The sequence below is a fragment of the Rhipicephalus microplus genome, unplaced genomic scaffold, assembly GCF_043290135.1.
Source record: "Rhipicephalus microplus isolate Deutch F79 unplaced genomic scaffold, USDA_Rmic scaffold_27, whole genome shotgun sequence".
Lineage (NCBI taxonomy): Eukaryota > Metazoa > Arthropoda > Arachnida > Ixodida > Ixodidae > Rhipicephalus > Rhipicephalus microplus.
Genome location: NW_027464600.1, coordinates 6,952,888 through 7,241,245, shown reverse-complemented (window position 1 = coordinate 7,241,245; position 288,358 = coordinate 6,952,888). Strand labels below are relative to the sequence as shown.

Below are 288,358 nucleotides of genomic sequence, written 5' to 3'. Positions count from 1 at the left end.
GAGTTTGAGGATTTGTACTTTGCAGTGAAGAATTTAATTTTCACTCGTGCCTTGACTTTAGCCACCAATCAGATAACCTCCTTCTAGTTAAGTCTACCCGCTTAAAGTCTATTTTGCCCTCCCGGTCCCAAAACCCCAGTGCTTTGAAAAACTATGCGTCATCATCCGGAACTATACGGTGAAGCCCTTTACAGAACATTATGAAGTGTTCGGCAGTTTCTTCTTCCCCTCCACATGCACTGAATACTGTGTCTACCCCTTCGTATTTGGCCCGATATGTCTTGGTTCGCAGTACTCTCATCCTGGCCTCAAACAGTAGAGAACTACCCCGAGTATTATCATAGATCCTTTCCTTGGCAATTTCCTGCTTAAAAGTTCGATAGATCTCTAGTGCGGACTTTTTAATCATGCCCATTCTCCACATGTCAGTCTCCGTTTCCTTCACTTTCTCCTAAAAAGATAGCTCTTTTTCGTTTGGCCACCTGCTGTTTTCCAAGTATTTACCAGCTAATTTCCTGGTTCGCTTCCTCCATTTTGTATCGACATTCTTCATTTACACGTAGCTGAAAACCTTCCTAGCCCAACGCTCCTCCCCCATTTCTCTCAATCGCTTTTCAAATTTTATCTTGCTGCTAGCTTCCCTGCCCTCAAATGATGTCCATCCCATATCACCTTGTACTCCCTAATTTAGTGTATTCCCGTGAGCTCCTAAAGCAAGCCTACCTATTCCACGTTGCTTAATTTCTAATATTGCTTGAACATCCGATCTCATGCATAACACCGCATTGCCGAACGTCAGCCCAGGAACCATGACCCCTTTCCATAGTCCTATCACAACATCATACCTATTCTAATTCCACAGTGCCCTAATTTTCATCACTGCTGCATTCCTGTTACCTGTAGTCGTCACGTAAATTTCGTGTTCCGTCAGGTACTCGGTCAAATTGCTTATCCATATGCCCAGATGTTTGTATTTATCTGTTATCTCTAGCGTGACCTCCTTTATTCTAAGCTCACTCCTTTTATTGTCATCAAAAATCATGACTGTGCGATTTTTCCTTACTGAATCTGAAATCTAACCTATCTCCCTTAATACCGCAGATGTCCACCAATCTCTGCAAATCTTCCTGGTGGTCGGCCATTAGCACTATATCATCTGCGTACATCAATGCTGATAGTGTATGTTCAATGAGTTTTCCTTGTTTGACGAAAGAGAGGTTGAAGCCGAGTCCACTTCCCCCTAATTTGGCCTCTAATCCTTGTAGGTACATCATGAATAACAAGGGTGACAGAGGACACCCCTGCCTAAGCCCCCGTTTCACCTCTGTGGGCTTAGATACCTGTTTTTTGCACTTTATAACTACCTTATTACCTTTATAGATATCCTTTAAAAAATTAGTGACTTCATGTTCCACGCCTAGTGTGTCCAGTATTCCCCCCAATTCCTCTTGAACCACGCTATCGTATGCTCCCTATATATCCAAAAATGCTAGCCACAGGGTCCTGTGTTGCTTTTCTGCTATTTCGATGCACTCTGTCAGTGAGAACAGATTGTCTTCCAACCTCCTGTGTTTTCGAAACCCATTTTGCAGTTCCCCCAGCACCCCCTCATCCTCTATCCACGCCTGCAGTCTTTCCTTTATAATTTGCATCGCCAGCTCTTAGACCACTGACGTCACTGTTATAGGATGGTAGTTGTTTATGTCAGGTTTTCCCCCTTTCCTTTATAGATCATGCTCATCCTGCTAAGTTTCCATCCATCGGGAACTTCACCATCGATAATTAATTTGCTCACTGCCTCTCTCAAAGTCTGTTAAGACTTCTGACCTAATGCCTTTATCAGCTTAATTGGAATGCCATCTGGGCCTGTTGATATACTACTATGAACCCATTTCTCAGCCCTTTCCCACTCTCGTTGTGAAAATGGAGCCATTGCACCACTTGATTTGTCCTTGTCTATTGTGGTGCTTAAAGTACTTCTTTGTTGAAATTTTTCTGTCACCCTTGTTCTTATATATTCAATAGCTTTGTCCCCTTCTAGCCTAGCACCTTCGGCTGTAGTTATAAAACTCTGCTCTAGGCTCGTCTCATTTCTTAGGGAGTTTAGATGGTTCCCAAATTTCGCAGCTGCCTTTCTATCTTTTTTATGTACTTCTGCCAGCCACTACGCTCCCTTTCTTCTAATATTTTCATTCATCAGAAGGGATGCATTCCTTCTACAGCTTAGGAAGGTTTTCCATTTTCTTTCAACATCATCTGTCGGTTCACCCCGCTGCTTAGCATGTCTGTGTTCCCTAGAGGCTTCCTGACGTTTTGCTATGGCTCTCTTACCTTCCTCACCCCACCAACATTTGGGTTTGTGTCTTCTTTTCCAAGGTGACTTGTCACGCGTCTTAGTAAGCTCTAGCTCAAAGAGTCTAATTAGATTCGTGTATGTCCACACTGGCTTATTATCCTCCGTGATTACTTTCACACTAACGCCACCTACTGTTTCATTCATGAACTAGGTGGTCACAACTGGTAACAATAGAAAGACAACCCACAGCTTTAGGAACTTCGCCCCTAAATTTACGCTCTGAAATCTTCAAAGCGAGGAGTATAAAGGTATGTTTAGAAAAAGCTTATTTAGAATATGTACAGAACGCAAAAACTTCATATTCCAGTAATAGGACACACACACTTCGGCCAATCTATGTGTCACAACCAACCTGTTGGTTTATATAAAGTGGTTAACAATTTGGAGCACTTGGTACTCTACTATGGGAGAGCATGAAGCCATTCCGGGGCGGAAATTGCCTGAAACCTACAGAGGTGCGTGTGTTTCGAAAAAAATTCACAGATCGCACGTACAGTTGGAATCGATAATATGCGAAGGACGAAGAAGAAAGGTTGATAAGTCACTTTAAAATCAGGACAATTTTACGAGGTAGAGGTATGTCATACCGTACATGACTTCCGTGTCATGATTATCATGTTTGGATGTGTTGTTTACCTTTGTCATCTATTTACTTCACGTAATATCAAACTTAGCGTATGTGGAGCTAGCGAAACATTCGCGAGCACGCTAAGCGTAGTAGGTTGTAATGTTATTCCATGACATGGGTGTCAGGGTTATCATGTTTGCAGCAGTCATATATTTCATCATTCATTGACGTCACGTAACACCAAATTTGGGATATGTGGAGCTAGCAAAACGGCCGCGAGCGCATCATGAAGTATACTCTAATGTAGCGTTGACGTGCGCGCACGCTGGGCCCAGCGGCGCTACGTTAGCAAAACGTGACAACTCTGTAGTCTGACGCCAGGTGCGACCGGCGCGGCCCGACGGCAACCGGCGCTAAATTCGTTCCGATGCTCTCCCTCTTTTTCGTGACGGAGGGAGGCCGGACGCGCTGAAACATGCATGCGTGAAAGCAACGCAGCGCGACACACGCCTGCGAGTATATGGCAAAACCGTTGCGTGACGTCGCACTGCCGGTGAGCGCGCGCGCCGCCTCACGTCGAAATGTATTGGTGCCTTGACTGTGGCATGTAGTCATGTTCTCACATGACACGCAGCTCATCATTATCATGTTTGCACCAGTCACATACCTTCGTCATCCATTGACGTCACGTAATACGTAATTTGGCATATGTGAAACTAGCGAAACGGCCACGAGCGCATCATGGGTGTGGCATGTAGTCATGTTGTTACATGACATGCATGTTGGGATTATCATGTTTGGATGTGTCATTTACCTATGACGTCCATTCGGGTCGCGTAATACCGACTTTGTACATGTGAAGCTAGCGAAATGACCACGAGCGCATCGTGAGCATAGCATGTAGTCAATTGTTACGTGACACGCATCTCAAGTATATTATGTTTGCACCAGTCACATACCTTCTTCATGCATTCATGTGCCGTAATACCAAATTTGATATATGTGACGCTAGCGAAACGGCTGTGAGAGCTTCATGAGCGTGGCATGTAGTCATGTTGTTACATGACACGTATGTCATAATTTTCATGTTGAGGTCTATCGCTTGTGTTCACCATGCAATTATTTCATACCATACCAGTTTCGCGACATGCCACGTGTACGAAACCGCCGCAACAGCTGCAGGACCATGGTAAATCATGACATTCATGACACACAATTGATGATTTTCATGTCATGACTAGTCAAATATGTTTTTCGTACAGTCATTTTATGCCATACCAAGTTTGGTAGCGATACCATTATCGGAAAGCCAGGAGAGCTAAACGTCGTAGGTGGCTAGATATATAGGTAGATACGCTCAAAGTCGCTGAAGTTCGCTAAGAAATGCTTCTCATTTAAAATTTATTTAAAGTATGTACAGAACACAAAGGCTTTATAACATTTCAGTAATAGAGCACATTGTGTTTAGAAAAAATGTTTAACGATTTTGAGCACTTCATACTCAACTATGGGAGAGCCGTCCTGCTAGCATGCTAGGAGATGTCATTGCTCAATGGACAGGTTGAAGCGTCTTTAAATGGTGCGAAATCATTTGAGTAAAGGCCGTTGTTGAATCCCAAGTTTCAAAAAGTGGTCTTGTCATCTTCATATTGCTGCATTGAAGACGAGTAGACCCTTTTTTGTGTAGTTTAGTCTCGTTCAAAAATATTTCATATCTTTATAATGACGTGGCCCTAAAGTAAGAATGTTCAGGCGACTACGCCTCAATTTTTGTAGAAATCGAAAAAAAAATCTGGAATGAAAGCTTCCGCAACGCATGACCAGCGAAAGCGAAGCCAGCCTTTGCTCTCCGAAGGTTTCAAAAATTGCCCGCAGCTTCCCTCGGGGGAACACTGAGGAGGATGCGGAGCATATAATTGGTTAAAGGGGTATTAAAGTGCGACTTACTTGGGTCGATGGCTAAATTGGTTAACGTGGTTGTGAAATGGGGTGTTAAATTGCGACTTACTTGGGTCGCTGGCTAAATTGGTTAACGTGGTTGTAAGAGGGGTGTTAAATGAGTGAACACGTACGACACGTATGCGAAAGGGCGGTGTTTATTTATTGCGACGAACTTTGAGCGGTTCCGCCAACACTTTGGCCGGCGCTGGTCGAAGGGACGTCGATCATTGCGACCTCGGACGTCGACGTGCCGTACAAACCAACCGACGAGCGGCAACTGAGCGAGCGAGCACCGACCTTGAGTATATATACAGCGCGACGGCGCATGCACTGTCAGCTGTCGAATGTTCGAGAAGGGGGAAAAGCGCAACGGCGCATGCGCGCGCGTCAGCTGCCGATGTTCTCGAAGCGCGACGGCGCATGCGCGCGCGTCAGCTGCCGATGTTCTCGAAGCGTGACGGCGCATGCGCGCTACATTATACAGCTAGCGAATGTTCGTGAAGAGGAGAAGCGCACGCGGTGTGTAGAGGAGGAAGGGTGCACAGATGGTGGAGGAGTGAAGCGCGCGCGGTGTGTAGAGGAGGAAGGAATGCACAGATGGTGGAAGAAGGAGGAGGAAGCTTGCGGACGGCGCCGCACTACAAGCCTCGAGTATTAGATGCTCCGCATCTAAAACATGTTTTTTTCTTGCGGTGCTCACCTAAAGATCACGCGGCTTCGCTCTGTACATGTTACGTTACGTAAATAAAACATTGGTGTTTTCGATGATAATAACTTATATGGGTGAGTATTCAGGACTTGCTATTCAAAAAATGTTTTCTAAGGCTTAGAACTTATGCTTGGCAAAAGTAGTAGCACAAAGGCACACTTGAAGCGGTATCTAACTGAAAATAAAGAACATGCCACGTTTATTTTGTTAAATCTGTCTTGTCTGAAACATCGTTCGATTTGCTAAGTAATGATGCTTTAGCCTGTTGTAAACAGTACGGGACGGCTTTATGCTCTCTCATAGGGGAGTGCCAAGCGCTCTAAATCAATAACCACTTTTTCTACACACACACTGTCGGTTACATTAGAGCTGACCTAAATCAATTCAGTAGAGTGCGCTGAGAGGGCGACGAGCTAAGCAGGCCCCGCCACGGTGGTCTAGTGGCTAAGGTACTCGGCTGCTGACCCGCAGGTCGCGGGATCAAATCCCGGCTGTGGCGGCTGTATTTCCGATGGAGGCGGAAATGTTGTAGGCCCGTGTACTCAGATTTGGGTGCACGTTAAAGAACCCCAGGTGGTCGAAATTTCCAAAGCCCTCCACTACGGCATCTCTCATAATCAAATTGTGGTTTTGGGACCTTAAACCCCACAAATCAATCAATCAACGAGCTAAGCAGCACAATTCAGGACGTCCTTAGGCTGGTGGGCGCAGATCATGGCAATCGAGCGACCAAAGAAGGCATTAGCCTTCGATGTCGTCGTCCCTGAGGGGGCAGGCAAGTCTTGTAAGACGTCGTTGACGTTGCGTCTTCAATAGCAGGAATTGAAGAAGATTGCTGTGTCCAGCATTTCGGAGGCCGGAATGATCAAGTCACCGTGAACAGTGAAGCCGCCCTGGCTCAAATCGTGGACACGTCACACCTCACTACCTGAGGACAGCACGTCGCCTTCGTACCCCAAGGACCACAAGTCATCCAGGTAACTGTACTGTTCCTGCCGTACCGCGTCCCCAGCGAAGTCCTCGCACAAGCACTGTCCCCCTACGACAAGGTGTTGCATATCACCAGAGGACTCATAGGATCGCGCCCAACCGTGACCACTGCGACGCAATACGTCCTCATGGAAACGAAGGCATCGTCACCGGTGCCCAACTACCTCAACAATGCAGGCCATCGAGTGACCTGTGACAATAAAGGGATCCAGTGAGTGTGCTGTCGATGTGGAGGCAGTGGGCACTTCCGCATGAACTGCACAGCTCCGTTTTGTGGAAGGTGTGGCATTTCTCGTCACGATGGGAAAGGCTGCTCGCTGCCGTGTTGCCGTTGTGGAGATATGCATGACACCGTCGCCTCCACCATCAGGTCATCGTATTCTGAGGCGGCGTCTAAGGATTTCCGTACCCTTCAGCCAGGAAAGCGATCGATGTTCAGATGTGTCAGAGACACAGTAAACGCTGTATAATAACAGGTGCGACGGTTCGTCAACGCGAGCCGCGGTCACCGACCACGACCAAGGTGCGCCCATCGCGACGCTGCACCAGACGCCCACTGCGTCCCACGCGATTTCAGACCTGGTGATTCCTCCAGGTTCCTAAAACTCAAGTTCCCTGCGTCCGGTGGACATTTCCAAGGAACCACAGGCTGAGCCTTCGTCAGACAACGGAGCTCGTGAGAAAGGAGTCTCAGACGGAAACATTGCATCTGACGCTCATCGCATGGCTGCTCAGTCGATCAGAAGTTCAGGTGTCATCGAGGAGTCTACAACCCAAAAGAATGAGACCTGCATCTACGACGACTCGAACAGCACCACGAAAAGGCGCCCCTACAAATTGCCGAAGACGCCAGCCCTAGTGACATAAGCCAGAACAGTGTAGACGCCTTTGTACCATCCTCATTCAAGAGCCCGGACACCAAACGCCACCGGACATCTACAAGTGACTCAGAAGCCCCCACCAGAGACAGATGTCCCCAGCGGACTTTTACGCGGTCCCAGAAGCCCCGAGCCTCCGGCGGATCACGTGGTTGTAAAAAATGACTCAGCCGCTCGCGGAGCACCGGCTCATGCGCATGCTAAAGGTACCCCTGCCTTTGTGTGATCCAATATCACGTTTCAATTTTCCCCATGGTTCTTACTCTAAAAGTTATTACATTTAACTTTCAAGGTTTCCGCAATCCACAAAAAAATTGCAGCATATCCACGGAGTGAATGATGGAGAGTGGGGCGAAGCATCTGTCCGTCCATTCTTTCTTGCTTCCGTTCATCCATGCGTCCGTCTGTGTGACCGTCCGTGCGTCCCTTCGCCCGTTCATGCGTGTGTCTGTTCGTGCGTCCGCACGTCTACCTGTGTGTCCGTCTCTGCGTTCGTCCATGCATCTGCACCTGCGTCCGTCCATGCGTTCATCCGTCGGTGCAGCCATCCCTGAGTCCGTCCATGAATCTGCCTGTGTGTCCGTTCGTCCATCTATTGAACACTCCAAGTACCACCCTCTCGCATTTCAATATATATTCCCCATAAAGAAGCACCGCCATCCAGCAGACATTCCAACGACTAAACGAGAGGTGGCACACACACAGTTTCTTACGGCTTGCGCTTCGGGTCTACTTCCCACATTTAACCACCGCAAGTTCATTATATATACTAGTTCACTGTATTCATGGCACTGCGGCCCAACGCTCGCTAAACCTTTCTAAAACAAAGGGGGTTATGCCCAGCGAGTATAACGTAGCAACCCTTTATTGTGAGATAGTGCTCAATGTACATGCCAACGGCTGCTAAGGGCGAATGAGAGACAGGAGAATTCGGCTTTTAGTTAACGTGCACGCTGCGAATTTTTTATTGTTCAACAACGCACAGAAGAAATCTCTCACCGGCACCACACTGGAGGTCAAAATGTAACACTGGTTACACACTACGACTACTACTACGACTACTAGGGACAAAAGGCTGCCGCTATAAGGAGCTTCGACCCTAAAACAGGCTGAGGTATCGTCTCTCGCGCGTTCAGTGCACTATGATTTGCTATTCGTGCAAAAAAACAATTTTTTGAAAACTTTCTCATGCACTCCCTTTTAAGCACGCATTCAATATGGATTGTTTCTTTTCGTACGCCAGCACGCGTTCGACTGGCGTCGGAGTCATTATTTTTAACAAAGGTGTTTTCCGTGACCATCATGTTTTCTTCGATGCCTTCGGACGCGTGCTGGCGATTGACTGCACCGTTTAAATGCGAAGCATTTTTTTAGCGAACTTTGGCGACTTCAAGCGTATCTATCTATCTATCTATCTATCTATCTATCTATCTATCTATCTATCTATCTATCTATCTATCTATCTATCTATCTATCTATCTATCTATCTTTCTATCTATCTATCTATCTATCTATCTATCTATCTATCTATCTATCTATCTATCTATCTATCTATCTATCTATCTATCTATCTAGCCGCCTATGACTTTTAGCTCTCGTGGCCGTTTCGATAATGGTATCGATACCAAACTTGGTATATCATAGCGTGACTGTGAGAAGAACATATCTCACAAGTCATAACATGAAAATCACGGTATGTATGTCATGAATGTCATGATTTACATTTTATGGTCTTGCAGCTCTTACGGTGGTTTTGTTCCCATGGCATATTGCAAAACTCGTATGGTATGGCATGATTGCATGGCGAACACAAGCGACAGACCCTAACATGAAAATCAAGACATGCGTGTCATGTAACAACATGATTACATGCAACGGTCATGATGCACTCACGGCCGTTTCGCTAGCGTCACAGATACCAAATTTGGTATTACAGCACGAGAATATATGATGAAGGTATGTGACTGATGTAAACATGATAATCATCAGGTGCGTGTCACGTAACAACATGACTAAATGCCTAGCTCATGATGTGCTCACGGCCAGTTCGCTAGCTTCACATATACCAAGTTTCGTATCACGGGACATGAATGGATGACGAAGGTATGATACTGGTGCAAACACGATAAACATGAGATGCGTGTCATGTAATAACATGACTACATGCTGCGCTCATGATGCGCTCGTGGCCGTTTCGCTAGCTTCACATGTACCAAACTTAGGATTACGGGACGCGAACGGACGACATAGGTAAATGACACATCCAAACATAATAATCACAACATGCGTGTCATGTAACAACATGACTACATGCCACTTTGATGCGTTCGCGGTGATTTTGCTAGGTTCACATATGCGAAATTTCGTATTACGTGACACCAATGAATGGCGAAGGTGTGTGACTGGTGCCAACATGATAATCATGATATGCATGTCATGTGACAACATGACTACATGCCACAGTCAAGACGCCAATACATTTAGACGTGACGTGGTGCACGTGCTCTCCGGCGTTCATTTCGTCTCGTCACGCCGGCGTTTCAATGCCAGGTTCCGGTCCTGCCATACACTCGCAAGCATGCGCCGCGCTGCGCTGCATTGGCGCATGCGCGTTTAGGTGCGTCCGGCGTACCATTGTCACGAAAAAAAAAGAGACGCAGCGTTCTCTGGGTAACGCTTCGGCGCGAAACGCAGCATGTCTCATTTCGGGCTGGTTGCCAGCAGGCCACGCCGATGGACGCTGGTCGAGCCTGGCGTCAGATAATAGAGTGCTCTTGTTTTGCTAACGTAGCGTCTGTGTGCCCGGCGTGCGCATGCGTCAACGCTACTTTGAAATATATTGGGCCCTTCATGATGCGCTCGTGGCCGTTTTGCTAGCTTCACATTTACCAAATTTGGTGTTACGTGACGTCAATGGATGACAAAATTCATGACTTGTGCAAACATGATAATCCTGACACACGTGTCAAGTAAGAACATCACAACATAGCACGCTCATAGCGTGCTCGCGGTCGTTTCGCTAGCTACACGTACAATAAATTTGGTATCATGTCAAGTGAATAGATGACGAAGGTAAACGACGCATCTAAACATGATAATCATGACAAGAAAGTCATGTACGGCATCATGTAGCTCCACCTAATAACGTTGTGCTGATTTTGAAGTGACATATCAACACATCTCATTCGTGCTTTGCATATCATCGATTCCCTCTGTACGTGGGATCTGCCAATTTTTTTCGTTACGAATACGATTTGTTGGCATGTATGCCCCAGCAGCACCCATGAACTCTAATGCGTTCTTACAATCTCTTGCTGTGTTCCTTTTTAATTCACCACATGTGATACTCTTAGGGCACTTTAATTGTTTCTGATACTTACACGCTGACGTTCGAGGTCCGGGTCGCAGTTCGAGGTCCGGGTTGTATTCCTCGCTTAAAGGTAGGATAAAACAGGTCTAGCGCAGAGTAACCGTCCGGCCTGCTCTCTCGCTAACCGTACTGCCATCTCCCGTTGTATTTCTCGTTTAAAGTAGGCTAAAGCAGGTCCAGCGCAGGGTAACCAAACGGCCTGCTGTCTGCCTAACTGTACTACTATCACTTTTGTAACTGTACTACTATCACTTTTGAATCATTTGTACTTAAAGTACAAATGATTCAAAATATTCTATTTGAATTGATTTTGAATTGCTTTATTCCGCGCTCATAGGAGATTTAAGTAACAGAGCAATACCCATCTGGGGATGACAAACGTTTAAAGGAAGAATGAATGGCATGCCATTACCCTAGGCAGCTGAAGACCGTTTCACGACAAAGTACAGTTCTGCCTACCATGTCAGATCTTCTTTCGCTGTACAGTAATCTACTCCAAGACTCTTGATTAGCCAAGAATTTTCCGTTGCACGCGACGTGTCTTGTACTGACAGCGGGAGTACAAGTTAGGTGGAACTGTGTTGAAATTTTAACGAGGCGCCACTTCTCTTTTAATCTTTCGTCAATATAAAGCTCTATTCATGACCAGCCGGCTATATCCAGGAAGTCTTTTTTTTAAAGGTCAACAACCAATTCGAGTATATTCACATTCAGTTCTGAATAAGGAGGCCAATCTTGGTATTCAGTTCTTCTATGGATTTGAAAGCAGTGCGTTTGCGACGAGCATTCAATAAATTATCCCAGGAATCGATTTTCAAGTATGGGTCTGGCGAGGAGACACGATCTGTCCGAGGCGACTTAGGGCGTGATTAGAAGAATTTCAACTGCTAAATAATAAAGAAAAAAGACAATACGTGAGTGGATAACATGCAATCAACTTACTCTTTGCAGCTCTCATTGTGCTCTTCAACGATGGAGACCTTACAAATCTGCAGCTGCTACCTACATAAGTGAACTAAAAGTAGCTACATTTACCTTTTTTACCAGAACCTTACCATCAGTGCTGCAAAAAAATCCCAAACAATTTTGGAACATTGTACGAGGTAACAAGCATAACAACCTGTATTTAATATCCCAAAGTAATGTAATTGCGGATCATCAGTGTGCATGTTTACTTAACCGTACATTTGCTGAAACTTTCTCTGAACCATCCAGTAGTAATGACATACATCCTGCAAAGCCGTTTAACTTTCCCTCAATGGACATCATTGTCATTAGCTCGGAAGGAATATGGTCAATCATCAATAAACTAAAGATTTCATCTTCATGCGGCTGCGATGGTATCACCACAAAACTCTTGAAAAACACGGCAGAGTATTCTTCTCTAATCCTTGAACGAATATTCACACAGTCTCTTCTTACGGCAGTGCTTCCTAACGACTGGTTAATTAATAGGGTGGTACCTTTACATAAGTCCAGAACAACCCACGATCCAGGTAACTTTCGACGCATCTCTCTCACATCCGTACCATGTAAAATTTTAGAACATGTCATTTACTCTGACCTTATCAAGTTTCTTCAAGACAATGATTTCTTTACACCTGCTCAGCATGGCTTCCGAAAACAGTATTCGTGTGATTGATTTATATGTGGGGTTTAACCTCCCAAAACCACCATATGATTATGAGAGACGCCGTAGTGGAGGGCTCCGGAAATTTCGACCACCTGGGGTTCTTTAACGTGCACCCAAATCTGAGCACACGGGCCTACAACATTTCCGCCTCCATAGGAAATGCAGCCGCCGCAGCCGGGAATCGAACCCGCGACCGGCGGGTCAGCAGCCGAGAGTATTGGTGTGAAACACAGCTTTTACTTTTTACTAATGACTTACACATATCCCTTGACTCTGGAACAATAACTGACTGCATCTTTCTAGATTTCAGCAAAGTCTTTGATAATGTAACACACTCCCTACTACTACATAAACTAAGCCTATTAAACATTGACTCATATGGGCTTGCTTGGATCCGTAGCTTTCTTACTAACCGCTCCCAATACATATCGGCTAATAATTTCGACTCGTCTACTACACCAGTACGCTCCGGAGTGCCACCGGGGTCTGTCCTTGGGCCATTGCTGTTCCTAATTTACATTAACGACTTGCCTAACAATATTTCTTCAACAATGCGCCTATTCGCGGATGATTGTGTAATTTATCGCCAAATATCTAATAATAATCACATCACTACCCTCCAAACAGATTAGACTAACGTGCCTAACTGGTGTAAATTATGGCAAATGGAATTAAATGTTTCGAAGTGCAAGTCTATGCGCATATCACTTAATACTACCGCATGCCCAAATTATTTCCTTAACAGCGCCGTTTTCGATCCCGTCCCCTTTTATAAATACCTTGGTGTCCATATTACTACCAACCTATCTTGGAAACATCATATCAACTCTGTCACGTGTAAGGCAAACCGGGTTCTAAGATTCATGCAAAGAAACTTTTACATGGCCCCTGTTGATTTAAAAAAAGCTTCTTTACATTTCGTACGTTCGTCCGTATTTGGAATACGCGTCTTCGATATGCGACCCTGGTAATATCACTTTAGTTAACGAACTTGAGAGCATTCAGAATCGCACTGTTAGATTTATATTAACAGATTATCGCCGTACCGCTAGCGTAACAAACATGAAATCAATTATTAACATTCCTTTACTCGCTACACGCCGCAAGATATCCCGTCTCGTACTCTTCCACAAAATTTAAAACAACTCCCTTCTGCGTTCACTTTTAATAACCCCACCGTCATACATTTCAACTCGTACTGACCATGCGCAGAAAGATGCTGTTCCTCGCTTCAAGACATCAACATATTCCCACTCATTCCTGCCTAAAACTTGCAAGGATTGGAACCACCTCCCACAATCAGTTGCATCCATCACCTCGCCTTGCAGTTTTAAAACATCGCTCGATAACATACTTGGTTTTGGAAATGTAAACGTTTGATTTTGTTGTTAGTTTTCTTGTATAATCTACTGGCTGTATAACATAGTTGCAGTTGATAATAGTTGCTTAGCAGTGTTTAATAATGTTCTAGTGTCTTGTCTATGTATTCTTTTCTTTAACATTGTTCGTCAGTGCCCGCTCCCCTCTGCAATGCTGTAAAGCCCTGAGGGTACAATAAATGAATGAATGAATGAATGACTGAATATTGCAAAAAGTGAGTGAAAAGTTCTAGGGATGAGAAAGTAATAAAGTAGGGTTGACAATAAATCTTGAAAAGGCAAAGGTAATGCTGAATAGCCTGGTATAAAAACAAAAATTAAATGTAGCCAACCAGCGCCTACAGTATGTGCAATAATATTTGTATACTAAGGCCACCAACTATCAAAAGAGCCTATCCACCTAAAAAATCATCAATAAAACGGTTGAGCGGGAGTGCGCACTGCAAGCACTAGCAGAGGTAATAACGTGTGAAATGGGACACATCGGTTCACTCAGAAATAGATTTGAGTGAAAAAGGACGACACTTGACAAGTCGTTGTGTGTTCGTTTGTTGTGACTTCGCAATTTTTTTCATCATGGCCTGACAGCCTACCGCTGTCCTTGTACAAAAAGTGGAGAATCATTGAAAGTTTCTAGAGCTAGCGTACCGGGTTAGCTTGGAAAGCGCACTGACATTGGACAGAACATGGGCGTCTTGCATTTCGCGTACATCTAAATTTGTAGCCTTGAGGTCAACGTGTAGTGCAAACCATTTTTTTTTGTTAAGTGCGCTGTATAGCATGCACTTGCGCAGTGCAAGGTAGGTGACTTTAGAAACAAAAGACAAGGAGTGAGTTTTGATTGTCGTGAAACAAAAACATTACAAGTAGTTTCTAACGGTTGGATACAGTAAATTTTTTATACAGGGAAAAGTTACAAGAGAACTTTGTGAAAGGTTAATTAAGCCAAGTGATAAAAAGCGAACGCCAACGCATAGCCAAGAGCACGAATCAATGCAGAAGCTCTTTCATTTCCTTATTGTTCAGCATAAGATGGTGACAGGAATATGCGCGTACCACCTACAAAACAAGATCTTATTTTTCTAGGTTGTGTTAGACATGCTGAGCCTTGCTACACTGATGTTTCATAAGGATAACGATAAATAACAAAGGAAACCTCGTCTTGTTTTTTCCACTCTTCGATGACTAATTATGCATTATTTTTTACGGCTTCCAAAGCCTTTTGAACCCTGTCATCTCTCCCAAAAAGCTCAAAATGCAGACAAAGGATGGCTATGGTCTCTATAGGTTAGCTCGTTAAAAAATATAAACGGACACGCTGCACATTTCTAAATGACGCCAATCTGTCAGTCCTTTCTATAAAAGCTTGGAAGCTCCGGGGCCACTGTCACTCCCCGCAATATTTCCTCCAGCTGCCAATTTCAGAATTCTCCAAAATATTAGGGAACAAATAAAGTGGTACACGTAGATTCCACGTGAACTGACTGAACTTATAAGATGTGTCCAGTGAATGAATGAACATAATTATTTCTTTGAAAAACAAATTATAAAAAAATAGACAGACCTCACCACCAAGGGGTATAACTATTCAGCTTCAAAGTCAGCGATGAAAAAAAGTTGAAGTTCACAAGAGAAAAAAAAAAAACCTTAAGCGAAATTATATAAAACAATTATTCCACTTATATTTTTGCTAATGTTAGCCTCACAAAGGCAGCAACAGCAACCTTCAGTTATATCAGCGCAGACATCGAAACCGAAACACGCGGGGCTGGCCCAACGATGGGTGCAACGCACCCGTCCTGAAAGCAGGATGTTCCAATTTTGAAACAAGTACAAAGTTCCACCGAGCGAATATAAATTAACCAAGTGCACCACGAACGAAGGGCGGATTTCGAAGAAAACGCGCGCGAAATAACGCATACTTTGGCAGGCACCAGCGATTTGCCGCTGCAGACGAACGAGCCAGCAGCGATTATACCCTCGGGGCCACAGCAGACGTCCATCTATTGAAAGCCTATGTGCAGGCGCGCGCACGTACAGAGGCGTCGATTCCATTGCTGCTCTTGGGGAACCCAGAGTTACCCGGGGGAACGCACACCAGGAGAGACACAGAGGCAGGCACGCTCAAATGAAGGCTCCGATGAACACGAGGGTGACAGTGTCTCCTTAAAGTACAAATGATGGCAAAATGAGTGCAAGATAATCGAGTATATATATATATATATATATATATATATATATATATATATATATATATATATATATATATATATATATATATATATATATATATATATATATATATATATATATATATATATATATATATATATTTATATATATATATATATTTATATATATATATATATATATATATATATATATATATATATAAATTTAAGACATAAAGCAGCCTAAGCCATTGCATTGCGAATTGTTTTTATATAAATATCTTATAAACGTAAGATTATGCTGTGATGACGCGATGTCAAAATCGTTCAAATTACTTTCCATTTTTGTCCTTTTTTTGCTTTCTAATGATAAAATGTGAAGAAGAGGGACAACAGCGTTATGCCAGAGACAGGGTACTTGGATATTTCCGCTGGGATATATTTTGTTTTCTATAACTTTTAAGAGCGAAAAGAACAATTCTTCTCAGCTAACATGTGTACTAGAGTGGCTAGTTGGGCTGTTGCTAATGCCTTTTTGAAAGAAATATACTTTATTAATGCGCAGGGAACGTTTCACAAAGGCGACGAGACAGAACACTGCGCTCTGTGCTATCTGTCTTCATCTGAAACATTTCCTGCGTAGTAAGAAAGTATGTTTCTTTCAAAAATAACGTGTGTATGCGACAGCCCGCACTATGCTCTCATTTTGTGAATTTTTCGTGCACTGCTGAATGGCACGCACTGAATTTCATATTCTCATCAAGAGCCACCCACGAAATGGCGCTGACGCAGGTGTCATGTGAGCGGACTTGTTCACAGCCAAACGGGCAGGTCATTTTTCACTTTGTCAGCAAGAGCGCGCTGTTCATTTCGCGTTGTGAATAATGACGTTCGACGGAGTGATGACAGGAATGAAAAAAAACGCATTCTTATTGGCAGCATGAAGAGTGGAGCGCAAAGAAAGCTAAGAAATTATGTTGGTAAATGGAGTTTTGTGACGTAGAAAAAATTGCCTCTCATCGATGCAATACAGTAGTCACTGTTGACCCGGATTACAAAAAGAAACGCTCTAAGCTCTAACCATTAGAAGGAATACAGGCGCTTATATTAAGACTTAGGTACTAGTGTTAAGCACAAGAAAAGGCATCACAAATGTGCTAGCACAAACCGATGATGTGGATTCTGAAGAAACAAGACAACATTATGCATTCCAGATACCTGGAATAGTTACATCTGGGGTTTTCTTACCCAAAACTACTGCACCATTATGAGGTCTGCTTTATATTGAAGTGCTACGGAAATTTCATCTGTGTGGTGTTTTTTAATGTGCGCTCACGTAGCACAGGACATGGGCCTCCACCATTTTACCTCTTCCGAAATGCGACAGCCACTTGCAGTGGTTGATCCCAACCTGAAGCTTGAAGTAATATTCGTCATTTCTATGACTTTCTAACGAAACATATATGGTCACCTTTGAGTTTCCGTTTCGCATACTTGTTGGAACTTGATTATAGGCATCAACGTTTGTATCAGACGATGTCAGTGTTTTTTGATAGTTTCTTTGTTTCTTTTTGTAAACGCAAAGCACTTTGGAGACCCGGTCTGTCGCAGGTTTTCATCGTCTCAGGTAGCTTGGCGCAACGCTGCGCGAACAGCATAGCCATCTATAGCATATTCAGCACGTGCTCGGGCCAAGGTAATCCTCTTTTTGTTATTCAAGCACTATGATGCTGATGTTGAGTGAGGAACACTTTGGGGGCACGGACTGTCTTACGCTCCAGCCGCTTGGCAAAACGCAGGCAAAAACACGTGTAAAACAATTAAAAACAGAAAGCAAGCAAGAAATGAAAACAGCTTGAAAACAATAGAAATGATGGGAACAAATACTGAGATAAATTGAAATAGAGAAGGGGAACAGACAGAAAAACTGAAAGAAAAAAACAGAAAAAAAGAAAAGCGAAAAGAAACGAAGGGGGCTGCCAGCTTTTCACATCGTGCAGGCTTGGCACCACTATTGCCATTGCCACGTTAATTTTTGTTTTATTCCCATATTTTCTTTTCTTTGTTGGCACTAAAAAGGCGTTTGAATGAACGCAGATTTTCGAGATCGGTGGAAGAGATGTGTCGCCTTAAAATAGATGCCGGATTTGCATCGATAAATAGCTTCGTAATCTTTAGGCGAGCATGTAGAGAAAGAATGTGAAGTCAGTTCAGTTTGATTTGGTTCAGAGCAGAGCATGTTAATTGCGGCTGCTAGCAGAAAATCACCCATTTTCTGCGTGAGGACCCTCGCTTCAATGCACCGAGAAGTTTCAGAAGTGTTCGACAGACATTGCATTCAAGTATTGTCGGAGAAGAAGGTCTTCGGACACTGGCTCTCGGTTGCGGCCGGAAAGCTTCAGCAAGCTTTGAAAGCGCTGTTGCGTTCCTTACAAACAAGTAGTCTCACAGACAGACTCTAAGCAGGTAAGAGTATTCTTGCTCTGTTTTTTTTTGTTACCTCTTCATTTGTTTTAGTAAGTTTTTTCTTCTATCTTATTTTACTCTCCTTACTCATTTCCCCAACAGGGGGTAGCCAGCTGATCTGCAAACTGGCTAACCTCCCTGCCCATTTGTTTTTCTTTTCCTCCTTCAATGTAGTGCGTACAGCGGAGTGGCGTGAGTCTTGCAATGAGCAACTATTTGTCGTAGAATCAGAGGTGATCACCACAAATACGGGAGGTTCATGACAATTCACGTCACAAACCTCGCGACATGGAATTCTGCGCAATGTAACAAATGTATCCGCGCGTACTCTTAGAGGGAACTTGGCGGCTGAAACTTTACATACTGTAATGCAAGTACTTGAAGAAAATATCTGGAGTCTTACGTCTCAAAACCACGACACGATTAGTTGAGGGCTTTGAAAGTTTCAAACATGTACTGTTCATGTTAACACTACTTGCGTGGAAGTGATCGAGATCGAACTGGCCACCTACGCGCCAACAGTCAAGTTCTGCAACCACTTTACCACTGACGTGGACGCAATGCTGCGCAAACTTCGACAACTTCTATGCAAATTTAAGCGTCTAAATATAAGCTCAAGGATCTCCGGCACTTTGCCTTCATCTAAATGTGATTGCTACGACCATAAATTCAATCCTTCAACGTTCAGTATCAGAAGACTAGTATCATGAGCACGACGCCCCCGTGGTGTGAGGTTTTGATTATCTAGTCTGCTGACAAATTCTTCATCAGCATCTTAGAATTCATAGCTTGCAGGTCGTGAGATAAAAATCCGAGCTTCGGCGGCTGTATTTTCTATGCAAGCGAAAATGCTGTAGGCCTGTGTGCTGAGATTTGGGTGCACGTTAAAGAACCCCAGATGTGCCAAATTTCTGAAGGCCTCCACTGCGGCGTCTCCCACATTTTTATGGTTGTTTTGGGACTTCATATCCTACATGTCAATTATCATAGAATTCATAGCCAAATCTTCCTTTCTTGGATGCTCTTGTAATGTCGTTTAGATTCACAACAGTCCATTCGTTAATAACGGATGAAGCTTCGCTGCATGTTCATTATCATTTTTTGCTTATACCTCGGTGGGAACATAACCCAACTTCTTGCACCGAGTGCTGCCGCCATCAATCAACATTGATTTCTGTCTACATTGGTTATATTTATGCATCAAGTACCCCAACTTTCTAAATTCAAGTATTTATTTTCATTAGCTGCCACATCGAGGCCCGAGCCGTTTTAAGAGCCAAAAAACCCCTTTACCCAAATGTGCCGTGGAAGTTGAAGGATATCTGTCGTCACAAAAGTACATTTCAATTTCGTAAGCCCGGTGAAAACAAGGTAATAATGAATACCTCATTTTTTAAATTCTCTACTCTCTGCTTGCGGTAAGTGAAGCAAAGAAAAACACTGCAGGACATAACTATGAATGGCAGGCATATATCGAAGTTATCTGCCGAACAAACGAGAGTATCCTGGATCATCACACACAATGTTTCTTCATCGCAGATTCCTACCACGCCACCATGCCGCGCCAGTATTCCTTTTAGCTGCAAAGCACCTTAGGGGCGGAGCTCGACGGCGTCTCCTGTCGTGTCATGTAGTTCCGTAATAAAAATGCTTACACACCACAATGTGTTAATTTCACTACTCACCACCAGTGAACTAAAAATAAAGAACACCATAGTTGGCATTGGCCCAACGAATAGCTGATGATAGCAGAGCCGAAATACCATTCTCTACATGCCGTAAGTAGCTGAAACCATGTATGTACGCAGAGAAGAAAAAAATTCGAAAATTCGGCAGATCCTACGTACACTGGGAATCGACATTATGAGAAGCATGGCGATAGAAGGTGACCATGTTGCAAATTTTTTATTTAGTGACACGTCATGAAATGATGCTAAATATATTATAAAGTCTTAGTAGTCTTGGCTGCGTCAGCGTTTATTTGAGGAAAGACCGCGCAAAACGAACGGGCAGAGCCAGTACACAGACGATGACGATGAAGATGATTCAGAGTGGCAATGAGGACAAAGAAACAAGCAGATGATGGTGATTGTGATCATGCGGGGATGAGGACGATGTAAGTAACAAATGCCCACACTAATTCTCCCCACTTGGAAGCGGACACCCTGGCTGCCGTAAGTCAAAGTGACGGGGAACGTCGCGTGAAAGGTTTCATGCGGCAAACGTGGACAATCTCTGCTGCAGTGGCGGCGGTCTGTTGGGGCGACGAATGGTGACACACAACAATTACCGGCGAAGTCTGTTCTAAAACAATGTATGGCCCGATGAAGCGTGGTTGGAATTTGTCACAGAGACCAGGAGTGTGAATAGGTGTCAAAAGCAGCACCTCGTCACCAGGTTGGAAAGACACAACGAGGTGGGATTAGTCATAGATGATCTTCCGCTCGTGCTGTCTCGCTTCAGCATTGATGCGAGCCTGATGGCGAGACTGGGCCAGGCGGGAATTGTATTCTTCCCTAGAAGACTGACATGAATTCCCATGGCTGTTAAAGAAGGAGACGTTGAGAAAGATAGTCGGGGTGCGTCCGTACACGAGGTAAAACGGTGAGTAGCAAGTTGTTCGCTGAATGGTGGTGTTGTAAGTGAATGTCAGGAATGGTAAAAGAGTATCCCAGTTTTCGTGGTCGGGTTGGATGTAAACGGCTATCATGTCAGCAAGGGTTCGGTGAAATCTTTCTGCGAGACCGTTTGTCTGAGGGTGGTAGCTTGAAGCTGTCTTGTGAGCAGTTCCAGAAGCGCGCAGTACTTCATTTACCATTTGTGACAGGAACACTTTGCCGCGGTCACTAAGCAGTACAAGAGGAGCCTCATGACGCAGGATTATGGCGTGAAGAATAAAGTCTGCAACTTCGACAGCTGAGCCTGTAATAACAGAGGAAGTCTCAGCGTAGCGTGTCAGGTGGTCCACGGCGATCACTATCCATCATCTGCCAACAGAGGTGACGGGGAGAGGCCCGTAAAGGTCAACACCTACAACCTCGAACGGCATTGAAGGGCACGGAAGTGGCTGTAGAAGTCCAGCAGGTGCAGACGTGGGGAGTTTACGACGCTAGCATAGGTAGCAGGAACCGACGCACCGCGCTACACTAGAAGAAAAGCCAGGCCAGTAATGACGACATCGAATACGGTCAAGTTTTTTTTAAGCCAAGATGACCAGCAGTCAAGTCGTCGTGGAAGGCTTCGAGCACCTGAAGTCGAAAAAAGCGTGGCAGTACAGGAACCCAACGCTGACCATCAGGGTGATAGACGTGGCGGTACAGAAACCCATTGTCCAGCTTAAAGTGCAGGAGTTGACGATGGAGTGGCGCGTTTGGTGGATGAGAAACTCCCGAAAGGTGGTCCATCATGCGTCTGCAGTATGAATCGGACCGCTGGCGGGAGATAATTGTTGGCTCGTCGTCCGAAAAGGGTTGCCTTATTGATGCGAGCGTATGAACTTTGGTAGATGTGGCAGTTGAGTTCTCACCAACGCTGATATGGGTAGTTGGAAGCGGGCAACGAGATAAAGCGTCGGCGTCTTGATGTTTTCTGCCTGACTTGTAAGTTATGTCAAAGTCGTCCTCCTGCAAGCGTATTATCCACCGACCCAAGCGTCCAGACAAGTTCTTCAGTGTAGAAAGCCAGCAGAAGGCATGGTGGTCTGTAACGATTGTGAAGTGACGGCCGTGAAGATAGGGACGAAACTTCTGGACTGACCAAACCACAGCCAAACACTTTTGCTCAGTTATCGTGTAGTTATTTTCGGCAGGGGTGAGTACGCGACTGGCATATGAAGCAAATTTCTCTAGGGAAGACTTGTCGCGTTGTAAAAGAACGGCTCCTATACCAACGCCGCTAGCGTCGGTATGGAGGATAGTCGGTGTGGCTTCGTCATAGTGGAAGAGCAGAGGTCCAGACATCAGTGCCCGCTTCAATAGGTCGAATGCCGTTTGACATTCTTGAGACCACAGAAAGGGGACGTTGGAAGCAAGTAGTTGGTGTAATGGAGCAGCAATAGAAGCGAAGTTCTGGATAAACCGGCGAAAATAGGAGGCGAGGCCAAGGAAACTGTGAAGCTCCTTTGGTTTTCCGGGACGCGGAAAGTGAAGGACTGCAGAAATCTTGTCAGGGTCGGGCCGGATGCCATCTTTGCTAACAACGTGTCCTAAGACCTTGATAGATTTGATAGCGAAAGAGCATTTCTTATTGTTTATTTGAAGCCCAGCGCCGGCAAGGCACGTCAGAACTTGATCCAATCGTTCTAGGTGCTCAGGAAACGTTGACGAAAAGATAATAATGTCGTCCAGGTAACAAAGGCAAGTTTTCCATTTCAAGCCGCGCAGCACGGTATCTATCAAGCGCTCAAAAGTCGCGGGTGTGTTCCAGAGCCCGAAAGGCATCACGTTGAATTGATATAGCCCGTCGGGGGTTACGAACACCGTTTTCTTCTTATCGTCTTTATGCATGGGGATCTGCCAATACCCAGAATGCAAGTCGATGCTTAAAAAGAATTCCGCGCCTTGTAGGGAATCAAGGGCGCCGCCAATGCGTGGCATAGGGTACACGTCCTTGCGTGTGATCATATTGAGCGCCCGTTAAGCCACGCAAAAACGCACAGAGCCATCCTTTTTATGGACCAAAACAATAGGAGACGACCGAGGGCTAGATGAGGGACGGATGACCTCCCGTTTAAGCATGTCCGCAACGTTTTCTTCTATAATTTTTCTTTCAGCTAGAGACACGCGGTAGGCTTGGCGGCGTACGATAGCTGTCCCAACAGTTTGAATTCGATTTGCTGTAGTGCGGCCCAGCTTAGACGAGAAAATATTGAAAGAATTTGTATGTTTCTGTAACAATGCGAGCAGCTGCTGCCGGAAGGTAGCCCAGTCGGGTGAGTCAACGACGTGGTTAAAATACTATGTCTTCGCGACTCCGGTCAGATAAAAAGGCACGTAACGCAGTTTGGCGGCCTCATCCCACTTATTAGTGGCACTTACGCGGTCGTAGTCATCGAGTCAGTCTTCTACGTCATCTCCCCGAAGACCAGTGAAGAGCGGGGGTTCCCACTGATATTCGTGTACGTAAGTAGGAGGGGAAGCTTGCGGCGGTGCGTGGTTGATGACATCAGCGCCGGCAGGCTTGGTCTCGGACATGCTGCCTGATTGCGGGCGCAAGCGTCGGCCTGAATGAAGCTCCAGGGGGTATAGCGGGCTGCGGGAGGTCAGAGGACCGAAAATCCACCTCCACCACGTATGAAGTCTTGGTAGCCCTGGCTGCGTCAGCGTTTATTTGAGGAAAGACCTCACAAAACGAACGGGCAGAGCCAGTACACAGAGGATGACGATGATGATGACCCAGAGTGGCGATGAGGACAAAGAGACAAGCGGATGATGGTGATTGTGATCATGCAGGGATGAGGACGATGTAAGTAACAAATGCCCACGATATGCACAAATGTTGTATGCACAGACCTATGTCGAAGAGTTGCAAATATTTATATAACCAGTTGTTTGCACTTGCGCAATGATACCAACTGGAACATGCCTATTAGCAACAGCAGAAGCTGATATGAAGCGCTGATGCTCGCGAAGATGCTGAACCTAGACACTGCTACATAAATCAACTTCAGCACAAGGCAACTAATCACAATTCACGTTAACCCGACGTGACGGCTCTATTAAAGAAGTACATATGTAGTATTCATAAAATTAGGTAGGCAGCACTGCAACCACCATTGACTTTCACGAAGATTAGCGTCTATTTGAAAAGTAGTTCCGAGACCTGGCGTAGCTCTGCGGTAGAATGCTTCATTGCCACACAGAATGCTCGAGTTCAATTCCAACTGGGACCCGGACATTTAGTATTTGTATTCGTCGGGCCGACACTACCGATGGCGGGAATTTCTTAACGCTCACGCGTTAAAATTGCCCATGTGTGTTCTTGTCGTTCCGGGGTAGACAATAAGTGTTAATCACCTGTGGCACATACCCACATACTAGTGGCACATACCCGCCCTTGGGTTTGTGCCACTTTTTAGCGAGAAGTTTTTAACGACGTACGCGACGAGACATTATTTATGTCTTCACCCAGCGCGTCGTATACGTCAAACCATCTTACCCTGCCATGCATGCTAATTTTGGTTCATGCCAAATTAAGGGGGTGACCACGGGACCACCCAAACGTAAGCGGCTGTAGAGATAGACAGATAGATAGATAGATAGATAGATAGATAGATAGATAGATAGATAGATAGATAGATAGATAGATAGATAGATAGATAGATAGATAGGTACGCTCAAGGTCACCGAAGTTCGCCAATAAATGCTTCGCATTTAAAATCATGGGGGAAGCTGCACTTCGAACCAGGCTCTCTACGACGTTACTGAAGCTGGAACCCCCTTTCCCAGATGCTTTGTTTGAGACTCGGTACCACTGTTGCCTCATCAAAGAAATCTCTCTAGAAATACTGCATACTTCGTTTTACCACAGGCTTTCCGTTAGTATAACTGAAATCCCCTTTCCTACAAACTTCGTTCCTTCTCAATCTCTTGTACGTCAGTGTTCTTCAAGACGACGTGGTCAATGGATAATCACAGTGTAAGATTCTAAACTGTTGTGCTCTTAAATGAGCCTATTCAATTTTGAATGTTTTAAGATAGTGTAAAATCAGTGAAGTGCTGTGTAGAACAAGTTTTAGCACATGCAACCACGCCTTCATTATTTCATCAAGTGAGCCACCTGAGCCTAGAATGACTTTACAAAAGTGTTGCGAAGCAGAATGGGGTGCATCAAATGTTTTCTAATTTCCTTTATTGATTCATTCTCCTCTTAACAGTCAGATAAGAAGTCTTAAAGGTTCCCCGTTATATAGCCTTCACTTTATATGTAAATGAGATTACCGGGTTTCTTTGTAACTAATATAGGTAAATTCACGTGAGAATTCAGTCACAATTATTTTTGTTTACCATCAAACAGCGAAAAAAAATAGGCGGCTCCAAAGCTTCGCCTTTAGGAGTTGAATAATTTAGCGACATTCTGTTCCTAGTGCGTACTTCAAACATTAGCGCTTCAAACTTTTCCTAATTCGCTATGCACCCACTATGTGGCTTTAAGGGAATAGTTGCAGTAGCGTGTGTGCCTCTTGTAGTGGGGTACCGGCTTTCAACCATGGAGCCATTATCACAATTGCATATTCTCACGCCCGTTGGCAATGAACGCTTGTACAGGGCATTATTACTGCAATATTTCATGTTGCATTTTGAAGCATATATATGGAGCGCGTGTGTTTGTGAAGCATGAAAGCTACTTTCACTACATTTCCAAGCAGAGGAAGTTATTTTCAGTATTCTCGCAAGAAGAGGCATGACCCTGTGGTAGAACATCCGCTTTCCACGCAAACGACTTGAGTTCAATCCCCACTTGGGCCTAAACAACCCTGGTTTGGTCGCTAACTGCTATAGGATTTTCTTTCCATCGTTCTCAACTTTTGGGTCACGCATAACATAACAATCTTGTGCTCACAACGACCGATACCGATGCTAACGCCGATGCCGTTGCCGACGCTGGCATTTCTGCAAAATAAGCTCTCTAACGCTATTGTGTTAGCATGCAGATGTTGAGGGTCGTGAAAGTAGAGCCACTAAAGCTTTTTGAGAGAGCCCATGGTTCCTCGAACTTGTCATCACCAGAAGACAACACGAACACGGAGTGCCAAGAATACACTATTGTCTTTCACTCCCCAAAGATCTTTACAAGAAGTGGGTAACAAATTAGAGTACGTGGTTCTCGACTATGGGAGAGCATAGAGCCCTCCCGTGGGCCTCACACTCTATGAGGCCCTGTCGATGTCAATAAAAATTACGCTGTGAATGAGTTCACGAAATGAAACTACAGCTCTCAGAAATGATCCTATGAAGCGCGTACGAAGTGTGTAGAAAAAAAATGGTAGCTGTTTAGAGTACGAGGTATTCTACTATGGAAGAGCTGAAATTCGTCCTGTGGGCCTCACATTTGTTGAGGCTATATCGCCAAAATTTAAGGCTGCGAAGGACCCCCAAGAACAACCTAGGGGAATCAGACAAGTACAAGTTGAACCCGTGCAATGGTCTAACTGCAAAGTTACGAACGCGCCATTGCTGCCTGAAGAAAAAAATGCCATGGTCCATAAAGTGCTCGCGTGTTCTGAGATAACGTAATGCAAATTTACGTCAGAAACACATGCTAACGTACATCGTAACACTCGTTTTTGGTACGATGCAGAGCGTACATTGTAATCTTTCTGTAAGTATTAAGACGTATATTGCAGTCATGACGGGCCCAAAAGTAGAACCTAATAACTAGTAAAAAGATTATGATATGTTATAACGAGAAAATATATATATATACTCAGAATATGAAGCCCCATACCTCCTGATTAAGAGCGCAAAACGTGGCGAGGCAAATCAGCACGACAGGTCACAGCAGAAAAGAAAATGCTTTGCTCATCGTATATAAGGCTCTGAGAAGGGTCATAAAGACTGCCGAATGAAGCATAGGGAAACATAGGAGTAAACGAAGAGAAAGGCTGCGGCCCGTCACGGACACCGGGAAACCGGAAGGCCTCTCTTGAATCCCCGAGGGAGCAGGGCAACGTATCCGCGATTCAACACGGCGATCGACTGCCACTGCCTTTGTCCTGGATTCTGTCTCTCCTGTCATGTCTACTGGCACTGGTTACGTATTTACTGTTATTTGCCCTAATCTTGTCGTTCTGTCTCGACTGCTCCGACATGGTCGACGAAGCGCGTAAACACGTCGCCGCGACCGTAACAGACGCCACGGCAAAGAGAAGAACTATAAAGACAACACCGACATTTCGTCGGAAAGGAATAAAAAGAACAAAAACAGAGCTGACACCAACGAAATATACATTGGTCCGTTTCGTTAAGACTGCCGGATTTTACCTCAGTTTTATGGCCATAATATTAGCTCTCCAAAAGTTACCCAGTCTAAATACAGTAGTAGCAATCATCACTTACTCATTATCTGAGTGTTCTTCTCTCTTTTCATCGGGTGAAACGCCTCTTCTGAAGCTTTTCAGAGTACTAGTTTCCGCGTACCTACTTTCTTCACTTAATTTTGATACCAGGACACAAGCGTTTGTTTTTAAACGAAAGCGCTGATTTTTTAGCAAAGGCGGCGCTTTTTATGCTAATCATTCCGGTTTTCCCACAGACTACATTACAATTGCACGATTCCGCACCTTCACTTTCAAAAAAATGCTTATCAGACCCCGTCTGGACAGCTTCTCCAGAATATAAGCACCTATTATTTCTCTAGAAAAGTGAGTTATCGCGGTCGATAATAATTGGAAGTGGCCATAAACAAACTTCGCTGCCGGGTTACCTCCCTCAACTTTTACCTGCATAGAGCATGTCAAGCGTTGTAACTTCTGTGTATCTTCTGTAAGGAGGAGGAAACAATAAGTCATTACTTTCTATCCTGTCGCCACTATACATACTTAAGAAGAAAATTCATAGCCCCCCCCCTCTTCGAAACTTAGTTCTGGGATCATCCGAATCAGTTGTTCTATCATTCGGCGCCTCTACTCTGGACTACAGGCACAGGGATGTTTAGTAGGCAATAGAGGAACTTGTCTGTCAGACTAAAAGAATGAAGAGTTAAATTCTTCCTTCTTTTAAACGTTAAAAATATTATTCGGTAATTACTTGTTTTGAAACATATCCCTAGCATATACGAGTAGTAGTGGGAAGAAACAAAAAAAAACAAATTTACCTAACACTCGGCCCCCTGCATTGGGTAAGAAGAAGAAAAAGAAAAAGAAGAAGAAAAAGAAAAAGAAGAAAAAGAAAAAGAAGAAGAAAAAAAGAAGAAGAAGAAGAAGAAGAAGAAGAAGAAGAAGAAGAAGAAGAAGAAGAAGAAGAAGAAGAAGAAGAAGAAGAAGAAGAAGAAGAAGAAGAAGAAGAAGAAGAAGAAGAAGAAGAAGAAGAAGAAGAAGATCGGCGTCGTATTGCCCGAAGCCTCTCATACTCAGCGTCAACACCCGAATACCCACCAGGAATGGGTACTGCACGAGTTGTTTTTGTTAGAAATTTTTTTATCTTCGATGCATTTGTTTCTGCGTCAGAACAAGGTTCAAGATTTTGTCTCTGTAGTTCTCGAAAGATTGCCCAATTTGTAATTCTTGTTGTGCGGTTATTTCTCGTTTTCTTTAATTTTGGGTGATATATGAATACTGGCAAGTGGTCACTTCCTCTTGTATCAGCGTCTGCAGTCCAGTCTGCTCCAGCCGCTAATTCAGAGGAGCACACAGCGATGTCTAGTACGCTGCAGTAGTTATGTCTCCGTAGAAACGTCGGAGAACCATCATTTAGTATAGTGTAACCGCGGTCTTCACATATTCCTACTATAGCAGACCCCCTTACACTGCAACGCTCACTACCCCACAATTCATGGTGCGCGTTAAAATCACCACATATAATTATGGGATCATGATCAGATCTACACAATGCAGCCAACTCTGCGTATGAAACACTTGCTTGAGGGTGCACGTAAACACTAACTACAGTTACAGTAACATTACCAAACTTCACCTTGCATCTAACAAATTCCGGTGCATCTGTTTTTGAAGTAGCCACAAGTGTCGACGGAGTATCGCGTCTTACACACAACATCACTCTGCTTTTTGCAGCAGGACGTTCTGCTTGGTACGCCACATAATTGGACAAGCGAAAGTTAGTGGATACTCTTGTTTCGGAAACACACAAAATCAAAAACCCGTGCTGAGCGACGAATTTCCGAAAATCTCCACTCTTATTCTGCAAACCGTTGCAGTTCCACCGGAATATTGCACTTCTTTTGTACCAGTTAGATAGTCCAGTAGCCATGATTACGACAAAAGAAGATACTCAACATCTAGCAGCAATTTCACTTCTGGTAAAGAACCTGCTTGTGGCAGGGATCGTGGAATTGCTTTAAGAGCCGCAAAGATTATTGACAAAATGACTTGCTCGTTTCCGGCTGTCTCCGTCGAGATCGAATTTTTTTGAAAAAATTTTCCTCAGCAAGCTCTTTTTTCTTGATGTTGCCAATTTTGAACTTCGCATTCAGAAATTCCTGCAAAATAGTACGCGTTTTAACTGGAGGCCAACATTAGAAAACTCATCCCTATTCACCCTCGCTTTCTTCTTACCCCCATCTGAACGCTACCACTTTCCCTAAAAAAAGTTTGGCTATTGGAGAATGCGAATTTAATTATGAGATTGATATGTGGGGTTTAACGTCCCAAAACCACCATTTGATTATGAGAGACGCCGTAGTTGAGGGCTCCGGAAATTTCGACCACCTGGGGTTCTTTAACGTGCACCCAAATCTGAGTACATGGGCCTACAACATTTCCGCCTCCATCGGAAATGCAGCTGCCGCAGCCGAGATTCGAACCCGCGACCTGCCGGTCAGCAGCCGAGTACCTTAGCCACTAGACCACCGCGGCGGGGCGAACTTGATTATGAGACATGCCACTTTGAAACGCATAGAATCAATGTTGACCACCGGAGTTTCTTCAGCGTAGAGACATATCTGCAGGTGGTCACATGAACCTTCATTTCAGCTTCATCGAATAATCAAACTTTGCGCACTCGAGCTAAGCAGTGCAACAATGTAGCCAATGTAGCCACAAGTAAGCGAGCTGGCTACCCCAGTGACACTGAAGACACTGATTTGTATTCTATGTCAGAAGACGGCACATCCTATGACAGCTTTAGAGCAAATCCACCATGACAGGCACCACTACCTTCGAACCTTTTGTAGCGTGTTCGCATATGAGTACCATTCCTATCCACGGCAACCCAGAACGGATAACTAAAATGAAAATGGCTTTAAATGACAGTCCCAGTGCACATGAGTAAACTCGGCTGAGTTTCTGCATTTGCCAAGATATTCAAGATTGACCAAGTGTAGCTGCAGTAAACAATATTGGAAGTCTAGCTCTCCAAATGTAGACCAACGATAACCAACCAGCACCAATCCCAATTTTTCGCGGAAATAATAAAAAAAGTATTATCCTTTGAGATAGGGAGAAAAGATGTGCACTTTTCTGCAGCGCCTGATACCTAAGAAGAATGATGATGATCTTTTATTTCTGACAGCGCTCTGTCTGCTAACGCCTTATTAGTAACGTAACCTTATACTAACAGCTGTGCAGATCACCAGTGTCGTTCAAATACAACCACGCCCAGACACACTGCTTTCGTACACTGCACTATCTGGCCGAGGGGGGGGGGGCGGATCAATTGGTGCTAATGATGCCGTTCCCGTATTCCCTGGGAGAGTTCGAAACAGAAACCGCGACCCTGCTCGAATGCGTTTCCATAGAATGCAACACGTGCAGAGGAAGCTGACATTCATTTCGGTTAGGCTATTAATGCGCGCTCTTATTCTTCTTCCTTTTCTTATTCTTTTTTTCTTTCTCTTATTTCGCAGCAACGACACTATATACCCTAATCGCGGAGCACAGATCGGTCAACGATGTGCGAGAGCAGAAGTAATAATGGCAACAGCTGCTGAAGTGTTTGAAAGTCGTCCAGCCGGCTGCTGTATATCACCATTTGCGCCCCACACATTATGAAATTTCGTTCAAATAAAGAGCCGGCATAATTTTGACAACTGTCAATTCAGGTCAATAAGCTTTCTTGACTTATAAGCAAGCAATTATACTGATATAAACGCGGCAGCCCCACAGGCACAGCTTACATTAAACGTCATGTTGATTGGTTTTTGGTTGGTTCCTCAACAGATGGCACCTCGAACCTCAACGAGGCAACTCGAAAAACCATCGTTTTTTCTAGGTGCCTCGCCTCCCTGTCTTGCGGTGATGGCCACGAAGCATGCCAGACGCACGCCTGGTCAGAGGTCGTCACACCCATCAACCACAAGGAAGCGAGCTGGCTACCCCAGTGACACTGAAGACACTGATTTGTATTCTATGTCAGAAGACGACACATCCTATGACAGCTTTATAGCTGTTCGGGGTAAGAGGGCGAAGAGGATGACTGCGAATACATCAGCCTCAGCTCCTGCAAGTACATTGACTGTACAGTCAAGGCCTGCCCGCTGGCCGCACGTCATCATCTCTATGCCGGAAGGTCCTTCAAGCAACCTATGACTTCTGAACAGGCAAGCCATTTCCGTTGCTCTCGAATGTGTGGTGCCAAATAAAACGTAAGTGTGAATCGAAGGAAGAATATTCTCGCCATAGATGCGCACGATGTGAGTGCGCTAGGACAGCTGCAGCAAGTGACTGAGCTAGGCGGCATTAAAATGAGCCCCTTTATCCCTATAGATGATAAATCAATTGCTGGTGTAATTTATGACATCGACACTGCCATTCCTAATGTTGTCTTGCCTACCCTCATAAAACCTGCAAACGAGGGAACTGTCCTTACGCAAGTGTGGTGCCTTGGAAATACGCGCTGCGTAAAAGCGTTTTTTCAAGGGAGATCGCATACCATCCCACGTTAAAGTTGGACATTTCTGACATCTGGTTTGGCCATTCATCCAAAAGCGACTTCGACGTCACCAGTGCTTCAAGGCTAAGACACGTCAGAGCGTATGACCCAACTCACGACTGTGTTAACGTTGCGCTGAACCTGATGCCGAAAACGCCTGTCGGGCGACTACTCAGAAGTGCACCAACTGTAGCGGTCCTCACGCTACCTCGTCGAAAGACTGTCCTCGAATCCAAAAGGAGCGCGTGGTTTTCAAACAAATGGCCCGAGACAACTCGACACACAGGCAAGCAGTCGAAGTAGTCTGGCGTCGGCATCGACGTTGGCATCATCGAAAGTCTCCAAAGAAGGCACATTCCCGAAATGCTAGTTCCCACTCTTTAGTGGTTCCACTCAGTAGCGCCGCGAAAGGACCCACCACTTTTGCGAAAAAAGCGGTGAAGCCTCTTTCTCTGGAGGAATGGCCCACGCTCCCGACCCGCTCTTCTGCCAATAAATCTCAGCAGGTTGTGGCCATACCAGAGCCACCTCCAGCCATAGAATATTTGCCTAAAACAGATCGTCAAGTGATCTTGGTGCTGCGTTCCCTCACAGAAGCCATTCGAGCGATATTAGTCGACATGAAGACAGCATCTGCTCGAAGCGCACTTGGAGTATTGGACGCCCTAAGCCCAGTGCTTGAATCTCTTAACTAGGAAGATGGCCACTCACACCTCATAAATTTGTAAAGAAGTCAAGGCTGCATTCGTCATCCAATGGAACGCCAGAGGACTAAAATCACGCCTTTCAGATTTTCATCAGTTTGTGTACACCAAAGTGTTTCCACTCATCGTTATTTGTGAACCCAATTCGTCGAAACCAATAAGACTTTCGGGGTACGAAGCTGTCATGTATTCAACAAACGGTGCGTGTAGCAAAATCATCGTCTTCGTTCGTCGTGAACTGACGTATGTTGTGCAACCAATTACTCCTCACGAAGACAATCAGTATGTCTGCATCACTGTGAATAAGAACAAACTCATGTTTACTCTCATAGGTGTTTATATATCGCTGTCGAATAATCTCGATTCCAGGAGATTAGCGGATATTTTGAGGGTGTGTCCTGCACCATGGATCATCATAAGTGATTTCAATGCGCACCATCACGCATGGGGAAGTACGCGGACAAATGCAAGAGGCCGCAGGTTAGTGAACATCGCCTACAACTATGTACCTACTCTCCTGAACGACGGTAGCCCCACTTTTCTTCGAGGGGTGACATACGGCAGCTGTCTCGACCTTGCTTTCGTCTCCAACTCGCTAGCGACATACGTCAAGCGGTTTCCAGATGTAGAGACACGAGGAAGGGATCACATTTCAATCTACCTTAACATCAAAGGCTTATATAGTTGTGGTCCACGGACGACTATTCAAGCAGTCCAATGGACCAACTTCAAATCTGACAAGAAAGATGCTTGCAGCGACGGCCTACGATCTGGGTTAGAGCAAACAATTAAGAACACAATGCAAAACGCCACTCGCACGATGACAATATCTTCCACACGAAACGACTTTGAGATAGAGTTGGAGCGGCTCCGAGCACTTTGACGCCGGGCGGAGCGTCGGTATCGGCGTACAAAATCAATTCGCGATCTTAGGGCAGCCAGGAAAATGCAAAAGAAGATTTGGCGTCACATGGATAGATTAGCGTTGGAACAATGGACAACGTTTTGCCAGTAACTAGACCCCCGCAAGTCACTCTCACACATTTGGAAATTGGTGCAAGGTCTGCGTCACCCAACGGAACACCGTTTTCCATTCAAAGCGCTCGCGCTATTTCAATGGAGGCAAGACATCGATGTCGCAAAAGATTTCTGTGCGCAGATCACCAACCAATCCACTTTCCAGATTATCCAGTGAGAGGTGACGTCCCCCGTTCCCGTGACTACCACATAGACCTCCCTTTCACAATGTAGGAGCTCGAGGCGGCACTAGCTCTCTGCAGGCGTACAACTTCTCCGAGCCCAGATGGTATTCCGTACCGAGCCTTGTGCAACCTTGGGGAAAGGTGCAAGGAAAGAACAGTTCAGCCTTTACAACATCTCGTGGCAGGACGGCAATGTTCCTGACGACTGGAAAGTAAGCCGCTTGTTACCGATCTTGAAGCAGGGCAAATCCACACTCAAACTCGCCGAATACCGCCCAATAGCACTGGCCAGCTGCGTAAGGAAGATAATGGAACGGCTGATACTAGGCCGCCTGGAGTGGTATCTTGAATACTACAAGATGTATCTGAATTCCATGGCTGGTTTCTGACGCAACCGCTCTTCTACTGACAATGTCGTTGATCTAGTTTCGTACGTTCAGCACGAAAGATCCCGTAAACGACTATCTACATCTTTGTTTCTAGATGTGAAAGGCGCGTATGATAACTTACTACATGAAGCCACTTTGGGTGCTTTTGCGGTGGTTGGCCTTGGTGGTCAAGTCTTTCGGTGGATTTCGAGTTACCTGGCTGCAAGATCATTCTTTGTGTTAACAGAAGATGGCCCAACTACGTGACGCTATACTTGCAGAGGTGTTCCAGAAGGCGGAGTTCTTAGCCCGACGCTATTAAATCTTGCACTCATTGGCCTTGCTGAATACATGCCAAGTACCATTAAAATCTCAATATACGTAGACGACATCTGTGTCTGGACTTCGGCAGTCACACGTCCTCAGATACGTTCTCGGCTTCAAAAAGCAGCAACTATGATTGCCAACTACTTGTTAAAACAGGGTCTCAGCATATCACCAGAATTATGCGCGCTGGTGCCTTCACTCGCAAAGCAATGATCCCTTATGTAATCTCAATCTGCGGGCGACCAATTTTTTACCCCAGAACCCACCGGTTTCGGGGAATCATTATTGATAGGGACTCTGTTGGAGTCCGCATGAGGCCTATATGAAGAAGCGCCTGACCACTATTTCTCAATTGTTCAAGTTCCTGGCAGGAAAGACGTGGGGGATGTAAGTAGACGTAACAATGGAACTCTACAGAGCCCTGTTTCTCGGTTTCCTAAGATATAGCTTGCCCCTGCTTAGCTATACCTTCAAGACCAATGTTCGTGTTCTACAGGCAGTACAAGCCCAAACACTGAGAGTGTGCCTCGGTCTGCCCAGATGTACGTCAACAGAGGCAACAATTGCAATTGCTGGTGACTATGCGATACACACTCACATTGTTGTAGAAGTCCTAAGAACGCACATCAGACACCTCGCACGTACTACTTGTCATCACCTTGCACTGTTGCCTTCAGAGAGGCGCCAAGCATCGTTCGCTAAAATGATTGTGAAATACAACTAGAAACTTCCCTCGGGCTTTGCTCCTTCATCTAAACCATCGATACCCCCTTGTTGTCTTATTCGAACCACAGTGCACCTTAGTGTACCAGGGATCCGGAGGAAATCTGAGCTTTCCTCGCCCGCGCTGAAATAACTGTCTCTTTTTCTTTTGCATGAGAAATATTCAGGCAGTGTATATATATATATATATATATATATATACCGATGGCTCCACGAACCGCCAGTGTTCGTCAGGTGCATCAGTTGTCCCGGCAAGAGGTGTTACCATCAGCTTTAAGACTGACCACTCCATGGCATCTACAGCAGCGGAACTAGCTGCTTTGCGCGCTGCACTTTTTGTGGTCAATCGGGAACCACCACAACAATGGTTAATTTTCAGCGACTCAAGAGCTTCCCTACAATCTATGCTCTCAGCGCTGCGTCGCGGGCCGTACGAACAGCTTGTTTTCGAAATTCGATGCCTTCTCCACACTTCACACGAGAAAGGGCATCTTGTGACGTTTCAGTGGCTGCCAAGTCAGTGCGGCGTCATGGGGAACGAATAAGCCGACACTGCCGCACGGGAAGCTCTTGAAGGAACACGAGAAGAAGCCATGCCACATTCGCGGACCGATGCAGCCAGTAATCTTCGACGACTTGCGCGTGAAATCACGTTTTTACTATGGTGCCCACCAAGCAACGAGACGAATCGTCAACACCACCTGTCCTCTTTCATGGCTCTCCGCGTGCCCACTGGGCTGGACCGAAGAGAAGCCACCCTTCTTCAGTGCTTCTGGCTAGGTGTGGCATCTACAAAATCATTTCCATTTGTCATAGGAATGGCCGACAACGCTCTCTGCGATGCCTGTCATTGCGAAGAGACGCTACACCAAATTCTGTGCGACTGTCCATTGTATGACATTCAGAGACAGTCACTGGCGTCCGTTCATGCGCGCATCAACAACGGCCAAATGTCTGTGGACACTATTCTGTCAAGTGCCCGAGAAAAGACATTGCAACAGAAGGCGACAAAAGTTCTGTTGTAATTCCTACGTGACACGTACTTGAACAAGCGGCTGTAACAGCAGTGTCACACACCGCGAAAGACAAGACTGGACAATGACTGAGTGTGCATGCGTGTGCTGCCGAAGGTGCTGTGTTTATCTCTCTTTCCTCTCTGCTCTCTATCTTTCATCTCTCCCATCCCCCTCCCACGCGCAGGGTAGCCAACCGGCTGCCTATAGGCTGGTTAACCTCCCTGCCGTTCTTTTCCTCCTATTTTCCTTCTGTCCTCAACAGACTGGCGCAACCCCCCCCCCCCAGGGGGATAGGCCATGAATCGGACGGTGCCCTGCTTTTCGAACAAATTCATTCTTTAAAGAAAGGATTGAGCTCATTCGGTATAACAGGTAATAGTTTAAAGTTGTAGGATCTCAAAAAAGAAAAGAAAGCTTTGAAAAGATTGACATAGTGAACGCAAACGCACGCAAAAAAGAATGCCATGTATCTTCACGGTGTTGTTGTCGAATGGTCGGCATCATCGTTGTTCTTCTTGTTCTTCTTCTTGCCGTTATTCGTTTTGTTTAGATAAAAAGTGCCCTTAATTTTACACCTATTTCCTCCTTTGTTTGAGCTGTGACTTATGACGATGATCAATTACGGCGGAACATTTGTAGTAGGTTTGAAGCAATCAATGACGCAGTCACTCGTTGCACAATCCGTATTGTTGAACCTTGTTGTTACTTTAGTCTTCTACGATACTATATTACAATGATAGCATCGTATACATAGGGTGGTATTGCTTGACCAACACGGAGCTTGTATAGGGCATAATTGTGAAGGAGCCTTAAGCACCATCACGGTTCTTTTGTAGGATACTCGACTGCTGTTCAGCGGGCCCAGTTCAAAGCCCATCCACTCCTAGAATATTACTTTCCTATTTCGCACAACGGTGGTTACGAATACTGTGTCAGCAGTGGTGGATAACTACGGCACCAAAATTTGCTCTTGTTGTAATGCCAAAGAAGTTCTCGCTATAACATATATCAGAGTCTTGTGATGCAGGTTTAGTGTAGCTGCTGTTCAGGCTGAGGCTGTGTCTCGCACGAGGAAAGGAAAGTGATTTTCACACTCGCTCATCACAGGCCAAAAACACTGCACAACTCTCACCAGAGACAAGGCCGAGAAAACAGAGTGACTGCTTGCCATTGACTCGGTAGGTGATGAATGGAAGCAAAGAATAACAGCAGTATCTGTCGCACAGGTTGAATACCATCGCTTGATCTTCAAAAGCGTGGTTATGGGCGTGGAACCTTACCCGCTCTTAGAGGTGCTCATAATAGGATGATGCTGCGCCACGGTCGTCTAGTGGCTAAAGTACGCAGATACTGACCCGCAGGTCTACGGGATCGAATCGTGGCTGCGGCGGCTGCATTTTCGATAGAGGCGAAAATGCAGCCCGTGTGCTTAGATTTAGATGCACGTTAAAGACCCTCAGGTGGTCAAATGTCCCGGAGCCCTCCACTTCAGCCACTCTCATATTCATATGGGGGTTTTGGACGTTAAACACCACGTATCAGTCAGTATGACTGCATGGTGATCACAGTGAGTGATAATAGCCTACGTTCCTGTAAATCACTTGATAGATATGTGGGGTATAACGTACCAAAACCACCATATGATTATGAGAGACGCCGCAGTGGAGGGCTCCGGAAATTTCGACCACCTAGGGTTCTTTAACGTGCACCCAAATCTGAACACACGGGCCTACAACATTTCCGCCTCCATCGGAAATGCAGCCGCCGCAGCTGGGATTCGAACCCGCGACCTGCGGGTCAGCAGCCGAGTACCTTAGCCACTAGACCACCACGGCGAGACTCCTGTAAATCACTGCTCCTTTCATTCTTATTCTTTCATTCTTATTTCGCGTGACAGCGGTTACAAACAATGGCGGTGGTAGATAACTATACCTCACTGCCGTTGTGATCTGATAAAAGCTTTCGTTGTAAAACCCTGCGCAATCTCTACGTCTTGCACAATAAGCTGGAGGGCTCACAGCGGCGTTCAGATGCAGACACAACCCGTGCCAGCGCATTGGGTCACACAAAGATCAATAGATTGAAGTGGTCACCTTGACTACAAAACACACCTGAACGCCAAGTAAACCATTACACGTAACGAAAGAAAAGATACTACCTAAAATATTGGAATTGCACGTGAAGCGTCTCGATGACGACACTGATAATTCATAAGATAAACTAATGTTTGATTACACGTTGGCTAGCACGCCCAAATTTTGTTTATCTGACTACCGTTTCAAATTGGGATATAAGCTTTGTCTGAAGCCATGCGTAGCGTGGCAACAGGTGGTTTTCAAGACATCCCATTTCGGCACAAACAACTGCGTCGTGATGAAATGTATTACGTGCGCCACACGTCACAGCTGCGCACTGAACCAAAGGCCCGCACCCTGCTCATATTAAGCAGATGGGCTGGTTGTAGGGTGAACTCTCTTGCGCACGCAGGTGTGGCCTTTATAAAATGCCACTCTATTTTCTAGCACGCCCACTGGATCTAATACTTTTTTCTTCTCAGTTTATGTTATAAAATCACGATAATATTATGAGGCGAGCCATATTGGCGAGCTCCGGAAATCTAGGCCACCTGGCATTCTTTATTGTGGACTGGCATCACATAGTACCCGGGCCGCTACTGTTTCGCCTCCATTAAAATGTGACCGCCGATGCCGGGATCGATCTGGCGACCTTCAGGCCACCGGCCGAGCACTGTAACCACTGCAACACCGAGGCAGACACTTACTTAATTGGCAAAGTCCTATGCTCCAATATCGCGTCAGCATTATCTGTGGCAAGGTACTACGGAACGATTTCTGACACTTGCAATTTTCTAACGCTTTGGGAGGGGAGCAAGAATATAAGGTAGAGAAAGGGGGAGCCCCCTTTATTGGCCAAACACTGGGCCACAACTGTCTCATGTTCTTCGTAGCCTTCTTTCTTGCAACCCAGCACCCCCCCCCCCCAAATTGCACTTGAAGCACCATTCCCACCCCCCTTAAAAATCTGGCTACCGTATTCGGCAAGAAGCCCGCACCCTCAAATTTGCAAGGCAAGGCCATCGCTTCAAGTTCTCCACTCAAATTAAAAGACTATATTATAGTGGTACCTTTACTCCTGTATTATCAATGATTTATAACCTACAGTGATGAAAGCAAAGGTCGATACACAGAGGAACACTGACCTTTTTTTTTCGTTGTTCAGTGCGTAAAGAAAGCAAGACCGACGCCGAGAGACCCGACTTTTGGTGGCGAACAGGAAAGGGGAGGTCGAACGTGGGAGGTGCATCAATTTGCATTGCATGTAATCTCTAGAGACAAGCACCGCACGACTCAGCGTGGGAGTGCTAGCACGAGGTCCATTAAAATTCATTACTGTCTGGCTCGGTGTTCTAAGCGGTGGCTGGCGTTAATGGACGGTGTGCGCCAAATTACCTTGAGAAGGTGTATAATTCATACGCTTCTGATGCGGCCCGCCAAGCATAATGCCCCCCCCCCCCAAAAAAAAAAAACTTTCGTGATGGTGTCTTGTGCCCTTTTTGTTTCTTTGTTAACTCTAACACTGGTTGCTCGTCCGCTGAAACGGCATCCGTGTTTATCCGTGGCTTGAAAATACACTCTGTTTAACACGGATCGGACACGTTCATACATCAACCAGCGTGGCTTAGAAATAATCGTGGTTGGTTAGGGGCATGGCTTTTGCAAGGCCTAGTAAAGAATAAATAGCGTCTGAGAGTCCACGTAGCTCGATCGACAGCTTCGAACTTCGAACTTAAGGACGAAGTCGTAAGCGCTGGCACGTGTGCTATCCGACAGACATCACTAGACTTCCCACATACATTGTGGTTATAAGAGGGAAAAGAAAAGAAAGGGGAGCCCTTAGCTGTCTGCATCAGCGTGCGACACCTTAACAGTAGTTCACAAGGGATGGGGGTGAGGAAGGATTAAAAGGATAGGATTAAAGGTATAAAGAGAGAAAGAGAGAGATGCGCGAGGACAGTGAGCGACGACATAAGAGAGATAGTAGAGATAGGAAAGATGGAAACACGGTCACAGGAGTCCGAGGACGGGGCACCACTTGTGATAGCTCTTGTCGGCGGCAGGAGATGGCGTAGGTCTAATCCAGACAGCCAGAGCCGCGCTGTCGTCGTCGTAGGGGACCGGCGGCAGGAGGTGGCGTAGGACCAACCCAGTCGGCCAGAGCTGCGCTATCGTCGGAGATCGCGAGGGCACTACCGGTCGGCACGAAATCCAGCGAGTGAGTCCTGCTAGGCAGCTCGTTCAAGAGTTGTGCTCTCTTAGCGCTTAATATATACAGGAAGCTCGAAAATCCACTTTGCTCTCTAGAGTGACGGCTATCAGACACTCCAATCAGAGTCCCGTAGATTGGCAGGAGATCGCATTCAAGAGCTGGCTACTGTACCCTTAATTTGTATAACACTCCAGCTGGTTGCTATTGAATTCATCGCTTTGGTATTGCGGTGAAACTGATTTTCATTTGCAAGCCTTTTTCGCTAAATATTTGAAAAAAAAAACACAAGTGTTAAAAAAAATACAGCAGTCACTCTTTGCTCATTCCACAAAAACGTGCGTCCATGCATCCGTATGTGCTTCTTTCGCACGTCTTCCCGAGGGTAATTTGTATAAGGCTGTTTCATTCTTATCGTAACCGTGCAGATGTATTGGCAGAATATCCGAATAAGCTTAATATGAAGAAACACTTCACAAAAGCGCTGAATAAGTAAGTCAGTACGAGGCTGTAAAACGCAAATTTGTTCTATTAAGCGACCAAGCGCACTTCATATTGCAACAGCCGTGCGAATATTCTTTTTATTTGCAGTTTAACTTCCCACAAAGAGCCATATGATTATGGAAGATCCTGTAATGGAGGGCTCCAGAAAGTTCGACCACCTGGGGTTTTTTACGTGCTCCCGAATCTGAGCACACAAGTCTACCGCATTTTCGACTCTATCGAAAATGCAGCCTCCACTGCTTGGATTTTATCCTGCGACTTGCGGGTCAACAGCCCAGTGCCTTAACCAGGGCGGGGCTAGCCATACAAATAGGCAGCCGGCAAATGGCAAAAAACATTCACATTAGCAGCGTGCGCCGGGCGAGTTCCCTAAGTGATTTAGTACCACCGAACTCGCCACAAAAATAGATGAGGTTGCCCCGGTGCCTTTACTTCGAGGTAGGCTCCCAGCAGCGAGAAGAAACTTGGGTGAAGTCTACGCAGCACTCATGACGAAAGCAACCAGTGAGCAGTGAAAGAAAGAAAGAAAGAAAGAAAGAAAGAAAGAAAGAAAGAAACTATCACGATTGAATAGGCGGGGAGTAAGTAACAGCATTATTCAGCAGAATTTCCATGTAAATGACTATCTGGCCAGTCCTGTAAACAATGCAATCAAGGCGATGATATCGTGAGCAAACCTAAGTGCGAAAGTGCTTTTGCTACTGCTTTGTATGCAAGCTGTTTGTGCAGCTTGCATGAAGGGGCACAACATCAACTCCAATGGACCATCCTCGACCTTTAAGAACTGTGCCCATAAAAACGAAAAACTAAACGTGGCTTATTCTTTTGTCATAGCAATAGGTAAAACACGAAGGTCAGACGAGTCTTCACCGAGGTAGTTGATCGTTTATTATGCATTGTTCCGCCGCAAAGGCGAACGAATGAATGCTATAGCAAAGAATCGTAATGTCCCTCAAAGAATGGCAAGCAGCTCTAAACTTGCAGCTCACTGCTCAGGTAGAAAGGACGCATGCAAAGAACATACACATGACGAGCGTGTACTACACTACTATCAAGCCTCCATGCATCGAGCGCTCTGCTCAAATACAGTTAACTCCCTAAACGGGTGCACAAGTAAACACACAAGGCGCGCACGCACTAACAACTCCCACATACTTCAATTCTTTGTGCGTGGCCAGCGCGCTCCTTTCGCAAACGCAGCCGCGGCAGCGAGCGAAGTGAAATTCTTGAGCAGTCCCTTCAACGAAAGCTTCAAGTAAAAGAACAAGCCGTACAAACCCCACCTATCAATAGAACAGCACAGGCGCGTCGCAAAGTGTGGGGCGACGACCTTTAATGAGTGCCCACCACGCTCTTCGCGCCGTCTCACCAGTGAAAGCTAGAACGCCTTCACGCAACCAAGTTGTGAGTACCATCAAAGTTAAATCGTGTATAATAAATAGCTGGCTGTTAGTAAGCTGAGAACGCACACATTGGGGCCGACTCGATTTGTGCCACGCGCTGAAGAGCAAGAAGCAGTAGGTTCGAGTCCCGGATACGAAACTTTTTCTTGCAATTTTTTTCGTTGCCATCTTTCAGTGTATATTTTACAACGTCATATCCTTCACGGAAATACTTCAGTAGAGCCCTGGTAGATCTAGACATAAAAAATTGGCAGATCCCATGCACAGTGGAAATCGATGATATGCGAAGCAATAATGAGGAAGGTTGATTTTGTCATAATAAAATCAGCGAAACGTTACGAGGTGGACGCAAATTATGTCATACGTGACTTCCATGTCATGATTATCATGTTTTCACTTAGCATTTGTGATCGCCATTGATTCACGTCATGTGATACCAACTTTGGTATATGTGAAGCTAGGAAAGCGGCCGTGAGCACGCTATGAGCGTGGCATGTCGCCATGTTTTACATGACACACATTTATATATTTATTTATTTATTTATTTATTTGCAGTACCTTACAGAGCCCTCGAGGGGAATTGTGTAAGGGGGGCGGTACACAATAATATGTTAGAAAAATATATATACATAATATCCATACATACATAGGCAAATAATGAATATAATAGAAAATGCAGTTCAACTTATGAACATGTACGCAAAATACATACCAGAAAAGCGAGTTACAGTATGTGAAGGTGAAATACAAAAAAAAACTATTATGACAGTAACTACAACCTAGCAATAGTGCGAAAACATCGGCAACAGTCCTATACACACTGATGATTACGAAGATGCGATAGAGCAGTTTTTGGTGCATAAGTATTTTTTAAGAGTATGATAGAACTTTGTGTGGTCTTCTTCTGACACAAGATGATCTGGCAAATCATTCCACAAACGAATAGCTCGTGAAAGAGCCGACTGGTTGAAAGCGTTAGTATTGCCGTACATGCGTGTTGCCATGATTGTCATGTTCGGGCGTGTACCTTCATCGTCCATTCACGCCGTTTTATACGAAATTTTGTATGTGTGAAGCTACCGAAACAGCTGCGAGTGCACTATGAGCATACAGCTAGCGAAACAGCCACGGGCACGCCATGAGCGTAGGATTAAGTCATGTTTTACATGACACGCACGTCATTATTACCATTTTTGGACGTGTCATATACCTTCGTCATTCATTCACATCCCGTACTACCAAACTTCGTACATGTGAACCTAGCGAAATAACCGTGAGTGCACCATGAACATGGCGTGTAGTCATGACTTTCATCACATCCATGTCATGAGTTCCACGTTACGGTCGGTCACTTATGTTCACCATGAAGTTATGTCATACCATACCAGTTTTACAATGTCATGTGAACGAAACCACTGCATAGATAGATAGATAGATAGACAGATAGATAGATAGATAGATAGATAGATAGATAGATAGATAGATAGATAGATAGATAGATAGATAGATAGATAGATAGATAGATAGATAGATAGATAGATAGATAGATAGATAGATAGATAGATAGATAGATAGATAGATAGATAGATATGCTCAAAGTCGCTGAAGTGTGCCATACTCTACTAAAGTCGCTGAAGTGTGTCATACTCTCCATTTTCAAATGCTTCGCATTTGAAAGTGGAGAATATGACAGCAATTTTTATGTACGACCTGTGAAGTGCTGAAGGGTGTTTTTTTTTTTTTTTTACGGCGGAGTATCCTTACGGCTCACGTCGGTGTCAAGCAGATCCCACGTTTGGTAAACACAAGCTGGGAAGGCTGCACGTCTGGAACGCCAGCGAGCACTTGACCGTGAACGCCAGAATCGCCGAACGACTAAAGGCCTGACCACACATACCAGCTGCAGCGCGTCAACGCGGGGCTACAGAACACCTATGTGCTACCATTTCGCGGGGCTTTCCGACGCGGCGCCGTGGTTAAGAGAAGCTGCCTGCCCACTCTCTTCATACAAAGAGGGCGCGGCGCCACGTCAAAATTCCATGTGCTCACATGCTGCAACAGTGTGGGTGTGGTCAGGCCTTAATGCGTCAGTCCGAGCGAGCGAAGCGACTGCAAAACTTCACCATCGGGAGTTACAGGCATAGAGTTTCACACAATATTACCTAGAGAGGAATCTGGCGCTGCGATCGTGTACCTCCGAGGGAATTATGGGAAGTACAGGCTTCGGATTGGAAATGGTTAGCTAGCGGCTCACTTTTCTCTTCCTGTCTCTTTTAGAACCACTTGCTAGCGAACTGTCCATGGACTTGTTTCTATAGTTTCAGTTTCGTTTTTCACGCAGCGCGGTTTGTGGGGTGCGGTAAAAAGCACTGAAGCAGCGCATTTGTCGTTCAAAGAGGCTGAAGACCACTAGGTCTGAAGTTTGCTGCGACGATAGAGCTTTACGAGTCGTATTTGACACTTTAAACGAAGCGTCGTCCACTCACCGCTGTGCATAGCTGTAGCGTCTCATGCCAGTGCAAGATTTTGCATCGAGTTCATGTTTTTTCACAAACGCGTCTAGTCTCAACTTGTTTTAAATCGACTGTAAAACTACGAAGAAGCTAAGACACACCGACACGCTCCGCTGACTCAACTTCACAACAGAACCAGAGGTGCGCTGGGGGCAGACCACTTGGACAGACGCCCGTAGCTTCGTAGCAGACGAAACGTTGACTGTTTTTTAGTTAATATTGTGCTGTTATTTCTATAAATAGATCATTCGTGATTTCGAAAGAAAAACAAACACGTTTGCTTTCAAGCATTGTAAAAAATAATTCATTAAATCTTGATGCCAAATCTTGAACGGAACGGCAGAGCAATGCATACTCTGATGGTTAAATTTGCTCAGGTTTCACTTTTCCCACCTTGTCACAAAAGCTTTTTCCAATAAAGTTTGCATAGAAGTAAAGCAAGTTTCAATAAAATGCAATTTCATGTCACTTTATTTTACAATAGGAAAAAGAGCGTTGCGAATCTCAAAAACGAAATCCATTCGAAGCGGATCCGAAGCCTGTACTTCCCATAATTCCCACGGGGGTACAAGCGCCGTTGAAGGAGCCCGTATAAATTCCCTAGAAGAAACAACTTGTTTTATCTAGGGACCTTTAGCCCGCATTTACACTAGCACCAGATTCCCCTCTAGGTATTATTGTATGAAACTATATGCGTACAGGCAACGTGCTGGGACCAGCAAACAGTATAAAAACATTAGAAAGAATATAACGAAATATAAAACGGATAATTGCATAACAATCCAGATTTCCTCAAAAAAAACAGAAATGAATATAAGTATTCAGTGTTCCAACAAAACAAAGCTCAGAAAAGCGAACATGCACCGCAAAACAACACAAATGAAGAAAAAACAGCAGATAATCCCAAGGTATATATGAGGGAAACACAGGCGGATTGATACTCTACAATTCGTGCAGCTGTCACTTTTTGGTGGAACATGTTCGAAACATTTGTTGTCTGCGGTTAATGTACGGGACGGCCCACAGTGAAGTACCTCGTACTCTAAATTGTCAGCATTTCTTGGCGAACTTCGACGACTTTGAGCGTATCTATCTATCTATCTATCTATCTATCTATCTATCTATCTATCTATCTATCTATCTATCTATATATCTGCCTACGACTTTTAGCTCTCCTGGCCGTTTCGATAATGGCATCGATACCAAGCTTGATATGTCATAATATGACCATATGAAAAACATGTTTGGCTAGTCATAAAATGAAAATCATGACCTTTGTGTCATGAATGTCATGATCTAAATTTCATGGTCCGGCAGCTCTTGCGGTGGTTTCGTTCAGATGGTATGTTGAAAAACTGGTATGGTATGGCATGATTGCATGGCGAACACAAGCGACAGACCCTAACATGAAAATGATGATATGCGCGTCATGTAAAACATGATTACATGCTACGCTCATAGCGTGCTCGTGGGCATTTCGCACCTCCACATATACCAAATTTGGTATCAAGTGACATAAAAAGATGACGAAAATAAATGACATGTCCAAACATTGTAATCATGATATTCATGCCAAGTACAGCATGGCTACGTACTGAACTGATAGCGTGCTCACGGCCGTTTCGCTACTTCCACATATACGAAAATTGACATTACGCGACGTGAACAGACGACGAAGGTAAATGACTCTTCCAAACAATATAATCACGGCATGGAAATCATGTATTGCATAATTTACGTTCACTTCGTAACGTTATGCTCATTTGAAAGTAATATATCAATCTTCCTCAGTCGTGATTCGCATATCATCGATTCCCACAGTACGTGGGATCTGCCCTTTTTTTATTTTACCAGTTTTTCATTCAATATCCAGAAGGCTGGCTTCAAAAGCTGTACTAAAACAAATTTTGAGGCGTTTGTGGGCGCACAACTGCTCTTTAATTGCTCTACGGTTAATACATTCTCTCGCGCTTCAGCGGCAAGACAAAATTTATCTGAGAACAACTACAATGTAGTTGCTTGTCGTGTTTTTTTCTTTATTTCAAGAAAAAATGATGACAGCTGCACCGACAGATGACTAGAAAAAGGCAATAAATGGTTAAGTGAAGACAATTAGCACAACTAGATTACACTACCCTCTCCTGATGCTCAACATGGTTTCTCAAGTACGCCAGTAATTCTAAAAGGGGAAGGGTGAGACCATAAAGTGTGCAAAGAATTCAAGGAAATAAATATATATGTTGGTCCTTTGGCAAGTTGCCCCGCCGCGGTGGTCTGTAGTGGCTAAACGTACCCGGCTGCTGACGCGCAGATAGTGGGATCGATTCCCGACTGCGGCAGCTGGGTGTTAGATGGAGGCGAAAATGCTGTGGGCCCGTGTGCTCAGATTTGAGTGCAGGAACCTCTGGTAGTCGAAATATCCGGTGATCACCAATTCGGCGTCTCTCATAATCATATGGTGGCTTTGGGACGTTACACCTCCGTATCATTATCATTTGGCAAGTTCTCACATGTCACACATACATCTCCCTTTAAATGTGCTTGTTAATCTTGTTTTAGAAATTAGCAACTTTCGAAACTCTTCTGAGAAAGTGCAATGATATCCAAGAGAAAGATATAGTATATTTTAGGGGCGAAGCTCTTTAACGCGTGGGTCTGTACATCCTCCGATGTATGTAGTAGTAGGTAGCCAACGGTGGCACATACGTGCACTGGAGCTGGCATGTGCCACAGGGGATGCGAGATAAGAGATTGCCGTACTTGGAGTGTTCACTAGATGAAGGCACGGACGGATGCATGGACGGACAGACAGACAGACAGACAAGCAGACGGATGGACGGACGCACGAACGGATGGACAGACAGATGGACAGATTTATGGACGAACGCATGGACAGATGGATGGACAGAAGGATAGAGGATAGACGCAATGATGGTCACGGGGACGGATGGAAGCAAGAACGAACGGACGCACGGAAGCACGGATGGGCTGATGAACGCTTCGCCCCACACATCATCATTCACTCCGTGGATATGCTGTGATTTTTTTGTGCAGAGTCATATATATTGAAAGTCAGGGACCACAATGATAACGTTACAGACAATCATATTTCTTTATAGTGTGCCCTCTGTTTCTGCTCTTATCGCTTTTTCATAATTACACATGTATTATTTCTCCACGAGACTTCACTGCTCCACGTCACAAAATATTCGGCTGATCCCACGTACCTGGAAATGACGTTATGCAAAGCATGCGGAGCGAAGGTGACCGTGTTGATATCTTTTATTGAGTGACAGGTCGTGAAATGACGCTAAATATATGTACAAATGTTGCACGCACAGACATACGTTGAATAGTAGCAGATGTTTATATAACCAGTAGTTTGCACTTGAGCAACGATGTCAACTGGAACAAGCGTATTAACAACACCAGAAGCTGATATGAAGCGCTGAGGCTCGCGGGGATGCTGGCCCTGGACACTGCGACATAAATTAACTTCAGCGCATGTCACCTAACCGCAATTGACGGTAAACCGATGTGACGGCTATGAATAATCAAAAGAGTGTGTGTGATCAAAAGAGCGCATATGTAATGTTTACAAAATTTAGTAGGCAGCACTGCAACCACTATTGACGTTTCACGAAGGTTAGCGTCTATTTGAAAAGTCTTTCCGAGCCCTGGCATATCTCTGTGGTAAAACAATTTACTGCCACGCAGAATGCTTGGGTTCTATTCCAGCTGGGACCCTGACATTTATTTTTGCTTTCGTCGGGTGGACTCTAACGATGCCGGCTATTTCTCAACGCTCGCACGTCAAAATTGCCTATGTGTGTTCTCGTCGTTCCTGGGTAAATATTAAGTGTCAATCTACCGGGGCACGTATATAGCAGCGGCACTTACCCCCCCCCCCCCCCCCCCCGGTGGGTAAGTGCCACGGTCTGGTGGGAAGTGTTTGACGACGTACGTGACGATATTGTCAAATAATTTATGTCTTGACCAGCTAGTCATATTTGTCAAACCATCTTACCCTCCCACACGAATTTTGGGTCACGCCAAGTTATGGGGGTGATTACAAGAGCACCCAAACGTAAGCGGCTAGAAAGATAGATACGCTGAAAGTCGCCGAAGATCGTTAGGAAATGCTTCGCATTTAATAAAGCAAACCTATTGAGATCTTCGCATCAACGTTGTTGAAAGCGCGAACCTTCCAACATTATTTAGAATTGTGAGATTCCAGGCGCACGCAAGGTCTGCGCAGTGCACAGGAAGAGATCAATATCGCTCGGCGTATTGAATAAAGCGAGACAACGAATCCGAAAAAAAAATAATGTTTGAAACAGATGAGGCATCGCAAACGCACTGCGAAATTGCGGTGAAATTCGCGTCAATTCCACTGGCCACGCCGGATTGCATCGTTATCAATTTCGGTAATGATGGTTTCGGGCGGAAGCGAAGATTCGCCGCCAAGGGGCGCTGACGGGAATCCGGTGCGACGGTGATCTCTTTTCAAATCTGTTCCCGCCTCCTCAATTCCTCTACCCCGTCTCGGTGTGATATCTCTAATTGTTTTTTTCGCTGTGACCAGGAAACACGCCTAGCTGACAGAGCACCCGAAAATCACATCCTTACAATGCATCGCGGAGTTTGTTTCGAAAGTCAGCACATGCAGAAATCGTTTCCATAGGCTTGTTCAGGATTACCCCTCAGTGTGAGGTGGTGGGGAATTTGTTTTGGCGATCTGCTCCTTATTATGTCGATGTATATTGTATACTTTGTGGCCACTTTCTACAAGACATGTGGGAAAGGGGGCTAACCTTCTCTGCCTCTTTCTCGTTCGGACGCTTATGATCGTTTTGACTGGTGTGGTCGATAACAAGCAAGATGAGACATGGCGCAGAAGCCGCGGGGCCCGAAAATCTGAGTTGCAGGGGGATAGTGTCGCCATGAAAAGAACTGTTTCGGCACACGCGTACATCGACTCCAGCAATTTCTGGTACTGATTGCGCCATCGGCGACCCGACACCATGTACCGCAAATATAAAGCTTATAGGCGCCACGCAGCAAGCACGAATGATCTGCTGACTCCGAAGTTCCAATACGAAAACATGAACGTCCAATTGGGCAGTTACTTTTGCTTTTCTTTTTTTTGTTATTCGTCCATACTTAGTCATCGAATGATGTCGTTGTTCTTAAATGCAGTTCCCGGAGTTAAGTGATGTTGCCTCACAATGAATCTTCCTCGCCCTAACTAATAAGGCAGCATGAGCTAGAGTTGCTTATTAGAGTAAACAATCTTTTAAAACTTTGTTGTGTCCAATAAAACAGTGTTAAAAAGACTTATATAGCAGCAAACAATCTCCTCCGTTTTTTCGAGGTGACTAAACTGACGCATCTAAACCACTGTTCTGCTCGTGCTGGTACGTTAAGAGAAAAGTTGAGCTTGGCATCTCCCGTGTCTAAATGCGCAGAAAAACTGAGACGAATGTTCTTTGAAAATATTGAATGGACCAGATGTAGTGTGCTGCGCCTAAAGGGAGCGTTTAAAAGCAGAATAGTCGCCATATTAGGTGAGTTGTTTGCTTCTTGCAGCTATCCTAGAATCAAAGCAAAGAAATGTCGACCTTAACAAATTTAGAAGACTCAGTATGACGTTTAAAGCATATTTACAGTAACAATATATGTGTTACAATTTATTTGGCTACATGTTATAACACATTAAAAGCCGTAATTTGTAATAATTTGGCACATTTAATATCCCTCAAGGTATTATACATTTCACTGTGTTCATGTGAACAAGCAGACAAAAAAAAAAAACGACCCATGCATTGCCCCTAAGTGAATCATAACGAGTGGGCAAAGCACTGAGCTTTGCTCTTACCGCAAGTCATCGGTGACATTGCCCACTCGCACATGTAAATTGGGGAAATCGTGTGTGTACGTTTATACAATCTATTTTTGCCTTGTCACGTAAGAAGTGGAGGCGCAAAGTCTGCTTCATACATTGACTTAAGGAGGGGGGAAGCGCTGCAATGCCCTCCCCCCTCATGAAGGAGAAACCTGCGTACGCCTGGGCATAATTCTACCCCATCCCTTTAAATATACCGAAGACCACGTAGCGGCTGTAGTGTACTCAATACCACTTTGTCCTCTTAAAATTCAATGCAAGAAGCGTGACAGCATCTCGATTAATGTCACTCACAGCCGTTAAAAGGTCGAATGGGCATCTGATGTTAAAAAAAGGGGGATCATGGAAGAGTAAGCAATTTTAAAGTGGCAAGGCCTGTCACACCAAAATATTTTTACGGAGTGAAACTAAAAAGGAATGAACCTTAGCATATTTTTTTCACATCGCGGTAACAAGCATCCGTAGGTAAGAAAATCACAGCATATCCACGGAGTGAATGATGATGAGTGGGGCGAAGCTTCGGAGGTTTTCATCGGTAAATAATTCGCGTTTCTAGTGAACGGAAGAGTATTAAAAAAATGAAAGGCTGATGCGACTCACATTTCATTGAATGAGAGATGCGTGCATGAAACATGAACACTTATTCAAAATTAAAGGGCCCGCGTTTCGAGAACTATCACAATCTCATGCGCTCGGCAGTTTTTGCACACACTGTGATCACAGTGTGACACTTCTGTACAGTGTTTTTTTTCTGTACGCTCTACACATCTGTACACTCTACACTGTGATAATGGACCCTCACCCTCCATAATGGCTACCCATTAGTGTGACACATCATCATTTTTATGTCGGGTTTAACGTCTCAAAACCACCATAATATTAAAGAGGCCGTAATGTAGGGCTCTGGAATCTCCGACCACCTGGCGTTCATTAACGTGCGCCCAAATTTCAGCACACGGGCCCACAGCATTTTATTTATTTATTTATTCATTTGATTTGATTTGCATACACAGGTACACAAGGACACAAAGAAGGAGAGAGCATGCTGACAACTGCCACCTGGAGGGGCACAATGCCTGCTCACGCTTTCGGGGGAGGGAAGAAACAGAGGAAACAAAGATTAGATGGGAGAAAAGAAAAAGAAGATGAGGAAGAGAGAAAAAAAATTACGCAGACTTCATCAAGATGAGTAAAAAATAAATAAAATAAAAAAGAAGAAAAACAATAAAAAAGGAAAAAAAAGACCATCTATAAACGGGTGGCCAGGTCCGTTTGGTTCATAAATGTAAGGAGAGCTCGGTGGGCCTGGTCGCGTCGGGAAGCACTACCACTCGGAAAGAGGTAGTCGTCTAGAGTCGCGCACTTGAGTCCTAGAAATTTATATTGCTTAATCAGTTAAGACCACTGCGTAGCAAATGTGGGATAGTGCACTACGAGATGCTCAAATGTTCCGCAGGAGCCACAAGCTGCGCACAACGGGCTGTCCACACGCCTTAGACGGTGTAATCGTTCACGCACCAGCACAGAGCCCACTCTTAGTATGTACAACAGCGCTCGGGAACTATGGGGCAAGCCACGGCCACGAACACGGGGAGGGAACAATTCATTCGTCCCACGCTGGTCTGGGTGCTGCTTTAGAAGGTGTCGGCGTATAAGCAGATGAGCGTTGTCCATCGTACATGGAATTCCTGGACAGTCAAAGTCATCATGGTTGCATGACGAAGCAAGGCGATCGGCTTCTTCATTGCCCGCGATACCTACGTGTGAAGGTACCCACTGTGCAGCTAGGCATACCCCCGTGACAGAATGTTGTTAATGAATTCCATGATGCTGCTCAGAATAGAGCTGTTGGTCTCCTTGCTGGTGAGTCTGCTAAGGGCACTACAAGAATCGGTGAGGATGACAACCTTCGATGCGGTAACCCTTCTTGTATGCACTTAAGGGCGACATCAATTGCTCCTAGCTCGGCTGTCATTGACAATGAGGGGTGCGGTATTTTAAACAACCACCTGATATCGGTTGAAGGGCAGAAGAAAGCTGCAGATGCACTCAGGCCATCGCTTGCGTACAGAAGCGTCCGTAAATATTTTTACATAGTCTTCAAAGTTGTCAAATAAGTGTGAATGGGCTAATTGATATAGTTCCGAAACAGGTTGGTTACACTTTTTGCGTATTCCTGGTATTGACAGATGGGTAGGGAAGGTACATGGCCTGTGCTCTGTCGATGTTGGCAACTGAATCGTTTCGCCGGAATCGCCAGTAATGTCATTGAAAAAAGCCGCCATTTTACCCATTCGAGAAATTGGGCGCTGTAATAGCCTGTTAAGGAGTGTCTTGCCATGTGGGGCTCGGTTCAGACGCCTAATATGATGTAGCGTTCTCTGGTCAGCTTGCAGCTTTAGCGGCAACTGGTGTTCTTCAATCAGTAGTGGGATAGATTGTGCTTCTCGAGGTTAGCCAAACAGCACTCGGAGGGCAACACAATGATCCCGTTCCAGCTGGGACATTAAAGCAGGCGGCACATTCAAGACTGGCAAAGCATAGACCACGCAAGAGAGTACAGTTGATTGGTAAACCTGTAGTGCCGTCTTCTAATCAATGCCCTCACCCCTAGCAGTCAAGGCGGCTACATACTTGAACAGGGCCAGCGCTTTTCGTCTCACAGTTTTAACAGCAGGGCGCCAAGAAAGGCGATCATCGATGATGACATCCAGGTAGCGATGTTGGTGTACCCACTATATCGGTGTGTCTCCGAGGTGAAGTCTGCTAAGGCTTCGACGAGTGCGTTGCCTTGGATGATGCGCGATGGCAGCTGACTTCGCAGGTGAAACCTGCAGGCCAACTTCCACCAAGTATTCTCAAGTTGCATTCATAGCTCGCTGCAATATACCACGAAGACGTGGACCATGGTGTGACGGACCACTGACACAGAGTGCGATGTCATCAGCATAAATCGCTATGCCTATAGGAAAGTCACATTCTTGCGGTAATCGGCCTGGAAGTCCAGCAAGTACGCTGTTAAAGAGAAGTGGTGACAAGACGCTGTCTTGCGGGACGCCACATTTAACAGCGCGAGGTTGACTATGTACTTCTACAATGCGCACTTTCATTCTGCGCTCAGATAGAAAATCACGGAGAAAGTGTAACAGACGGCCTGATATTCCTCCATTCATCAGTGCACAAATAAACGCCTTATGTGGCACCGAGTCAAACGCTTGCTGTACTAGCTTCACCACAGACGATTTCCATTCAGAAGGAATCAGACTCGTTTGCCACACTTTTTTTGTATTCTTCCAGGATACTTTGACGAAAGACCTCATCAATGTTTCGCAAGACTTGGTACGTAACACCATCTTTGCCTGGGGTGGAGCGACGGTAACAGAAGCTTAGTGCATGACGTAGCTCTGCCAGGGTAGCCTCATCCATCTCACATGGAGGTCCATATAAAATTGGTAGGGAACGATGACTGGCGTTGTCTTTTGACGTAGGACAGGTGAAAATATTGGCAAAATCTTCCGCAAAAATTTTCGGAGGCCGTCCAGTCATGATGCACAATGCTGTAGTTGGGTTCTTGCAGACTTCAGGTGTTCGGAGAGCCTTCAATATGCGCCATACACTCCCAAAACCACTCGCCATATGCAACGAGCTACACAATGCGGCCCAGCTTCTTCGACGAAGTTGTTTTGTGTGCCGCCTAATGGCTGCATATAAGCGGTTATAAAGTGTCCAATCAGAGCTTCTTATGGAACGCTGTGCCCTCCTGTAAGCACGTCGTCGACAAGCACGTAGTCTCAAGAGCTTTAGGTCAGGGTATGGCTTGTCTATGCTTCGCAGCCGTCGTACTGTAGTTTGCTGCAGACATTCACCCACTAGATTGAACAGGTTATCGTGTGATGGTGCCCCCGCAATCAGCTGATGGAACTTGTCCCAATTTGTAACTGTGTAGGCAGCACTCTTGCTGGTATGAGAATTCTCTGGAACCAGCCAAATGGGCAGATGATTTGAACCCCATGGGTCAGCCTCGCTTGGCCAAGCAAGCCGCACATCTCTCGTTGATATGGCAATATCAATGGTGGATCGTTCCTTTCCTCTGCCGACAAATGTGGATGAGCCATCATTAAGGGTCTGCAGATCATGTTTAACAATAAGCTCATTGATTTCCCCTCCACGTTTGTCTTGTGGGCGACAACACCAACGAGGTTGATGGGCCTTGAAATCTCCACACAGCAGAAATGACAACTCACACCGAAATAGCAGGCGCTCCAGCAATGTGATATCCGAAGATCGCGTTGGCCGAAAATATATGCTTGCCACAGTCGTAGTTGTGTTCTATAGATCAATAGCAACTGCTACACATTCAAAGTCGGCGTCACAGAGGTCACTTGCGTCAATCATTGTGAAAGGAACATCAGATCTTATGTACAATGACGCTTTCAAAGCATGTCGTGGATGCGTGGTGTCTGTACACTGGAAAGATGCACACACCATTACCGTGCATCGGGTATTGCTGTGAACGCCCACGTAATCTGGAAGTCTGAGCTAGTCATTTCTCACATTGGTTTCTGAGAGCTATAACATCCGGCTGATTCTTCATTTCAAGGAGCCTAAGAACGAGATCAGAATGGCACGGTCGCAGAGACCTGACGTTCTATTGCAGCGCATAGGGACGGGGCTTGCGACAGGTATTCATGTTGTTTTTAGTGAAGACTGTCGAGATCTGGAACGAGAGCCTCCAAGAGCTGTTGTGCAGCTAATGCTGCTGGCGTTTGACGACCCGCTATGAGAGATCTGATGACGTTAACAAGCATCTCAAGCATGGTTAGAAGTTGAGCATCATCGTTGGCTGGAGCGTTTTCTGGTTCCCTGTTTAGAGTATTTTCTACTTCAGACATGACCTTGGCGGAAGCTGGTTCCCAAACTTTATGAGGCGTGACCTTTGAGGAAGTTGAGTCGGACGGCTTTGATGGTAGCGCCGGTCACGATGTTGCCGAAATGCTGAAATTGCGCCTCCCTTTGTCGCTTCGATTCTTTCTGACTGTACTATACTTCAGACGTAGAGGTGCATCTTTAGTTGTGCCGTTGCCAGCTACTTGACGGGTGCTATGGCTAGGCGTCTTTTTTCGTGATGCTACCTTTTTAGCTTTCTCTTTCGGGACCATCAATTTTTTTCTTTATTTAGCTTGGGACATTCTTTGTCCGTTGCCAAGTGTTCGCCATTACAGTTAGGGCAGCGAGATGTCGCACTGCTGCAAAGTTTTACGTTGTTCGTTGCACCACATTTAGCACAGACCACAACACTTGTGCAGAAACTCTATACATGTCTAAGCTTGAGGCATTTGCGACATTGTAGAGGCTTTGGTATGAAAGGTCGGACCGGGTACCGCACTAGTCCGGTCATTATGTGACTAGGTAGCTTTTCGCACACGAAAAGAATCTTCACACCCTTCGAAGAGCTAAGCCCTGGAGCGCTGATGACTCTGCATGGTGGCGTGCAAAATTATCATACTTTTCAAAACGTCGTCTGAAAGTTCTAGGTGTACATGCGATATAACCCCAGCTGTCACATTAGCGCCCTGTGGAACAAAAGCCCGCACGTTGACGTTGCATAGCTGAGATAGACCTAGCAGGGTTTGCACCATCTTCTCATCTGTTGTATCTACGGCAATAATATTTTTCCTGGGATTCGCTCGAATTTCTTGAATCAGACCAGGGTCAAGTTTGAAGAAAAAGTCATGAAGCTTCCGTCTGGAGATAGCGTTCAGGCTTACCGTGACATCGATGGGCACATAAGCAACTGTCGTAGTCACGATGCTTATGTATATAATGGTCTCTTCACTTGAGGACGATGCCGTGAACTTCCGTCTTGGCCGTCAATGCTTAGCTGGTAGAAATGCATCCGAGTAATCCAACGTAGCATCAGACTTGAAATCGGCAGCTTCTGATGTCGCTGAAGAGCTGAGCCGCTTCCTTGCAGTGGCAGGTCTACTCATGCCACTAGGCAGGTCCACCACCATCTCCTTCATAGCGAAACTTGCAGAAAGGATCCCCCCCCCCCCCCCGCAGATCAGAGGTCTTGAGGACCAGTACAGGGCGTGTTGGGTGCGAAAGACGCACAACGACACAAAATAAATAGAAAAAATTTGACCAGCCAAGAAAACTGACAACCGAACGATAAAACTTCGTCGTCGTTCTTTCGCCTCTATCATATTTTCGCCTCGACCGAAAATGCTGCCGCGGCAGCTGAGATTCAATCCCGTGACCTGCGGGCCAGCAGCCGAGTACCTTAGCCACAAGACCACCGTGGCCGGGCAGCGTGACATGTCAAGGAAAGAAAATGTACATATACAGTTTTATATTTGTGTGATCCTCACTTCCCGTTATGTTCCCCGACGCTGCATGAATTATGAATCTCACAATAAGCATGGTGTAACGTGCCATAGTAATCTCTCCAGCTTTTGCATGAGACCACATTCCCCAGTATAGAAGAAAAAAATAGCTCGCTATGCTCAGTATAACGTAGCATAACGTTTGCTCCCTTCTAGTCAACTTACCGGCAATTCCCTTTCCTCTGTTCTGTGCTTTTCGTACACATAACCTTTGTGAGCATCTAACTGGCCAGTAAGCTATATTAAAGTGACGTGTGATTCATATTTGCAACTGGTGTTCGTTTATTTTCTTCAATCATGAATGAAAGGCTCTCTCTTAAACAGGTTTTTGTAGTACGTGATTCAATTTTACTACTGTCAAGGAGTTCAAACACGGTGCTTAGCATGAGCCTACCTAATTAAAGTCCAGCGCATTCCGAAAATCGTGAACTTGCGTTTATGAAAAAAAAATGGGAGCGTTGATGGACCGATCAATGGATGAAAAACTTCATTGATGTCCTAAAGGATTCCACCCCCATTATACGGAGGGGGGGGGGGGGGGCGATTGCGGGCTGTTCTCACGTAGGGACGCCGACATCTAGCCTCACCGCCGCGTCGTGGGCCTTCTGGACAGCCTTGAGTTGTTATAGGAAGACCGGGCTCTTTAGCTTGAAATGAAGGTCATTTTCAGAAAAGTTTTGAACTTTTCCGTTGTGGCTATTGAAAGAGCAATTTAATGGACTCATAGAAAGAAAGTGTCAAACCACAGTCTCCTGGCTGACAACAAAATCTTCATCTATGTCATAATTATTAGTCAATCTTTTCAACGAAGAATACCTGCCAACAACGAATACTACTTCTTCACAATGTAAAGCACTGTGAAAATGATTCATCCATTTCGAAACTACGTTGTGTTCCTGCTCTTGTGTATCGTTTGTTTTAGAAAGGCGTGGTGGCATGAATATGCGTCGCGCCGCGTGGCGGCAATTCTTCCCCATCGGGTTTCTTTTCTATATACAAAAGCAAAAGAAAGGCTACACATGGCAGCCAAACGCCTACACGTGACTCGGTTATCAGAAGCACGAAGATCAATGAATGAAAAGGGGGAAAGAGAAACGCCCACAAGAAACAAAAAAAACGCGGTATTCGAAAAAAAGATCAATAGTTATAGCACTGATTCATTTTTCATGAGCGAATGCATAGTTGGTAGAAGAGTCAAGAGGAAGATTGGGTGGCCATAACATTGCCGCTGAGGCACCGCAAACTCTTCACCCTCATCATCAGACACCGGATCGGCATCACAGACAGCCGCCAGAGGTCGAAAGTTCTTTCGGGGTGTTGTGGCAGATGGCGATGTTATCGAACATACCATGCCACCCAGCCCCCATTTCCCATTCCCAACGTCCGTCGTAGAATGCGCCCCATGCTTTTCTTGGTGTACTAAGCTTAGGCTGTCTCGCCGCTGTGGCCGGATGGCGGAGAAACGCTAAATAAAGCACCGACTTTTGCCCATATCCTAACGAAAGGAGGCTAAGGAGGACCATGAGTACGCAGTCATATAAAGGCAAAGTAATCTGAACCAAGTGGCCTGGTGCAAAAACATAGGCATGAACGATGATGATGAGCCAGCAATCGGGCAACCCTGCCCACTTCTATCTATCTATCTATCTATCTATCTATCTATCTATCTATCTATCTATCTATCTATCTATCTATCTATCTATCTATCTATCTATCTATCTATCTATCTATCTATCTATCTATCAACGCAGATGTGAAAATTAAGTTAGGCACATGTGAAATTAAATAACGAATTAGTGCTTGAGAACTGCTACATTAAATAATTTGTCCAGTATCCCTCACCCACATTCTTCCTTACTGTCATTGATGTCTAGGTGTTCAAAATGCGCAAATCATTGACTATACTCTACTGTAGTGTCTATACAGTTCAACGCTCAAGCATATTGCCGAACGCCTCTAAGGTTACTCTCATTACGCGAACCCTTTTGATGTCCCATACGTACCAGTCTTCGCCAAGAATGAAGGCATACGCGGGACCATTGAAAACTGTTCGGCATAAAAGAGAAGGAGACAACTACAAAACGCGAGAACCCTGTTGCGACCCCTTCGATAACGCACGACCTTTAAGGCTGCACCACTATCATAGCCTCTTCGTGACATTGTTAGTCAAGCCTCCCCGTTTCGTATCAACGCCCTTGTAGGCACTCGCTGTCCCCATCCATGTATATAAGCATGTTCGCCGCCGACGTTTTGAGCGCACGTCACTGCGTAGACACCAAACCAGCGCCGCCCGTCTATACAGGCACCCTCTCGCACCTTCTCTATATGCCTCTAAGAGATGCTTTGGCGAGGTGACATTGCTTGCGTTGACAACTTGGTACAGCGGGTGTTCAAGCCCGACCTGCTCTAATTAATAAACTACGCGATGCTGCGACAACGTGGTTCGCCTTGCCAGGCAGTTTACTATGCTATGACTTACGCAAGGGTGGAATTATGGTTGACGTCATTAATTAGAGAGTTTAGGAGAACGCTATTGTTTATTCATCGATTTTTCTCGTAGCCATAACTTACTAGTGACCAATTAAAGAAGGCGGCTTCGTGAGCGTGCCTGTTGCCATCGATGCGTGGAATGCATGGACTGCCTGTTCCATAACGAAGTTCCGTGCTCTTGGTCAGTTGCCCAGAAGTGTTTTGTTGGGCCAGTTGGTCACACATGGTAAAAGGTGAAATCGGCACGAACTAGAAGAGACGAAGTACGTCAGTCATTTCTTCGTACTTCATCTCTTCTAGTTTGCGCTGTTTTTACATTTTACTTTGTCGCTTCCTCTATTGATCCTTTCATAGCGTAAGCAAGGAAGCGCTCACCGCATTCTCTTTTAAACGAGCATTTGGCTTTAATAAATGTACCCGAACGAAATAACGCGGTCTAATTTTCTCATTCAAAGGTGAAATAGAACTGTCCAATAAAAATTTGCTTCATTCTTTTGTGAGTAAAGTTTATTGTAAAAAGCTTGGCTGAACGTAAGATTGAAGTGAAGCATGAACAAATCAAACCACCCGGGTGTGCATATAATTTTTATTGTAATTAACAATTGATATTTCAAAGCAGCAAGAACTTATTTTCTCTTTCGAATGGTCCTAAATATGCCTGATTTTTCCTTGAAAGTAAATAGCATTGATCAAAAAGTGTTGTGATTCTGATAGACACACAAAATGTATCGTCTGGTGCAACTGCTGGGTGCGTCTGCCCGCGCGCACAACGACAGCAGCGGTGACGCATCTGTCACTCCACTGAGAAAATCCGAGCGACGGGAGTGTGATGGCACGTAACGATGACGTCATAGGCGTGCCCAGTGTTTCCCGTCGGGGGGAAGAGGGAAGGTGTTCAAGGTTAGCCGCAGCGCTCCCCTCCTATTATGTCAATGTATCTGGCTAACTTCGCGCCCAGCCCTCTTATATGACAAGGGGGTGGAGGAGGGGAAGCTCGTGTCCACCCCGTTGCCTACGCCTACGGATGACGTCGCTTAGCATGCAGCCAAGTCAATCGCGTGTTGGCAAGACGTGCTTATCAAAAACATCGTTTACACAGTTTCCCATATCGGATCACGGCGTTACGTTGTTTTTTTTTTCAGAGTGAATCGTGAATCACATTTTCCTGAAATGCTCATATGCAACTTTCAAAGCCACCATGGTCCCGCGTATGGGTTAGGCCTAGCGCGCTTGGGCCACTTTTGAACAAGAACACCACTTGAATACTTTTCGACGCACCATGAAAGCTGTGCCAAAGAACACCATGTGCATTGCTGCGGGATGTGGCATGCAGAGGCCACTAGCAGAATGAAACAAAACTTGAAGAAATAATACTTGTAAACAGTTGACTAGAAATCACTATCCGATCAGAAGCATGTATTTCCTATAGTACGTGATTAGTACGTGATTATAGTACGTGATTATAGTACGTGTATAGTTGTCTGCCTGTATAGACGGTTTTCCGCAGTGGTGAACGGGCGCTGCCATGTTTGAAAACGTGATCTAAGCGCCTTCTCCTTTCCACTTCTTCACCGTTATACTGTTATATAAGAGGAGAAGGAGGAAAGAAGTAAGCGGAAGGACAGGTAGGTTAGCCAGTTTTCAAAGCGACCGGCTACCCTGTGCTGGAGAAGAGGGCACAGAAAATAAAAGATGATAAAAAACAGATGTTACAAAGAGAGAGAAAGAAGAAAAAGATAGCGATAGAGGAAAAGCGAAATTAAAGAGAATACGACGCTAAAGTCTGCCTCTGAGGCCATTTGTCCGCAAAAAACCTACTAAAGCTTTCAAAGCCTTCTGGACCGAAAATGGACTCGGCCAATGACGCAGAGTTCTTTGTTCCGACAAAGGTCGACCATCTAGTCTTATATAGCTTCGATAAGTTCTTGTCTTGGCGCGTTGAAATGGGTACAATCGCACAGAATATAGACAATTATTTCTTCGCAGCTTCAGTTATTGCCTGTAGAAGTGCTGGTCAATCCATTAAAAAAGGAATATGCGTCCGTGAATACAACTCCAAGCCACAGACGGCACTGAAGTGTCTCCGCAGCTCGAGGTATTCCTGTGGGAAAGGCTTGAGATCAGGATCGAAGTTATGTAGGCGAGCGTTTACGAATTCCATCGAGTTCCACTGTGCCAGTGTGAGGTCACGTGCGAGCGAACGAAGCCTTGTAGCTGCGTCGGTTCTTGAAAACGGAGTGGCTGTGTATTGCGTACCGTCATGTGCAGATCTAGTGGCCTCCTCTGTGCAGTCGTTGCCATATGTACCACAATGACCTGGTAACCACTCATACGCTATGATGTGCTATTTCTCGATTGCTTGGTAGTAAAAAAGCCTTATATCGGCTACTAAGTGCTCTTTAGGTCCATGACAAATGGGTAACATGAGACATTGAAAAGCTGCTTTTGAGTCGGAGAAGATGGACCAAGCTTGCGAAGGTTCTCCAACAAAAAACGCCAGTGCTGCAGGTATCAACGTTACTAGAACCAGTTCAAGTAACGTTGGCACACATGGCAGTGAGTTCTGCAGCCTTGGATGACGTCAAAGGCGATGTCTTGAATTCAATTGTAACGAATTTCATGGAAATAACCACCACTCTGCTGAGCCCTGCTGAGCTTACTGAAGAAACAGAACCATCCGTGTAAATGTGAATGTGTCCATTGTGCTGCTCGTGCAAGAACAATAGCGTGGCCGGTTTCAGGGCCAGATGTGACGACCGTTTAAGAATCATCGACTCAGTGCACCTAGACGAGCGGTATAAGATAGTGTTGATAGAAGATCGTTATCGAAGCAAACCGTTCTTGGAACTCTCACTGACAAGTCAGCGCGTCAGTGGGGGACGTGACACTGCCATGGTGGTTTCCATCGTGTTTCTTAAGCGCAAAAAAATGCAATGCAACTAGCTTCAATATTAAAATGAGCAACAGTCACAATATAAATGATCAGTGTATGGACCAGTTCACGTTGTTCTCTTGTTGTCTTTTTGCTACTTATTCGTGCTGGAAAAACTCCGGTATTTAGTTCTCAAGTGTAACAAAAAGAAGATAATTGCTAAGCCACGTTAACATTGTCACCAAGATTAAGCGGCCAGTTCAAACCGCTGATTTGCCTATGAGTGGTTGTTCAGCCTTATATGAGCGCATTTGTCCTAAAGGTCCACTAAACACGCCTTTACCAGACGCAGTTTAAAGAGAAATTTTTATCGAAAACAAGGAACAAAAAACGCGAGATCGTTGGCAGCTTGAACATATAGCAAGGCCTTAACGACTATCACGTCCAGTTCATATAGATAGCGACACTGTTCCAAACAAGCCATCAAAAGCTCTACTTTTATGCGGAAAGCAAATGAACAACAATAAAAAAGAACATGAGGAGACTTACCTTTTTTCCCCTTCTCGTGTTCCAGACAAGTGGTGAATGGAAGGGTTCGACCTCTGCGCTTGACACCTCGGCGAAGCGATAGCCCGCAGGTGGTAGGCATTTTCCAGCTTGATATATCGTGCACTGACGGGCATTGGACATCACAGGCCTTTTTTTCTTAAACGTATGGCACCATCCCTTCACATGAGGCAGCGGTTGAAGAAAACTATAATAGCACACTTGCAGCGTACACCCGTACTCCGGTCCTATATCGGTATGGTTGGCTTACATTTCACCCGACACAGCGCACGTCGCAGAACCCTGCCATTCTCGCGGGAGTACGAAATGGTTAAGTAAAGGGCTTACGTTTCATAATGAGATCACGAAGAACATGAAAGAAAAAAGGAGGCTACCCTCACCAGGAGGCACCGGAAAAATAGACGCTCATCTTCCGGTTTCCGCGACGCCTGCTGCGAAGCATAATTTAGGCAGACGATTGGTAGAACTGTCAGAAGCAGGAAACACGAAGCGCTGCGGGGATAATAAGAAACAACAATAAATAATGAAAAACAGAGAAAGTAAGTCAAATGAAATCTGTCGTAGCTGGGCTGTTCAACGAGTGACAGACGCTCGCGCAAAGCACGACATCTGCTTCCAGACGTTCCTCGTAGTGCTTATCAGTTTCCCTGTCTCAACATTGGCTTGACGGATTTCGTCTTAAATTTCAATATATCTTTTTTAAAGATGATAGTCTTTCTTGGGGACCTTCGACGCAGAAGTTTTGGTCTGTCTGCCTGTATATCTGTCTGTCTGTACATTTCTCTGTTTGTCTGCCTTTAACGCTACCCTAAACGGCACCAAAGTGGCCAAACGATACTCCAAACGGCCGACCCATCCGCAGCACCCACTAATATTGCTCAAGATTCAGCGTTTATACTTGTGCGATTGTCAATTTTTCTATACGATTGCTTCCCATTGCAAAAACTGGTGCTTTTGGATGTCTGTAATTTAGAATAGGTTTTTTTTTTCGACCTTTGCCTCGTAAGAACTCGGGGTATAGTTGTTGCCTCCACTCCCAAGCAGATGGTTCCACTCCCAAGCGGCGCTCCAGCTCCAGAGGGCGTTCCCGTTCCAGAGGACGCTCCCGTTCCAGAGGACGCTCCCGTTCCAGACGGCGCACCCGTTCCAGACGGCGCTCCCGTTCCACAGCGCACTCTCAATCCAGCGGGCGCTCTTGCTCCAGGGGCCGATCCTGGTCGAGATGTCCTGGCAAGAAAATGACCTGGGCCGACATGGTTCGCGACAGCGGCTCTGCACCGACAACACCGACAACTTCAAAGCAAGGTAAGGTACAGCCAGAGCATGTGGCAGATCCACGAATACACACATTAGAACGGGAAAACAAAGCACTCAAACAGGAACTAGCTGAACTGAAGGCAACTCTCGCCAGGCTAGAAGGACGTATCCTAAAAGACACACCGCCACCCATCCCTCAATCATCAGGATCTGTGGTCGCATCATGTAGCCCAAATAAACGCAGAGCCGTAAACACCGAGACAGATGACGACACATCAGACGTAGACGACTTTATGTCCGACGTCAGCGAAGCTCCTTCTAACGCCTTAGCTAGTGACAACAAAGCCAAAAAGCACCGCAAGACGAAGAGTAAGTTCAGTAAATTCCAATCAGCAATTGCCGACATTAAAGAGGCACTCATACAAATTTGCGGTAGACTCGATCGTCTGGAAAGACCAATTGCTCAACCCAGAGCCACGAGAAGAATTCCCACGCCGGACCCGGGGTCCATGTCTTCCCAGGGACCCCAACCTGCGCTGCCGACATCCCCTCAGCCACCAGGTCCAATAGGTGAAGCGAACACACAGGGGGTCATGCCAAGTCAGCACCATGGATAGCACACCACAATTTTTCAAGATCTGGCAATGGAACTGTAATTCATTCAACAAAAAGAAAGCTAACCTAACGCAATTAGTACGATCATGTAAAGAAAAACCACATGTCATCATTTTACAGGAGTGCGGGGCGGAAAAGTACATTCAAAACATGTCCTTTTCGGGGTACAGGGTTTCCAGGCCAACCCTGGACCCCGACTTCAAACAAGCCAGGGGCATTGCCACCCTCATCCGTAAGGACATCAGCTTTATGGAAAGGGACACCCCGACATACAAGAAAGGCCTGGAATCCATGATAACAGAAATCATTCCGAGTCGAACTCTTAAAGCTCACCTTTACATACTGAACGTATACAGTTCTCCGACCGACCGACTCAGGAACTTTACCAAACTCCTGTCATCGGCGGTGTCGCAAGCCAAGGACCGGCCGTTGATCGTTGCCGGCGACTTCAATGCGCACAACAACGTTTGGGGCTACAGTACCAATGACAGGAAAGGTCTTAACCTTGCGGAGTGTGCAAACAACCTCAACTTGAAGTTAATCACGGACTCAAGGTTTCCGACACGCAGAGGCAATTCTGTTCAGCGAGACACCACCCCCGACCTGACGTTCCTCGGAAACGCGGAAGGGTCATGGGACAATCTGCAAGAGGACCTTGGCAGCGACCATTTCATCTTAGAAATCAACGTCCGTATCACACCCGCTCCACCTAAGACGTACAGATACGTCGACTGGGACCTTTTCCGAAGAATAAGGGGTAGCGAGGACAGCCAAGGGGAAACCTTTGAAGAGCTTCTGGAAAATCTGAAAAGTACGGTGGCAAAAGCCACTAAAGAAATAACCTTGGACCTGGAGGTTCCAGTCATGGACTCCAGACTCGCACACCTCCTGGAGGCGAAGAATGCGCTAAGACGACGATGGGAAAAGCAGAAGCTAAACAGGAGGCTGCGATCTAAACTAAGGGAAATAAACAAAAAAATCGAAGAACATTCCAGAGAGCTGAGTGCGCAACAATGGGATGAGGTTTGTAATGAGGCGGATGGTAAAATGAGACGGGGAAGCAAGTGGAGCCTCCTCAAAAACCTATTCGCCGACAGCAACAAACCGACCAAGAGCAATGCTCGAATAATGCTCGACAGACTCGTCCACCTGCACACGATTGAAGGCACTAGTCCTCAGGACTTTGCTAACACCCTGGCAGACATATACCTGCCGACAGAAAGCAAATCAGTCCCCTGGGACGACCCGGCATGCGAGTACAAGGGGACACCTCAACGCTCACTGGATCGTCCATTCGAGGTCTCAGAGATTGTGCACGCCCTTCATGGCCTTAACGGCCGCTCGGCCCCTGGTCCAGACGGATTAACTAACAAACTTCTCAGAAACTTAGATAACCAAGCCATACAAATCATTACAAAGAAAATAAACGAGGTATGGACGGCGGGCCGCGTACCGGATGAATGGCGAACTGCCAATATAATTCTCATCCCCAAACCCGGAAAACCGCTCCATGCCGAGAACTTGAGACCAATATCCCTTACTTCGTGCCTCGGAAAGGTCGCCGAACATGTCATTCACAATAGAATTGCAGAGCACATCGAAGCAAACAGCCTTTTTCGCCACAATCTCATAGGATTCCGAAAATCACTATCAACACAAGATGCCATGCTCCTTATCAGGAGTGCTGTGATAGACAATAAATCACGGGACGTAAAGGGCATCCTGGCGCTCGACATAACGAAGGCCTTCGATACGGTCAGGCACGAACATATCCTCAACGAAATCTCCAGTTTACATCTCGGAGAAAAATTTCACAACTATGTCAGATCGTTTTTGGCGGACCGTACGGCTACCATAAACATCGGACAAATCAGAAGCCGTAAGCACAAGCTGGGAAACGTCGGCACCCCCCAAGGGTCAGTGCTTTCGCCACTTCTTTTCAACATCGCAATGCACGATCTGGCGAACCGACTCTCGAAAGTTCATGGGGTAGGACACGTGATTTACGCAGATGACATTACCATCTGGTCCACAAGTGGCCCACTAGGCTCCCTGGAGCAGAACCTACAACATGCCCTAGACACCACACAAGCTTTCCTACAAAATACGGGGCTGAAGCTATCTACGAGCAAATCAGAGCTCCTTCTGTGCAAACACGGCCCCAGAAAGGGACAGCTCCTTAGCTCCCTCCCCGTTCACCTACACACCAAGGACGGAGGTAGTATCCCAATATGTAACACAATCAAGGTCCTGGGCATGGTAGTTGGTGCTTACAGCGGTGACAACGCGGAGGCCCTCAAACGTATAGAGAAAAGTGTCTTCAACTTCACCAGGGTATTATCAAGGGTCAACAGTAGAAGGGCTGGTCTGAAAGAGGACAACCTCATGAAAGCATTTCACGCCTTTCTCATCAGCCACGTGACTTACGCCGCCCCCTTCCTCAACTGGAAGAAGACAGAGCTCAACAAAATTGATACATTAATTCGAACAGGATTGAAAAGGGTCCTGAGCCTCCCTCGCAACACTAGTACGGAACGACTCTTACAATTGGGCCTGCATAATACAGCTACCGAACTCTTTGAGGCACAGCGGCATGCACAGATTAGTCGGCTCTCACTCTCAAAGGCGGGCAACGAGATATTGTTTGAAGCCGGTCTTCAGCCTTTCTTCATGCCGCCAGAAAAGTCCCAACTTTGCACACAAGCCATGAAAGCGATAACAGTTGACCCGATTCCCAGAAACATACACCCAACCCACAATGAAGGACGAAGAAAAGCGAGAGCCAAGGCAATACTCGCCAAGATCATGTGCAACGATACGCAGGTCCTCTTCGTTGATGCCGCAAAATATTGGAATCGAGGTGCCTATGCAGTCTCTGTGGTGGACGCCCACGGCTCGCTCGTCAACGCAGCCACGGTAGTTACCAACTTCACCCACGAAGCAGAGGAAATGGCCATTGCGCTAGCCCTTCGAAGCTGCACTGAAGCCTCTGTCATTTACTCGGACTCTAGAACAGCTATAAGAACTTTTTCGGCGGCCCTAGTCTCTTCGAAGGCAGCTGCGGTCGTTAACAGGCTTTTCAACCACGAGACGAAGGAGGAAAACTTTCGGTCTACACACATCGCATGGTTCCCAGCCCACATGGGAAACATTTCCGGCTTTGCTGGCAACCCAAACGAGCGGGCACACACACTGGCGCGAGAGCTCACTTTCCGCGTCAGTGGTTCGCCCCCTCGCTTAAATGCAGCCTGCAGGAACCTCGATTACAAAGACCCACTTGTATCATATCACGAACTCACCTCACATCATAGATTAGAACGTCGAACTTTTCCTCCTCCTCACAGAGATCTGAACAGAGCACAAGCAATCACTTACAGACAATTGCAGACACGTACATACATCACACCAACGACACTAAGCAGGATTAATCCGGACTTTTCCACTGCATGTCCACACTGTGGAAACGAGTATAACAATTTCGACCACATGCTCTGGTTGTGCCCTGCCAACGTGGGTACAGAATTTTCTGACCAGTCCTCCTGGGACTCCGCCCTTCGAAGCACAGAGCTCATCGCCCAGCTCAAGGCTGTCCAGAGGGCCCGGGCCGTCGCCGAGAGACTCTGTCTACCGGTCCCGACCTGGGTGGAGCCGCCGGATTGATGGCGGGGCTTTCGGCACCGCTTTCTTTCCTCTCAGGACCTTAATAAAGTTCATACTCACACTCACTGTTGCCTCCGTATCGGCTGCTGTCGTTTCTCATAGTTATTCTGTCACCGCCAGCGGGAAATTTAGAAAAGGACACGTTGTTCGAGATGTTGCGAGAAGCATGCGACAAACTACGACTGCCTGATTTTCTCGACGGCCAGAGGAGAATTGCTTAATGTTACACTACCACCACCACCACCACCGCCACCACCACTACTACTACAACTACTACTACTACTACTACTACTAATAATAATTATTATTATTATAGTTGTAAGTAAAATAATAATAATAATAATAATAATAATAAAGTTTTTATTGTGTCACGTCTCATAAGCGCCTTATGAATATGAGGAACACCATTGTGAAGGGCTCCGGAAGTTCCAAATATCTGGTGTTCATAACATGCACTGACATGACGCAGTACATGTGCCTCTATCGTTTCTCATCTATCGAAATTCAATCGCCGTGACCGGAATCAAATCCGCGACTTTAGTGACAACAGCTGTGCACCCTAGCCTTTCTGCCTTTTTATTTTACTGCCTAGGCGGATCATTGGTCATTACTGCCTAGGCGGATCAATCTTAGGCATTGCTGTATAACGTGTCGTGGAGATTTTTTAATGTGCTCGCTTGTGAAAACCTTGCTGTGCTATTTCTTGCTTATCTTGGTTAACGGACTGTGTAGCCTGCGCACGTTTTCTAGTTTTTAGTCTTCTTTTCTTGTTAAAAAATTGCTGTTGTCCCTGATTACTGTACGAAACCCCCCTTATGTAATGGCCTAGAGGCCCTTAAGGTATATAAATAAATAAATAAAAATAAATAATTGGTACCCTTTGAAATAGTGGGCAATGTGCAAAAGGCAGTGTAGATTGTTTTAATTTAAGCCACTAGGTATGGGTGGGGGGGTGAGTATTTTAAAGTTATTCTACAAATACGCCCCGCCAATGCTATCGCGCTCCAACTCGGGTAAACTAACGCATTTTCACACGTAAAAACGAACCCAAAGACTCAGAATAAGCTTTCTCCGGTAACCGAACGCACAGATACGCACGCTTGAAAAAATCAAATGTGAGATCGGTGCTGCAGTACTAACAAAAGAAAAACCTGGCCTCCACGAAACATCACAGGACGCCTCATCTCATTTCCATGCAAATGGACTCGATCCACCACGAGACTGATTCATTCGCCCTTGCACAGTTTCAGCATCACTATTCGTTTGAAGCCCGCCTCGACACACGCAGAGAACGTAAGGAAGTTAAACTGAACAAAACGCGAAATCCTGCGTTTAATGAGCGTCTTATACAAATCGGGTTACTTCTTGCTGCCTGAAACACTAGCTCAGTATTAAGGAAAAGTGGTTTCCAGATTTGTATGCATACTAAATTAGGTGCGGCTTGCACCGCGTTGTGGTTCTAAGCTGCCATTCACTATCGTTTTATCTCAACTTTCAACTGCTCCAGGTTGACAGTTACAATGACTCCTTATCATTTTTTTGTCCCTCAAGTAACACTACTACTTTTGTTATCTCGGCTGCTGACCCGCAGCTCGCGGGTTCAAATCCCGGCTGTGGCGGCTGCATTTCTGATCAGGGCGGAAATGTTGTAAGGCCCGTGTGCTCAGATTTGGGTGCACGTTAAAGAACCTCAGTTGTTCGAAATTTCTGGAGCCTTCCACCACGGCGTCTCTCATAATCATATGATGGTTTTGGCACGTCAAACCCCACATAGCAATCAATCATCAAGCGACTGCGATCCCGGCCACTGCGGTCACCTTTCGATGCAGGCGAAATGGCAGAAGCCCGTGTTCTGTGCGATGCCAGTACAGGTTGAAGAACTCCAGGTGGTTCGAATTTCCGGAGGCCTCTACTACGGCGTCTCTCATGACATCGTTGTTATTGGACGTAAAACCGTTCATATCATTGTTACTACTTTCCTTATAAACATCGATCAATGAGCACACAGACTAGTTTGGAAAGTTCATATTGGAATTTGGTGCGTGCGTATTATGAGCGTAAGCTTTTAACCGGTTTTTCATACGCAAAAACGCGATACACCATTATGCTGTTTGTCGTTTTCATTTTACTCGATAGTTTCCCAACTTCGCAGTGCCACATAAGCCCGCTTTTTATTTTCTTATTACGAAAATTGAGAAAAAGTCAGGGCAGTGTATAGGCGACACATTACGCAGTTCCTCCTGTCATAATGGCATACTACCTTTACTACTGGTGAATTAGGCGGAAAAAATGCAGTATCTATTGTAAGAGAAGTCGTGTCATATTTGCTTTGTAACACCGATGTCAAACTCACATAAAATGATTGTCGAAGTATAGAGTAAGAGATAGCACCTGTTGGAAGAATGGTAAACTCAACACAGAAATCACTCTTCACCTCTGAACTCGGAGGCCTTCAAGGGCCTGTTCATTTATTAGGTAAGTACTTCTTCCGTACGTACGCATTTAGAGCATGTCTTTGTTGTCTACTGAGATAATAAATGCGACGCATTTCTTTGAGTACAAAAAGGAACAAGCAGGATTTCAAACAGGCTACTCAACAATCGACCACATTCATACTATCAATCAAGTATTAGAGAAATGCTCAGAATATAACCAAACACTATACAAAGCCTTCATAAATTAAGAAAAGGCGTTTGATTCAGTAGAAATATCAGCCGTCATGCAGACACTGCGGAATCAGGGCGTCGACGAAGTATATATCAACATCCTGGAAGAAATCTACAGGGGATCAAATGCTACCATAGTGCTTCATAAAGAAAGCAACAAAATACCAATCAAGAAGGGTGTAAGGAAGGGGGACACTATCTCCCCAATGCTATTTACCGCGTGCTTACAGGAGGTTTTCAGAAGCCTAGAATGGGAACAGTTAGGGATAAGAGTTAATGGAGAGTACCTTAGTAACCTGCGCTTCGCCGATGACATTGCATTGCTGAGTAACTCGGGGGACGAATTGCAACTCATGATTACGGAGTTAGACTAGGAGAGCAAAAAGGTGTGTCTTAAAATGAATCTGCAGGAAACGAAAGCAATGTACAAAAAACCTTCAAATAGAGCAGCGCTTCGAGATAGGTAATAGTGCACTTCAAGTTGTAAAAAACTATGTCTACTTAGGACAGGTAACAACCGCGGAGCCGAACCGCGAGATTGAAGTAACTAGAAGAATAAGAATGAGGTGGAGCACATTTGGCAAGCACTCTCAAATTATGAGGGAAGACGAAGAAGTGTGTTTTGAATAGGAGCTGCTTCTGCTAACTCCGGCGTATTTCAGTTGTAATTTAAGTCTGTTGATCAGTTTCCGCTGCTCCCTTGGAGGGGATGGAAGTAGACCACCCCGGGCGCCTGCCGGCACCAGCGGCGTCAGCGGCGACCGCCTCCAGGAAGCGGATGGGACAAGCGAGCGACAGCGACAGTGAAGATACTCATGCCTACTATCTCAGCAGTGAGGACTTCTCAGATGACGGTTTCCAACCTGTGCTGAGCCGCAAGGCGAAGAGAAGGAACATGAGGACATCCTCATCCTCAACTATTCAAACTGTAAGTGAAGCACCAAAATCGAACGCTTATACCATCCTGTTTCTGCCTGCACTTCCTACCGTCAGCATGAAACGCCTTAACAGACAGTCTGTGTCGAGGTCTCTGGAAACGCTCGTGCCAAATGAGATCACGGACATAAGAGTGAACGCCAGAAAGAATATACTGGCTGTGGACGTTTTGCACGCAAGTGCGTTGGGCGTTCTGCGCAGTGTAACTGACTTGGACGGCAACCAGGTGCGCTCTCATGTTCCCTTGGGATGTGATGTAGTAACCGGCGTGATCTACGACATTGATGTCGCTATTTCCAATAAGGACTTACAACTTCTTGTCAAGTCAACAACTGATACTCCAATTGTTGATGTCACCCGGCTAGGCAAGTCTCGCTGTGTGAAGGTTGCGTTTAGGAGCACATCACTCCCCTCTCATGTGAAGGTGGGGTACTTCAGACATGCTGTGCGGCCTTTCATTCCAAAGCCTCTCCAGTGCCGTAAATGCATGAAACTTGGACATGTGAGCAGCGTCTGCGAGAATTCGGTGGTATGCCACCGCTGCGCCGAGCACATATGAAGCGGATAAGTGCGTCGCAACTGTCAGGAAATGCTCTAATTGCAATGGATCCCATGAAGCCACATCGAAGGACTGCCCGCGGATTCAGAAGGAAATTGCCATCTTGAAGGAGATGGTGCGCGATCACTCATCTCATCGAGAAGCCGCAGCTAAAGTCAGAAGGCGTCGTTCACGTCGACATCGGTCTTCGAGGACGCCCGCTACCTCCTCGACACGATTGCGTGATCCCTCATCAGATCCACCTCCTTTGCCTCCCAGACCACATGCCGCGGGAAAGGCTGTAAAGGACAAAGCCAGTGAGCATACCCTGACTGCGACAGAGTGGCCTGCACTTCAAAGGGAAGCAGCATCAAGCGAACCGAAGGAGCTTCATGACGGCCAGTCCGCGCTCCCGGTTCGAGATCTTTCCAACCAAGACAGGCAAGTGACTGCTATCGTCCCGGTTCGAGATCTTTCCAACCAAGACAGGCAAGTGGCTGCAATCGTGAAATCATTAATTGCCACGATTCGCACGCTACTGAGCAGCATACAATCTCCGTCTGCTAAGAGTGCACTGCAAATACTGGATGCACTGAATCCAGTTCTTGCTAACTTCGTATAAGCACAATGGCTCAACAAAATCTCCACTTCCGCACTGAAGTTAAAAGTGCGTCGATTTTTCAGTGGAATGCCAGAGGCATGAAGTCCCGTATCTCGGACTTGCGCCAATTTGTTCGGGCCAATCAATTCCCTATACTTGTCATATGTGAACCAAACGTGCCAACGCCTTATAGATTGTCCGGTTATGAAGCTTTTTGTTCAGCCGCTTGCGAAGAACGAAGCAAAGTAATTGTGTACATTCGCACAGACTTGACTTATCTTTCGCACCCAATAAGTTCAAATGACGACAATCAGTACGTGTGTCTTCGTGTGAAGAAGAATGCAGTTTCGTTCACGCTTATTGGTGGATATATATCTCCGTCATCGCGATTTGACTGCGACAGATTAAAAGACATCCTAATGAGAACCGATGGGCCTTGGATCATAACCGGTGACTTCAACGCCCATCACATGCTTTGGGGGAGCACTAGGATGAATGCCAGGGGCCGGAACATTGTTACACTCGCTTCCGATTACGACCTTTCCATCATGAACGATGGTACCCCCACATATCTGCGGGGTCTCACGTATGGCAGTTGCCTTGACCTGACATTGGTGTCACGGTGCTTCTCTCACAAAGTTAAGTGGTTTTGCGATATTGAGACTCATGGGAGTGATCACATACCCACATACGTGACGATCGATGGTATCATAAAAAATTTCTCTTCCGGTGTTGCAATTGGCACTGACTGGTCGATGTTTGCATCGCGTGTTGAGAACGCTTGCCAAGAAGGCCTCGCCTGCAGCCTGGAAAATACCATAGTGGAAGCTATGCAAGCGTCCAAATGTAAATTATCATTTTCGTCTAAAGTTACACAGTTTGACATTGAACTTGAAAAATTACGAGCTATACGAAGGCGTGCAGAACGACGATACAGACGCACAAGATCAATTTACGATCTGAGGGAAGCAAGGCGGCTCCAGAAAAAGATTCAACGACGCATTTACAAACTGGAAAGCGAACGCTGGAAAGCATTCTGCGAATCTTTAGACCCTCATAAACCGCTGTCATATATCTGGAGAACAGTTCGTGGTCTTCGCTCCTCTCCACAACAACGGCACCCTTTTAAAGCTTTGGCACTCCATCAGGGAAAAACAGAACTCGAGGTGGCTGAAGAATTTTGCACGAGAGTTGCCGGGAATATTGTGAACGAGAGCATCGACGCCGTGATCGTTCCTGAGACGCGATTACCAGAAATGGACATTCCGTTCACCATGGAAGAACTGGAAGGTGCGTTAGTCGCTTCTAAGCGCATGTCATCGCCAGGTCCTGATGGTATTACTTATAGTGCGTTGGGACACCTTGGACAAACAGCTAGAAAAGAACTTTTAACATGCTTCAACAACTCCTGGCTCAGCGGCAGTGTTCCCCGAGAATGAAAAATTAGTCGATTAATACCACTTTTGAAATCGGGAAAATCACCATTGGACTTGACAGCGTATCGCCCTATTGCCCTCGCAAGCTGCCTCGGAAAAGTGATGGAAAGGATGGTTCTATTTCGTCTCGAGTGGTACTTGGAACGATACACCAAATACCCTTCTTGCATGGCAGGCTTTCGTCGGGGCCGCTCCTCCATTGACTGTGTCCTTGATTTGTCGACATTTGTTCAACAAGAAAAAAGTCGCAAGCGCATATCAGTGGCACTCTTTCTTGACGTGAAGGGTGCATATGATAATGTAGCTCACGATGCCATCCTCACTTCTCTCGCAGCAATGGGCATTGGTGGACGAATGTTTCAATGGATAAAAGATTATATAACTGGCAGATGTTTCTTTGTACAAACATATGAGGGTACAACTGCCCGACATTACACCTACTGCGGAGTACCTCAGGGAGGTGTTTTAAGCCCCACATTGTTCAATGTGGCCCTCATTGGTCTGGTGAAGGTTCTGCCAAAGTCGGTGTGCCTATCCATATACGCCGATGATATTTGCCTCTGGAGTGCTGCAGTTACTCGCCCTCAGGTGCGTGCACGAATACAGCGGGCAGCAACCCTCACAACAGCCTACCTCCAGAAACAAGGCCTAAATATATCAACTGAGAAGTGCGCGTTGATGGCGTTTACGCGCAAACCAATGACGCCATACCCTGTTTACATCAATGGGCAGAGTGTCAAATATGCACGGACGCATCGTTTCCTGGGCATAATAATCGACAGAAGTCTTTCGTGGAGCCCACATTGTGCGTACTTGAAGAAGAGACTGCTATCTATTGTGCATATCATGAAATTCTTGTGCGGTAAAGCATGGGGAACTTCTGTGGCCTCCATGCTACAGCTGTACAGGGCCCTATTTCTGGGTCTATTGCGCTACAGCTTGCCGGTACTGACTAACACTTGCAAATCGAATACTCATTCATTGGAGAGTTTGCAGGGTCAGGCACTGCGTATCTGCCTAGGACTGCCCCGATGCGCTTCTACTTATGCCACAATCATGCTTGCCAAAGACCATCCGGTCAGGACACATATAGCTGTGGATTGCCTCAGAGCGCACATTCGACATGCTAGCCGTGTCCCCGACCACCACTTGGCCCTTCTACCTTCCGGAAGACCACGTGCTACGTTTTCAGACGTCATAGCCAAGCACCTAAACAGCATTCCATCAGGATATACGCCAGCTGCGAGAACGGCGTGCCCTTTGTGGTGCCTCGACCAGCCGCAAGTACGTCTAGAAATTCCGGGAATCAAAAAGAAAAGCAGTCACTCCAGAGTAGCATTGAAGCAAGCAACACTGCTATTATTACATGAGTTGTACTTAGACCGAACGCAGATATACACTGATGGGTCCGTCTCATCCAGCAGCTCATCAAGTGCCGCTGTAATTCCGGTTGCAGAAATGACAATCAAGTTTAAGTTGTCGCATATGACAACATCTACGGCATCAGAGCTTGCTGCTATAAGGGCTGCTTTACAATATCTCGTTCAAGAACGTCCAGGAAAATGGGTCATATTCTGTGATTCGAAGGCAGCGCTTCAGAGTTTGCAGTCTGCCATGCGTAGAAGGAGCCATGACCAACTGGTACAAGAAATAAGACATTGCCATCATGAAGCTCTAGCACGAGGGCATGATATTATATATCAATGGCTGCCTGGACATATCGGTATTACCGGAAATGAACTAGCCGATGATGCAGCCCGCTCAGCCCATGAAGAAACCCGTGTAGTCCCGATTCCTCTATCAAGGAATGATGCAGCAAGACAACTTTACCTGCTGGCTCGAGATCTCACACACACGTTCTGGTCGTCTACCAGCTTCCAAAGGTGTCAATTTTATGAACTGGATCCTTCGCTAAAGCTAAAGCTACCATCACAACTTTCCCGCGCCGATGCGACACCGTTATGCCGCCTTTGGTTGGGTGTTGCATTCACAAAGGTGTACTCCTATCGCATTGGTATGGCAGACACTCCTACATGCGACTACTGCGGAGATGAAGAAACCATCGAACACGTCCTCTGCAGCTGCGCTTGCTACGACACACAGCAATGCCAGCTACGGATGGTTTTGAATCGACTTGACCCCGGACCATTTTGTGTGCAGAAGATACTAGGACCTTGGGCATCTGCCTCAGTTGCACAGAAAGCAACTAAAGCACTGCTTCTTTACCTTAAGTCAACAAACCTGAGCGACCGTCTGTGAACTGTGTGTGCTCGTGATTGTGTGGACCTTCTCATCTTTGTGCAACCTCTTTTCTCCCCTTTATCCCTTCCCCAGTGCAGGGTAGCAAACCGGATGTGCGTCTGGTTAACCTCCCTGCCTTTCCTTGTATCTTTATCTCTCTATCTCTCAAATTATGACAGGTAGATTGCCACTATCCCTCAAGAGGAAGGTATATAACAGCTGTATCTTGCCGGTACTTAGCTACGGAGCAGAAACCTGGAAACTTACAAAGAGGGTTCAGCTTAAATTTAGGACGACGCAGCGAGAAATGAAAAAAAAAACGGTAGGTGTAACCTTGAGTGACAAGAAGAGAGCAAAGTGGATTAGGGAACAAACGGGGGTTAAGGATATCATAGCTGAAATCAAAAAGAGGAAATGGACATGGGCCGGGCATGTAGCGCGTAGACAGGATAACCGCTGGTCATTAAGGGTAACTAACTGGACTCCCAGAGAAGGTAAGCGGGCTAGGGGGAGACAGAAGGTTAGGTGGGCAGACGAGATTAAGAAGTTTGCGGGTATAAATTGGCAGTAGCAAGCACAGGACCGGGTTGACTGGCGGAACATGGGAGAGGTCTTTGTCCTGCAGTGGACGTAGTCAGGCTACAGAGGAAAGGCAACATCAAAAAGTATAAGACACTAAAGTCTGTCTCTGAGGCTAGTTGTCCGCAAAAAGCGCAGCAAAGCTTTCAAAGCCTTCTGGGCGGAGGATGGGCTCGGCAAATACCCAGAATCCTTTGTTCCGACAAAGGCCGATCGTCTAGTTTATCCAGAGCTGCAGTGAGTTCTTGTCTTTGCACATTGAATTTTTTTTGTAATTTTCCCTCTCTTCGCAACACTTCTTTTTAACATCTTTCATTCCCCTCACCCCTTTCCCCAGCACAGGGTAGCCAGCCGGTCTAAGAACTGGCTAACCTCCCTGTCTTTCCGCTTAAACTTTCTTCCTCCTTTCTCCTCCCGTAGTCAGGCTGATGATGATGATTTTTTGAGTACTGCAGGTTCTTTTTGCGAATATCTATCTATCTATCTATCTATCTATCTATCTATCTATCTATCTATCTATCCGCCTACGTCTGAGTTCCCAAGTGATCACCGCGTTAATTTGAAGTAACCAAAAATTATTATAGGAAGGGAAGATGGTTTGACAATATTACCCGCTGGTCATGACATGAATAATGTCGAAATTTCATCACGGACTTCGTCGAACACTTTCCTTCTGATAGTGCACATACACACCGGCGGGTATGTGCCACTAGTATACGGGTGTGTGCCACAGGTGATTCGCACTTTATAACTAACCAGGAACAGCGACAACACGCATGGGCGTTAAGAAAAAAGCTCACATTGACAGCATTGACCCGATAAATGCAAAGAATAATCGTAAGGGTTACAGCAGGAATCGAAACCCAGCATTCTGCGTGTCAATCAAGTATTCTACGACAGAACCGAACCAGGTCTCAGAATGACTTTTAAAATATACCAGAATTCTTATGAAACGTCAATTCTGGTTGAGGTGCTGACTATCCAATTTTATCAACATCACATATGTATCTGCATGATACAGCCGTTACGGCCGCCAAACGTCAGTTGTAGTTAGTTGCGATCCACTGAATTGGATTTATGTAGCAGTGTCTAGGGCAACCTCGCGAGCACCAGCGCTTCGTATCAGCTAACCGCTTCTCGTGTTGCTAATATTCATCTTGGTGTTGGCATGGTAACACAACTATAAACTGGTAATATGAAACATATGTGGCTGTTTAACGTATGTCTTGCGTGCACTTGTAAATATATTTACACCGCTTCGCGACATCTCGCTCAATACGAAAATTGCAACACAGTCACCTCGCATGTACATGCTTCGCATAACATGAATTCCTGAGGTACGAGGGATCTGCCGAGTTTTTTTTTTCTTTCTTTTTACAAGTCACTCAAAATGTTTCCGGTATTTTGTTTAATATTGCGTAATGCGTTCCTTTACGTTAGCTCTTTCGTGAACTTTCGAAGCAATGCATTCAGCCCCCCCTCCCCCCCCTCACTCATTCACTCTTCAATCCATCCACCAATCCATCCATCCGCCAATTTTTCTACATATACTCACGCTTTACATGCTCGTCTGTCTTTGGACTTTTCGTATATCTATCTCTCAATCATTCTGCTTGTCAGGCCTTCTATTTGTCAGCCTTGCCACCCATCAGTCATATCCCATCAGCTCTAACATGATATCAATACAAGAAACGTTGACGGCGCTGAATACGGCATCTATTACTCTTATATGTTTTTTTTTTAGTATAAACAAAGTGGAATAAAACATGCTGAATCGGGAGGGAAGCACAGAGAGAGAGAGAGAGAAAGAAGACAAGGAGGTTAACCACAGGGACTTCCGGTTGACTACCCAACTCTGAAATATAAGGAAAGGGGAATCGAAAAATGAAAAAGAGAGAGAAGGTAGTGAATGAAGATGCGTAGAAGAAATAAGATAGAATCAGTGAATTAGAATCAGCACGCAGACCTCCACTGGAAAAGGACACACAAAATTACAGCACAGTTCGTCACGCTGATGCTTGCTAAAGCTGAGCCTGCAGCAGCTCCACTTGACATTTTTGATCACCAAGCTATTTTTCCTTGCTATTGTAGAGCCAACATTTTTAATTCAGCTATTTTATGTTCGTCTTCATTCAACCAAAGCTGTTAAAAGGACGTGCTAAGTTACCAAGCGTGACATTTCAACAGCGAACAGAAGAAAAAGGCTGCACCACAGGGGAAGTGATTTCATAGCCACAGTACTCAGCCGTGCAGTGCGATGCACCCACTGTGTGTAAATGCGTGAGGGTTACACTTATGAAGCATGCCATCATTGCCAGTTCCGCTTCCACGCACGAACTGTGCGACTCCCGCAATACTTCAGAAACAAGCATAGAAGCCCTTGCGACCGTGCTACGACGTACTTTGCGGCGTATTTTTTTCTTTCCTTCTTCATTTTACTTCTCTCTTTCTCTCCCAATTTTCTTCTACAAACAAAGTTTGTGTTCTCTCACTACTTGACTGGCAAAAAAAAAAAAAAAAAACTCTTGGTGCCCTCGAGGACAAACAAACGGGACCATCGAAGGTTCCTCGGTCACAGGTGTAATTTGAGTACGCCGTTTTTCTCTCTATCCTTGGCTAATAGGTGATCAGCCATTTCTCATATGACAACTTAATCTTTTATCGGGTCGGGGTTATCACAACGACTTATCATTTCACAATTCCTCGTTGCTTGTATATGTGCGCACAACTTTCGTTGTTGCCTGCACCCACTGAAGTGTTGCGCAGCAAAAAAGGCGGGTAATGATCAGCTTGAGGAAGCAAACAGTAAGGAAGGAGTGAGAAAGTGCTCCAAACCTTGATGATGCTTCGCTTCACAGACAGCTTTTTTTTTTTTTTTTGAAGATTGCGCACAGTAACATTTGCAATACATTGGACACGTTCACGTCGGAATATTGCTCCCAGGGAAAGGAAAAAAAATAGAGAAGTAAAGGGGCAGATTGCACCGTGCTATAAAGTTGAAATGTCAGTGCCATCTGCTCACTTATTCCTTTTCAACGTACCTGCGGGGAGCAGCATGCAACGCAGATAAGCACGGACAATGTGAAATGAAAGCGAAATAAATAAACGCAGTGTTGCACCATCGCGCACCTGACTCCCAGATTTGTTGTGCTTGTTTTCAGTTATGTGTTTGTATTTATAGCTTTGGTTCCCTTTAGTGACAACTCAGATACCGAGATTTTTGGCTTATCCGGCAGCTAAATTGTTTCTGGAAAATGTTTCGCAATGCCGTATAGTGGCTTGAGCTGAGCCGCTGAAGTATCAATTTCTAGGCTGGCCTGCCTGTTTACTGGCGTTGTGTTGGAGATATCTTACTTTTTTGCTCTTCTGAATCCTTGCGCTGTATAACTGCTTAGCCGTTTCACAACGTAAGACGTTGCAGGCTTGGAAAGCCTAGATAAGGAAATAAAATTGAGAAGTTATAAAGTTGCTACGTTTAAACCATTGCCACCTACAACAAAATTTTCAGGCATGCTCACTGCTGCCGTGACGTAACTTGTTTTGCCACAGCCAGGGCGCATACGGAAGGCTGTGAGTCCATCGCCAATATCATATCCCGTTAAAAAATCAATTGTTCGCGGTGAGTTTTACATGCTTAACTTCTTTATTCTGCCTTTTGCGTAAAAAACGGCACTGGTTTGATTTGACTGTCTGAAATGGGGGGTTTAACGTGCCAAAACTATCATATGATTTTTATAGACGCTGTAGTGGAGGGCTCCGGAAATTTCGGCGACCTGGGTTTTTTTAGTGTGTGCCCAAATTTGAGCACACAGGACTACAGCATTTTCCCTTTGAACAAAATTGCAGCCGCCCCCGCCGGAGTTCGATCCGGTGGCCTGCGGTTCATCCGGCGAGTACTTTGGACACTAAACCACGGCGGCGATGAAAGGCACTGATTTATGTAATTTATTACGCTTGAAAGTGTTTCGAGATTTACATCTGAGCCATTTCTTTCACGAGAAAGTAAAATAATAGATTGATACGTGGGGTTTAACGTCCCAAAACCACTATACGATTATGAGAGACGCCGTAGTGGAGGGCTCCGGAAATTTACACCACCTGGGGTTCTTTAACGTGCACCCAAATCTGAGCACACGGGCCTACAACATTTCCGCCTTTATCGAAAATGTTGCCGCCGCAGCCGGGATTCGAACCCGCGCCCTGCGGGTCAGCAGCCGAGTACCTTAGCCACTAGACCACCGCGGTGGGGCGAGAAAGCAAAGTAAAATAAAATGTGTGCTATCGAAAAAGAGATAAAGATGCAAGGAAAGGCAGAGAGGTTAACCAGACGCACATCTGGTTTGCTACCCTGCACTGGGAAGGGATAAAGGGGAGAAAAGAGGTTGCAGAAAGATGAGAAGGTACACACAATCACGAGCACAATCGGGGAGCATGTGTGCTATCGAACGTGTGGTAAATCTATAGGAGCAAAATGGATGGACCAACAAAGTGACGAAATGAATTGGGTAAATTTTATTCGTTTGTTTTACATACACACACATCCACACACGTACGTACACACACGAACACACACACACACACACACACGCACACACACACACACACACACACACACTATCTAAAACATGCAGAGAAACTGTTTATATTCATTTGAGCAATTTTCGCAGTTTGATTTGTACTCTTTGAACATTTGCCTTACAAACACATAGTTACTGAGAAGAGTGTGCGCTGCTGCCACGAGTATGTTACTCAGCACAATATCAGAGTGAGGATCATTGCAAGAGAAAAAAAAAAACCTTTCGTTACATAAAAATGTCCTGTGACCAACCCAAAGAGCGGCGTTTCCTCTTTTCCTCTGGCCCCTCTCGCTGTGGTGCGTACCCAGCTTTCTCCTTCAGAAGCAAGTGAGAAGGACAGGCCAAGATATGAGGAACATGAAGCGTCGAGTACAAAGCGCAAGCAAAAGTGTTTGGGAAAATAAATGACTCGCATTTGCAGCATGAAAAGATTTGTTTCACAAAGTCTATTCTCCTCACAGCGTGACGCCAACCAGCAAAAGCACGCATTTCCCACGAGTAAAAAAGACAAAAAAAAAATGTGCACTACACCGAAAACCACTCAGGGATGTTCATCTCTCTCTCTCTCTCTCTCTCTCACTCTCGTATAACTCGCTTCGTTAACTCCTAGCGCAGCTTCCTTCAGGCAAACTGTGCACAACATCAGCAAAAAACAAAACAAAAGAAAAGTAACAAGTAACGAACACGTCCACCTTCTTCGAATCGGTAGCCACCGCCAGTCGAGCACTCCCTGGCAAATACGAAGGCCTACAATTAATGTAAAAGCACGAAACCAAACGAATGATGAAAATAGACGCTACGCTGATATAAAATTGCGTGCAGCTGCATGTTCACCGGCGATGGAAAAATCTGAAGGCAAGGAACTACTTGTGAGGCATACAGACATGAAGGTGGCTCTTGTACATTCGAAGGGAAGGCGAGTCTTGGCAGAACCGAAGTCACGGGCCCAGGCGACTCATACGGATAAACAGCTGTTCTCTATCTCTCTCTTTTTTATCTTTGTTTCCCTCCAGGGGCTGTAGAGCAACAAGTATTTTTCCGTGTCTTCGTAGCTGACGCATGGAGATGTGGAAAGTCTGTCCGAGCACTCGGGACCTTCTCCTGCGCATCACTACATTGTAAAAGAAAGAGGCGAAAAGAAGATGAAAACACTTGTTTATAATTACCTGCTCACTTCGACAAATACATTATTGGCGTATTAATGGGTACTGGAAAACAGCAAATAAAGAAAATAAGGTTAGAGGACGATCAACAGAAGGTAAGTGAACGAAAATGAAACTTGCCATGAAACACTTGAAGTAGTGGAAAACGGTGCTTACTAAGCCGAAAAGAATAAAATTATGGACCTTCTCCTTGAAGGGAACCGTGATGGGAAACAAAGCAGCAGCGGTTCACCCGCCGTTGACCCAGCTCCTCTTTCTTTTTTTTTTATTTGTATGGTGGTAGCTTTGAAGCGTCAAGCATAGTTCAACTCTCTTCACTGAACATCAAATGTTTTTGTCTGTTTCTAGTTCCCAATTTCTTTTATGTGCCGTTGTCGCTAAAAACACGAATTATGATTTAGAACAAATCGACACATCAAGTTTATTTTTTTACCTCTGTACGTACGTGAAGGAGGTGTTAAAGAAGGTTGTTATAGGGATTACTAATGTTGATAAATGTAATAAAAGCTGCTTCAGCTTCAAAATTTTGCACTGCATGACAATAACAAAATACTATCGTTCTACATGCCCGTTTCCTATGCTAATCATTCCCAAGACTTCGAATGGAAAACTGTTTTATATATCTGCGCAAACAGCAATAACGCAAAGCAAGGCGAATGAAAGACGTGCAAGAGCTTCGCCTTGCGCTGGGTTATTACCTTTAGCACAGTACGAACCTAATACCCACATAACATACATATCTTAGTTATGATACACGCTTTACCTCCGTCAATTCCAAAGCGAACCGAGCGCAGCAGCAGAACACTGCGAGCGGTTTGACCACCACATCGATCCCGACAACGGGGTGATTCTGGAAAAAGAAAGAAACCCTCACCGGCAACTCTTCCTCAAATCCTGGCACGCTGAGCGGACAGCGAGAAACATTGACCGCTCCACGGAGACATTGCCCTCCCTCTACTGCCAGGGCTCACGAGACGTCATGGCGAACTTCTCCCACACGGCAAGCAACCTGTTGTAAGCGGCGAACTCCTCGGGATTTCTCACCATTGAAGAAGAAGCCGAATCAGCTTCCAAATGACGGGTTTATTTCCTAAAATATATTTTGGTAAGAGTTTTCTCATTACTTCACTCTCTATCCCAATCGGGCAGGCTTCTGGCAAATGTTCACTTCTGACGCTATCTTACTATATTCAAAGAATACACAATGTGCTCCAAGTATATGACACTAAAACTTCCGTAGCACGTGCATAATATTTTTGTTTAAAGAATATATGAAGTCATTAAGGAAGGGAAGCCATTCATTCATTCATTCTTTCATTAATTCATTCATTCGTTCGTTCGTTCGTTCATTCATTCATTCGTTCGTTCGTTCGTTCGTTCGTTCGTTCGTTCGTTCGCTTTGATGCAAGTTCCTAAGTGAGCGAGAAAAAAAATCCTCTGTCATCACACATGGGCAATGAAGGCAAAGATCGCGAGAACGCTGCAAAAACGCGCGCGCACGAACATAAACGATTTAATGATCTTCGCACGGCTTCGGCGCGCATTCGTGCGAGGTTCTCCTCTGAGGTCACGCGCATAAAAAGCGCGGCAAATGTGCCGAGGAGGCAAAATATGTATAGCAGGTCGGACCTACCCACCCGAAGTAGTGCTCGGCAGTACATCTACAGGGGCAGAACACCGCGAGAGAGCAATGGCCATCAAGCTAAATTCCCCGGTGGGATATTGATGGGAGTTTCCTTCGGCTCTCTATCGGAAGGGGTCATAAAATGCGAATTCCTGGTCGGCTGTGGAGGTAGAATAAAGAACGTTTCCTTTCCTTTACCACATGTATGCTTTTGATCGTCATCCTTCTCGTTTATGTCGTTTCAAATCCATTCGTTCATCGTTCTTTCGTGATATTTTTTTTTATCCTGAAACCCTGTGCGAGCTGCCTCGCTCATGTGGAAAAAAAATATTTCGTGATACTCTGGGTTCATCAAAAAGCGACTCTAGTGACGGTATTATTGAACCTTCGAAGCTTATTGAACCCCAATTTCCCCCACTTCTCTTTTCTAAGGCGTCTTTCGTTATATATTTTTACTTTCTATTTTCCCTCCTTATTTTAACTTTCAAATCGACTGAGGTTTTCTTATAGACACTTACTTTCATTCTTTAAACTTCACGCCATATATTCAGATAACCTCTTATGGTCTTCTTATTTCGATCACAATCTTCATTCGTTACGCTCGGCCAAGCGTTGGTTGTAGCAGAAGTAGTAAAGCACTTGGGCCGCCACAAAAAAAAAAATACTAGAGAAAATGGCTCTCTGGGTGCTCACTCAAGTTGCGGAAACGAAAGATCGTGCCTACATAGTTGCGTTTTGGGAATCCCGAGGGGACAATCGCGGCTGCATAAAACGGGAGCTTTAAGCTAAACCGTCGTTGCTTTCCTTTGTGCCAGGTTTGTCTTATACCAACCGCCTCCACATTAACGCAACTTCCAAACGCAGAGTTGTTGCTCTTGTGGTTGCTCAGAGTATTCGAGTTTGAGTCACACACCTTGCATTAGGAGCGCGCTAATATCCTCAGCTGTGTATGCTATGAGTTCTTTATTTATTCTCCACATAATCAATTCATTCCCGACTTTATGTTTATTTATTTATTTTTATTTATGTTACGGTATGCCCGGTACGGCTGCACACAAAGGGAACCTTAGCGGCCAATCTCAGTCGGACACTAATGTGAGTAATGTGGCCTAACATCGCAGTGAACCGATTTTGTTGAAAAATAAAACAAAACGCCGAAGTTTGTTCCAACTCATGCAATCCTCGAAACGACAAAGCTGAACGATTCTCCACTCTTGACATGTTTATCCTAGATTGTTGCTGGTCTTCAACTAGGTGACGCGAGGTGACGCAGATTTCTGAATTTAGTGCGCGTTTGGTTCTGTATACTTTTCAAAAGCAAAGCCTCTTAGCAAATCGTTCCTTGTTCACCCTGTACCAAAACAACTATCATCCTATTAAACAGGTATGCGCCACATAAATTGGGTAAATGTCTCTGCACATAACTTTGAATACGCAGAAATAAGGCGGCAGTTGGCCCAACAAATGGCTGCGAAGCCACGGAGGTGAGCGGAAGACTTCGATTTCGTACATTACAAGAATAGCGGGGAACGGGAAAGGCAACGACAGCCGCGAGAGGGCACTGAGGCGATGGACGACCTACGCCAACGACGTTGACGTGCCCATAGGATGTCTGTGGCTTATATCCAAGTTATATGCGATGAAAATTGATGTACATAGAAACCCAGTATCTTCTAGCGAATGCCTAGCAACTACATAGAATAAACCTAAACCCCTATTGAAAAACAGCGTGATATATATATATATATATATATATATATATATATATATATATATATATATATATATATATATATATATATATATATATATATACGACTAATACCTAGAAACAACCTTGACGCAACCATATTAGTTTCAGAATAGACCTGTTTCGCTGTTTGAGTGTTTGCGGGGCTTCCAGTGTTTGCGAAGTTTTCAGCGTTTGCGGGACTAATTGTTTGCTAGACAAGATTTAAAAAAAAATACACTGCGGGGAGTACGCTACATATTAATAACTGTGTGGCTTATAAGAATACAGATGAATGTAGGCTTGTGTGGCCAGATTTGGGTGCATGCGTTAAAGAACCCCAGGTGGTCAAAATTTCCGGAGCCCTCCACTATACAGCACCTCTCGTAATCTTGTCCTGATTTCGGGACGTTAAACTCCCCATATCAATCAATAACACCAATGAAGGCAACCCGTGCATATTATACAGAGTAGTGATTGTTACATCAGCTGTGAATCGTTGATCTGCTCCATTTGCAGCGGGATTCGACATGCAAGCGCTCAGTTTTTATCTCATAATGGTTACAATAATCATTCGGTGCCACTTTATATAATGACAGCCTATACGCAGACACACGCAGCTAAAAGGAACGTACGCGTTGACGACGCAAGCTTCTGTTACGCACGTGTACGTGTTTCTCATACGCAAAAATAAGCACTTTCTGTCACGCGATAGCGGCATTGCGTAGACGGCCTGCATACGGAGCGTGAAGCAAACCCCTGCATATGCTTGATCTCGCACGGACTCCGGCCCGTATTTAGTTATCGGCATGCGGATATTCAACAGTGCGTTTGCTTACCATACGTTCCACCCAAGATGAATCCGCAAGCTTCGTGGCATGTCACACTTGTTGCCGTAGTGTGGCCGTTCTCCGTTTGTGGACCATGAACTCGTAACTCGTGACGGCCCGTCAGATCTGGAGAGGCACTCGAGCTTTCGGTAAAGCACCGATATTAAAATAGGCGCTCAATAGCTTTCGCTACAGCGGTTTCTGAGGCTATTCGTAATAACTTGTGATAAAAAAGAAAGCGAAAGCTTTACAGCCGCGAGCTTTTGGGCTGAGTGACAATACATTTTGTTCTCTTTGTAGAGTCACTTTGAGATTGCTTTCATTTGCAATGGTTTGTAGGCATGCATAAGATTACCTGCAAGCAACAAAAATTCTGATGGGTATAAACGTAATCGCTTAAACATTAATAGGAGAGGTTATTAGAACCAATGTAATGTAAATAAGAAGAAAGAAAAGTGGGTGAAAAAATAACCTGCCGTGAGGAGGTTATTTTTTCACCCACCTTTGTTTCTTCTAATTTACAATACATTGGTTCTAATAACTTCCCCTATACATTCCTTGGCATTGTTGCCTGTTACATCTTATATATATATATATATATATATATATATATATATATATATATATATATATATATATATATATATATATATATATATATATTTATATATATATATATATATATATATATATATATATATATATATATATATATATATATGTATATAACGAAATCTTAATCGAAATCTTTCTTAATCGAAATCCCATCAGAAAGTCTGTTTATTTCCTCTTTCAGAATTATTATTTATTAGCAACGTTTTCTTTATAATCTAAAGATAATGTTTGTTTTTAGTTTCGTAGTTCTCCAAATTAAAGACCCTGCACACGATTCTTGCCCCATCTTTCTTTATGCGGGACCGCCATCACAAGGAGGACAATAACATCATCATGATTATAATCATCATCATCAACCTCATCAAACTCCTTACATATGTATAATATTTAAAAAGTTATAGGTTAGCGGTAGTCCTAATGACCGGTATGACTAGGTCTACTATTTAAAATGCAGGACGACGGCCTCTACTATTATCGGTTGATGGCTGATTCCATCAGATGCAGCGTGAGACCCAATACGAAAAAAAAAAAAACTGGAAGGAATAAATTGTAGCGTGCGAATACTTACCAAATTCAATTTCAGGCCAGTGGCTTTCCTTGTTTTCGTCTATGTCATTTCTTTCTTTTTTTTTTTTGGCTAAGAGTATATCTTTGTTCAGGCAATTTTTCTGGTCCACCCGTCGGTATCAATCGTGCATGGCTAACAACACCGGGTCTGCGCACAAGTGAGTCATTGTCTTGACTGCCACTGCGGTGCTCCAGAATCAAACCGGTGTAACCAATCTGAGGATAAAAAAGAACTTACGCGAGTTTGTCGAGAGAATTTTAAATGTGGCCAATGTTTTCAAATCGCAAAGCACGGAATAGTGTGGAACATGTTCGCAATAAAAATGGGCATGAAGTACTTGCTGAAACCGACGCCATGTTATTTGCGAGGCGAGTGATCACAAATGGCCACTTTGGTCCCGTGCACCTGCTTTTACATCTCCGAACCAGTCAAATGCGAAGGATCACGATGTGAGCCTTATTTTACGGAGTGATTGCTGCGCCAGCTGGTGCGAATTCGGTGCGGTGACGAAGTTCTCGCATGCGTGTGTGATTGTCGGTCTCCTTGCGTCGCTTTTTGATAGCCACGTCGAGAATGGTCGAGCGAGAGGTTCTGTAGTCGGAGAGTGTGAATGAGCCGAAAGCTGTGGGGCTAGTAAATCTTGTAGCTGGGCGGGTTGGTTCATAACTCTGACAGGGACAAGCGCTTGTCCCTGTCCTTTCTTTTCTATTGTCATTTGTCTGCATTTGCGCACACAAGTTTACCCAGCACGGTGGGGCTACGTCCCGGTAAACTTAAATTCAGTACTATGAAAACTTTAGTAGCCGGCCGTACGGTATATTCAGCTTGTACTGACGTCCCAGAAAAAGCCCCGTTGGAGTACCGACACACGTGCGACGAGAAATTTGTAACGTCACGTTAATGTTATCAGTACATCGCACGCTATATGTTTCGCTATGAATGCACAGAGGCCCGGTAATGTTCTAGCGTCTTCTTGATCACACTGAAGCAGGTTAGTAGCCGCGTGATTATACTGCCACGGCGTTATCTAAGGCGCCTTGTTAGAGCCAGGTTGTATGTTCATGCTTTCACTTGCACTATATCAATACGGGCCGTCTTGTGACAGAATTGAAAAAGAAGCACACAAAGACGCCGTGGTTTTCGGTCGTATAAACAAACGTTCCCGTTTCCGCCTTTATTGTGGTCTGTAAGATGCGCACAAGAAAAAAATGACAAATCACATTACGAGGAACACCGCAGGTCGGGTAAAATGAAGGAGGCAGGGTAGGGTGACACAGAGAGATTCCAAACAACTTTTTTTCTTCCACAAAGGTGCCGACAACAACAGCCAACAGTCTTTTTTTTCCCTTTCTCAACTAGATATTACGTATGTACACGTCAAGCACAATGGTATTTTATATTCAACACCTAGTTCGAGTATATTGCAGTTTGAAAAACAAATAAGTGGTGAAGCGCGGTCCTTTCGAAACAATGAAAGGACCACACTCCAATCAGTTTCTCTAGTGTTCATCAGTTATAGGGAGTTTTGAAAACTTTCTTCCCCAAAAAGAACGTTGGCAAAAGCTGAGACGAGTGACAGGTACAATGTCAAACCAATTTCCTTATTATACCGACAAACAACGGTTACGAAAAGATCAGAACAATATTCCATGGTCTTGCGTGCAAAACCATAAGTTTTAAACTCAATCCAGAGCCCACACGCAGTGGGGTGCACCCCGAAATAATTTCGATCACCCGGTGCTTTTTAAAGGGCTCCTAAATTACTCGTTGTCCAAATAAGAGAGTGTGGTTGTTTTCTCGCATTCCCTGTGCTTTGTACCGGAGCTATCTTCTCATTACCTCTTGTTTCTGCATAAAACTCGTCGGCAATGTTCGCAATGAGGGTGGAGTTCATCAGGATTTCGCGCTTCTCGGCTGCTCACCGCTGCCTCGGCTTGCACAGTTGAAAGCGCACACAGCGAAATGGAATCATTTGATCACACGGGACAGTCGTGCGAGACAAAGAAGAACGAGCACGCAGAAGGAAGGGCGGTAAATAACTTTATTTTAGTCCAGCAGTACGCGACTGAGTCTGCACGGAAAATTAGGATATAGAACACAGTCCGAAACTGATACTCCTCTTGTATCGACCAATATAAAAGTGATTTCTTCCAGAGTTGACGTAAACAATCTGATGGCGTTGCAAATTGCGCTGAATAGACCGGAAACGTCAGGGCAAAATATCACGCTCGTTCTTTTTACGACTACAGGTATTTTAGGGGCCCTTTTACTTGCTCTTAAACATAAGCACACGGGTGTGTTCCTTTCATTTTGCACCGCTCCATCAAAATTCCGCCCCCATAACAGGCACTCGAACCCGCACCCTCCACACTTTGCGACGCGACGCGTCGACTACTAAGCTAAAACGGCATGTGTATGATGAGATAAGCAGTCATGAGTGTGAAGCTGATACGGTACTCTGAAGAGAACATGTAAATCGAGACTGGTCAAAGAATTGTTTCTAAAATCCTTCCTTATTCTTGTCTCCGAGGAGCATCGGTCGATTACGGTCATCTCGCGAAATAAATACCCGTGATCACTTTAGTGTTTTGCTGCCAAGTCAAGATGTCATTAATTACTCGTTGATTTCATACCTTTCGATATAATTGCGGCAGCATGGGTGTGAAAAAAATACAGCTTTTCAATGTTAGAATTTTCTTGATACCAATTGAGAGCTGGGGCTTTTTTTAATAAAAAGTATGATTAGTCTACTTTTTTATTTGAAACAGTCTGGTGGTGCGTGCCGAATCTTACTTGCTCAAATTTTTACCTTCTTACAGTACGATAGTTATAGCGCAAGAACAGTACGATGACAAAGAGACAAAAAGGACGCGGGCGCTCGTGTCCTTCTTGTCTCTTTGTCGTCGTTCTGTTCTCGCGCTATAACTATCGTCACCTTACACCAAGTAGCCCAAACTGCCACACTTCTTACAGCAGTTTACATCGGCGTTTCAGATATTTTTCTTTTTTCAGGCACGTCCTAGACAGCAGCTCCTGTGTGGTCAGTTCGGAAAACTTATTTGCACTTATTTAACCTCCTATCTCCTTACCAGTCTGTAATAACTGATTGCTTGTATTCTAGTGTCTTTTCATAGACACAAACTTGGAGATACTGATTACTCAAGAAAGTTTTTCAGAGCGATGACTCCGCTGGATCGGACGCGCACTTGCAGTGCAGGACCAGACCTGAATGTTATTCTCCTCAGCGCAACCTTTTCAATGCAAAAGAAAAAAAAAGTTGCTAAATGATCACGTAACACTGTGCGAGCAAATATGCTACAAATATCAAAAGTGCCTTTACGAAACAATCGACAATCTCACTCCTGCCCTTTACCAGTGTACTGCGATAACAGCCAGTGTGTCACGCATTGATACTGGGCTCCCCAAATGCAATACAAAAGGTTTTACCACGTGACGCCGCCTTTGTTTTGTAGGGTATGAGCTTTCCAGTCATCGCTGAGAGTCAGTAATGTGTTCTGCCACACACCCTCCTTATTACTCCACCTAAACTATCTCTTGCATCAATTCGATAAAGTCCGGTGAACAATACTGACTTGAGCTTTGAGTAGCAGTTCCCTTAAAATAACGCGTTAAAGAACTATCACCGCTTCGAAAAGAGAATATGGTGTCCATGCACCCTATTTTCCGATTCGATGCCTCTATAAAGAAGCTGTGCTATCACGCTCATTCTTTCTGTTATCTGCGTATTCTTAAGGCTGCGGGTTTTACCGATCTAGTGACCATCGTGACGTGGTTAGTGTGTCAATGTCGTAGGCTGCCAAAGACACTAAGTAATGCGAAAATACCGCACATGTGATATGTGCGTTTTGCATCATTCATTCGCAGCATTCGAGTTTGCAACCAGTGTTTGATCATTGAAGCTGCCAGCTCCAACACAACTTATTTCCGTACCCACGTAAAAAAGGGTGGGGGTAGGGTGTTATTACTGAAATATCCGCTATATATAAACACGTATTAGAACTCTTGCACCAAGGCGAGGGGATCGAAGCTAAAATCCTCGACGCTTAATAATTGAAACCTTCTCTTCAGAATCAGGCTATCACTTTTCATACTTAGATTGGTAGCGTACATCAAAATATCTTACCCACGAAGATGGAATGACACAAAGATGAGCAGGAGATCTAAAGTATACAGAGATATGAACGGCATTTCAAGCTCACTCTTCAAATGATTTAAAACATCTAGTTGGTTTCAGTCCGCCTACAACGCAAGAGGTGACCGGTAAAATGACTCCTAAGCCACACACAGATTGAGTACAGTGCAAAAAAAAAAAGCTACCATAGGTAGATGGTTCGAATGGTGCGTTTGTACGGTCAGTTCTAAATAAGAGAAACGTATACAGTGCAAGATGTGTATTCATAAGAGTGGTGCCTTGATTGACACTCGTTCGTGAAAGAGGCCATAAATTGTTCACCCACGCAAGCAGGCAAAACTAGAACGGATTTTGCGAAATTGCTTCCTGTTCTAATTCTTGTCCGGGGCACGTCCCTAAAACTCGCCTTGAATAAAAGGACCACGAGGAGTTCCCAAAAGCATAGATATTGCGCAGCAACCGGTCAAAGTGTAGCGTGTTCAATCAAAATTTTGTTTTTGCTGTTGCTGTTGTTGTTACTGTTGTTGTTGAGGGACGGGGCGAGGCGGGCCAACGTCTCAAGTATAGTGGGCGGTTTCCATCTTTCTTGGCAGCCCACTCCCGCCTGCGCTGGCGGGAACTTGCCCGTTTCAACTCGTGACGAGGATGCCAGGTATGAACAACACTACGAACATTACCATAGGCCTCTTTACAGACCTTACGTTTACCCGCTTCTTAGAGCTTAGCAGCGTGGCATGGTGGGTAATTACTCTTGCCCCCGTTTACTATAAAGTAACATTTTGTGCAGTCCTCATTGGTGCCTGACACTCAAAACTACCGCGATAGATTTGACAAGTGCGTTACTTGACTTGGTTCATCCTTTCGTGTAAACCTCCTTAGTGGACTTGGCTTTGTACCCTTTCCAGGTGCGTCTTTGGATTGCGGTATACATGACGGGTTCGCTTGCGGGAAGAAAGCGTGCGCGAACGATATGGGAACGACAGGACTCTCTTCTACCCTCCACCCAAACAGAGAGACAGGGCAATAAAAAAACATAAGCCACTAAATATTAAAGCGTGGTATTACGATAGCTCACTCTTCGGCAAGCTTTACTAATACCCATTACCACAGTAAACTGAAAATTCTTCACAAAGACGCTGCGGTGACGTATAGCACTAACGGATTGAAAGTTTGAACATTTGGGGCTAAGTGATGCACGTTATTCTACAATCTATCAAAAAGGTGTCCTTTAGCCATTTTTCCTGCATGTGTAGCACTTGCTTTAGAAAAGCAAGCTAACTCTCTTTAGCAGAGCATTGCATTGACTCTCTTTTGGAATGTCGTGCGTCGTATGACTCTCGTGAAGAGAGTCAGCTTGCTTCTGTAAAAAGAGTTCTACATATGTGAATGTCTCGTGTATATAAAAAAAGCCAATGTTCTCGCAGTGTAAAGAAAAGAGGGCGTCGTTTGGCTATACTCTCATACATGTGAATGTCACATGTGTAGCACTCCATTTAATGAGTCACCTTGACTATATTTCGGAACGGTGTTTGTCTCATAACTTCACTAGAAAAAGTCAAAGTTGAATTGAATCGAATTGAAGTTTATTTGTCCTGAAATTCTTACAGTATCGGGAGCAGAGGCTAAAGGCTATATTCCTCGTCTATACCATCGTTCTCATCTTCTACATTTTATGTCACATCGTCGCTACTTCGACTCGACCACTTAGACGGTTAGACCAGAGTCCAAATTTCCTTTAGCAGCCCATATCTACTGCGACGTGACGCTGTTGCCTCGTGAAATTGCTCCCAACACTTCCTGTGCAAAAGGAAAAAAATTACACATTCAACCAGGTAATGCTGTACGTCGTTTTTTTTTTTGCAATTATGTTATGAATTGTGCAGTGCTCAGAGACACAATGACTAAAGAACAGGAACAGCAGTAGTGTCGACCTGCAACTAACTGTTTTCGTTCCTTTATACGCACTTTAGAGGAACACGTTGGTAATCACGACTAGGTACTGCTTCTAGACGAATTAATTACAAGCGCATTTGCAAGCTCTCTCGCGCGTTCTGAAACATGAGCAGCATGGCAGTTGCCCGCCTAAGTTTCATTAAACATTCACATCACAGACAAAATAGCTTCCCGAGGCCACCAATTGCCCCATATACGAAACGAAGTCTTGAGCAATATGCCTAATCAGATATGCTGGGCCATAGTTTATTATTCCCTTTATTAGGCATACCGGTTCGCCGATGCGTGAAGCACTCTGTGTCGTATTGACTACTCAATTACGTCTTCGGTAGTTCACGAAGTGTGTGACGTGTTGTTAATAATAATATCTAGGATTTGACGTCTCAAAATCATGATAATATATAAAATACCCCGTAGTGGAGGGCTCCAGAAAATGTTTGACCATACGGTTTTATTTTACGTGCCCTGACATAGCACAGTAGACCTCAACTCAACGGCTTCAACCCTTTCGCCTCCATCAAAATTCAACCGCCGCGGCTGGGATCGAACCCGCGACCATGAGGTATTGTTGACACAGGGAAACGCATGAACAAGAAGAGTCTGGACATCAGGCAAAGCTCTTATTGCGGGTAAGAAAGGAGGCGAGTGGGCCGTGCTAGTTGATAAGTAGCGCCCGCTTGTGCTTTCTTTTTTTTTTTTGCCTTCGTTTCATCCAACGATTGAGATGAAATGCCCCTTTTATGTAACGAACGCATTGATATAGGCCCTGAAGGAGAATCCGGGAACACAATCAGTAAAAGACAACTAAGACGTGCAGTTATATACGGATGATGTCGATGACGTGCATTTGTTTTTTACAAAAAAAAACAATGGTGTGTACGCGCGCGTGTGAGCAAGATGCAAAGTCAAGCGCGCGCGTTCAATGATGAGTTGGGCTTAGTGTCGCCATTTTCGCACACACCTCGCCGCCACAAGGAGTGAACGTGTGTTCGTTACAAACCATCTCGCGATTGCTGGCGGAGGGCGCAGTATATTTTTCGAGTGAGGGAACACGCTCACCAAACTACGTCGCACTACGCATGCATGGCAATACGACACATTGTTACAACGGCTGTTCAGTTCGTTTTCTTTGTCTGTTTGATTGTGTGTGTGAGTGTGTTTGCTTGTTTTTATCGCACATAAACGATTACAACTACACCAGGCAAGCAGACAGAGACAGCTTGGAGTACGATGCATGCACGCCCCTATTTACATGCGAGGTATCGTGTCGATGTGGTCACGTGTTTCCTGTGACTTGTCTACTATATATATACACTGTATAGACACACAGATGTCGTCACGCAAATGAGAGAACGATTGCATTCCCGAGACTGTGTGACAATCGAAGCTACACTCAAACATTGGCCTTAATTACGCAGTTGTCGGCCTGGAATGAAGAATTAACATGGCAGTTGCAGCAAAACAACTGAAGAAGAACGTCATGTTTCAACCGCTTATGCAAATGCGCCTAATATTTAGCAGTAACGCACTCCACCAGGAGTCGTGCTACGAAATTGTAGTTTGTTGAGTAAGGCGAGCGTCAGTTGTACAACTTGTCCAGTTCGAGAATTCGAACCGAAAAGTGGAGCTGAGGCTAACATCCAAGGTGCGAACTGCTTACGCACTAAGCCCATACGTCGTGAAAAGGCAGAAAGCAGGCCACAAAATATTCAAAGACCATCTACCTCTTAAGAAAGGACTTTTCGTGATTGTAATACTGATGATTTATAATACAGCAATAGTATACGTATGGTACATTGCTCTCATGATCTTGATCGTTCATTACAGAAGTATTCGCTCCTTTTATATAATTGGACAACTAACTTTCTAATTTTTCATACCATTCAGTGTTTTTTTGAAATTGTCTACAATGTTACCGTAACTACTGATTTATGAATACCTCACTATAGATAATGGCCAAGCGGTCGAATATTCACCATAAATATATAGACTATAGGAACTCGAAAAAATATTTATAACATTTCGAACTAAGTTCACAATGCGCCTTCCTTCGAGAAATTTCAGCATTGATTGCCAATTCACAAGTACAACAAAACTAATTGGCTCCATGCTCAACACACATGCTCAGACACACACATGCATGCACACGTAACAGGTGAGGTATTGTTTCACGTCTGAAGGTTACACGGGCACAGCTACCATTGTCGGGGCTCTGCGGAATAAATTACGGAGAGCATATTTTCCGCGGATAGCTTACGGAAGCGCCGGACTTGGCATGCCAGCAACGGTTTGTTGGCCGCACTTGAAGTCGATTCGGTACGTTTGAAAAACGGCTACGCATTACGACATTACAACTACGCAGCAATGGCTGAAAGTTTTATGTAAGGGAGCTATATGATGACAAACAATGAAGTGAATGAAATACTCTTGATGCGTCTTTTTTTTTTAATGTGAGAGATGAGCGAGGACAGTGTTGCAGCCGGCAGTACAGCAGAGTTGTGACATAGAAGAGAGATGTAAAGCGTTACAGTGCGACGAACTACGTCATACGCGTCAAGTTCTTTGTTGAACTCAGAAGGTTTCAGTAGAAAAGTTCGTTAGAACATTCATCACGCAGTCGCTAATCGCAACATTGTTTAAATGCCGTAGCAGCTTCATCCCTTCAACCAATCAGTACGCGCGCAAATAGTGTAAAGAACACATTTCGTGCAGAGTTTAATTACTTCTTTTTAAAAACAACACACTTATGGTTTACGGAAAACATAACGCGCACCAATTTTAATCGTTTCAACCACGACATTTTAAACACGTAAGATTCACAAGCAAGTTAGCAGTGCATACAAGAGTCCGGCGCGTGAAGCCAAATGCAATAATTTAGGCAACGAACGTGGCACGCAAATTACTCTGCTGCAAATTATTTGGGGTTACGCACTTCGACACGCTGGTAATTGGGAATTACCTGAACACTAATCGCGAGGACTCGCTAAATTACCGCGCCTGCCCTCTTGCCACAATGAATTCTACTGAGCACAAATCATCCTCCGTCTGCACTGAACTTTCAGGCTGAAGAGAGGTTTTAAATCAGAACAACCGATTCTCTGACCTCACGACCACCAAGGCAACTTGTGTTTTAAACACACATTTTAACCTTTGTCAGTATACAGGTGCATCATACCAACTTTACAAAATAAGAAAGCTTTATATATACAAATGTTCAAGTTGCAGGATCTACACGGGTCACAGAATTTGCGTTACCGGATCGCCACCGCATTGAGTCGCGTTTATCCATGATCGGTGATGTGAATCGAGAAGGTCTCTTCTTCTTCATCTTGATGTTTAGATTGCTTTTTTTTTTTTGCCTATAGCAGCGATTTATATCCAACTGAAAACCCGAAGTTCCAACTGCGTGCGTGAGCCCTCGGAGACATAACGAAGTACGACAACACGCGGAAAGTTCATTTCACTTGTCTACGTAGATTTGGAGCTGGCAGGTATCTTACACTGGTTGTGTCGTAAGTCGCGCGTCTTAGAACGACCACGCTGTTTTCTGAATCTCGGAATTTCATAGTAGCAATGACGAGATATTCCAGTTTTTTTTTTCGCTACAATACTCGTTAAGAATTCGCGAAACTTCTTATTCGTAAATGCGTTTTGTCATTAGTAATCCGTCTTAAATACTCATATATCGCGCATCATGATTGGCTAATATATCCTTTTACGACTTTTTTTTCTCGTAAGCTGTATTTGTGTATACAGGTTTTAATTTTCTCTCAACAGCGATCACAGGAAGGATAAAACTGTTTATGATGTGCATATTATCTTCGGCAGCATACGACAATATACAGTGGTAACGATGGAGATATTGCCTAAACTTTTGTAAACTGCAGCCGCGTTACAAAACATTATAACGCGTCATTCACCTCGCCGATCAAGATGGATTCTAGTGGTAGTGTATCTGGACACTCATATGTGAAAAAGTTTTGCGGAGCAGGTATACACAGCTCCTATTGAATAAAAAGAAACTATTGGTATCGTTCCTTTGGGGTCATCGCTTAAGAGGTGCGTTAAAATATGACTTGATACTTCTTCATACTTACAAGCGTATGCTCTTGAATCCATAAAAAAAGATTTGAGCGAACATAATCCTAAAAAAAGTGCATGGAATGAGCCTCGTAAGAAGAAAATGGGGAGCTTGAGTTGTACAACCTAGATTTTTCTGGCTTTAAAAAAACAAGAAAGAAGAAGATCATTGCATATTTATAGTTTTAACTCACAGTACACTTCATCGGTGTACTTAGGGAATTGACACTCATCATTTAATAACTTGCACACCATAACAGTTCTTTAACGTGGTGCGTAGGGCAAACATGTGATAACTGTAGTTCAGCGTTTATAATCGCGAAAACGTGAAAAACTTCAAACACGCATGGTCTCTAACACAACTCTAAAATCTGAAATGAAACATTTGGCACAAGATCCAGCACATTCTTGAGTGAACGCTTCACGGCGTGGTCTGAAAACGAATACGACACAAACTGGTTTCGTCCCCAGGGTGTCTTGACGCACGTACCATCTATTATATACAAAAATGGTGACCTTTGCTTTTTTTAAATAGCTATGTACATAACATATACAAAATCCATCTCTCACTCGACACTTTGATACCAACTTCGCAAGTTCTCGCCCTTTTTTTCCCGCGATCAGTGTATGTGCAGAATGAAATATATCCGTGACCTTTGAGACATTCTTTATATAAATGCATTGGAGTACCTTCACCACAACACAGACTTTACAAGTCTTGTTCTATCAGATGCGTCCTTCACTATAGGTGAGAAACAGCAACGGTCCGGGCTGTCGCCTGGTAACAGAGACTAGGTTTGCATCGACTGCAACGTCCTTATACCACTAGCCAGGTAAACTCCACTTACGCAATTTGACGACAGGTTCACCTTTCATTCCCGCAAATGACTTGCGTGCAGCGTGAAAAACTACGCACCCTGCAGCTGGATTAGACTAGAAGAACTCTCTTGTAGGAAAAGTGCAAACTAACTTCTGTTTGATTTTTTGTTTTCTTTTTCGGGAGAGCTGACGCACGTGTCTGCCAACCAATACGGTCGATTTGGAAGTTGATTCCAGAGATTCCAGTAGTAATACACTACAGACACCATTATTTTCAGCCTATCAAATTCGTATGACGAATAAAGTAAATGAAGAACTAATGAGAAGACACCAGACAACCATGGTCGTATTCCCGACTCTACACCTTTCTATAGTCTACACAAAGAAAACATTGAGCTAATGGTGCACCAGTCAGCAATAATGAGATGTCACTATGTTAGCGTTACATATTTTTATCAACCACCAAAACTTTCATGCGCAATTCGTGTTCCATGATTGTTATCCCGTTTTGAAACCCCGACTTTTCGAGTTAATGACGCTGTTCAATCTGAACTGCTGAACGGGCATGGGGATAAACACTGGTGCTGGCTTATGTTATTTACTGAAGCCTACTTGCAGCGCTTCTGTGTACTAATGGTAACACTCGAAGGACACAGCTTTGAAAACCACCTGTTGAAGACAAGTGTGAGAAAAAAAAATAACTGTATCAGTAATACTGCAGGTAGTGTTTGTGTTTGTGTATGAAATAGGAGGGACCTTGAACGTTTCACAACAGCAGCTCGACTGTTTTGACAAGAACATTGCACTGCAGAGCAACACAGCTGGGAGCACAGAGCGTGAACCGGCTTCGACATGTACATACTGCACCGGCAAACACGCAAACACATATTGTTTGGCCAGAAAAGAATGCTAACTTGAGCTGTGTAACAAACCCGGTATTTGGTGAACACTCGCAATTCAAAGAGTCTTTAAACGCGCTCCGGCAAATGGCGCACTCATACCTCTGCTGGTCGGGCCCACTCGAGAGAGCCTTGCCAGCAAGGGAATTTACTTGTCTTGAGTGACAACGACACATAAGCTCTCGACGAACCTGTCGGCCATCATTGCACCATGCATCGCTTGTAGCATATCTTTCCATCAATATACTGCAAACGAAGCATGTAGTAACAGCTTGTAGAACTAGTATTGGTGGTTTAAACAACAAACCCATAAAGTTACTGAGGGACAAGCCCCGGAAAGCAACACTTCGCTTCAGCCCTCACAGTATACAACCATTGATCTCAATTCGCTGGTTCCTGAAAAAAAAAGTGAAAACGCACAAACGTCCACTTCTATTCGTTGGATCAACGACACAGGGAAAGGAACATGAAAACGACTAGCTCTACTGAAGGTATATTCTTCGCCAGTGGCAAACGTTTCCGCATCACCGCTTAGTATTAACAACTTCTTGAGCACCACTCCAGTCGCTGCTAATGGCGATAAGGGTGTATAGGTTTTTTAAATACTTCGGTACAGTATAAGTACAGAAAGAATAAACATCTATTCGAGAGCACGGTAACACGAAAAGAAGAATGTGGTAATAGAAGCTTGGTTCGATTTGCGTATTTACAAGTGCCAACACACACACACAGCAATGACAGAGATGAACAGCACGTGTAATTTGAACATCGAAAGGATAGAAAAGATGCAACATCGAGCTACGGAGAGCAGACGCCATTTCGTATGCGCACTGTTAAGCTGTTAAAGATATGGGTTGGTATTTTAGTGACATCAGTTCGTTTGTCTGCATTTTTCTGTGTGTGGGGGGCAGGGGGTCTATTGTGTTCGCCCTTGCGAATCAAACTTTCAGTTCAAGTTTAACTAGCCAATCCTCTAGAGCTTCGGAACACATCTTTAAAAAGTCACACCAATTCCCACGTGTAATGCACCATATAAATATATTATTTTGCAATCTGGTAAAGCAAAATTTTATAAATATACTTCACATCTATTCTACAAACTTGCCGCAGATTCTTTATGAACCTCAACGTTGACTACTTTATTCAGCACCATAGTCAGAAGACATACGCAAATGCCAGCGTCCAATGTAAACTCGTCATTTAAAAAGGAACGACATTCATGTCTAGGGCTAATTGTTTTCATAGCGAGTAACTCTGATTTTCGAACGCGGAAATAAATGGTGCCCACTGACTCAGCCACAATAAATAATCACGATAGATGAAAGCCTAGCTGCGAGAAACACAAAGAAGAGAGCACCGAACAAAATGAAGGTACATATCTGCCTATCGCTTTCCTTTAAAACAGCTCAATCCGAAACGACGTTGGGAATGTTTTAATGAGTGAAAAGCTGCTTTCTCGCCGGTGTCGTTCGTATTGGCAGCGTTAAAAATGAATAATGTGCATTGTTTCTTTGCTTAGGCAGCACACGAAGCAGGGAATGTGTTGTGTCATAAAGAAATACACTTATGGCTATGAGTAAAAAAAAAACTGGGACCTCGCGTCGACTTTGTCGACTTTGAAAAAAGCGAACAACACTGTGGTTACAAGGAGCCCGCTGAAAAATAGTGAAAACTGCTCGAGTTTCACAGCTCGTCTGTGCATGGTAGGTTTTGTATCGGGGTTATTATTACTCCGCATACTATAGACTACGTGATAACACAGGTTAACTACGGACAGTAGGCATCATCTCAGGCAGCGACGATGTTCGGTCAACAGAAAGGAAAACAGTGTAGACATTTCGTAACACGCACGGGAAGGGTTTTCCCACGTGCACCCGGCAATGAAACGGGCCGTCTTTCACTTGCCTATTGAAACAGGAACACACGGTCGACCAAGATAGGCTGTGGGGTAGAGGCTGCCAGAGGTCACATTCATAATCGCGCGGGAGATAGGTTCTCGGATGTCGCATGTGCTCTCCCACGACACGGGAAGACAGGCTTTGGGAGCCGAAGTAAAGAAGTGATGACACTCTTGAGCGACACGATTCGCGGGCGTTTCATTTGAAACGCACACGCTGCTCCCACAAAACGCGCGGAACACACAAAAGAACACCAACAAGGGCCGCGGTAGCAGAACCACCCGCCGTTCGCTGTTGTAGCAATTCACACGTTTGCCGGGGGTTGCACGTCTGAAAACTGCAGACATTGTGGGAGGGGGGGGGGGGAGGAGGGGGAAGGTCTCGGACTTGAGAAAGTTGGCCTCGATAGATAGAAAAGTTTCATCGGAATATCAAGAAGCGCCGGGGGAGACACGTTCACAGAAGTAGAAAACAAACAAACCCCTATTCTGCAAACCACTCGACGGTACCTTGAAATGGCTACTGTTGTAGCCACAGCAGTAAGAGGCATCGAAGAAAAAGCCGAACCATTCACTTGCCGAAGCGTTCTTGGCCTGAGCATCCTGACGATGGGCCGGCCCAGTACGTGGGCTGTTGGCCGGTCCCTTGAGCATTGCCATTGTACGACCTGAGCAGTAGTTGGGCCGACACTTCGGCCCATGGGGACGAAGACGTCGACGCAGCGGCCATGGCGTCTTCGCCGCTATTTATGCTTCTGGCACCGCTACTGCCGCGACGGGGCGTTATCACCGGAGATGCTGGAGTCTGACGCACTCGCACCGCGTCGGGGCTTCCGAGACTAATGATAATGTTCTTGTAGACGGCGGCGTCCTCGCTGCCGCTGCTGGCGCTCTCCTCAACGATCGAGGAAGCGCCTTCCAGCAGGGACTCGTCGCTCTTGAAGGCCGCTGAAGCACCACCGCTGCTGGAAACGCTGCGACCATACCGGACCGAGCCGCCCGGTAGGTGGTGGTGATGCTGCTGCTGCGAGCTACCGCCGCGGAACACGACGTCCAGAACCTCGTCGTCGCTAACGGAGGGCACGTGACGGCATAGCTTCCGGTGTCGGAGACCGGGGGCCACGTCGTCTTCGTCGTCGGGCGACAAGGTCGACATGAGCGTGTCGGAGCGCGCGATGCGCCTGCGAAGGCAGGGCATCCACATTTCGACCAGGTCGTCCGTCGTCTGGCAGGAGACCTCGCGCTTCGAGGCTGACGCGGCGCCGTACGCGATCTGCTGCTGCACCAGCCTACGGCGCTCGTGGGCGCCGGGAGGCGAGTCGGAGGAGGTGCGCTGCGCGGGCACCTTGGTTGTGGTGCCGAACAGCGGCTCGACTGAGTGCCGCAGGTGCGTGCGTCGGTCGAGCGCCTCGGCGGCTCGCACGGCCCGGATGTGCTGAGCTACGCTGGCTGCGATGCGGTCCTGCTTGCTCGCCCGGAAACGCTCCAGCAAGTTGAGGCCCTTGGTTCGTGTCGGCGGCGGTTTGATGACTGTCTCTGCGGTGTGGTTTCTGCATCAAACACGTGAAAGGTCAGGTAAGAAAACCCCTTTTGGTATTACATTTCGTTTGCGAAAGGCAGACTATATTTGTGTTTCAACAATGACATTCATTACTAATTACTACACTACACCGAAAGCATGCAATTAACCACAGGTGGTCGAAATTTCTGAAGCCCTTCACTACGGCATCTCTCATAATCATATGGTGGTTTCGGAACGTTAAACTCCGCATATCAATCAATCAAAGCATGCTAGTGATATCAACAACTCTGGTCTCCCCACCAATCCCTCGAAGTGGCTGAAGGGCTCGGTCTCTCGGTCATCACGTGGATGTCACCCACGGCGCAATGACCTGTGTTTTGGGAGACGCCATAAGAGTCTACCCAATCTAATAAACTCATTTGTAGAAAGTACTGCTGCTGCGCTGCGCTACTTGCGACCACCAGGCGGACTAGGGTCTGATTAAGGGAGTTGTGGTAGTTTTAGAGTAAGGTAGAACTAACAAACGAAAGTGCGTTACATCTGTTTTCTTTTTCTTTGTGCTTAAAACGAGGCCATGTTATCATGTCTAAGTCACGATAGTTCATTAGACGTGAAGTTTACGCAGCAGGCACCAAGATCGCAAGTTTTGCTCTTTTCATGCTTACAACAATTCATTCTAACAGTGTATTGCACATGTCAAGAAGGGACGCAACGCTCTTGTCCGTAAGCGTGTCGTAGTTTAGCCTCAGACTACCGTCCCCCTCCCACACTCACGCACACAAACAGATGCATGCAGCCTCGCCGCAAGGCGCCGCAGTTTCCAGTGATTGGACGCGCTGCGCGACCGTTAATTATGAGCAAGTTTTGCTGCTACGAAACGCGGTAGACAAGAAAACGCGGAACAAGAACACAGGCCACGCTAATCCGGTTCTTCCGCAAGCAACTCCGGCATAGATCGATGGCACACAGCAAGCTACCGAACATGGACTGCGAGGGACAATGGAGAGTAGGAGAGGGTGATACACGAGAAGGGACGACCGTGTCCCTGGGTGCGAACAGAGGATGAGGCATGTAGCAGAAGCTCCAAGTTGGCAGCTCTGAAGCTGCAACTGGTGCGTTGTGCAGGCCGAATACAGTGTGAATATAACTATGAATAGCAGCAAACGAAAAGGTATAGAACTCGTTTATATATAGCAGAGCTATAGATACCACTACCACCGGAGAGAAGAAGTGGAACGAGGGTGGAGTTGCTCAGCGTCGAAGTAAATTACGTAGTACGATGACAACAACGCGCTGCTTGTTTGACTTCGCTGACAATCTGGAGCCCTGAGCTACAAGAAAGCATAGGGGTTGGTAGTATGTGAAATTCGGCGGGCTTATTATTCTTATTGATTATCAATGTTCTATGGTTTCGATTTGATGCATAACTTGTTCAGACATCCGCGAGTCGTTCAAAATTATATCAGGAATAGACAGTATTAGAATAATGTACGCAGGGTTAGCGTTGGTCAGGTACTATGCGCGGTTTTCAGAACTTGACATGGATACCCAAAAGTATAGAGCGAATGACTCATGTGACACGGCGACAAATGCTATATGACACAAAGCTTTGCTTATTCTAGTCTAGAACTGCGCAAGTACAACATGTATTTCGGTGCAAAATATTTTAGTAGAGATGAAAAACGCTTTCGTCTACACTGATTACAATATTCTAATTTCGCTGTTTTTACTGCAATTTTTCATATTCACTAATCCGTGCAGTGCAACGTATACGTGACGTGCCGTTACGCAGAATACCCCGAAGGCCTCACACAAGCTTCACTCAATTTTTTGTTTTGTTTTGCGCTTTGTTTCATGTCCGACATATGTCTTCCGCGATGCTTTGCGTTTTGCTTATGAATCACTCTAACCAAGCCTGTTCAACTCCAGAGTAATGCACAATGTAATTGCATTAGCATCGCTGCAACGCGAACCGAAAACCTCGCTATCCGTATGCGTCGACTACAACTGGATGTGCCACATTATTGCTGTTATTTCTTTATTATTTTCTCTGCACAAAAACAAAGCAAACGAATATTTAGAACTGGCCAGCTTCCTAGAGGAGTACTCAATTTGTCGTTCTCTCGAGAAGCAACGTCGCCGATAAAGCGCTGGATGCAGTGGCCAAGAATTTCGTGCCTAGGGAACAAATTTCTGGTACACTACAGCGCAAAAAATACACAGAAAACGCGCAGAAAACACAAAGACAACAAGGCCGCCGAACACGCATGCATATCTTACCGACGACGTTTCGTCGCAATTTCTTCGGCAGGTCTAGACGCTTGCGAATCCGAAGAAAATTGGCGGTAGTCGTGGCCAACAGTCTAAACCCAGTCCGGACCATGATACCAGTCTGTACCACACCACACCAAGTTTGACATTCATCTTAAGAGCTTACTTGACGAAGCCGATCTAGGCGCAGTAACGGTCTTCAGATGCGTGGACGATTTTTCACTCATTTTAAATGCAGATTAAATTACTGGACTACCGCTACTGGCTACGTCAATCGTAGAAGTGTTTGGACAGCCTCTTTCATACTGAAGTTCAAGGTCGTCTTACAACAGGCCCGCTTCATTCAATATTTTTATCTTCGACACTTCTTTAATCAAGGTGACCCCATCTTCTGGGCTTACAATCAGAGAACAAAAAAAAATGGCAGCATATCCACGGAGTGAATGATGGATAGTGGGGCGAAGCATCCGTCCGTCCATTTGATTGATTTGTGGGGTTTAACGTCCCAAAACCACCATATGATTATGAGAGACGCCGTAGTGAAGGGCTCCGGAAATTTTGACCACCTGGGGTTCTTTAACGTGCACCCAAATCTGAGCACACGGGCCTCGACATTTCCGCCTCCATCGGAAATGCAGCCGCCGCAGCCGGGATTTGAACCCGCGACCTGCGGGTCAGCAGCCGAGTACCTTAGCCACTAGACCACCGCGGCGGGGCCGTCCGTCCATTTGTTCTTGCTTCCGTCCATCCATGCGTGCGTTTGTGTAGCTGGCCGTGCGTCCATCCGCCCGTCCGTGCGTGCGTCTGTTCGTGCGCCCGCACATTCATCTGTGCGTCCGTCCCTGCTTTCGACCATGCATCTGCTCCTGCGTCCGTCCATGCGCCCATCCGTCCATGCAGCCATACGTGCGTCCGTCCATGCATCTGTCTGTGTGTCCGTTCGTCCACCAATTCAACCCTCCAAGTACCACCTTCTAGCATCTTCTCATCATATATTCCTCATATAGAAGCACCGTCATCCAGCGGACATTCTAAGGACTGAACTAGAGGAGGCACACGCACACTTTCTTGCGGTTTGCGCTTCGTGTCTACTTCCCACCTTTAACCACCTCGAGTTAATGGTATATACTGGTTCACTGTATTCATGGCACTGCGGCCCAACGCTCGCTAAACCTTTCTAAAACCTAGGAGTTTACGCCCAGCGAATATGACGTAGCAACCCTTTCTTGTCTTCTGTGCGTTGTTGAACAATAAAAAATTCGCAGAGTGCGCGTTAACTAACAGCCGAATTTTTCTGTCTCTAATTCCCCCTCAGCAGTCATTGGCATGTACATTGAGCACTATCTTTTATTTTTCAACAACGCACAGAAGAAATCTCTCACCGGCATCACCTTGGAAGTCAAAATGTTATACTTGTTACACACTACTACAACGGCTACGAGGGACGAATAGGTGCCGCTATAAGGAGCTTCGCCCCTAAAAAGAAAAAAAAACCCGTACTGCTCTGCGGTTCCACAAATCCCAAGGTCCTTAAAGGGGTAATCGCCAAATCATGTCTCAGGTCAGCCCTTCTGAAGTCTTGTCCACACAGGTTAACGGAGAGCTTTAGTCTCCAAACTGTACGATTGCAACAGGCAGGGCACTCCTATTTACGTCATCTTGAGGTCGCAGAAACTCTGCCTAATCAGCTTCGCTAGGAGCATGCTGTAGACGTAGGCGCTACGCCGAAAAGGCGTGCGTACGAGATGGTCCCGTATGTGCACAAAGTGTCACATAACTTGAAAAATCTCGCAGTTTGTTTACTATGTTTCACCGCTTGGATTCTGCACTACCAAAGCTACGGCGTGTAAGAAAGCCGCACGCTTGCGCAAGTAAAGGTAGTCATCCTTCGGCAGCAACAAAAAAAAATAGAGAAAAGGAGTGTTGAAGCGGGAGACGCGAAGGAACGTTTCAATAGAGAAACAGACATACGAGAGCCACGAACAGCGTCGGAGAAAAACAGCCACAAAGTGAAGTTATCCACCGGCATAAGACTTTAACAATCTTCAGCAGAGCAACCTATTCAAGCTTCTTGATGTTCCCGGTGTTGTTGCTTATTTAATAACTTCACTGCATTTTTAAGTTAACAAACTAGACATAATAACTACAGTTCGTTACGCAGGCACCATGAATACGGTGGGAAGACGACACGGCGCGAATGAATACATGTGGAGGGGCTAAGCGCCCTTCATATTGGTTAAGGGGCCTCTAGCCTCAACAGTGGTGAAGGGAACTTCTGAAACTGAGCTTCTTTTTCCACACCATGTAAATTAGCAACATAATGCAGACGCGTCCCAAACACTCTAACAAGTCAATGCTGCACTAACAAACATGAATACCAGTATGTCGAGTGAACGTATGTCGTTGTATGCAAAATCCCATTAGGCTGAGGTCTTGTTTACTTTGGGCAGACTGGTCAGTGCCTTAATAACCGGATACGACATTACCAGAGGTGCTTAATGGCACGAAAGGCGTCAAAGCACGATTTAAATTCTGAAGTATGCGATTGTTTCCCATGGTTTAGGAATGTGGTAGTAGTAAGTTGCGGAGACACAGAACTGAAACGAGAGATGTTAGAAGAAACTCTGATATATGATTGTGAACCAGACATGTGCGTGAGTGGCACTTATGTAGCTATTTTAAGTAACAAATTGCGTTTAAGTAACAAATTGCGTTTCATTAATCACCACGTTTAGCTGCGATTCTATACGATGCCTTCTTTAACAGTGTCTGCCCTTTTCCTTGTAGCTTTTTTAGATGCGGAGCATCTTATACTCGCGCCTTGTAGTGCGCCGTCCGCACCGCTTCTCGAACATTCGACAGCTGACGCGCGCGCATGCGCCGTCGCGCCGTCACCCACTCTTCCACCATCTGTGCATTCCTTCCTCCTCTACACACCGCGCGCGCTTCACTCCTCCACCATCTGTGCACCCTTCCTCCTCTACACACCGCGTTCGACATCTACAATTCTCCTGATTCTTCAGTGGACGCGCATGTGGCGTCGCGCTTCGAGAACATTCAACAGCTGACAGTGCATGCGCCGTCGTGCTGTATATATACTCAAGGTCGGCGCTCGCTCGCTCAGTTGCCGCTCGTCGGTTGGTTTGTACGGCGCGTCGACGTCCAAGGTCGCGGTGAAATGAATTCCAACGAATCCACAAACACAATGATCGACGTCCCTTCGACCAGCGCCGCCCTTTCGCATACGTGTGTACGTGTTCACTCATTTAACACGCCCTCCTACAACCACGTTAACCAATTTAGCCATCGACCCAAGTAAGTCGCAATTTAACACCCCATTTCACAACCACGTTAACCAATTTAGCCATCGACCCAAGTAAGTCGCACTTTAACACCCCGTTAACCAATTATATGGTCCGCATCCTCCTCAGTGTTCCCCCTAGGGAAGCTGCGGGCAATCTTTTTCATCTTTTCTTCCTCTTTTCTGCCTTTAGGTAATGAACTGTGTATCGACGTGTCACTTACCTATTGGTCATTTTAAAGACGACGTCCTTCCTGGGATACTTTACATTTGGTCTGTCTGTATGTCGTTCTGTCAAACAAACGATTCCTTGCCGCCACTTGGCCAAACTCTAAGCACTTGTTTAACGCCCAGCCATCTTGAACTAGTGGTTGCACTCATACTTATGAGCATTGTAGATGAAAAAAAGCTAATATAACGCATTTCTGACCAGCAATAATAATACGTGTGTATTTGGTGATGTGTTCCTTTACTAGAAAACACACACATACGTAACTCTAAAGACGCTAGTGTTTCTTAGAATGCACTTAAACTGCGACGCTATGTACGAAAGAAGGCTGGCAGAAGATCGTCTTCTGACGACATTTGCAGCGAAGTATGCAGATACGCGGTTAAGGTTCAAATATGATAGTGTTTCTTACTATGTTTAGAAAAAAAATTGATAGATCCCACGTACAGTGGGAATCGATGATATGCGAAGCACGAATGAAGAAGATTAACATGCCACTTTCAAAGCAGCACAACGTTAAGAGGTGGAGGTATATTATGCCGTACACGACTTCAGTGTCATGATTATTATGTTTGGATGTGTCGTTTACCTTCGTCATCTATTCATGTCACGTGATGCCAAATTTAGTATTCTGGAGATAGCTAAACGGCCGCGAGCACGCTATAAGCGTGGTATGTTGTCATGTTCTTACATGACACGCGTCTCATGTTTATCATGTTTGCACCAGTCATATACCTTCGTCATTCATTGACGTCACGTAGCACCAAATTGGTATTTGGGGAGCTAGCGAAACACGTTCGACTGCATCATGAAGGGCCCAATATACTCCAACGTAACGTTGACGCGCGGAAACGCTTGGTACAACGACGCTACGTTAGCAAAATGCGAGCACGCTATAGTCTGACGCCAGGCGCGACTAGCGTCCGTAGGCGCGGCTCGAAGGCAACCAGCGCGAAATACGACATGCTACATTTTGCGCCGATACGTTACCAAGACAACACTGCGTCTCCCTCTTTTTGTGACGGAGGGATGCCAGACGCGCTGAAACGCGCATGTGTCACAGCAACGCAGTGCGGCGTGCGCCTGCGAGTATATGGCAGGACGGGCGCCTGGCGTGGCAACGCCGGCTAACACGCGAACCGTGCCATGTCGAAATGTATTGGCGCCTTGACTGTGGCATGTAGTCATGTTGTCACATGACACGCATCTTATCACTATCATATTTCCACCAGTCACATACCTTCATCACTCATTGACGTCACGTAACACCAAACTTGGCATATGTGAAGCTAGCGAAACGGCCACGAGCGCATCATGAGTGTGGCATGTAGTCAGTTCTTGCATGACACGCATGTCGTGATTATCATGTTTGGCTGTGTCATCTACCTATGTCGTTGGTTCGTGTCACGTAATACCGAATTTCGTACTTGTGAATCTAGCGAAACGGTCGCTAGCGCATCATGAGCATGGAATGTAGTCATTTTGTTACATGACACACATCTCATGATTTCCATGTTTGCACCAGATACTTTCGTCATCCATTCACGAACCGTAATACCAAATTTTGTATATGTGACGCTAGCAAAATGGCCGCTAGCGCATCATGAGCATAGCATAAAGTCGTGTCAGTACATGACACCCACGTCATAATTTTCATGTTAGGGTATGTCTCTTGTGTTTGCCATGCAATCATGTCTTACCATGCCAGTTTTACCATGAGAACGTCTTACCATGAGAACGAAACCGCCACAAGAGCAGCAAGACCATGAAAAGTAAATCATGACAATAATGATATACATATCATTTTCATGTTACGACTGGCTAAATATGCTCGTCATACTGTGATGTTTTATCATACCAAGTTTCGTATCGATACCATTATCCAAACGGCCAGGAGAGCTAAAAGTCGAAGGCGGCTAGATAGATACGCTCAAAGTCGCCGAAGTTCCCTAAGAAATGCTTCGCATTTAAAACAATGGCAACACATCCACGGAGTGAATGATGGAGAGTGGGGCGAAGCATCCATCCGTCCATTCGTTCTGGCTTCCGTCCATCCATGCGTCCGTCTGTGTGAGCGTCCGTGCATCCATTCGCCCGTCCGTGCGTGCGTATGTTCGTGCGTCCGCACGTCCATCTTTGCGTCCGTCCCTGCGTTCATCTATGCATCCGCCCCTGCGCCCATCCATGCGTCCATCCGTCGGCGCAGCCATCCGTGAGTCCGTCCATGCATCTGCTGTGTGCCCGTTCGTTCATCTGTTCAACACTCCTAGTACCACATCTCGCATCTTTTCAACATATATTCCGCATATGCACCGCCATCCAGCGGACATTCCAAGGACTAAATGAGAGGTAGCACACGCACACTTTCTTACGGCTTGCGCTTCGTGTCTACTGCCCACATTTAACCACCTCGAGTTCATGGTATATACTAGTTCACTGTATTCATGGCACTGCGGCCCAACGCTCGCTAAACCTTTCTAAAACCAAAGAGGTTATGCCCAGCGAGAGCAACCCTTTCTTGTCAGATGATACTCAATGTACATTTGAATGGCTGCTAAGGGTGAATGAGAGACAGGAGAATTCGGCTTTTAGTTAACACGCACGCTGCGATTTTTTTTTTTTTGTTCAACAACGCGCAGAAGAAGTCTCTCACCGGCACCACCTTCGAGGTCAAAATGTAAGACTTGTTACACACTACGACTACTACTACGACTACGAGAGACGAACAGGTGCCGCAATAAGGATTGATTGATTGATTTGTGGGGTTTAACGTCCCAAAACCACTATATGATTATGAGAGACGCCGTAGTGGAGGGCTCCGGAAATTTTGACCACTTGGGGTTCTTTAACGTGCACCCAAATCTGAGCACACGGGCCTACAACATTTCCGCCTCCATCGGAAATGCAGCCGCCGCAGCCGGGAATCGAACCCGCGACTTTCGGGTCAGCAGCCGAGTACCTTAGCCACTAGACCACCGCGGCGGGGCTGCCGCAATAAGGAGCTTCGCCCCTAAAAGAAATAGTAACACAAGGACGCAGTATGAGCCCTTTCTGATCCGAAAATGTAGCCACGTTAAACTCGCTGGGCATGCGAGGAAAACGCTCCTTCTTAATCGCCGAACGCCAACAGCTCATCATGCGCTAGTAAGATGACTGCCGCAGCCGCCGTCATACGGTTGGCACGGCTTCACTCGTAGGCTAGAAGTTACATTCCAGCATTTTTTTTTAAAACCTTCTTGGTTCAACCCGATGTAAGTTCTCGACCGGGTATTGTTGGAAAAGAGAAAAGATTGTCACTGGATCTTTGTTCCACTAAGTAAAGGAAAAAAAAAACACGATAATCCAAATGTTATTTATAGAGGTTGTTGAGTTTTTATTTTCCAGTGTTTGACCACATGGATAAAGGATTGGGTGTTTTGAGATCGAAAGCTGCGGCTCACTCCCCAAGGAGAAAGGTCCCACGAAAAGAGCATGCACAGGACGAGCACGAAGAGCTGTCACAGCTGGACACTTAATCCTCGAACACAAAGAAGGGCACATGAGAAGGGTGCACAAGTATAATACAAAGGACGAGCGCAAACTGACAATAATATCCGGGGTTTAACGTCCCAAAACCGCGATATGCTTATCGGAAACGCCGCAGTGGAGGGCTCCGGAAGTTCCGACTACCTGGGATTCATTAACCTGCGGCCGAATCGAGGCGCAAGGGCGTCAAGCGATTTCGCCTCCACCTATATAAAATGCGGCCGCTGCGCCAAGGATTACATCTCGCAACCTTCAGAAGATGGCAGTGTTTATCGTTTTGTCCGTAAAGGGGAAAGAGTAAACCCGATGCTCACGCTTTGTTTACCCTTTCCCGTTTTTATCTTACATTCTTTCATATGAACGACTCGGTGCGTAATAGCCAGGTGTGCCGGCTCGGCCATAAAACCCTGCTTTAAGTACACGCATCCCTGAGTATAATAGCGAAAATATCGAAGCGGGTGGACTAGCGCTACGCTCTGTTGACTTGAAGTAATGCTATCCCGTCTCTTCCAACTTGATATTATTTTTATCAGAAGACTATTCTGATGCTGACAAGCACTATACACGTTCGTAGATATCTCTTGTTAGCCGACAAGAACAAGCATTTACGACCACGAAGCCGTCAGCCGACAAAACTCCACTACGGCCCTGTATTACACAATCTTCCTGCCATCTCTGAGTTTCTCTTGCTTTATTTATTTTTTAGCTTTCTTGTAAACTACCATTCCAAATTCTTTTCCATTACTGCTGTGACAAAAAACATCCTGGCAAAATGATTGAAACGAGGAATTCGATGAAGCAGAAGGTAGAAACACGGGTGAACTTTTTTTCTATTTGAAAAGAAGGCGGTCAACGTAGGCGAGAAGGATGGGGAGGAGGGATTCACATGCTCCACTCCTTATGCAGGTTTTCGCATGCGTGACTGTCTTTGAAAAGCCAAGCACCAAAGCCCAAATACGAGGCAGGAATGCGCACTGCAGCAGCGTCGTGGTGGCAGCTGCGGGTGACGCCGTTCAGGCAAATAGAGAACAACAAGATATAATAATAATGATGTTGTCTGCGAGAGGCAACTACGCTGCGGCGATGACGGCAGCTTTTCCACCGGTGCCGCATAAAAAGAGGATTTGTTGTTGGCTCGGCTGCTTGGCTTCTCTTTTGAGTGTGCGTGCGTGCGTGTGTGTGTGTGTGTGCGTGTGTGTGTGTGTGTGTGTGTTTGTGTGTTTGTGATGCTTGTGTTTAAAATCTCATTTCGCGTTCTCCGCTGCAGGTGATGTGTATCGGCATGCATACATACAGGACCGCGCAATGCGGCTTATGAAGAGAGCCTTATAGAGCCACGCCACAGTCGCCAGAACAAACTTTGGGTCAAAATACAACGCTGTGAGCTCCTGCATGTGTATCAGATGTCGTTGCCAAGCTGCGGGCAGAATCCTACCATCACCTCCTCGGTACCGACGTTTCTTCAGAACACCGGTGTTTTATTTTTAATGATTACTTTTCGTATAACTGCGTTGCTTCAAATATGCTACAGTATGGCTAAGAGGTAAGAGATATGGTGGTTCATGACTGTGCAGACACAATATGGCAAAAACAATGTTAACATACACTAAATGTAAGGGTTTTCATTCTTGTGCTATTGTTTATTTTCGCGTTTTGTCGGCAAATATAGATATGGACGCTCCCAGTCCACCATGGATCTCGAGCTATAAGATCACCAGGGTGTTTTTATTGAAAACTTGGCTAGTGTCACCAAAAAATGTTCGAAGCACGCACTGCCTAAATGTCGTGATAGAGAAATTGAAATTCACAGCTGGAGACAAACTGACACATCCCAGCTCGTGATAAACACCATCGTCACACGTTTCAGCTGCACTGGTTTAGCTCCATCTGTATAGAGTGCTTGGGCACCGATTTTTTTTTTCTTGTTGATCCTGGTGTGTTTAGGTTCGAAGGCTGCATGGAAACTGCATACACTAACCTAATAGCGCATTGCATTACAGCAAACCATCTCGCATAATTAGTTCGCCATTCATTCACTGCTCCTCGTGGTACATTGGTGTCAAAGTTCCCGAAATTTACAGTAAGAATTTTAACGAAACTCTTGTCAATGGGACCATACGCGTGTTACTTACGTAGCAATGCTGCCATTCTCACCGTAGATCATAGCAGTGAAGCCGTATACATATAAATAGGAAAAAAAACACTATTATTCCCTTGTCATACGCAAAACCACAAGTAAGCAATACATGAAAATTAGTAATACCAGCTAGGACGCATGGCATGACTACAAATGACGAAAAAACCACAAATTACCGGAATCACAATGGTAAGACTCAACCTATAATATAATTTCTATGTTAAACTATTGTTCCATACACCTCAAAGCCAACAGTATTTTCTCCAGCGTACATTCAATCATATAGCTGAGTTTGTGGTAATGGTAAACACATAGCTAAGTATGTTAAAAACACCCTGCTACATGCGTGACGCATTTTTACCGATTACCGATTTATTATGACTAGTAAACTTTGACACGTTCCCACACGTTGTCATGCAAATGGTATCACGGGCCCCGTCAGCATTCTACTTTGCGGCCTTACGCCTAGAAGCGTGCTCGTAGCCAAAAAAGGTGTCATACCCCCCCCCCCCCCTTCCGAAGTTTGTATAATGGGGGATGTTTTCCTGAGAATAAATGAAAATAGGTGTTTAAGGCCTTTAAAAAATGCGCCCTCACTCCCCGAAGAGCATTCCTGGCGGCGAGCCTGCCAGTAAGTTTATCCAAAATATTGTGTATGCAGTTCTGGCAAATAAATATAATTTAACTGGTTGAACGAAACCTTCTGACCAACCACGCACAATCAGATGAGTCAAAATGTTTTCCCTCACCTGGGTGATTCCATGGAGAACTCTGACGTGGAGTGCGACGAGTTCCTGGAAACGGCCGAGGCACCCGAAGCAGTGGCCGTGGCCATGTTTGAGTTCATGTAGCCAATGTGGCATCGCACGTCTTTGGCCGTGGTGAAGGCACTGCGGTTGTTTTTGTCCGGCCGGAAGAGGATGATGTAGACGCGGGGCATGAAAAGCAGCACCAGGGCGACCTCGGCCGAGAAGCTGATGCAGAGGCAGAGCGTGATGACCTTGTGCTTGCTGCCGAAGTAGATGGGCACGAACGCGGCCCATATCACTAGAGTCGTGTACATTGTGAATCCAATGAACTTGGCCTCGTTGAAGTTCTCCGGCACGTTGCGCGTCTTCACGGCGTACACCGTGCACATGGCGATGAGAAAGAAGTCGAAGCCCAGCGGAGCGATTATGCCCAGCGTGGTGGTGTTGCAGATGAGCTTGACGCGGTCGAGTGCCGGGTAGTCGAACATGGAGTCGGGTGGCTCGAGCACCACCATGGCGCCGATGATGGCGCCCTCGACGGAGATGAGCAGCCACGTGATGACCACCTGGGCGGTGGCGCTCATGAAGCGGGGCTTCTTGGTGATGATCTTCTTCTTGGAGCCGGCCAGGATTCTGCGAGGTCAGAATTGGTAATACGGTGGAGTTACATAGTTCAGTATTGGCAGTGGCATTAACAAATGGGTTTCCATCTAAAACTTTCAAATATAGCGACTCGATGGTAAGCGGAACGACCATTTTCTGAGGTCAACAAACCTCCGTTAGTACACCCAGGTCTGTACGCTAAGTCTCCGTGTGCCCGCCTGTTTGAGCCAAACAAGAACACAATAAAATTTCATCTCTTCTGTATCCTGCAGAACCAATGATAGTCACATGTGTAAATCTTGTGAAGTGTGCCAGCGGTCGTGAAGCAGGAAATTTCAAGTATGTTGTAAATGGCTGAAGAGTGGAGTGCTGCCGCCATGCACGGCGGCACAGTATGAAAGCCAGCAATATGTGGGTCATTTGGCGCGAAGCCCCGCGTCTGGCGTCACCGAACCCCCCACCCCCGCTTCAGACGCAATGTCTTTAAATGAGTACGTCAATCCCTTCCAGTCATAGTCCTTGGTCCGATCCCTGAATCATTCAGGAACAGTCAAGACACGTCCTCTCAAATGAAAGTTTCCGTTATGTAAGGCCTCCTATATACTCCCACATGCGGCGTTCAACGTCCCCTTTTGTCTTGCAAGCTACACATAATGAAGTTGCGGGGAATACGGTTTTGTAAACACATGATTAGAACATGTTGGCGCTAATCCCGCGTAACGAAAATATAGCAAGGAGGTCTTTGAGTGTCTGAGCTTTAAGGTTGCGCCGTAATGATGACGTGGATAAGCTAATCCATGAATGTAACTGGACGCGGTTTCTCTTAGAGGAGATCTGCCTTTGTTCAGAGAATACATTCAGCAGCACGACGCTCTTTTTTTTGTACACAACTAATATAAGGGGCCCCTAGCACCTACTATTCACAATGAAATGACATTTCCTGCAATGTAGTCAAGCAGTCATACCGGCAGCGTATAGGATCCGGCCACGGAATGCACGCACAATCAAAAAAAAAATCAGTGCTTGCTGTATCCTCTGATGTATTTACTGGGATTCACTGGCATTGCGGAAAATACATGTAACGAAAGACGCTGAACTGGGGCCTAGTGGGTCATGTGGGAAGCCAGAGCAGTGAGCACCACCAACTGAGGAGTCCCGACAACAGAAAAAAATAACACGACTGATCCCTGTGTCATAAGAATCGGCATAACACGATAGTGAAACGTGCATTCACAGATGGAGTTGAGCGTTTACTGTGCATTGTTTCGTCCCTGGAGTGAAGGAACGTAACGTGTAATGTCACGTGAAAAACGGCAAGGAGCTCGAAATTCGCAGCACACTCCTCAAGTAGAAAGGACGCCCGAAAAAAGCATACACTGGGCAAGCGCGAGTCAACTGTCACGTCAGAACCCTTAAATTGCTGTGCTCACACTCAAAGAAGGGCGCCCGGAACCAGTCCACCAGTATACACACACACGAGGAGTGTTAACAAAGAAGTGTCACATGTGAGCAGCACGCTCCTTTCGCCGATGTGGCGTCTGAAGCGAGTGAAGTGACCTTCGTGTTCTCTGTAGCTTTAGCACACACTTGCGATGACTGTAAAAGATGCACAAACCAACCCAGTGATGATATAAGCGCGTGCGCGAGAGTGTCCACGCCCTGTTGAAGCGTGCGCAGGTCGCAAGGCGCGGGGCGACGACCTTCAAAGCGCGCCCTCCGCTGCCTTCGCGCCATCTCGCTACTAATAACAAGAACACGCTGAAGCCACCAAGCGCTGAGCAGCACCAATGGTAATTGGCGCATACAAGTAGCTCGCCGTTAGAACGCTGACTAACGTACCTCTGTGGCCGAGTCGGTCCGTGCACCGCGCTACACAACAAGATGTCGTAGGTTCCACTCCTGGTGGTGCAACTACTTCTTTAGTTTTTTTCTTTGCCAACGATTATTGTGCAGACCCTTTCAGTGTTTACAAACACAGGCCCTTGGTGACATCCCGTTTGTCCACTGATGTGCCATAATAGTATCGAAGGCAACAAGAGGTTTAGAAAATAGGCCGCTGATTTTTTAGTTTCCTTCCCTTATTTGGCAAAAGATATTCAAATAGATGTTGTTTTGAGCTACATAAAAATCACAAAAGATTCCTCTGTACACTACGCACGTTCCTTTTATGTGTGAAACGAAAGGGAGACTTTCCTATTTCTTGAAAAGAACTTGAAAACGTGCTTTCTGTTTCGACGTTACGAGCTGGTAAATGCGGTGACCGGAAGTTTTTTGGGGTACAGCGCTTACAGCTTTAAAACTGTCTATATTTTACGGCGTCATATTTGTGACCGATACGCGTTGCGGACACCAGAATAAAACACTCTCGTGTTCTCTCTTTCATAACGGATACCCTGTTTTGGGGGCGAAGCTCTTTTGGGTCGAGCAATGTCCCCTGTCCGTCGGCGTGACACGCTTGGCACATACCCACTCTAGAGTGGGTATGTGCCTCAGGGGATGCGAGATGGCAATACTTGGAGTGTTCACTAGATAGAAGCACAGACGTACGCACGGCCAGACAGACTAGCACGGACGAACACACGAACGGACGGACGGATAGATGGATGCATGAACAAATGGACAGACGGATAGACGTACGCACGGACGGACGGACAGACGGACGCACGGATAGACAGAAGGATGCATGGACGGACGCATAGATGGTCAGATGGTCACGCGGGTGGACGGATGCAAGAAGAGACGGACGGACAGGCTGAAGGCCGCTTCGCCCCACTCATCATCATTCACTCCGTGGATATGCTGTGATTTTTATATTTCGTTCCTTTTTATTAATACGAACAATAGCGTCTACGGATACCGGCGGCAGCAGCTGCGCCAGGCCTGTGCAGAACGCACAGAACGGTCACAATGAAAGTTGGAAGAGCTGCATTTCCGAAACCCGTTGTAAAATTCCTTGGGGTTACCGATACAAGTATGCTTACAAGGCGCCCACTACGCCATAAATCATAAATTTTCTGAAGTTGGGAGGCACCCATAACGACATTCTTTGTCATTCTGTGAGACACGAGGTAACCTCGACGCATGTCAAAGGCATCACGTGCCCTTTGCTAATGCGGTGACTGATTACAATAAATTTTGGCTGAGCCCTTTGTAATGGGTTGGAAGCATTCAACGACCCATTTGTGACACAATTCGTATTGAGTGACGTGTGTTTACGGAATTCCCATTGTGTAACACCTGATCATTATTTCGCTTTTACAACCCTGCATATTGCATATGTTAACACGGTTCCTTCCCAACATGACTCCTGTATACGTTTTTCTCGCAAAGGAGCTTCAACCAACGGCATATAACTGTGGAGCAGTGCTAAGTGGCCAATGAGAGGACCAGTAGTCGAACCACGTTCCACCAAGAGTATTTTTCTAATTCGTTTTTTTTCGTATCGTTTCTCGCAATAGAGGTTACCGACACCGGCGGCGGCAACGGTGGACAACTAAAGCACCACGAAAGGCCCTTACTATCGCATAATAGCTTTCGCACGGTGGGTGAAATGCCTCGTCCTATTCGAATGTGACGTTTCAGTCATTCATACAACATGACTAGAGATTTCGCTTTCTGGTCGTCCTACCAATAGTAGCATACCGTCGAAGTTGTTAGCAGTACACTCCTTGATCTACAACAAGTACTATCAAGTGAGAGAATGCAAACAGAGCTCAAAGCCACCTTGGGCGCCAACTACAGGAGTCGTGAGATTTCGTATGGCGGCAAGGGACGCGTTTGTGAGGCTTGAAAAACGTTTAAGTGCACTCTGTACCCCATGCTCAGCACCAGAACACCGACGGCAAATAAACATGTCCGTCTGAAATGAGAGACCGCGGGTTCTTACACGCTGTCGGTGGCCTTGTGTCCTAGATTAGTCATTGCGATTGCTACCAGGCCATGTGCGGCTGTATAGGTGAAAGTCGGCTGCACCTAACACGCCCACTTTGCCAGGGGAGCTTAGAAAGACGTCTTTCTGCAGAGGGTCTTGTACCGAGAGTGTAACAGGGCTCGCCAGTTGCGTGGAGTGCGTCCTGCTCATTTCGATTATACATCTCGAGTACGTTTCTGGCGCGGGGTGCTTTATAGTACTTCTCAACGAACTGCGCTGCGCCTCGTGGTGAAGTGCAGCTGGTGCGGTGTTTGTAACCGAGTGGCCTTCACAAGAAGTGTAGGCCTGGCGACGCTCGTTCAGTGTGTCTCAGAGCAGGCAACTCAGGCATACTTGTATCTGCATGAAGGAATGCACTCATACCACTCATACAGTCGGCAAACACGCAATGCGCGTGCCGAGAACGGGTAAGCGTTGAATCCTCATCGCTCGCCAAATCACCGGTGCGCTGTTCTCGGGAACCGCTTGCGTGTGACTGATGTACTCAGGATGGCTCAATGATTCAGCACTTTCAGACGACCCGATTTAGCAGCTCTTGAGTACAGAACCCTGATTTTGCCCGTTCCACGAGCTGACACGCATTGCTCATTTTAGCAGGTTGCTCATTTTTGCTATTAGCAACGGTCAAAAACAGCCTTAGACAGCTAATATGTATGCCTACTTTTGCCTCGCCTTTCTCGCATGTTGCATTGCGCTCGTTTCAGTCCGTTCGCTTTCCCTCTAAGACGAGGCGAAGTTCTTATGGTCGCCTACGAGGCAACCACCAAGAGCACGAGTCACGGTGTCTTCACAGCCTGCACTTGACCTCCGTTTAAGTACTGTCATCATCGCCACAGGCTGTAGTGAACGTTGCGTGAATGTACCCCGAAAATAACTAAAGACCTACGCGTTCATACTTGTAAGGAGGTAATGCCAAGGTACTAAGGATCATTGATTTATAAGACAACGTACCTTGCGATCCGGTTGGTCTTGGTGACGAGCGCCGCGTATATCATGGCGAAGCTGAGACCGGGGAGCACGCGTGTGATGAAGCATGTGAGTGCGCTGGGCTTGGCCAGCAGGGCGAACGTGGTTCCATGGCAGAGGAACATGCCGATCAGTATGATGTAGGACAGTTCACGCGTCGAGCTCTTCACCACGGGCGTGTCGTTGTGACGGATGAAGATGATCATGGCAGCCAGCGTGGCCATCAGGCCAAGGATGGCTATGCTCATGGCCGCCAACGACTGGCTGTCAGTACAGTGGATGTATTCCTCGGGAATACGAACACAACCTGGAGAAAGGTGTGTAGTTTCTAAATAAAAGAGCACTATTCACAGTAGATTACGAGTCTTCGCAGATATACGAAACGCAACCATCATCATCATCATCATAGCCATTATATTTAGCCTGTTTATCAGCCTATATTTCGATTCACAATATGATGGGGGCCTCTGGATTCACAATATGATCTTCAGTTTACTCTATTCTGAGCAAGTTGATTCTTGTGAACTTTTTAATTGTACTTCCCGATAGATGGGCGACATGAAAATACCGCGATAACAACACTAAATGTGTCAGAGTCATGACTGTTCACTCATCATCACTCAGCGCCTGAGGCGTGGCCTATAAGAGCTCGCCGGACACGTCAAAATACTGTCGATGTCTCATGGACGGGAACGCGCCGTTGAGCACAAAATACAACAACGTCTACGCAGCCGACCCCATTCATACTTCACTAAAAAAAGCCATGCATACCAAGCAATCGAATGAATGCTGCCACTGGAGTTTCATATTTGTGTGACCGTTCCTTTAAACGATCGCTGCGCCGTTTTCGCGCAACATTCTCAGAACAATCTCACTTTGTGCTTTGTATAGTTTCATGAAATTACTTGCCCTTGCGTGTAAAGTTTTGCTGCCTTAAATTGAAATTACTATTTTTTTTCTATAGAGCGTTAGAAGCAAAGTGCCTCACCCGTGAGGTTCTCATTAGGCCACCAGCCCCTCTCGCAGTCCAGGCAGGTGTACTCGTCCTTGACGTACTGGTTCTCTTTGCAGGCCACGCAGTTCCAGCAGCACTTCATCGTTTCCGAGTGAATACTCTGCAAGAATATAGCCGTATAAGTGAAAATTGCAGAAAGATGAAGTAGTTGGAGTGTGCATGTGCGCATAAGCGTGCACATGTCTTCCCGTAAAGGGGCGGGGGTGAAAGCTCGTCGCAGCACCCTCCGCTACCAGAATATAAGGCGTGAAAAGCGATACGTCAAAGTACGGGCCAGTTTCTACGCCCTCTTTTTTGCCATCCCCGTGGGCCCACCTGTGTGTGTGGGTGCGTGTGTTCGTGTGTGTGTGTGTATGTGTGTGTTTGCGTGTGTTCGCGCATCTTGAACAAGCTAAGCTTATGCACCACACTGTCGGATACACTTCAACATATTAAAGAATCTTCGAAGGAGAAGTCCCATAAAAAATAATGCTTCTTTAGAGACACTAAAAGGGCGTTTTAAAGAAGAATAGATGCCATTTCATGTGACGCTTTGCGTTAGCGAAACTAGAAAGACAAGCAAACGTATTTGAGGAAAGAGCTGTTTGGAAATTCCAGAAAGTGTAATTAGCAGCAGTCTCGCAATGATGGCCTTGCCGGACCCCAGGGTGGGTCTGCCATTGGTTCTCCATCTTTCAAGTACGGCTTGAGACTTAGGTTAACGAGGTTGTTAATGGCGAATTCCGGCGCACAAGAGTGGTCATTGACAAGCACTTTTGACTCGAGATTGCCCACCCTCCCCATCCAACAAAAAAAAACACACACAAACACGCAAAACTGAACCATATGGAAGTACTCGGACTAAGTGGCGCTTTTTTTCAAAAGGACCTGTTGTCCGAAGCCCTTGAAAGAGACCGTTAAAAGCTCCTGTCCAGGAGTCTGCTGTTCAAACCGCTACTCGCCTGTTCCGTTCATTACGCTGTAAATTTATACGTTAAGCATACCACCTTTGCCATGCTACTTTATACGTCAAGTATAGCGCCGTTTTCAACAAACCTTTTTGTGCTTTTCTGCTTTATTTATTTCGAGTCTCTTGGTATCCCCATCAAGCAGTTGAAAGCGCAACTGTCGGGTGTGTAAATGCAGCATATGCAATGACAACTAGGAGGTATGATGTGATATGAAAAAAGAAAATAAAGAAACGTCATTGGGAGTCGAACCCGCGACCTGTGGGTCCACGACAACAGATGCTGAGCACACACACTGCCCGCTGTGCCGCGGTCACTTCTTAGAGCGAGGGCTGTTATGATATCACGACGCGGGTCACGTGCGGCGCCGTAGTTGTCCGCAGCCACCGCCACCGGCGTCCGTAACCACTATCCCACGAAAGAAAGAAAAAACCCTGTAAATAAGAACATTTAAGGGACACAGTGGGATCCGAACCCAAGCCCCATGCGTGCCAGCTCAGTATTATACCACTGAGCCACGCAGTTGCTTGAAACTCTCCTGCAAGCTTGTCTTAAGCCTGTTTAAGCCAGCAACAGCGCATGTGAAACGAACGCGCGGACGCGCGTTCGTTTCACATGCGCCGCTGCTGTTGCGCGACGCCCGCCGCTCTGGAGAGCAGTGTTGTCCGCGGAAGGCGCCGGTTAACCACTGTTTTCAGTGGTATCTAAAAGCCGCGCTCTCCTCCAAGTGTCCTTCCTTTCGTACCCGTGTGCTGCGAGGTTCATCATCAATAGCCGCTCAACTTTTACGCGTCTGTACACTGATTGAACTAGTTTTAACATGAATCTTATAACAAATAAGCAACGTTTGCAGTTGCTTTTTTGTTTTGTCCTGGCTTTTTAACGTATGGTTTTTGTTGCGCGCTCATATAACAGACCATGGAGAAGCAAATGAAAGAGTTTGCTGGTATGGTTTTATTAGACAGCAGTTCCAGCTAGGTGAATGCTTAAGAACTGCGAAAGAGTTTTGCGCAGCACTTTTCATGTTTCTCCGATTCATTGCTCTTGATTTCAGCGATTTAACTTAGGGATTTAATTTAACTTCGGGATTTAACCTGTTCGCTCGAGTCAAAATAAAATTTTATATAAAAACTCTCAGCGGTAAGCTTCGGCCGTGTTTGTGGTCACCCTGTGGCATATGCGAACACACTCTTCCTCGGGATTTTCCGAATGGTCTATATTTATTCCGGCACCCGAATTCGCATGTTTTTACCATAAATAGTAAGCCTCTTAGGTTTTTAGATGATTCAGTAAAACACCTCCGGAAGAGTTTCCCCAACGGCAGGTAGCATGGTATACGTGACACGCTCGTTGTCCCGGTTCTTTGGCTGCTGTATATACACTTGTGCGCGGCACAGGTCAGGGACTATGCAGCGATCCTCACTTTAGCGGAAATTTGCGTCCGAAAATGCTGCGGTGGTGAGCAGGAAAGCCGAAGTACCACATCATTTCACGCAACACACTTTTGCTTTGCGCCCCCTCTTTGTTGAGTCACATCTCGAAATTCCTTTTCAGTGACTTGTGTGGAACGCTGCTTCTCAAGTCGACTGCCATAGCACCCGCCCTTGCTCTCTCGTTCGTGTGAGCCCTTTTATCTGTGCACCATCACCAAAATTCATCGTTTGTTAAACCAGCAACATTTGCCGTGACACAGAAGTACGGCGTGTCATGCGGCTCCTCTACGTGGGAGTAGCATTCCATGAAAATGCAAAAAAAAAAGAAAGTAGTAATATTATTATTCGAACAAAAAAGGTACCGCATACGATTGTCACTCCGGCGGAAGCATCGTCGATAGCAACAAAAGGAAAACAGTTACACTTCGACTTCACCAGTGAACATGGCCAGTCCAAGCGACGACTTTTACTTAACAAAAACATAATGCTTCTTAAAGAGCTCGGCAATTTTTTTCCCAAAGAATGTTCTTCTTATGCTTCTTGCGGAAATCCTCCATCTCGACGTCCCAAAGAAGAGGTCGTTTCACAACTTCTGCAATGAGAAACTCGTTGAAAGCAGCGCGAAACATTTGTGAGCCGGGGAGAGGACGGATGTCGTCTGCTACTCAGTCGGAGCGAGTTCTGTGAAGCGAGTTTCGCGCAGCGCGCGCGTTGACTCCTCGGCTCGGCCCCTGGCATCACGTGTCAAACGACGTCACTATTCACTTTGCCACTTCTGTTGCGAGCGAATTTTTCCAACTCTGGCGAATTTCACTAGAGCGAGCAGTAGTCGCGGTAGAAACCTGTGTTGGCCTCTCGCGGAGGCTGCCGCTCCGCTCTTGGAGCAAAATCGCTCGCATGTGAAACAGGCTTTAGACAGGCTTGATGTCGGGAAAATATTCGCGTTAATATGAGTAAGAAAGCGTTTTAGAGCAGCAAAGGAACAACCAGCCGTCATACAATGCGAATTGCGTAACGAGTAGTGAGTCCAATGTTCCCAGCCATTACAAAAGCTGGTTCTTGATCACTTATTACTTGTGGTGCATACCCACTTCAGGCCTAATAATTCTTCGTCGTCAGCTACTGCATGAAAAAAACAGCACTAAATTCCTTGCGAGTGTGCACCGCATACCACGCAAGTAGACTGTTGGGCTTGCTGATTACACCCAAATAATGTTTGACCGAGTTCTTAGCTGTTTTAGTAGCACAACATTCAATTCCTTTACCTCTAACTCCTGTGGCTATAGTTACAGATTCATTGTCGTTGTGTTCGGCACTAATTGTTTCAACAAATTTGGATATTCTAAGATTATTGCGATTACTTCTTTTTCATCATTTGCGAAACATGCGAATAATTTGGGTGCCGGGAAACAAAAGAATTGTACTCAATGAAGTTGCGGACTCTCTGCCAAAGCTTCTCTGACAGGTCGAGTTCTCTCTTTCCTTCCTGTTACGGCGTTTGTTTCTGCTGCAAGGTTCAGAAAGAATGCATTATTTGTGATTACTCCAAGTCTCGATTCATCACCAGACTGCCTGCACCTACAGTTCCCTTGGAGCAGGAAATTGTATGCAGGAAGGCGAGCTTAGCTTGTAATAACCAGAATGTGTTGTAAAATTCCAAATATAAATTTTTAAATGCACAGGGCGGGTTTGGCGATCTCCCCTTTTTGACCTATTGCAACGAACTCCAAACTAGCGAAAACTTCTTGTTGATCTGCCAACATTTTTCCTTACACATAAAACGTAGTATAGAAATCATATTGTGGCAACGTGGTCTACCGTTTACGTCAGCCTTTCTGTTATCATTTGGGGCCTTTCTTATCATTTGGGACACTCAGAAAGGAATATTTTCAAAGCTGTCAAAAAATTTATGTGCAACTCGAATAGTTTTGGTAGATGTACCAACTACTAACAATCTTTTATTCAGCCTTCCTAGTCAAAAGATCTCCAGTTTCTGGGAGATTACACAAAATAGTGCAACTTAAAAGTGCAATTATTCATACTTAGCGTTACATTAAAAAATATCTCAAAAATATTTTAGCTCTTACTAAATATTAATCATCAATCCAGTATGTATGATCCGCCCGACTCATGGCCGATCACCAAGAAAAGGTAGGTGCCAGTGATCCAAGGACCACCATCATCATCATCATCATCATTACTACACAGAAATTATGAATATTTATGGTGTTGGGGGTACCAAGCAAGCGTGCTTGTAGCAGTAACCCAAAGAGTGTTCAGAAAACACTCGGAAAGACCGAGCTTTTGCTGTGACTATGCTGCGTGTTCCGCGCAGGCCTCGTGGTTTTTTAAGGGTTCGAAGTGTGCAACCTTGGCTCAGATGCCACTGCGCCATAGACAATTGCCTTCAACACTTAAAAACACGTTTTTTTAATCTATCATAGTCCTCTAAGCATTCTTGGTAAAAGGCAGTAATGCGTCATGACCGTAGCATTCGCGATGAGTTCCTTCAACGCGTCTTTTTAAGTGTATGTGCAGTTTTTTCAACGTTAAACAGACCCCCAGGTGGTCATATTACACCTAGCTTCAGTGTCACTCATAGCGCACGTACATACAAAAAAAACGCCCCCACCTTTCCGAAGGGAATCATGAGGAAATGCGAATGCATTTCTTGTGCCGAGAGAGTGCACTGTTGCCGTCAGACATCCGCTTTCGCCGAGTTCTCCAATGCCTTGATAGGGCCCAGCCAGCGAATGGCCGAGAGTGAGGAGCGAGCAGACGGGAGAGGGGGGCGCCAGCGTTCTCAGCTCTGCGTTGGCGTTTCACAGCGGCGTCTCGAGCACGCACTTTAAGATGTTCTTGAGAGGCGCCCAGCCAGCGAACGGTCAAGTCAGACGAGAGTGGACGGGAAAGTGGAGCGCTGGGATGAGTGAGAAAGCGAATGGCGAGAGAAGGTGCGGTGAAGCACTGCACCCACCCGCTCTTACACTCTTTCGCGCCAGATGCTCCGGTTGCTAGGGGCGAGGATAAGCGCACGCGCCCGCAGCTGTTGCTATGGAAGAGAGAGTGAGAGAGGGGAGAACTCCTGCCGGCGCACCTTCACCGCCACGGACGCCGCCGCCAGATGCCTGACATAGCCCCACTAAGACAGACATACACACAAAGAACTTTATTGGGTCCTGAGAAACGCTGCTCCTTTAGAGCAACGTCGCGGGCTGCTTCAACGTAGGAACGGGGAGGCCTAGCCTCACCGCCGCGTCGTGGGCTCTCTGGACAGCCCGTACGTAGTTGTGGTGGCAACTCTGAACTCCGTAAGGCAGAGTCCCAATCTTCTTCTGTGAGCCGACTTGGGCCCCGCAACGAGGGGCACTGCCAGAGCATATGTGCTAAGTCACCAACCTCACCACAATCAGGACAGGTAGAGTCAAAAGCCTCTGAGGAGACTCGGAGACTATGCTGAGGAAATATAGGCTTGGATAGGACCTGGTCTGAAGCATTCTAAACGTGATGGCTTGAGGTCTAGACAACTTGTTGTGTGGTGGAGCAAATGACCGCCTACTGAACTGGTAGTGTTTAGCCACTTCACTGAATGTAAGTAAAGCGTCCCTGAACATCTCACTGCCAACCTGCATACCTACGTCCTCCCCAGCGCGAAGGGTTAGTGCGCGTGCCCGGGAGTGAGCAGTGTCGTTCAGGTTTACCTGAGAATCCAGTAGGGGTTCGAGATGTGCAGGAAACCAGGTAATGGTATGTGGAGAAAGTGTCCTATTTTCAAGTAGTTTAAGACTAAGAAACACATGCGCATTTAAAACTTGCATGGCCATAACTCAGTAAACGTATGCAGCAGACTGGGGCATCCCTTTTGTCCCCTGCGGTGCGCACACTTACAGACACTAGCGCCAGCCTTTAGTGTATATTCTCTAGTGTGCTACTATAGAATTATATGATCTCAGGCTTTGTGGTGCAGCGGCGTACCTTGACTTTTCCCTTTTCGCAGGGCAGTGAGCAAATGGAGATTCGCGGCGCCGTGCGTTGTGCTCGGTGCCACTGAACGTCTCGGGTCATGGTGAGCTCGCCGTTGACCCACGAACCAACTTGTACGTAGTCGTAGTGGTGCTCACCCAGTTGTTGGTAGTTCATCAAGTCATACCTGCATTATCGAACACGAAACTTGAATCAGTCAGATACACATCGCAATGCGTCAACGTCGGATGGTCGCTTTATCAAATCGCAGCGTGTGGTATGCATCGAAAGTTTCTAAGATTGCAAGCTTTCTCTCTTACTCTTTTTTTAATGAATAACAGCGACGTAGACACAAGGAGAGGTTCTAGATCAAGTTTGTTTGCATTGACCTATAGTACTGCGTGTATTTTATGACTCGTAAGAACACACTTCAATCGAGCGAGTGAGTGGGTGAGTGAGAGAGTGAGTTAGCAAGTGAGTGAGCGAGTGAGTGAGTGAGTGAGTGAGGAGAAACTTCATTGAATATGTCCGGCAATTTTGCGCCGGGTGGGCCCACAAGCACGCCGACCTAGGTAACTGCCTCAAAGCGCAAATATTTTAGGACAATTAGTTTACTAATCTTCTGACAACAAAACCTGATGTAATTGAGATCGCCAAGAAAAAAGGTGCCTTGTGTGAAAAGTAGTACTCATTCCAAACATGACGCGGAAAAAGAAAACGAAATATATTAAGTTAACCACGTCATGAAGATAAAGTCTGCCGTGAGAAATGCTTGAAATGCGCTGATGAGCAGCTGCTGCGTTGGGTGGTCGCTGTGCCATGCGGCACGCATTTACTACGCGAAGCGAATAGCACAGGACAGTGAAATGCTCGTCGATTTGAAATCAGCACTAACGTATACAGCTGGCGTCATATAGCAATGAAAAAGCACAAAAATAGCTGCAATATCTCTCGAAGCACGCACGCGAAACCCACCACCAGCTGTGGCTTTGGCTCCAGGCGAGGCGTCGACGACGGAGGCAGAGAAACTCCAGAGCAGGCGGCCGTTTTGTTTTCGCAGCCTAGCAGAAATCATTGCCAGTGTGGAGTTCTTTTCCGCGAACCATCTGTTTCGACGGTGCACCGCAGTAAAGAAGCCATGCGAAATATTTCGCTAAAGTATAATTGACTCGCACCCGATTCTCCGAACGCGCCTCCACGAAAAGAAATTCGCGACATTCGGTTCATCCGTGCTGTCACCTTCACTTTCGCTTGAAGAAAAAAAAATGAATCACACGTGGCTCGTCCGGGGATGCTTTCCGGCTAACGATAACTGCGAGTTAGTGGGAAAACATCGCTTCCAGCTTGCACGAGTAATAGCGCGTTCGCTAGCGACAAACGATGAAACTAGTATAAGAGGCAGGGGTACCTTTCAAAAGCGTTAGGTAAGGTTAGTGCAGTTTATGAAGCGTGAAATATCCTTGTACACGCAAACATCTGAAACGTCGTAAAAAAAAAGCGCAACGTCGACTTCCGCATCCATTAGAAATTCATGCGCTGTATCAGCCGAAGGTAAAGCTTGTCAGGGAATTCTGCAGTTTATTGCACAAGCTAATGAGCCGCACGATAACACTCGCATGAAGAGACCTTTCTTACGCCATTTTATTAACCCCGCACCTTCGGGGTATTACCTATAGCTTTGCAGTGACACTCCTAGAAGGCTTAAGTAACACAACCCTTTCGTGACGGTTGCCGCCAATGGCATGACGTACTTCTTTAAACAGCAAGATAACGCGTGCTGTTTAAATGCTCCCTGATAAACGATAATGCTCCTTGGCGCAGTTTCCTACTTCGGATAGGTGAGGCAAGGCAACGGATTGGTTGGAGGCTGGAAGTTCCACCTAATAGAGCCTGGTTGAAGGCCCTCCGATGAGAGAATGGGCAATCAGATTGATATGTGGGGTTGAACGTCCCAAAACCACCATATTATTATGAGTGACGCCGTAGTGGAGGGCTCCGGAAATTTCGATCATCTGGGGTTCTTTAACGTGCACCCAAATCTGAGCACATAAACTCACGGCATTGTCGCCTCCAACGAGTACAGCCGCCACAGCCACGATTCGATCCCGCGACTTGCGGGTCAGCAGCTTAGTGCCTTGTATAACCCAAGGGATGTCCTGTGACGTTATAACTTCTCTCGAATCGATCCACGACCGTCTCATAAGCCAACCGATAAGCGGGTGATTTTACGAGGGAGTGTGGCATGTTACGTCTGGACGTAAGAAGCTGTGCAGAAAACGAGGGAATTATTATCGCAAACACGCTCAATGGTACCCAGCACTCACCGTTACGACAGAAAGAAAAAAAAAAAGAAAGGTGGAATTAGCACTAAGCCACGCAAGGCTTGAAACAGTGACACCGGACGAATGTTTAGGTTTTTTGTGTGTATGCCTTAGTTTATCGACGTAGCGCGTTTAGAAACATATAGGACAAGGGAAGGGACAGAAGGGAGCGCTTTCCTTCTGTCTCTGAAAAGCCCTCCCTTCTGTCCCTTCCCTTGTCCTATATGTTTCTAAACGCACTACGTCGACCAGCTATGTCTTACCAACATGCCCAACTTTATACTTTAGTCAAATACTTTAGCCTTAGTTAGGTGATGCAGGTTTTAGGTTTATTCTAAGTTATTGCTAGGTTTTATCTAGGTGATGTATAGTTGTTTCTAAGATGATTCTCAGCGCAGAGAGGTTCGAGTTACGCCCCACACAGTCACAGACACGACAGAGATGTCCAAACTTCAGAGACGTAAACTCGCGTTGAAACCGAGCGTTCGCACCTGTCATAGATCTACGGACACGTCATCGTTATGGTAGCCTTTTCATCGCATCTGTGTCTTCGAAGCCGCCGTTACCTTTACCGCTCCCTGCTATTCTCTCGTCTGATGCATAGCGCTTCCAATAAATACACTAGAGGGAACTCTGGCACTAGTGTCTATGGGAGCTGCAAGGCATGGCGCTTCAGTGAGCATGGGAATGATGGGTAGTTCACGTATTTGTCTAATTTCCTTACTTTGGGCTACGGTTGGCATTGCGTGGCTTGAAGCTGCTTCGTCACGAAACAAAGATCTGCAAAGGTTCAGCAGTCGCACTTCACCACCTACACCTTTGAGGCTCGCCAATTCAAATCGGGTCGCGAAGGTAAAAACGGTCTCTTCTTTTATTCGAAACGAAACGAACACGCTGAAATAAACGAAGCCACAACTGCGTTTGATGCCCGCAAGCACGAAGACTAGGCAAATCTATGTACTACCCCTCCTTCCCATGGTCGCTGAAGAATCGCAGCGCCAGAGCCCCCTCTTGATATTTTTAGAAGACTCTATAGTTTGACGTACTCGTGGTCTTCGGCTCACCACAGCTTCGCTGTCATCTGTCGGGCCACAAGTTGCCTACTTTATTTATAGTGGACTAGTGCTTAGCAATGTGTCACTACATTTACCTAATTTCTGAGTCACATACCGCTATGGTGACGATCATATAGTTTCTTGTAGGCCACTCAAGGGCACATACCTGTTAATACGATGATAGTTTACTGCGATCGACTCCTAACGAACAATTTGAAAAAAAAAACAGCTCACACGTTAAAACTGAGTGCGTCGAATTTCCTGTCGCGAACAGCTCGCAAAGTCTGCCCTGTGTTCCGTACCGCTTTCTGATAGTGGTTCTCAATATACCTCTAAGAACATCCAGGAGTTGCAGCGTCGTCGTCACCTATGACAATGAACGGAAACGCAGGTGCTGCACGAACAAGCGGGATGACGGAAGCATCATCTAGCAGAATACACGTGTTCCTGTTAAAGCCGGTATACACTCATCACTCCTGTATGCCGCTTAATCGAGTATCGCGTTCATTCAGCAACCCACCTGCCTCCAGTTAGATATGGTCCAGTCAGATATGGTCCCCGCACAAGTGATTTCCGATAGTGGCAGCGTCCTTACGACGAGAAAGTTGTCAAAAACGTCGTCGCTCTCAAGTTTTAGTGTAATATAAAGAATATATCAGGTGGTCAAAATCGATCTGAAACCCTTCATCCCGGCGTATTCGACAGCGCTGATATTTGAGTCGTTAGGCCACCCCAACATTCTTTGACTGAGTCATCACCTTTGATTAGGTGACTACGCGCGGCAAATCCTTTATTTTAACCGAGGCCATTAGAGACGACGGCGACGATAGTGTATACGATAGTAGCATACGACATGGCATCTCAGTTTCGTAAATTGCCAAAAAGCGAGCACTGCGCGCGAACGGAAAGACCGAAGAGCTGTATACAGTTACGTCGCTTGGTGTCACGCAGGCAAATCCATGCACCGCATAGCGATCTATAGCAAAGCGGTAGAAATGTTTCGTGAGGCTGAGGAACTGCTATATGCGTGGGCATCGTGGCTCTGAAAAGGGAAAAATGAAGAAGTGCGGCAAACTTGCTGAAACGCGCCAACAGGACATCGACTATACCATTGCGCGTGCCCACGGAAAATGCGAGCGCAAACGTTTAGCCACATTACGTTTAGTGCGTTTACCAACACTCGCCAATGATCATTCATTGCGAAATAGTTCTGGGCCACTCTGGTTAGTTGTTCAATGTAATTCTATCACTTTCCTAGTTATCGAATTTGTTTTAATTCAACGTTAATTTTTCTGTAGTACTCCCTTCATGCTGCACGATTTGTAACAACAGTATGTAAGAACAGTAATAGGTCATCGGTCGGCCGGTCGGTTGATCGGTCGGTTAGTGCTCCTGACGCAATGACATATTACTGTTGTTACATACGTGCTATAGTGACATATACACCGCTAATACAAATTGTTGATCAAAGTACACAAATCGTGCCACATGAAAGAAGTACTACAAAAAATAAACGTTGAAATGAAATGAATTCCATGACTACGAAAGTTATGTAATCATACTGAACAACTGAACAATCAGTAATCAGTAATCAATCAGTAATCAGTAATCAGTAATCATACTGAACAATCATACTGAACCCAGAGGGGCCCAGAACTATTCCGCAATGAATGATGATTGGCGAGTGTTGACGATCGCATTAAACATAATGCGGCGAAACGTTTGCGCTCGCATTTCCCGAGGGTAAGCACAGTGGTATAGTCGATGTCCTCTTGGCGCGTACCAGCACCAGTACTCGCGGCGCTCGGCAAGGGGCGAGGCTTGTATTGCACAGTGATCGTCGTGTGCCTTCAAAGGGACGCCTTCTGAGCAAAATTAGAAATGAAGACAGAGCAGAGAGGGAGCGGATACATTCACAGGAGTTTTGTGAGAGTGCGGATGCGAAACATAATTTCTTTGATACCCGCTTTCTAGTCCCAATCATTTTCGCCGCAAGCACTCGAAACTGCTGAAAAACAGAGAAGCGGAAATCATTATCAAGATGCCATCGAGAAACTTTTTTTTAGCTAATTGTGAGGTGTAGAGGTGTTGTTGCCATGTGCAGTTTTCTTGTGTTTGAATAACATCAACTTATCGTTTCGCGTTTCCTTATCGCAAAAGAAGTAAACATGCCGGCAGTTAGACTTAAAATAGCAGTCCTCCTAATTCCTCTATACCTGCAGCAAACGCGCTAAACTCGTCAACGAAGCTTGAACAAAATAAGATCATAGTAAACACTCGCTTCGTCTAAGCCATGGCAATCCTTCTTCAAAACATATGATGATGATGATGATGATGATGATGATGATGATGATGACCTTGCATCGATGGCGCTCACTCACAAAGGAGGATGGGTCAATGACCAGGCGGCAGGTCATCATGACCTGCTGAGAGATGACAGCCACCACGCGCTCATTGCGCCATCTTGCTGATAATTCTGAAAACACGATAGTTCCCCCCGAGATGCCCGCCAATAGCGGTAAGGGGTAAATATAAACAGCTTGCCGTTTGAACGTTGAAGGAGGTACACTTTGGTGGCTAGGTGGTTACCGCCCCGCATCTTCGACGTAAAGGTCCCACGTTCGATTCCGCGCGCCGGGGTCTTTTTTTTCTCTTTTTTATTTCTTGAGTTTTCATATATATAGATACGTATACATATGCAGTGCAGGACGCCCATGCTTACACCGGCGGTGAAATGCAAAATACAGCCGAGACTTTCCATATAGTGGCTATAGTGATAACAATCAAAGTGGAATGAAAGAAGTGAATATTTCAGTTAGACGAGAGGGGATTGGTTCAAGTAGTTTGTTTCTCTGCTACGCGCAAGCAATGAAACCAACAGGCATTGTTTGCTGCGTTTGGCGACGGCGTAATGATTATGAGCTAAATTGAAAGAAGTTGCGGGTTTGGATCGCAAAGATGAAATGGGTACATCTTTGTCCACTTCAATTGCTTTAAATTTAGGCCATAGTGATTTCAGCGCAGTTGAACACGACAATAATATCCCGTATGCTTTGCTTGACATAATTGCCAGTTGTATTCATTGATTGTGCCAAACGAATGTGACAAATAAACACAGCCAAAAGCAGCGCATGAAAACGATAACAATGTTGTGTATAGAAACGGGAGGCCATGGCAGTATTGTGAAGAAAGTTTATATGGCCACAAGTACCCTGCTGGCGTAAAGCAGATGCAATCTCACGCTTCAGTTAAGATGATGTCTCTCACAAAAAAGGTAAGCTGTGTACGTCACTTCACGTTCGCTCTCTCTAACGCATCAAGTGTGTCGTCATTTACCTGAACCTGAAGACAAGCGATGCTAAAAGGGTGGGCGGGGGGGGGGGACGAGGCACGGCAAACGGGGCGCACACAAGCACCACAGTGACATGTGCGAAAAGCGCGAATGGGCGGCACCGATGAGCTACGCCGGGAAAAAAATAATAATTAGTGGGTGGAGGGAAGCTCGGCTGCGTGTGTTTTTGGGCGTCGTCTCGGTTCGGGAAATGGCGCGTCTGGAAGTAACGACCCGGTGCCGTAATTAGTCACGTATAACGGACAAGTGAAGAATGCGCTTGACACTCGGCAAGGCGGACCGCCATTCCAGCTAACTCTTCGAGAACGTCTTTTTTTTCGTGTTTCTAGGAAGCCGTAGCTCCAGATTAGCTTACTGCTTTGCTCGGTCTACTAAACACTTTTGTGCCAGCGAGATGCGTCTCGTTACGCCACTCTCAGCCTCGGCGTAAAGGCTGCACCGTCTTGTCTACAGGAACTAAAGGCGCACATCAGGTCTAGAGCTATTATGGCCTCTCGCGGTATCTGGTAGGCGCTGCACCGATAATAGAAAAATCTGCACTAGCGTTATCTCTCTCTCTCTCTCTCATTCTGTCCCTCCTCCCCACTGCTCTTTGAGCCAGAAGATTCGATTGGTATGTGGTTTAACGATTGGATTGGTTTAACGTCCCAAAACCATCATGTGATCATGACAGACGCCGTAGTACACGGCTTCAGAAAATTCGACCACCTGGGGCTCTTTAACGTTCACCCAAATCTGAACACACGGGCCTACAGCATTTTCACCCCCATTAAAAATGCAGCCGCCGAAGCCAGGATTCGATCCCGCAAGCCGCGGGTCAGCAGCGGAGTACCTAAGACACTAGACCACCACGGCGGGATCTCTGTGCCAGCAGGGCGACCTTAGTCTGTGGAGGGAAATCTCGGCTGTGGCGGTCGCATTTTGACATGGGCGAAATGCTAGAGGTCCGTGTGTTGCGCGATTTCACACAGGATGGCTGATATTTCAGGAAGCATTCACTACAGCATGCCTTATTAATATTCGTATCGTAGATTCGGCATGCAAACCCTTACGCTTGCCCCCCCCCCCCCTTTTCTCTCTGCACTGGTAGGGTAGCAAATGAGAGCTTAGTTTACCTCTCTGCCTATCATTACATTTTCTTTATCTCCTTCTCCCTTTCTCTCTCTTTCTCTCTCTCTCTCTCTCTGGCTATAAGCATGTATATATATAGATATGTGCGTACGCACGACGTCAAACCTGGTGCTATACGTTTTTCTTTACTTCCACGCCCTGAACCACTGACCATGCAGGGACCTCAGCCCGCAGCATGTTAAATTTCGTTCATTCGTGACCTAATTTGGCAAGCGACCTGCATGTAACATAAACTGCGATAACATGCGGCATATCAGTTGGCTGTATATTGCACTGCTTCCACGAACATCATCCAAATGTGGCAGAATATGACGAAAAACCTGACAGTGACGCCACCATCGCCTTGGCAGCAAGAGCTTAACAGCACGAAAACTGTTTCACTTTCTCGACCAGCCATGCTCCCGTTTCGCCGAGTTATAACCGAGCGCATCCCTTACGCCAGAGCTGAGACATGCCAGAGTGGAGTCACGCCAAAGTGGTATTAGCTGCTATCATTACCTCTTTTAACATTTCAATTAGTTCCTATGACATTCATTGCTTTGCCGTAGCGGCCAAACAAAGCTTTTTCTTTCTTTTACAGCCTGCGTGGGGAATTTCTAAGAAGCGATTGATATGACACTTCAAGGATTCGCTCACCGTCCTGGGGGGTCTCCGTTCTCGTGGAAGAAAACCGTCTCGTTGTTCCACGCGAATGTGGCGTTCATCAGGTACTGCAAGAAGACGGAGCCGTTGACGGGCACCATGGCGGGGCACACGCCGGACGTGTTGGGACAGAGGTCGCGTTGCATGTTGTGTAGGCCATACGCCATGGTGTATATGGACTTTTTCACAAACTCCACTTTGGTGTCCTGCTTGTGGCCCTCTCTTAGGTCTTCCTTGCCTAGACACGAACAGAGGATTACGATGAGAGTTGAGCCGCAACATAAGATTTGATTAACTTGTAAGCGATAACGAAAATGTATCCTCCACGCATGCCACTCTGTTGTCCTGGTGTTGTTTCCGTCCAAAGTAAAAGCTGTAAAGTAGAAAATAACGTTACAAGTTCGTGCGATGCCTACACTTTACATATGACAAGTCAACCATGTTTATTCACGTAATGCTGTTGGCTGCTGTATTTGCTGAATTAACACCAACCAAGTGTACTAATGTTGATTTGCTTTGGCTATAAAAGCAAGTGAAGATAACTAGTGATAATTTGGAATAGCTGTGAAGCATTCCAACGGCATTCACCATTAAATCAGCGCTGTCTTTTTTTACTGTTAAGAAATAACAAAATGTTGTGTAGTATGTTCAACCACATAGAGAGAGCAGCGGACGCTTTCTTCTTTAATCTACACTAGCTTCTATCGTGTAAAAAAAAAACAAATTAAGGACTGCGGTTGCAGCGGGCATTCAGAAGCAATAAGAACTTCCGAGCTGCGTGAATATTGTTTCAGGAATAGACATCTGAGATGCATCTTGTCTTCGAAGTGAATGTAGTAAGGCAGGTGAACAGTGTCGTCCGGAAAATGCTATAGAATTTCCCGTACGTCTTCGAGTTAGAATGAATGTGACCTTTATCAGCCGCTTAGCCCCTTTCGGCGGTGAGGCGGGGAATGGTCAAGGATGGTGAGCAATTTCATGTCAAACATTCAACAGTCCAGAGTCAAAAGTTCTTAAATTACTCTAAAGAAGCCACTTCGACTGCAGTATATTGCATGAACTTTCTATCATGAACGGAAGATATTTAATTCTAAAGGTCAGGTGAACTTACTGCGATTGTTATGTGTGGTGTGTATGCATAGTTGCCCATAACCTTGTAACAAATGTTAAGGCAACTTCCCTCTAGTGGCGCCAAGTCTGAATGAAGAGCATAGCTGGGCAGCCTTGTTTGTTTGCCTCCGCTTTTCTTTTCTTTCTGCCTCACTTTTTAGATGCGAAGCATCTCTCTCTCGGGCATATGTACCATGGCGTCGGCGGTGTCCATGCTCACTGTACCCATGCGCAACTCTCCTCCTTAACTCCCTGCAACATCTGCGCGTCACTCTCTCCACTTCTCTTCTACCCCCTGCTTGCGTTCGCTCCCCCTCTCTCTTCTCAGGGCATCCCTCCAATATATATATATATATATATATATATATATATATATATATATATATATATATATATATATATATATATATATATATATATATATATATATATATATATATATATATATGAGAACTAACAGACAATAATGTCAAGTAATGCATAGGGGAAGTTATCAGAACCAATGTAATGTAAAAAAGAAGAAAGAAAAGTGGGTGAAAAAATAACTTGCCGTGAGCAGGAATTGGAAAGTTATTTTTTCACCCACTTTTCTTTCTTCTTATTTACATTACATTGGTTCTACTAACATCCCTTATACCCTATACATTCCTTGGCTTTCTTGCCCGTTAGATCTCATTATTATTGTGTCGAAACACGAAAAAACGAGCCCTTGGGTATACGCTTCTTTCTCTTATTCATTAAACAGGGTCTCGTACTGGCAGACTTGGTGCCGTTACGTTGTATACGAGGGACTATTGGTCAGTTGCCCGCTCGTAATATATTCACGTGCTACGTGACGCCACACAGGCTCATAAAAGGGTGTTCCACACTCACCGCTATAGGTACAGATGGCGCTGACTGACACTCCCACGTTTGAATTAACATATAAACCCAATAAAGTGGCTGGGGGGATGGCCGCCATGATAGCTCAGTGGTTAGGACATCGAATGCCTTATTCGAAGGTCGTATGTTCGATTCCTGCTCACGGCAAGTTATTTTTTATCCACTTTTCTTTCTTCTTATTTACAATACATTAGTTCTAATAACTTCCCCTATACATTCATTGACATTATTGTCTGTTAGATCTATTGTGTCAAAACACGGAAAAACGAGCCCTTAAATATACACTCCTTTCTCATTATGTATATATATATATATATATATATATATATATATATATATATAAAATGTTTGTCATGTCCCTCTATTGCTCACCCGTGCACGTTCGATTGTAGCGTGCCGAGCCCGGACCGACACCCAGTGAGCAGTTGAATCGCACTTCCCAGAACTCCTTGAACCAAGGGTTCCGCGTGTTGGTGAAAGGGTTCAGGCCGAAGTAGTAGTGATCGAAGGCGTGGTCGTAGTTGGCGTGAAATCGGATCGAGAGGCTCCCGACGGACGCCTTCTCCTGGTTCTTGACCACGTCCTGGCGGTCGGACCAGCCATCGCTGCAGAAGGACAATAATGGAGCGAGAGAGCAAACAAGCAGGTGATGTGGCAAATAGTTCTAGTTCTGGAACATACTCATGATGATCAACGCAACAGAAGGACACAGAAAACTATGAAGTACACGCCACAAGCGTGTACTTGTGCACTCCTCTACACGCCACAAGCATGTACACAAGCGTGTGCCTGGGACTGTGTTTTCTTTTTTTTCGTGCGCTGACTGTCATGGGAAATCAACACGAGTCAAATGACGTTCAACGGGCCATCAAAAGGGCAGCAGCGCCAAGGTAAGGCAAACTTATAAAGGCGTATACGCCTCACCAAAAGCGAAAAGTGAACGTCGGTGGCGTCGGCGCCAACACGAGTGATGCAAAAAACAGCCATGTGTTAACGTCACTCTATAACGTTATCACCACGTCACGAGTCGTCAAATTTTGTGACGTAATGATGCCGTCACCTGAGGAGCGAACATCTTATCACATGAATAGACGACATAGTCACTTGTGCAAACGAGAAGCGATGCCTGGGGCACTACAAAACTAGATGAGGCGAAAAAAGGTTTCAATGCGTCCAATATTAGACGCAGTGCGAATTGAACTACCCTTGTGTAAAGAAAACTTTCCGAGTGTGGTAGAGGAGTACAGGTGTTTCAATACAATCAACGACGAAGAATAAGAATTTGTCTTTTGCCTACGAGTTGACTTAGGAAAATACATAATAGAACGTGTTATAATTCAGCAAGCGTGGATCTCTTTATCTAGCATAAAATGTCTTGAAGAAATTCTGATTCAGCTTTACGGTAATACAGACAAACAATCAACACACAAAACCGATGTGTATTGTTTGCGTATCACACACAACCGAAAAACTTCTTGCTATATGCGCGTTGTAGAAGGCTGTCACAGTCAAAATATAGCAACTTTCTTTACGCCTCTCTTTATCTTTTTTGAAGTGCAATGATATCAACTACGCCATCATGTTCTGCCTTTCGCACGTTATTTATCACTGTTTCCGTCGCTGGCTTGCTTAATATAACGCCATGATATAAAAAAGCCTTATCCCAATTTATTCCTACATATCTAAAGATGTCGTCTGGTTGATCCGTTAGCGAAACGTAAAAGAAGGAAAGCATCTAGCCATTGATGCATCTGCAAGGTCTCGAAATCTCCAAAAGCAAAGCATCGTCACACATGATTCGCGAGACAGTACATACTAAATCAAGCGCGTAGACGCATTAAGGTATCTAAATAACTACCTGACTAGAATGGATGAACGCTCGGGTATTGCGTAAATAAAAAGGACGTGAGAATGGTCTTCCATTCCGGTCATAACTTATGAGCAGCCGACACGTGTGCAGGAGTCGTTCCGCTGTCGTGAATTCTTTATGAGAAAGGCTGCCCTTCCAACCTTTTGCGTTGATTTGCTTTTTTCTTTGTTGACCTTCGCTTCCGCGAACATTCCGAGCTGTCCAGTAATGTGACCATCACGCACGCTCGAGGCACAATTTCTGTGCACAGCTGTGGCCAGCGGCGACAGCACACAGGGTATCTAAATTGAAACTTTACTGTTCATCCGTACAGCGACCGTGCATGAAGATTCGAAGCACGCAACAGGAAACACCTGTAGCGTGGCGCGGTTACGAAGCAGAGAGGAGTGAGAAACGATGAACACGTGACCTGACATGACGCAGATCTTCGCTGCACAACACAGATGATGATAGATGAAGGAGATTTGAGGTTGTGAGGGATTAAGAATATTACCACCATTACTCCGGTGTACTGCTATATAGTCATATATATCATAGTAATTTGATACCTTATGACTTCGTTTTACATGCGCTTGCAAAATAATTGAATGGCAAACGCAAAGATGATCGCAATGTGAAAGAAGAAACTAACGGAGACCTCAAGGAAACAAACTAAAGAACGAATGTAATGTAGGGTAGAGTTCGTTGTTGTCGGTGTTGGCAGCTAGAAAAGTATTGGAAGGGGGTTTTAGGTGGGCATCGAAGAAAGGGTGTAAGCAATACTGTGTCAGCAAGGGAAGTACGTGAGACTCAGTGAGCTGAGACGAGGAGGAGTTCGGAAACATCATCCTATATTGAAAATATTCTACTACTCTGCACGCACGCACGCACACACACACACACACACACACACAAACACACACACACACACACACACACGCACACACACACGCACACACTCGCTCTCTCACCCTTATCTCAGCTTTTCGACCAAACAAACATGCTCCGAGGGCACATGCGAAGCTTGGTCAGGAGGACTCGTGGACGGCTGCACTCGCGGAAACCGGCGAGGCTACACAGTAAGGCTGGCTATCGATTTATTTGCGTTTCGTTGGTTTGTGTGTGTGGACGCTGACGTCTCAGCGCCGAAGAAGAATTCAGTCGCGAAGTCTGTCGATAGGAATGCGAGAGATCGAAGCTTTTGAATTTAAAGAAAGAATCGAAGATCACACGTCGCAGACGCACGAAGCATGTGTCAGGGAGGATGTAATGAAAAAGAAATGGAAGCAAAAATATATCAGAAAATAGACGAGATTTTTTCTGCAGCAGTAGGTTTAGGTAAATGGAACCTATACTCTATAATTTATAGCCATGTTCCTTGGCAAAAAGAGATGCAAACGTCAACTCCCTGTCTCTATCTCCTCCACCATCCCAGGCTCTAGAAAGTCAGCATGTTTCGATAAATTTCCTGAGTGGAATATATATATATATATATATATATATATATATATATATATATATATATATATATATATATACCGCTAGGGAGCGTATTTTATACCAGCTCCATATATATTGCGGTTTTCTCTTTCCTTGTTTTTTTTTTGTTTCTTCTTTCATGTTGCCTGATGCCTTGCTTCGGAGGCATGCATTGTTCGTTGAGGAGCCGAGAGTTTCTTCAGTTTCAAAAAAGATCGCTTCAAAACACGACACACGCTTTACGACTAGTGAGAACGCGTAGTAATGACGTGCAATTCTTGTTAACTTTTTTTTTCGGAAGATAAGCCCAGCTGCTTTCCACAAGCGGTAAATCACAGCGTCTTCTTATCTGCTTTGTAACTTGCTATCCTATGGGTTGCGTTTTCTGACTCGGGGACTGGGGAAGGGGGGATCATTAACGCGACAGTAGGTACCAGCTTACCGGTAACTGCTTTTGCGCAAAGGTAGAAAACGATAGCTGTGGAAGCCGTAAAAGGCTCTCCAAAAAATGTTTCTATTTTGCGTTTTGTTTACGCTGAGGCAGATAGTGGCGCACGTTAAAGCATGACGAATTTCAAAACCCTAGTATGGCCACCCATCAGTATTCGTCTGAAAGATTTATTACTAGAAGGTCAGAGCGGATAATTATCAAAGCTTTCATCACGAACAGTTCGAACTGGGAAAACTTTAGAGGGCATGACGGATCGCACCACATTCTCTATGACTGGCCTTGCCTTAGTTGCGAAAGTAGCAGACGAAAGTAGCAGCTTTGGCAACGCAGCAAGGTGGGCATTGTGGTGCTAGCTATATTCTCGGCCCCAGACATGGCCTCACAACACGAAAAACAGCTACAGGGCTGTTTTATGGAAGTTGCGGGGCGTTCAGACTAGACACGATGCTTTAGAGAGGCTACTAAGTCATATAACTGCAGCAAGTACTAGAACAATGCGTATAAAAAATAATCACAACACGCGACCTACACTGCCTGCCCACTCACTATGATACGACACTGCTGTGCCCACACAGACGAAAAGTCGAGCAGGCACAGTAGGCGATAGGATAGCGCTTACCTGTTTCTACGTGTGTATCCTGGTTCTCTTTTTATATCTCCCGCTCTAATACATGCTGCAGTTATGAAATACCAACTCGCCTGATCAGCAACCCTTCTGAATCCGAACAAAGGGACATGCCCCTTGATGACATCCGGTTTTGGACACTGATGTGCTTTAATAGCATCGGTGGTCAAAAAGAGCTTTAGAAAATGGCCCGCTGATTTTCCACGCTTCCTTTCCCTTTTTTGGCCAAGAAACGTTCTTTTGAGCTACATAAAAAGATGGAAGAGATTTTCTTGAACTGTACGCACGTTCCTTTTACTAAAAAACTAAAGAGAGATATTTCTTGCACTAAACAGAATCTGAAAACGTGCTTTCAGTTTTGACTTAGGAGCTGGTAAATGAGGTGACCGGTAGTTGTCTGGGGTCGCTGGTGCCCACTGAGGAATGTTTTTCTTCCCTTCATGCAGGTGTCCTCCCGCTTCGGGTTTACAAGTTATTGTCGTGCGCTCTGTGGCCCGTAAGTTCCAGACTGACGCTAGTCTTTGCTTTCGATTTGTCTTGGCGGTTCGGTAGCAATGTATTCCAATAGCAGTCCTCTGCCACACAGGGTGTACTAAATAGAAGCAACACATTTTCGTGGTCAAAAAAGCCTAGCACTTAGATTTACAGAGAAGAAATTGGCGCAGCTTGCACTAAATCACGCAAGGCTGGGTAACAGCAGAGCTGGTGAGCACGTAGCTGGTCTTGGCTTGCCTAGGCTTATACCCTCCCACCGGTCCCTTTCCCATACCTTGGTATACTAAGCTACACATGGCCACACTTGCTCTGTTTGTCTTTTTATATCTGTTTTGTGTCTCTGTCTTTTCGTCTATTCCTCTCGATTTCGATATCCTTCTCTGTCTTTATTCCTTTCTTTCTTTCTTTCCTTTCTCTGTCTTTTAAATGCGAAGCATTTCCAAGTGAACTTCGGCGACTTTGAGCGTATCTATCTAGCCGTTTACGTTTGGGTGCTCTCCTAGTCACCCCTTAGCTTGGCGTGAAATAAAATTTGCATGGAAGGGTAAGATGGTTACTGAATATTACGCGCTGGTCAAGAAATGAGTTATGTTACAATCTCGTCGCGTACGTTGTCAAACACTTCCCGCCAGACAGTGGCACATACCCAAGGGCGGGTATGTGCCACTGGTATGCGGGTAGGTGCCACATATGTTTAACACTTAGTATCCACCCAGGTACAACGAGAACTAACATGGGCAATTTTAACGCGCGAGTGTTAAGAAATACCCGGCATCGGTAGGGTCAACCGGACGAATGCAGGGAATAAGTGTCAGGGTCCCAGCTGGAATCAAACCCAAGCATTCTGCGTGGCAATGAAGCATTTTACCACAGAGCTACGTCAGGTCTCGAAACTACTTTACAAAAAGACGCTAATCTTCGTGAAATGTCAATAATGTCTGCAGCGCTGCCTACCCAATTTTACAAAGACTACATATGTACTCCTTTGATACAGCCGTCACGTCGTGTTACCGTCAATTATGGTTAGTTGCCATGCGCTGAAGTTCATTTATGTAGCAGTGTCCAGGGCCAGCATACTCGCGAGCATCAGCGCTTCATATCAGCTTCTAGTGTTGCTACTACGCATGTTCCCGTTGGTATCATTGCGCAATGCCAACAACTGGTTATATAAATATCTGCAACTCTTCAACATATGTCTGTGCGTGCAACATTTGTACGTCATTTGTACGTACATTTGTACGTTTTAACGTAATTTCATGACGTGTCACTCAATAAAAAAATTCAACCAGTTCACACTTTTCTTCTGCATGCTTCGCATCCCGTCGATTCCCGGGTACGAGGGATCCGCCGATTTTTTTTATTATTCTTTGCCGCCTGGGTCCCAGGACTTTGAGCGGTCACCTAAGGCACCGCCATCATATATAATCGACAGAGACTGGGAAGGGACAGGGGTTAATCCTCTCTTCCCCCACCTGCCCGGTAAAACTGCAGGACTTTAAATACAGTTCATTCATTCATTCATTCATCCTTTTCGGTCTTAGTCGCGAATATATTACGTATGCTTGGCTAAGTCTAAGCATGCCTTACACGTGTTTGTGCGTGCGTGCATATATACACAAGTAAAATAAAAAAATCATTCCGGGGAAGGGGGGCCGTTTCAACGTTCCTACCATTCCCCTCCCCCGCTGAACAAGTGACTCTTGAAAAATTGCAACAGGGCAACAGCGCGTGCATTTGTCGCCTTCATCCACAATGACGTCTCGGACAAGATTCTAACATGGTTACTGCCGACATAAGCCCACGGTCGAAGCGTGATTCGAGGAGTTATTGTCCGCTGCAGACGTTATTACTATCATTATATTGCTCACCTGCCGAAGAAGATGTATTTCCCGGCGACCTTGAGCCTGGCGGTGGCGTTGATAAGTGCTTGCACGGTGAAACCTTCGCAGAAGCAGACCACCACTTTGGCTGTGCCAAACTTGTCGATGCTGCGCACCACCGCATTATAGTCCTCATCGTCCGCATCCGTTGGAATGGCGTGCGAGTTGGCAACACAGATGCCGGCGTCCTTGGCACGACTGGTGAACTCGTCGATGCCGTTGTAGCCGTAGTTGCCTGCGATAGAACAAGGTGCAAGGCATAATGTCATGGTAGTGAACTTTGCAAATGAAAAGCGTCATGGACACAAACGTCTGTCCTGTTCTGTCCATTCCGCTCCTGTAGTGTCATTTCCTGCCCTGTCCTATGTTTTTTGTCCTGTAATGTACTGCTCTGCAATGTTGCGTCTTCGCCTCTCCTGTTTCGTTTTGAACTGTTCTATGCTCTTTTGTCTTGTACTGCACTGCACTGTTGGGTTCTGAAGTGTCCTGTTGGACTCTGTCTCCCTCTGGTTCATTCTCTCCTGTCCTTTTTTGTTCTGTCCAGTTCTGCCTTCTTTGATTATGTCGTGCCCTATTCTATCCTGTTTTGTACTGTTATGGTTTGCTTCCTGCGAATAGGTTGCGATTTACATTCCTTCCACTTCTCCATATTTATAAGTACTGCAGTACAAAAAAGAGAGAAATAAATGTTACCCGAAATTAAAAATGAAGCATAGTGATAACGCATATAGAAAACTGGAACAAACACATAAAATAACATGGCAATGGCTATGTTTGCTTGCAGGAGTTCACCTTGCAAAACAACATTCACACGGACACACTTAAGTGCAAGTTCTACCCAAAGTCTAGGACATCACTTAGTATAAAGCTACCCACAGCTGCTATTCAAAAGCACTCATCTAGACCATTTTTCACTAATAATTCTATTTGAAAGATGCTCGAAATTTGCTAAGACGGACGCATGGACGGACGGAAGCAAGAAGGAATGCACGGAAGGATGCTTCGCTCCACTCTCCATCATTCACCCCGTGGATATGCTGCCATTTTTCTCTCTTTTTTGTCGTAATAATTAAGCCTGCTTTGTCATGTATTATATGTCACTTAATCTGCAATTATTAGGCGCTATTCTAATCGTAACATTAAAAAAACAATTAGTACTACGTTTGATGCCGCCTACTCGTTGTCAGTGTAATGATATCTTTTGCTCGTAAAGTTTCTAACACAATGGAGCAAGGAACACGTGGGAGAAGGTCCCAATAAAAATTCTGATTGGTAACTGTTGGAGTAATGAAACTTTATGAAACAGGAACGTCCACATAGCAAGGACGTTCACGAACTATTATGTTTCACAGCTACTTGAAAAATTAAAATAAAAGTTGTGGAAGAATGCATGTTTTACACTGTCGCGTTATTGAGAATTTCTTTGTGCGCATTTCTGACTATCCCAGAATTTTACCTAAGTGCACCGCATGAACAAGTCCATCGCAGTGATAGGGCGGCTACGTTGCTCGGCTGCTGAATCGATGGTTTGGGGGTCAATTACGGCGTTTGTATTTCGAAGGGGCCGAAATGCTCAACACCGCTGCAATGCGCGGTGTGTTATTGCCCCGCCGCGGTGGTCTAGTGGCTATAGCCACTAGACCACCTTATAAGGTACTCGACTGCTGACCCGCAGGTCGCGGGTTCAAATCCCAGCTGCGGTGGCTGCATTTCCGATGGAGGCGAAAATGTTGCAGGCCCGTGTGCTCAGATTTGGGCGCACGTTAAAGAACGCCAGGTGGTCGAAATTTCCGGAGCCCTCCACTACGGCGTCTCTCATAATCATATGGTGGTTTCGGGACGTTAAACTCCACATATCAATCAATCAATCAATGCACGGTGTCTTTGCACCACGCGATTTAAACCACTGGAGCCCTTCACTACGGTATGTGACGTAATGATACTGTTTCTCTGGCGTGTGAAAATCTTACAAATTTTTATTATCTGCACACGCATAAACTGACTCGCCATATCTGCATACTGCACTGAAAACAGCCCCTTTTTTCTGACGACGTTGCCTTGTTGTCGTTTCGGTGTCACGCACAGAAACACCCTACGACACTCTCCCTAGAGCGGCGCCTGCATTACCTCTAGAAGTGAAAACGAGCGCACATATCACCGGCACACAAACAGTGCAGCCACCGGCGAAATAAACTCCGATAGAAGAGCGCATCAGTGCGCGCCATGGAGTACCGCAATCGCTCGATGTCACATTGTGCAGTGCGTGTAGCCCACGCACGCTTTTCTTATATACCTCTCCGGTTGCATCTACAACGCGGAAGCACCCGATGAAACGCACCGCTTTGATTTGTGGGCTGACTGGTGAGGAGGAAGATGCCGCAGACGTTGTCACCAAAGCGGAATGGAGGCGAAAGCGTTCGGCCACCGTATATTTCCTCGCCCTACTTCCCGTCTCCACCTCACTTCTGTTTTCTTCTTCTTTTTTTATCGAGTTTTGACGTTGATAGGAGCTATGCTGACGCTTGTTTTTTCGCAGCTTTATGTGCCATCCCCATCCCACCTTCCTCGGCTTCTCTGGGCGCGCATCGCCGGTTGGCTCCGGGCCAGAAAATACCGCCGCCGTCGCTCCATTAAACGATTCCCCGCTTTTCCTTGGTTTTCTTTTCTATGACTGCGCTGCAGCGCTTTGGCGGGAGGTGTGTGTTTGCTGTGATAGACTAGCAGCCTGCTGACGTTTTATGTTGTTCCTACAATCACCGTGTCTTTTCGGATAGTGTGTCGTCATGGCATGATTCGATAGCCGAATTCCCTTTTTCATAAACACAAACAAAAACTCGGCAGTTTTCTGAATCAGAACTAGAGTACACGGCACCTGAGATGTTGGCGAATATAAAACCAAAACGAAACAGTCATGTATATTAAAACTCTTGAACATGGTGCTTATAATGATCTGTGTGCCCTGGCTGCTGCCTTCCGTTTTTTTTTCATTTCAACTCTGTAGAGTGAAGTAGACTTGTTTTATATTCATGCTCACTCTAAAGATTTGTTGCCCCCCCCCCCCTCTGTCACACTATAAAGTTTCGTGGTGAATGTATCTTTTATTTTACTTTCCACGAATCACACGTGTTCTGGTTATCTCACGCGTCTTGGAAATGTCAGGGACAATGCCAAGTTCTGATTCTCAAATACACACTCTGCCATTGACTGCCTGAATTTATAATTATTTGCGCCTCGTCGGTCGCGATGTTTATTGATAATGCATTTCAACTCGTTCGCATCTTGAAACTTTTGGTGAAAAAGAAAAGATGACATTAATGTGTATCATCAAAGTAAGTCACAATGGTAAAAACTAAGTTCTTTTTAGTCACGCAATCAGTGAATCACCTGACTGAATCACAATTACGTTCAGTGTATCGGTGACCACCTAGTTACTCCAAGGATTAGAAGAAGTTGAGATGTAGCAAGGAGAGGAAGGGGGGTTAACTATACGCATGCCCAGTTTGCTACCTTTCACAGAGGGAACAAATGAAGGGGTGAATAGAGAAACGAAAGAAAATAGAAGGATTGGCAGAATCCCGCGCACACTTGGAGGAGCACATCGGGTCTACAGGCGGTGGCAGAGGCCTGTTGACTGATTATTTTCGGAGCACTTTCATTGCCTCCTGTAGCTGCCAGGCAGATATGTCCAAGATTTTAGAACTTGGGTTGAAGAAAACGGTTTTGAGTTCAGTTATCCGAGAATCATATGAAGTGAGAATGAGTGAGGGTCATAGAAAGTGCCGCTGCACATGACGTGTCCAATTGTGTGTTTCATTGCGCAGGAATCACACAAGAGCTTCACATCGGAACGATAAATTTGCTATGGCAGTTGCGGCATTAACAAAGGATCAAATTGGTGTAGATGACACCTTATCAAGTTATGAGACCGCCAAAAAGTGTGCACAGATGTTTGAGCCCGGAAGTGTAGTTTTCTTCGCACGTACGTCGTTGACAGAGGTATCAAAACAACTCGGGTTCCTTTGTGTGCTAATTTGGCTGCTTCGTCACCTAATTGATTACTAAAAATATCTTGATGTCCTGGTAGCAATTATTCCATCCTTTCGCTCAAACTTGTGGTAACTGTTTTTTTTTATTTGATGCATCAATGCAGCCCTTACAGAAACAAGCTCTGGAGCAGTATATGTCGTTACGTGCGTTAATTTAAACTTTATTCTCATCACTGCAGTCGGTATTATATTATCACCTGCCTGGTGAGTTGATTGGCGAGACCAATCCATCAGCACAGATCCGCCATCGGTTCGAGTAGGTCTCATGTAACAGCAGCGCCACCTTTTGTAATGCTATCTTGAAATGTTAGCTTTATCCCTGGAATTTCAGGAACATGACTTAAACCGCGGATTTTTCAATGCTCTGCTTGGCTTAGCTGATTGGGATTGAAAACGTGCGGCTAACTTACATTCTCAGAGCAGGATTTCAGCACTCATTCCGATGAAAAAGGTTCACTTGATCAACTTGGTTAACCATTGCACGAAGGATGCAGAGAACTCACAAACATCCAAGTACAGAATTATACGTTATCGGCAAAATGGGGTTCCAGAAAAGGCGTAGAAATGAAGCCTCGATAAGTGAAAGATAGACCACACAGAAAGTCGTGAAAAATTGTGGGAAAGAGGTGCAGTTTCCCGTACGATACCGCCCCGGCTGCCCCTGCAGTGACAAAAAGAAACCCGCGAGTCGAAGTGGCGGCCCGAGTCGACAGGCGGTGGCGACGGCGAGTGTCGCTAAAGTCCTTCTTCTACAGGCACCCCCAACTCGAGGGGATAATGGAGTTCAGTCGTGAACAATGTTCAGAAAGACATGCCGAGAAAAAGTGGCGGCGGAATCGAGCGTCACCTAAAAACGCAGAAGGCCGCTGGACAAAAGAGCTGAACAAAGACTGGACAGATTACTCGGAGGTACGCTACGATGACGCCTGCGTGCGACACTCGCCAAGCAAAGAGATCAAGAATGAGAAACGGAACGAAAAACAGAAAAAGCAAGAACGAAGTAACACTTATGCAGGGAATTTCGGAAGCGTTAAGCCAAACGCTCGTCGCACCACAGCGGTCTCTCCACTCCAGTCTATACTTCTTTTTATAATCCCGAATGATAATCTTCCATCAAGGGAGGAGATAGTAGAACGGTTGTTATAGCTTTTTTTACGTTGTACTTTCATTCTACGAATAAAAAAATACCATATCAAAGAACAATCAACGATATGGAAGTAAAACAAGTTTGAGTTGTTTTCTGTCTGGCTTATCTTCAAGTGCATCATTGGCGAAGCCAGGGAAGTTCAACATCTCCCTATTCCCCTGAAATCTAATCGATTTTCAATGCGCATGCGTAGACTCGAACACATACAAGTCACCCGCCTTGGTAGTCGAATGCTTATGGTGCTCGACTGTCGATCTAGAGGTCGCGGGATCGAATCCCGGCGACAGTGGCCGCATTTGTGGTGAAGCCGACAATTTTTAAGGACCGCGTACTTAGCTTAAGGTGCACGCTAAAGATCACCAGATGGTCGACATTTCCGGAGCCCTTAAAAACGGCGACTTTCATAGACATTTACCCCCATCGATTACACATACCATATGAACACACGAATTTCCATGAAGGATGGTTCAATTCCCCACTCCGCTAGATAGCAAGCCTCGCTATATATATTCATAATGTGCAGAGCTCAAAAAATAGTAATAAAACCCTTGAGTGGTGGTGTTAGCGGAAACGAGCACACTGCGAATTCACCCCCATCCCACTACTTTAATCTTCTTTATCTCTCACCGAGATACAAATGAGCTCCGAGAACATCGTGCTTTCCGCGCGAATAGAAATAAATGCCGGATGAAAAGATAGGGGAGAAGTAGGTATAGAGAGGGGGCGGGGACTGCTTTGTTGACACGGCGGAAATGTAGAGTGCGGGAAATTGGCGTCCTCAGACGATGGTGTCGTCTAGGACGGTTCGTTATGCACGCTGGTGTATCTTCATGGCGATATCCCTCATAAAACGAGGGGAGCGCGCAAGAATATGACCCTTTTTTTCGTACGCGCTTCCGGGAGACTGCCTTCGTTGCGATCTCCTCATCTTCCTGCGGTATAGTATGCGCCGAGGAAGACGCTGCCCGTAGCAACACAACCGCCCTGCGAAAACACCGCCCCAGTCCTATAACTACGGGCCCAATAACGGTTTTTACTACGGGCGACCAAATCGACGACAGGCGTCCTCCTACAAGAACCCCGTCGGCCCTCATATAAAGCTATAGGTGCTCTTCGGATAGTAGTGTGATATCCCGCTATCTTCTTGGCAGGAAAAAAAAGTGTTATATACAAAGGTTGACTGCTTCGTTTTCTATCGTATAGATGAAGTGGTCGGACAGAATAGATTGCGCTTTGCATAAACAATCAGCCGTTTCATGTGTATTACAGAGCCCGAGCATGCTACGACGTGCAAGTAAATGACATGCGCCGAGCTATAGCGTGCTAGATTGAGGCGAGGGCTCACGCTGCTCTGAGCTTTGCGATCGGTCCGCCGGCTTTGGCATTATCAGAGCGTGTTAGTTTTTACTTGAGGGCTAAGAATGCATACTGTCTATTCGGCAGGCAAGGTCGATGTGGTTGCATTTCTCGTATTTTCACGAACGTTCAAGACATCGGGTAAGAGAGAAAGCGTCCGAGTTCAGTAAAATGCATTGCAGTGTAGGAGAAGTTATTGTCCACGGTTTACATTTTTCACAGATTCGCTCGCGTAAGACTTGCCTAATTGAATAAGATGACGTCCTCCAGCGTGCTCTTGCACCGACGTACTATTCGTAACTTCCGCGACTTCTGAACGAAAGCCACAGCGAAGTAGGGAAGCAAGAGATGCGTTTCCGTTCTCACAGAAGAGTTTGCATGGTTGGGAATTGCGGAAGCCTAAAACTTAACAAGATGTCATGAAAGGCTCAGAACAAAGGCAGGCGGGGGGGTCTGTAACTGACTAACGACCGAAATTATCCGGTTATTCGTTCCCCGCTCTCTCTTCCTCGATCTCACGTTAAAGGTGGTTAAGCTGCGTCAAATCCTCAACCGCAAGTTATTAGAAAGCTTTGTATAGTATAGCGGAAAACAGCAAAGGGGAGAATTTAGGAAGGAAGGAAGGAAGGAAGGAAGAAAGTTTAGGCGGAAAGACAGGGAGGTTAGCCAGTTCTTAGACCGGCTGGCTATCCTGTGCTGGGGAAAGGGGTGAGGGGAATGAAAGATGTTAAAAAGAAATGTTGCGAAGAGAGGGAGAAATTACAAAAAAAATTGCGACAGAGGAAAGGCAACATCAAAGAGTATAAGACACTAAAGACTGTCTCCGAGGCCAGGTGTCCGCAAAAAGCGCAGCAAAGCTTTCAAAGCCTTCTGGGCTGAGGATAGGCTCGGCCAATGACCCAGAATCCTTTGTTCCGACAAAGGCCGATCGTCTAGTCTATCCAGAGCTGCAATGAGTTCTTGTCTTTGCGCGTTGAAATGGGTGCACTCACACAGAAGGTGCGTGATGGTTTCTTCGCAACTGCAGTAAGTGCATGTAGGAGAGCTGGCCATCCCAATGAGATAAGAGTATGCGTTCGTGAAGGCCACTCCAAGCCACAGGCGGCATAGAAGAGTCTCCTCAGCTCGAGATATCCTTGGGGGAAGACGAAGCTGCAGATCGGGATCCAAGTTATGCAGGCGCGCGTTTGTGAAGTCTGTTGAGTTCCACTGTACCAGTGTGAGGTCACGTGCAAGCGAACGAAGTCTTGTAGCTGCGTCGGTTCTTGAGAACGGGATGGCTGTGTATTGGGTACCATCGTGTGCAGATCTAGCGGCCTCATCTGCGCGGTCATTGCCATATATACAGCAATGACCTGGTATCTACTGATGCACTATGCTGTGCTGTTTTTCGATTGCTTGGTGATGAAAAAGCCTTATTTTAGCTACTAACTGTTCATTAGGTCCATGGCGAAAGGGTGACATGAGACATTGAAGAGATGCCGTCGAGTCCGGGAAGATAGACCGAATTCCCGAAGGTTCTTTCACTATAAACTTTAGAGCTGCACGTATGGCTGCAAGTTCTGCAGCTGTCGACGACGTCAAATGCGATGTCATGAATTTAATTGGGATGTGCCTCGCGGGAATAACCACCGCCCCTGCAAAGCTTACTTGAAGACACCGAGCCATCCGTGTAAATGTGAAGGCGTCCGTTGTGCTTCTCTTGCAGGAAAAGTAACGTGGCCTGTTTCAGGGCTAGATGCGACAACTTTTTTTTTATTTTGGATGCCAGGAATTGTAAGAAGGGCTTTGTGTGGGTGTAGGCGCCATAATGGTATCGGCGACTGTGCTGCATGCGTGAAGTGCAATGGAAGCACTGCGCAATGCTGAGCTACAGGTGCGCTGAACGCCGAGTGGGGCCTGGAAGTTCGAAGTGAGGCGAGTTGATAAGATGGAAGTCGAGCGAAATGTCTTATGTGCATTCTCAAAGCGTTTACGCGGATGTATGCGTTGACTGGATAATCACGCACAATGATGACTGTCGCTGCTGTAGACGCGCATCTCGGGAGACCAAGGCATATTCTCAGGGCTTGGGCTTGGATCGACTGGAGGACGCGCAAGTTTGTTCTTCCGATCCCGCAAAGTACGGGTAAGCTGTATCGCATATAACCTAGGAACAGAACAGTGTAGAGTTGGAGCATTGCTCGTACCGATGCACCCCAGGTTTTTCCAGCAAGAAACCTCAGTACGTGGGTGATCATGGTGAGTATAGTTTTCATGTGGGCGATGTGAGGGCTCCAGGAGAGGTCGCGATCAACTATGACTCCGAGGAATCGGTGGGTCTTCACGTAGTTGATCGTGTGTCCGTTGATTTTGATAACATAAGGGCTCATAACCTTATGCGTGAATGCTATAAGCGAGCATTTCTCTGATGACATCTCTAGTCCCCGTTCTTCCAGGTACTTTGTCGCTATTGTAGCCGCTCACTGAAGCCGGGCACGCAAATGAAGGCGTGTTATGTCTGACGCCCAGATGCAGATGTCATCTGCATATATTGATAGATGGACAGATTCTGGAAGTGCGTTAACCAGGCCGAGTAGGGCTAGATTGAAAAGTGTGGGGCTAAGAACACCCCCTTGAGGCACACCTCGACGGTTGCAATGGTGCGTTGTTGTGCCGTTCTCCGCCTGTACAAAGAAAGTTCTGCCTTTCAGACAGCTGTGGATCCATTGGTAAACCCGACCCCCTAATCCAACATTTTCCATGACATCCAGAATGGCTACATGTGATACGTTATCGTATGCACCTTTCACGTCCAAGAACAACGCCGCAGATAAACGTTTCAGTCTTTTTTGATGCTGAACAGATGAGACCAGGTCTATAACGTTATCAATTGCGGACCGCCCACACCAAAAGCCCGTCATAGCATGAGGGTATACCTTGTGGTGCTCCAGGTACCACTCTAGGTGAGTCAAAAGCATCATCTCCATCACTTTCCCGAAACAGCTGGTAAGCGCGATGGGGCGATAAGAGGTCAAGTGCAGAGGAGATTTACCTGGTTTAAGCACAGGGACGAGGCGGCTGGATTTCCATGAATGAGGGATAAATCCGCTGCTCCACGAGTCGTTGTACACGGATAGAAGGGCCCATCCAGCTGCTTATCCGAGGTTGCAAAGAGCCCTGTACGTGATCCCATCCGGACCAGGCGATGAAGATCGTTTGCATGCCGTGAAGGCCGCTTGCAGTTCCTCTAGAGAGAAAAAGGTGTCCATTCTTGAATCTCTGGAAACTGGAGTGTTTTCTAGGTGGCGCGTGGTGCACGCGGACGCATGACCGGCAACTTTCATGCAGAAATCTTCTGCTACTTCAATTTCAGTGCGGCCTTGGTGGAGAGAAAGACACTTGAAGGGGCGATGTTGATGTGGCGATGTTCGTAGGCCACGGACAATCCTCCATGTCTGCGTCAAAGGCTTGTGTGGATCCAAAGATTCTCATAGATATTTCAAGTGAAAGGATTGAAGTGAAATGATTCGCCGCTGAATTTTTTTTCTGTAGGCGCCTTGCCTCCCTCAAGTCGTGAATGGACTTAGTGCGCCTATATCTTCTTTCTGCGCGACAACGGATCGCTCTGAGCCGTTCCGATTCCGCTTGATGTTGACAATATTCTGAAGTATGCTGAATATGATAGGTCGCTTCTTGAGTAGCACCTCTAATCATATCCTCGAGGGTGTCAAGAGGAGGCACTTTATTTTCTGGACACCTTTTTTTCCGTCAGTGACCTGAACTTTGTCTATTCGATGCAAGTCGAAGTATCGAAGTTTGTCAATTTTTCCAGGCCCTTGATCTTCCAGCAAGTTGGTATGTGGTCGCTTCCATGAATTTCATAGTCTGCGAACCACTTGACCTTTCCATTTAGGCTTCGTGACACAAATGTCAAGTCAAGGCAGCGGCTGTATGCCGTTCCCCGTAAAAATGTTGGGCTTCCATCGTTTACACAAAGCAGCTGCTGCTCCAGAGCAAAGGAGAATACTTGCCTTCCGCGACTGTCTGTCTTCTGACTTCCCCATAGAGTGTGGTGAGCGTTGAAATCTCCGGTGATGATCCATGGTCCAGCTGTGGCTGTTAACAGTGCACGTAGTCTTCCAGGTTCAAAACGGTTTGAAGGTGATATATATGCGCCTACAAGCTTGAAATTGAGGTCTCTACGTTTAACTGTCAAGCAGACATTCTGGTTGTCATCGTGAGGTTCTACACGCTGCTCGATATAGGTAAGGTCGCATCTGATATATACAATGACTTTACTCTGTTCGTTGCAGGTAGCGGACTTGAAGGCTTCGTACCTGGATAGTCGTATTGCATTGTGTAGCCTTGGCTCACAGATAACAATAATTGGAAACTGGTTTTTAAACACAAATTGTCAGATATCAGAAATGCGGGGCTTGAGGCCTCGGGCATTCCACTGAAATATCGAAACTCCTTTGACCTCTTTACGAAAGGCTTGCAGAGGCGGAGCCATGGTGCCTTTCCAGACTTGATAGCACCGGCTTCAGCGTATCCACTAACTGAAGTGCACTCTTTGCAGCCGGACTGTGAATGCTAGTGAGGAGCATACGAATGGTATTCATAAGGGCCTTTACTATGGCTACAATTTCTATGTCGCGACTATCACCGCATTCTCGTTCCGAAGAGATTGTAGACGAGCAATGCGGTGGCTCAAACGGTGGGTCTATCGTTGGCAGCGCTGGCCATGCTTCAGGCTAACCGGTGATGCTCTTGTCTTGCTTGGAGGATTTGTTGTCGGCGTGTCTGGACGCTTGAGGTGGTATGCCGGCGGTCGTTTGGTGAGGTTCAATCCTTGCTTCAGCACTGGGTCTCCTCAGGGGCATTCGGCGACGAGACCGCTGGCGTCGTACTTGGGCAGCGGCCTCCCTGTGAGTTGAGCCATCCCGGACCATTTGCCTCAACACTTGCATTTCCTTTTTCATGATTGGGCAATCTTTTGACGATGCTTCGTGAGGGCCATGACAGTTTCGACATTTTCGAAGTTCTGTCTGGCAAGCGTCTGCGCTATGTGATTCTGAGCAAAGCGAGCACACAGCCAGGTGTGTACAAACAGCACTGACATGTCCCAATCTATAACATTTTCGGCATTGAAGGGGCTTCGGTACAAAGGGTCGCACTGTGTGTCGAAAATGGCCGACCTTGACTTGCGATGGAAGGCTGTCACCCTTGAACACGAGCTTCACGCAGCGTGATTTGCGAAGGCGACAAGCTTGCAGTATAGTACGTTCTGCAGACACCGGTTTCAAGAGAGCAGCAAAGTCACTTTCGCTGATTGAGATGTCGACGTCGTAAATGACGCCTGCCGTAGAGTCGCGGCCATCAGGTATATATGAGCGAACATTGATGTTATCCAACATCTTGACGTTGCTCAGCACTTCTAATGTGCTTCGTTGAGTGACGCCTACGGCGAGGATATTCTTACGGCCATTGATCCGCATGTCCGCGATCTCTCCCTGGGCGAGTTCCTCACGAAACCAAGACGTGACTTGACGATTGAGCCGGTTGAGACTATGAGCCGCATCGACCGGCACAAACAGAATTGTGTGTATCGTGGGCTCTCGCGTCGTCGTCACATTCTTCTTGTTGGAGACGGCATCACTAGTCTTCTTTTTCGCTGCCGCCTTGCCGCAGGCACGATGTCGCCTTCATCGGAGCTTTCGTCGCTGGCCGTAGGGTAAACCAGCGTGTCTTCGCTGTCGGCATCACTCGGGTGGCTCGTACGCTTTCTCGTGGTAGCTGCGGACGACGTCGATAGTTGCGGTGGAAGCCCAGGCGAATCCACGTCCATCGCCGCAGTCACTGGAACGGTGCCTTCCACAGAGTCGCAGAAGAACATTGAAAAATTACAGATAGTGACAGCAGTGTTCTACGCCAGAATCACTTCGTCGTCGTCCTCTCGGAAGAACTTAGCTTTAGCGTTAGCGTTACGTGCTCTACACCAAGCATGTGCGGAACGTTACGTAGCCTGCAACCATATACGTATTAACGCTATTTCTGATATACGGCATTCGACACTACCGCACGCAACAGATCCCGTACGTAAGGCATGGTGGCGGTGCCTGTTGAACTGAGATTCATTCACTTCAAATCTTTATAGTCGTCAACCTGCACTGTTAAATTTCTCCAATTCCAGACGCTTGTCGTGTTTCATTTAGTTGGAGTAAAAAGGTTTCGCCAGTTGTAATTTACCGATAAAAGAGCTATGTTTTTTAGATACGCAGCGAATTTCGGGTGCAGAAGGCTTAGTCAAACTTATTTAGAAAGTTCGCCCTCGTTTTTGGTAGCCGCGCAAAAATGGCCACTGCATTCATTCGCTTGTTTCCATGTTTAGGCAAATTCGGCTGCAAGCCAAGCTGAGGCAGATAATAGGGGTCTCAAGGAATACCCGATTACGGCATACGTCGAGAGAAAATGATGTGTTCGAGGTCGTCAAACGTAATACTGAACCAAACGCGGCACGGTGACGCTTGAATGGTGACTTCAGGTCAGTTCGATTTAGTGGCACACTTGAGGTTTTTGTAATGCATATGGTGTTTTAAATACAAAGCATTAGTTAGCGAGCTTCGGCGACTTTGAGCGTATCTATCTAACTGGCCACCTACTACATTTAGCTCTCCTGGCTGTTTCAATAACGGTATCAATACGAAACTTGGTATGGCATAACATGACTGTATTACCAGCATAAGTGACTAGTCATAACATCAAAATTATGACATGTATGTGACGAATGTCATGATTTATTTTCATTGCCTTGCTTCTCTTGTGGTGGTTTCCTTCACATGACATGTTGCAAAACTGGTATGGTGTGACATGACTGCATGGCGAACACAAGCGACATACCCTAACATGAAAATCATTAGATGCGTGTCATGTAACAACATCACTACATGCCATGCTCATGATCTACTCGCGGCCGTTTCGCTAGCTTCATATATAACAAATTTGGAATTACAGGACGTGAATGGTTGACGAAGGTGACTGGTGCAAACATGATAATCATGAGAGGCGTGTCATGTAACAAGATGATTACATGCCACGGTTATGATGCCTTCGCGGCCGTTACGCTAACTTCACTTATACCAAATATGGTATTACGGGGCGTGAATGGATAACGAAGGTATGTGACTGGTGCAAGCATGATAATTATGAGATGCGTGTCATGTAAAACTTGACTACACGCTACGCTCATAGCACGCTTGCGGCCGTTTCGCTAGCTCCCGATATACCAATTTAGTATCAGGTGATGTGAATAGTTGACGAAGGTAAATGACACGTCCAAAGACGATAACCATGATAGGGAACTTATGTACGGCATATTTCACCGTCACCTCGTAACGTTGTACTGATTTTAAAGTGACATATCAGCCTTCCTCATTCGTGCTTCGCATATAATGCATTCCCCCTGTACGTGGGATCTGCCAATTTTTTATAACTTCATGGCGCCGCAGCTGCTTGCATTTGCGTTAGTGGGAGTACCTTCCGCTGTACTAAAAGGCCACCAGTTGACAGGAAGCGTGTTCTGTTTTAGCGTTAGCGCTGAGACGCACGCTAACGCTAGCGTAAGTGTCTTCCGATATACCAAAACTCTCTAACAGCGTGTTTTAATTTGTTAGCGTCGAAGCACTAACGCTGAATCAAACTGCAGCGTCAACGAAACAACAGCCGTCAACGTTAGATGCATGCCAGGAAATATACGCTTGATGAATCAACTTTTGGTAGACTTCATTTTTGGGGTCTCCCTTATCTCAGAATAAAGTTCGATGCAATACTCTAGTTTACAAATTCGTGTGTTTGCGCCAGCGTAGCCATTGCACGCGTTCATAAAAGCTTTTCCGTTGTTTCGTTTTGACTTCAGCCACATTAAGGCAAGCGCCAATCAAAACAAGCTTATACACGGGAAATTAGCGCTTTTAAGCTTAACTGGAGAAAGCTCGAATTGGAAAGAAATGGTTGCTTCAAGCCCAACTCTAAGACCTGTTGTTCCGTTCTGGTCGGAGGACTGCAAATGAAAAAGAGTTTGACAGATCCTCCGTACCTGGGAATTGACGTTATGCAAAGCACGTGGAGGGAAAGAGACCATGTTGCAATTTTTCTTATTGAGCAACACGTCAAGAAATGACGCTGTTTGTGTTTACAAATGTTTCACGCACAGACACATGTTGAAGAGTTTCAGATGTTTATATAACTAGTAGTTTGCACTGGCACAACAATGACAGCTGGAACATGCGTATCAGCAACACCAGAAGCTGATACCAAGTGCTGATGCTTGCGCAATGCTAACCCTAGACAGTACTACATAAATTAACTTCAGCGCACGGCACCTAACCACAATTGACGTTAACCCGACATGACGGCTGTATGAAAGGAGTACATTTGTAATGTTTGTCAAATTGGGTACGCACCGCTGCAACCATTATTCACATTTCACGAAGATTAGCGTCTTTTTGAAAAGTAGTTTCGAGACCGGGCGTATATCTCTGTGGTAAAATGCTTCATTGCCATGCCGAATGCTTGGGTTCAATTCCCTGGCATTTGTTCTTTGCCTTCGTTGGGTTAATGCTACCGAAGTCGGGTATTTCTTAACGCTCGCACGTTAAAATTGCTCATGTGTGCTCTCATCAATCCTGAGTAGATACTAAGTGTCTATCATTTGTGTCACATACCCGCATACCAGCGGCACATACTCGCCCGTGGGTATGTGCCACTCTCTGGCGGGAAGTGTTTCACGACGTACGCGACGTCATTGTGACAATATTCATGTCTTGACCGGCGCTTCATATTTATCATACCATCTTACCCTCCCATACCAACTTTGGTTCACGCCAAGTCAAGGGGGTGACTACAAGAGCATCCAAACGTAAGTGGCTAGATAGATAGATAGATAGATAGATAGATAGATAGATAGATAGATAGATAGATAGATAGATAGATAGATAGATAGATAGATAGATAGATAGATAGATAGATAGATAGATAGATAGATAGATAGATAGATAGATAGATAGATAGATAGATAGATAGATAGATAGATAGATAGATAGATAGATAGATAGATAGATAGATAGATAGATAGATACGCTCAAAGTCGCTGAAGTTCGCTAAGAAATGCTTCGCATTTAAAAAAGAAATACATTCGACTGTTCGTTTACTACGTCTGGCATCGCGTATTCGCACTGCGTGGTTTCGTGAGAGCCACTCAAGAGAAAATAATGACTTCTACCATATTCACGGAAATGCAAAGCGAGTAAAATTAGTGTATAGAGAAGAAAGGGAGGATAAAAGTAACGGTGCGTACCAACTAACGTGTTCGCCAACGTCCATCTCGGAAAACATGCAAAAAAAGTGTGCGTAAAATAGACCATGCAAGACCAGACATGCGTGGAGTACCAAGCAACACATCGCCAAGATGTCTCACCAGGAGAGAAATGAACATAGTGATGTCGGAGAAAAAAGAAGCATCGCGTCTGCCCTCACATTCTTTCCTTGCAAACATAGGTTTCATACGCGAACGGTTTTCATTGGATTCGGAGTAGGAAGGCGATAAAAAAAAATAAGAAGGCGAAGACGAAGTTGCAACATTTTTTGCGAATGGGAGGATTTCGGTGAATCTGTTCGGATAGGAGGGCATCGGCCGTGACCCGAGTGCAAAGTTTTGCGGGAACACCGAATACATCCAGAAGACGGCGCTGCCTGCTACGCAGCCAACAAGCCAACGACAATGGCGATACCCAACCGAATCAGGCAACAAAAACTGGGCGCGCATTGTCGTCTTTGGAGGTCGTGGAGCACGGAAGACGTGACGCTGCGCCACGTAGGTGTTGAAGATGAGCTCACATTTTCTGGCACAGCGTGCGAAGGTATACGCTATACGTGATGAAATGACGTGATGCAAGGAAAAGGAACAAAAGACAAAACTGGCAGGAAAAACGAGCAGCGTTGAGAGGCAGCTGTGATTTGGCCGTGCGGTTGCGAAAGAACGATAAACACGCGAGAGGAAGTAAGGGCACGTATGCTCGGTAAATGGGCAGTGGAAAGCAGGAACAAAAGACTTCGTCTTATCCGGACATGCAGAACTATTTTGTGGCGCGTATGTATACTCGTAAACTTCACAATGCAGTGGCCTGTTTTCTCCTCCTTCTTTTTACCACAGCCGATACGGAACGAGATCAGAAAAAAAAGGAAGTCGGTAAATTCTGCAAGCTAACGGAAAATTGAATGTCCACTATGCCACGACATCTCCTTCAATATCCTTGGGAGTAGCGGTGTCTCCTTTATAAGAGCCGAAAGTACAAGTATGGAAAAGGAAAGAAAAAAAGCCCGCGAACGTGAATAAAACCCTGCGAAATTGAGGGAACGCCGAACAGAAAGCACGAGTCGTATTTCGTTCGCTCGAATCGGAAGTCGCGGCCACCAAAGAAATCTCGCACTTGCTCCTGAAGCAAGGTCGCTGCAAGCGATCGAAGGCGTTCGTAAAGACACGTGTCTCGAACATTGCGCCCTCGACTTACATTACAAGAACTCAGTAGCCTGGTGACAGGCCTCGCCTTTGTTCAACGCAGGAATAAGGAGAAGCAAGCAGCTTAATTCACTGTCCGCACCTTGATAAAACAAAACGCGTGCCAGTTGTATCTTTACCCTGTTAGCCTGCCTACCTGCCTGCTGCCTTCTCTTGCCTGCCTGAATCTATCTATCTATCTATCTATCTATCTATCTATCTATCTATCTATCTATCTATCTATCTATCTATCTATCTATCTATCTATCTATCTATCTATCTATCTATCTATCTATCTATCTATCTATCTATCTGTCTGTCTATCTATCTATCTATCTGTCTGTCTGTCTGTCTGTCTGTCTGTCTGTCTGTCTGTCTGCCTGTCTGTCTGTCTGTCTGCCTGCCTGTCTGTCTGTCTGTCTGTCTGTCTGTCTGTCTGTCTGTCTGTCTGTCTGTCTGTCTGTCTGTCTGTCTGTCTGTCTGTCTGTGAGCATAGGTTGTTGCAGGTGAAACATCTACGTTGTCAATCTTTAAAGCATAATACATCCTACAATCTGGTCAAACGAAACCTTTTGCACTGACGTTACCAACGCTGATATCATGTAAAAGTGGAAGGGCGCGAAATAAGCGACCTATTTGACCCGTAAAACGCCTATCAAACAGACATATCCAACAAACATGAAAAAGAAAGCGTCGCTAATAGTTATATTGTATTCCCATCTACAAATCAGATTAAACTACGCAAATGCACACTTTGGCGTTTACTTTGAGCAGTACACAAGAAATAAATACAACGTTCGCTGGTACGTCTTAGAATAAAGCTTTTGAAATTATAGCGAATCCATGAGAGAGAATAAGGATGAAAGAAAGGCAGGGAGGTTAACCACAGCTGAGCCTGGTAGACTACCTTGCACTGGGGAGAAGGTAAGGGGAATGAAAGTTAGATAGAGAGAGAGGGGGAGAATTGTCACTCATGTCACCGAAAAAACGGCAGTTATGTGCTTAACATCACATACGGTCAGTCACATCTGTGTATTAACTGATTGAGGGAATTCGTTGCATTAGCTTGTATGCGTGGTTTCATGCACCCAAAATCTTGCCGATGGTGAAGCCATGATGGTCCCGCTTGCGTTCTCAAGCAGCAGACTTCTGAAGGCTTGCGAGAACTGGAGCCATGGTGTCAAGCAGTTGCAACGCGCTTTGAGCTGTCGGTGTCTATATCTTGCTCAGCAGCACGCGCATAGCGCTGACCAAGGTGCTGACCACGGCGATAAGTTGTCCTTCGTCCGTCAAGTTATGAGGTACCGATTAAGTGTCTCTCATTGTCGAAGTTTGATTCTTCTCCTCAGGCGCATGTACCTTTGGGAGTTGGGGCCAAGCGTCACCTGCACTGCTGGTAGAGGCATCGTTTTCCTTTCAAACGGCTGGGTTCTGACTGGGCAATAAGGATGAAGCGTCAGCTCCACTGCTAGCAGAAGCGCCTTTGTTCTTAGAACCAACAGCGCTTGGCCAGAGTGGGAGAGGTGGAGGTGGTTTTGGGCGTGCTACGCGAGGCGGCGAGGTTTTGGTGGCTTTGGTGCAGCGCCGGCGATGGGACCGTCGTCGCGTAATGAATGCAGCTGCTTCTCGTTATGAGATATCATCTCTGGCCTTTTTCTTCAGTATTGTTAGCTCCTTACGAATAAAAGGACAGTCCTTCGCAGAGGCATCATGAGGCCCATTGAAGTTTGAGCACTTGAGAGTCGTGGCCTGGCACGTGTCCTTGTTGTGGTGCCCAGTGCATCCGGAACAGATAGTAGAGTTTGTGCACACACCACTTACGTGACCTAACTTCATGTACTTCCAGCACTGAAGCAGTTTCGGTATAAAAGGGCGAACTGCGTGTCGGAATGGTTGCGCTAACCGTGGTTACGTTAACCGTGGTTCGCTGATGTTACATGGCACACGAAACCGCGGTTACGCCACTAACGGCAGTTTTAAGAAACCGAGCTTGGCTACTATCAGATTACCGAGGAAATGGAAGCGCCCGCCACCTATGAGTGCATGCCGCGAGCGCGCGTGGCGTTTTTCTGTCGCGAGAAACGCGGTATGCGTTTCCAGTTCTATAGTAGCTGTGCAACATCGGCAAACCGTGGTTGGCGCTAACCGCGGTTCAATGCGCTTAACCGTGTTTGGTCGTAACCTCGCTTAGCTTGCCTGTGTAACATGGGTATAACTGTCAGAAACAAGGAGGTTTAACAAAAATTGCTAAAGTGGAAGCTCCCGCAATGATTTTCCAGCAGAAGTGAAGCCAGCTTTTGCCCTCCGAAGATCTCAGAAACATGCTATTTTCTGATGGTGCCCGCTTAGACATCAAGTGGCTTTGATTTGGCTACGTTAATTAAAAATAAAAAATCGTTGTTTCCGAAGAAATATTCCGAAGAGGCTATAGTATCGGTGACATCATCATCATTATCATCGTCATTATCATCATCATCATCATTATCGGTGACATCACCTCCAATAAAATTTGCCTTGATTTCGAGGCTTAGTAAAGAAAACTAGTTACACAAGGACGCACTTTGAACACTATGTGACCCTAAAATGTTGCTACGTTAAACTCGTTGGGCGTGCGAGGAAAACGTTCCTTCTTAATCGCCGCCTGCCGACAGCTCATCATGCCCCTAATAAGATAGCTACCGCAGCCGCCATCTTACGGTTGGCACGGTTTCACGTGTGGGCGAGAATTTCCACTCCTATGAGCAACCATTCACACCTGCAGAAACTTCTCACTTTTTTGTCCGTGTCGAGCAACTCAGCCGTTGTTACTAACACAGTGGAACTGCAGAGGTCTCAAGAACCACAAGAAGCGGGCTCATTTCCGCCTCTATCTTGAGACCTTTGAGTTCCTTGTTGCCGTGGTTGCCCTTCAGGAACCCGGCTCGGACGTCAAACTCACAAATTACACTACATTTCAACACAACCCGGAGACATGTATACTTGTTCACAAGCAATATACCGCCCAGGAAGTCACACTCCCCACAACACCGCCTTTCCCATACACAATGGTGTCGGTGCTGCCTATAAGGCGATCTGACCCACCTGTTCATATTTTAAACATTTACTGTCCCCCAAAGCTTAAGAACGTCACGTTCAGCGAAACTTTCACACAAGCTATGCAGGTGGCAGGACGAGACCCCCTCCTGATCGTCGGCGACTTCAATGCCCCAAGCAGGTTATGGGGTTACCCACGAGAGGACACGCGTGGAAGGAAGCTTGCGGAACTTCTTTCTACACTTGGACTCACCCTCCACACTGATCCCGCCAGCCCAACACGTGTAGGCAACTCTGTTCAACGAGATACTTGCCCGGACCTCACAATTACACGCAACATACGCCATGCCGACTGGCTGAACACACAGGACACTCTCGGTAGTGATCATTGTGTATTAAACACAACTGTGTACATGCGTCCCTTAAAACGCCCACTTACACAAGCTCGTATCCCAGACTGGACAACTTTCCGCACCACTCTACCTATTGTAGACCCTCTCCAGTCGGGATACGACACCTGGTCTAAATCACTGACGTCTACACTGAAACAACACGAACAGCTGATACAGCTCACGGAAACTCAAACGGACGTAGACAACCACCTCCTCCATCTTTGGCAGGCCCGCCGCAGCCTCACCAAACGATAGAAAAAACAGAAACATAACAGACGCCTCAAGAAACGCATCCTAGAACTCACGGAGCAAGCTGCGGAATATGCTGCTCAGCTAGCCGACACTAACTGGGTGGACAGGTGCAACACGGCTGCACGCCAGATGTCTGGTCGCAACACGTGGCGCCTGTTTCGCGCTCTCATCGATCCAACACAAACACGCACGGAAACTCAACGTCACTTACATAAGGTCATGCACAACTTTACAGGAACGACAACACAGCTGGCAAACACGCTCAGGGACCGATACCTGTGCACCACCAAGGACCCCCGGACGGCCGCATACTCCTACGCAGGCAAAAAGAACACGCAGTTGGACACCCCGTTCCAGCTCCACGACCTCCAGGCGGCCTTACGCAAGATGAAGCGTGGCACTGCACCAGGGCGTGACCAGGTTACGGTCAAACTGTTGGCCAATCTTCCCGACGCAGCCTACGCCACGCTCCTCAAATACATCAATAGCATTTGGGACGGAGAAACTCCTCTCCCTCTTGAATGGAAATCAGCTCTCGTGACCTTCATCCCGAAGGCAGGTAAACCTATTGACGTGGAGAACCTTCGCCCCATCTCCCTCACGTCTTGTGTCGGCAAGCTGATGGAAACGATGGTGCGCGACAGACTCTCCGAGTTTCTAGAAACACAGCACACTTTTGCGGACACCATGTTTGGATTCCGCCCTCAGAAGTCAGCCCAGGATATACTTCTACAGCTCCACCATGACATATTAGATCCTGTTGAATGCCCCCACAATGACAAGGTAGTCCTGGTATTGGATCTTAAAGGAGCATTCGACAACGTGAAGCATGAGGTAATCCTTGACCACCTCAGTCAGACCAACTGTGGTTATAAAACATTCAATTATGTTAGACAGTTTCTTACAGACCGTCGAGCCTACATACGCATACAAGATGAGGAACATGGGCCTTACGTCATCGGCTCGAGGGGAACTCCTCAAGGCGCGGTCCTCTCTCCTCTCCTATTTAATATAGCCATGCTTCATCTTCCCCCCAAATTGGCTTCTTTACCAGGGATACATCACGCTCTTTACGCGGATGATATCACGATCTGGGCCACGCAAGGTAACCTGGGTCACATGGAGTCATGCCTGCAAGCAGCAGCGACTGTAGTCGACGACTACGCAACCTACTGCGGACTCCAGTGTGCCCCGGCTAAGTCAGAATTTGTGCACGTACGTCCCTCCCCTCAGGACACAACTCAGCTCCATATCAGTCTTCCCTCGGGACCGATCCGTGAGGCCAATGAGATCCGCGTCCTTGGCCTCTTCATACACCACCAACGCAAGGCCGACACCACAATAGCCAAACTTCGCACGGTGGGAGACCAGGTGGGCCGTATGGTCCGCCGGGTCTCCAACAAGCGGGGCGGATTACGAAGCAGGGATGCAATGCGGCTTGCCCATGCTTTCGTAACGAGTAGAATACTCTACTCGACTCCCTACTTGCACCTACGCAAACACGAGGATGATAAACTCGAGGTCATCCACCGTAAAGTTATCAAGCGGGCTCTCGACCTCCCTATCACCACGTCCAACTAGAGACTTCTGGCCCTAGGCGTGGTGAATACCTACCGGGAACTTCGAGAAGCCCACCTCGTTAACCAATACACGCGCCTTGCACAGACCCATTCCGGTCGCCGCCTCTTGGACCGAATACACATCAAACACAATTACTATATTGAGGAAAGGGTGAGAGTGCCAGAACCTTGGAGACGCGCCCTCCGGGTCCGACCCCTTCCCCGCAACATGTCCAAAGAAAACCACAGTGGTCGCCGCCAGGCGCGCGCGGAAGCGTTGCAGCGACACTTTGGTCAAGAGGAACACGTGTGCTACGTGGACGTTGCCGGCCCGCACCATGGGGGGTGGTATACTGCCGCAGTCATACACAACGCAAACACCGTAAACGGGCTCACTTTCAAAGCCTACAGCGCAACACACGCGGAGGAGGTTGCCATCGCTCTGGCTCTCACCTATCCCTCTTCTAAACATATCATCACCGACTCACGAGGGGCCTGTCGGAACTATCAGCTAGGGTGGGCTTCACCGCTTGCTCAGCGCATACTGGAACCTAGCTGCCGATACGTTAATCCAACTCCGCGAAATCTGGTTTGGGCACCGGGTCACCAAGGACTCAGGGGTAACGAACAGGCCGATCAGGCCGCCCGCGCACTCTCTTCCCGGGCTATCTCCCTGTCTTTGGAAGCCTACTCGCAATCAGACAATTCGGCCCTTTCATTCAAAGATATTACCAATTACTACAAGGAGGAGCACCGGCGCTATCCAGACCCTTGTAAGGGACTGCATCGCGCTGACGAGCGCCTCCTTTTAAAACTGTTTACCAATACTGTACTGTGCCCGGCGGTGCTAAAACATTTCAATTCATCCTTTGATGGCACGTGCCAGTTCTGTGGTGAGGTGGCTGACACCTTTCACATCGTCTGGGCGTGTCAGTCTAATCCATCTATCCCCCCCAACCCTAATCCCACGAGAGAGGACTGGGAGGCGGCCCTGCTCGGCTGTCAAGACCTGAAGGCCCAAGAGGCTCTGGTTCAACGTGCGCGGGCGGCGTTGCTTGCCAATGGAGCCCCGGAATAGGGGTTCCACCTAGTGCTGTGAGGGTAGGAGGCCAATAAGGCCCCAACCCAATCACCTCTCTGTAACCATTTAATGGTTATTAAATGTTTTCACCACCACCTTGTCCGTGTCGCTGTGAGCCGTCACAGTGAAATAAACCAAACACCTTTTTTTGCTTTTCTCTTTAGCTCTTGCCTTGGTGTAGCCAAGTAATTGCATTGAGTGCTGTTGAGCTTAGAGCAAACTAGGATGAACTACACTTGTTACTGTCACCCTAATTTATTTCTTTTCACCGCACATTTATTTTCTTTAATCATTACGACGACGACGCCGACCACTTGTGTTGCGATGTGCTAATGTGATTTCATTCGATAAATGATGCCCGGTTTCACTTCTACCAGGGCAAGACAGTTTAAATATTTACTTCCTGCAAGCGAAACAATGAAGTGCAAGCTCAGGTATACTCAGACGCCAGTGACAGGGTATGAACCAATATTTCTCGTAAAGTACACTAGAGCAGACGTAGTGCTGAAAGCTCACGCGTACTTGTCCAGGCCAAGAAAGTGAATGATGTGGTTATTGAATTTCTTGCGTTATGATTGATTACTACTCAGTGATCTGCTCTCAGCTAGGAGAGAGGTAGAAGGGGTGGTAAGGTTCACAGAGGCTAGCTGAGGAGCATTGGTTGTGAAATGCTCAAATGCTCAAGAAATGCTCAGAGGGCGTGTTTTCTAGCTGTATTGTAGAATGTTTGGAATCTTTATTTTTTGTAGGCTTTGTTCACGAGTAATAATGAAAAAATTAACGAATGAATGAATTGAAGAAAGAAACAAACAAACAAAGAAAAAAGAAAGAAAGAAAGAAAAAATAAAGAGAGAACTATAAGGCACTTCTGAAAATGTGCGAGTATTATTATGGCGAGAGCCTTAAGACGCAGACTAACCCCAAATAGACGACGTTTGAAGTAAAAACCAAGTCTAAACTAAGCTTGAAGTAAAAAACCACGTTAAAAGAAACCCAGGTACTCGAAACTTCCGGAGCCCACCACTACGGCGTCTCTCATAATCACATATGGTGGTTTTGGTACGTTAAACCCTACATATCAATCAAATCAATCAATGCAGTAAAAAAACGAGAAACATGGCAGTTTTCTTCAGTATTTTCGAAGCTCTGCCTCGCTCGAGAAGCATCTTTCACAAACACAACGCGAACACACTTCATCAGCAACAGAGGTACGTTCACTAACGATCCTTACGTACATTCAGGCCCAAGCGCAGACTATTCCACGAATTTCATAGGCGGAGTGCTTCCATGAACTCCAAGTTATACACCCAACCACGAAAAGACAACAATATCATCTCATACCAGAAACTTCTTTTTTCGTACACACACACGCAAGCGAGCGATTAGAATCATCCAGCAATGATTGCCCTCGATGCGTCCGCCTACAGAGAGCCATAAGTGGACTGAGCCAAGAAACAAAGTGCATGTGCTCTTAAGATGGGGGTCGTGACGCGATTCTGGAATACTTAGAAGACAAGAACGAGAGATCTACATGCTCGGTATGACGCGCGAACGCAATCAGTCTACTGTGTTTTATGAGGTTGCTAGCGAACTGAGAGGTTCTTTTTCTTTGGTCAATGTTTTTTTTCTTGTCACACTTCGGAGCTCGCAAGAAAAACTAGATACTAAAGAACACTCTTAAGAAAGGGAATCGTCGAACATTCAGGTGTTGCGACCCAGCGCCCAGCGATATATATATATATATATATATATATATATGCAGCAATCCACGCCTGTCCCAGGAACCTCTTCGTCGAGAATGATACAGCTGATATCGCAAAGCGTGAGAAAAGCCAGGGCCGAGGCAGACAGGCACGATGGCGTGACCACGATCGCTTCACCACCTCCAGCTCACCTCGTTCGTAGGCCGGTATACAAAAAACAAAACAGCGAGAGAAAAACTCCGTTTTTGTTCCGGAGTTGCGGCCTCAGTGTTCCAGCACGCTCGGCCTGCCTCGAGCTACAGCGTCGAAAAGAAACTCGGCAAAGGCAGGCGAAGCGGCGGAAATCACGGCGCTAGAACACCAAGAGGTGAGAACAAAAGGATAGCTGCGAGCACGTAGACGAGAAATAAAGAAAACAAAACGCAACAGGAACGGTATTCTTTCTGCCTGGCGTACACCGTACAGTCTTCGCGCTTCTGAACAGTCTTGAACAACAGGAGAGTGAATGAGTGGGGTCGGGGCGGAAAACCCCAGAGGGCACAGCGCTGAATCAGTAACAGCAGCAGTAGCGGAAGTAGCGGCAGCACTGACAAAATATAGAGAGTGGCAGTGATGGCCAAAGCGTGCGCGGCAGAACAGGAAGGATCATAAATAAAGAGAAACGGAATGAGCCTCGCAGTTATAGGACAGTGGCGACGGTAGCTGCCGAGGCCTCCAAGGAAAGGAAAAGAGGGAGAAAAAAAAACAGAGACGCGAAGAGAAAGAGGAGAGCTGCCCGTGTTTTTGTTCGGGGTCGTTTCAGCCGTGGGCGCGCTTCTGGAGACGATAGACAGAGAATCGCTCGCGTGCTATTCCCACAAGCCATGCGGCACGTCAGACAAGAGCTTGCGTTTGCTTGTTTGTTTGTTCATGCTTCGAGGCGAATGGCCCGCGTGCGTCGTTTATGGTCCTAGATCTAAAGCAGTGCGCCTTTCCTTTGCAGTTGGAGGCGTACACAGGTGTTCAATATTTACGTCGCAAGGGTGATCTGCAGAAGCTGCCAACGCGTTCTCCGGGTGACAAGTCTCTTCGAAAGGCAGTAAATTCACCAGTTGGAACTCCGAATGTCGTTGAACCACCCGTTTTTTTTGTTTTTATTGTGTGAAAAACAAGTATGTCACAGGAATCGGAGGTTCAATCCTCGCATCACTGCTGACACAAGAGACACTTTAAAAGCAGTTGCTGCGCGGACATGTTCGAATGTTCAGGCCTTAACGGAGACGCTTTGGTACTGAACGCCAAGGTTTTATGGACTTGTAAAAACACCTGCCTTACGCGTTCACGACGCTCTCTTCTCGCGCGCTTCATTTCAAAGATCCGGCTGCTGACCCGCAGGGCGCGGGTTCGAATCCCGGCTGCGGCGGCTGCATTTCCGATGGAGGCGGAAATGTTGTAGGCCCGTATGCTCAGATTTGGGTGCACGTTAAAGAATCCCAGGTGGTCTAAATTTCCGGAGCCCTCCACTACGGCGTCTCTCATAATCATATAGTGGTTTTGGGACGTTAAACCCCACATATCAATCAATCAATCAATCAATCATTTCAAAGATCTTTAACCGTCGTGTTCCTGTTCACGTACATAAGCCAACGCCACAAATTTCTGAGATGCTGGCAAATGGTGTTACGACTATATGCGTTTCAAATATAGGTATAGCGAGGTGCTGACGTAAACCCACAACGCACCTGCGATATCGCACAATTAGGCACAAACTTATTTGCTTATGTGTAGCGTGGCCACGTAGCAAGGCTATGGTCTTGCTTACACAAAAGCAAGACTGTATGTACACGCTAACGCTGTATGTCGTCGTGCTTACTCCGTCCCTGCGTAGAACAAGCATGCGCTATTCCCCTTATGGCATGTACGAACAAGCACAAGATGTTATTTCTAACAACTGGCGCTTTTTCAATGCGAATAATTTCTTATTGAACGAAAGGCCCTTTGAGCCTTTTTATCTGTCCATCTATCTACGTAGACACCTAAGTCTGGGTGCTCTGCTGATTGTCTCCTTAATTTAATGCGGACGTAAGGTAATATGGGTAGGTAAGAAGGTTCGGTGAATACGACTTTATGGTCGGGACATGAATGAAGTGAAAATTCTGTTCCGTACCCCTTCAGAATATTTTCTCGGAACACGTGCGAATCATAGCCGTTTACCACAGACGGCGGTATGCCGGCATGTTCCACTTGTGAGAAGCACTTCTTATCTACCCATGAACGGCGAGAAAAGGCATTAATCATTTAGGTGCGAGAGCGTTAAGATTGACCCACATCGGCAGCGTTAATCCAACGAATGCGAAGAATGAGAATCAGGATGGCAGCAGGCATTGAACCCAAGCATTCTGTGTGACAGTCAGGTATTCTACCGCAGAGCCACGCCACGTCATGAAGCTGCTTTGAACGTCTCCGACATTACGCGTGCAATAGAAATTACATATCTGCTTACGCATGTATGCAGCGCGCTATATCAATGTACTTATACATGTAATATATGTGTGCAAGTAAACATTACGCATGTACAGGCGTACCGTCGAGTTAACATCAGTTGCGTTTTTAGTGCAGGCTGCACATTTATAGTAGTGCAGCTAACAATTGTATATGCGTGATTCAGCAAGCTACATTGACGCATTGCTCGATTCCGGTAGAATACGCTAACAAACGCTACGTATAATATTCCATATATTTACACTGTAAAGTGCACTTCGTTGCAATAACACTGACGTCTCGGTGCTAAGGTTAGTACTGACGTTACGTCAGACCATAAGCTATAACCTTTACATGCCAGTGTCGTGGAGTTTCTTGGTAAGCCCGCGATGTGCGTGCGAATATTACGCTTACAAAACACATCGGCCCACTTCGTAATGCGCGGCTCGAAGACAAAAAACGGAAAATAAACAATTACTCACCGACTGCTTCGCATAAAGACGATTCCCACAGGGCGTGAAATATAGATATTCATTTTTTTTTCTTTTTATTTAACGAACAACGAACACAGCGAAGCGTTGAGCGCATTCTTGAATGTTTGTCCGAACCTGCCTAAAAATTATTGACGTGAAATATTCTTTAAGAAAAAGAGTACGTACGTTGACTCTCTTTTTCGACTCCTCACCGCGTATGTTATTCTTTTTTAAAAAGGGAACGTGACCTCATTTGGGGGGGATGGTTATACTTCCCGTTGGAAAGCCGAGGGACAAACAAAAGAAAGTAAACGTGTCTTTTTTAAAGAGACTCGATCGCATACGTGCCACGACAGCAGTCAGCCAAAAACGTAACACGTACTCGTTGTTCTTTGTTGTTGTTCTTTGTTGTTGTCTTTGTTGTTGTTGTTGTTGTCTTTGTTGTTGTTGTTGTTGTTGTTGTTGTTGTTGTTGTTGTTGTTGTTGTTGTTGTTGTTGTTGTTGTTGTTGTTGTTGTTGTTGTTGTTGTTGTTGTTGTTGTTGTGTTTTCTATGGGTCTGGAAGATGCACAGCGGGGAGGATCACAACGAAGGAATCTTTGAAAACGTACGGAATTTCTGTGGAACCTCGTAACCATGTCAGATATGCGGCCACCTTGTCAAGAAGCAGGATGCAGCATGTTTCACTGGGTATGCATAAGCAGCATTACAGATTCAAGAAATCTTGAATTGCTGAAAAAAAAGCATGGTTATCTTTTGTCCTATAAGCCAGTCCTTCCCATTTTATGTTCATTCGCATTGGTTGGATTCACTGAAATTGACTCAACGCGGAAGAAGGTAGATTGAAATTTTGAACTCTGCAGTCGGACTTCCGCTTCTGTTTTTTTTTTCCGGTGAAAGTTTAAGAAGATAGAAAAAGTCAGCACCAATCTCAAGCGTACCTCGTTAAAGTTGCAGTGCAGTCATACACCCAGATTCAATGTCTCGCCGATACACTTCTTTTTGATCTTTTTTTTTTGCTGGTCAGTTTTTAGCAAACTCGAGTTTATGTACTTAGTTCTATCAAGTGGACTAAACTTCTTACTAACAAATAAAGCAACTTTTAAGAGAGTGCGGACTCGCGCAAAAAGCAAATTTAATGAATCCAGGCTCATCTAGGTCAGCATTCTTTCTTTTTTTCTTTTTGAAGACTGAAAAATACGCAAAACGTACAAAACACAACTAGGCCGTCTTCGTTCCTGCGTAGGCCGCCTTAAGCAAGAGTGATCTAACGCTGCGTCCTGTCTATCTCCCTGACTCGCATTTCGTCCTCTTTTTTTAGATGCGGAGCATCTAATACTCGAGGCTTGTAGTGCGGCGCCGTCCGCAAGCTTCCTCCTCCTTCTTCCACCATCTGTGCATCCGTTCCTCCTCTACACACCGCGCGCGCTTCACTCCTCCACCATCTGTGCACCCTTCCTCCTCTACACACCACGTGCCGGCAGCTGACGCGCGCGCATGCACCGTCGCGCTTCGAGAACATCGGCAGCTGACGCGCGCGCATGCGCCGTTGCGCTTCTCCCCCTTCTCGAACATTCGACAGCTGACAGTGCATGCGCCGTCGCGCTGTATATATACTCAAGGTCGGTGCTCGCTCGCTCAGTTGCCGCTCGTCGGTTGGTTTGTACGGCGCGTCGACGTCCGAGGTCACAATGATCGACGTCCCTTCGACCAGCGCCGGCCAAAGTGTTGGCGGAACCGCAACCAAGTCGTCGTCCGAAGACAAGACAGCGCAGAGAAGAGCTCGCGACGCCGAACGTAAACGTCGGCGTCGAGCGGAAGATGCTCAACTTAGAGAACGTGAAGCCGCTGAGAGACGTCAGCGTCGAGCAGCAGCACCGGATTCGGCCGCTTTGAAACATAAGCGTCGACAAGAGGACCCGGACTTTCGAAAACGGGAAGCCGAGTGCAAGCGTCGGCGACGAGAGGCCGATCCCGATGCTGCCCGCGAGCGCAAGCGCGCCGAGGTAGCGGCGTGGCGCGCCAAGCAGTATGCCACGCCCAACGCTCGCTTCAAGCGCGACTTCCTCGACCGAAGCTTCGGCCACACCTTCAAGGTGTGTGATCGTCTTTGGTTCGATAACAACTTAACTCGGATCGGCAACATTCAGAACAACTCCAAAGCGTTGTCGGTTCTTTGCGATACGTTTGGAAAGGGCACCGACTATACCGACTACGTCGTGTGTGCTACGTGCAAGCAGTCGTTGATTGCCGGTCGAGTTCCCTCGGCTAGCGTCAGTTACGCTCCGCATTCTCCTCAGTGTTCCCCGAGGGAAGCTGCGGGCAATTTTTTAACAGCGAAACTTTTAGGCTGGTAATAAGTTGTGTGCGCGACTTCTCAGAGAACTATCACCGAAATTGGGCAAATCGCGCTACTCGCCACTCGTTTACTAAAATTGAAGAAGGCCAGATCTAGCTGGACAATTAGCTGCGAAACGACGGCAGGGAACCGAAGACCCCGAGTATGTACAACGAGAGAATACTGGGGGATGTGGAAGTCTGCGACAAGACACCGAAGCGATGGAAGACCTGCGTCGAGGTCGACGTGCTCGTGGATCTACGAGAAGTTTGAACGCCATGTTTCGAGGCGAGTTTCTGTTTGTGTAGTTTGTACATTCGTGTCCGGTCTGTGACTCTCTTTGGTTTAACTCGAACCACCATGTGCTAATAATAAACGTTTAGACAACCTAGCATCCTCTCGACAAAAAACACCAGGCCTGCGCTGAATGCGCAGCACAGTCACAGCGAAAGCTATGGAAGAGCGGCCTTTCGGAGCTTTTTATAAACACCTATTGTGTAACGGCCACAAGCACACTTGCTGGGTGCCCACTAGGCATTAGTAATAATACTTTCTGGGTAGTAGGCCGGCACTCGATATGCTAATTTTCGTCACTGTTTCGTCATTTCGTATACGCTCAAAACTTGCAAAACATTTTGTGCCAATCGCTGCTGACCCGCAGGTCGCGGGATCGAATCCCGGCTGTGGCGGCTGCCTTTCCGATAGAGGCGGAAAATGTTGCAGGCCCGTGTGCTCAGATTTGGGCGCACAATAAAGAACCCCAGGTGGCCGAAATTTCCTTAGCCCTCCACTACGGCGTCTCTCATAATCATATGGTGGTTTTGGGACGTTAAACCCCATATATCAATCAATCATTCAATCAATCAATTTTGTGCCATTTGTTCATGCAGTGGCTTACAACGATGAAAAATCATGCCTGAAGTAGATATGCGCCACAGTGAATGGGTGATCAAGAACAAGCTTTTGTAAAGGGTTAGAGTATTGGACGACCCAATCGTTAGGCTATTCGCATTGTGCGACGCCTGGTTGTTCTTTCTCTCTCCTAAAACGCTTTATTAGTTATATTAACGCGATTCCTTTCCCGACATCAAACCTGCCTAAGACAAGTTTTCGAGCAAGTCCCAAGCACCGGCGTGGCTCAGAAGTAAAATACTGGGCTGGCACGCAGCGGACCCGGGTTCGCGCCCCACTGTGTCATTTGTACTAGGTTCTTTTTTTCTATTCGTGCGATGTGGTTACGGACACCAGCGGCGGCAGCGGACAACTACGGCACCGCACGTGACCCAAGTTTTGAAGCCATAACAGCCTTTGCTCTAAAAGCCAATTGTAGTCAGAGCAGCGGGTAGTTTTAAAAGGAAACCTCGAAAATAGAAGTTACAATTTCCACCTCAAGGAGCAAGGAAGTCAGGGAAGCCAAACAGAATTTGACAATATGCAAAGACATCAATGCACCTCGCCAGGCTGCACTCAATGTGCGGCCTCAGAAGCTATTCGCTGACTGCATTACGTGAAATCGATTCTGACATAGTGTGAGATCTACGGTACGTTAAAATTTATTGATGTTCTCAAGATCAACCCTTATGATGATGCAGGCCGTTCCCACGTTAGGATAGTATTTTTTTTATTCTTACCATCGTATCGTGGGTCTTCTGGACGGCCTGATCTTGATCTACAGAGATTCTTCTGCCGCCACATCTTTCCTTGTCACGTTCGGTGGTAACCATACGACACTGACAAAGCGTATGGTCCAGAGTATAGTAACGTCATTACACTAGTCTATAGCAATTTATTTGTACCTGATTTTGGACATATCTTGCTAATAAAGTTTTGATTCGGGAAAGTTTTTGTCTGTATCCACTTCAGACATCAATTGCCGCTGCCTAAATTGCCGCTTGAGCTCTCTTGAGTTTAGCATGCGCTCTGGAAGTTTCCTTCTGTTCATGTATTATAGCCTTGCGACCTTGTTATATGTAAGCATCTGTCCCTATTCTTTTTCTGCATAATCTAGGGATTTGGTCACGTAGCGCACGGATATTATGTAAGTGCTGGTGCATCTGCATTGTAGAAATTTTAGGGGCAACGCTCCTTAAGGCCTGGGTCGGTCGTCCCCTATATGTATTCATTCTATGTAGTAACCACCTCACAGCATATCCACGGAGTGAATGATGATGAAGTGGGGCGAAGCCTCGGCGGGTTTTATCGGCAAACCACGAATAATCCGTTGACCGCGTCCGTCCGCCATCTGTCTGTCTGTCTGTTTGACGCACGGACGGACGCGTGTACGGGCGAATAAGCGGGCCGATGGACGCACAGACAAACGGACGGAAGCGCGGACGGACTTACGGATGCTTCGCCCCACTCATCATTTTTAAATCCGTGGATATGCTGTGATTTTTGATAGCAAAAGCGTTAGATGCCACATCAAACACGAAAATAGACCACCGGCTGCGTACGCGTAAACGTCGAAGATGCAAGAAAAAGTCATCACTTGGTGAACGTATGAGGTCATCATGACGTCAGAGATGGCCACATTGATGACTTCATCATGTCTTTAGCATGACGTCGTTGCATGAAATCTTAACTTCGTCAAACGTGAGCCAATCGCTGAGGCACAGCAATAACACGTCGTGGGCTGAAAGCCGTCTATACCGGGAGCAAGAAGATAAGTTTCCGGTTGGAGTCGAGTTAGGCAAATTCATAAGAGACCAGGTCTCTTTTCCTTGCTCTTCTTTTTTGCAAATAAACCAACTCAATGCCAATCTGTATACTTCGGGAAATCGGTCTCTCCGCACATGATTATTATCGGTCGCCCCAAAGCTGCACGGCTTCAAAATTTCAAAATCTGTAGAGAGAAGCGAAATGAGGCGTGCCAGCCTTTTAAAATATTTTTGTTATTTTTACACCACTCTTTCATTTATTCACCGGATATCCCGACAAACTGACAATATTGAACTCTCGCTACGGTGGTCTCAAACATAAGACAAAAGAAACAAAACGGCGGCGAAGACTCCGAAATGGCGCGAAAGCAATTACAAAAGTCGCTCACTGTGCCAACAGTGAAACAAAAAACTGTGGCCTTTTGCTTTTTTTTTAAATTGAGCGTGGCTGTATATGTCTATTCCACGCAATAAAAATGATAAATAAATTGCGGGCGCATCGTAATTACACGGGGCTCGAAATTCAGAGACGGTCTCGTCTTTCATATGCGACGCGTCTAGCTGTATGCGCCGGCTAGGTTTTGAATATCCTCTCCTCCGAGTGGAGCAAATGCAGTGCGATGAATTAAGTCGACGAAGTGGGCGCGACACAAGACGACTAGCGCACTTGAGAGAGAGGAGAGGGAGAGTTTGCAATATGTACGGAGTCAAGGAATTTCTCAGCCGAATGCTATAACGCCATACAGCTCGGAAAACGTGTTTACGCAAGACGAGGCGCGAACTCTTTTCGCAAGGAAACTAAACGCGAGCAAATCTTAAAAAGAAATGAGCTCACCCGTGAAAAAGAAGTCGCCATTAAATTCTCACGTGAGGCTTCGTTCGAAGTCGCCTCGACCAAGGCGCTTTTAGAGATTACAGGAGCAGAAGCAGCGTACAGTTCTGGTCGGCGTGCCTCGAACTTTTGGGAGATTAAAGCGGTCCCGTGTTCGAGAGAACGTGCGCCGTGTGTACGGTACAAACGGCTCGCGCTCGTCTCGACTTGGCGGGCGCAACTGTTCCACTTCGGTTTCGAAGGCGAGCAGTTCTATCGTGGAATGAAGCGAAACGAACGAGTAGATCGCAGGCTGATATTGCACCGAGTGTTACAACGAACGATTACGACGGAATTCCCGTCTCTTTGTTTTTATATGCCGTTTTGATTTATTTTACTTTATTTATTTCTGTCTCTGCATGATTGGTTTTCTTTAGTCGGGCGTGAAATTACCCTGGTCGTAAATTTCTGGACCAGTTCAATCTCAAAACTTCTTTCTTAGTTCGCCGTATCTTCTTCTTCGTAGACAAACTTTCCTCCGTGTTATTAGTTCTCTCGTTTGAATTCCGCCATGGTGCGAACTCAATACAGCAACAAGAGCTACGGAGACTGGTGCGTCGGTGTGACCCAAATCTCGCATTCGTTCGCTATTTTTTCAATCGCTTGAGAGCTGTAGAACACAGCGTCATCACGAAATGTCCGATGGCCGATAATTGAAGCAGGAAGAGTGGTCATTGTGTTTATTATTGCGAAACAAGCCTTTATAACTGATTGATTGATTGATTGATTGATTGATTGATTTGTTGGGTTTAACGGCCCGAAACCACCATATCATTATGAGAGACGCCGTAGTGGAAGCCTCCGGAAATTTCGACCACCTGGGGTTCTTTAACGTGCACCCAAAGCTAAGCACACGGGCCTACAACATTTCCGCCTGAAATGCCTTGATAGGCGAAATGCGAAAGAAGTGTTATATATATATATATACGCTGATATGCTACACTGGGATAGGGCCTTCGAGGCGAACTAATTAAAGGCGTGGAGACCCCTGTAGTCATCTTTTACTTGCATTAAATGAAAAATCAATTCGAAATATGTTCATGTCGGCCCGTTAACACTAGCAGCTGATGAGTACCACTCCACATTGCGAATCTTAGGTGCGGTGTGTATGGTCCACTACCAGATATTCTTTTAGAACGGCGCACTCGTGCCTTATTCGAAGTCCAGCGTCTGTGCTTCAACAACGCTTTCGCGGGCTGCTTCTGAGACATAGAACATGTGTCGGCACGGTGCTCAGCGCTGCATCTAACAACAGCGAGAAGGGGGTAGACAGGAGAGTGTCGAGGATTGAGGGCAGACCTAACGCTAATCGCAAGAAGTTGTAATTTTGCGGCTAACCTGAAGCAGCGCGAAAAAAAAAACGAGAAGAGAACAAGCTCAACAATGCGAGCGCCGGTAAGGTTCGTTCTCTCTTTGTCCTCATTTTTCATTTCTTTTCTTTTCGTGTTGCTTCAAGTTAGTTAGGCAATATATGCAGGCAATCCGCCCATCAAATTGCTCGTTTGTTTGTTTTTTTCAGAAAATACGGGAAACATGGGCATTCTTCAAAACCCCTGTGCGTGCAGGTGAACGCAAAAGCGGAGAACTTGACACGCTGGCGGCCCTTATTCCAGCCCGCACACACTTCTTCCATCCCCAAAATACTGCACAATGCCATGAGATTAGTGTCAAGCATTATAGCAGCAAGGCTGTTTCATTGACGCCCAAGGTATATCGTGCTTAGTCAAGCTGCAGAAACTGCAGCTTCTTGTCGTTTCCCCGCTTTTTACCATTGTATAGGTGTTGGTAGAAAATAAGCATTGATTGATTGGTTGATTGATTCGTTGGCTGATTGATTGATTGATTGATTGATAACGTTCTTTCATGTGGTTCATTATCGCCCCTTGCGCGCAAGACCCCGTCGCGAAGTGTTGCGATCGTGTTACGTGTAGCATGCTTCACGTGTTACGTGCGTCGATTTTCAAGTGTTGCGAAGCACGTGCGCACGCCGTTACATTTATATCTTCTTTTTTTTTCCCTCTGCATAGCATTGGATTCGAACGGTCTTTCCTACGAAGCTGTAGCGATCCCTTATCCATCAACATTTTTTAACACTATAGCTGATATCCCTTCTCAGCAACGTCCCACGGCTATGCTATCAACCCGCCCCTTATAAAATGCCCGTTATGTGTTGTTACGACCGGCCCTAGGGAACCAAGCAGGAAGAGTTTGGGGGAGAACCGGTTCTTGACCGACGGGGCCGTCCACCCCCACCTCCCCATTCAGGCTTCTCCTCTCGCCGGGAGAACTCCGGAATCTGCTGTGCGTTCGTTACCATGTTTGGTAACATTTTAGGGCGCCGTGACCATATATGGACCTCGTGTTAGGTTGTGCCACTCCATGTGTTGTGAGGTGTGTTTCCCCCTCTCTCGCGGCCGAGGTGCCGGAGCCACCGTATTGGCTGACGATGCGGACAGTGCGCCCAGTGTCGGCAACGCGGCGCTATAAAATGCCGAAGACGTTTTGTATCTCCCACTCTTCTCTCTTTGGAGCAGTTGACCACTTCTCCACATGTAAATAAATCTCTGTCGTTCGTTCGGGCGCTTCTTCTCGCTGAATTGTTGGACGATGGATCCTGCGACGGGGCCAGCTACCGAAAACGAGACCGGCAGGACCCGGAGTCCCAACAACTGGATGGCAGCGGCGGGATGCCGATAACCCCGAAAGTGACCACTGGACGGAGTGAGCCCGAAGTTCAACAACGGGATGACAGGAGAAGGACGACACGAGCTCATCGACTTCCAAAGGGAATCGAACGGCACTTCTGAGAGGCACGACGCCTGAGACATGACTGCGAACTGGGTGAGTGCCGGCTTTCTCTGTTAAATTTTACCAGGCATTTACTCTATGTGTTAAGTAAAAGCTGGTAGAGAGGGGCTGTCTTGGTCAGTGGGTTAACAGGTAACTTGCGTCAGGCAGAAATTGTGTGATAGCTTGGTTAAGCTCTTTCTGTCAGTGGCGTCAAGGTTAACAGTGGCAGGGCAGGATTCCGTATAAGAGCTGTTTGAAGCTTTATTTGTAGACTAAGTTAACGGAAAACTTGAGGCAACGCAGGAACCTAGAGCTGTCGTTGCCGTCAAGGTTAATTAGTTGCAGGACAGGAATCTTTGTGGAACAGAGACAGCGGTACTGGAGGCAGCCATGAATCTGAAATCCCTGCGAAAGTCCATGTTGTTGCTACTTGCAAGGGAGTTGAATCTGGAGGTGTCGGACTCTCAAAGAAAGCCAGAGCTGATAGAGGCGATTCTCGCATTGGGGGCGGAGGATGACGAGCTGTCAGAATGTGTCGAGGAGATTCAGGAGAGGCAAGCGGCAGAGGCCGAAAGAAAGGCGGCCGCGGCCGAGGCCGAAAGAAAGGCGGCCGAGGCCGAAAGGAAAGCGGCAGAAGCCGAAGCAGATAAGATGCGAAAGCACGAGCTTGAAATGAAGCGCCTCGAGCTAGAGATTAGCCATAATAGTAGAACAGGAGGCAGCGAGACATCCGGTACCGCAGAGCGGGTCAGGTTCAAAATGACGGACCTAATGAGATCGTACAAGCTAGAAGAGGACATTGGGCTGTTTCTCGTCAACTTTGAGAGAACTTGTGAAAGGCAAGGTTTCAGCCAGGATACGTGGCCTCAACGCTTGTTGTCTCTACTTCCGGGGGAGGCCTCAGAAGTAATCGCGCGCCTCACGAAAGAGGAGGCTGACGAGTACAGTGAGGTAAAGTCGAGCCTTCTCAAGAAATACAGGTTGTCAGCGGAAGGTTTCAGACGAAAATTTCGCAACGCCGTAAAAGAGAACAATGATTCATACCCGGAGTTTGCTTACAAGTTAATGGCCAACATGGGGGAGTGGCTCAAAGAAGCAAAGGCGTATGGGAATCATGACAAGGTGCTCGAGTGTATCGGTCTGGAACAATTCTATCAAAGGTTACCAGAAAAGGGGAGGTTCTGGGTGCAGGATAAACCGGACGTGAACACCGTAACGAAAGCCGCAGAGCTCGCTGAAGAATTCGTTACGCGCCGCGCCCTCGGGGCAAACAGCGAGCCTAAAAGGGAAAAATTCCTACTACCGAATAAGGCGCCGTTTAGAAAACAACCGACAAGTCTCGCACAAAAGGGTGAGGAAAACAATTCATCTAACCATGGGGCGTCGGCAGAGGCAAGCAAAAGGAAATTTGAGGCGAGAAAACCGGCTGCTCGTTTCAATTGCCACGAAACAGGGCACTTCGCGAAACACTGCCCGAAAGAAAAGGTGGCCTTTTTATCTATAAATGAAGCCGACGAGAACATGAAGTTGTTAGAGCCCTATATGTATGACCTTACCGTGAACAGCAAGCAGTGTCGGGTTTTTAGAGACTCCGCAGCCACTATGGACGTAGTTCATCCGTCTTTTGTTCAGTCCGGACAGTACTCAGGAGACTGTGCCTGAATTAGACAAGCCGTAGAAGGAAACAGTGAGTGCCTCCCCGTAGCTAAAGTTGTCCTTAAAGGCGCATTTGGTACGTTGGAAACGGAAGGCCGCGGTATCGCCATATCTACCCCCTCAGTATCCTTACTTATTTTCAAATAAGTCAGATCAAATGCTGAAGGAGAAAGGTCTAACGTTGGGAGAAGGCATAGTGCAGGCACTGATTAGATTGAAGGCACGTGCGCTGGCTGCGAGAGCAACATTCACTGAGGCAAACAAGCCTCAAATCGACAACGGGCCTGGTTGCGAGTTGGACACCACGGTAACAAATCGACTTGTGCGAGAACAGGCTGCAGAAGCCGTAGTCGCGGAGGCAACCATTCCTAAAGGCGACGTTGAACCTCCTCCCGAATTGGAAGGGGTCAATTACGCCTCGTTGACCGAGCAAATAGAAAATGCCGTTGCTCCCAAGCCGTTTCCTGGTAGTACAGAGGATAGCACAGAGGGTGACACATTCCAGGTACTAGGAAATACAAAAGAGTTGTGTGTCATGCCAACTTCGGATAATTTCAGTCGGCTGCTGCAGGTGAGCCCCGCTTCATTAATAACCGAACAAAAGGAGGACCCGATGCTTAAGCAATTCCAGGACAGTTCGAAAGAGGGAATCGCCAAACGAAATGTGAGATTCCAAGAGAGGAGCGGCATACTCTATCGAAAATATCTAGATAGGCGAGGAGTAGAGTTTGACCAGGTAGTCGTACCTCAGGCGTATCGTCAGGATTTGCTTAGTTTGGTGCATGGAGAATCATGGTAAGGCCACTTAGGCGTAAAGAAGACGAAAAATTGTCTTTTACAGGAATACTACTGGCCTGGATGCTTTAAAGATGTAGAGAGGTTTGTAAAATCTTGCGATGTGTGTCAGCGAGTGGGTAAGCCGGGAGATAAGGCGAAATTTCCAATGAAGCTGGTACCCGTAATCAGGGAGCCCTTTCGTCGGTTGGTAATTGACACATTAGGTCCTTTGCCCAAGACAACTTCAGGCTACCATCACATCCTGGCCTTAATCTGCCCAGCTACTAAATTTCCAGAGGCGGTCCCGCTAAAAGAGCTAAGTTCCGTCGAAGTAGTGAACGCACTTCTGTCCGTGTTTGCCCGGGTAGGCTTTACTGCCGAGATACAATCAGACCAGGGCACCATTTGCACGAGTGCCTTAACGACAACCTTTCTAGAGCGGTGTGGCGTGAAATTATTGCATAGTTCAGTCTACCATCCGCAGTCGAACTCGATAGAAAAGCTTCACTCCGTGATGAAGCGAGTGTTAAGAGCCTTGTGTTTTGAACGAAAAACTGACTGGGAAATGTGCTTACCTGCAACGATGTTTGCACTGAGAACTGCACCACATGAGACAACAGGGTTTACGCCAGCGGAACTTGTTTACGGCCGCAGACTGTGGTCTCCTCTTCGTATGCTGAGAGAGTCGTGGGAAGGTCAGGGTGATGATCCTGTAGTAGTGGAATATGTCCTCACCTTATTGGATCGTCTAACAAAAGCCCAAGAACTGACCGAGAGTGCGATGACCAAAGCACAGCAGAAGGCTAAGCTTTACTACGATCGGACAGCTAAAGCGCGACACTTTGCTGTAGGAGACAGGGTCATGTTGTTGAGGCCCTCCCAAATAAGCTTGAAGTGCAATGGGTCGGCCCGGCCGAGATTACTCGAAAATTGTCTGACACCAGCTATGTGGCAAAATTACCAGGAAGTCGTAAGGTACACCAGGTGTATCATAGCAACTTACTCAAACCCTATATAGAGAGGGAAGCCATCGTGAACATGACTTTAAATGTTCCGGAGGAGGTTCCGGCAGAAATTCCTGAATTAGCTCCCGAATCGGACGAAGTCCCGATCGAGAAAAGAGTTGAGGATTTAGTATCAAAGTCACAGCTGACAATGAAGCAGAAGCAGGAATTGCGTGGTCTTTTGACCGAGTTTCAGGACAGATTTGTAAGCGAGCCAGGCCGGACATCCGTCCTCACTCATGACATAGAGCTTACCTCGTCGGAACCGGTAAGATCTAAGACGTATCGGGTGTCACCTCGCCAGCTTGAGCTAATAAAAGCAGAGGTTAACAGGATGCTGGAATTGGGCGTGATTGAGCCGTGTGAAAGTGATTACACTTCCCCGCTAATTCTTGTGGAGGTACCCGGCAAGGATCCGCGTCCTTGCGTAGACTATCGTAAGTTAAACCTCATCACCAAGGATCAGACATACCCAATTCCCCGCATTTAGGAACACGTCGAGAGGGTAAGCAGCGCGCAATTTATCTCAACGCTAGACCTAGTGAGAGGTTACTGGCAGGTGCCGCTCACCGAGAGGGCGAGCCGGTATGCTGCATTTATTTCACCATTGGGGACATTCCGACCTAAAGTGTTGAGTTTCGGCCTAAAGAACGCGCCTTACTGTTTTTCCAACTTAATGGATAAGGTTTTGCGGGGTCAAGAGGACTTCGCATTGCCTTACTTGGACGACGTCGCCGTGTTTTCCTCGTCCTGGCCAGAACACTTGGCGCATTTGAGAGCAGTACTGACACGCCTACGCGAAGCAGGTTTAACGGTAAAGGCGCCCAAGTGTCAGCTAGCACAAGCAGAGGTACTCTATCTCGGGCATGTTATCGGTCGAGGGCATCGCCGTCCCTCTGAAATGAAAGTGGCAGCTATCCGAGACTTTCCCCAGCCCCGAACGAAAACCGATATTCGGGCTTTTCTTGGAATAGCTGGTTACTATCGTAAGTACATCCCTAGATATTCCGACATTGCCAGCACTCTTACTGACGCGTTGCGCAAGACCGAGCCCCAAATGGTCGACTGGGATGAGGAGAAAGAAAAGGCTTTCCGCGTTTTGAAAGCGGCCTTGTCGAGCCAACCTTTGCTTAGTTCACCGGACTACTCGAGGCCTTTCGTAGTCCAATGCGACGCTAGTGATAGATGCATGGGGGCAGTTCTTAGTCAAAGGGATGAGGGGGATCAAGAGCATCCCGTCCTCTATGTTAGCCGGAAACTCACCCTTCGCGAGCAAGTTTACAGCGCTAGCGAAAAGGAATGTGCGTGCTTGGTTTGGGCAGTCCAGAAACTGGCTTGTTATATTGCCGGAAGCAAGTTCATTGTGGAAGTGGACCACTGTCCTCTCACCTGGCTACAGACCATGTCCTCCAAGAACGGCCGCCTGCTGCGTTGGAGCCTCGTTTTGCAACAATATACGTTTGAAATACGCTACAAAAAGGGTGTACTCCATGGCAACGCTGATGGCTTAAGTCGATGCCCCTGACGCGAGAGGATGTCTCGAGAACTCTGGCATTTTTTTTCCTGACCTAGACAAAAGCTAGTGATTGTTTTTTTACTCTTTTAGGTGTACTTGTTTGAAAACGTTGAAGACACGGCTATCCAGGGTTTTGGGTTCGGTGTGCTTCCAGTGTTGTTGTTTTGTGTCACCTTAAAGTGCGAGTAACATTTTGAATAAATTGTGTATTTCCTTTAATATCAGTTAAAGGGGAAAATTGCCTGGTGAAGTTTGGCGGAATTGTCCGGCGCTCACCGGCTTAGTAGTTGTGTTTTCATGTGCGTATGTGATGTCTGTTGAGCCCACAATGAAGCAGGTGTTGCCCTATACTTCATCAAAGATGGTCGTCACCAAACCGACTGCCGGCGCTGATCTCTCCGGACAGTGGCTGCAAACCTCAGCCCATCGAGATCTTCACCCCCCCCCCCCCCGCGCGAGAGACTGTTACGACCGGCCCTAGGGAACCAAGCAGGAAGAGTTTGGGGGGGAACCGGTTCTTGACCGACGGGGTCGTCCACCCCCACCTCCCCATTCAGGCTCCTCCTCTCGCCGGGAGAACTCCGGAATCTGCTGTGCGTTCGTGACCATGTTTGGTAACATTTTAGGGCGCCGTGACCATATATGGACCTCGTGTTAGGTTGTGCCACTCCATGTGTTGTGAGGTGTGTTTCCTCCTCTCTCGCGGCCGAGGTGCCGGAGCCACCGTATTGGCTGACGATGCGGACAGTGCGCCCAGTGTCGGCAACGCGGCGCTATAAAATGCCGAAGACGTTTTGTATCTCCCACTCTTCTCTCTTTGGAGCAGTTGACCACTTCTCCACATGTAAATAAATCTCTGTCGTTCGTTCGGGCGCTTCTTCTCGCTGAATTGTTGGACGATGGATCCTGCGACGGGGCCAGCTACCGAAAACGAGACCGGCAGGACCCGGAGTCCCAACAGTGTATGTTCAAGATATATAGGTGACATGATGCAATGTAATATGAAAATGGCCGGAGCAATCGAGACCTGTTCTTTCTGAATGCCAAGTGTACATGCAGAAGCAGCAATTTGTTCACTTTGGTGATTGGAAAGCCTCGCCACACGAATTTAAGGGATTGGAAATACACATATCCGATCTCTTAGAAGCTCAGTACAGTACAACAGCTTCAATTGTGCAGTTCAGTTTTTTTATCACTTAAAAGTTCGGTAGTCATCTTTCACTCCAAGTTCCTTCCGCTTTCTCAATTTCTTTTCTGCTGTCCCCTTTGATCGTGCAAGCAATGTTCATTATCACGTCGAGGTTCGGAAGTCATGCATAAAGGGTGTCTCATGTGCATGAACACAGAGCTATACCTATAATTTTAGCAAGAATAACTTATATGTATTTGTCAGACAATTGGCCACTACATGCTTTAACATAGCGAAGCACTTTTCCTATTTTGCGCCAACATACGGGCACCTGGCGTCCTCGTCCTTCAGACACTTTATAAATAAGCTTCATATATTTGTGCAGGGCAATAATTTAAAAACTTCCCTCATTTCTGTCTGTGAAGTAAAAGACACTAGCAGGAAGATAGCTATGCGTGAACAACATAGAGCGGCCGTTCCTCCAAAATCTTGCAGCAATATAATTCGTTCATGAACAAAGTTTGTCCAACTGCGTCAGACACAGCGTCCATTACACTAATGACCTCCTAAATTTAATTGCCCAAGAGTGTATCTTAAATTATATTTTTATGCTAAATTCTGGATCTCAGTTGTATTTTTATAGTGCTTTTATTGAAATGACGAGAGTGTGCTCCGACCATTGCTCAAAAGGTCACGCGATGGGTGAAGGCGAAGGTTGTGTTTCTTTAAGCCGTTCCACTTCAGCGACGATGAACTACTTCGGACGTCAAATGCAGCGTTTTTTTTTTTTACTACTAAGATGAGAGTGCACGAATCAGGAGTCCGCGATACTTCCCCCCCCCCCTTCCCCGTTTTTTTTTTTCGAGAATGGCAAAGAAATGCACTTGGAACGGGTTGAACATGCGACGGGGCTGCCGGTAAACAAAATGAAACAGATATACCGATTATTTGCTAAGAAAGAAATTGGTAGACTTCGCCGTTTCAATATAAATGACGTTTGCTGCGTTTCCAGCTCAAAATAAAAAAAGATATACCGAACATTTTCAATGAGTCGCAACAGAGTTAATAGCAAGAAATAGATCGAGGACTAACTCCTTCGTGACTGCAGGGACATGCATCATCCGCATACACTTAGCGTCTCAGCGTGGTTCACAAAGCTGTACGTATACACACAAACAAAAAAGTAATAATTATAAATTGTAATAATAAGCTCACACGACATGCCGTACGTACGCACGAATGAAATTAAAAAGAAAACTAACGGATGATTATAAGGTTCCACGACATGGCGGCGCTATATGCCAGAAGATTAAAAGCGGTGCGTGATTTTAAATCGCAAAAGGAGCGTGAAGTGGCCGGGAGGTGAAATTGGAAGAAGCAAGGAAACAGTTTGCTGGAAATAATTTCTGTCCATCGAAAAACGTAGAGCTAGGTCACGTAGTCTCTTATTTCTTATTTATTTATTTATTTATTTGTTTATTTGTTTATTTATTTATTTATTTATTTATTCAATATAGCCAAACAAAAGTCTAAAACCGTGCTCTCCTCACAGCATCTCTACCTCTCTTCCATAACGGCTTCTTTTTTCAACTTTTCGCCTCCATGCTTTCTTCTATGTGCTATTCAGACCTCATTACGTTTATTCGCTTTTTCTACAAAGGATGCGGGCATTCACAAAAAGAACAGACCGTGGTGTACGGGAAGATATCGAAAAAGTAGGTACAGGCGATTCCTTCCTCTGTAACCATGTCGCAGCCGAAAAACGTGCGTTAGCCGCAAGAAAGGGTCTTACCGGCTATCAAATGCACGCGATTCTATTTGATTGGCTAGCTAGATCTTGTGATGCCCCGAACCAAAGGCTAGATTTGAAACGCACGCAATCACACCTAACTGGTCAAAATGAAATCGCGAGACCAGGAGGCTCAGCCCATATCATTTACTGCGAATACCGACTAAGACTATCACTACTGCTACTACTACTACTACTACTAATAATAATAATATTAATAATAATATTAATAATAATAATAATAATAATAATAATAATATTACGACACTGCACGGCTAGCATATGGCCGCTTCCCTGGAAAAGCACATGGCCAGATCATCAGTCTGGCTTTCCTAGAACCACACTATAGGAGAAGTAGTACATTTTTTTCTCTGTGTCATCAGGGAACCGCCGCTACCTATGAATAATACGTCCGTACGTCACAACAGTCATCTATGAAAAATGAGATAAACCTATATGTTTGAAAAAAGAAACTATTCAGAAACTGTGTCTAGCTCCGTATTCACCTTCTGTTTTATTCAAGGGTAAGCCAGCAATGCTGAGCTAACACAATTAATTCTTGATTGATTGATGATATGTGGTGTTTAACGTCCCAAAACCACCATTTGATTATGAGAGACGCCGTAGTGGAGGGCTCCGGAAATTTCGACCACCTGGGGTTCTTTAACGTGCACCCAAATCTGAGCACACGGGCCTACAACATTTCCGCCTCCATCGAAAATGCAGCTGGCGCAGCCGGGATTTGAACCCGCGACCTGCGGGTCAGCAGCCGAGTACCTTAGCCATTAGACCACCACGGCGGGGCAACACAATCAATTCTTAACACAAGTGTGGTGCGAATGACACGCTGTGTCAAGATCGCAATATTATTCTCAGCCATATTGGGGCAAAGCGATATGCTGCATCTATGTCGCTTTTCGGAGAATGTCGCCAAGGTCTACATAATACAACCAGACCACACAGCAACACTGTATTCAGATATATGGATAACAAACCGGTGCGGGTTTGTAACCTTGCGCCTATAATTGTGAAGGGTGTTACGATTAATCTTTATTCAGTTTAACAGGCAACATGAATGGACTGTCCCCTTCTCCACGTACATAGAGATTCACGCGTGATCTTATCAAGCAAGCATTCATTTTCACAACCCTGACGGGCTGGATGACCACGCGAACTGATTGCAAAGAAAAAAAAATGTCTTGTGCCGCTGGAATTTCATCACGCCTGATGGGGATAACCTATGCTAAGGAGAAACACTGTCACATCGAAAGCTGAAAAAGCGGAATTTCTAAAGCCCTTCTTAGGGTATCCTGGGGCTGCTATAATACGAGTACCCTTGGAAGGTACGCACTACGACATAAATTGAAGTGGGTGCTGATTACGATGAAAAATTATGGCTGTGCCTCTGTAATCGGTTGGAAGCATTTCAGCCACACACTCGTTACGTACTTCATACTGTTACGTGAGAATAACATCAGTCAGTCTGTAAGCAGAGTACAGCTCACACACATTGTCAACCTCTTCACTTCTAGTCTGAGGCGCATTCCAGGGTATGTCCCACTATGCCCTCTTACCGTCAGCTGAAACCACGTAATACAACCCGTGGCAGCGAAAGCGCTGAGCCGGTGCGTCTACGGGGCCACAGCAGGAAGAGTGCGGTAACGCTCGAGCCTTGACAGACGAACGACGTCACGGGACAACAAAGCAGAAGAGGTTGAGGAATCATTACGAACAATTTTGTGTGTGACGTCCGTCACTAGAGAAGCCCGCGGTCCATGAAAGGAGCTTCTCGGAAAGGTCTGCATGTCGTGTAGTGGACCAAAGGAGAACGGGGGAACCCGTCGAGAATTGTTCTTCGCGATGCCGCTCGTCGTAACAATGCTTCCGTTTTTCTTGCGAGGCGGTTAATCTGCGACGGGCAAGCTGACGAGCGTGGTCAGCCCGGGCAATAGCGTCGCTGGCTTATTCAGATGTCGACTGTTCAGGACATTATCCAACGGCAATGTTAGTTAGCGTCCAAACAAACGATGAAATTGCAAGTACCCAGCAGTGTCATGCCAGCAGGAATTATGCGCGAACAGTAGTGCAAGAACCCACTCACAAGGATCGGCCGAGACGTATTTCGATAGCATGTCCGTTAGGCTGCGTTTAAGCGTTTGTGAGCCCGTTTGTCTGGTGGTGGTACGAGCTTGTGAGCTTGTGTTTGGTGGATCAGGAACACAGGATATCGCCAACCACTTTACAAAGGAACGTACGGCCTCGGTTGATATGCTGGGGTTGAACGTCCCAAAACCACCATATGATTATGACAGACGCCATAGTGGAGGGCTCCAGAAATTTGGACCACCTGGGGCGTACGGCTTCGATCTGTCAGCAGTTGAAGAGAGGCTTCGTGCGCTAAAATGAGATCACGTAGTTAGAAATCTGCGGCGTCTGTAGGCTTGTTTGCGTACTCGTGCAACTGCATAGCGGCTCGCGTAATCTGTATACAGTAATCCCGACCCACTTGTTTTCCGAGGCGGATGTTGGCAAGAGACCGAGAATGTCGAAGCCTACACAGAAGAAGGGCTCGAAGAGAATGTCAATGGGCTTAAGATACGCAGCAGGGAGTCCCGACGGCTTCTTGCAGCACTAGCTAACTTTGCAGGCTTCGACATAACAGCGTACAGAGCGCAAAAAAGCCAGGCCAGTAGAAGCGGCGGCGCGCACGGTCATTTGTGCGAGAGAGGCCAAGGTGACCAGTGGTTGGTGCGTCATGGAGCTCGCGGAGGACTGTAAAGCGCAGGTGCTTTGGTATGACCGGAAGTGCGTCGTGATCGGCGGGTGACAAATTACACCGATACAAGGTGTGGTCCTTCAAGGTAAACATGCGAACAGAAGCGTCGTACGGTGAGGATTTGCGACGCTGCTCGTCGCCGAGATGCAGCAGCTAGGAGATTTAAAGGACACAGGCGATGGTGTCAGTGCTCGTGGTGTCCCAGTCGGTCGCAGGGTATAGCGTGACAGGTAATCAGCATCTCTGTGCAGTCTTCCAGACTTATTCACTACGGTGTAAGAATATTATGTGACGCAGGGTTACAGAATTCGCATTGGGTCACACCTTCTTGTTACTTCGCTCTTCTACAACGTTATATTTCAACGTGGTTCCTTCCCGACATAACTAACGCCTGTACGGGTGTTTTTGCAACGGACTTTAGGGCAACAGCATGTCTCTATGGTAGAATACTTGGCTGCCAGGCAGGGGACCCAGGTTCATACCGCACTCTATATTAAATATTTATTTTTTTCTATTTTAGTCTTTTTTTTTCTTGCTTCGAGACATATTGGTTACGGACACCGGTAGCAGCGGCGGTAGCAGCGGCTAACTACGGCACCCTTCGTGCGATCTTCTAACGGCTTTCGCAGTAAAGCTTCAACGAGGCACATGCATGAGCTATTACGTTGTTGATCGATTATGCAGCCGACATTGTGGCATTAAGTCATTGCACGCTGGTATCACATACAAAAGTTTTCGTTTAGTTATGCTAATGCGGAAGCGAGTGCAATTTGTCCGCATGTGTAAATAAATGATGCGCGAAGATTATTGATCGCCAGCATTGACGAAATGAAGAGGCGGCCACTGGCTGCGTTTGCCGGTCGCGGGCTGTGTACGTTGTATACGCCAATTTCGAAACTCCATAACGCGCGCACATCTGCCTTTTTTTTTTTGGATACGCACTACCAAAATGTACGTGCTTTCAACGTACACGAAATGCGCTCAACGAAGCACATTTCATAGTACACGTCTTTTGCCCCAATATACAAATTTGTCATTTAGGTTCCTTTCTGAGAAATAAGGCGAATATGCTGGGCAAGAAAAAAATAAGGAACGCGAAACCATTGGCCTGAAAATGCCGAAAAATTACGCAACAGCCGACATTGAGCAAGCTGTCTCAAAGTGATTTCATCATGCTATTCAGGCTTATTTGGACACGTAAAGTTAGAAACGCTGCTGATAATGCAGAAGCCACTGGCTAAATTATATTGCTGCTTTCTTTCACGTTCCCTCCTGCGTAACAGTAAGAGATAACACCTAACAATACAAGTAGTAGCCGAAACGGGGTGTGGAATGAAAAGTATAGAGAAAATAAAAGGATGTGCAAGAAATATGAAATTCAAGTAAACAAAAAAGAAGAGAGGGGCTCAAATGCGGAAGGGGGAGGGGGATAAAATATTCAGATGGTGGATGACGCTCTCAGCCAGCATGGTGCGACCTTTACGTACTCTATCCCGCGAGAACTCGCGAGAATTGGGGAGAGAAAGACGCGAGAAATTCAATGGCGAGGACCACTCAGAATGATTCATGGCAAGCCACCGAGAAAATTACGGCAATACATCTTTGCGACCTCACGTCTTCTGCGCGAACGAGACCGCGCCCTTCGTTCCGTTTCTCTCTCGCTCTGTCTTTCTCTTCTCTCCTTGTCTCCCATCATTTTCCTTTTCCTCTTGCAGGGCCACTGTCCCTTATCGTTGCTTGCCAAGCTAGTAACAATACCAAAAGTACAGCCATCCCTCACCAGCTCCCGTTTTCCTCCTTTCCTTTCCCTCTTGCACGGTTTTCCTGCGCAGCGTCTGCCTCATTCCTGCGCGTTCATAGCCTTTCATGGCCGTTGGCCTACTTCAGGAGCGTAGAGGCTCATTGTTCCGCTTGCTGTCATTCTTAAGGTGTCCTCTTGTTGCTTTTAGCAGTTAATTGTTTGATTCGGCAGTATTTCAACGTTCCTACTTTTCACGTGCAGCTTCATCTATTCGAATTGATATCCCTCACTTCGACAAAGTATTTTTTTTTCGTTGACGTTCTGACCACAACACTCGTGAACATAGTAAATTGACCTATATTCCTTCATAATGTTTGATTTATGTTTTCCAGTACTCTGACCATTCTTATCTGGTCCCAAATCTCGATCCATCGTCTCTTTACTCATCTCTCGGCCAATTCTTCTGCGTGTTCCGTTTACATCACTGCATTGCTTTTACTGCATTCCTAAACTATGCATGATGTCACCAAGTGGGCAACTTTCACAGTAATAACAGGGTCGAATCGATAATATTCTATCAAAAAAGTGATGAAATGATAGTCTTTTAATTATTATTTTAGTCGTATCATGCGAATCTTGTGTTATATATTTAGATGGAGTGGGAACTTGTATTAGTCAAAATGGAAGGTAAGAGACAGCATGGCCGTCTATGCGAGGATGATGAGATAGTATTGTGCAGTCCACACAAAAACGTCCAGGTTAACTTGAAAGAATAGTGCTCAATGAGTATCACAGGCTGTCATTTATACCTTCCCACCATAACCAAGAGTAGCCTGCGATTCCACAGCACTTCAAATACGAAAAACTCGCCGTAGGCACAAGCTTTTCTTTAATAAAAAATCATCGTGGTTAAAGTTCGAAGCGCTCACGTTAAGGATGCATATGGCACACACGGCACAGTAGATTTGTCACTTCCGATATGAAAGCTTAATAGCAACAGACAAACGAGCATAGTGCAATGGTTCGCGCTTACACTCACTGCCAAATTTGAACACCTATGTCAGCACAGAACACAGAGTTAATATACAGAATCAGTATATTAATTCTATGGCACAGAAATCCTACAAAATCAAATAATGCGTCAAGCTTCCGGATGATACAAAATATCTCGATGACTCAGGGCTGCATGTGTTCTCGTGTGTGCAATTCAGAGGAATTCCAGGGCACTTACTGAAAAGTGGCGCGAAAAGAAGGAGCTTTAAAACGTTGAGCGTCTGAAAGAGAAGAAATGGATAAAGCTGAAGCACGTCGTCAATCTTCACTCACTCAATCATACCCTGAATACATAGCAGACATACACTCTTCGAGAAGCGTGTTGTCTGTCGAACTAGTATTACACTTTTGAACGCGCTGAAGGAGCAAAAATACGAACGAGGCGAGCGCTGCCGACACGTAGCTGAGTTTGTCTACGCAGGAACTCGTATATCATCCTCGTCCAATACTTCCGTCTACACCGAGACAGCCTCTTTCGTCAGCTTGAAATATGTGGAATATTCATGAGTGTGTATGGACCCCTAAGAAATACATCCGGTGGAGGGGGCGGGGGCTGAAAGCCGGAGCCGCGCTTTTTACAACGTATTCGTTTCCCAAGAAGCCCACTACATCACCCGTAAGACACCTCTCCCGACTATACGGTCGAAGTCTCCGTGTTGTGGAATATTTAGGACAGATTTAGTGTTAGCTCGCTTTCAATGAGAGCATCTATGTGAGCTTCATACGTTACATTTGGTGCGCTTTCACAGGCAGCAGCAAATTATGCGAGAACTTTTCCACGGCTTCGCTCTGTATAGAGATCTTCTGCAACAAAGAAATTCGTTTCCACAATTTTTTTTCGTTGCAAACAGAGAAAGTGTGATCGCCGCAATGCGGAAATATTTTAACACTGCTCGAGTGAGCTTTGTTGGGGAAAACAGAACGCAAATGACCTTTTCTGACCGTGCGCACGATTCATAAGAAATGTTTGGTAAATACAATGGCGAGCTGGCAAAAAAAATTGCCCGCAGCTTCCCTCGGGGGAACACTGAGGAGGATGCGGAGCATATAATTTGTTAACGGGGTGTTAAAGTGCGACTTACTTGGGTCGATGGCTAAATTGGTTAACGTGGTTGGGAAATGGGGTGTAAAATTGCGACTTACTTGGGTCGCTGGCTAAATTGGTTAACGTGGTTGTAGGAGGGGTGTTAAATGAGTGAACACGTACGACACGTATGCGAAAGGGCGGTGTTTATTTATTGCGACGAACTTTGAGCACGATGTCTTTTTGGTCGGTAAAGTGAAGAGTGAGTGGATCGGGAAGCGAGCGTTGGGCGTGGCATACTGCTTGGCGCGCCACGCCGCTACCTCGGCGCGCTTGCGCTCGCGGACAGCATCGGGATCGGCCTCTCGTCGCCGACGCTTGCACTCGGCTTCCCGTTTTCGAAAGTCCGGGTCCTCTTGTCGACGCTTACGTTTCAAAGCGGCCGAATCCAGTGCTGCTGCTCGACGCTGACGTCTCTCAGCGGCTTCACGTTCTCTAAGTTGAGCATCTTCCGCTCGACGCCGACGTTTACGTTCGGCGTCGCGAGCTCTTCTCCGCGCTGCCTTGTCTTCGGACGACGACTTGGTTGCGGTTCCGCCAACACTTTGGCCGGCGCTGGTCGAAGGGACGTCGATCATTGCGACCTCGGACGTCGACGCGCCGTACAAACCAACCGACGAGCGGCAACTGAGCGAGCGAGCGCCGACCTTGAGTATATATACAGTGCGACGGCGCATGCACTGTCAGCTGTCGAATGTTCGAGAAGGGGGAGAAGCGCAACGGCGCATGCGCGCGCGTCAGCTGCCGATGTTCTCGAAGCGCGACGGCGCATGCGCGCGCGTCAGCTGCCGATGTTCTCGAAGCGTGACGGCGCATGCGCGCTACATTATACAGCTAGCGAATGTTCGTGAAGAGGAGAAGCGCACGCGGTGTGTAGAGGAGGAAGGGTGCACAGATGGTGGAGGAGTGAAGCGCGCGCGGTGTGTAGAGGAGGAAGGGATGCACAGATGGTGGAAGAAGGAGGAGGAAGCTTGCGGACGGCGCCGCACTACAAGCCTCGAGTATTAGATGCTCCGCATCTAAAAACAGCAGAGCTTACTGGGCTTGTAGTCGTGAAATGTTCTGAAAGGCAGAACGGATCCTCAGCGAGAAGTAGCTCTATCGAAGCGAAATCAGCAGTTTACGCATGAATGGAGGCCGATACACCCCCCCGAAAACTTCTCGCTGAGCGCTTAGACAAAGCCACGTGCTTACACAGTCTGTTGTTACGGCCTTGCTTATTTCGAACGCGGAAATTCGTACAGAGTAGAGGAAGACGACATTGTTGTGCCGTAAACAAAACGTTTGGGCAACTTTTGAGCTCGCGAGATGCTACACTTTCTGAAGGAACTTGCCGAGAAAGCGCCACTGAACCAGCTCAACGTAGAGTGTCGGAGACAAGCATATCTAGAATTCACCAAGGTCAACGCGTCCTCCACTGGGTATTACTGTCTCTGCACCGTGGTTTACGGCCTGCCTTATCGTATACAGCCGAACATGATGATGTAGGGGAGAATTTAAAAAAGAGCAATAGACGCTAACATACTCCACCTTTCCGTCTGAAGGGACGCCGACCTAACAAACGTTCAAAGGGTGACGCGGCGTAAGCCATCGCTGTCTCCCTTGGCTGCCCTATCGAGCGAAACGCCGAAGGCTTGCATGGACTCCGGTGAAACTCTCGACGATGTAGGCGCCGACCCGCATCGTGGGAGATGTACGTACTCATCACTGTTTAGCGGTTTCGTTTTACCGAGTTTCATATAGCCAACTTGCGCCAAGCGTCCTCGGTGGATGAGGCGTATATATTCCTTTTTATAGCTTCTTTAGATTTCATCGGGTAGAGATTACGTTACTCGGAATGTTTAGTGAGAGTAGGTTCTCACAAGGAGGTTTAAAAAATTTGTAAACCTCCTTGGGTTGTCGTACGAACTGAACGCGTCGCACACGAAGTTTAGCATTGCCGATACGCAACAAATCAAAACGTTGTGCAAGTTTGCACACAGTAGGAAGATCGAGGGCCCGCACAAATGCGAGGCTATGAAAAAGTCTTTGATTAGCACCGGAAGCAACGAAGGAAAGAGAAAGATTAAAGGGAGGACGGTTAACCAGTAAAAGTTCGTGGTTGGCGAAGTTGAAAACTAAGTTGAAAGTTTGTGGAGGGAGCTACACCTTAGCGAAGCGAACGTGAAGTACTCACCTCCTTTCTGACTATAGGAAGCAGAATCACTGAAGCGTTGCCGTACGCAGCAATACAGGATAAACTTCGTTTCTTCACGCTGAAGTGTTCTTTTTCATCGAAGCGACCAAAACGCACTCTAGGGGCGGCTTTCTGACCTCCCATAGTAGCGTACCGAGCACTCTAAATCGTTACCCACTTTTTTTAGACACACGTGACCGCGTAAAGCTTCTTTACCTAAAAAAAAGGCATTGCATCTGCATAGGGTTCATTTGTCGGGAAAAAAAAAATCTCGTGGGCACTCATTGTAGAGCGAAAGATCCTCCACTGCACTTCTACAGGACAAATAATGGCAACAATTTGTTGTTGTAGAAGCAACCATGATGTTCTTCACCTTTCCCGCGGCCATGTTTTGAGCGCTGTTCAGCACATATCGTCGGTGAACCACTTGATAGTACGTACTGAATGTGAAACGGTAGGACTAGATGGGACAAAAAATCCCAAGAAGCCCACATACACAGCGCTGCCTTCACATCTGTTTTCTTTCTTTTTCTTAAAGTCATTTTCCTTGCGTGTTCATGTACTCTGATATTTTGTAATTCTTCGTACAAATTTCACTTTAGTGCCTTTCTTCTACTTGTAAATGCTCCTGTTTGTAACACTAAGATGTGCAAGTGTCCCTTGATTGACGCGCTTGAGAACGATAGTATTCAATAACTGTGGGCAAGGATAACGCACTGTGTCCACCATTAACTGAAATTAGGCGTCTGGAAGACATCACATGCTTCAAGGAATAACCAGACGGTTGTCTGGCTATCTTAAGTGTATACTGTTTGTAAAAAAAAGCGTGATAGTGAAACAAAAACGCGCCTTATAGCGTAGCCTCTGCGTTTACTGAATCCACCTGTTCAACGCGCTTTCTTGTTTCACCAAATAACCGTTTTTTTGGATGGGCTGAGGAGATGCGTTGCAGTTTCACACGCAGTTTTTTTTGTGTGTGGGGGGAGGGGTAGGCAAAACAAACGCCATATCCCTATGTTATAAAATTCAAAAGAACATTACCCTTATTATGTTGCAAAGAACGACGTACAAGCCATCATATGAAAACATAACGAAGGACAAAATATGAAACACTCTTTCATTCCATTCTTTAAAACTAAAATATTATATTTTTATTGAAAAGTACCATGTTTACTCGCATAGTGGCAGCAATAAAGCTGTTCGGTTTTGGTTTTTGTCGGGTCGCCGTGTATCATCCACGTAAAGAAATACACGTGTACTGCCATGCCTAATGAAAACTCCCTTAACTGTTTGCACTTAGCTGTTTTTTTTTTCAGGAATTCGCCGTCGTTTACTTTTCCAGATATTCTCGCAAGCTGCGGTCAAGCGCCTTGGTCTACGACGTCACCGACACGCTTGGCCTGAGGCTTTCCCCGTAGGGCTATATCTAAACACGAGCAAGCCTGCGCTCCGCCATCGATCCGTCGTGCACGTGTTGTAGCGGAAGCGGGTCGCCACCTGCGCTTCATGCGCCTTCATAAAGGAGCCGGCTGAGCTACGTTTCTTTCCCCGTGAGCACACGTTGCCGCTGGCTTCGCCCGCTTATCCCGTTTCTGCAGGCGGCACAACACGGTGTTCTCGCTACCCCTTTGCGCCTTCGACGTGCCTCGGGTGTGCATTGGACAAAAGCGAGACAGATGAAAAGTGGAGCTCACCACCACCGACTTAATGGAAGACGTACGCGATTTCTTGAATTCAGTTGGGAATGCGCCGAAGCAAAAAACGTACTGACAGGTACTGCAGATTGGGCAAGTTGGTGAAGTATAATGTCGGACTGATGCGGAATTATTGAAGTGAATTTCGTGGCGAAATGTGTCAAATTGTGTGTTAATACGCCGTTTCTAGTTTTATCAAAAAAACAGCTCAATTTTCTTGGGCGTAGCAAGTGTGTGCACTGAAGTGCTGACGTATGTATACTCGTTGATTGGAAGATTTGATGTTGGCATAAAAGTAACTCGGTGTGTGTGTGCGTGCGTGCGTGTGTGTGTGTGTGCGCGTGTTTGTTTGTTTGTTTGTGTGTGTGTGTGTGTGTGTGTGTGTGTGTGTGCGTGTGTGTGCTGCGCCACACGTTTAGTTATTGTCTGTAGTCACGTGTGTGTGTGTGTATGTGGCGTGACGCGTGCTGTCAGTGAACCGTGTAATGTGTTGTAGGGTCACGAAAAAAAAAGCCGAAAGTTAAGCACTCGTCATTCCTTTTTTTCGTCCTCGCCTATTTCTCTGGCGCTGAAACTGAGCTCCTACATAGCAAAATAGGATTAGCACGCACTGAACAAGCAGCTACAGGGCGGGCTTGTTGGTATATGTTTGAAAATGAATTCACATCGCGAGAATCGGAGCAAGTAGGAAAAACACGAGTACGGGCGCTGAGTGCCAACTGATTATTTATTTGAGGAAAACATACATATACACATTCCAAAATAATAGTAATAAATCAAGAATCAACAAAGATTTAGACCTATTCAACAAGCAGGTGACGACAGGAGCGGACTTGCCTATTTGGTCATTCGGGAGAGTGCGTGCTTACACACTATTCGCGAATTTGGCTAATAACAAAGGCTTCAGATATCTCTGACGCGCCTGTCACAGTAACATTTTAGCGTGGTAACGTCTGACAAGCTGTTGGTGCATCCCTTCTCGGCACAATTTATGGCCAAGTATTCTAACAACCTTGGTTTCGTTTAGATGGTAAGAACCAGTCATAATTCCTGCCAGCTAGTTGCTGTCTATTTAATGAGATTTAACTTGCATTTATACATTGTTGCTGTGTTATAGTTGGTTGTGGGAATGGCCTTCGATATGATCTGTGAACATTCGCCGAGAAGATACACGCATATAAAAAAACTGACACTTGCTGTAACTGAACACGTAGGGTAAAGTGGACGCAAAAAGAGTGTTTGCCCGCGCGAACAGATACGAGTACGTAAACAAGAGGTGTTAAAGCTGGAGGTCCAACTTTCGATGAACACAAGAAAGCTATCATGATCATAAACGAGTATGTGCCACAGGAATGGGGCAACTCCCCCTACTCAACACTGGCCCAGTGAAAATGAAGAAGAGTACAGTGAGCCCTAACAAAAGGTTCAAGGCCCCGAGTCCAAGACCCCGAGTACCTACAACGAGACAATACTAGAGAACGGGAAAGGCAATGGCGGCTGCAAGAACACACCGAATGATGGGAGGCCTGCGCCAATGATGACGTGACCGAAGATCTATGAGAAGTGCGACCACTTGGTTTCAGCGCGAGCTCCTCTCTCTGCAGTCAAGACATTTGGGTCTGACTGCCTGTGGATTGACGTGAACCTCTCTGCGCTGAGAATCAATCTAGTAACAACTTAGCATCACCTAGCTAAAGCCTGGCCACCACCTAGAAGCAACTGAATCAATCTCACGAGTCATCCAGTTCCACTATTTCAAGCCTTGCGCCACTGAATGCAAGCATCGTTATTTTGTTTTCTCATAATAATGTGTGAAGCTTTACGTGCCAAAACGGCGATCATGATTATGAGACACGCCATAGTGGAGGGCTCCGGAAATTTCTACCAGCTGGTGTTTCTTCAACGTGCGTTGAAGGAGCAGATTACGGAGGCCTTTAACGTTTCTTCTCCATTGAAATGGGACTGTCGCGGCCAGGATCGAAACCCGTTACATTCTGGTCAGAGTCTGAGCACCATAGTGACTGTTACACCGAGTATTTGCGTCATCACATCTTCAAGTACTCTGAGGTACATTCTCTGTTGCACAATGAAATCAACAACCAAATTCACGGGACACTTTCATTAAAGATTGTTTTTCATGTGCTTTGACCGGTATGCGTCAGGACCATGGAGCTTTGTTAGCTAAGAAAGAGCGCCGCGATCGGCTTCTTCACCGGCTATCTGCAATTCTGCAAATCCGCGTTGTAAGGCGCTGCACTTCTGAACGTATAGGTTTCCCTACAAGCTCGCATTTCGCGTATTTCATAAATAGTTTTTTTTTTCAGAAGCAGCCCATAGGAGTGGTGGCTTCTACAGCTCCCTCTGTAGGCACCAGCCAATACAGTTTACGAGATCTGATGGTAGCACCAGAGCACACAACCTAGAGAGTATGGGCGCAGCAAAACCGAGTCTACCTATGCGTCACCCTAGCGAGTAAACGCAGCAAAAATAGAATTGCACGTGCATTTTATTTTCTTTTTAGCTGTGAGCAGGTGGTCACGGTTGATTATGTAAGCGCCCAGGAAGCGTTCTTTGAAAGCGTGCCACAAAGTGCACTGACGCTTCAGCGTGCCAATGTGTTCAGCAAGAGTTTCATTTTCTTGGTATCCCTGGTACCAGCAATGCCGAGGCGGCCCAAAAAGCTTCGTCGCACCCTCTGGTCCATTGTCGAGTGCCTATAGAGTGTACCGAGCTGCGTGATCTAGTTATCAATGCCTTCGAGACAACCCAAACAACACAGTAAGTGGTCTTCAACTATCACTTTTTTTTTCGAAGAGATCTTGCCGTCTGAAGACACGGTGGAATGACTGTTTACCGACACGATAAGCTACAAAGGTGGCACAGAAAAGGAACGTTGGCTGGACCACTAAAAGCACACGGCGAATCCAAAGAGTCAGTTCAACGTTACAAGCTTTTCCACTTAGGATACCTGTAATCAGAAGGGGGGCGGAAGAAACGCTCTTGAGTTGTAATTTTAGTGCTCTGCTTCCTGTTCATTGTTTAATGCGTAAACGAACCACTACAACCGAACCTCGTCGAGTTGTACGCTTCAACTTTGCTTTCAAGTATTTCACAAAAATTTTATCTTGGGTCTTACGATATGTTCACGAGGCACACCGTATGGTGTAGGAATTCGAGTTGGCTTTGAACAACTTACTTTAACGAGCACATAAGTCTAATCTCAGAGGCGTTTTCGCGCATTGCACTTGAGAAAATGTAACTGCCATGGCTGGCAAGCAACACCTCTACCTCTTGGTTAGAAGCGATGTGCTATAGCTGCTATTTCGCGGCTACGGGTGATCGAAATATAGTGGTTTGCTGATCCAGGCCTCCAAAATCAAATAATATACGTCTGTCAATGTTTTTCTAATTTCTTTCTTTTGAAATTGCTTTTTTTATTGAAGTTTAAGGGGGTAACTAAAGGACGTCCTACGTCCCCGCTACTGCCAATACCTCCCTACATCCCCTATGAACATCCCTACTGAAAATGCATTTCCACAGAAATCCAATACAAGCGTCCCAACGAGGGCTCTAAGCAGCGATCCGTGCTGATCCCGTTCAGGCTCGATACGGATAAGCTGCTGTTAAACGGTCAGCTGTAACAGCGATGAGGCTCCTTCGGAATGAGGACGATCGCGACCGGAGCATCGCAATGTGGCTGCTAGAGTATGATTAGATTTACGTATGTGCAAAACACGATTTGTGTTAGATTGAACCACATGAGAGTGGCCGAGTGATACCGGTACACAGGATTGAATAATAAGAAGCAAAACCACTGCACAAAGTTGACCTGAACTTTGCACAGATGCAATAAAAGTTTGTAAAATGTCTGTTCTTGGTATGTTTGAAACAATTTCTTTATTTATGTACATGAGTAGACGTTGGTATCGATATGTGGCACCCGCTACTCACCTTCTCATGCATAATAGTAGCCGGGACAGAGCAGTGAAGTAGAGAACTATGAAATTAGAGCCATGGGCGCACACTCACGAACTTAGTTCCAGTTTTTCTATACAAAAATGCATTCGACCACCATGGAAGTTCGCAAAACACCAAATGTTCCCACAAACTAAACGTCTACACGCTACATAAAGGTTAGCCAATATGTAAAAGCCGAACAATAGGCGTTCAAAGAAAGCACTTTACCTGCAACAGTTACATTTACACAATGAAATGCTCCTCAAGCACGATAATAATAATGCACAATTGCAGTTTACGCTTTTCAAGTTCGGTGAACTTTGCCGTGATTGCGCTCGTATTTTTTAAAGTTGTAATATTGAGATGCTCTCGAGCTTATATTTATAGATCCGCGTCAGTGCAAGTAACTGCAACCCACAGTGTGCTAACTTACGTTGTATGCTAACTGTAAACCCACATTATAAGCGCATTCACGTATAACTGTTTTCCAATGCAAACGCTTTAAAATCTCAGGCAAATAGATTGGTAAGTATTCCGCGGCCATATTAGAGTGTACCTGATATTGTCCAATTTGAATTAACTACGAGCAACGGTTTCGTACTATTGATGAAATAACTACACTTATCTTCACCATTTTCGTAGGAATGTTTTGTCCCTAACCGATTCCCTAGGAGCACTGTTTAATCAATGAATCGCTTGTAACATACACCATCACTAACCCGTTTTTAGCAATAACGAGAGTACCTAACACTTGTCGTTTCCAACGACATCAAGTTATGGACAAAATTTAAACTTGTCACACAAGCCATTTAATAAGTAACAACTTGAAATGGGTTGTGAATATATAGTTCTGTACTAGCAAAAGATACTGAAGTTGTATACCATCGCATAAGAGACGCTGTACGGCTGCTATGCTTTGCAGAAAAAAATATCCCTGAAAGGCGGCATCCTTAAAATACCACGAGAAGCGGCTCAAGCTTCGAAACTTATGTACGGTACACCTTACAACGCGTGAAAGTGGCTTAATCAGTGCCGGACAGGTTGGTGTCTTGGTTTGCATTAGCGGTGCCTAAATATGCATAGAACTGCATTTATTCTTCATTTATTCGGTTTCTGTTTCAATAGCTGCAAGTGACGCCCAGCTAACTACCGCGCAGTGGGTGACACGCCCGTCAGAGCGACCCCCATTCGGTGATGACCGCACCGAGCACACAGCGGCACTCGCTTGACAAGAGCCGCGGAATGGGGGACTATGTTGACACGTGTGCCGAGCAAACACACTCAGCCTGCTCTAAAAGAGACACACCACCTACGGTGACCGTCAGAACCAGACTTAATGTGACAGGCCTCAAAGCAAAGGAGAACCCCCCCTTTTCGACTGTACGCCGGCTTCGGAAGCCTCGATAACGGATGATTGGCTTTACGCTTGTTCCCTAGTCTGATACCCACTAAAGCGAATCGATCGGCTAATAGACTGCGGAACGTCGAAACATAGTTTGATCAAACATAGACGTACAAATGAAAAAGGAAAGGTATTTAATGAAAGAAGTTTTTTCGCACTCTCGTCCTTACTGCTTTCCTACCCGGGTTGAAAAAAAGGTTAACGTATGAAAAGCTCTTCCGCTGTTGCGAAGCTGGAAGCTAGCGGCGGCGGCTGCATGTCATTTTCGTGTCCATTTGCACTTGTGTGCACTTTTGGCACTCCTTCAATTCCCGCACTTTTTCCGACGAACGACACCTGTCAGTCCCGTAGCGAGTTCGCAGGTCCACTACTGATAACAGCGCTAGTGCCATCTCCACGTCACGAGCCAAGAACAGCACAACGACTGGTGGGAAGTGCCGGCTCCAATTAAGTATCGCAACACTAGTTTAAGAGGAATCGCTAGTGGCGAGAAGGGTCGAAAATTGTTCTACGCGTCGTTTTAATGAGAACTGGGACCTCAAGAAGCTTGGGGACCCGAGAAATTTGCGAGCGACCAGGAAACATGCGCAGAACTCAAGGCGCTCGTGGACTCTTGCACTCACATTGTTACAAGACTCCGAAAAAATCGCAGCATATCAACGGAGTGAATGATGAGTGGGGCGAAGCGTCCGTCATTCCGTCCGCGCTTCCGTCCGTCTATTCGTTCTTGCTTCCGTCCATCAGTGCGTCCGTCCGCGCTTTCGTCCACCCATTCGTCCGCGCGTCCATTCGTGCGTCCGTCCATCTGTGCATCCGTCGGTCCATGCGTCCGTCCACTGCATTCGTCCGCCCGTTCATCCGTCCATTCGTCCGTCCATGCGTCCGTCTGTGCGTTCGTTCATCCATCCATGCGTCCATCCATGCATCTGTCTGTCTGTCCATCCATCCGCGCGTCCGTTTATGCGTTCGTCTGCTTGTCTGTCCGTCCTTGCGTCCATCCGTCCGTCCATCAAGTGAGCACTCCAGGTATACCGCCATCTTGCAGCTTTTCACCATATATTGATCATATGTTTTGACCATATTGATCATATGAACACTGCTTGGTTCCCTCAATATGCCACTCATATCGCAAGGTTATAACGGGTACAAAGGAAGGTCGTAAGGTTTATCTACAACAAGAATAAACGCACCGACTCGCCCACTAACCTTTTAGAATCTTGCGGTCTTCCTACGCTAGCGACAAGAGCAAAACTGGCACGATTAAAATTTCTACACAACCTGCTTCATAACCGCAGCCGCATCGATGCATCAAAATACATCTCCCTAGCAGAATCCAGAGAACTAAGACACAAACATGCGTTCACCATTACAGAACACACCTTTAACAACTATTGCTTCAAGCACTCATTCTTTCCCCTGTCAATAAGAGAATGGAATAGTCTAGATTCCTCGATTACCAGTATACAATCATTGTCAGAGTTAACCTTAAAAATCGAGAACATGTTCTGCAAATAATTTTCCAGTTATCTTTTTCTCTTTTGACGAGCCGTATTATCGTTTTTTCTAGCGGTTTTTTTTTTTTTGTGGAGTAAATGTTCGCGTTCATTTGCGCGTAAACAAATTTGTTTTGATGGTTGCAGTAACTGGTTCTAAGTTATCAAAGTGCATATTTTTCTTGTGTATTGTTTCCAGTGCTCTTTTGTTTGTGTACAACTAGTTTTATATTGGCTTTTTACTAGCGGTTATATTTTCTGGAATAAACATTCACGCTCAATTGTGCGGAAACTAATTTGTTTTGCTTGGTTCAGTAACTGGTTCTTAGTTACCTAAGTGTGCCTTTTCCTGGTGCATTGTTCCCAGTGCTCTTATGTTTATGTACAACTAGTGTTGTAGTCTACTAGATAAGAACTGTCTTGTATGCCGTCTTTAAGTATGTACCCATTGTTCAGTGTTTGTATGAAATTAACGCCATTTTTTTCAGAATGTACTTACTGAATTTTGTAAAGGCCCCTTTAGGCATTTCTGTCTCTGCGTCCTCTTAGGCGTTCTTGCAAATATGCCGCTGTACAAATGTGACACTGAAAACTGTATTATGTATCCAAGAACTGATACCCCTCTGTTTTGGTCTCGTATGAAACTGGCAGTATCGAAAATAAATGAATAAACATACAAATAATTGTTAAATGAATAAATAAATACATAAATAAATATAGAACTACCACCATCCAGCGGACATTCTAAGGACTAAACGAGAGGTGGCTACCTACTACTAGGCACTATACTCCTCCTCCTACTACTACTACTACTACTATGACGACTACTACTACTACTACTACTACTACTACTACTACTACTACTACTACTACATACATACATCGCAGACGCACGACCCACGGCTACTAAAATCGAAATCTAGCGTGGGCCCCCCAAGGCGTCTTGGGTCGCTAGGAAAACGATGCAGACGCAGCGTTGTCCACGTCGTCACATAATAAGAATATCGCCACTTGTGGCACTCCTTGCGTTTGATCCAACGTTGCCTGCGTTTGCCCCAATTCTCAAACTGTGCTGTTTGTCCGAATGCAAGAGCGACCTAGGCAACGCAGTCTGCAACTTACGAAACGCAATGTATTGAGCCCCTGATTGAGCCCCTGATCAAACTTCCTAATATTACCTTAGGTTTAACGTGCCAAAACCATGATATGTCTATGAGAGATGCCGTAGTGGAGGCCTCCGGAAATTTCAACCATCTGGTGTTTCTTAAAGAGCCCGTAAACCACCTCCAATATTTTTTCAAGCATTTTAAGCAAACGCGTGCATCGTGTCTAGTGTGCCGTCGCGATTAACGATTCTTCACGTGGCAGCGCTACGAGCCACCGGCGCGCTACAAATTTTAAGAAAAATTCCCCTAATCTTTCCAGAAATTTCGGGCCTCCACGTGACGCACCGTACGATTATCTCTGACGCCTCTCTGCGGCAAGCAACTTGAAACAGAATAGACTAGAACAAATGCAGTGATGCAAAGTGAGCACTCCTACACACAACCCCGTTGCGCAACGCCTTCATCTAAATCAAGTCTTACATCCATAATAGCGTGCACTCAGAAAAAAAACGAAATAACAAGGCTTTACACTGCATCGTTTACCACCTTTCCTTTCGGACTCAAGCAAATAGTGTGGCGCGTGCTCCGTTTACACTCCTGGACTTGATTTGTTTCCCGACAGGCGGAATGTGTATCCTAGGCGCCACCGATGAATGCACTGCACGCAAACAAATCGAATTCATGACCAGACGACTGCGGGAGACGTGACCGAAGGAAGATGCACGCCGCGGTGACTGAGGAGACAAAACTATAAAAGTTCGGTGCGCCGTTACTTCGGTGTTTGCCGAAACGCGCGTGGGCACGTGGCGGCCTCACGTGGCGGCCTAGGTAACTACGTGGCTTGCATTACTCAAATCATCGAATGAACGTGCTTATGGGTATATGGCACGGTTATAGGTGTATACGGAGAAGATGGAAACAAACAGCGTGAGCACGGCACAGGGATAAAATAACAGACGAGGGCGCTGAACTAATTCAGCGAACCAATTTTGAACTAGTTCAGTGTCCTCGTCGGTCGTCCTTTCTGCGTCCCGGGTCCAGCGCTGCTTGTTTCCGTCTTAATCATGTACCGTCCAGCCCCCTAGGCGCACTTCTGGGTACAAGGCGTCATTTGTGGAAAGAAAAGTTGGACCATCTCTCCGAAGATATGATGGGATGCGAATCAGCAGCGTTGCGCACGGGAGGCGTCACGGGCAGAACGGTGCTAACGCGTGTGCTGTGGTGAGCACTGAAAGATTTGTTTGAAGCGATGGCTGGCGTAGGTCTTGTAGGTTACACGTAGATACATGTTTCAACGCATACGTTATGCGCGCGTCATGTTTATAGCACGTGAAACGACGAGTCGGCGGTGCAGCGAGCGGTGGTTGCGGCCGGTGTTGCGGGCGAACGGACGAGGCGGCAGCTGCAAGCGCGCGGGCGAGGGAGAGAGTGACGTCAGCGCGCATTATGGTGGGAGCGTGATGTCTACGCACAGCAGCGGCGTGACCTACACGGCACCGCGCCAACACCTGCGGCACGTGGCGCGTTCGTATGGAGGGACAGTGTTGCACAGGCTAGTCAAAGAGCTGCATCTAAAACGTGCAGAGAGAACCCGTTCGCATAAGCGAGGTATAGTCTACGCCACCCGAGGGAATCGAAGAAGCAAAGTGATGCATTCCCCAGTGAACAAATCGAAGCGGGAAGTGTACACAGCGTCTGACTCATTTCGCAAACCATTTTAGCGGCGACGCCGTACAACGCGCTGCTGCACGTATGCTGGAGTACGGGTGCGCCATATTTCGGCATTCGGCGCACGTGCCCGCCAGCGCGGAAGCGCGGCGCAATCCTGGGGGATACGGCAACTCGGTGCTGGAGCCGCCGAAGCCACTACCCGTCGTCGCGTATACGGTATTGCTTCGCCTTCGTATACTTTCGTGCAGTGCGCGCCATTCTCCCAAAAGAGATGCGTCGGTACGATGCGATGCTTTTGCCATGGACACGCTTTTTACTACAGATTTCTCATATCCTGCTATCCAGCGTCGCGACGCAATTTTGGAAGAATATGTGGAGCCGTAGCTACGTCTTCCCCTCAGTGCACGAATTTCGAATACACGCTGCAACGGAATGAAGTCACGTATTTGGAGCGGAAGCTAGCTGGCTTCACGAAAGATGTATATTGAACGCATACTGTTTGCGAGACGGAAACTTATGTAAAGAGTGAGGCACTAAGAAAAAATACATAAAAAGAAAGGAAATTAAATAAATGTAGAAGTAGCTTGGGTTGATTAACTAGCACCGCTGCAAGGGTAAATAAAATGGTAAGGGATACTAATAGGAGCACTAACAAATACAAAAGCAATGTAGGCAACCAAGCGGTGGCATGCAGCGTTCTCAAGTGTTGCATTACAGGTCCGTGAAACCTAAAGGAGCATACATAGCACTATGTGTGGTTCTGTGCTGAGGTATATAGTGGGCATAACTCTATAATTTTTTGTTCTCATGGTGGCGGGCCACCGGAAATTTCGGGGCAAAATGGTAGATAGTTTTATTGAGATGAAATAAAAAATTGTAGTTTTACTCAGAGCAGTCCTAATAATGCATGAAAATAAAAACATTCTTCCTGCGTCGATTCTCAGCGTCGAGATGTTTGAGTCAAAACCACACACAATCACAGACACGACATGGATGTCCAAACTCCAAAAATAGAATCTCACGCTGAATCCAAGCATTGGCACATCTCCTAGACCTTCGGGCACGTCGTCATTGGCATTCTATCGCTCTGGGTTCCTCCCGCAGTTGCCGTAGCATTTCCCGTTCTCTAGTATCTTTCGCGTATTCGAGGGGTCTTCGGATCGCCGCCATCACCTCGCAGCCATTTTAGGTTGCGGTGCCTGTAGCCTTCATTTTTTTAAGAGACCAGAAGTGAGAGGGTTTTACCCACTTTATGCGGCAGATATTTCTTCAATATGATGACAGTTTTATTGGCCGCGCAGTGGCACTGTTGCACTCTGCCCAAAATTACGTCTAGCTTAAACAACTTTGCGGTTAATAAGCAAAGATGAAAGCCTGTAAATTGCAACAAAACAGACAAACATACCTTCCAATGACAATCTGCTTGAGCGAAACATACCGTAATGCGTACTACAACAAAGAAGATCATGTAAAACTTTACTTAGGACCACTGACGACTTGGACACTGGATGCAGCCCTGTAAGATTATTTCACACTATCGTTTATCTTAATGCTTTTCCGAGTAGCCCAAGTGTTGTCTAATTAAAAGCATTGCCACAACCGCACTACATCAAATCATAATACATGTATGCTTTCGCGAATATCAATCGAAGGAAGGTGCAGCATGCGCGTGCCGACTGCCTCCGCGTAACCGTCTTCTCCCTCTCACCACTCGTTCATCTCCCCCATCCCCCTCTCATTCGCAGGGTAGCAAACCGGCTGCCTAGAGGCTGGTTAACCTCCCTGCCGTTCTTTTCCTCCTATTTTCTTTCCTTCAGGATATTTGGAATAAATTCAATCTCACTCACTCACTTACTCACTCAGTCCACGTGACATCTAAACTGACTCCGCGATTTTATTGAAACCACATCGACTCACACATCTGCGCCTCAAATTTAGCTCGGGCAAGGCATAAAACAAGGACGCGTTACGTGGCCAGATACATGTCTATGGGACAAGTAAAGAGCTAGTGTTTATAGCTCCTGACACACACACAGATAAAGGGCGAGATTGAGAGAGACGGAGAGAATGCAGTAAGTTTAACCAAACGACATTGCCAGTCGACTACCATGTTCTTAACGAGGTAGAGATGGTGAGTAATTGTAAAATGGGAGAAGAGTCCATGGTGACACTACAAGGTCGTTATGATTACGGCAATGTCCTACGATAAACAAGTACGCTACGTTTTCTCGGTCAATCCCTTGGGGAATGGGTATATGCCACATTTTAACGGAATCAAATCAAATGGATGCCTGCTTAGTACACAACAATTATGATGATTTGCGGCGTAGTGGGTACCCTGCAAGTGTGCTTGTGGTAGATACCCAAATAAAGTTTTAAGGCGGCTCTGAAAGGCCGCTTTTTCAGCTTTTGCTGTGACTGTGCTGCGTGTTCAGCACAGGCCTAGCGGTTTTTTTTTACATGCGTTATCTACACGTCCACTTGAAAACACCAAACATCATCATCATCATCATCATGAACATTCTTGCCATGAAATATCCTCAGAGAGTGCGTAAAGGAAAGGGAACAATCTTTTTTTTCCAGTGCTTTCAACACTATGTCTTTTGGCCGTACGGCATTTAGCGTATTTTCGCCCAAACGAAAAACAACAGTCCTGCGTTCAGAATAAAGACTTTCTTCTTTTACAGGAAAATTTGGCAGTGCCGCCTACACAACTGTTGCGGTCTTCAAGTTCATCCCGTGTGAGTGCTTGATTTGTCTAAGCGAACGAAATAAACAGCTTGCTCGCTGTGCTGTCAACGCGAGAGTTGCCAATGTGCCATAGAAATGGTCATGTATTATCATTTACAGCTAAAACACGTCGTCGAGGTAAATATCCCTGTTCTTTCAAGCGTAAAAGTGTGGTGAATTGTTTGTTTTAGACCTTTTCTGAAATACCAAAAGTGTCACTTGTAAAGCGTGCTTTGCTACACAGCTAGCCTGTGTGCAAGGAAGCTAACTTCATACACAAAAGAAACATCGGTTAACTCGGCCTAGCAGTCACAGTGTTGTTTTTTTTATAGCCATCATTTGTCCTTTACTTCCTACAAAAATCGAAGATACTGTGGGCATTTAGTATACCAATCCTCTTCATCTGTACATTATGATCATTGTCATGTGTTGCTCATGCATCCTCATCGTTGTCACGTAGCATCATCATCTTGGTTCGTTTATCTCAGCTGTCGGCTGGCGGTTCCTCGGGCCTAATAAAGGTCTTCCAAACCAAGACTCCATACGTGGTGGAGGTGCTGTTGGATCCCCCGCCATCCTCTCGACCACTCTACCCCCTGGAGCTACGTTCAGGTCGCCGCTTGGGCCAGGTGTCCGAAAGATTTGCGAAGTTTTCTTGGTCTCGCCTCTTACTTTCGGCGATTCATACAAAACTTTGCCTCCATAGCCGCACCACTACATAAGCTACTTGCTTCTGGTACACCCTTTCAGTGGTCTCAGGAATGTGAATCGGCTTTCGACAAATTGAAGAGTGCCCTCACGACCGATCCTGTACTTTCTCACTTTCACAATGGTGCACCGACCTTCCTCCATACAGACGCTAGCGGCCACGGTTTAGGAGCCATGCTCCTCCAGCGCGACAACTCTTCGCGAGAGCGAGTCGTTGCGTACGCCAGCCGCGTCATCTCCGCAGCCGAGAGGAACTACACGATCACCGAGAAGGAGTGCCTCGCCATCGTTTGGTCAGTACAGAAATTTCGTCCCTATCTTCATGGCCGCCATTTCACCATCGTGACCGACCACCATGCCTTATGTTGGCTTTCGACACTCAAGAACTTGTCGGGACGCCTCGGCCGCTGGATTCTACGCCTACAAGAATATGATTTTGACATCGTATACAAGTGTGGCAGAAAGCATAGCGACGCCGATGCTCTCTCTCGCTGCCCACTACCAGCGGCTCCCCTCAGCGTTTCCGCAATCACTTTGCACAACACGCCCTCGGAGACCACGTCTACGGCGGTTTCCTCTCTCGCCTCTATGGACCAGCTGCCTTCGGACGACCCGCACGATTTTTCTTCTCGACAGCTGGCTGACCCATACTGTCGACGTATTATAGGCTACCTCACTGGCAGTTCCCATCCACCTAATGCGAGGCTCCGTCGCCAACTCTCGCAGTTTAAGCTGGACAACTCGGTGCTGTACCGCAAAATTTACCATCCTGACGGTCAGCGCTGGGTTCCCGTTCTACCCCGATCGCTTCGGTCCGAAGTCCTCAGAGCACTTCATGACCATCCGACGGCAGGTCACCTTGGTTATCACAAAACCTACGATCGCCTTCGAAGTCGGTTTTATTGGCCAGGTATTACCACTAGTGTAGCTCGGTACGTTGGGTCCTGCACTACCTGTCAATCTAGAAAACTACCCACATCTGCTCCAGCCGGTACACTACAGCCTCTTCCGTGTCCAGCCACACCCTTCGAAGTTGTAGGCATCGATCTTTATGGCCCCCTTCCAGTCAGTGCTGCTGGAAACCGATGGATAGTAACAGCCGTTGACCATTTGACGCGCTACGCCGAGACGGCATCCGTCACTACCAGTTCAGCTTCGGAAATTGCCGATTTCATCCTCCGAGCCATTATACTGCGTCATGGTGCTCCACGTGTATTGCTCAGTGACCGTGGAAGGGCCTTCCTTTCACAACTAGTGAACGAACTTCTTCGCGCTTCTGGCACAACTCACAAGACTGCCTCTAGTTATCATCCCCAAACTAACGGCCTCACTGAGCGATTTCACCGCACTCTTTCTGACATGATCGCCGCCTACATTCAACCAGACCACAAGAACTGGGATGTAGTCCTACCATTCGTCACTTTTGCCTACAATACGGCTATTCAGCGGACAACCGGCTACTCACCATTTTACCTAGTTTATGGACGCTCCCCTACTTCTCTCCTGGACGTCTCTTTCTTTACCTGCCGTGTGAATTCATCTCCATCCTCTTCAGAGGAATACATTTTACGGCTCGCCGAGAGCCGCCAACGTGCTCGTATAAACACTGAAGCCCGACAGCAAGACAGAAAGCTGGTTTATGATGAATCCCATCGTGCTGTATCCTTTCAACCTGGAGACGAAGTGCTTCTTTTGACGCCTATTCGCACACCTGGTTTGTGCGACAAATTCCAGCCACGGTTTATCGGGCTGTACACAGTTCTTGAAGAAACTTCACCAGTGAATTATCGCGTGACGCCACTTGTAGCCCCAGCTGATCGCCGTTATCGAACTACTGAGGTCGTCCATGTCTCCCGTATGAAGCCCTTCATGCGACGTTCTTTGTCCCCTTGACTTGCCGCGGCCAGGCTGGCCGCTTTCACGTGGGGGGAATTAGTGTGGGCATTTAGTATACCAATCCTCTTCATCTGTACATTATCATCATTATCATGTGTTGCTCATGCATCCTCATCGTTGTCACGTAGCATCATCATCTTGGTTCGTTTATCTCAGCTGTCGGCTGGCGGTTCCTCGGGCCTAATAAAGGTCTTCCAAACCAAGACTCCATAATACTTTCAACATCACCTTACTTGAATTCTCTAATAATGCTAGCGGGCGTTACTCCAAACAGAATGATCCACGACTTTGAGTTTCACGATTCCAGTTTTCACACTGGCGGAACGTAATGAGATATCAATGCGAAATGAGTGTGAAACAAAACAAATTGAAACGAACCTGTCATGCGAGACACAACAAATAAGAGGTGCTTTGCTTCAAGATGCAAATCTGCTACCACTTTCAGCTCGAGAAAAACAGAAATGGAGCATGTACCCAGCCAAATAGCTCCCATGTCCTGCCATCCTATTTGCATTGTTGTCCCCATGTGTGGCTTTCGTTATCAGTAAAGACAGATATTGTAGTCTGATATTCAGTAAATCGATTCTTTGTGAAACGCTCTGTTTTCTTTTTACGAAAGAGGAACAACTCCAAGTTACAACGCACAGAGAGCCAGGAAAACGCAAGTGGTTCGGAGGGTCTTTGGCTTAATGCGGCAAGCCAGATCGAACGAGTCAAGACAAGCACATCAAAGAGCAAAGACGCCATTAAGTACAGCCATCAACGACAAACTATTCTATTCTATAATCAGTTTTTCATTGCTTTTCATATATTTTCTTTATTCAGTAATCACTGATCCCCGAAAGAACCGCATAGAGGAACCTATTTGTTTGTAGACTCTAGCATATAAGGACGCTACTGCTGTCATTCCCGAGAAGATGTGTGTTCACCTGGTGTACAAAAACACGAAAACTACCATGCCCCTCCATTTCCCATTACACTGTCCCCGTTTTCCACGCAACTCGCATCGGCTATGCAATGCAGGCCCGATTCTATAAATGCGGGCACATCGTTCCATCGCATCGCCTCTATTCCGTTTCAAAGAAAGAAAGGACGAGGGTTGGAGAGGCCTCTATCTACTTCCTTCTCGTCTGCGTCTTCATATATACTTTCATTTCCCCCACCTATTTTGGATCCTCGGCTTTGCATTTATTTACGCCCATTCAATGATTCGCCCTCACCACGCTCCAGATGTTCCGTTCTATCTCCCTCTATCTAGTTCACTCATTTTACCTTCGTAAACTCAAGTTCACTTTTGTGATTTTTGTTTTTTTCTGTCTACCTCTGTCCCCCGTCCGTCTTGCCGCATTTCGCATTAAACCGGAAGTCAGAAAACGCGCTTCCGCTCGGGGGCCCGGAAACCGCCACTCGGAAAACTAATTTCCCTATGGTAATGGCCGCTGGCTCCGTCGAGCGACGACTGCTGCCAACACCATGCGAGGTCACCTCGGTGCACCCTTACGAAGCCACGCCCGGTGTAGTTCGTCGCGCTGCCATTCCCATTCTTCCAGTCACGCTTCCACCTCATACAATGTGAGCTCTTCACTCCCAAACGGCACCGGACCATCTGGCTTCATATTTCGTTTTTATTGCTTGATGGCACTGCGTTTCTTGCGCAACGCATTATGGTTCCCCGTTTAAATTAACATACTTTATTCGGAAGAGTCATTACTCACCTGCTTATAATCTAATCCACGTGAGCAACTTCAGGTGAGAAGGAGTATGAATACCAGCAAAAACTGAGATCCAGTGGCTCCCAATGCAATAAGCATTCCGTTTGTATACGGTGTGGGCTACTCAACAGCAACGTTCATTTAGCTCAGTTTCGCGACTGCCTGCAATTTGTTTTCTCAGCTGATCCCAGCGTATCGGCGTCTCTCATAATCGTATCATGGTTTTGGGACGTTAAACCCCACAAATCAATCAATGATCCCAGCGTATCGACGTCTTGTAAGCACTCTGGTACAGATTGGTCTACTCCAACTACCTGTTTGCGTGTAAAGTGGAAAGAACTTTCCTTGGGTAGAGAAGCCTTGTCACTGTGAAGCAGTGCCCAGTGAAGCAAGATGATTGATGTAGTGCTTCACGAGTACAATACTACTACAGGCTTCAGAATAACAGGCAAGTGTTGCTTCTGAGATGTGCTAGTAGGGAAGTGTAGGGTAGACACATCGCGAGCATGTTGATCTAAGACTTACCTTGGCAGAAATATTCAACTGGGCCCTAATGAATTCGCTTTAAATAACTTGAATTGTGAAGCCAACTTAAGTGCATCTTTTAACGTGCGCCTTTTGTAAAGCGGTAAGTGTTTCGCTGCTACAATACACGACTTTCAAAAAGCTCTGTTAAAACGACACACCGACAAGCTGGCAAGAAAAAACAACGACCCAGGCGTGACGACGCGAGCCGCTTCATCATGTGAACGTTCCCGTGAATGTTCAACTTGGACAAGATCATTCACTTCCTTCAAGAGAAGTTGTTAATTTTTACTGAAATTCTACTTCTATTGCCGCAGTCATGACTGTCCATGCAAATGAACGCATCTGTAAATCTGCTTTATCTTGTTTTTTTCAATGAAAACCAAGTGAAACAAAAATGTATACTCGCGCACACTCGACAACTTTCGTCTGACTGAAGACCCTAACTTAGGTGTCAATTTTTGAAAAAAATGTCGAATGAGCAAGAATCAAAATAACAGCACAAAAATTGCTGAATTCACGAAATACGTGACATCTGTTTGATTAGTTGAACTGAGACATGCAAACTTCTTCTTGTTTACTGATTTGTGGGAAACTACTGACACCTCTAACCCAAGCCAAATAAGGATATGTCATGCATTTAAAAGCAAATAAAACAAGGTACGAGTGACCAATCGCCACGTAAATGAAACGCCCGCAGAGAAAAGGGTCAGCAGTCGGTATTTGAAAAAAAGCATTAAAGGAGCAGAGTTTCGTGGCATCTGATTCTCGAGGGGGTATTTAATTCAAGTTGCTGCGTCACTGGAAGTGCCGTCGGGACCCGGGAACTAATTAAAACTGGTCTGCTTTAGTCTGCGTGCGTTCGGGCTTCGAAAGAGCTGCCATAAAAGGACAGCGCAAAAGTACTGAAACCTACTGACCGTGACGTCAACCTGACACTTTTGTTGACAATATCTTTTCGGCAAGACGAAAAGTTCACCACGACGGGTACGTTAGGAAAGAGCGAAAACATTTTCTTGTTCATTTCGAAACCGCGCAAACAGAGGCGTGCTTCGAGCTTGCGTCATCGGAGATGGCGAAGTTCTTGAACAAATAGTAAACGTATCGAGACGACGTTTGACAAACGAAAAAAAAAAAGAACAGTCGCCAGTCGAAAAGAGCATACGCACCAACCATTACTATCGTACTGTTACTTTTAGCCTAAATAGGCAAAATATAACGTGAAACATTCTATAAGCCAATGCTAATAAGACATATATTCAAGGGTGTATAGAGACTTGACGTGCTGGCGATAAGTCGCCGAACACAAAAATATCAGTGGCGTCGATGTCACAGAGACGCATGTCTTGCCGAAGGAAGAAGCTGCTTACGCCGAAAGTCAGTGATATCGTGTGAGCTCACTCGTGTCTAATAACGCAAAACAAGTTAAATTGAATTCCTTCGTATTTTCCACCGTCGAAAAAGACTCTTCTAACAGTTCTATCCAACGATCTGCTTGAGATCGCATTGGACGGATGGGTGGGTGTTCGTCAGTGCTTGAAACATTTTCGATAGCCGAGCCAGATATTCTGATAACATTAATTGTAGATAATTGTTGGGATTTAACGTCCCAAAACCACCATGAGAGAAGCCGCAGTGGAAGACTCCGGAAATTTCGACAACCTGGGATTCTTTTAACGTGAACCTATATTCAAGTACACGGGTCTCAAGCATTTTTGCCTCCATCAAAAATGCAGCCGCCACGACCTGCGGGTCGGCAGCCAGGTGCCTTAGCCACTGGGCCACCATGGCGGGTTACTTTCATAACACACAAATTGATTTGGATACACTTAACATTCTTGCAGGTAAATTTCGACGAAGGTAAAAATTAGAATACGACCAAAGTTTCCAAGAGGCACGGCATGCGCATAGTAACGTGCTACATGAGCTGTTAATGTGCAACAATCTGGTCATGATAAATAAATCTGAGTTAAATACGAAGGAGCTTTATTGTTGGGACAGTAATTAGGCTCGCTCAAGCGAAACAAGCGTTCAAAAATAATGCAAGTAGCACTGTTGAAAACGAGAGCGTTTCAACACGTCTTCCTAAAAAAAAGACAAAGTGGTGAGAGCTTTTCTTCTCACTTGACTTATGAAACGTTAATCAATTCAACTAAATGTCAGGAAAAAAACACAAGCAACGAGAACGCAATAAAAATGATTCTGAAAAAAACATGTAGCCTTCGTGGTGGTACAGTATAGGTTTCCGCTGCTCAGCTACTACGACTCATACAAGCAGGTTGCCTTTTGCTTCTGTGCAGCCCCGGATGCACTATTCAGCGCCCACTCTCGCTTGCAGAAATATATATGTTACTTTCATGAAGAGAAAGATCTGTGGAAATTAGCAGAGCGGAATACGATGCGTAACTAAGAGCTTCATTCCCTTGCTACCTACTTTGTGTTTTGCTTCAGTCCGAAAAGCTAGTCGCGAAAGCAAAGAAACTATTTCCGTGGATACTATCTGAAGAGGTTCCCTTTTTTCATATTAGCTGCCGGAGCGACACCATCAATCATGCTTAGTCACTCACCGTGAAATAGGTTTTTCAAGTTTAAAGTTTAGACGAACTAAGGTGTTAGCTTATATTTGCTAGTTCCTTGTTTCCACAAAGACTCCCAGCCCCTGCAACGGGCACTTTCATTGCGCTTAATAAGTGGAACGAGTGGGGGAGTTTCCGCACGTAACGTGTAGGTTACGCATCTGGGAGCGTGAAATGCGGCTAATGCGTGCGCCTAAAATACGCGGAAGTTAGTGAAAGCGGTGTGAAAGGCGTTGCCCTAATGTGGGCCACCAACTAAACTTTCAGAGGCGGACTTTCTGTCTAAAAGGTTTACGAATCAGCGTAAAAATGTGAACCAAAATTACGAAGTGGTATCTGTGGCGGAGGCGAGTGTGTGGGAGTGTTTCTGTGATTTAAAGAGCGCTGAAAACGTGCTCAGAGGCAAGTATTGAACGTCGACAGAATGCTTCCTAATTACTTAATTAGCAAGATGAAGGATACATTTTTGACGATGATGAAGATGATCCGCCACGAGACTTCCACGAACTAACTAAACTGCCAGTTCTGTCACACTCTGGATGCATGAAAGACGTAAGATTTCCGAAGATCATGAGGCTCCAAGTGAAATAACTCTGTAGAAAAAAAAAGATATGAAACTTACAACAAAATAAGTGCGTATTTCTTAGCACGACGCTATCTTCGATACATGTGCTAGCCACGAAGATCCTTCTAGCAACGAGGACCCCTCACTCAAGAAGTGATGTGCATTACATCAAAGCCTGCGTATGATTGTGCGCTCCGGGCACTCAACTGACGTCACTCCCGCTTCCTCTGGAAATTTGTTATTACCCTAGGGAACTCATGAAAGACGTTGAGATGGGCACCGGAGTTTCTGGAACGAAAACAGCGACGCCAGATAGCGAGATGAGAGTAAGTTTTCACAGGGACGCTCGAATGAAAGAAGAACGTAGTGAGATGAAGACAAAACGCGATAAATATTTCATATTTACTTTCTCCTTCCTGTCGCTGTTGAGGGAATTTTGTGAGGACAGCGGAAAACATGCACAGGAAAGAGGAAAAGCGAACGCTTCTGCACACTTGATCGCGTAAAACAGCCACGCAATTATCCCTGTTTTCACTGCCTCGTAATATGCGGAAGCACGAGTCCATTCTTCTTTCACGCTCGTCTTCCAAGTTCTTTTTTTTTCTCGCTAAACCCTGCTCCCTGACGATTATGCACGCTGGGTGCACAAGTGCTGTCGGACCTGTACGCGAGTTATTACTTGTGATTTTTTTTTCTCGCACAAGACGTGCACTATAGAACACTCAGCGCGCGCGTGCATGCAAATAAATTGATAAGTGAAGGAGAAGCAAGGAAATACCAAGGAATAAAACAAAAGAGGAACATGTCCCCTGAGAAGAGATGAAAGGTGGATGCAAGACTGAAGGTATACGTCAAGACTGAACATAATAAGCGCGTTGATAATGAATAGAAATGAACCTCCTCTCCTCGTGGAAACGTGTTTTGATACGCCGTCGCTGGGGATGAAAGAAAAACTAAAGGGCGGGAAAGAGGCGGAGGGCGAGGGGAGGCGTAAGAGCGGCGAGATGCGTGAGAGACGAAAGACAGAGAAGTGCACATAAATACACCGAGAAATGGCCGCGAAGAAAAGGACCCGTGGAGAAGCACCTTCATATTCGAGAATTACGACAAATTTGGAACCTGATATATATGAACGACGGTATTCAGAATTCGTGTTCCAGGACGTAACGTAATTTTCTAGTCAGATATTCTCCACAATGTGCTCTAATTGAATTTCTTTCCCTTTCTTCCTTGGTCTCGTGGTCTCGTTAAGAGATAGTTTGTACTTTCTAGAAGGAACGTCATCATCTTTCTGTTCCGCCTTCGAGTACACGCTGTACAAGTAGAGTTTGGTGTGATCTTGAGAGCGATTGAGGAATTCACCGGTTCAACAAGTGTGACGTCAGCGCACAACATCGAGATTACGCGGAAAAAGTAATGAAATCTGAATGAGTTTCCTCGTGCATTAAAGCGATGAAGCGCCGCTCATGCCTTGGTAATCACGTCCGACGGGTACATTTTCGGTTCAGTTACGCGAGACACAGTTGCTGAGCAATTTTATTGCTGGCATTGCGTGGGCAGCCTTGCCACGAGGCGGGGATATGCAGGGCACCTATGAAAGTTAGAAGTGTGTCATACAGCACTTTGTTTATATCGCACGCTCTAGAAGACACTCTCTTGAGATGGCGACAAAGATCGAAGGGCAGTACAGTATGATTAAGTTCAGATCTCTGGGAAAGAAAATGCATTTCGTTAGGCACGCTTGTATTACTGTTTTTTTAATGGACATATCCTATCAAAGTCCTGCCACGTCAAAGTGCGTTTTTTTTCCTCGCGTTTGTAAAAAAAGCCAATTCGAATGTTCTTATGCAGCCCGCGTGATGACGGCCATAAGGCAGAAGCACACATACATGTGCTGCCGTAAGTATGGCTACAAGAATCACTGGAATGAACAATGGCACTCCGGTTGTTCAGAAGTCTTGAAGAATGGCGGGTAGTTATCGATTTTGTCTGATTTGTACTAAAGAGCTAAATCATTTGTGTGACTTTGTTTTCTAAAACGCACGTACCTTTATCAGCTCAAGTGATGGTGCATATCTATTTTTTTTTCTAAACGCGGAACACAGGTCTACTCTGGCCAGATGCACAGGCGCAACGCATTGCTGAGCTTCAAGCACGCTATTTTGTTCGAAATAGTAAATTAGTAGTGAAGTTGTTTTGATTCCACGAGGCTCGAGATTAGGGGAATCTATGTTCGTATTACCGATAGCGTGTTTGAAGGCTCGCCACGCTTGCAGCTATAGGAGACACTTGCGCCACGTTTCCAACAAGCAGCTCTTGTGAGATTAGGTATGTGCCACTGTACTCCACATTGGGTTCTTCATTAAAAGATTGTTGATTATGGCAAGGCTACTACTGGCTAAACTTTGCCATGGTTAGTGTTTATTACGTAATTTGCGACGCAATTTCTATGTGTGTAACATGCGTAGCTGCACTCTTTCCCCTATACCCATCACCATACAGTGAACACGCGTGTGTTCACGGCAATATGGTTCCACTTGTGTGAGTGCTGCTCCAATCGTTTATTGCTTATTTATAGCTGCGTTTGAAACGCTTCTCTCAGTGCATATGTTGCGTGAACACTTTATGAAATTCATTACGCAGGTATAGGGTGCGGTAGGCGGAGAAAATGAGCGGAATGACGTTGACGCAACAATGCACTGAAAAGCGTGCTTCACCGCCTTTGCACACTTTCTGTGGTGAAACAAACGTTGATAAAAAATTGAAGTGATGAAAGCTCAGTTTGTGTGTAAACCATATAGTAGAGGCGTTCGACCACTGTTAAAAAGTTTTGCGGCTTCATTTCAGTGCTCACATCAAATTTACACATACCGCGGAGCGGCCGCCATTGACTACCATCGACTCTATTAACGCCGCTGTAAACTAATGGCACTGCATCGGATAACGTTATTTTATTTCAAAGTGCACATCAAATTGGCAAACTACAAAGAAGGAATTAATATCATTACCACAGCAGCCAAAATAACGAGGGGAAATGTTTGTCTATTGCAAGGCGAAAAATTGGGCAGCTGCTCGGTAGTGTTGCAAACCTGTGATAACAGCGGAGCTGGCAGCGTTGCCTTCTCCTTTCCCTCCGCCTCCCCCTCACTTCCATTTCTCAGCCCTTGCTTGACAATACTATACAATACTATGCTTGTTTTTTTTTCATTCTGTGTTTGTTTCTTTGTATGGCTTCCTCCATTAATGTATTTCTCTCTTTCTCTATTTCTCTTTCTTTTTCTCTCCCTCTCTGATTATCTGACCCATTAGAGTTATCGCATTCCACGCCGGACAGATTGGGCCCGCGCGTCCTGGGAGCCAAGTAGAAGATAAAAAAGAGGACGAAGAGATCACGTGCTCCTTATTGATGATGATATTTTCCTGATGTCACCACGTGGCATAACAATAATCATAACTACACCGCTAGTGTAATGAATAGAAAGTTAAAAATACACAATAAATAGGAGGGTTGAAAATTGAAAAGGTGGCACATTTCAGTAAGGGAAATACAGCAAGGACTACAGAAAAAAAAGCATGACGGCAAGAATGAAAAATGACAGCATATCCACAAAGTGAATGATGATGAGTGGGGCGAAGCATCCATCAGTCCGTCCGCGCTTTTATCCGTGCGTCTGTCTGTGCATCCGTCTCTGCGGCCGTCCGTGCGTCTATTCGTGCGTTCGTCTGTCCATCCGTCCGTGAGTCCATGCGTGCGTCCATCCGTTCGTCAAACAGACAAACAGACAGACGATGCATGGACGCGGCCAGCGGATAATTCACGGTTTGCCGATAAACCCCTCTGAAGCGTCGCCCCATTCATCATCATTCACTCTGTGCATATGCTGTAAGGTGGTTACTACATACGTACACACACACACACACACACACACACACACACACACACACACACACACACACACACACACGTACGTACGTACGTACGTACGTACGTGTATGCGCTCTCTGCACTCGCACGTGCGCCCTTAGCGCTATCTCGCTGGTGATTTTCGAGCCTCTGCCTCGCAAAAGCACTTTCGAAATGTACGTATCACTCCCGTTAACGGTGTGCATAAACATCTCATTGTTAGCATGCTTGAGGATGCTTGCGTACTGGCCGAGTGGCTAAATACTTCACGCCATGGAGGGAGATTTCACATGTTCTATCCCCGGTCCCACTCGAAGCAAAGATACTTCTTAATTTCTTAATTTTCGCTCATGGACAACGCTAATGTTTTCCTCGCAGCGAAAACACCGACCCCGACGCCGGTATTTCTGCGAAATGTGGTTTATTAACGCGGTCGCGTTAATAATCGGAACATCGCGTTTACTACGCAACCGCACTGCGTCCGACACATGATTATCTGTATTCGTGGTACTGTGGTGTGGATATTTATGACGCTTTTCACATTACTGATACATACATACATACATACATACATACATACATACATACATACATACATACATACATACATACATACATACATACATGCATACATACATACATACATACATACATACATACATACATGCATACATACATACATACATACATACACACACACACACACACACATACATACATACATACATACATACATACATACATACATACATACATACATACATACATACATACATACATACATACATACATACATACATACATACATACATACATACATACATACAGGCGATGACCGACCCACGCCTTACGGAGGTTTGCCCCTGAAAACTTGTCAGCGCAGGTCGAACAAATTACAAGACAATATTTAAGCAGCAAAGTGTATATTATTAATGCTTGAGCAAGGAACTCGACGCAAAACACGAAACACCATGATGCTCATAAAACAAACGCAAACTACTTGATATTTTCTTTGGAATTTCAGCGCATGCTCCATCGCGTGGGTGCACGGTGGGAACGTGATACTTATATAGCGTACAAAAAGGCAGTTCGTACCATCCTGTAATAACAACTTGTTCTGTAAATTTATGCTACCAAAGGGTAACTATAGGTAAAGGCTGCAATACGTTGGTTTTGCTTTCATTCGCAGCACAATTTTGTAAATACATCTATAAAGATAGTCAACAACATAGTACAAAGAAATGAAGTCGTCGCTGTACATCTTCAGTTGCTAGAAAACAGCAAAAAATAATGCGCGGGCTACGTGTTCGACTCGCGTCAACGCTGAGTTGTCTCTAATGTTTTCTCATCAACTTTTCATTTATTTTCACGAAGGCTTTATCACAATTATCAACCGGTACTAATACCTCAGCAAAAATTAATGTCCCGCTTAATGTTGAACAAAACAACAACGTTGATTATGCATTGCATTCCTTGTCGTCCGTAGCCTGCAAGAGGTCGATACACAAAAATCGAGTCCCCTCTCGTCTTCTTATCATCATCCTCATCCATACATGGCACGAATGGCATTTGCCAAAAGCCATGTCTTCGTCATCCACGCAAGACGTCGAAGGAGTCTACATGCGGCTGAGAAAGAGGAAGGTGACATCTTTGCCGGAGCCTGAGGGACTCGCACACACGTACAATGCCAAGTAGACCCGAACGCCACCATCTTGTATCGGGCAGGTCGCGTCACACCGGGTGCCAAGCCAAGCACAGTGCCAACACAGGGGGGGCAGCAGCGAAATGCCCTGTAGCAATACCGTGCGGTCCTGGAGACCCGGAAGAACCCGATTTTCCGAAGGAGTGCGTTAATGCTTCCGCGGTTCAAGCAGACGTGTGCCGTTGCTGCCCCATTCTTTGTCCCCCGGATCCTGTCTCTTTCACGCCACCATCACTCGGTCCTTATTCCCTTTATCCCTATTCTCGGTTCTCTTCTTTGTTTTTGTTGCGCCTGTTCCGATGTGCTCGGTGGAGCGAGTAAGCACGTCTACCAGGCGTAACAGGCCACCGCGCCGAAAGAAAAACAGAGCCGAGGTTGTAGAATGGCGACGACGTCCTCGCATAAAGAGGAGACTACCAAACATAAAGAAGATGAAAGAAACAAACAAAGCCAATAATGAAGCGTACATGTCCGTGATTTCGGATGCATTAGGCTTCAATCTCCTCCTGGCTGACCCGCATTCCCGTGTATTCCTACCTCTGGTGGCTGTTTTTCGAACTTTTGTCATCAAAATTGCCGGAACACAAGGTTGTTAAAAAATAAATGTTTAAGAATAGAAACTAGGGACGCAGTGAACTCGCTTTAGAAAAGTTAAGAGATGGTGGAGAGAGTACAAATGATTTTCGACTCGAAGAACTGAGATCAACGAGAAAGGGTGAATAAAATGGATAGAGCAAGGGTCCTGAACGAAAAAAACAAACAAAAAGGGCGCCACGTGTGTTCCTTCTAGCAGAAAAACGAAATACTGGCCAAAACTTCTTCTTGTAGGCCAACTTTTTAATATCTTAAGGCATGTTTGGCTGTGTTTGGCAAAAATTACGCATACGATACCATTAAACTTTGATGATTTTACCTTGTTGGTGTTCTTAAACAAGGCAGGCGTCTGCAACAACTTAGATGTTGGTGAGCTTTCCTGCTTGCTGGGCTTTATATTGGGCTAATGTGGCCTCCTTTTGCCCTGATGTTTAACCAGGAAACTGGGTTTTTGCTTCAGATTTCACAGCTTGCGGTGTCGCGGTATCTACTCGACGATGGCATTCAGGTTGTCACTTCCACTGAAGCACACGTACAGATGGCCCAGCAAGCGCGCCACCCATCGCGAGGCTGAACGACCAAGCACCGCCGAAGCAGCCGTTATACGCCTTCTCGCGTGGTACCACAGCGGCAGGGCTCAAAGATAGGACAGCCATGACGCCTCTACGCAGTGGTTCACGTTGCATGACTTCATGCCAGCCCCACCAAGTGCTCTGGGGGCTCACAGTCACTGCGACCGTCTCCAATTATTAATCACCAACTTTGTATATTCAGTTCAGTGTGTGCCTATATGAAGCGAAAACTTATCTAAATTATTAGATGCAAAGAAGCGCTTTCACTAGCCTGTGTAACGCTGTCCCGTACATCCGTACGAATCCTTTCACCGCAGGTGTTCTAGCAGTGCGAAGTAGGTCAACTATCAGCTGCGCGTTGACGTCACTCTCTTCATTATGCGCAACAGCTGCCGGCGTTTCCACCCGCTCGCAACACACTTCTCTCTCGCTTCACCCTCTCCACCAAGCGTAACGCTGGACCACGCGTCAAGTGAAAACACTCTTTAGGCTCGTTTATCTGCAATGAAACTTACACGAAACCCAACCCGCCTCCTCTAGCTTTGCGTTTCAAACAAACGTTTATTCGAGTAAGCACTACACCTAATTTCCCTTGAAACTGTTCTTCCAGAACTCGCGTCGGCGCCCGAATTAACAAGGTCGATGCCGTGCGCACCACTGCTGCTTCGCATCTCATCAGGGTTGCCTTCTGGGAGAGGTTCTATAATTATTTTGAAGTAGAAGTCACTTGCGACTTTTGCCTACGCATTCAAGCATCTTTTAGCTTTTTTGTTCAGTTTTGTCGGAGCCGTAGTCAACCACTGAATTTTCTTTTTGTAGCTTCGTCTATGTTATATCCGTAAACTGAACACACGCCCTGCTTCACAATTTGTAGTTTAGAAATGACGCATGTTAGTGATGTGATGAAGAAAGGTCCAAATGTTCGCAAATAGCGCGACTTTATTCTGAGACCATAACGAGAAAAAAAAAAGCGGTAGCACCACTTTGCGGACAGTCAAAACTGTGTCACATTCACCCCCTCTGTCGCATTCACCCTCACCTAGGCTTGTGAGCCTTCTAGTGGTCCACCCTTTCCAGTGAGCCTCAACACATTTGTTCTAAACGCATCTCTTATTGGTGCAGCCTTCCCACTGAGTCTGGACACTCCTGCTCTAAGCGCATCTCTTATTGGTGCAACTTTCCGACTGAGCCTCGACACTCCCGCTGTAAGCGCACATCTTATTGTTTCATCAATTCCACAAAGCCTCGCCCTCATTCATTCTGGCACGGCGCAGCCCTTCCTCTCTTATAGAGTCCTACTCTCGCTACGCTGCAAAATCCCGTGACCAGAGCTACGCCTACGGACGAGGAAGCCTCGACTAAAGACTGCTTTGCTGTGAAAAACAAAAAAGCGAAAAATCAGAGCCCCTATGCACTTACTACAGACTACCAGTAGCCACAATGTAAAAGCCAGTTGCTCTCTTAACGTTCGCTTGCTCTCTGGCAATTTGCCGGGCACTTCAATGTAGCCACCAGATGACACTGCGGACAAAGGGAAGGAAAGCTTGCCTGGTACGCTGTCGAATGAAGGGAGATGAAGTGAGTATTTGAGTAGTGAGATAATGTTAACCACCTCTGTAGTCTGTGGCAGTTCGTTCTTCTTTTTGTACTTTTAAATTGAACAAGAAAATCATTGAATTAGCTGTCATAGCCATTTTTTCACTACAGCTACCTAATTCCACTTCCGTGTTGAATAAATTCAATATTAAAAAAACACACACACATTCATTTACACAGCCCTGCAGCTGGCGAGGCTAAAATACTTCATTTTAACATTGCTTCCACACAAGCACAACGCACAGTTTTAATATCGCTCTCTCAGTACTGATCACAAATGTTAGTGCCTTCAAAAGAACGTTGAAGCTTTTCTAATGCTTTTCGAAAGATTCCTGACGGCCATGAGCTCAGTGTTCTCACTAATAAAAGAGTAAGCGGAGCTCCCGCTGGAGTCATGATTTACGAACGTGGATAAGCCTCATCTGTTGCTCTGTTGTGTCATTGTTTTTGTCTGCAGAACATTCACAGCTCAAGAAGCCTTGGTGCCTGGTTCGTCGGCAAACCCCGCCTATCTAAGGAATTTCCCGATGATTGAGTGCCATGCTTCTTTCTCTGCAGCATCGACCAAGCTGCTGTAAATTTTCGCATAGGACGTGTGTCTTGGTTTACCGGGTCTCGCAGACGTTGGGAAGGAAGTTCTTGATTACTCAACGCTTGAAGTACAACACTGCAGCCTTGTCTGGCCTCCAAGCGGATGATTGATCGATGTTAGGTTTATAAAAGAAGTCGCCCACACCCACCCGCCTCGGTTCTCTCCAGCTTACACTGTGCGACATGGAGCAGTTTCAATCATGCTAATGCTTCACTGCTTCCTGCTTCGAAGAGGCGCTTCCTGATGACGTGTTCATCCAGTATGAGTCGGCCAGCACCTATTATTCATTGCATATTGCGCATATAGTTCCTCTTACGCGTACTTTTCTTCAAGTAAAGCCAACGAGGTCTTCAACGAATATTAACGACAAAAAAAAAAACGACTCCGCTCATGTTTAGTAATATTTTCTCTCAGCCAGTCGTTCATTAAACATACAACCAAAGTCTTCTGGTGTCAGTTATAATATTTGATGCAAATAACGTAAAAGTGATTCTACGGAATTCCGTCAGCGCTGCGATAACATGCCAAGCATTTCGAAGTGCTAGTTTTGCATAAAAACGATTTTTGAGAAAATGATCCGCGTTGTGGAAAACACGAGAACGCGCCAGTCATCTGCACTCGCTGGATTAATTGCTTACATGCGGGGCATTCCTAACACCACAGTATTTAATCTGCGAACACGTGCGCTTGTTACGTAACTTTGATGACATTCATGCGAGACAGCCGATGTTCAGAGTACAGATAATGCCTAAGAAACATTTTGAACATTTTAGGGGCGAAGTACCTTAGGTTATCGGTGTGTGGGCGGGCATCGTCCTCTGCTGCTGTCTCTTTGCTTGTGCGCAAAAGAGGGCACCACCTCAGCACTCGTCGTGTGGCGAAGAGAGGGAACGCTTTTTGTGAAGAACGCTGAACTAACAGCTCGCAATGAACGAGAACGCGCCCTCACCCGCGAGAGACAACATCGACGCAGGCAGCGTCTTCTAGTGAGTTTCTTCATTGGAAAAAAATCACAGAGTATCCACGGAGTGATTGATAGTGAGTAGGGCGAAGCATCTGTCAGTCCGTCCGTGCTTCCATTCATCCGTGCGTCCGTCTCTGCGTGGGTCTGTGAGTCGATCTGTCCATCCGGGCATCTGTCTCTCTGTCCATACGTCTGCGCGTACGTTGTCTGCTTGTCTTTCTCTTCGTCCATGCATTCGTTTGTCCATCTAGTGAACGCTCCAAGTGCCACCATCTCACATCTTTCCATCATATCTTTATCATATACAAGTACCATCACCCAGCGAACATTCCAAACACTAAACTAGAGGTGGCTACCTACAGCTACGACGACGACGACTCCTACTACTACTACTAGATACGTCGGGAACGCACGACCCAATGATCGCAGCAGAGTCCCCAATAGTATTTTAGGAAACTCTATGGGGGTCATACACCCATGGGAAATCCGTCATGCTAGCCAATAATAGATCCTATAGGTTCCTTAGTCGGATGCCTCGTCCAAGTTTTGGCAGAGCTCTGCAGCGGAGCGGTCAGTTGTCAGCTCTTGCTGTTTCATAACGGCACTTTCCGGTACACCATAAAAGATGTTCATAATTTTGCGGTGAATTTTACACGAAGCAACCAAGTAGGAGTTTTAATGCCATTTTGAAGGTGTTTCAATGCCGTCAACAATCTCGAATAGCAAACGCAGTTCTAAAGATTTTTCAACGTCGTTTTTCCGATGCAGTCTAAAGAAGGCGGGGCATTGAGAGGGAGCAACAGTGCATGCTTTGACTGTCCTGTTCTGCTTGTTTTTTTTATGTTCGTACGGAGTGCATGCGTACGGTTTCGTTGCATTTATAAACAGCACTTTATAATCACAGCCACGTGTTTATAAGCAGGCCTAAGACGACCAAACATTTATGCGTGGCTCTGTTACTGCAAATGCCAACGACCAGTGGAGCTGGGTGAAGCGCACTAAATTATCAAACATTAGTCTGTCTCGATTAGACACAGGAAGCGCGACCTTTGTATGACCATCATCACGTTCCAAGTGTGCGAAATGCTTGCCAAGGGAACTGACATTAAAAACCGAGATTGTAGGTTCATCTTCTTACCCCTTGCCAAGTGCATCGTGATATCTATCTGTAATCGTGTCAGGGGGTTGTTCTTTTAACCATGAAAACTCAACACACAAAGTCTTGTGTGCATTAGCCTTCGCCTGGTAGCAGAGCCACCGCTCTTGAAGGAAGGAAAGAGGCAGTGACCGCCGACTTACCTTCCGTGTTTACGGTGGAGATGTAGGTCCAGTTGTACATGAGCAGCGTGTCGACCATCATCTGCGACTGGTACTGGTCGGAAGGCACCACGCGCAGGAAGTACTTGAAGAATTGCTTGTTGCTCAGCTGCCGCGACGTGGCAGAGTAGCCGATCTGCGGAATGTTGAACAGCTGCAGCAGGTTCTGCACCTGCTCGCCCATCAGGATGAGGAGGAAAGAAGAAGACGAAATCGTCAATACGCAACTACTTTCTTGATTGGCTGCTTTTTTTTTCTTGTTTGATGTTTTTGTTTACTACAATACTCATTTATTAGTTTGCTCATGTATGGCATAAAAGTTGGGGGAATCACGAATAGGTACGCAATCCACTTAAGTATTTTTTTTTCAGAAACGAAGTCACGACACACTGGTGCATTCATTTGAATGATATAGCATGTAGCTTAGGCGCAAGTCTACTTACACTATTATTAGACTTAGACCAAGCGCAATCAAGATGGATACTGTCTAGCAACAGAACCACGCAGTCTTGAACTTTCTCATTAGAGCGGCCACACTACAACGGCTCTTCCACTTCAGACTGACGTATTCCAGCCTGTGGGGTTATGGGATGGATGCTGTTGTTCTTGATTGCCCACATACAAATGATCTTCCAAATGAATATCTGTAAAATATGGTTCCCAGAGAAGCTGACAAAAGCAGGCGAAGGAGTTTCATGTTTTATTGCGTCCTTATAAAAGACGCTGATTTTGAGGAGATGCGGTAATGTGGAACAGCAGCATCTGGTAACAAAGTAACTGAAAAATAAGCAAGAGCAGAAGTGCAAGCAATGCTGAAAGGGCGGCATTAGCATAAGTTCTTGTCGCCACCTGTGTGCTCCCGCAGTGAGCAACGGTTTGCGCAGGTACGCTGATGAACGTATTGCGAAGTAGCGGGAAAAGCCGTCGTAAACATCCGTGAGTCTCTTTTTATATAACTGACGTGCCTCCGCTGCACGCTCGATGCACTCTAAGGCAGCGCCTCCAGAACACTATTCACTGATTTTCTTGCGGAAAACATAAAAAAAAACGTTTTGTTTACTCTCTCCAGACGCAAGACTATCGTCTTTCAACGACATTTGCAGTGTAACCTGTAGATATGGGGCCAATGTTTTCGCTAGATAAGTTATAGAGATGAAAAAGCCTAGGCGAGTAAGTGAAACAACCTTATTAGGTCCACGATAGGCACGCGTTGACTCGACGTCACCTGGCTAGGCCCACTCGGGAACGGTCAGCTTAAACCTGCCCATCCTCACGCCGACCTTCTGGAAGGCCAGGATATGAGAGATTAGGCCCTGGGCCCTACTGAGCTTGTTACTCTTTTCGGTGGGAAGGGGAACCGGGAAAGGCGCTAGACATGCTCAAAGTAACCACCACACAGAGGACCATCCGGGCTTGGGAACCATTCGGGGTATATTGGTGATATAAAACTAAAACTCTCCGCAGCAAGCCCATTAAAGCAGGAACGAGAGAACGTTCATGATTTCAGACCCACCTGTATGGTGACGGCCGACGAGCCAGGTCCTATGACGCCCACTAGGTTTTTGACGCGCCTCGCCGGGCCCTTGGGACAGACGGCGGGCAATTCGGTGACGTTCGCTCCGCCGCCGCCGCTCGTCTCCTGGGCGCTGATTGCGTCCCGGATGAACTCGATGCTCTGTTCCAGAGCCGTGGGCGAATACCAGCACGAGTCGCGGATCTCGATGCCCAGCGTCACGTTGGGAAGCAGGGTGTCGCTGCGGTTGATGTCGTCGATGGTGTGCAGAGAGGCTTCCACGCGCTGGATGCCGTAGTGCTCACGGACCTGCGCCCACGACGAGTAGGGTGAGTCTATAGGTCGGTAATGTAGCCTACAAACGTAACTTCACAATTAAATTACATGCACTAGCACATCACCGTCACATCATGAGCTTATTATTATATCGTAGTTTCTACAACAGTTCCCTTCGCCAAGCACATCAAATTCTACCTCCTATGCGCATTTAACTGCGCACATGCCACTCTTTTAACGTTTCTCGTCTAATTGCACGGACTGTTACTTGCTCATCATCATTTTCCCCCGCACAGCCAAAGACTGAAACGGCCTTCCCCACCACATCATTTCCATCACCACCTCACCCGCCTTCACGAAAGAAAGGACAAGATTCATTCGTGGAGAAATTTTGTAATTTTTGTTTAGATAACCATCCCTTAGTAACACGCCTCTGGGATCTTTAATGTGAATAACTGAAATGAAATAAAAGAAGGTAAATTAAAGTGTTACATAAGGTAATTTAAAGAAATGTAAATAGGCTCTATACCTGCAGTGAGCGACAACATAAAACTGAGAGAAAGGAAGAGAAATAACAGAAGGTAAATTAAGTGTAACATAAGGTAATTTAAAGAAATGTAAATAGGCTCTATACCTGCAGTGAGGGACAACATGAAACTGTGAAAGGAGGAGGAAAAAAATGGAGTTTAGCCAGTTCTCTGACCAGCTGGCAACCCTGTGCTGGGAAAGGGGTGAGGGGAATGAACGATCATAGACGAAAGAAGTTACATGAAGACATGAAGAAAAGAAATAAAAACAGAATTGACGTACGTACAACGATAAAAGAAAGTAGTTTTGATAAAGTTGTGTTTGTCCAAGAAAAACAAGTCTTTAACATTCCACTTCGTTCACACATACAATACACTTTGTAAGAGATAGGACGTCTGCATGAAACAGATACGATAGTGACACAGGCAGGATTGAAGTGTAATAATACAAGTATACCATACCAAGAATGACCCGAGTGGGGAATCAAGCACCACGTCGGGCGAAATAGACACGCACAGGGAATTTGATTGCATACAAGTACAAGCAGTTCAGGTGAGCAGAAATGCGTCGGGTTACAAAAATTACTTCAACGGCACGTACAGACAAGAGAGCATGGGTACGATGTAACTTGTGGCAGAGCAACATGGTACTTGCGTTTACGTACTCGATATCAAGCGCTTTTACCTAAAAAGATAGTGTGTTTTACTTGCGAGATGCATCTCTGCATGGTTGATTTGAGGATCGAGGCGGGATATTTGTGCCAAGTTTTGCAGGACGCCCACACGTCAGCATTAGGCGAAGACAATATTTCAGCCGAATGCAGCAAAGTCTTATTTGTAAGTATGCCTAGCATTTTATAAACAGAAGAAAACATCGGTCGGATTTCAGGGCGAGTTAACGAGTTTCATGACTGAATTTCGCACTCAAGTGCTAGGCTGCTCTTTCCTTTAAAAAGACCCTAAATAGTGTTCGAAGCAGCCATGGGTCGACTTGAGGTTTTGTAACGAGGTGCTTTTATTCCTCACCGCAGGCGTTCATGTTTTATTATACATAGCAGCCCAGCGTCACTAGTGGTCTCCACTCTCGCCAGAACAGACGCGGAGCGGAGAGAGCACTCTATCGCAGAGCCATCTAGGAGGGTAAGCGCCTTTATTATACAAAGCAACGCAGTGCCGCTAGCAGTCTCCACTCATACCAGAGCACGCGCTGGAGTGGAGCGAAGGATAAAGCGATGGATGTATCCGGATGTGCCCTTAAGATCGGGCGATAGCTCACGCCACCTAGCCATAAAGCGAGTGCTCTATAGCGTAGCCATCTAATGGGCACTCCGAGTACTAGCGTCACTACGACGACGGACAACGGACAAGCCCCAACCATAGGCTGCTTCACTTCGCGTTTGCAACATGCCGCGTCGTCTCGTAGTTTCCCCACTGCCTTTTTGATTTAGGCTGCTTGTGCGATTACCGCGTCCGGAGCTAATCGTGGAGGACACGGTCTAGTGTTTTTTTTAATATCGTAGTCATGCATGTCATCATATTCACAGTATAAAAAAAGCTCCTAGCATAAAACAGCCAGGCATACCTCATAGTATAGCTAGACATACGAAATGAAATGGAGAATGAGGAGTGTTGTGAGGGTGAGAAAAAGAAAACGGAGGAAATAACAGTGTTAAGGATAGCATATCAACGTATAGTATAACAAAAAACACGTCATATATTTTAAATGGATTATGATGAGTGGGCGAAGCAGTGGGATCATCTGGTGTTGCCGTAAATCCCCCATGCCACAATTACGGATGTAAATGCGTGCCAAGTGGAGTACAGCTATATACAATGTTTATTAGTCAAAAGTGATATGTTGTGTTGAATCGCGAATTTCGTTCGACGTATTACTGCTTTGTGGAATCAGATTTAGCCATCACTCCAATAAAATAATTATCCCTCTCTCATCTACTGCACAAGCCCATCTTTGTCCGTGATCATCTTCGTAATCACTGAAATCGTCATGGCGTATAGTGGGTACCTTGCTTGTGGTGTGCCGGGATGGCAGAAAGAAAATTTGTGGTCTGAAACGCGCTTGTTCTTCATCTTCATAAGCATCACGTTATCAACAGCGGCGGCTACGGCGCAACGCCAACGACGACTCCAACGGACAACCCTCGACCATAAAAAGAGAAACCAAGGGGATGATTTGGAAAAGGTGGAAGGGAATGGTCAAGATAGCATTGTATAGTCTTGCCCCAGTAGTGTATCAAGGTGAGAGAAAGGGGAGTAAAGGTAATTAAGAGAGAAAGGAGGAGAAGAAGGCCAGCCGCTCCACTGCTTCATCGTTCTTCGCACAACCAGTGCGTAGCTACCCCAACTGTTTCAATCGGAAGCACAGCCATACGGAGCATCCGCAGTAAGAGATGAACCGGCAGACGTACCTCTCCACAGGTGCGTGTCTGCGCGTTCTTGGCGTCCGGTGACTGGTGCACGGGAAAGAGGGCGCCGATGATGAAGTCTCCCGGGATGCTGCCGGTCTGCCGCTGGGCGCTGGGCGGCACGGCGGCGAAGGCACCGTGCCGCTCGGCCGCCATCTCCAGGAGCAGAAGCAGCACGCAGACCCGCAGCAACCTCCTGCGAAAGCCAATTGCAAACAAACTGAAGCATTCTGCCACCTATGGGTGCCAGCAATGTGGCGGCATATAGCACATGGCAATTCGTGCTTTAAGGCACTATTCCTTAAACACGTGGATTACGACATAGTGTTCTAATGACATTCGGTTACAGACAGGCGTCTTTAACCGCACGTAAGACCGGTAATTGAGGACACCAACACACTACGTCATTATATCTAGCCCCCTAATACACACACACACTTTATTACACAATAGTGAACGATTCAGCTAAATGTGTTACGAAGGCTGTATTCCTTGTGCTACCAATGAGTAGTTGTCAGTTTTCCCTTACTTAATCCATCCGCCATCTTGCGCGATCCCGTAGAACTCATTAGCAGAGCCACATACTGTAACCTGGAGAGGAAGTTGAATTCACGCAGAAGTCACCATTTGTAAAGAGTTTATTTGTACGTTTTATACGAAAAAAAGTCGTGTCGATCCCTGCGAAACAGTGTCTGTCTGTTATGGCACGATAAGTCTACGTACTTTCTGCACAAAAAGTAGTCGCTAATCTAAAGTTCTAACGTGATTACGAAACATAGTTTCACTTTTATCAGTTATTGTCGTGCTGTGAACATTCAAGGTGGCAATGTACAGTAGAAGCTCTAACAGCTCTATAATTTTGGTCAGTCACATAATGACCTTTTCTGTACGCAGTACGGACAGGTGAGGCCTATATACAGGCTACCTCAAGGTGTAAGTGAGATTTCTGAGCCCACAAAGCATTGAAATTGATCACACGATTTTCTTGTGTGCGCTATTCTTCGGCAACGGTCTCTAAAGCGATGTTTGAACTAGGAAACATCGTTGAAAGAAAAAAACATTTGGAGGCATATTGGTTTTAGTTTATAACACGTAGCTTAAAAACTTTCATTTTTTTTCTGGCAGTGCTAAACGGCGAATGATTGGAGGAAAGAGGAATTTCAAAGCATGCGACGTGTACATTAGACGGAATAAAGACGCGAAAGCTAATCCGAGATCAAACGACGCTTTTTTTTGCACCACAATATTAGAAGTATCTCATTAGGATACCCTTGCAATCCTTTCGTCTTGAAAAAAAAAGAAAAAAAGAGAGCAGATCATCACCGATTGTACCTCATGCACCATGAAGCATTGTGGCCTCGCGATCCTGTCAGCTTCACGTCATCGTATGCGGTTGGCCGTCGCAACCTCCAGTCGTGCGCAGAATGGCCGCGCATACGACGCGCTCGACATGTCAGGCAAAAAAAAAAACAAAGTCACCAGCGCTTTGTGGACCTCATTATCGAGCTCAAAAGCGTCAAAGCTGCCCATGCACGTGACCTTGAGTGAGCTGGCGCTGCTGGTATCACGAAGGTCCCTGCTTTTGGCATGCGTGACTAATGAATCCCGCGACGCATCGGCCTATTTTAGTTGCATTTCTGGCTGCCATCAGCTTGCTAACCATTAAAGAAGAAGCTTTTTCACGAGCATATGGCGCTTGTTCAACAGCGCCCACAATGCTAGTTAGAATGGCTAAAGGGAGTGTAGTTGTAGAGCGCAAGGCTAACATTTCCACGATTCTTACGCTGGAATCACCATCAGGACGCAATTTTGTACGCGCTATGCGACAGCACAGAATGCAACGTCCCGAGAGGACGACAACCAGCAACACAGGATCGATCGAGGCTTGTCTGACGGTTAGACGTCCTAGTTTAAACGATAACAGCCGCGCTGTGAGTTATTCTGGCAAGGAACGGGCCCCGAATGAACGGAGACATCGTTCTCTCCGGTAGAATGGGTTCAGAATAATCTTGGAACAATTTCGTTTGGATCGAAACGTAAGCACTCGTGCCAGAGAATCAAAGCGGCCTGCCTTGGGTCTGGATTCCTCCAATCATGCACTGCTGGTTTTCGAAAAACCGCAACACGCATCCGCTATCGAACGACTACCTGCAACGGTGGTCTGGCTAAAGCACTCGGCTGCTGATCCACAGATCGCGAATGGAATTCCCGGCGCGGCGGCCGCATTTTCGATGGAGGCAAAAAATGTTCAAGGCCCACATGCTTTGATTATGTGCATGTTAAAAAACTGCAGGTGGTCGCGATTTCCGGAGCCCTCAACTACAGCGCCTTTAATAGTCATATTCTTTTCCGATGTTAAACCCCAAAAATTATTATTATTACCACCGAACAACTCATCCGTTTGCGACATCACATAACGTCCACTCAAATCATGAGCACTGTCAAATTGTGAGACATCGCTCGCTTCGATTTCAAGGCTCAAAAAATCAGTGCCTGCCATTATTCCAATATCCCTATAATGATTACTGTCACTTGTTGCTTCCACTAGGCCGTGGTGGAGCAGTGGTTATGGTGTTCCGATGGTGACTCGAATGTCGCGGCTTCTATCCAGGCCGCGGCGGTCGCACATGGATGGAGGCTAAACGGCAGAGGCCCGCGTACTCGCCATGTCAGTGCACGCTAAAGAACATCAGACGGTCCAAATATCCGGAGCCCTCCGTGATGGCGTCCCTCAAATGATATCGTGGTTTTTACACGTAAAACCTTAGATGTTATTATTGCTGCTTAGGGTACATCTATTGCTGTTGTTGCCTAGAGGACATCTATTGACGTTCTTTCTATAGGCTATTTAAATTAACTCTGTATTTATTTACACGTTGAAAACATTTCTGAAATCTCTCAGCTTTCCTATTGGCTGTCTACGCCCTGTCGTGGCGTTTCGTTTTGTTCTACCAAAGAACAAGTAGAAAGAAGCCCCTAGCCGACGCTAACATGAAATACAATTGCAACGCCTAAATGTACTTCTTGTTGGCCTCCGCACTAAAGCAGGCACCCTGGTCGACAAGTACAAACAGAGATAGGTGTCGGAATGTTCGAATACAAGCAAAACCAGCACAACCCATTGGTCTGGTCCTGTTCTACGCAGTTGTTGTTGCTCTTACGCTGTCTGTCATTATTTTTCGCGGATTTAGGGGCGGCCTTTCGAACCTAAGCGAGGCACCGATACATCCACACGAGGCGCAAGTGGGACGAGTACTCCTGTTGGCCCTGTCCCATGCTGCCCTGCGCGGTATTCCTACATGTCCTTGTTAACTTTTCTTGCGTGTGCGTTCGCATCAGTTGTTGCGTTGACAGGCCGCGGTGAACTCGCAACAGACAGTTCAAACATGCACCGGCGGAGCGCCTAGGCATGTCACTTCCGGGATACGATGATCTTAATCTCACACACAAAGGGGCGTTGAAGGCCGCGCGGATGCGTCGCTATAGAACGTCGTTTCCTGCAGAAACCGGGCTTATGCCATCGACTCTCTTCCGGTTTCCCGGTTTGCGGCGATAAGATTACAAAGACGCAATGTTACAATAGTTCATGACCCTGGTTGCCAACAAGGCCACGGGCCAAGAATCTGTGACTTCGAACAACTGCTATTAGAACTAACTCGACTTATCCACTATGAGAATCGACCATCAGCCTCTTCGAGATTTTGCGAGACCTAACGGTGTTTCGCGTGACCTGACCATCTATTGTGAAATCGGCGTCGGCGTCCACGCGAGTCATGCAAAATAAAAATCATCGCGCAAATCATGAACTCTCAGTGCGATGTCATCACGATTTCAAAAATCCCCAAAATTTGCGGCATCATGATTACGTCTCTGTGACACCTCGTGCTGACATCACGAAATGAAATCTTCACTTGGTCAATGATGGGCGTATTACGGAGCCAGTAAGAAACCAGACGAGGTGCAAAGAGCTTTAGAAAAGGGAAGGGAAGAGGAACAAAAGAAAAAGATGATGAATATGATGGTGTTGCTGCTGCTGCTGATGATGATGGTGAAAAAGCCTTTAGCCTTTGAGTCGCTTTGACCGTTCGCAGCGCCGCGTCCTCTGCACGGTGACGTTTATGCGCGCGAGTCTGTATTGTTGGCTAGCGAAATTGCGTGATGTCGTTAATGCGGCGCCAAACTTTAAATGCGCGAGTTTACAGCTCATTAGCCAAAGCGAAATAATGTGACCTGCCGGCTCAGCCAAAGACACACACAAGCTAGTACTTCTCTGCGGACGCTGACTACTGCGTGGCACAGAGTAGACATCTGGTCTATGAAGACAACTTGTCCAAGTCGTTCAATCAATTTCCTTAACTGTCCTTGTTTCTACATTCACAAGCCACTATATATAATCAGCGTGCGTCTTTTGGAGTGTAACTATCGCTTAGTACGTGAGTATCAGCCCCAGCGAGCAAGCACGCGAATACGTTCACAAACGTATGCGTGCTTGCGTATGTACGTACCTAGCCGGCGTGGTGCGCCGGAGTGTAGCCGGTGCTCGGCGGCTAGTGCAGGTGCACATGTGTTCGGCGGCGGCGGCAGTTTCCGGCGGCCTGGGTCAGGGCGCCCCACGTAGTCGCCGGCGTCGGCGCTGGCGCGCCGGGCCGCCGCACCGGCTCGAGCCGGCCATCCCTCCGCCACCCGAGGGCATCGGGATGGATCCACGAACACCGCCTCCTGCACGGCAGCAAGCAAAGAAAAATGTAGATATGTTACTTCTATGCCATGAAAGAACGCAAGCAAGATTGATGTGTGAGTTAAATAGAGCTGCATGAATGGACGGACAATGAACGCAGCTGGCGTCAACGCTTTAACGAGAGGAGGAGGAGAAAAACACTTTATTTATCCCAAGAGGTAAAGGTGCGGTGCTGGAGTGTCAGAGGAGCCTACCCAGCGTAGGTCTCCGCTACCCTCTTGGCCCAATCCAAGATCTGGTCCTGGACCTCGGGCGCCGAGCTGCATATAGCAGCCTCCCACTGCTCCTTACTATTAATGTGTACAGAATTGGGTGGTGGGTTTTGAGTACACTCCCACATGATATGGTCTAGGTTAGCTCTTTGTTGACAAAAAATGCACAAAGGGGAGGGGTATATCGCAGGGTGTATAAGATGGTGATTCAACGAGAGACTCTGTTTTCGTTAGAGGAAGCGATTTTCAGCTGAAAACGTCAGCTCCACTTGTGTTAGTTATTCGGTTACAGATCACAGAAGAAAACGCATATGAATAAGCACAGCACACTCAGTAACAGACAAATCTTGGCAACACAGTGCTTCTATACGACGAGGCTGATATCCTCTTAAACAGATATGTGCCACATAAGTTGGGGAAATGCCTGTACACACAACTTTGAATAAACAGAAACGAGGCGACAGTTGGCCCAACAAAGGGCTGCGAAGTCACGGCGGCGAGCTGGAGACTTCTATTTCGTACATTGGAAGAATACTTGGGAGCGGGAAAGGCAGCACCTGCAGCGAGAGGGCACCGAGGCGATGGAAGCCCTACGCCAAAGAAGTTGACGTGCTCATGTAGTGTCTTTGGCTTAAATCGAACTTCTCTGCGATGCAAATTGATGCACATAAAAACCCACTATCTTCTGCCTGGCAACTATATATAGAAGAAGTTTATTAAAACCTGCGTGTTATGTATATATATATATATATATATATATATATATATATATATATATATATATATATAACACGCAGGAGCACGACATCGCGCCAAGCATGCCAAGCTTACGATGGTTGCTCTTACAGACTGCCATTTCGTGGATGGTGCCTTCCGTACATCTCCATCCGAATTGTGACTTGCCCGCTGCCCCTCTTCAGCTGCCGCCTGCTTCGGCAAACCGCACGCAAGTTCCGGTAGGAACAAACTACCCCATCTGGCAACCTGGAATCGCGGCACCAGGTGGTGGCACAGACGGCGCGGGATTCATAAGCCAGCCAGAAGCCGTCCACTTCGGGCACGACATCGCGCCAAGCATGCCAAGCTTACGATGGTTGCTCTTACAGGCTGCCATTTCGTGGATGGTGCCTTCCGTACATCTCCATCCGAATTGTGACTTGCCCGCTGCCCCTCTTCAGCTGCCGCCTGCTTCGGCAAACCGCACGCCAGTTCCGGTGGGAACAAACTACCCCATCTGGCAACCTGGAATCGCGGCACCAGGTGGTGGCACAGACGGCGCGGGATTCATAAGCCAGCCAGAAGCCGTCCACTTCGGGCACGACATCGCGCCAAGCATGCCAAGCTTACGATGGTTGCTCTTACAGGCTGCCATTTCGTGGATGGTGCCTTCCGTACATCTCCATCCGAATTGTGACTTGCCCGCTGCCCCTCTTCAGCTGCCGCCTGCTTCGGCAAACCGCACGCCAGTTCCGGTGGGAACAAACTACCCCATCTGGCAACCTGGAATCGCGGCACCAGGTGGTGGCACAGACGGCGCGGGATTCATAAGCCAGCCAGGAGCCGTCCACTTCGGGCACGACATCGCGCCAAGCATGCCAAGCTTACGATGGTTACTCTTACAGGTTAGTTACCTGAAAGGTGCCATTTGCTACAGAACTAGTAATTATGTCCTAGTTGCGGTGTCGTGCCCACCCGAATTCATAGATAAGATACAGCGTATGAAAGATGTTTCTTTTGTGAAGTGCCGCGCTTTCTGCTCTTTATTGTTACTTCTCGCCGGTGACGTGGAATCTAACCCGGGCCCTATGACGAAAACTGAAGCCGACACATTTTCTCAAGCTCTAGACGCCATACGGAAGCTTGAAGAAAGCCAGGATACCTTACTAGCCGAATTGAAAGCTCTGAAAGAGAAGCATAGTGAAGCCACCAAGGAAATTAGGTTGCTTATGGCTAGAGTCGCGGCCCTGGAAAGCACTACCACGTCACCACATAACACAGGTGTAACCGAGGCAAGTGCCAATGCACTGCGTACAGTATCAAGCCAAGTGACAGAAATTTCGTCGCGGTGTAATAACTCTGAAATTAGATTACGGCGCTCTAACCTTTTCTTTGGACTGGACGATGAACCTAAGGAATACTGGGCAAAATCTGAGCAGAAAATAATCGACTTCTGCTCAGAGAAATCAGGCATCACTGTGACGGAACGGCAATTGTGTGCACCGAATAGGCAAATATACAGAAGACAAGCAGAGACCTATAATAGCGAAATTAGCCTTCTTTAAGGATAAAGAACAAATCCTGTCGTCTGCACACAAACTAAAAGGTTCCGCATTTTCCATACGAGAAGTATTTTCACTGGAAACTCGGCTGTCCCGAAAGAAGCTGATTGAATTCGCGAAAACGCGGAAAAGTGAGTATAAGCTCTCTGTGGACAAGCTACGCATCGCTTCAAAGACATACATTTATGACTCTGCGACGAACACAGTTATCGACTCTGTCAGATAGCTACAGCGTTGCACGCGCGTGCAGAATCAACGACCGAAACATGATAATACCTCATTGTCGCTGTCAATCGCTAACACACGCAGCATTATTTCGAAGCAGGATTTGATATCTGCTTTTCTGGATGACAGTAAATCTGATATCATTGCATTCACGGAAACTTGGCTAAATCCTGCTATCAGTGACGACGAAATATTCACCTCAGCCAGCATTTATCAAATCTACAGGTGTGATCGCACTGGTAAAAGAGGAGGCGGTGTTCTGGTCGGCATAAGGAAAACCATTACTTCATTTTTTATCAACACTAATTCTGACCTCGAAATAGTTTGGGTAGCTTGTACAGTCCCTTCCTCCAAAATCCTCGTAGGTTGCTGCTATCGTGCGCCGGACTCGGACTCTTCCTTCATTAATATACTACGTGACAGTATAAACAACGCTTCTGAAATTTTCCAAGCCGATATCATTTATTTACTAGGCGACTTCAACTTTCCGCTCATTGATTGGGCCACACTGTCAACGCCCTGTCACATGTCAACTGAATTTCTCAACTTGACTCTAGATTTCAACCTCGTTCAAACTGTTCTGAAACCTACACGTGGTACGAACACCCTTGATCTTATCCTCACGACCGCTCCGGAAACAATACGTAATACAGATTACCTGGACGCATTCAGTGACATTAATTTACTCCAAGTAAATATAAACATACCCCTTCCCGTAGCCGGTGTACATACAAAACAAATTCGGGACTATAATAAAGGCGATTATCAGGCAATTAACACAAAGCTAAGGTTATTTTCCGAAAACACTCTCCTGCCGGGTTTCCACAATAGATCCGCAGGAGAGAACTGGCTAGTTTTCAAGCAAGTTTTGTGTACGTTAGTTGACAAGCATGTTCCACTGGTTAAAGTTAGCAATGGTAAATCAAATCCATGGTTCAATAAAAAGCTTCTGAGAATGCGGAATAAGAAAAAACGGCTTTACAATAATGCTAAGTGCTCGGGTAGTTCTTCTTCTTGGCTTAAATATAAAACCTGCATAAAAGCATATTGCACAGCTTTAAGTAAGGCTAAGGAAAAGTATAATTCTAATGATCTACCTACACTACTGAAAAACAACCCAGCTAAATTTTGGAAAGTCATAAACCCCTCCAGCGAAAACCAACACATCCCATTGCATGACTGCAACAACGTCCCTCTCACAGCTAGTCAGTGTCCAACAGCATTTAATTCCTTTTTCACTTCTGTCTTCACGAAAGAGAACAGTACCAACATACCCAACGTAGCTGAGTTTGATTACCAATTTATGGAACCAATAGATATTCAATTAGAAGGCATAATTACAGCCATAAATAATCTTAAGTTGTCGTCTTCATGCGGCGTGGATGGAATCAACTCAAAGGTGCTAAAGAATACGGTAACGGTCACAAGCAAAATACTACTTCATATATTCCGGCAGTCTCTCGAAACAGGCATGATACCGTCTGACTGGAAGCTGGCGAAAATAATTCCAATATTCAAAAGTGGAAATAAAACCTCATGCGAAAATTACCGTCCTATTTCCCTTACGTGTATTTGTTGTAAAATTCTAGAACACATCATCGCTTCACATATTTACAGGCATCTGGAATCCAATCATTTCTTTTTCAAAAATCAGCATGGTTTCAGAAAGGGCTTTTCGTGTGAGACTCAGTTGTTTGAATTTACCACAGAGCTTCATGCAAATATGGACAATAATTATCAAACTGGTTGCGTGTTCCTCGACTATTCGAAGGCGTTTGACAGGGTTGCACACTGTCGCCTGATATCGAAACTTTCCGCCCTGAAGTTAGACTCCCGTACATTATCATGGCTTCGCAATTTCCTATCGAATCGTCAGCAATACACAACAGTTAACAATTTGTCTTCTTCCCTATCTGACGTTTCTTCAGGTGTACCACAGGGCAGTGTACTCGCGCCATTACTTTTCCTCATATTCATCAATGATCTTCCGCAACATGTCTCTTCTTGCATCAGGGTATTCGCTGACGACTGCATTATTTACCGTCCAATCAAGAACAGTGAAGATCACCTGTCACTCCAAAACGACCTCGACGAAATTAATGGTTGGTGTAGTGCATGGCTGATGACACTAAATGTCTCAAAATGCAAAGTAATGTCGTTCACACGTAAACCTAGCATATCCGAATTCTCTCACAGTATTAATCATTCCATTCTATCGACTGCAACACAATATCGGTACTTGGGCGTAATACTGACACCTAATCTATCCTGGTCCGACCACATTACGGCAATCTCTGCCAGCGCCTCGAAATCACTAGGTTTCTTGAGACGTAACTTGAAAGCTGCACCATCAGGCATTCGCAAATTATCTTACTTGACACTGGTTCGCCCTCAACTAGAATATGCCTGTTCGATTTGGTCTCCCCATCAAAAATACTTAATTGACTCATTGGAAAGAATCCAGAATAGAGCAAGCCGCTTCATTGCCAATAACTACAGTCCGCATTCTAGTATATCACAAATCAAACAGGAACTTTCACTCCCACTCTTGAACATTCGTCGCGACATTGCCCTGCTGTCATTCTTTCATAAAATTACCCATTCTTCCCGAATCACCGTTACTGGTCTGCAAAAACCATATCTCACTTCACGTAGACTACACAATCATCTTAGCTATTCCCGTGTATACGGCTCAACAAACGCGTTCAATCAGTCCGCACTTCCACGTGCTATCCGTCTGTGGAACAGTTTGCCTGACGACATTGCATCCCAGACAAACTTTGACATTCCGTCATATCTTATCAAGCCACTTCACATGCCTCAGCAAGTAGATGCTGTATCATAATTCATTGGTCCGTATTGGTTCATTTTTGTGATTGTCACGTTCATGTGCGCGAGGATTCTGCCTTGTGGCCGCTGCATGCGCAGGAAATACAGTGTTTCGCCCACGGTTGGTATGCGTGTATCTTTTGTACATGTTGAACTTTTGTACATGTTGGTGCTTTTTGTTTGACTTATTATTTTCCAATTGTTTCTTTTGTATTTGTTTTAGTTTGAGATGTATATAAGTATTCCCCCTTGCTCAATTCTCTGTCTTGTATATTTTTTTCTAGTTTATTTGTATATATGTATAGCCCCCTTACTCAATGCCCCTCTTGGGGCCTGTAAGGTACTTTGAAATAAATAAATAAATAAATAAATAAATATAATAATATAATATATATATATATATATATATATATATATATATATATATATATATATATATATATATATATATACTTTTCTTATGACCTGGCAACGTTCTTGTACACAGACAAGCCCTAATATCTATGCGTAGTTGCTCTCTTGTTTATCAGTGAGGAGCCTAAAGATGCGTAAAACGTAATGTTGGGTTCACTTGCGCGAATTCTCTTCGAATCAAGAGAGCTGCTGTTCACATGAATAGCCTAAAAATACATTCCCAATACATACTTAAATTCGACTCTGTGCTCGAAGAGATCAGAATCATTTCGGTTTTGCCCTACTTGAAAGCTTGACGAACCAGTGCATGAAGACTCGCTGGTACATTCTCTCAAGAAAAGCTCGCAGCATTGACCACACCCTGAATTATTTACTTGCTCTTACACAGTGACAATAAAACAACGACGGAATGCCTTCAATCAATATAAAATCACTCTTTTAAAACATTGAGGAACAACACGACAACTTATAGTACTAATCAAGATAGACAGCAGTAACAGGAGCCTGTAGCAACATGGCAAAACAATAAAGAAATGTGAGCACGTCACGAAAGAAGTAATGTGACACCATAAAAAAGTTATTTAGATGACCACTTATAGCAAAATCAGCGTGTTCAATCAGCACCGAAAATATTTCTAGCTACTATTGTTTTCACTTCCGTGCAAGCCTCTGGCTCTAACGTACACTATATGCGCTTTTACAACACTTCCGGCACAGCATGACTTGACCGCCATGCACGTCGTATCTAGGGTTACCACTGACGTTTCAGTAAAGTTTGCCAAATGACGAGTGAAAAGTCACCAAAAGTCAGCATTCTTCTTCAAATTTTGCCAAAAAAGTCGCCACTCAACATAAGTGTGGCAAGCCTACTAGAAAAATTGATACTTATGTATTGCCTTCTGTAGCACAGTACCATCTATAACCCCTAAACTACATCGACGTTTTTCAATGCTAGATGAATCACCCACTTCACTGTGGGAGTACTCACTGGTCGTGGAGTCCCATCACCCGCTACACCATGCGAGCACTGAGAGAAAGGGCATGCTTGCACCAGCAGCGCCCCTGAAGTGTATAGCGCGTCATAACAAAAGGCTGTGATCGCTTCAGTTGTATCGAATACAGGTCGAAACAGTCGATACAACAACAGAGAGACGGCGTGCGTAACCTTCCTGCAAATGTTAGGGCATCTCATTGCATTGGAATAATGAGTCCAATAATCGAACAAATTAACTACAAAATAACAGGAATAAATCTGAATGGACTGCGTAACCATAGCAATGACCGCACCCCGCTTTCTGTACAGTCATGCTTACGTTACACATTTACTTTAATGCAGTTTCTGAAAGCTGCCTAAAGAAATCGACTTCTTGGCCGGCCGAAAAGCACGTTAACACATTTAAACTCTACATACCGGATCATAGAGGACTACTGCATGCAGGAAAGAACTTGGCAAGCTATTGCGATCAGATTACCTGGAGCCTAACCATCACCTAGCCTCTTGAGAAGCAAAATTGTGAAAAAGCTTAAAACTCTTAAAGCGCCTCAAAATCTTCTACGACCACTTCGGGGCACGCGAAGCACTCTGTTGGCGTAAACTTTACTGGGAGGGTGCTGGCGGGCGCACCAATATGCCGGTAACTCAACCATATTGGTGAATTGAGAAACAGGGCAGAATTACCGAATTGTGCGGAAAGTGCGCCTTCTACTGGACAGTTTATAACAATGAAAATTTTGAAAAGCTGTTGTTTCCGATTCGTTTCGAAGACACTGAGTATAGAATGCATAACACAGTTTTAAGGTAAGCCGAAAATCGCCACAAAAAAGTCATGTCGCTATTCATAGTTTTAGGTCACCACGGGCACCTCTAATTCGCCAATTTGGCGAAAAGTAGCCACTCGTGGCAACCCTGGTCATATCGAATGAACAGACATGATGCCAGTTCCCGTATTGCGCAGAGCAATGGGAGCTTCCGTTGAGTACCATCTCGTTAGAAAACCACAAGGCAATGCAGCCAGAACATAGCTCTTCTGGTATGTTATGTTCTGTTGTAACTGTCTTGCTGTGGAAAGCTTGATGTTCTTTATGACTCGGCCATTCCCATAGACCATAGTTATCTTCTCTGCAAATCACTGTAACTTACAACGAGTACAAGCAGTTTTCTTCCAGGCATTCATTCGAAAAGTTCTTGCTGTGGCGTCCGTACCAGACTCACAGATGTCTGCAGAACAAAACCAGCTACACAAGTTATATTGCGATTGCAATTATAGGGACACGCTCGGCTGGACTTTGCCGCCGGAGTCAGCGCCAACGTCGGCATCACTCACCGTATATTTATACGTATCTATATATATGAAAACGCAACAAAAAACTTATCCAGAAAAAGACTCCGGCACGCGCAATCGAACGTGTGACCTGTGAAATGACTGCGAAGCGTTAGACACTGAGCCACGAAGGAGCACCTCCTTTATAGTTCAAACGGCAAGCTATTTATATCTACCACTTACCAATAGTGACGGGCATCTCGGGGGGTATTATTTTGTTTTCAGCATTAGCAGAAAGATAGCGCAATGAGTGCGCGTCGCCACATCGTTCCGACGCGGCGGCGCGCGCTCTCATCTCCGACGCGTACTTGGCCTCGCGGAGAAGAGCCAGGGTGGACGCTCACGCGTGCGCTTAATTCGTGGTGGGGACAATCGTACGTCTTGGCTGGCCTTGGGCTTTCACCGGAACAATTCTGTTGTGGTTACCAGGCACACAAAGGTCACTGCAATTGTTGCGCAGTTTCCATTTGCGAAAAGGGCGGGCTTTTCGGACACAGCAAAATACAACTGAGAATCTTATTCGCGTTCATCTGTACTTTTGAGTACGCTTCGTGCGCCATTTGTGCTTGAGAAACGCGGGACACGTTTCGAAATACTTGCCATCCTGCGAGTGACCTTCCAATTTGTTGCTGTCGCGTTCATTGCTTCGCCTTTGCGGCAAAGGAGTGACATTTAGGGGTGAAGCTCCTTATAGCGGCACCCATTCATCCCTCGTAGCCGTTGTAGTGTGTGACAAGTATAACATTTTCATCTCCAAGGTGGTGCCGGTGAGAGATTTCTTCTGTGCGTTGTTGAACAATAAAAAATAGTGCTCAATGTACAAGCCAATGGCTGCTAATGGGGAATGAGAGACAGGAGCATTCGGCTTTTAGTTAACGCGCACGCTGCGATCCCCATTAGCAGCCATTGGCATGTATATTGAGCACTATCTGACAAGAAAGGCTTGCTACGTTAGACTCGCTGGGTGTAACCTCCTTAGTTTTAGAAAGGTTTAGTGAGCGTTGAGCAGCAGTGCCATGAATTCAATGAGCTAATATATACCATGAACTCGAGGTGTTAAAGGTGGGAAGTAGACACGAAGCGCAAGCCGTATAAAAGTAAAAGCCGAATTCTCCTGTCTCTCAATTCTCATTAGCAGTCATTGGCATGTACATTGAGCACTATCTGACAGGAAAAGGTTGCTACGTTATACTCGCTGGCCGTAACCTCCTTGGTTTTAAAAAGGTTAGTGAGCGTTGACCCGCAATGCCATGAATTCAGAGAACTGGTATATACCGTGAACTCGAGGTGGTTAAAGGTGGGAAATAGACCCGAAGTGCAAGCCGTAAGAAAGTGTGCGTGTGCCACCTCTCCTTTAGTCCTTAGAATGTCCGCCGGATGGCGGTGCTTCTAAATGGGGAATATATGATGATAAAAGATGCGAGATAATGGTACTTGGAGTGTTAATAGATGGACGAACGGACACACAGACAGCTGCATGAATGGATGCATAAAAGGACGCAGGGTCGGATGCATGGACGAACGCAGGGACGGATGCACGAAAATACGCACGCACGGACGGGCGGACGGACGAATGGACGGTCACACAGATGGACGCATGGACGGACGGAAGCAAGAACGAATGGACGGACGAATGCTTCGCCCCCTCTCCATCATTCACTGCGTGGATATGCTGCCAATTGTTTTTCAATAATTCCTTCATTTCTTTCTTCCTTCCTTCCTTCCTTCCTTCCTTCCTTCCTTCCTTCCTTCCTTCCGTCACCTCTTTATTTTTTATTTTTTATTTTAAAAAGTGTTCAGCGCAAAACTTATTTAACAGCTCGCTTAGGCGACACAAAGAGAGCTTGCTGTAAATGTCTTGTCCTCTTTTTCTTATGAGACGCATTAGAAACGACAGAAAGTTGGTCGAGGGATAACAAAGCAGAAAGAGTACAAGTGAAGGAACGAATAACCGCCTTTTCATACAGGCTTTCAGTATACTTTCGCGGGAGTTAAGCAAGCACCACGCGCATTTGTCGGCAAATCAAAAGACCAGACTGGCGAGCCCTTGTCCTTCGATCTTTTTCGTTTGCTCTAAAACAGAGCCAACAATGCGAGTAGAACTTTTCAAAAGAAAAAAACACCAAACCTGGCTCTTTCATAGTTTTTGTGTCGTCGTTGGCCCTAAAAAAATGATGCCTTGTTCACTTCACCGCGAAGAACTGCATTTCAGCGCCGTTCGAATAACATCAACTTGTCATTCAAAACGACTTCAATGGAAACTTAGCTGCTCTTTTTTTTTCTTTAATGTTTCTTCGACGCTGTCCATTTGCGAAATCCTTCTGTTTCTTTATCTTTAACATTTAATTGATCTTTATCATGGAAACAGCATATGTAGAGACGTGAGGCTGTGTAGGCAACATTGCGTCCAACAGGCCAGCATACACAGAAAGATACGCCATCATATGTACATAGAAAAACGCAAGCTCATACGCAACCCCCTTCCCACCCTCTGCTGCACTTCGTTTTGTACGTAAAATCTAAGCCACGCGAACAAACAAACGCGTTCAGAAAGTACGAGCTCGCCGACACAATCCAGCGTCATGGAGCCAGCCCAATTTGTGTGGCTGGTGTCGTCTTGTGTAACGGCCTCTTTTATCCGCTTTCGCCGCCGGAAAAGCCGTAAGGGGGACCCCGGGACGTCGATTCATTGCGCCAAGCAGCCGCAAACAGCAAACGCGGAGACGTTTCTTCTCGGGCCAATTGTTTTGCTTGTCGATGACGTAAGCGGGCCGTATAAACCTTTATCGCGATGACAATCAACTAAAAGCATGCGAACGCGGCTACCCCCCCCCCTTTCACCCCTCCTGTTCCTTATTCTTTATCAATTACAAGCATACATACGCGAAGACATATACCACCGCTTCCACATCCCCCCCCCCCCCCCCCGAACTGAACAAGCATGTCATACGCTACTGTTCTCGCACGTGCGACAGGGGCTTGTGCAACGTTACGTCGTCCCCGATACACAACTTCAGTTAGACTCGAGAACAGCTTCCTTCGCTAGCCGATAACCGTTATGACAACGCGAACTCGTATCCATCGCGTAGGGGTAAAAAAATTAATAGAATGAACAGATTGCAATGTACACCACGGACATTTTGTAACACAAAAGAAGCTTTCACCCATCCGCTGAATTATGTTAATTCGAACGCGTCACTTGCGGGAACGTCCAGAAATTCAAATGCTAAGAAAATACCGAGAATAAATCACCGGCGATTACAATGCTGTCTATAGCGAATTCTAGGTGTTAAGATGTTTCGATTCTGCGCAAACTTTACGCGAAAGTTTCTGCTTAGGTAGCGCGCACCTCTTCATTCTAGCGTGGGCGGCATCGAGCCTCTGCTGGGACAGCTCATTTGACAGGATTGGCACACGACGCTTTCCAGCCAGCTGCGTCTCGCATCGTTCAGAAAGAACTGGCTAAAACTTGTGTGGGTACACAGTTTAAATTAAGAAGAGAAAGCTGTGAGTAGCGTGACTGCCGCGAACAGTGTTGTGCAGCCCATTTCACATCAACCACCGCGGGAGGTGCGTATAGCGCTACAGCTGCGCGGACCCGGGAGACGGCGGAAGGCAGCGCGTGGGCGCGTTCCACAACAGCCGACCTACGATGGAACGCGCTATGCTGTGGCATCGCGCGTGGCTCTCGCACTCCCTGCTGGCCCGCGCCCGAGCAGCGATGACCTCCAGTGGACTTCTGGAATAAGGAGACCACCCAAGTGCATTTGTAGTGCAACTCTTTGTGCTTTTCTTAATAAATGTTTACCACCACCACCACCGCACCACCGGTAGTCTTGCCACTTTCGTTTTCTCCCTCATCGCGCTCTTCAGGCTGTCGCCGTCTTTCAACCGCCGCTGTGCGTTCAGTCTGCCAGTTAGTCGACGTCACTCACCGCACGAAAAGGGGCCTATCAACCGCATTTTAAATGAACGGATAGATATGTCACGTCGGGGCTACACCAATTGTGTTTCAAGTTTTGGCTACCCGCAGTCTCACACTCTAACATTCGGTGAATATTGATAGAGAAACTGCCAGTGCTCGAGTGCCACACACACACCTTTGTGCAGTATGGGCGTCGCGAAACAAGTGAAACTCTGACAGGCCCGTTACGACGAGCGAAGCCAGCCGAGTGCACTTTCCATCTTTGCATGCGCACGAGTTTCGACAGAATACGGTTAGCACGCGTGATGGAGGAAGAAAGCCGGTTATGTCGACGCCGACACCACTCACTACCACGGCGCAGGAACGAGCATCTGTTTTCAGACCAAGTGGCTACTTGCACTACTTATAAATGCATGTTTTTCAATAAAGTTTAGTTGATAGTTTACCCTCCGTTAGTGTGGTTCTTTCTGCGTCGCTGTTTTTCATGCGAAATTCTACTACGAAACAGAATTGGCTGCAGGTTTGCGATTTTGTAGAGGTACGCCTGTATGGTGGTGGCCTGCATTGTTAAAATATATGCGCAACCAAATTCTATGTGAGCACTTTGAGAAGCAAAACTCCCACGACAACTCACATGAGGCAGCGAACCGTGAAGCCATTAATAATTGAAACCCGGTCCAGCGCTTTAATCGCTCCCTCGAGAGGTTCCCCCGGAATAACTAACACATTAGGAAACGCAGTCTGAATTCGCAATCTACACGAACACACGAGTGGTAGTCAGGCGCTACTTTATTAGAGAGATTCCCTTCTATAATGCGCCATCAAGAAGAGTTTTCTTAGTACGCAGAGCTAACACAAGAACATGTGGTTTCAGTGCCGAAATTCGAGCAGCGAAAACAACCGCCAATAAATAAATAATCTCATGCAACTTGAAGCACCCAGTAAACGCTAGAAGTCTACAAATTGCTTTTCAGATTCCGAAGCACACACGTTACTTGAATGGGCGTTCGCGTGGTGTTATGAGCCAATTTAAATTCGTCCACAAGTGTGTCATCAAGGAGTATACATACACATAGACGATGTAGCTAACTTCCAAAAAGTCGTTTCAGTGCAGAATATGCAAGCGTGAAAGCGATAGCCTCTGCACGAATACTCGATTTCATCACACCCTGCGTAACACTCCAGATACAAACATGACGAATCTATTTTAACGTCATCGCTCAGACGAATGGGGCGTCATGCTTGTGAGCACTAAAAGTCTGTTCACTTCAATTCTACGCAGTGAATACTCACGGGCGACGATTTCGTATTCACCATGCACGATCCCTACGCTTTAATGTGAAAGGTGCGCTCGTCAAACACAATGTTCAAAGTGCGAAGTTTTGGACAAAGCGTTTTGTAAGAGCAGCCGTCAACCGATCCTGGTATCGTATAGGCAGCAAGCCAGCCCCTTCAAGCGGAAATCTTTGGCAATTCGCTGTCAGATTCTCACGTCCTACGGCCGACGGTTGTTGTTGTTTTTTCAGTAATACAGGCTTGCATTTCACAATCACACTCTTTAATCACACGTTCAACGGGCATCGACACGTTAGATTTTATTATGTTATTATTGAATTTTCAGATGGCAGTTCTTTTTTTTTTACACTTCATGCATATTCCTCCCGGGTGTATTTCTGTGGAATTTTCGGAGCATGTGATCTTTTGTTGGCATGGAGCTGCTTCTAACGGCCTTACCATAAGCTCTACTGATTATGCAAATGTAGTTGAATTCTTTGTTGCACGGATCACAACGCTTCCTTTTAGTGGCTACCCGCTCAGTACGGTCATTATTATTTCTAGTATAGCGTATACAAATTACCCCGAATAACTTGTCAATATATACAATGGGACAACGTCTAATGGCTAAACTGGAGTTCGTTGAATATCGTATAAGACCTCTTCGATCAATAAACGATGACGCTGCGGTAAGTTCTCGTTGGTTCTTTCTTTCTTTTTCTCTCTTTTTGTTTCTCGGAAACCTGAGTATTCAAGAGACAACTTTTTGTTTATCGAGGGCAGTGTTATCGATTCTAAGGCTGCCACAGTCGATCTATACTTCTCTTGAAATATTATTATAGTGACCACCAATTTGTTCAATTTGAAATAGGCTCAAAATATTGACTTTACCTTTGACGTCCATTCTTCTGTCATTTTCAACTGAACCATCCGATCGATCATGTCCCACTCGCGACTACTTGAAATGTAAAGAAAACACAACAGCTACGCTTGGGAAACTCATACACCACCACGCCTTCGTACTAAGCTGTCATCGTGCCATTTTTATGCATCATTACAGGGCCACCTTTGTGCGATTAGGCGATCCCCAGGCATTTCACGGTTGTGACGCCAATGCTGTGTGATTCACTATTTAAGGTTGGGAATTTGCATGGACCACAGGGCTAGTGTCACAGACGTTATTTAGAGAGAGAAAGAGAGATAGAGAGAATAAAGTGAGTAAAAGGCAGGAAGGTTAACCAGAAATTAAAACACCCGGTTCGCTACCCTGCACTAAAGGAAGGCCGAATGAGGAATAAAGATGGGAAAGAAAGCGAAGATCAAAATAGACGCAAAAAAGAGAAAAGGAAAAAATTGGCAGATCCCACGTACAGTGGGAATCAATGATAACGAAGCATGAATGAGAAATGTTGATATGTCACTTTAAAATCAGCACAATGTTACGAGGTGGAGGTAAATAATGCCGTACGTGACTTCAGTGTCATGATTATCATGTTTGGATGTGTCGTTTACCTTCCTCGTCTATTCACGTCACGTGATACAACATTTTGTATATGGGGAGCTAGCGAAACAGCCGCGAGCACGCTATGAGCGTGGTATGTTGTCATGTTCCTACATGGCACACATGTTAAAATTATTAGGTTTGCAACAGTCATATATTTCATCGTGCATTGACGTCACGTAACACCAAATTTTGTATATGTGGAGCTAGCGAAACGACCGCGAGCGCATTATGAAGGGCACAATATACTCCAATATAGCGATGACGCGCAGGCACGCTAGGCACAGTGACGCTATGATAGCGAAACGCGAGCACTCTATAGTCTGACGCCAGGCGCGAACGGTGCGACCAGCGTCCGTCGGCGCGGCCCGACGGCAACCGGCGCGAAATGCAACATGCTGCATTTCGCACCGATGCGCTACCCAGAAAACACTGCGTCTCCCTCTTTTTGTGCCGGAGGGACACCGGACGCGCTGAAACGCGCATGCGTCAAAGCAACGCAGCGCGGCGCGCGCCAGCGAGGAGTGTATATGGCAGAACCGGCGCCTGGCATGGCAACGCCGAAGTGACGCGACGAAATGAACGCCGGCGAGCACGCGCAACGCGTCACGTCAAAATGTATTGCCGTCTTGACTGTGCCATGTAGTCATGTTCTCACATGACACGCATCTCATGATTATCATGTTTCCAATAGTCACATACTTTCGTCATCCATTGGCGTCACGTAATACCAAATTTGGCATACGTGAAGCTGGTGAAATGGCCGCGAGCGCATCATGAGTGTGGCAAGTAGTTATATTCTCACATAACACGCATGTCATGTTTATTATGTTTGCACCAGTATCATATATTCATCATCCATTCGCATCCCGTAATACCACATTTGAAATAAGTAAAGCTACCGATACGGCCGCCAGCGCATCATGAGCGTGGCATGTAGTCATGTTGTTACTTGACATGCATGTCATGATTTTCGGGCTGGGGTCTTTCGCTTGTGTTCACCATGCAGTCATGCCATACCATATCAGTTTTGTAACATGCTATGTGAACAAAATCACCACGAGAGTTGCAGGACCATCAAATGTAAGCCATGACAGTCATAACACACATGTCATGATGTTGATGTTATGACTACTGAAATGTGTTATTCATACAGTCATGTTATGTCATACCAAGTTTGGTATTTATACCATTATCGCAATGGCCAGGAGAGCTAAAAGTCGTAGGTGGCTAGACAGACAGACAGACAGACAGACAGACAGACAGACAGACAGACAGACAGACAGACAGACAGATAGATAGATAGATAGATAGATAGATAGATAGATAGATAGATAGATAGATAGATAGATAGATAGATAGACAGACAGACAGACAGACAGACAGACATACAGATAGACAGACAGACAGATAGATAGATAGATAGATAGATAGATAGATAGATAGATAGATAGATAGATAGATAGATAGATAGATAGATAGATAGATAGATAGATAGACAGACAGACAGACAGACAGAGATAGATAGATAGATAGATAGATAGATAGATAGATAGATAGATAGATAGATAGATAGATAGATAGATAGATAGATAGATAGATAGATAGATAGATAGATAGATACGCTCAAAGTCACCGAAGTTCGCTAAGAAATGCTTCGCATTTAAAAAGTTACCTGGGGTGCTATAGCCTATTCAATGGGCCAATACCACAAAAAAAGTTCAGTAAGGCCTTCACTGATTTTCTGTGCGAACACAGATTATGTCGGCTTTCAAGCACTGACTGTTCTCACAGGGTTCCCTCGTCAAGTCGAGCTAATGCAGCAGCTATGGCTACCGTCTTTGCACGCTGTAACGAGGGCAGTGACACACAATGTGCTCTATCGTTTCATCGCTACCGCAATGATCGCAAGCAGCACGATTCGGAAGGCGAAAGCTTTGGTGAAAGCGACACTAAGCCACAGTCGACAAAGCACCGTTGTCTCAAGTCGAGATAGTCCGGGCGGAGGCCGAAGTTGATGAGACGTGTCCAGCTTATGCAGGCGCGTGTGCCGTAAGTACTCAACGTTCCACTGGGATTTTACTTCTTCATTGCCGATTTTTCGGATTTTCATTGCAGCATCACTCCTTGAAAATTGAATGGATTCTTCTTCACCATCTTCGTGTGCTGACCGAGCAGCTGCATCGGCATGTTCGTTGTCTAATATGCCGCAGTGACTTGGAAGCCACTGAAACGTGATTTCGTGTCCTTCGTCGAAGAGGTGGTGAAGTAACTCTCTAAAATGCCAACCACTGGCACGCGTATGCTTGCGCCTACGCGTCAAAAGCGTCTAGTCGCGCCTGTGGAGGAAAAGGGCGTGCAACTACTGGCACGCGTCGACAACGTTGACGCCCACGCGTCCAAGGCCGATGCGCAATGTTGCTTGATCTTTTGGCTTGGAACTGTCCAAGTTCAGCACAGAACGGCACGTTCTCAACTGGAGCGGGAATGTATGTTTCAGAGGATATGAGAACACGTTAACAAGTTGATAGTGCTTCAACCACCACAGTTTAGACTATTTTAGAGGTGATTGACATTTCAGTGCCCAAAGTAACTACAGCGGTAGCACCAGAAATCAACATCGGTGCGTGTGCCGCTCCCGCGAATGAACATTCGCGTCTAGCATACTGTACGGCTATCATAGGCGTGTGCAGGGCTCTCCTTAAGGGGGGGGGGGGGGGAAAGTTTGTCCCAGTGCCCCTCCCCAGGGCTGACTTAGCACCCCCTCCCTATTATGTTAATATATGGAATTGACATTGAGCTCCCCCCCCCCTCCTCTCTGCGGTGAATGAGGCGTGGCTGCCTTCCTGATCAGGTTTACAAACCACCGGGTTTCTATACCTGCACTACCAAAGTTACTAACAATATCTTGTATATGCTGGTACCTTCAGTATATTTACACAACATATTTTATATCAGTCAACTTAATAATCACGCCTGCAACTTCATGATCTGAGAGATTTAAGTCAGTCATAAGACTACAATTGAGGCCAGAGTAGCAGGCTTTCGGTTGATGTGTGTGTTCGAAATATCCTCTAATGCAACAAAGCACACCCGGTTCTTATTGACACAAGAGATATTGGTCATAAGATAGGAACCAAATACTGCGTAGAATGCCTTCGGGCATTTTCCATAGCCGAAATGTGCTCTAATGCAAATAACTGTGCCTGACACTTCATGATGTGACAGATATTGGTCAGAATATTTCAACTGAACCTTGCACTGGAAGACTTCTGGACGTTGTCTTTAGTCAAAGTATTCTCTAAAACGACAGACGACACCCAACTGTTCATGAAGTGACAGATATCGGTCATAATATTAGAACTGAAACCTCAATACAAGACTTCTGGACGTTGTCTTTAGTCAAAGTATTCTCTAGAACCACAGACGACAATCAACTGTTCATGAAGTCACAAATATCGGTCATAATATTATAACTGAAACCTCAATACAAGACTTCTGGACGTTGTCTTTAGTCAAAGTATTCTCTAGAACGACAGACGACACCCAACTGTTCATGAAATGACAGATATCGGTCATAATATTATAACTGAAACCTTAATACAAGACATGTGGACGTTGTCTTTAGTCAAAGTATTCTCTTGAACGACAGACGACACACAACTGTTCATGAAGTGACAGATATCGGTCATAATATTATAACTGAAACCTCAATACAAGACTTCTGGACGTTGTCTTTAGTCAAAGTATTCTCTAGAACGACAGACGACACCCAACTGTTCATGAAATGACAGATATCGATCATAATATTATAACTGAAAGCTCAATACAAGACTTCTGGACGTTGTCTTTAGTCAAAGTATTCTCTTGAACAACAGACGACACACAACTGTTCATGGAGTGACAGATATCGGTCATAATATTATAACTGAAACCTCAATACAAGACTTCTGGACGTTGTCTTTAGTCAAAGTATTCCCTAGAACCACAGACGACAATCAACTGTTCATGAAGTCACAAATATCGGTCATAACATTAGAACTGAAACCTTACTGCAAGACTTCTGGACGTTGTCTTTAGTCAAAGTATTCTCTAAAACGACAGACGACACCCAACTGTTCATGAAGTGACAGATATCGGTCATAATATTAGAACTGAAACCTCAATACAAGACTTCGGAACGTTGTCTTTAGTCAAAGTATTCTCTAGAACGACAGACGACACCCAACTGTTCATGAAGTGACAGATATCGGTCATAATATTAGAACTAAAACGTTAATACAAGACTTCTGGACGTTGTCTTTAGTCAAAGTATTCTCTAGAACGACAGACGACACCCAACTGTTCATGAAGTGACAGATATCGGTCATAATATTAGAACTGAAACCTCAATACAAGACTTCTGAACGTTGTCTTTAGTCAAAGTATTCTCTAGAACGACAGACGACACCCAACTGTTCATGAAGTGACAGATATCGGTCATAATATTAGAACTAAAACGTTAATACAAGACTTCTGGACGTTGTCTTTAGTCAAAGTATTCCCTAGAACGACAGACGACACCCAACTGTTCATGAAGTGACAGATATCGGTCATAATATTAGAACTAAAACGTTAATACAAGACTTCTGGACGTTGTCTTTACTCAAAGTATTTCCTAGAACGACAGACGACACCCAACTGTTCATGAAGTGACAGATATCGGTCATAATATTAGAACTAAAACGTTAATACAAGACTTCTGGACGTTGTCTTTAGTCAAAGTATTCTCTAGAACGACAGACGACACCCAACTGTTCATGAAGTGACAGATATCGGTCATAATATTAGAACTGAAAGCTCAATACAAGACTTCTGGACGTTGTCTTTAGTCAAAGTATTCTCTTGAACGACAGACGACACACAACTGTTCATGAAGTGACAGATATCGGTCATAATATTTCAACTGAAACCTCAATACAAGACTTCTGGACGTTGTCTTTAGTCAAAGTATTCCCTAGAACGACAGACGACACCCAACTGTTCATGAAGTGACAGATATCGGTCATAATATTAGAATTGAAACCTTAATACAAGACTTCTAGACGTTGTCTTTAGTCAAAGTATTCTCTAGAACGACAGACGACACCCAACTGTTCATAAAGTGACAGATATCGGTCATAATATTAGAACTAAAACGTTAATACAAGACTTCTGGACGTTGTCTTTAGTCAAAGTATTCTCTAGAACGACAGACGACACCCAACTGTTCATGAAGTGACAGATATCGGTCATAATATTAGAACTGAAAGCTCAATACAAGACTTCTGGACGTTGTCTTTAGTCAAAGTATTCTCTTGAACGACAGACGACACACAACTGTTCATGAAGTGACAGATATCGGTCATAATATTTCAACTGAAACCTCAATACAAGACTTCTGGACGTTGTCTTTAGTCAAAGTATTCCCTAGAACCACAGACGACAATCAACTGTTCATGAAGTCACAAATATCGGTCATAACATTAGAACTGAAACCTTACTGCAAGACTTCTGGACGTTGTCTTTAGTCAAAGTATTCTCTAAAACGACAGACGACACCCAACTGTTCATGAAGTGACAGATATCGGTAATAATATTAGAACTGAAACCTCAATACAAGACTTCTGAACGTCGTCTTTAGTCAAAGTATTCTCTAGAACGACAAACGACACCCAATTGTTCATGAAGTGACAGATATCAGTCATAATATTAGAACTGAAACCTCAATACAAGACTTCTGAACGTTGTCTTTAGTCAAAGTATTGTCTAGAACGACAAACGACACCCAATTGTTCATGAAGTCACAGATATCGGTCATAATTATAGAACTGAAACCTGTAAGGAAGACTTCTGAATGTTATCTTTAGTCAAAGTATTCTCTAAAACGACAAACGACACTGAACTGTTCATGAAGTCACAGATATCAGTCATAATATTGGAACGGAACCCTGTATGGAAGACTTCTGGACGTTCTCTTTAGTCAAATTATTCTCTAAAATGACAAACCGCACCCAACTGTTCATAAAGTCAATGTTATCAGTCATAATATTGGAAGTGAACCCTGTATAGAAGGCTTTTGAACGTTGTCTGCAGCCGAAATGGCCTGCAGCCAAAATGAACGTTGTCTGCAGCCGAAACAACGCACACCCTACTCTTCATGATGTGACGGATTTAGGTCATGAGGCTGTAATTGTGCCCTGTTCAGAGGGCTTCGAATGATAAGCGTATTGGAAATATCCTGTCATGCAAGAAACCGCATCTGGCTCTTAATGATACAACAGATACTGTCATAAGAATGGAACCAAGCACTACGTAGAATGCCTCTGGGCATTTTAGTCAAAATATGCTCTAATGCAACTAACTGTACTTGAAGTTTTCATAATAGGACAGATATTGGCCATAGGGCTGCAACTGAACCTTGTAGGAAAGACTTCTGGATGTTGTCTGTAGTTAAAGTATTCTCTAAAACGACAAACCGCGTCTAACTCTTCATGAAGTCACAGATATCAGTCATAATACTGGAACTGAACCCTGCATGGAAGGCAGCCAAAATGTTCTCCAATGCAATAAATATACCCGACACATCACGATGCAACAGATATTAGCGACTAGATTGGAACCGAGCACAGCGTTGAACACTTTCGGATGGTATATTTATTTATTTTCAAATACAGCTGCTCACTGTGAGGCTACTGCAAAAGTGGCATACATATATACAATATGAAAGAATATAAACAGTAATATCACATTAAGTGTGCCAAGGTAAACAAATATCACTACCCTTGAGTGCACCCCTGTAATAAATGAGAGAAATAGGACATTATTATAATACAAGCGCCTCCAAAAAGTCAGACACACTGGGATTAGGAATCAAACCAAGTAGATCAATCCAGTGTTTGATAACTTTATTTGAACGTGTTAGAGAACTCTACAAATGACTTCTAAGCTGGGTGGTGATTGCGGATCAGTGCTGTGTTGAAGACTTCAGCACTTTGCTGGTAGTTTAAATATCCTTTAACATCTACAAAATGCATCTGACACTTCTTGATGAGACAGACATTGGTTTTGAGATTACAGCCAAGCACTGTGGCTTTAGCATGTCATTAATTGTCAAAATACACTATAATGCAATAAAGCATGCCAAAAATTTTTGATGGGACAGATACTGATCAAAGGATTGCACCAGAGCACCGTACAGAAGTTTTGGCAAGTTTTCCAACAGAACTACACAGAATATGCTTAAGTGAATGCGTATATATAATCCAAGTTAATGCATATACTAAAAAACCGAACAGAAATGAAGGACTCCTTGGAAACACATACAAATATTCAATGTTCAGAACCATCGAATATATTGAGCTCATTACAGTCTGGAGGCACAGATAAATACAAGCACAGCTCTGAAAGGACTCATAAGTCACATGAGGTACTTTTTGCATTTCTTCTACACAAAGTGCAGTACCATACTAGTGTACCTTCATTCATTCTGTGCAAACATGTGGTGATCTTCTCTTCCCACAATCGTGTCATCGTGCAGCTGATTTCAAATCAGGTGCTTCTCACAAGGTTTTCAGTTATCTGTCCAGCTGTAAACAGATCGCGCGTTATGTTATAGTAAACTGTAAAATGACGGAGAAGCGCCATTGTATGCCTATAGCTATGAGTATCAGAATGAACTACAAATTAAGAATGTGTGTGTTAGAATGCCTCCAAACAACGTATGTGCTACTGAGCGTAGCACAGAAGCAGAAGCGAGAAGTGAAATAGCAGGCAATACCAGCAGCACTTAATCATGCAACTTTCTTTTTCGATCACCACAGCGACGCACGCTCGAGTTTCTGTCTTGTACGTGAATGGAAATGAGACCGCTGACAGCCCAGTGTGTCAGCGTCGCTGGTACCCGACACGAAGTCGCATCTCACTGCTACCAACCAGCGCACGCTTATGATTAGCTTGGCAACACACAAAAACGATTAGCACCGAAGCCAACGAATGTTTCCGCGTCATACAATTCGCGAATACACTTATATAAGTACGTACGTTTTCACATCACGGAAATGTGTTGGCTAGTGCGAGGTTCGCTTTCAGCGATGATGAATATTGATGTTGAAAACAAACACAAACACAGTGCAGATAAAAACTCCTCCGTATGACCTACGCGATATTTCGGTCGTCGTATATGGTGTCTATGTTGCGACGGAAACTACCGTAGAGTTTTTTTCAGCCGATGTGCCTCGCATGTGCTGGTTCATACGAACTAGATGGTAGAGGCCTGCGCTGGATGCAGATGACACCGATCTGAATTGTCTCCGCGGTAGGCGAGGGCTCACGCTCAAACCTCCGAACCTCCGAAGTATGTTCGCACTCGTTTTTAGCACAGAAAGTCACAGATGAAAGCACAAGAACACCGACATGCTCCTTTCGCTCGGCCGACGATCGCACAGGGGTCCGGCGCTAGCATAGCCGGCCGGCATTCGCTGGATTTGTCGGCGTCGCTCGAACTCGGCACGAAACCGCGTCACGCTGGTAGCACTCGCAGTCGTTCGTCGTTTCGTTGTCGTTCTAGATTACGAAGCGGTCATTCAGGAACGTTAGGAGTAGTTTTCATGCTTGCTTTCAGCACTCGGCTGTGCCTTCGAAGCGGCGGCCATTAGGCACAGCATTCGGAGTCATCGCGGCCTCTGGTTGGTTGGCGCGCGGCCTCTGGTTGGTTGGCGCCGCTGTACGCGTGGTGACGTAGCGTACGCGAGGCGAAATATCAAGCCCGGCTTGATCCCTCGCGCCTGCTCGCGTATTCCCCTCCGAAGCCGACGCCGAGAGGCGCATTTGACGCTTTTGACGCGTAGACGCGAGCGAACGCGTGCCAGTGGTTGGCACTTAATTTCCAACACTAGTTGTTCATGAGATCCCCGGCGTAGGGCGAACACCAAACACTGTAGTGCTGCTTCGGAGTCTGTGAACACGCTCCATTTCTTGGCTTCTTGGTGTATAATGACTTCAACTGCGCTGCGTAGAGCAGCAAGTTCCGCAGCTGTCGATGACGTCTAGTGAGATAACCGAATCTTCGTCGTTGTCGGTGTTGCAGGAAAGATCACCGACCCTGCAGACCCATCTACTTTAGTAGAAGCGTCAGTGTATAAATGCTCACTGTACTTCTCAGTCAACAAGAGAAGAGAGAGTTGCTTTAGCACTGGATATGAAAGCCGAGACATTATTTAGCAATTTTACTGAGCTATAGACATGGTTACCCCACTGAAAACCCCAATAATGGAGCCATTGCCGGCCCAAACTGTCAGGCCTTGTACAAAGCACCTAAACAATCAAGTCGGCCAAATAACTCCTCACTGCATTAAAATCAAATCTATTTCTACGTAGAGGAAGAGGGTGGGAAAAGCCACTCGGATTCACGAAGCCGGGTTTTGCCAGAAGCCTGTCCAGCCACAGAAATTATGGTAAACGTTATTCGGAGTACACCGTACCCCCATCAAAATGCGATAAAGTAGTTTAGGCTTCCTTGAGCTCGTTCACATGGTGAGGAAAAACAATATAAGAAAAAATCTTTTTTTAACTATAGTCGGTGACAACCTGAGAATAAATATAGGCTCCACCCACGAGGCCTCATTGCCCTTATTTTCCATGCCTCCGTGCTACAGAGGAAGTAGTTCCCAAACAGTGACCATAACTTTCACGCATACAGCAGCAAAATACGAAATCCGAAGCTCGATAAATCAACTTGAGAAGGCGCGGACTTCCACGTCAGCTTAGCAACGTATCTGTTGTTTGAATCGCACCCCCCACTGCGCTCATCTCGAAAGGAAGGAAAATAGAAGGAAAAGAACGGCAGGGAGGTTAACCAGCCTATATGCAGCCGGTTTGCTACCCTGCGCACGGGAGGGGGATAGGGGAGATTAAAGATAGAGAGCAGAGAGGGAATAGAGCTAAACACAGCACATTCAGCAGCACACGCGCACACACTCAGTCATAGTCCAGTCTTGTCATTCGCGGTGTGTGACATTGCTGTTACAGCCGCTTGTTCAAGTCCATGTCGCGTAGGAATGTCAACAGAGCTTTTGTCGCCTTCCGTTGCAATGTCTTCTCTCGGACACTTGAAAGAATAATGTCCACAAACATTTGGCTGTTGTCGATGCGCGCCAGAACGGATGCCAGTGACAGCCTCTGGATGTCATACAGTGGACAGTCGCACAGGATGTGGTGTAGCGTCTCTTCGCAACGACAGGCATCACAGAGAGCGTTGTCGGCCATTTTAATGACAAAGGAATAAGATTTTGTAAATGCCACTCCTAGCCATAAGCGATGAAGAAGGGTGGCTTCTCTTCGGTCGAGCCCAGTGGGTATGTGGAGAGCCATCAAAGAGGACATGTGGTGTTGACGATTCGTCTCGTTGCTTGGTGGGCATCATAGTGAAAACGTGATTTCACGCGCAAGTTGTCGAAGATTACTGGCTGCATCGGTCCGCGAAAGTGGTATGGCTTCTTCTCGTGTTCCTTCAAGAGCTACCCGCGCGGCAGTATCAGCATGTTCGTTACGCAGTCCAGGAAGAGGCAATACACCTCTCTCGAAGACGATGTTTCGGCGTCATGATAGCCGAAAGCTGTTCTCGTATTCATTATTCGATGCATTGTTACCGGTGCTCTTTTCTTACTTTGAAGAGGCGCCGCAACATTTTTTTTTCATCAGAATAAAAAGCCACTACTGGTCAGCAGTCCAAGCTCTCAGAACGCACCATCCGAACATTGTGGCGCAGCAGAAGGCCTGAAATTAACAATTATTTTACAAGTTAGCTAGACACGCTTCCGTCTTCTTTCGACAAATAATGCCATGAAACCAAATTACTGCGCCCCATACCCGAAGTACACGGTCAGTGGCTGATTCGTACATTGACAGTATGGCCTCTGAGATGGCGACCACGCGCCCATTATTTTTGAGGCTGTGTTGTGAGCTGCAAAGTTATCATGTCTGCTGGCAGATGTCACCACATGTCCATCCGCGCGCTCGCCATCACACTGAAAGTAAGTCCCGCGTTCGAAAAAAACAAAATCAAAATGAAGTGCTCCAGATCAAAGTAATTCCTAATTAAGATAATCACTATTGACTATTGCTTCTTGTTCTATTGAGTAAAAAAGCTAATATTATACTTGTTCAGTTTTCAAGCACATTTTCGTTCATTTTGTTAACAATATTTAACACTTGAAATATCTATAAGAATTCATGTGCTTATTTATTTATTTATTTATTTATTTATTTATTTATTTATTTAGTCATCATAGTATCCACAGCGCTCAGTGGCATTACAGTGTGGGGCGGGGAAGGGGAATAGAAAATTTCAACACTGAATATAACCAATTATTAGTCAATCTCCCTGACTAGGTATCAATAATGCTATAAGCCTCATCGTCATCATCACGCGCGCTGACGAAGGGTTGCTTCTTCTTGCTCCCTTGAATGCAGCCCTGTTTTATGCGCGAATATGTACACACGAATTTGCCATCCGTTGTCCAAAAAGTATTGATCTAATAATATTAGGCTGCAGTCTTGCCTGCCAGCGTATATGGCGCCAAATATATTGAACGCGAAGGCGAGTCCACACACCGAGATGAACGATGGCTATGGAAACGAGGTTCGGGCACTTAGGGCCAATTTATGACTGTTGAGCGAGATGAGCAGGGCGCAAAGACACATCCATCGCGTAACGTCACTATCTAGCCAAGCTTCAAGCCAAGACAAGCAGACTGCACGGCCAGATGGTGGCAACGACGAGAATCCCGAGCTCCTGTAAGGGAGATCTACTCCGCGATTCCCCGAATGCGTTAGCAGTAAGTATACTACCGGTGCGCAGTGGTAAATAACCCTGGCTTTACCGTTGCTCTCCGTTTGCTCTTCCCTAAGCGGCGACGTCGCGTCGTATGCGGTTACTTATCTCAAACACGTCGGGGCACCCTGTATCCAAACAGTGACCGCAGATGTAGTTCCACATGTGTGTCCGAAACTGAGGCATCCATCGCATTGCTTCCTTGGTGTAAACGCTCATGTACAGAGGTGATCTCGTTGTATAACACACCTATAGAAGCACGAATAACAATTTACCCTCTAGGCGTATATTGGCAGCACATACCTCGGCTTCGCCAACTTCAGGCTAGAACCGGTACCACAAATCAGTAATAATGAAGGCAAAACGAAATGCACAAATCAACACAACATACTAATTATGACTATAAACAATGTATGTAACTGTATACCATTTTCTCACTGATTCACCTAGCGAGTGCTGCATGCGCCAAATAGGAGTAATGGCTTTTATCACCAGGCACCCACATACAAAGACAGCACTCCATCTTTTTTTATTGTTTATTCTTCGTACTATGAAAATATAGCACATGCGATAAAAGACCTTAGAGAAAAGAGAACCGAACAATTTTACGGGCTGAGTATTCCTTCTTTTTTTATCTCTCTTTCTCTCTCTCTCTCTCTCTCTCTCTCTCTCTCTCTCGCATACGACGATAGTGATTAATCCCTATATGCTAGAAATGAAATTCCTTCTTTATATTTTCCCTGCACTAATAAATCTAGATTTACACCGAATAAGCGCTACTGAACACGCAAAAAGACGCTTGGCCAGTGTAACACTGATTTCCTGTTTATCGTTGGGACCCCTTTAATTATTAGGCATGCGGTGAAACGTCGGACAAATAAGCAATACATAACTATTTACGAAGCCTCAGGAAAAGCGTACAGAAATTTGACGGAGGTAAGTGTTTATATATATATGCCTAAATGAACAATGTCCATTCGCGCTTCAACGAACGTTTAAAGCCCTGTGGTGTCCGAAAGTGAGTGGCCAGTTGTAAAGCGTGCCGTCAAAGAACCTAAGTTTACCGCTTCTAATGAGCAGCTCAGGCTAGTTATGCCTCGTGCAACACTGACCGTAGCAGTTTACGATGGGAAATGATACAACGAACGACCTGCCTGCCTTATCCACGTGCACTGTAAACGATACCCAGACAAATTGCTACGAAAAATCGCACGCAAAAGGGTGGGACTTTACGACGACGAACCGCATAAACTCGGCCCTTATTCTGCGTTACAGGATGCAAGCAGTGAAAAAGCGAAGGGAAACAGCCGCTTGGAATATAGCGCAAGCAGAGTCGCGCGCGAGATCACTTTAGAGGATACGTTCCCGCAAGTAAAACGTGCATTTCGCTTGTGGCCAATGCACGACCATTCAGTGCGTTTGGCCGGGTTATAGAGCTGCCTATGCGGGCGCCATTGGGCCGCAGGCTCCGGCGCATAAACGATGTTATATATGCCGCGCAATGGTCTCGCCCACAGCTTCGACATGGTTTCGTTTTACTTCTACGGGTGCGGGGAAAATGAAGGCACGTGCAACAGCGATCGTTTGGGAACGCCGCTGCGATGTCGTAGTGGTGGTGAGATTGTACGCGAACGTGCGAGTGCAGTGTGGGGCAGAAAGTATAGTGTTGTCCGAGCCCGTCGACGCTGAACCACTCTCTGAACTATGGCTGCAGAAACAGCGTCATCTTTCTCTCCTAAACTTCTCCTCCTCTTCGTTCGACCCTGATGGTGGAGGACGCGTGTAATCATCATTGGCTTCCGCACTCTAAATAAGCCTTTATTATTGGCGTAAAAGCAATAGAAGTTCAGTCACAATGCGCCGCCACTGACTAACGCGGCATCGAACAGCAAAAGGGAAAGGGCAGTTCTGAACGCCATATCATCACGCGGCGCTGTATAACGTAAAAAAAGAAGGAAGAACAAGAGAGAGTAAGTGCGTTAACCGGGATAAAGCAAGCATTGTGGATTAACAGCGCGAAATACGGGATAGTGGCACAGTGTTCAAGTGTTTGGTTGACTATACCCTACGCCGGTATATGGGGCAAAGAGCGGAACATGGTGGACTTATGGGCCTGCGCAGATAGCACCTTGTAGTCAAGGGCACCCACACAAAGCAATTCGTTTTCTAAAAGCAACAAAAATGATTTCGCTGCCTTCTTGGCTTATGCTCGGTTATGTCATAGTCCCGAGAATATCGAAGCACAATACACTACTACGCGTACAATGCACTCTTCCACCTTACTGTTCTTTCAAAACCTCGTAGTTTGTACGTATAGTGTGTGAGACAGCGAGAGAGATACAAGAAAGGCAGAGTGCTTTACGACGTTAGCAGAGCGGTTCCCTACTCTGCCTGGAGGTTGGCTTTACCAAAACAAAATATTAAGATAAACGTGCCGTGTATGAAGACTCAAGCCGACTTATATCAACCGCTCTTTGTATATACCCACCGTTCGCTGTCGTTACACGAGACGAGACAGCTCCGGCTCGTGCCAGCCCGGCACGAGGCCTTGGCCAACAGTAACACGCAAGCGAAGGACGGAAGTTACCCAACGAAGCTGCCCCGATGTTGCAGCGGCCGGAGATGTTCACCGTGCCGTGGGAACGGCCCCACGTGTGTGGCTCGCAAGTCGGCCCGCACTACGTTTATAGGCACACCTGAACGCCAGAAATCATCCTACCTTACGGTAAACCGTGGAGCCACTCTCACAACCAGTGAATCCTCGCTCGAGCTACAAATCTGATACCCGTTGGAACGTCATCAGTGAGAGGGATTTTACAACGAAATATGTATATGTTTCTGTTTACAGCACTGAGAATATCAGACTAATTGCTGAGACACACAACGTACTAACTTCTAACAACCACTATACTTGTGAGCGTGTCTTGTCATTTGCGCCAATTAAAACCTCTTTCTGTACACATAGGCACTCACAATGTTCTCCAATCAGGGAAGCCAATTTTCGTCGCAGCCTGCCTCTCCTCCCCCCTCTCCCAATAATCATATCCGAAAGATAAAGAAAAAAATGTCGCAATGAGAAAGAAATCAGGTGATCACTTGCTTTTCACCAGCGCCTGCCATCGGCACCGGGCTTTCTAGGGTAAAAGAAGGAAGTAGAGTGTTCTTTTAATGCAATATCAAAAGCGTTGAGTCACCATTATCATAATATCTTGCGTGGCCACACCCACGCAGTTTGAAACGATGGCGGCAAGGAACCTACTTGAGTAACGGCAAGGGGTCGAGTTGACATCCTGCTCAGATGATTAGCGGAAGCGTCACGGAGGCGTCGCACTCGGCCCTGAAATGGTGCCGAGTGAGTTGCGATCTCGCAAACGATCGTGGTAGTACCGAAGGTAACTAACTGCCTGAAAACAGCCGCCGTTATATTACGCCCACATAAAGCATAAATTTGCGCATCACGCACTTTTATGCGGAAGCGTTCATCTGTCTGGAAGTTGTGGTGCTCGACTGCTGAACCGAAGATCGCGGGATCAAATCATGCCCACGGCGGCAGCATTTTGCAGAGGGTGAAATTCTTAAAAAATCACGTATTTAAATTTAGGTGCATGTTAAAAAAGCCCAGACGGTCAAATTTTCTAGTAGCCTTCATTGCGGCGTCCCTCATAAATATATCGCGGTTTTATCACCTCAAACGCCTACTTTTGCGGTGAACTATTCATAATTATGAAAAAGAACCATGTCGTCATTATTACGTTCGACCTATGGCTCTCTATTTTGCAGAAACTGAGCTCTACATAGTTGCTCCCTGCCCGGTCACGAAAGTGTCCAAAATTACTCTAGCGTCTTACGGCGAGGTAAAAAACCGTGCTTTCTGCGGGCAGCGTGGGCTTAAGCCCCCATTTCAGGAGGCAGCCTCCATAAGCCACACGTATACGACAGAGCCCTGAGGGCAAACGTCGCGATGCGTGGAGCAGGATGCGGCGCACCTAAATCCCCTCGTCGTCGTTTTATTGAGCGTGCAATGCACGTGGCATTATGTACGTACAACACACGCAGGTGTGTTAAAGCCCGTGGGACACGGTGCACAGTGCCGCGCAGTCATTATAACGCTGGTGCTCGAGCAGCTCGAGTGGAATCCGTACAACGCGTGACGAGAAAAAGGACCGTCGGTGAAGGAACAGCGGCTTTCGCGTGTGTCCTAATGGCATTCTGGCGCCTTCATGAAATTTTTTGCTTTTGCCATTATCTTCCTCATTTCATACCTCCTTCCCCCATGATGTCTTGTCTTGTCTTGTCTTTTCTGTCCGTCCGTCCGTCTGTCCGTCCGTCCGTCCATCTGTCCATCTGTCTGTCTGTCTGTCTGTCTGTATGTCTGTCTGTCTGTCTGTCTGTCTGTCTGTCTGTCTGTCTGTCTGTCTGTCTGTCTGTCTGTCTGTCTGTCTGTCTGTCTGTCTGTCTGTCTGTTTGTCTGTCTGTCTGTCGTGTACAGGTGAAATGCTACGCCGGTGGTTTCAATGGCACCCGACAGCATGCTGAAAGTGTATGTTAGATGGAGATCTCGATGATACACGGTTATATATGATGGTACACAGCCTGTCATATACCGCGGATTCTCGGCGTCCGCGCCCCAATTAGAGGCGCCGGAAATAACCCTTCGGCACGGTTCTCAGACGAAAAAGCAGTGAGCTTTCTCTGTGGTAACTGCTGCTCTCGTTGTGCGAACGTAGAACGGCATTCTCAAGTCATGTAAGAATCCCCACTGTATTCGAAGGTCCCTACATAAGCAGTCATTATACGCTGAATTCCTTGTGTTCATTACCAACCATTAACGAAATTATCTCACACTCGCGCTATAGTTTCCAATTCACAATTCCAGCTCTGGCCGATCCGTTCCAATACTCAGCGTCATTGCGCAAAACAGCTTCACAGATAGCAAGTATACTTTTCACGTCGATAACAATTAACGGTGAAACACCTGCATCGCAAGTTGAGCAGAAGTTTGGCAACCGCGCAGAGCTGACCAAAAGTTCTGTTGACCGACTACGCCTCGCCATATGAGCACCTGCTCCCTTCACACGCTTGCAAGGCGCGACGGTTGAACTGCAGCGGCACTTTCGGAGGCCGAGTCAAATTTTGCGCTTCAAATACGCACCACATGCATGCGCCGCTCGCACATTCACTCAATTCCACGATGTTCAGGTCGGCTGCCACCTGCCTTCATTAGCATAACTTTCGAGAGAATGCGTAGATTTGGATAACTTTATACGCAATGGCCATACATCCGACAACGTGGAATACGTAGGCTGATTTCATGAAGCTTTGCGTTTGCAGTAGCTCTTTGTTGATTTGAAGGCAACATTCGCTCGTAGTTCCAAGCATATCACAATCAGACGGATCTCTATTTGTGCGAATTAGTCTATGCTTCCTCGTAAATAGTGCCTAAGTCACGTCGGTAGGCCTAAACGCTCGATTAAGAGCGGCCGGGGAAGTACTGAGTTGGTAACGTTTTGCAGAAAAGCGTCTGTTCATCATAACCTAGCTGTCGGATATACGACAGGTGTCCTAATGGCATCAATTATGTGGGCTTGGCAGCTAACGGGTTCATTTATTTGCGTTGCACTGATCTCAATGTACGCGCTCAATCAGAATAATTATGGAAATAGCAGTTTCTCATTACTCTCAACTATAAAATCTCTACCTTTTTTTTTTGTTCCCAAATTCGTAACAACCTAGAGTCACCCCACTACCGTGTCCCTCACAAGCATATCATATGCTGAAAAGCAAAATACTATAAAGCAGAAGAGTGCAGTCACGACGGCGATCATGAACAGGGACACGCGCCACCGCCATGAGATGACGTCACCACTAGCCCCTCTAAAACTAACACGCCAAGGATGACACGGCACCTTTGAAAAAGATAGGTCCTCCTATTGAAACGTCGGCCAGCGAGTCTGAGGCACTCCCATTGTTCATCTTATGATTAACCCCCCAAGGGGTGTGTTGCTCTCCTTCAACTATACTTAAAAAGAATACTTTGTGACTTATCACGACCGAGGGGAACACTGATACACGTGCTTGCGTTCCCCCTGATCAGCCCTGCTTCCGTAATTTCTCCGGTCAATCTAAGTTTAAGATATGCTCAGAATTCTCCTGCTGCAAAACTGCGCATCGCAACAACAATCTTTGCAATGCATATACAAGTGCGTGCCACCTGCGAGAGCCTTCCGGGACGACGCATGTTCTCCGAGTTGGTCATATAAGCATCGGCCCGTCTGGTCGATGTACACTTTCCCTCAGCTCAACGGTATTTCGTACGCAACCTCTGAATAGCACGGTACAAACTGCCCGGCATGTTTCTTTGTGCGGCCGCCCTTGTTCCCTGGTTGTAGCCATGCTCTATGTGGACAAGGAGTTACACAGTCTCACGAATATTGAACGGAAGCACGTAGTAGAGGTTGTTCTCACGGCTCCATGCGAACTGGCTAAAGTGTGCGCCATGATAGGAAATCGTGGACAGCGTAAAGTGAACAACATCGGCTGTACAAAGAAACATATGCCACGCAGTTTGTACCGTGTTCTTCAGAGGTTGTGTTCGAAATATTGTTGAGCTGCGGAAAAGTGTACCTAAGTCAGGGGGGCCAATGTTTAAGTGATCCACTCGGAGAACATGCGTCGTCCTGAAAGGTTACCGGAGGTGGCACGCGCACTTGTATAATTGTGGGTGCATTCCGCAGTTTTGCAGCACAAGAATTCTGAGCATATCTATACTCAGATTGACCAAAGAAATCACGGAAGCAGGGATAAATGTAACGTTAAATGTAATCGCGGAATTGCATCAAACTAAGAATTATTATTTATTTACTTTTTATTAGCATTATTTTTCACTCAAAGCGACAGAGAATAAAGCTCTCTGACTTTTCCCGCTTGAAAACTGCAAAGCTGTCTAAGAATGCGCCGAACGCCATGTCCTCGAGATAACGTGCCGGCGACGGTAAGGGCGCCGTTATTTGAAGAAACTAAAAGAAACAAATGTAAAAGCGTTGATATATATACGTCATTGGAAAAAGAAAGATCATTAAAGCTACGAAACATTATAGAAGCGTTCGCGAGATGGCTCTTTTCGCACGTTTCGTTCCCTCTTCAAGTACCACATTGCTAGTTATCATCGCAACGGCGTCCGTAATACACTGGACGTAACAGGCAATAAGTCATGCGAGCTTCCTGTACGGTAGGGCTTTCAGTTCATTTCATTGGGCAGCCTTCCGATGTCCGAGGGCGAGGGGAACACGGTAAGTTGAGCCCGCGAAAATCAACTTGAGGGTAGGCAACCATTTCTTTGTATTTTGATATCTCTACGTTGAGGAACTTTGCACTGCGTGGTCCTATCACTGCCGTTCTTGCGGCACTTATTTCTTAAGCCGTCGGTGTACGCAACATCCTCGAAAAACATGTAAAACTATGAAGTCATGAAAAGTGTTAGAGGGCCCCTTTAAGACGGCTCGAAGGCAGGCTACAACCATCTTCGTTTTCTTCTTAGTCAATTGTATTGATCCTATCTGGCCACATACAGAGAGAATCCTGCATCTTGCGTGGTTCTGCACGGCCCCAAAGATCGGAGGCACATGACCTGGCTTTCGCATTGCCTCCGTGATCGACCATTTTTGGCCGAACTACTATGCCATGTGATGACGTCAGACACCATGATGAGTTCACTATATAATCATGGTGACGTCACAAATATTGGCTATCTGTGACGTCGCAAGGTAACCTCATCTAGCGATGACAATTTTTGCATCACTCGTCCTGGAAGCCGACGACAATGGTTTGATTTGGCGTTTGATGATCTATTCATGGCTATTGTTTAAAATAGAAACCTCATGCTGTAATAGACCTGTATCGTTGAGGTGCCAATGATTTAATATCAAATGTGACTTATTAACCGCCGCTAATGTAACTTTAATAATTAACCAAGCACTCACCCAGTTTCATTTTATTATATTCATACGTTGAAGTTTCACTAATCAATGGTCGCTCATTATTTTTCACTAACTAAATAATCACCTCAAAAGTACGCTGCAACTCCGTGCGAGAATAAATTTTAGCCAATTTTAGAGCCTCACATATACCGGTGTGAGCGATCAACCAATCATGAAGTTCTCTCACGAAAGAAAATATTTGCGAGCACTAGCATCGATTTATTTTTTATTTTGCATGATGGTGTATCGGCCCGCGCTCCCGCCGCATTCCGAGAAACGATCGACCGGCCTGCGCCGGCCACGTTTTACCTCGAACGCGCTTGGCTTTTCCCGACGTCGCTTCCGACGCCACCGGCGGCGCACGCAATCCGATTTGCCTGCCTGCAATCACGCACTCGTCCCGACAAAGGGCAACACTATTTCTCGCTCGCTCGAGCAGAGCATCGCGCTATGTTAATGGCACGATGCTCGGCCGATAGAGCAGAGCCGTTGAATTCGCAAGCCGGTTGCGCATACGCTATATACGAGGTGCGTTTCTCCGTATACACTGCAAAAAGGCAACACGAGGACGAGCCAGAAAGCACTGTTTGCTGTGCATCTAGCTGCACCTCGGAGATCGGGAAAGCAGATATTGATTATTAGGGGCGAAGTTCCTTATAACGGCACCCGTTCGTCCCCGTAGTATGTAACAAGTATAACATTTTTACCTCCACGGTGGTGCCGGTGAGAGACTTCTTCTGTGCGTTGTTGAACAATGAAAAATAGTGCTCAATGTACATGCCAATGGCTGCTAATGGGGAATGAGAGACAGGAGAAAACGAAGATGGTTGTAGCCTGCCTTCGAGCCGTCTTAAAGGGGCCCTCTAACACTTTTCATGACTTCATAGTTTTACATGTTTTTCGAGGATGTTGCGTACACCGACGGCTTAAGAAATAAGTGCCGCAAGAACGGCAGTGATAGGACCACGCAGTGCAAAGTTCCTCAACGTAGAGATATCAAAATACAAAGAAATGGTTGCCTACCCTCAAGTTGATTTTCGCGGGCTCAACTTACCGTGTTCCCCTCGCCCTCGGACATCGGAAGGCTGCCCAATGAAATGAACTGAAAGCCCTACCGTACAGGAAGCTCGCATGACTTATTGCCTGTTACGTCCAGTGTATTACGGACGCCGTTGCGATGATAACTAGCAATGTGGTACTTGAAGAGGGAACGAAACGTGCGAAAAGAGCCATCTCGCGAACGCTTCTATAATGTTTCGTAGCTTTAATGATCTTTCTTTTTCCAATGACGTATATATATCAACGCTTTTACATTTGTTTCTTTTAGTTTCTTCAAATAACGGCGCCCTTACCGTCGCCGGCACGTTATCTCGAGGACATGGCGTTCGGCGCATTCTTAGACAGCTTTGCAGTTTTCAAGCGGGAAAAGTCAGAGAGCTTTATTCTCTGTCGCTTTGAGTGAAAAATAATGCTAATAAAAAGTAAATAAATAATAATTCTTAGTTTGATGCAATTCCGCGATTACATTTAACGTTACATTTATCCCTGCTTCCGTGATTTCTTTGGTCAATCTGAGTATAGATATGCTCAGAATTCTTGTGCTGCAAAACTGCGGAATGCACCCACAATTATACAAGTGCGCGTGCCACCTCCGGTAACCTTTCAGGACGACGCATGTTCTCCGAGTGGATCACTTAAACATTGGCCCCCCTGACTTAGGTACACTTTTCCGCAGCTCAACAATATTTCGAACACAACCTCTGAAGAACACGGTACAAACTGCGTGGCATATGTTTCTTTGTACAGCCGATGTTGTTCACTTTACGCTGTCCACGATTTCCTATCATGGCGCACACTTTAGCCAGTTCGCATGGAGCCGTGAGAACAACCTCTACTACGTGCTTCCGTTCAATATTCGTGAGACTGTGTAACTCCTTGTCCACATAGAGCATGGCTACAACCAGGGAACAAGGGCGGCCGCACAAAGAAACATGCCGGGCAGTTTGTACCGTGCTATTCAGAGGTTGCGTACGAAATACCGTTGAGCTGAGGGAAAGTGTACATCGACCAGACGGGCCGATGCTTATATGACCAACTCGGAGAACATGCGTCGTCCCGGAAGGCTCTCGCAGGTGGCACGCACTTGTATATGCATTGCAAAGATTGTTGTTGCGATGCGCAGTTTTGCAGCAGGAGAATTCTGAGCATATCTTAAACTTAGATTGACCGGAGAAATTACGGAAGCAGGGCTGATCAGGGGGAACGCAAGCACGTGTATCAGTGTTCCCCTCGGTCGTGATAAGTCACAAAGTATTCTTTTTAAGTATAGTTGAAGGAGAGCAACACACCCCTTGGGGGGTTAATCATAAGATGAACAATGGGAGTGCCTCAGACTCGCTGGCCGACGTTTCAATAGGAGGACCTATCTTTTTCAAAGGTGCCGTGTCATCCTTGGCGTGTTAGTTTTAGAGGGGCTAGTGGTGACGTCATCTCATGGCGGTGGCGCGTGTCCCTGTTCATGATCGCCGTCGTGACTGCACTCTTCTGCTTTATAGTATTTTGCTTTTCAGCATATGATATGCTTGTGAGGGACACGGTAGTGGGGTGACTCTAGGTTGTTACGAATTTGGGAACAAAAAAAAAGGTAGAGATTTTATAGTTGAGAGTAATGAGAAACTGCTATTTCCATAATTATTCTGATTGAGCGCGTACATTGAGATCAGTGCAACGCAAATAAATGAACCCGTTAGCTGCCAAGCCCACATAATTGATGCCATTAGGACACCTGTCGTATATCCGACAGCTAGGTTATGATGAACAGACGCTTTTCTGCAAAACGTTACCAACTCAGTACTTCCCCGGCCGCTCTTAATCGAGCGTTTAGGCCTACCGACGTGACTTAGGCACTATTTACGAGGAAGCATAGACTAATTCGCACAAATAGAGATCCGTCTGATTGTGATATGCTTGGAACTACGAGCGAATGTTGCCTTCAAATCAACAAAGAGCTACTGCAAACGCAAAGCTTCATGAAATCAGCCTACGTATTCCACGTTGTCGGATGTATGGCCATTGCGTATAAAGTTATCCAAATCTACGCATTCTCTCGAAAGTTATGCTAATGAAGGCAGGTGGCAGCCGACCTGAACATCGTGGAATTGAGTGAATGTGCGAGCGGCGCATGCATGTGGTGCGTATTTGAAGCGCAAAATTTGACTCGGCCTCCGAAAGTGCCGCTGCAGTTCAACCGTCGCGCCTTGCAAGCGTGTGAAGGGAGCAGGTGCTCATATGGCGAGGCGTAGTCGGTCAACAGAACTTTTGGTCAGCTCTGCGCGGTTGCCAAACTTCTGCTCAACTTGCGATGCAGGTGTTTCACCGTTAATTGTTATCGACGTGAAAAGTATACTTGCTATCTGTGAAGCTGTTTTGCGCAATGACGCTGAGTATTGGAACGGATCGGCCAGAGCTGGAATTGTGAATTGGAAACTATAGCGCGAGTGTGAGATAATTTCGTTAATGGTTGGTAATGAACACAAGGAATTCAGCGTATAATGACTGCTTATGTAGGGACCTTCGAATACAGTGGGGATTCTTACATGACTTGAGAATGCCGTTCTACGTTCGCACAACGAGAGCAGCAGTTACCACAGAGAAAGCTCACTGCTTTTTCGTCTGAGAACCGTGCCGAAGGGTTATTTCCGGCGCCTCTAATTGGGGCGCGGACGCCGAGAATCCGCGGTATATGACAGGCTGTGTACCATCATATATAACCGTGTATCATCGAGATCTCCATCTAACATACACTTTCAGCATGCTGTCGGGTGCCATTGAAACCACCGGCGTAGCATTTCACCTGTACACGACAGACAGACAGACAAACAGACAGACAGACAGACAGACAGACAGACAGACAGACAGACAGACAGACAGACAGACAGACAGACAGACAGACAGACATACAGACAGACAGACAGACAGACAGATGGACAGATGGACGGACGGACGGACAGACGGACGGACGGACAGAAAAGACAAGACAAGACAAGACATCATGGGGGAAGGAGGTATGAAATGAGGAAGATAATGGCAAAAGCAAAAAATTTCATGAAGGCGCCAGAATGCCATTAGGACACACGCGAAAGCCGCTGTTCCTTCACCGACGGTCCTTTTTCTCGTCACGCGTTGTACGGATTCCACTCGAGCTGCTCGAGCACCAGCGTTATAATGACTGCGCGGCACTGTGCACCGTGTCCCACGGGCTTTAACACACCTGCGTGTGTTGTACGTACATAATGCCACGTGCATTGCACGCTCAATAAAACGACGACGAGGGGATTTAGGTGCGCCGCATCCTGCTCCACGCATCGCGACGTTTGCCCTCAGGGCTCTGTCGTATACGTGTGGCTTATGGAGGCTGCCTCCTGAAATGGGGGCTTAAGCCCACGCTGCCCGCAGAAAGCACGGTTTTTTACCTCGCCGTAAGACGCTAGAGTAATTTTGGACACTTTCGTGACCGGGCAGGGAGTGCAACTATGTAGAGCTCAGTTTCTGCAAAATAGAGAGCCATAGGTCGAACGTAATAATGACGACATGGTTCTTTTTCATAATTATGAATAGTTCACCGCAAAAGTAGGCGTTTGAGGTGATAAAACCGCGATATATTTATGAGGGACGCCGCAATGAAGGCTACTAGAAAATTTGACCGTCTGGGCTTTTTTAACATGCACCTAAATTTAAATACGTGATTTTTTAAGAATTTCACCCTCTGCAAAATGCTGCCGCCGTGGGCATGATTTGATCCCGCGATCTTCGGTTCAGCAGTCGAGCACCACAACTTCCAGACAGATGAACGCTTCCGCATAAAAGTGCGTGATGCGCAAATTTATGCTTTATGTGGGCGTAATATAACGGCGGCTGTTTTCAGGCAGTTAGTTACCTTCGGTACTACCACGATCGTTTGCGAGATCGCAACTCACTCGGCACCATTTCAGGGCCGAGTGCGACGCCTCCGTGACGCTTCCGCTAATCATCTGAGCAGGATGTCAACTCGACCCCTTGCCGTTACTCAAGTAGGTTCCTTGCCGCCATCGTTTCAAACTGCGTGGGTGTGGCCACGCAAGATATTATGATAATGGTGACTCAACGCTTTTGATATTGCATTAAAAGAACACTCTACTTCCTTCTTTTACCCTAGAAAGCCCGGTGCCGATGGCAGGCGCTGGTGAAAAGCAAGTGATCACCTGATTTCTTTCTCATTGCGACATTTTTTTCTTTATCTTTCGGATATGATTATTGGGAGAGGGGGGAGGAGAGGCAGGCTGCGACGAAAATTGGCTTCCCTGATTGGAGAACATTGTGAGTGCCTATGTGTACAGAAAGAGGTTTTAATTGGCGCAAATGACAAGACACGCTCACAAGTATAGTGGTTGTTAGAAGTTAGTACGTTGTGTGTCTCAGCAATTAGTCTGATATTCTCAGTGCTGTAAACAGAAACATATACATATTTCGTTGTAAAATCCCTCTCACTGATGACGTTCCAACGGGTATCAGATTTGTAGCTCGAGCGAGGATTCACTGGTTGTGAGAGTGGCTCCACGGTTTACCGTAAGGTAGGATGATTTCTGGCGTTCAGGTGTGCCTATAAACGTAGTGCGGGCCGACTTGCGAGCCACACACGTGGGGCCGTTCCCACGGCACGGTGAACATCTCCGGCCGCTGCAACATCGGGGCAGCTTCGTTGGGTAACTTCCGTCCTTCGCTTGCGTGTTACTGTTGGCCAAGGCCTCGTGCCGGGCTGGCACGAGCCGGAGCTGTCTCGTCTCGTGTAACGACAGCGAACGGTGGGTATATACAAAGAGCGGTTGATATAAGTCGGCTTGAGTCTTCATACACGGCACGTTTATCTTAATATTTTGTTTTGGTAAAGCCAACCTCCAGGCAGAGTAGGGAACCGCTCTGCTAACGTCGTAAAGCACTCTGCCTTTCTTGTATCTCTCTCGCTGTCTCACACACTATACGTACAAACTACGAGGTTTTGAAAGAACAGTAAGGTGGAAGAGTGCATTGTACGCGTAGTAGTGTATTGTGCTTCGATATTCTCGGGACTATGACATAACCGAGCATAAGCCAAGAAGGCAGCGAAATCATTTTTGTTGCTTTTAGAAAACGAATTGCTTTGTGTGGGTGCCCTTGACTACAAGGTGCTATCTGCGCAGGCCCATAAGTCCACCATGTTCCGCTCTTTGCCCCATATACCGGCGTAGGGTATAGTCAACCAAACACTTGAACACTGTGCCACTATCCCGTATTTCGCGCTGTTAATCCACAATGCTTGCTTTATCCCGGTTAACGCACTTACTCTCTCTTGTTCTTCCTTCTTTTTTTACGTTATACAGCGCCGCGTGATGATATGGCGTTCAGAACTGCCCTTTCCCTTTTGCTGTTCGATGCCGCGTTAGTCAGTGGCGGCGCATTGTGACTGAACTTCTATTGCTTTTACGCCAATAATAAAGGCTTATTTAGAGTGCGGAAGCCAATGATGATTACACGCGTCCTCCACCATCAGGGTCGAACGAAGAGGAGGAGAAGTTTAGGAGAGAAAGATGACGCTGTTTCTGCAGCCATAGTTCAGAGAGTGGTTCAGCGTCGACGGGCTCGGACAACACTATACTTTCTGCCCCACACTGCACTCGCACGTTCGCGTACAATCTCACCACCACTACGACATCGCAGCGGCGTTCCCAAACGATCGCTGTTGCACGTGCCTTCATTTTCCCCGCACCCGTAGAAGTAAAACGAAACCATGTCGAAGCTGTGGGCGAGACCATTGCGCGGCATATATAACATCGTTTATGCGCCGGAGCCTGCGGCCCAATGGCGCCCGCATAGGCAGCTCTATAACCCGGCCAAACGCACTGAATGGTCGTGCATTGGCCACAAGCGAAATGCACGTTTTACTTGCGGGAACGTATCCTCTAAAGTGATCTCGCGCGCGACTCTGCTTGCGCTATATTCCAAGCGGCTGTTTCCCTTCGCTTTTTCACTGCTTGCATCCTGTAACGCAGAATAAGGGCCGAGTTTATGCGGTTCGTCGTCGTAAAGTCCCACCCTTTTGCGTGCGATTTTTCGTAGCAATTTGTCTGGGTATCGTTTACAGTGCACGTGGATAAGGCAGGCAGGTCGTTCGTTGTATCATTTCCCATCGTAAACTGCTACGGTCAGTGTTGCACGAGGCATAACTAGCCTGAGCTGCTCATTAGAAGCGGTAAACTTAGGTTCTTTGACGGCACGCTTTACAACTGGCCACTCACTTTCGGACACCACAGGGCTTTAAACGTTCGTTGAAGCGCGAATGGACATTGTTCATTTAGGCATATATATATAAACACTTACCTCCGTCAAATTTCTGTACGCTTTTCCTGAGGCTTCGTAAATAGTTATGTATTGCTTATTTGTCCGACGTTTCACCGCATGCCTAATAATTAAAGGGGTCCCAACGATAAACAGGAAATCAGTGTTACACTGGCCAAGCGTCTTTTTGCGTGTTCAGTAGCGCTTATTCGGTGTAAATCTAGATTTATTAGTGCAGGGAAAATATAAAGAAGGAATTTCATTTCTAGCATATAGGGATTAATCACTATCGTCGTATGCGAGAGAGAGAGAGAGAGAGAGAGAGAGAGAGAAAGAGAGATAAAAAAAGAAGGAATACTCAGCCCGTAAAATTGTTCGGTTCTCTTTTCTCTAAGGTCTTTTATCGCATGTGCTATATTTTCATAGTACGAAGAATAAACAATAAAAAAAGATGGAGTGCTGTCTTTGTATGTGGGTGCCTGGTGATAAAAGCCATTACTCCTATTTGGCGCATGCAGCACTCGCTAGGTGAATCAGTGAGAAAATGGTATACAGTTACATACATTGTTTATAGTCATAATTAGTATGTTGTGTTGATTTGTGCATTTCGTTTTGCCTTCATTATTACTGATTTGTGGTACCGGTTCTAGCCTGAAGTTGGCGAAGCCGAGGTATGTGCTGCCAATATACGCCTAGAGGGTAAATTGTTATTCGTGCTTCTATAGGTGTGTTATACAACGAGATCACCTCTGTACATGAGCGTTTACACCAAGGAAGCAATGCGATGGATGCCTCAGTTTCGGACACACATGTGGAACTACATCTGCGGTCACTGTTTGGATACAGGGTGCCCCGACGTGTTTGAGATAAGTAACCGCATACGACGCGACGTCGCCGCTTAGGGAAGAGCAAACGGAGAGCAACGGTAAAGCCAGGGTTATTTACCACTGCGCACCGGTAGTATACTTACTGCTAACGCATTCGGGGAATCGCGGAGTAGATCTCCCTTACAGGAGCTCGGGATTCTCGTCGTTGCCACCATCTGGCCGTGCAGTCTGCTTGTCTTGGCTTGAAGCTTGGCTAGATAGTGACGTTACGCGATGGATGTGTCTTTGCGCCCTGCTCATCTCGCTCAACAGTCATAAATTGGCCCTAAGTGCCCGAACCTCGTTTCCATAGCCATCGTTCATCTCGGTGTGTGGACTCGCCTTCGCGTTCAATATATTTGGCGCCATATACGCTGGCAGGCAAGACTGCAGCCTAATATTATTAGATCAATACTTTTTGGACAACGGATGGCAAATTCGTGTGTACATATTCGCGCATAAAACAGGGCTGCATTCAAGGGAGCAAGAAGAAGCAACCCTTCGTCAGCGCGCGTGATGATGACGATGAGGCTTATAGCATTATTGATACCTAGTCAGGGAGATTGACTAATAATTGGTTATATTCAGTGTTGAAATTTTCTATTCCCCTTCCCCGCCCCACACTGTAATGCCACTGAGCGCTGTGGATACTATGATGACTAAATAAATAAATAAATAAATAAATAAATAAATAAATAAATAAGCACATGAATTCTTATAGATATTTCAAGTGTTAAATATTGTTAACAAAATGAACGAAAATGTGCTTGAAAACTGAACAAGTATAATATTAGCTTTTTTACTCAATAGAACAAGAAGCAATAGTCAATAGTGATTATCTTAATTAGGAATTACTTTGATCTGGAGCACTTCATTTTGATTTTGTTTTTTTCGAACGCGGGACTTACTTTCAGTGTGATGGCGAGCGCGCGGATGGACATGTGGTGACATCTGCCAGCAGACATGATAACTTTGCAGCTCACAACACAGCCTCAAAAATAATGGGCGCGTGGTCGCCATCTCAGAGGCCATACTGTCAATGTACGAATCAGCCACTGACCGTGTACTTCGGGTATGGGGCGCAGTAATTTGGTTTCATGGCATTATTTGTCGAAAGAAGACGGAAGCGTGTCTAGCTAACTTGTAAAATAATTGTTAATTTCAGGCCTTCTGCTGCGCCACAATGTTCGGATGGTGCGTTCTGAGAGCTTGGACTGCTGACCAGTAGTGGCTTTTTATTCTGATGAAAAAAAAATGTTGCGGCGCCTCTTCAAAGTAAGAAAAGAGCACCGGTAACAATGCATCGAATAATGAATACGAGAACAGCTTTCGGCTATCATGACGCCGAAACATCGTCTTCGAGAGAGGTGTATTGCCTCTTCCTGGACTGCGTAACGAACATGCTGATACTGCCGCGCGGGTAGCTCTTGAAGGAACACGAGAAGAAGCCATACCACTTTCGCGGACCGATGCAGCCAGTAATCTTCGACAACTTGCGCGTGAAATCACGTTTTCACTATGATGCCCACCAAGCAACGAGACGAATCGTCAACACCACATGTCCTCTTTGATGGCTCTCCACATACCCACTGGGCTCGACCGAAGAGAAGCCACCCTTCTTCATCGCTTATGGCTAGGAGTGGCATTTACAAAATCTTATTCCTTTGTCATTAAAATGGCCGACAACGCTCTCTGTGATGCCTGTCGTTGCGAAGAGACGCTACACCACATCCTGTGCGACTGTCCACTGTATGACATCCAGAGGCTGTCACTGGCATCCGTTCTGGCGCGCATCGACAACAGCCAAATGTTTGTGGACATTATTCTTTCAAGTGTCCGAGAGAAGACATTGCAACGGAAGGCGACAAAAGCTCTGTTGACATTCCTACGCGACATGGACTTGAACAAGCGGCTGTAACAGCAATGTCACACACCGCGAATGACAAGACTGGACTATGACTGAGTGTGTGCGCGTGTGCTGCTGAATGTGCTGTGTTTAGCTCTATTCCCTCTCTGCTCTCTATCTTTAATCTCCCCTATCCCCCTCCCGTGCGCAGGGTAGCAAACCGGCTGCATATAGGCTGGTTAACCTCCCTGCCGTTCTTTTCCTTCTATTTTCCTTCCTTTCGAGATGAGCGCAGTGGGGGGTGCGATTCAAACAACAGATACGTTGCTAAGCTGACGTGGAAGTCCGCGCCTTCTCAAGTTGATTTATCGAGCTTCGGATTTCGTATTTTGCTGCTGTATGCGTGAAAGTTATGGTCACTGTTTGGGAACTACTTCCTCTGTAGCACGGAGGCATGGAAAATAAGGGCAATGAGGCCTCGTGGGTGGAGCCTATATTTATTCTCAGGTTGTCACCGACTATAGTTAAAAAAAGATTTTTTCTTATATTGTTTTTCCTCACCATGTGAACGAGCTCAAGGAAGCCTAAACTACTTTATCGCATTTTGATGGGGGTACGGTGTACTCCGAATAACGTTTACCATAATTTCTGTGGCTGGACAGGCTTCTGGCAAAACCCGGCTTCGTGAATCCGAGTGGCTTTTCCCACCCTCTTCCTCTACGTAGAAATAGATTTGATTTTAATGCAGTGAGGAGTTATTTGGCCGACTTG

The 288,358-nt window shown here is 46.0% G+C and overlaps 1 protein-coding gene across 1 annotated transcript; it reads right to left on the bottom strand.

Annotated features, from left to right (window-relative positions):
• Window positions 1–101,543: 101,543 nt before the first annotated feature.
• LOC142786671 (metabotropic glutamate receptor 5-like) lies at window positions 101,544–238,171 on the bottom strand. The gene is made up of 11 exons (XM_075884295.1): window positions 237,983–238,171; window positions 234,754–235,062; window positions 233,223–233,412; window positions 146,558–146,804; window positions 140,163–140,395; window positions 137,793–138,036; window positions 129,310–129,484; window positions 122,928–123,054; window positions 121,925–122,246; window positions 116,440–117,072; window positions 101,544–104,255 (listed from the first exon to the last, which is right to left on the bottom strand). The coding sequence occupies exons 1-11, from the start codon at window positions 238,133–238,135 to the stop codon at window positions 103,277–103,279; spliced, it is 3,612 nt and encodes a 1,203-aa protein (XP_075740410.1). The 5' UTR covers window positions 238,136–238,171; the 3' UTR covers window positions 101,544–103,276.
• Window positions 238,172–288,358: the final 50,187 nt, after the last annotated feature.

Excerpts from the sequence above, each read along its gene's own strand:
- LOC142786671 (XM_075884295.1), bottom strand. The coding sequence starts at position 238,135 with ATGGCGGCCGAGCGGCACGGTGCCTTCGCCGCCGTGCCGCCCAGCGCC. Across the intron at positions 140,396-146,557 it reads AAATACATCTTCTTCGGCAG|CGATGGCTGGTCCGACCGCC; the intron begins GTGAGCAATATA and ends GTCCTTCTGCAG. Across the intron at positions 104,256-116,439 it reads TTCTCCATGGAATCACCCAG|AAACCACACCGCAGAGACAG; the intron begins GTGAGGGAAAAC and ends TGTTTGATGCAG.